This window comes from Schistocerca piceifrons, unplaced genomic scaffold (genome assembly GCF_021461385.2).
Source record: "Schistocerca piceifrons isolate TAMUIC-IGC-003096 unplaced genomic scaffold, iqSchPice1.1 HiC_scaffold_845, whole genome shotgun sequence".
Lineage (NCBI taxonomy): Eukaryota > Metazoa > Arthropoda > Insecta > Orthoptera > Acrididae > Schistocerca > Schistocerca piceifrons.
Window position 1 is genome coordinate 607,875 of NW_025729108.1, and position 267,153 is coordinate 875,027.

A 267,153-nucleotide genomic window follows, 5' to 3' on the forward strand; every position below is an offset into this window, starting at 1 on the left:
GATGAAGTTGGTAAGTGTGATAAGGAACGAGGTTTTTGGAAGATCTTCGGGTGGGCGTTGGGAGAGGTAGTGCTCAAGGGCAGAGAGACCATGGGTATGTGGGATGTTTGTGTAAAGGGATGTAGCATCTATGGTGACAAGAAAGGTTTCAGGCGGGAGAGGAGTGGGAATGGATTTGAGGCGTTCTAGGAAGTGGTTTGTGTCTTTGATGTAGGATGGGAGTCTGCGGGTGATAGGTTGTAGGTGCTGGTCTACCAGAGCTGAGATACGTTCGGTTGGGGATTTGAAGCCTGCTACAATGGGACGGCCAGGATGGTTCTCTTTGTGGATTTTGGGTAATAGGTAGAAGGCAGGGGTACGTGGCTCAGGTGGAGTGAGTAAGTCTATGGAAGCCGTTGTGAGGCCTTGTGAGGGACCTTGGATTTTTAGGATTTTTTGCAGCTCAGTCTGGATGGAGGGAATGGGATCCTGGGTAACAGCTTTGTAGGTTGAGGTGTCAGAGAGTTGACGCAGTCCTTCTGCCACATACTCCACACGGTCAAGTACGACAGTTGTGGAGCCTTTATCCGCCGGGAGGATGACAATAGAGTTGTCTATTTTCAGCTCTTTAATGGCACGGGATTCAGCTGGGGTGATGTTGGGGGTTGTCGGGATGTTCTTCAAGAAGGACTGGGAGGCAACACTGGATGTGAGGAATTCCTGAAATGTCAGCAAGGGATGGTTTTGGGGGAGGGGAGGAGGATCCCTTTGAGAAGGCAGTCGGAACTGTTCTAGACAGGGTTCAACACTGGGTCTAGTACTTGGGGGGGGCTGTGTTTGGGTAGTGAAGTGATATTTCCAGTTGAGGTTCCGGGTGAATGAGAGGAGATCTTTAACCAGGGCAGTGTGATTGAATTTAGGTGTGGGGCTAAAGGTTAAGCCTTTTGATAGAACAGATGTCTCTGGAGGAGAGAGGGATCTGGATGAGAGGTTTAGGACTGAATTGGGACTGGTGATATGTGGCATTTGACTGTGGTTATAGTTGAGATTTGGTCTGTGTGGGGTATGTGCTGGGATGGGGAGATTGAGTAGGGTGGCTAGGCTAGGTTTGTTGGCTATGAGGGGGGTTTGTTGAAGGTTCTGTTGTGGTTGGTGTTTGTGAGGGATAGGGAGAGGGACCCCACTTCTTAGGTGTTGCACTAGCACTGTGGATAGTTTTTTCAGGTGTTGTGTGGCATGGAACTCAAGTTTGCAGCTGGCTTCTAGGATGATGTTCCTCAGTGTGTTCTCCAAGCAAGTGTTTGAGAGGTGGAGGACTTTGAAGAGAGATAGGAGCTGTTGGGAGTGGTGGTTACATGAATGCATCCTCTTTGGTTTGAAGCTGGCACAGTACTTACAGTAGAATATCTTTGGCTTCCCTCTGACAACCATGCCTCCATCCTTGCTACCCTCCCTGTTTACCTTTCCCTGTTGCTTCATAACCTGGGTTGTGAGTAACTGAATCCACTTTCCCTTCTTCCCTTTTTTCCCCTCTCTCCTCCCTGATGAAGGAACAAAGTTCCGAAAGCTAGGAATGTAAATTTTCAGTTCTGTTTTATGTGTATCTATCGGCTGTACTGAGCTGAGGTAAGTACTGGCCAGCCCCTCTATCTCTTTGTTAGTATTTGTTTCACATCTTATATGAGATTTTCCATTAATCATTTAGATCACCTATATGGTACACATCCTTCATTGTTTTGTCCCTTTTGTTAGCTATCACTTACGTCTGTCATCTTAACACTTTCTCTTCTTCAGTGTTTTATATATACATAAATATATATTTTCGTCACCAACTGTGCTAGTTTCATCTTCCTCCTATTATCTTGTTCCGTTTATAGTCCTCTTCTCTTTTTTATTTATTGATTTATTTTTTCAACATTCCATAGTTTTAACGTTCGTTATTCGCTGTTTCCCAGCCAACAATCACTGCCAACAATCTCTTCCACACCTACCAGTATCATCCATTTCCGTCGATTTCTTTTTGCTGGCGGTACTTTTGTGCCATTGGCTATCTTTCTCTGCCACAAGAAAAAATTTTGGGACATTTCTGCCCCACCCGCGATCTTTTTTGCGGCACTCGCGATCTTTTTTGCGGCACGCGCGATCGCTTTTGCGGCTCGTGCGATCGCTTTTGCGGCACGCGCGATCGATTTTGCGGCACGCGCGATCTTTTTTCGCCACTCGCTCTCTCTGTTTTTGAGCTACGTGTGTTCTTTTTCCCCTGATCTGGACATACTTGCTTGGTCTGGTCAACTTTTTCCGTATTTTTCTTATTTACTGGTCTTCCTTTGGTATTGAACATTACCCACACAATTTCTTTCCTTCTCGTCCTTCCCTCCGTGTTTTACTCCTTCTTATGGTTACTATCTCAACTTTAGTTATTTAATTTCCCTACCCACCAGTTACCCACTATGTACCCTAATCCTATACCACATTATTTACATTCATTCCGGAAACATGCATTCACTGTAGCCAAACTGCAATCCCACATACTTTTCCTCCAGTCCTGCTTAACCTTTGGAATTACCCCTAAAGGGCTTACCTTAAAAGTTCCCATCTCTGGGTGCAATTCCTCCTTCCACCAGTCTCTCCTGGAATTCCAGAACCTTCAATCCTTAGCCCTTACCCAACTTGTCCTGAATCTCTACACTACTTCATGTAACCACCACTCCCAACAGCTCCTATCTCTCTTCAAAGTCCTCCACCTCTCAAACCCTTGCTTGGAGAACACACTGAGGAACATCATCCTAGAAGCCAGCTGCAAACTTGAGTTCCATGCCACACAACACCTGAAAAAACTATCCACAGTGCTAGTGCAACACCTAAGAAGTGGGGTCCCTCTCCCTATCCCTCACAAACACCAACCACAACAGAACCTTCAACAAACCCCCCTCATAGCCAACAAACCTAGCCTAGCCACCCTACTCAATCTCCCCATCCCAGCACATACCCCACACAGACCAAATCTCAACTATAACCACAGTCAAATGCCACATATCACCAGTCCCAATTCAGTCCTAAACCTCTCATCCAGATCCCTCTCTCCTCCAGAGACATCTGTTCTATCAAAAGGCTTAACCTTTAGCCCCACACCTAAATTCAATCACACTGCCCTGGTTAAAGATCTCCTCTCATTCACCCGGAACCTCAACTGGAAATATCACTTCACTACCCAAACACAGCCCCCCCCAAGTACTAGACCCAGTGTTGAACCCTGTCTAGAACAGTTCCGACTGCCTTCTCAAAGGGATCCTCCTCCCCTCCCCCAAAACCATCCCTTGCTGACATTTCAGGAATTCCTCACATCCAGTGTTGCCTCCCAGTCCTTCTTGAAGAACATCCCGACAACCCCCAACATCACCCCAGCTGAATCCCGTGCCATTAAAGAGCTGAAAATAGACAACTCTATTGTCATCCTCCCGGCGGATAAAGGCTCCACAACTGTCGTACTTGACCGTGTGGAGTATGTGGCAGAAGGACTGCGTCAACTCTCTGACACCTCAACCTACAAAGCTGTTACCCAGGATCCCATTCCCTCCATCCAGACTGAGCTGCAAAAAATCCTAAAAATCCAAGGTCCCTCACAAGGCCTCACAACGGCTTCCATAGACTTACTCACTCCACCTGAGCCACGTACCCCTGCCTTCTACCTATTACCCAAAATCCACAAAGAGAACCATCCTGGCCGTCCCATTGTAGCAGGCTTCAAATCCCCAACCGAACGTATCTCAGCTCTGGTAGACCAGCACCTACAACCTATCACCCGCAGACTCCCATCCTACATCAAAGACACAAACCACTTCCTAGAACGCCTCAAATCCATTCCCACTCCTCTCCCGCCTGAAACCTTTCTTGTCACCATAGATGCTACATCTCTTTACACAAACATCCCACATACCCATGGTCTCTCTGCCCTTGAGCACTACCTCTCCCAACGCCCACCCGAAGATCTTCCAAAAACCTCGTTCCTTATCACACTTACCAACTTCATCCTCACCCATAATTACTTCACTTTTGAAGGCCAGACCTACAAACAAATCAGGGGAACGGCCATGGGAACCAGGATGGCTCCCTCCTATGCCAACCTCTTCATGGGCCGCATGGAGGAGGCTTTCCTGAAGACCCAACAGCTGCTTCCCCTGGCCTGGTATAGGTTTATAGATGACATCTTTGTGGTCTGGACTCATGGTGAAGAAACACTCCTTAATTTCCTCCATAACCTCAACTCCTTTTCGAATCTGAATTTCACCTGGTCCTTCTCCAAAACCCAAGCCACCTTCCTGGATGTTGACCTTCATCTTGTTGAAGCTCACATCCACACCTATGTCCATATCAAACCCACAAACAAACAACAGTACCTTCACTTTGATAGCTGCTATCCTTTCCACATCAAACGCTCCCTTCCCTACAGCCTAGGTATTCGTGGCAAACGTATCTGCTCCAGTGACGAATCCCTCAACAACTACACCAATAACCTGACCAGTGCTTTCCTCTCCCGCAACTATCCTGCAGACCTTGTCCACAAACAGATTTCCCGAGCAATACATTCCTCCCCGTCCAACAACAATGTTCCTACCCCCAGACCACACCGAAGTATCCCCCTTGTCACCCAATATTATCCTGGCCTCGAAAACATCAACAAATTACTCCGCCAGGGATATGACTTTCTCAAGTCAACCCCTGAAATGAGATCATCCCTTGACAAAATTCTCCCCACACCACCCAGAGTTGCCTTTCGTCGCCCCCCTAACCTCCGTAACATCCTTGTTAAACCCTACAATATTCCCAGACTACCTTCTCTACCCAGCGGTTCCTACCCCTGTAACCGACCCCGCTGCAAAACCTGCCCCATGCATCCGCCCACAACCACCTACTCCAGCCCCGCTACTGGTAAAACATACACAATTCAAGGCAGGGCTACGTGTGAAACTACACATGTCATTTATCAACTGACATGCCTGCACTGCACAGCCTTTTACATCGGCATGACAACAACCAAACTGGCTGAGCGCATGAACGGACACAGACGAACTGTCCGCCTAGGAGATGCCCAATACCCAGTAGCGGAGCATGCCCTCCAGCATAATTCTAGGGACCTAGGAACCTGCTACACCGTATGTGCCATTTGGCTTCTCCCACCCAACACCAGTCCCTCTGAACTGCGGAGATGGGAACTTGCACTCCAACACATCCTTTCATCCCGCCATCCCCCTGGACTGAACCTACGTTAAACAACCTCACTCCCATTCAATCTTCAGTCTTCTCCTCTTTCCCTTTCCTCTTTAGCCATTCACGCATCTTTTCATCCTACATAGTTGTGTTTATCTTTATACTACATACCTCTTTACTTCTGTATGCATCCTCTTTGGTTTGAAGCTGGCACAGTACTTACAGTAGAATATCTTTGGCTTCCCTCTGACAACCATGCCTCCATCCTTGCTACCCTCCCTGTTTACCTTTCCCTGTTGCTTCATAACCTGGGTTGTGAGTAACTGAATCCACTTTCCCTTCTTCCCTTTTTTCCCCTCTCTCCTCCCTGATGAAGGAACAAAGTTCCGAAAGCTAGGAATGTAAATTTTCAGTTCTGTTTTATGTGTATCTATCGGCTGTACTGAGCTGAGGTAAGTACTGGCCAGCCCCTCTATCTCTTTGTTAGTATTTGTTTCACATCTTATATGAGATTTTCCATTAATCATTTAGATCACCTATATGGTACACATCCTTCATTGTTTTGTCCCTTTTGTTAGCTATCACTTACGTCTGTCATCTTAACACTTTCTCTTCTTCAGTGTTTTATATATACATAAATATATATTTTCGTCACCAACTGTGCTAGTTTCATCTTCCTCCTATTATCTTGTTCCGTTTATAGTCCTCTTCTCTTTTTTATTTATTGATTTATTTTTTCAACATTCCATAGTTTTAACGTTCGTTATTCGCTGTTTCCCAGCCAACAATCACTGCCAACAATCTCTTCCACACCTACCAGTATCATCCATTTCCGTCGATTTCTTTTTGCTGGCGGTACTTTTGTGCCATTGGCTATCTTTCTCTGCCACAAGAAAAAATTTTGGGACATTTCTGGCCCACCCGCGATCTTTTTTGCGGCACTCGCGATCTTTTTTGCGGCACGCGCGATCGCTTTTGCGGCTCGTGCGATCGCTTTTGCGGCACGCGCGATCGATTTTGCGGCACGCGCGATCTTTTTTCGCCACTCGCTCTCTCTGTTTTTGAGCTACGTGTGTTCTTTTTCCCCTGATCTGGACATACTTGCTTGGTCTGGTCAACTTTTTCCGTATTTTTCTTATTTACTGGTCTTCCTTTGGTATTGAACATTACCCACACAATTTCTTTCCTTCTCGTCCTTCCCTCCGTGTTTTACTCCTTCTTATGGTTACTATCTCAACTTTAGTTATTTAATTTCCCTACCCACCAGTTACCCACTATGTACCCTAATCCTATACCACATTATTTACATTCATTCCGGAAACATGCATTCACTGTAGCCAAACTGCAATCCCACATACTTTTCCTCCAGTCCTGCTTAACCTTTGGAATTACCCCTAAAGGGCTTACCTTAAAAGTTCCCATCTCTGGGTGCAATTCCTCCTTCCACCAGTCTCTCCTGGAATTCCAGAACCTTCAATCCTTAGCCCTTACCCAACTTGTCCTGAATCTCTACACTACTTCATGTAACCACCACTCCCAACAGCTCCTATCTCTCTTCAAAGTCCTCCACCTCTCAAACCCTTGCTTGGAGAACACACTGAGGAACATCATCCTAGAAGCCAGCTGCAAACTTGAGTTCCATGCCACACAACACCTGAAAAAACTATCCACAGTGCTAGTGCAACACCTAAGAAGTGGGGTCCCTCTCCCTATCCCTCACAAACACCAACCACAACAGAACCTTCAACAAACCCCCCTCATAGCCAACAAACCTAGCCTAGCCACCCTACTCAATCTCCCCATCCCAGCACATACCCCACACAGACCAAATCTCAACTATAACCACAGTCAAATGCCACATATCACCAGTCCCAATTCAGTCCTAAACCTCTCATCCAGATCCCTCTCTCCTCCAGAGACATCTGTTCTATCAAAAGGCTTAACCTTTAGCCCCACACCTAAATTCAATCACACTGCCCTGGTTAAAGATCTCCTCTCATTCACCCGGAACCTCAACTGGAAATATCACTTCACTACCCAAACACAGCCCCCCCCAAGTACTAGACCCAGTGTTGAACCCTGTCTAGAACAGTTCCGACTGCCTTCTCAAAGGGATCCTCCTCCCCTCCCCCAAAACCATCCCTTGCTGACATTTCAGGAATTCCTCACATCCAGTGTTGCCTCCCAGTCCTTCTTGAAGAACATCCCGACAACCCCCAACATCACCCCAGCTGAATCCCGTGCCATTAAAGAGCTGAAAATAGACAACTCTATTGTCATCCTCCCGGCGGATAAAGGCTCCACAACTGTCGTACTTGACCGTGTGGAGTATGTGGCAGAAGGACTGCGTCAACTCTCTGACACCTCAACCTACAAAGCTGTTACCCAGGATCCCATTCCCTCCATCCAGACTGAGCTGCAAAAAATCCTAAAAATCCAAGGTCCCTCACAAGGCCTCACAACGGCTTCCATAGACTTACTCACTCCACCTGAGCCACGTACCCCTGCCTTCTACCTATTACCCAAAATCCACAAAGAGAACCATCCTGGCCGTCCCATTGTAGCAGGCTTCAAATCCCCAACCGAACGTATCTCAGCTCTGGTAGACCAGCACCTACAACCTATCACCCGCAGACTCCCATCCTACATCAAAGACACAAACCACTTCCTAGAACGCCTCAAATCCATTCCCACTCCTCTCCCGCCTGAAACCTTTCTTGTCACCATAGATGCTACATCTCTTTACACAAACATCCCACATACCCATGGTCTCTCTGCCCTTGAGCACTACCTCTCCCAACGCCCACCCGAAGATCTTCCAAAAACCTCGTTCCTTATCACACTTACCAACTTCATCCTCACCCATAATTACTTCACTTTTGAAGGCCAGACCTACAAACAAATCAGGGGAACGGCCATGGGAACCAGGATGGCTCCCTCCTATGCCAACCTCTTCATGGGCCGCATGGAGGAGGCTTTCCTGAAGACCCAACAGCTGCTTCCCCTGGCCTGGTATAGGTTTATAGATGACATCTTTGTGGTCTGGACTCATGGTGAAGAAACACTCCTTAATTTCCTCCATAACCTCAACTCCTTTTCGAATCTGAATTTCACCTGGTCCTTCTCCAAAACCCAAGCCACCTTCCTGGATGTTGACCTTCATCTTGTTGAAGCTCACATCCACACCTATGTCCATATCAAACCCACAAACAAACAACAGTACCTTCACTTTGATAGCTGCCATCCTTTCCACATCAAACGCTCCCTTCCCTACAGCCTAGGTATTCGTGGCAAACGTATCTGCTCCAGTGACGAATCCCTCAACAACTACACCAATAACCTGACCAGTACTTTCCTCTCCCGCAACTATCCTGCAGACCTTGTCCACAAACAGATTTCCCGAGCAATACATTCCTCCCCGTCCAACAACAATGTTCCTACCCCCAGACCACACCGAAGTATCCCCCTTGTCACCCAATATTATCCTGGCCTCGAAAACATCAACAAATTACTCCGCCAGGGATATGACTTTCTCAAGTCAACCCCTGAAATGAGATCATCCCTTGACAAAATTCTCCCCACACCACCCAGAGTTGCCTTTCGTCGCCCCCCTAACCTCCGTAACATCCTTGTTAAACCCTACAATATTCCCAGACTACCTTCTCTACCCAGCGGTTCCTACCCCTGTAACCGACCCCGCTGCAAAACCTGCCCCATGCATCCGCCCACAACCACCTACTCCAGCCCCGCTACTGGTAAAACATACACAATTCAAGGCAGGGCTACGTGTGAAACTACACATGTCATTTATCAACTGACATGCCTGCACTGCACAGCCTTTTACATCGGCATGACAACAACCAAACTGGCTGAGCGCATGAACGGACACAGACGAACTGTCCGCCTAGGAGATGCCCAATACCCAGTAGCGGAGCATGCCCTCCAGCATAATTCTAGGGACCTAGGAACCTGCTACACCGTATGTGCCATTTGGCTTCTCCCACCCAACACCAGTCCCTCTGAACTGCGGAGATGGGAACTTGCACTCCAACACATCCTTTCATCCCGCCATCCCCCTGGACTGAACCTACGTTAAACAACCTCACTCCCATTCAATCTTCAGTCTTCTCCTCTTTCCCTTTCCTCTTTAGCCATTCACGCATTTTTTCATCCTACATAGTTGTGTTTATCTTTATACTACATACCTCTTTACTTCTGTATGCATCCTCTTTGGTTTGAAGCTGGCACAGTACTTACAGTAGAATATCTTTGGCTTCCCTCTGACAACCATGCCTCCATCCTTGCTACCCTCCCTGTTTACCTTTCCCTGTTGCTTCATAACCTGGGTTGTGAGTAACTGAATCCACTTTCCCTTCTTCCCTTTTTTCCCCTCTCTCCTCCCTGATGAAGGAACAAAGTTCCGAAAGCTAGGAATGTAAATTTTCAGTTCTGTTTTATGTGTATCTATCGGCTGTACTGAGCTGAGGTAAGTACTGGCCAGCCCCTCTATCTCTTTGTTAGTATTTGTTTCACATCTTATATGAGATTTTCCATTAATCATTTACGTATCAAGCATGTACTTCCCGTAAATTGTATGGAGGACCCTTGAAACGCGCAAACATCATCAGTTTTTGTGGCAAGTGCGCCCTGTCCTCCGTTGAAGATCCGTAGTTTTTCTTCTGCACTACCGGTCATATTTCTGCGGACTTATTCAAAATCTGCTCATAATTGTTCTTTTGCTATGCTGTGAATGATTTTCCAAGTACGTAAGAATGTTTAGTACCTTTTCCTTGTACAACGATTGTTCTTTACTACATTTCACTGAAGACGGGAATTGGGGCTCTCTACCCCACAAAAGTGATGGCCTGACCTCTGCCTCAGCGCCACTTTCTCTTGCTGAGCACGTAACCGTCATCACTGCACACCTCACGTATATTGTTCGCACTGTCGAGCACACACGACACCACGCTCTCCACTGACTCACCTCGCATGAACGCTAATCTTTCATGCGCCACTGCTTTCTCACTCGGCGAGATTTCTTGGGTTCCTTTCTCATGAAAACTCAACTTCGGCTACTGTTATTGAAGATATAACGCAATGTCTGCTTTGTTTATCGTTGCCATTGCTCTGCTTTGTATCAACACCACCAGCACTGTCCACAGTCCCATCAGAAGCCAGTCTTTGTACAGCCCGACGGTCCCACCGGCTGCGAGGGACATCATCAGAATTAGCAGTATCACGGAGGCGGTACGAGACTTTTTGAGTGTTTACTGACGAGATTAGCTCCTCGTCGAGGTGACCTCATCTTGACTCCCCTCAGCGAAGCGGATCTGACGGGTGTAGCCGCGCGGGCTAGCCCTCTGTTTCTTTACAGAGATATTACGCTTTCTTCTTTTTTTCTTAATTTTGCAGTCTAACTAACTGCGGGTATTTTCACGCATTTGCTGCGAAAGACTTAATTCGCCATCATTCGTTATTGTTGGATCCTTCGTGAGGGAATGAGCAGGCAGAATACCTTTCGTGTGTCCAGAGACTCTGCCGTAAACTTTCTGGTAGATGGGAACAGATTGCCACTTTTTAGTGCACAGCCACTGCCTGCCACTCAGTGCCTTCATTCCTGCTTCATTTGGGCGAGGAGCCGTGTCTGAACCGCACTACCATATCGGTGGACAATTTCAGTACGATTATTTAAAAAATGGTCTGAACATTTGATGAGTACTTCGCTATTACATTTGTTGTCTCCCTGCTCCGTAAGCGTTGAACGTTCCCACACAAGTAACAAAGGAACAAAAAATGCAACTGCTACCTCAGACGTGTACAGAACAACGAATGAAAGCGCATCCGCTACTTACCTGACGAGATAACCCGCGTAAGCAGGGCGACAACTAACGGCAAAATACAATTCAGAGGCGCATGCCAGCGATTATAGCGAGAAAGGAGTGGTATGCCGATTATGTCAATGAGAGTTCCAGCTGCGGTTGTTGTGACTGTGACGCAATCTTTGGCAGGCAGACTGTGATGAGACGGGCTAAGTGGGTGACGCTCCAGGAGATGAGGCCACAGAATGCCTTGAAACGTCGTTCATGGCACAGCCTGGACTGGAGCCTGGAGTCACCTGGAGACGCTCCCATCGCCTACCGCTGCAGCGAGGGGCGACGTCTGGAGCGCCCTGGCGGCTGCAGTCCAGCTGCCTCTCGGCCAGCCTGGAGTCTCCTGTCCAACCCCGCACTGGCAGCTCCGACACCAATGTAAGACTGCCTCTCCGCTAGCGTTCTGCAAAGATTTATGAGCGCGGGTCTATATGTCTCATCGACCAGCTCAAATTAGCGATATCGCCAGGCAAATCACTCAACAATAAGTGTGTTTTTGACTTGAATAATACTCTCTGCGCCTAGCGAGGTACATTCCACGTTACTGTGGTACCACTTGTTTCGGGCAGAGCTGACTCTATCAAGCTGGAGCAGAACTGCAAAGGTGACATGGAGCCTCGAATTGTTTTGTGGACAGGATGTCGAAAGATCGCAAGTGAACTGTCTCGAAGACTCAGGAATGTAACAGTTGCACTCCATGTAACGGATCACGTAAACGAAGTTGCTCCCCATGAAATGGGCGAGAATGAGAACAAAGAATACAACGTGGCACCCTCCACTCTGCTCGGGGCCTCAATGCACCGATTGTCCTTCGTGACGATCTGATCAGAACGAGGGCTTGTACGGATTGACAGCACAGTGTCCAGTGTCCAGTGTTGTACTGTCGGGGTGGCTCTGCCCGCTTCCTCCTCAAGGGGAGCCGCAGCAGTGGCCGCCGTGCTGACAGTCAGCTGACTTGCTGACCATTGGCTAGTAAAAGTGTGCAGTACACCCGATGCCATGTCGACTATCGCTGACTGCTGCTCTCTTAGTGTTTCACTTTCAGTGGCTGCTTGTATTTATGTGGTTAGGAGAAGTCAATGTACGCTCGAGTCAGAGTGCAGACATGGAGGTGGCTGAAGGGTGTTTTGCAGGTCTGTTTCCGGAGTTCATGCCATGCGGCACCCCGGAGCACCTGTCCGCCGCCTTGGCGGCTGTGGAGCGCCTGGCAGCCATCGTCAGCGGCTACGGACTGCCGCCGCCGCCTGCAGGTGTTGGGGGGGAGGAAGAGGGGTGCTCCGGCGCCCTGGCGCAGCTCCGCCGCCTCACGGACCGCCAATCCTCGGAACTCGTCGGGGAGCTCGGCTGCCGGATCGCTGCCGACTGCATCGACTCCTGCTCAGTACCGAGGTACGCACCCCACTCGACGCCAAATCTACTAACTGTACAACTAATCCTCTTCTTCTGTCATTAATTTTGATCTCAATGCTGTCACATACTTTTACTATTTCCCGAGACAGACCATCTGCCAGTAAGCATACATTAGTTAGACCCAAGGAGGCAGTGCACTAATACCTTCTACCGCCGCCTCTTCTGTTGACACTTTGCACCGCGTAGTCGAAGAATGTGACTCGTGGCATACGTCTCTCTCCAGTCGCTATCTCCGCATATCGCTACAGGGAACAGTAAATGGTCTAATGACGATAGTCAAATATGGAAAGCGGTAACCATCAATAAAACACTTTGCGATTGAGACTCATTACCTTACTAAAATTCAATTTGAATCCCTATTCCTTAACCATATTATCAAAAATCAATAAGAGTACAGTGTCATTTGAGATGACAACAGCTGCAGTTTGATGTCGTTGTTAGTTGTAAATAAGTTCAAAAGTGAACAATAAACACCGCCAGTGGCTAAATTAATTACTTTATGGAAAGAAGCAATTAGAGAGTCAACACCCTGCACCACCAGTTAATAGTAGAGCTCCATATCATCTGCTATATATACGCCATTAAAATCTCTAATATGGCAGCAGTTAGCAACAGTAAAATTATGGAGGCCATAGGAATCATACTGCCAACCAGTGGGCACGTCAGAAGTTTATTCAAACTTTTACCTAGGTGTCCTGTTCATTACGCCATGTGGCTGTATCTTAGCATTCATATGGATCAGTTAATCGCTGACCGAGCCTTATGACCTGGTTTCTCTTTCCACACAATAAGTCTACACTTGTTCCAAGGAAGACAGGTTTATATCTTTTGAAACATAGATAAATATTTGAATAAACTTTTGATGTACAACTAGCTGGTTGCGTGATTCCTATTCTGTCCATACATCATTAAGTTACAGTAAGACAGTCAGACTCAAGCCAACTTTTTCTTGAAGGATCATGCAATGGCATCACAATGTTACCACCTCTAGCCTCGAAAATTCCTTCAGTCCAGCACTGATGATAGTACCGAAAGTTTCTCCAGATACGCAGCATCCACCCGAGGCCTCCCACTGATAATCAGATCCCGTAGAGCTACCAGTCAGCGGGGATGTCGGCTGCCACCTCGCAGCTGCTGTTCCAAACAGTACCGTACAACGTCTGTGGCTATAAGACTGGGTTGTCTAGTAGGTGCTGAAGGGTGCCTGAGTGTTCGTGAAACCAGGAGTGTACGCACGCAGCCCTGAGAACACGACTGTGTCATCTTCTACAAATCAAGTGTCCAGAGAATACTGATCAGGAAGGTATAGAAGATAGGGCAACAGCTCGTCATGGAGAATGTTGAAATACACGTGCTGGTTCAGCTTCACATTAATCTTAATGACTGAATCCAAGTCATGGTGACAGAAACACTCACATAATACCATGAAACCACCACTGGCCTGAACTACATCCTCTACACACTGCAGGTTGAACGCCTCATTCGGCCGTCGGTCCAATCGACATCTCAGTATTTTCAGAACAGGCGAAATCGGGACTCTTATAACGCACCTCCAACCAGCCACTGTGTTTTTGGCCCACTCAGGACGCGCATCTGTGTGTGTCTCTGTGAACGACGGTCGCTGACTAGAAATGTCGAGTCTGTGCAGCTGCCTTCGCAACGATTTCTCTGCAGCTGGTTCAGAAGGAGCTGCTTCGACTGGCAGTGCCAATTTTCGTCTGGTTTGAAACTCATCGCCGGTGACCTGGAGTGACACTCATCACCAGCCCTGTCGGCTAGAATCTTTTTACGCCACTGCCTTACATCACTACGAGTGGTTCACCATTCGTCGCAGATACTTGGACAGTCCGCGTTGACACAATAACAAATTGTCCAGCTTTGCTCGCTGTGTGGTCGTGGACATATCCAAACGCAAAAATTCCTTCCTGCCACTCATCGACATCGCCACGTCGACCCAGGTGACCGCGCTGACTCCACGCGAGCGACTGGCACGTACACACTGCTATCGCCACCTCACCGTCACCACTGACGTCAGCGGTGGGGCGTCACGTGACCGCCTGGTGCCTCCCCTGCACCACAGCATTCACCACTCCAAAGCGACCCCTGTGCTCAGTTAAGTGGAGGCATAGCATTTCGCGTGGGGAGATTATTTCATGCTTTCCAGAAGCTCTGGGTTTTGTACACTTTTAGCCAACACTTAATTCGCGTATGATAGGCAACAGGCTGGAAAACATGCTCTAGTTGGCGACTTGAAGCTCACTTTGTTCTTTCTTAGTTTCATTCACAAGTGGTGAACCATTATCGGTGGATTAATTTCGTTCTACAAAAGACTAGTCGTTTTACGATAACCACACAAGTCTTGTTATTGCTGTTAGAGGCATATGTGTACTGTTCACTGAATATGTACAAATCCCAAATCTTAGTTCCTCATTTGGACATAATGCCATTTTAATATAATAAAGGAAAACTTTCCTGATATTCTGCAACTATTATTTACATAATCACAATCTAGGTTTCAGGTTCTTATGCTATGATCAAGTGACAACATGATCGGTTGTGGAAAATGTTTCCGATGTGATATTATTTTCATGCTCTGTAGAGCATCGAAAGATAATACATTTTACTCAGTTTCATTTTCTGTCAAATGCAGTTATGTCTCCGTCATATTAAGAAGTGAATTACATCTCAACACATCCGTATCTTATTTAGCTAATAAGATTGCTGAAAAGTTGACCTGTCACATTCAAAAGTGTAATTAAATTAGGAAATAAGACACGGAAGCAGTAGATCAGTTGTCACATTCGGGCAGCAATATAAGTGCTAATAGCCGAAGTAGATGGGATATAAAATACAGGCTGTCTACAGCTCGGAAAGCATCTCTCGAAAAAGAGAAATTATTTATTGTTCAATATAAATCTGACTGCTAGGAAGTCATTTCTCAAGGTATTTGTCTCGAGTGTAGCCTTGTATGAAGGTGAAACATGGACGATAAGCAGTTGACACAAGAACAGAATAGGAGCTAACTGAAATGTAATGGTAGATCAAACTGCTGAAGAATAGGTATGCAGATGGTTTAATTAATGAGAAGATACTGAGTCGAATTAGAGACAGTAAAAAATATGGCACAACTTGACTAAAAGAAGTGATCAGTTGACAGGACATCTCCTGAGCCGTCAGGGAATCGTCCGTTTGGTAATGGAGAAGTAGTGTGGGGAGTAAAAATTGTAGAGGAACACCAAGTGATGAGTACAGCAAACAGGTTCAAATGAATGCAGGTTGAAGTAGGTATTTGGAAGTGAAGGGGCTCTCACAGGATAGTGTAGCGTGGAGAGCTGCGTCAGACCAGTCTTCCAGCTAACGACGACAAAGACAAATAGCTACGACAATTGTAGTGATAACAGAAATAAAGTTATTTCACATTAATGTAATGGTACGGACGAAAACCTGAATCTTGCTGGCAAATGGAAACTGCGTGTCAGGCTGGGACTCAAACCCAGTCCTCCTCCTTTTGCGAACATCGCTCTCACCAACTGAAGTATCGAGATGTGAAGAACAATATGGGAGTTGGGGGTCCGCCTTGATCCAAAACATTTTTGTTGTTTAGTTATTCATTCCCCAAACTAGTTTCAGCGACAAATGTCGCCATAATCACTGGGTTGTTTAAATCTGAAACATACAGAAAATAGCATAATTATAATACATTGTAAAACATGATTATATGTGTACTCTTTGTTTTTTAAATATTGTTTTCTGTGAATACTTTCATAATACTTTATTTATCATACATTACAGCGTGGTTTTAAGACTGTTGTCGCTGTCTCCGGCATATTTTCCGTTTTTTTCTGTTGCCTTTTTTCTCGGCATGCATTGTGTCATCTGCAACTGTGTGAGCGGCTGTTAGTAATCAAATGCAAAAACGTGAATTTGCGTATGTCAGCGTTATGCAATAGGGATTGGGTAGTGTTGTGGATAAAGTACTGGTGTGTACTAAGTAGTTGCTTAGTTTCTCGTGTAGCTACTCAAGTTCGATGGACGGTTTGCCGCTACTTTGATGAACAGAAAAACATACGGACTACTTGAAACATTTGATATGTTAAGCGTTGTTTTCCATGTCCTTTGCTAAAAAAAGCTACGGCATGGGCCACAACTGAAGGTAGTAGAGGTGTCCCTTTTTTTTTTTCTCTCTATGAGAGTTGCTGTGTCGAGAGGAAGTGAAGGAATCTTGCCTGTTTTCACTAGATGAGGCATCGCGAGGGAAAATGCTAAATTTTCCAAGGATATGCTCCTCTTCTTTTCTGGATTTACCTCATTCGCATGGAAAGTGATTTGAGCTCTTAACCATGGCAGTGTAGGATACGACCAGTGGCCATCTTCTTGTCACCCGTGCTATGGAATACTCACCTCCCAGCTGATCGGCTGTGTGGGCTCCTCCTTCCTTTGTTACGTTGTAATTCTTGCCTTACTGCTGGAAGTTTATCACTTACTCTCCTTTCTTGCCTTGAGCTTCTGTGGCCAAAACAGATGCAACGTAAAAGGAGCAGGAGTTTTCTGTAGTTCATCACAGCTCTCGTAATCTCCATACCTGTACCATCTGCTCTCCACAGTTCGATGACATTAGTGTGGTTTCCTTGCGTAATCCCAAAGCAATCCCACTAATGCTATTATTTCACATCTTGTAGCCTCTTTTTGCATCCCTTTATCTGTAATACTGTACTGTTTCTTTCTTAGACTGAGTACACAAGTTTGTGTATCTTACTATTTTGTCAATCATTTCCAGTCTAAGTACTGTCCATTTCACTTGACACCTCTCTGGCAACACTTTCACCTTAGGAAATATTTTTAAAATATTCTTTCTTTAAGTTTTTTGGCCTCATTAGCACATAATTTATTCCATTTTCATGTTCCTCCCTCCCAGTAAAAATATAAACAGCGGAGAGTGATTATTCGCGGTCACCGTCTGAACTGTGTTCTTGTTCAGAATCCGAATCGCGGTCACTCCGTGCGACGAGTTCCTCCTCTTCATCCTCAGTGACGTCACCGTTTTCGTTGCCTGGTTCGATGTCGAACCCTGAATCCACGCTGAGTGGCCACGCAGGCTCTTCGTTGTCGGTCAGCTTTTGTGCGGCCTGTAGAGGGTGACAGGGGCCCGCTTGTGGACAAAGGGTGACGAGATCTTGTATTCTGAGATGGCACACGCGTTGTCTATTTTGCGTTACTACAGCTCACTTGGACGAATGACAACACAACTCACCACTGAGTTAGCTGAAGCAATAATGAAGATATAGATAACGCTCGCAATTTTATAACAACAATGTAATTTTTTTGTTTATTATGTAGAGAATTGTAGAAAGCAGTGTTATTTGAAGTTGCCGCACTTTATACATAGACGCACCCACTCGCGAGTAAAGTCTTGTAAGGATTGGCAACTTCTTTAAGTGTTTGTAAATGTAAAATTGTGTACCTCAAAAAAAGCAGATAATAGTTATCATTCGATTACCATATCAGTGAGTCATAATTGGAATCAATTAATTCACAGAAACGTGGTTGCTATTCAGTCTGGACCGGAAGACTTGCTGTTATTAGATGATTTAAGTTGCTTCACTACTCCGAAAATATCGCCTCTAAATTAGTCATGTTGGGAACTGTTTTTGGTTCGAATTCTGGAATATTTACTTCGTCTTCGTCGTACCACACACAAAGATTTTAAAGATTTAGTTGACAATGAAAGAGGAAAAATATTCCAAATGTCAACAGACGGCATTCATTGTTTTGTACATTCAAAAGTACTTTGTGCTTAATTTGCAGACCTGGAGCACGCGAAGAAATTGGTCGAACGTTTTATTTTTTGAAGGAGAAAGGAGTGCACGAACGAAACTTAGAACAACTCAAATCGAGTGCAGATTTCACATTTTAAGTGAACATGACTGCATATTGCTCATAGTAAGGCACTGCAAGGTAACTTTTTCTGATTTGATGGGTACGCATGTAAAAAGAAAATCGCGTTTCTGAAAGAGACACATTCTGACAACGACTGTCCAGTTCCTAAGATAACTGGCGTTAAAAGAAATGCGAGGTTCGAAGAATACGTTGTGACCTAGAAAGAATTACAAGTGTAGTCTTATAAAGATTTTGAGTTGTTTAAAAGTTTGTCCACATTAACGTTCAGTTACGTATTAATACAGGTTATGAAACATCAGTGCTATTGTGCCAAATTATTCTCTGCTTTTGTGTAAATTTTTCTATAAAAACATGCCAGACAAATGTGGTGATTGCCTCAGAAATCTGAAGCATGGAGTGTGAAGACTGTCGGTTGTGGTTTCATTGGGGCGAATGTAGCGGCGAGGAAACGGGGTAGATAAAGACTCCTCCACGGCAATGTAGGTTATGTAGAAAGGACAGAAAAATCGCTGAACAGGAGTCGAAAATTTGTGCCCTTAAGGCGAATTTGGAATTATGTACGCTAAGGGAAGAGAAAGAGATGGGGTGCTAGGAAAAGGTAGAAGCAAAGGGTGAGAAAGGGAAACTGTTGAAAAAAGTTAGTAAATCGGATGTAGTGGAGGAAGGGCCTCACCCAGATGTAGTTGAATGTAGGTTGATGGAGAATATTAGCTTAAAGGAAAAAGACAGGTTGGGATCAAATCAGAATAGGAAAAGAAAAATGCTGCTTCTAGGGAGCAGTCATGGGAGGGGTATAGGCCAGGAGCTTCAGAAGGAATTAGTTTCAGCGCATCAAGTCACAAGTTTTGTGAAACCAAATGTTAGCCTTAGCCAGGTGCTCGGCGCTGTCGGCTTTAATAATGATGCTCGACAGGTCTTAACTCGCCTTTTTACCGGCACTAGTCTCTCGGTGATTGTTAACGGTTAACCCCCCCCCCCCCGCCCCCGGATATCAATCAGATGGCGTTTACCCCAGGAGAGAAGCCCTTATTCATGTCACTCTTGTTCTTGTTCTTAGAGCCCTTACTTCGCCGCCTCGCAATGCAATTACGTGCGTGGACTATATTGGGGGAACCTTTTTCGGTCCATGCATACGCCGATGACGTCACGGTTTTAGTACGACATGGCGAGGACATACCGAGGCTTGAGGATACGTTGGATTCATTTTGTCGTCTTGCCGGTGCTCGCATAAATGATAGTAAATGCACGTTCCTACCGTTGAGAGGCTTAGATCATGTCGTTATTCCTTGGACGATGGTCGTCAATCGCCGTAAGGGATCTTAGTGGATCGCAATCCGATCAAAATGGCGTCACTAAATTGGCGTGAGGTTACGAGTCGTGTTCACGGAGCGATCCCTGAACATGAACGGCATTCTCTTAGCCTTCTTCACAAGGTACAGGTTTTAGAGACCTACGTCATCAGTAAAGTATACGTCGCGCAGGTCTTCCCCCTTCCCGCGATGATGGCCCGCAGACTGAAACGGCTGTCTGGTCGATTCCTGTGGCGCCGTCATACCTTTCGTGTCCTGTATGAAGTCGTGGTCAGGCCTCGTAAGCTTGGAGGATTGGGTCTTTCCGATATCAAAGTGAAGACATCCATCTTATTTGTCCACTGCAATGTTTTAACCTATATGCGGGCTCCGCATTCAGTTACCTCTCCTTTACTTTCCCGTCTCCAGCTGGTCAGTCTGACCCCTCCTGTTGTTGTTGAACGGATTAATCCTAAATTGCGGCACATTCGTGAATACTTTCTAATTATCGGTATCTTAGGTCTGATATACTTTCTATGACGCATATTACTACCAACATATTATCACCCCCTGGGTGTGCACCATGTCCCCTTTCTTCTGTTGAACTTGCTTCCCCGTCAACGTCTTAGAAAACGGTCTGGTCTCATCTTAGTCTTCCTGTATTGCCGATGGAGATTGCTTCAACGTGGTGTAAGGTCACTCACCGTCTGATACCAACCAGTGATCGTCTTTTTCGTATCGGCCTTCGTCCGACTGATCAGTGTGAGGACTGTCATCAGTCTGACACCTTGCTTCACAGGCTTGTTGCTTGCGGACGGGATGACTGGCTCTGAGTCCGTCATCACTTAGCTTTCCTTACTCGAGGGCCTGAAACCACTTACCCAGACGACACTGTCCTACATCCGGATGTATCCTCTTTTTCTCAGATGAAAACGAACACTATTGTCTGGCTCTTGGGTTACTATGTTCACTATGTCATTGAGGGCGGGAATGACCCAAATCCCCGCGCTTTTCACCATTATCTGACAACTGCGCATTGTCAATGGCAGCGATTGCCATGATACCGAGCGCTTTTTGCGAATATGCTCATTCTTGTGTTTAATCGACAGGCTGTTGGTTAAATTCCCCTGTGATCCTTGTTTCTTCCCTGAGCTTGAGCCCCCTCCCTTCTAGCTTCGTTTTGTCACTTTCCACATGCATATAAAAAATTGAGCAAAAGGGTGGGATAATAGGTTAGTCTTCCCATTCAGAATTTAATAATTGTTCGTGCTTGAACTAATTAGTTGATTTTCTTTTTTGCAGCTGATATTAAATGATGGTTTGACTATGGTTGTCTGATTTTCATCAAAATGCCAAGTCAATCTGATAATAATAAAAAAGTTGGTAGAGCACATGCCCGCGAAAGGTTAAGGTCCTGAGTTCGAGTCTCGGGCCGGCACACAGTTTTAATCTGCCAGGAAGTTTCATATCAGCGCACACTTTGCTGCAGAGTGACAATCTTACTCTGCATTTACCAATAATTTCTTAAGTGTATGTGAAAGAATTGGTGAGAATAGTTGCAAAGAAATAGCCAAACCGTACATGGAAGAGCCAATTGTGAGAAATTTCAGTCATTAATTTTCACCTAGAAACCTCTTCTGAAAAAGAAAAATCATTAAAACTTTGATAAATCAATGTCTGTTGGAGCAGATGACACCTCTAACAAGATATAAAAACAATGTGGGGCAGTTACAGCTGATGTTCTGAGTCACATATATAATGCATCAGTAATGCAAGCTATTTTCCTAGCCAGGTTAAAATATCCCTCCGTCAAGCTACTGTACAAAAAATTGGGCAGCACAGATATCAATAATTTATGGCCAGTATCCTTGCTTACAACATTTTCAAAAATCGTCGAGAACGAAATGTACTCAAGAGTGGTTAGCCATCACAACCATGAAGGGATTCTTAGTAAATCGCAACTGGGATTAAAAATGCTGTTCCAGTGAGACAGCAGCATACAGTTTCACTGCTCACGTAATAGAATCTTTAAGTAGTAAAACACCAGCACTAGGAATTTTCTATGACTTATCAGAAGCATTTGACTGTGTTAACCATGATATTAGAGAAATTACAATTCTATGGTATAAATAACAGCATATGATTGGTTTAAGTCATATCTACAGAACAGAAAGCAAAACGTTTATTTATATGGTTTAATTGATTTACAGAAGTTTTCCATTTTATGTAACTGGGGTGAAATTACACTAGGTGTTCCACAAGGCTCAATCATGGTTCTCCTGTTCTGAATGTACATGAACGATGCCCTTTCTTATCTGAAACAAGAAGCTAAACTGACACTGCTGATGATGCACCCATCACTATTAAACCTGTAAAAGAAACACCAGTGGAAAATGATACAAATAATGACTTTGGAAAAGTTGTTAATTGGTGGGCTGAATTTTGGAAAAAGACAGCATATCCAGTATTCTACTGCAAGGAATACAGTTCCTTCAATAAATATAACACATCAGCAGAAGTCAGTAGTCAGGGTAGACCATACCAAGTTTTTGGGTGTACATATAGATGAGAATCTTAATTGGAAAATTCATATTTTGGATCTCATAAAGCGACTAGGTTCCAAACCTTTTGTAACCAGAATAACTGCCAATTTTGAGTGACCTAGGATACCAAGCTAACATATTTTGCACATTTTCACTCTCTGCTGTTAGGAATTATTACAACAGCGTAACGGTACATTTATTCAGTCATGAAATTTGTTCTGAGCAACAAGAACCAGGTTAAAATCAACAGTGACATTCATGATTATAATACCAGAAGAAAGAAAGACTTACACTATCCTCTACATAATCTGTCTTTGCCACAGAAAGTGATAGAATATGCTGCTATAAAACGCTTCGATAAATTACCAGATGATTTAATATGTCTGACAGACAGCACTAATGGTTTCAGAAATGAAGTGACAACTGTTTCCATACAATAGATGAATTCTTGACTAGGAATAAATAAATCCGTAGGTATAATATTGCATTTTGTTCCATTTAAGGGAATGGGGTAGCTACTAAAAATTTTAAGCTTTTAAGAAGAAATAAGAACCATGAGTCATGTGTGCATTTATTATGCACTTGACAACATCATGGTTACCGTGAGATTGATCAATGGAACACGTCACTAACGAAGTAACTAACTAACAGTGTCAGTCTCACAACTTTTCTGAACTGTTTTCGAGACTTTTTGCCGTTTCAGTTGTTTGCGCCCCTGTACAAGTGTAGATGTAACTGACTGACCTGCAAGGTAATTCCAGTTACTGCTTTTCTCAAGTAGAGTTCCCACGTCTCTATAATTAGTTTACAAAAGTTCTACAGTAACCATTTTTGTGACTAAACAAGTCACGATTACTTAGCAACTTTAGTGCGAAATTCTGTGTAATAGTCTTCGTCTGCCTGTATGCCAGTAGTTTGAACCAGGCAAAAATTATATATTGTTTCAGTGCTCTAAAAATAATTAAACAATGCTGATAACTTGTTTTGTTTGTGAGCTATATTGCTGAGAAATGTGAAACATAGAACTAAGTCGTGTGCTGTGCAACTGCACTGCCATTTAATTATGGCGCATTTGCAGTTCTGCGCTCTTCCCCTTCTTCACGCTCAGACAGCGTGGCGTGGTGGTGGGGGAAATATGAAGTGAGGCTGACTACTTTGGCACTTTTGCCCGGGCATGACCCGTGAGCCGATGTCTTGGCCGCCCTTTCTCTAAAGATTTCTCACATTTCTACACACTTCGTTTCTTTCGTGATTCCTACAAACACTAACAACCATACTCGTACTGGTAACTAATTTGAATACAATCTGCTGGTGAATTTTGCTTAATGGGTATGAGGCCACCGTCCAAGGCATATTTCTGTGCCTAAGATTTCGTCTCCTAAATCTGGAGGCACCACCAAAGACACTTCCAGAGGAAGTAAGCACTGAGGCAACAGTAACTTAATGAAATATGAAAAGAAAACTCTCCGAGATTTTAATTTTGATATATTCAAGAACTTCCAGCAGGTAAGGGTAACGCTACAATGCTAATCAGATAATGACACTACTCCAGTAAAACTGAGGTTGTATTACAGCCAGGAAGGTACAGGGAGATTAAAAGAAATGCCACAACAGAAATACTTAGGGTAATGCATCAGACAGTAAAAGCCTGTTTGATTTCTCCCACCAACAAGAAATGTCTTATCAAATCAGAACTGGTCCCACCAAGATTGTTAGCTGTACCAAAAATTGACAAACCCATCATTCCATTACAGAGCAGTTGCTAGTGCTATGGACTGTCTGACAAACGTGACTGCCAAATACTTGACCAGTCTTCTGCAGCCCTCTGTAACAAAAAAAGATATTTATAGAAAAAAATAAAATCCATGATGTTGAGTCCATCCAATATTAGCCTGTGTAGACGTTCTATCACTGCTTACTATGGGTGCTTTTAATGAAACGATGTCAGACATGGAAATTACACTCTTAGACAAGAAAAAAAGCAACACTCCATGAAGGAACTACCCGAGAAGCAAAGAAAATAGTAAATGTGCTGTACATGAACAAACAAACAATTGGATGATTTATTCAAGACAAAAGCTTGACAAATTAAGCAAGAATGATGCATTAGTCCACTTCTGGTCCTTACATAAGCAATTATTCAGCTTGGATTGATTGACAGAGTTGTTGGATGTCTGACAGAGTAACATCCTGCCATATTTTGTCCAAGTGGTGCCATAGATCTTCAAAATCCCGACCTGGTTGGTCCTTGCCTATATTGCTCCAATTATTGTCAATTAGGAAGAGGTCTGGGCACCCTGCTGGCCAAGGTAGGATTTGGCAAGTCCAAAGACAAAAAAGTTAGCCATGGATGGCTTACCATGAAGGGCAGCAAAATGGGCTGCACACGAACTGGTGTGCTGTGAGGGTGCCACAGATGACAACCAAATAAGTCCTGCTGTGAAAACAAATGACACTCCTGAGCATCACTCCAGGCTGTCACACCATATGGCGGACAACAGTAAGATTGGTATCCCAAGGCTATCTGGGGCGTCTCCAGGCCAGGAATGTCATTGACTGGAACAGTCTTATGTGATGAGCCCCGCTTCTAACTGAGCCCCAGTGCCCAGGAAAGGCGTGTCTGGAGTCGCCTTGGAGACTGGGGGATACCAACGTGACTGTCGCCTGCCATAAGGCACAGGAACCAGGAGCGCTGGTCTGGCGTGCCATTCACTTTCACAGCAGGACCGCTTTAGTAGTCACCCGTACAGCAGAGCGATACGCCGACGATATTCCACGTCCAGTTGTGTTGTCTTTCATTTCAGCAAAGTAATTTCCCGCCCATACTAGGCGAGAGGTTCTACTGCTTGTCTTCGTGCCCGCCAAACATACCTCGACTAGAAAGGTCGGCAAATCTCTCCCCAACTGAGGACGTTTGGGGCATACTGGGCAGGGTTCTCCAACCATCTCAGGATTTTCATGATCTAACCTGCGAGTTGGACATAATTTCGAACGATATCCTTTAGGTGGACATTCAACAACTTTGCCAATAATTGGGAAGATGAATAACTGCTTGCAGAAGTACTAGATGTGGACCAAAGCGTTATTGACTTTGCTCAGTTTGTGAGACTCTTTCTCTAGAATATTTCATTCAGTTTTTCTGAAACTGTATTCATTTGTTTGTCTGCTTGTGTACATCATGTCTACCGATATCCGTCCCTTTAAGATGATTCCTTTGTGGTGCGTCATTTTCATTTCTTTTTTTCTCGTCGTAGAACGAATTTTGGCAAAGGACAGGTATGATCGCTTTAAATACTCTTTCACAATGACATATTTTCGATAGGACCACAAACTATTTGGAAAACTGGTAGTGTGACTACGAGAAACACACTCAGCACAGTTACAGCGCAGTTTTATATATAAAACTAGAAGGAACAGCTCACTAGTCCACCAAGAAATACCACTGTCGTTAGACTTTTTACTTCATTATACAGCCTCATGGAGAAAAAGAACACAGAATTTCTAAATTTTCCAAATTATTTTAGTTATAAGATGAAATCCTGAACAGAAAGAAACTGAAATATTTTACACTGTACAGATGCTTAGAGAATCCACAGATGTTAGGCACAGAATGTCTGCAGAAACCTCACTCACACATGTCGATACATTCACAAAAATTCCAGTCATTGTCCAAACTGGAAAGAGCAGTTGTGGGCTGGGCTTAAATAATCTGTCACCACAGTAGTTGGAGGAACACCCCAACCATTTAAACACTACTTTCAGAAGAAATGATTAATCTGAGAGAGAGTTAAATATTGCAATATCTGCTTACAGATATGGAGCTACTCAAGAAAAGGACCAAAGATCTATTCCCATTAGTAAAAGCAGTCACCGTCCACATCATCAGAGTGCAGTGTTTATGCCAACAACAAAGGAGCGTGAGGGTTCTGAACACTGTAAAGAATGTATGGCCAGCAGTTGCAATAGGAGGATTATATAAATTGTCTTGCACACACGGTCAAACACACATAAGTACGAGAAGCAACTTTAACGAAAAGGAGAATGACTGAAATTAGACGAGTTGCTGGCCTTAGTGTTGAATACAGAGACCAGGCAAACCGGCAGAGGCTCGACAGCAGACGCACTCGTGACTCTGCGCTCTTAAGCACCCGTGTGATGACATCACTGTCCGACTGTGGCGTGGATGCGTATAAACAGTTCGGCTTGCTGAGTTTATAGAAGTTTCAAACTGCTGCCTGAGCCTTCATACCCTCTGAAGATGTCTCCAACATTTGAATACGAAAGGTTAGAGACCTTTCCCACTTTTTTTTTTTTTTTGAGTCTTCAGTCTTCTGATTGCTTTGTTGCTGTCCGCCACGAATTTCTGTCTTATGCCAACCTCTTCATCTCAGAGTAGCACTTGCAACCTACGTCCTCAATTATTTGCTCTATGTATTCTCCAATCTCTGGCTTCCTCTACAGTTTTTTCCCTCTACAGCTCCCTCTAGTATCATGGAAGTCATTGCCTGATGTCTTAACAGATGTCCTATCATCGTATCTCTTCTCCTTGTCAGTGTTTTCCACACATTCCTTTCCTCTTCGATTCTGCACAGAACCTCCTCACTCCCTACCTTTAAGTCTACCTAATTTTCAACATTCGTCTGTAGAACCTCGTCTCAAATGCTTCCATTCTCTTCTGTTCCGGTTTTCCCACAGTCCATGTCTCACTACCTTTCAATGCTCTGCTCCAAACATACATTCTCAGAAAATTCTTCAACAAATTAAGGCCTGATACCAGTAGTCTTCTCTTGGCCAGGGATTCCCTTCTTACCAGAGCTAATCTACTTTCGATGTCCTCCTTGCTCCATCCGTCATTGGTTATTTTACTGCCTAGGTAGTAGAATTCCTTAGTTTCATCTATTTCGTGACCATTAATCCTGATGTTAAGTTTCTCTCTGTTCTCATTTCTGCTACTTGTCATTAGTTTCGTCTCTCTTCGATTTACTCTCAATTTATATTCTGTACTAATTAGACTGTCCATTCCACTCAGCCCATCATGTAATTCCTCTTCACTTTTACTCAGGATAACAATGTCATCAGCGAATTGTATCATTGATACCATTTAATCTTGAATTTTCATCCCACTCCTGAACCTTTCTTGTATTTCCACCATTGCTTCTTCGAGGCACAGATTGATAGTAGGGGCGAAAGACTACATCCCTGTCTTACACCCTTTTTAATCCGAGTACTTCGTTATTGGTCGTCCATTCTTATTATCCCCACTTCGCTCTTGTACATTTTGTGTGTTACACGTCTTTCTCTATAGCTTATCCATGTTTGTCTCAGAATTTCGAATATCTTACACCATTTTACATTGCTCAGCGCCTTTTCCAGGTTGACAAATCCTACGATTGTGCCTTCATTGTTCTTTAGTCATTCTTGCCTCCCTTTCCTAAAGCCAAACTGATAGTCATCTAACGCATCCTCAATTTTCTTTCCCATTCTTCTATATATTATTCTTGTCAGCACTTTGGATGGATGAGCTGTTAAGCAGAGTTTTCGGTAATTCTCGGACTTGTCTGCTATTGCAGTCTTAGGAATTATGTGGATGATATTTTTCAGAAAGTCAGGTGGAATGTCGACAGACTTATATATTCTTCACACCAACGTGAATAATCGTTTTGTTGTAGTTACCCGAATGCTTTTGGAAATCCTGATGGAATCATATCTATGCCTTCTGAATTATTTGATCTTAAGTCCCTCCAAAAAGCTCTTTTAAATTCTGATCTATTACTGGATATCCTATTCTAAATCGACTTTAGTTTCTTCTTCTATCACCTCAGACAAATCTTCCCCCTCATAGAGGCTTTCAATGTACTCTTTCCACCCTTCTGTACCCTCATCTGCATTTAACAGTGAAATTCTCACTGTACTCTTAATGTTATCACCCATATTTTGATTTCACTCAAGGTTGCTTTGACTTTCCTGTATGCTTACTCATTCCTTCCAACAATCATTTCTTTTTCGATTTCTTCACACATTTTAGGCAGCCATTTCGTCTTAGTTTCCCTACACTTTCTGTTTATTTCATCCCTCAGTGACTTGTATTTCTGTATTCCTTAATTTCCCTGTACATTTTTGGACTTCCTTCTTTCATCATGTATAATACAATAAATACTTGAGTTATTTTTTTATTCCCCATGGTTTCTTCGCAGTTACTTTCTCTGTACCTATGTTTTCCTTTCCAACTTCTGTGATTGTCCTTTTCAGAGATGTCCATTCCTCTTCAACTGTACTGCCTACTGGGCTATCCCTTATTGCTGTATCCATAGCGTTACAGATCTTCAAGCGCATCTCGTCATTCCTTAGTGCTTCTGTAACTGACATCTTTGCATATTGATTCTTCTTGACTGATCTCTGATACTTCAAAATACTTCATCACTACTACATTGGATATGAGTATATATCTGCTTCTGTGTACGCCTTACAATCTGATTTCGAAATCTCTGTCTGACCATGATGTAATCTAACTGTAGACTCCCCATATCATCCAGCCTTTATCAATTATACATCCTCCTCTTGTGATTAAGAGTATTCGCTATTACTAGCTGAAATTTATTACAGAACTGAGGTAGCTTTTCTCCTGTCTCACTCCTTGTCCCAAGCCCATATTCTCTTGTTTACCATTTCTTCCAGGTCCCCCTACAACTGCATTCCAGTCCCCTATGACTATTAGAGTTTCATCTCCCTTTACGTACTGTATTACCCTTTTCATTATCTTTATATACTTTCTCTATCTGTTTATTTTCAGCTTCCGACGTCGGCACGTATATCTGAACTATCGTTGGTTTGCTGTCGATTGTGATAAGCACAGCTCTATCACTGAACTGTTCACTGTAACACACACTTTGCTCTACATTCCCATTCATAATAATCCCACTCCCGTTATACAAGCATCAAAAAACATTTTGGATCACCTGGTTCCCAAAACTCCTGAAGACAGACGTTGATTGTGGATATTGTGTCATAGACACAGTCCCCTTGACTGTTCAGAGATTTCACTAAACCCGCCCAAACATGTAAACAACCATGCATGAGCAGATGGAGGGGGTCCGACAGCTGATCAGTTGCAGTCATTCCACCTAGAAGGAGGTACACAGCTCATGTTGTCTGTAGTTCAACATTGCCTAGATAATCAATACCGCGGTTCGATCGCGTCCGCATTGTTACTTTGTGCCACAAAGAGCTCGCAACAAGAGAACTGTCCAGGCGTCTCGGAGGACATACAGAGAGACAGGAACTGTCCATGACATGCCTCGCTCCGGCCGCCCAAGGACTACTACTGAGGGGATGACCGCTGCCTACGAATTATGGCTTGGAGGAACCCTGACAGCAACGCCTCCATTTTGAATAATGCTTTTCTTGCAGCCACTGGATGTCGTGTTACGACTCAAACTGTGTGCAATAGGCTGCATGATGTGCAACTTCACTCCCGACGTCCATGGCAATGTCCACCTTTGCAACTACTACACCATGCAGTGCGGTACAGATGGGCCCAACAACATGCCGAATTTATCACTTAGGACTGGCATCACGTTCTCTTCACCAATGAGTGTCACATATGCCTTCACCACACAATCGTCAGAGACGTGTTTGGAGGCTTCCCAGTCAGGCTGAATGCCTTAGACACACTGTCCAGCGAGTGGAGCAAGGTGGAATTTCGCTGCTGTCTTGGGGTGGCATTATGTGGGGCCGACGTATGCCGTTGGTGGTCATGGAAGGGGCTGTAACGGCTGTACGATACGTAAATGCCATCCTCTGACAGATAGTGCAACCACATCGGCAGCATATTGGCGAGGCATTCGTCTTCATAGACGATAGTTGCACCCCCATCGTGCACGTTTTGTGAATGACTTCCTTCAGGATAACGACATCGTTCGACTAGAGTGGCCAGCATGTTCTCGAGACATGAACCCTATTGAACATGCCTGGGATAGATTGAAAAGGGCTGTTGATGAACGACGTGACTCAGCAAACACTCTGAGGGATCTTCGCCGAATCGCCGATGAGGAGTGGGACAATTTGGAACAACAGTGCCTTGATGAACTTGTGGATAATATGCCACGACGAATACAGGCATGCATCTGCTACTGGACCAGTGGAGTGGGCTTCTATTCACCGGCAAGCACAGGTTCGAATGTAGCGGTGTGTACAGCAATCTGGACCACCACCTCTGAAGGTCCGCTGTTTGGTGGTACAACATGAAGTGGGTGGTCTTCATGAGCAGTAAAAAGTGTGGAAATTATGTTTATGCTGAGCTCTATTCCAATTTTCTGTTTAGGTTCCGGAACTCTCGGAACCGAGGTGATGCAAAACTTTATTTGATGTTTGTAATATTTTCTGCTACTGTTGATATTACCATATACTCATCTAACCAGAAATCCTTGTCTTCTTTCCATTTCACTTCACTGACCCCTACTATAGATTGAGCCTTTCCATTTCCCTTTCCAGGTTTGCTAGCTTCCTTATCACATTCAGTCTTCTGACATTCCACGCCCCGACATTAGAACGTTGTCCTTTCATTCATTATTCAACCTTTTCCTCGTTTTCATCTCCCCCTTGGCAGTCCCTTCCCAGAGATCCGAACGGGGGCTATTCCATAACTTTTGCCGATAGAGAGGATCATGACACTTTTTCAGTTACAGGCCACATGCCCTGTGGATACACGTTATATGACCTTAATGAATTGTTTTCCATTGTCTTCTGCATCCTCATGCAGCTGATCATTGCTGATTGTTCCGCCTTTAGGGGCACTTTCCCACCTCAAGGGCAAGAGAGGGTGACTCTTATGCTGAAAGTCTTCGGCGACCAATGCTGATTATTAATGAAAATGTAAGCACTGTCGGGTATCGAATCCAGGAACGAGGACTTTTGGATTGCTAATCAAAGACGCTACGCATAGAGCAGCTACACCAGCGTCGGGTACCCATCCACAATAGCAGCCCAAAATATGACCGACTTGTCTCCCAGCTGAACCCATGGACAGAGACGTGCACCGATTGCTGGTAACCTACACAGTCTTGTATGACGAGCCCCAGGCGTCATTCGAACCTGTGCTTGCCGGTGAATAGAAGCCCACTCCACTGGCCCAGGTTCCGTTTCACGTGACCCCTTAGCCAATTTCTTCGCACTCCAAAGTCCTGTTGTTATTGTTGTTCATAATGGACGCCTAGGAATCAAATTCATCGAGTGCAGCTGGCTATTTACTTATTGAAATTAGTATTATATTAATACCTTCAGCTTCTGACGGGCATTGATATATATCATCGGGGGCAGGTGAAAATGTGTGCCCCAACCAGGACTCGAACGTGGGATCTCCTGCTTACATGGCAGACGCTCTATCCATCTGAGCCACCGAGGGCACAGAGGATAGTGCGACTGCAGGAACTATCTCGCGCACGCCTCCCACGAGACCCACATTCTCACCTTTCATGTCCACACACTACAGTCATAGTGTCCCACCCCAACGCACTCATGACTCGTGGAAGACATTCTTACCAAGTCCCGTAAGAGTTCGGGGAATATGTGTGCATCTGCACAGAATAAAAAGGTCATGGCCGGTATTGCCAGAACTATATACTTATATGGATGTGGTGTCTGTTCTTACGGACATGTCCTGCAACTACTTCCTTAATTACCTCGGTGTCTCACTTTGCCTGTCACTGTCACCCATGCAGCTCTGCACGAACCTATGAAAGTCGTTTAAAGTCCTATTCTAAATAAGCTGAACCACATTTCTAGAAACTACTGGGGTGGAAATTCAGACAAACAATAGAAAGCTGTAATTTCTCTTGCATATTGAGCTGCTGCATATTGTGTTATAGCGAGGGAGAACAGCGCTCATACAATTAACACGAAAGGGGCCGTGTTGGCTATTAATGGCACTGCTACAACAGGTCCCGCTTAGTGGTTACCTGTTCTATCCAGTTTTGTCCCTGCTAATCTCACAATCAAAGATGCCAAGATGCTAATTCTCGAGGCAGAGTCCGGTAAGAGTTCAGTCCTAAATAGCGGAGACCACCGACTGAGTAAGGTTGCACAGTATGGTCTTTCCTGTCACGAAAGCTCAAGATTCAACCTCATCCAAATGGCACACAGGAGACCTGCCTACGTCTTGAAAAAGTGGGTTCATAGTAGAAGCGCTGCCTGTGACTGTGGTGCTGAGGAGCAGACGGTGAGGCATGTTGTGGGGGAGCGCCCACTCCGTGTGTTTAAAGGTGGTCTGCCGTGCTTGTCCTGTCGTTGTCCTGGCTGCATGTTTGTATGTGAATTCTTGTGTTTCTTGAGAGACGATCAGTCCACCAGAATATGTCAGCAGACTTGCATACCAATCATAATTTACGCCAGAATACTTGTCTGACACCTCGATTCGACACTAATGAGCTGGTGACTTCTATCAAGTTTCAGAATATCGTCTGTTACATCTGCTGACTCCGTTTTATTTTGAAAGGTTGAACAACATGGAATGGAACATTACAACGCTGCAGAGGGATGATCTGAGGCATGACGTCGTGTCCCAGTCACTGCGTGCTGTTCGGAGGATCACAAGAGCCGTGGTCGCCAGGGAAAGATCTGAGAGCCGCCGTCTACGTAATTATAAGTGGATGGACTTGAACAAAACTGGTGAGTATCTTATTTGGGAGTACGTATTGTTAAATAAAGCGGGAAGTGCTCCTTAAGGTATTCTATAAAAAATCACATAAAAGTTAATGGACACATGATGATGGAGTTGCGACGGAGTGAAAACTCTGTCCAAATTATACATAGAAATAAAAACATTAGATCTAAATAATAACAGCACTGGAGAAAAAAACAGTTATCTACTGACAACCGATAACATCCAACAAGGGAAGATCACCAACTGGGTCTCATATAAAAAAAGCAGACTTGCAAAATATTAGCCCGCACTATAGATCTCGCGCGAAGATTTGTGCCATAGTTCTAAGAGTACGCAGTTATAGCCTTCTGAACACATAGCTTTTCGACGCTCGTGTACGACTTGTTTCTGACACTCTCCAGCCCACTGCGGTCGACCATTGTCAGAGCATGAACTACTGTACGGTAGGTACAATGAGTGAGAGGTTTGTGTTTATAATGTCGGTGAACCAACAAGCGATAGTGTCGCACCTCCAGGATCAGTATACAGTGACGATCAAATTGCAACGATTAAACCTCAAAGCTCGTGAAAGTTGTGACTCGTAATCATCGTTACATTCGTCTAACTCTTACACGCAAGAAATGAAAGTGTGCAAGTGTTTCTTTCTGATATTACTCGTATTTGTACCTTGTAATTTATTAGTAGTAATCATAGAGAACATCTGGTAAATGTAGGGAACAAAAGCTGGGTGACGGTAGAGCCTTCTTTATGAGAGGATGACGGTGACAATGATGGCGGTGCGCTTTCACAAAAAACCAGTTTCGTCAAACGATTTCATTGATACAGTGGAACAGAGACGTAAAATCAGGAATTGACTGATTAAGAAGCTTGCTTTGAAGATGTAATATTGTCAGACAACAGAGATCTATGTATCAGTGTGTGTGTTTTATATAAAACTGCTTGAGAATATCAGTACTAGAATATCGTTAAACAATGTTGATCATATATTTGCATGAGATTGACATACTATCTGCTCATATTGCTTACCTGTTTTACATGATAAATAACATGTGTTCCACTTGTAGACCAAAGTTTCGAAACACATGGGGCAGGCGGGACTGGTTCCACTCACCTCCTCCCACGCTTTCAACATGAAGCGAGTATGAGGGGTCTGGATGTCACCCCGCTCCCCCCCCCCCCTTTCCCTGTACAGTAGCCTGCGCTCGTGCATTAGGCAGTTGAAGTGGGAAGGAGCCAGTGACAGGCAACCTGCACGTGCAAAAGGTTAAAAGCAGTGCATTCAAGAAGTCTTCATTTAATGTTATCATAATTATGGACATTTATTTTAAGAGGGAGCGGGTGTTCGGTTGCTATGGTTGAGATCTTGCAAGTGTACCTTTTTCTCCTTAAAACACAAGGTCAAGTTGGTTGTGTTTACTTGTAAGGTTACAAATAATAAACATGAAGGTTGAGGACAGATTTCAGTCGATGTCAGATAAGGAGACATCATGCTAACACAGCAGTAGAGCACACCGCCTCTAGCCTTGACAAGGGCCTGAGTTCACCGACAGAGACTCCACAAGTCTCTCCAGCTGTGTCGTGCTCAGCTGACGTCACTCAGCAGATCCCGTAGAGCCGCCAGATCGCAGGGACTTTGAGACCTTCACTTTCCACACGCTGGTCGCAGACATTTCCTGTGAATCGAATCGTTTGGCGGGCACATGGGGACGTGACAGGACGCCTGAGTGGTCGCAAAGCCAGGAGCGCGTCCACGCAGATCTGTGAACACGGCTGCTGTCTCGGGAGAGTCCACAGGATACTCAGCATGAAGCCAGGCCAGAGGTCCGGAATTAAAAGATCACTATGTGATGTGATGCGATCTAGACTGCACGTACACATAATTTCAGCACAAATCTCTGACACGTGATCTTCTAAGACTCCTGTCCATTGTCGTTCTGATAAAAGCTACAATGGAGAAAGGTGGCGCCATTTTCCTCCGAAATTTTCAGATCTTTGAGGCCATCTGGTGTTGCGTGTGGCCCGCTGACACACATACGCTCCAGAGGGTACGGGGATCCACTACACAATGCCAACCCCAGCAGGACAGACACTATGAGTCGCAAGAAAGGGCAGAGCAGGTGGCCTTAGAAATAGTTTAAAGTGGATAACAAGCACTAGCGTATTTTGCCACATTTTGTACATTTATTTACTTCTTTACTCGTTTATTTCACCTGATAAAATGAAGGCATTCGTGCACTCACCTACAAAATGGTTCAAATGGCTCTGAGCACTATGGGCCTTAACTTCTGAGGTCATCAGTCCCCTAGAATTTTAGAGCTACTTAAACATAACTAACCTAAGGGCATCACACATCCATGCCCGAGGCAGGATTCGAACCTGCGACGGTAGCGGTCTCGCGGTTCCAGTCTGTAGCGCCTAAAACCGCTCGGCCACTCCGGCCGGCGCACTCACTCACATATAACCTGACATCTTAGTGAGTCAACATTACAACAGTAGCACGTAGTAGTGATAATTATACTACTATTACTAACAACAACAATAAAAATGCACAGATATGAACACACGTTTCTCTTGATGGGACATGCACAAGTGTTGATATTCATCACCAGTGATAAAATCAAATACAGTTCGAAAATTTTGCAACTGTAGCTCGTCTTATCACTGATGACAGAAATTTATGTAAATTGTATATGTTATGCTTTATATCAGAATACACATACTACAAAAATTGTAGCTCTGCATCTTTGACATAGATGTAAAACAACGTAAAACATCTATTTTTGGATCAACTGTTTCAAACTGTGAATGCATTAATTTTACATGTCTCTTCGCCTTTCTATTAACAAATTACATAATGATAGAAATATCAAAATTTTACGTACCGCAATTTCATAACATTATGGCTGCAGCACAAACAATCATGATCGCACACCAGGTTTGGCCTTGGAGAGGAGTGGATGCGAGGGGAATCCTTTTGTCTCTCTCTCTATCTTTCTCCGTCGTTCTTCGTTTTACGTCGCAACAGTTGCCGGCTATCGAAAGCTCTTGCTTCCCCACAGCACGTATGCTTATAAAACAATCGAGGCACAGGAAAGTCCCAGGTGAGGCTACGTCCTGGTATCGATGTCGGTCGGTGGGGCCTGGCTCGAGTCGGCGTTCCTAAACATACCAAAGGTGCTCTTCAGGATTCAGGTCAGGACTCTGTGCAGGCCAGTCCATTACAGCGATGTTATTGTCGTGTAACAACTGCGCCACAGGCCATGATTATGAACAGGTGTTCGATCGTGTTGAAAGATGCAATCGGCATCCCCGAATTGCTCTTCAACAGCGGGAGCAAGAAGGTGCTTGAAACATCAATATAGGCCTGTGCTGTGATAGTGCCACGCAAAACAATAAGGGGTGGAAGGCCCCTCCATGAAAAACACGACCATACTATAACAGAAGCGCCTCCGAATTTTACTATTGGCACTACACTCGCTGGCAGATGACGTTCACTGGGCATTCCCCATACCCACACCCTGCCATCGGATCGCCAAATTGTGTATCGTCACTCCACACAACGTTTTTCCACTGTTAAATCGTCCAGTGTTTACGCTCTTTACACTAAGCGAGGCGTCGTTTGGCTTATAGCGACGTGATGTTAGGCTTCTAAGCAGCTGCTCGACCGTGAAATCCTAGCTTACTGACCTCCCACCTAACTGTCATAGTACTTGTAGTGGATGCTGACGCGGTTTGGAGTTCCCGTGTGATGGTCTGGATAGATGTCTGCCTATTACGCATTACGACCCCCTTCAACTGTCGGCGCTCTTTGTCTGTCAACAGACGAGGTGGGCCACTACGCTTTTGTGCAGTATGTGCCCCTCCATGTATCCACTTCACTATCACATCAGAAACAGTCGACCTAGGAATGTTTGTCCGCAGCTCGTGGTCGTGCGGTAGCGTTCTCGCTTCCCAAGCCCGGGTTTCCGGGTTCGATTCCCGGCGGGGTCAGGGATTTTCTCTGCCTCATGATGACTGGGTGTTGTGTGCTGTCCTCAGGTTAGTTAGGTTTAAGTAGTTCTAAGTTCTAGGGGACTGATGACCATAGATGTTAAGTCCCATAGTGTTCAGAGCCATTTGAGCCATTTTGAACCTAGGAATGTTTAGCAGTGTGGAAATCTTGCGTACAGACGGGTGCCACAAGTGACACCCAATCATCTGACCACGTTCGAAGTGCCTGAGTTCCGCGGGGAGCCCCAATCTGCTCTCTCACGATGTCTAACGTCTACTGAGGTCGCTTATACGGAGTAGCCGGCAGTAGGTGGCAGGACAATGCACCTAATACGAAAAACGTATGTTTTCGGGCTGTCCGGATACTTTTGATCACATAGTGTCTGTACAAAGGAATGGAAAAGCAAATAGAGGATATAACAAATCACGATCATTTTGGCTGGCAGAAGGGTAACAGCACAAGAGAGCAGCACGTCTGACGTTGTAATTGATGAGGGAAGCAAAACTTGAAAATAAAATGAACACATTCATAGGACCTGTAGACCTAGAAGAATCATCTGGAAACGTAAAATTGTGCAATATGTTCAAAATATTGAGAAAAGTAAGAATACGATTCAGTGAAATACGAGTAATATGCAATACTTACAAGATCCAAAAGACAACGATAAGAATGCAAGACCAAGAACAAAATGCTGTCCCACCTTCCTACCAACATGCTCTGTAGGTTCCATTCTTCAATGTTCTGCTAAAATCCTTATTTTTTCTTGTCTTATCAGTCCATCTAATTTTCAACGTTCTTCTGTAGCACCACATCTCAAACGCTCCGATTTTCTTCTGTTCCGGTTTTCCCAGTGTCATTGATTCACTTTCATACAATCTCCATGTTCAGTTATTCGTCCTCAAACTAACATCGACATTTGATATTAGTTGACTTATTTTGGCCCTGAACGTCGTTTTTGAATGCTCTTGTCTACTTATTACGTCCTTTAATTTGTGCATTATGAGTAACTTTGTTGTTAAGGTAGTAGAATCTTTTCAGCTCGTCTAGATCCTCGTCTGCAGTTTTGACGTTAAGTTGAACAATAATCTCATTTCCGCTACACTTCATTAATTTAGTCTTTCTTTGGCTTTGTGTGGATGTTCTCACACTCAGCTGCACTTGCAAGCATCTGAACTGTGTGGATGATATTTTCCTGAGATTCTGATTGTATGTCTCTGGAACCATAGAGTCTACCAAACCAATTGGTATAATAGTTTCGTTTCAAAATCTCTCAACAATTTTCGAAATTCCGAAAGACTGTTCCTTATGCCTTCCACATGATTTGGTCGCAAGTTTTCCTCAGCTCTGTTTGTTTCTTTGGGCTGGAGAGGCAGCCATGTCTATGACCGCTGCTTGCCGCGACCTCCCACCAGGTCACCTGAGGACAAAGCAGCGTCGACCTGACCGCCACAGGCAAAAGCGACACCCGCCGCCCAACACCACAGAACGCTACTCAGTGCCCCAGCTGACTCTGGCTCCACACTACACTGCCTGTGGTACGGTGTCAGTGGTAACCACAGACCTCAAGCCCGATACCAGCAGTCTGTCTGTGATGGCTGGTGATCTCACCACTCCATTGTCTCGACCCCATCCCGTCGCTACACGTTGTGCAGTTGTTGCCCTACTGCGAAATGTCAGTGTAATGTCAGTGTAATGGCAGTGTCAGTGTAATGGCAGTGTCAGTGTAATGTCCCTCATGCCGAAGATTCGATCTTCTACAAAGTCTGAAGGATGCCCATAAACTGAACGTGCACGTTCTTTGGACATTTTATTTTGTGTTCTGCCCGTCAATAATTCCAATTGCGTTAAACACACACAATAACCATCGTGTACTCACATCATTCTCCATCTGTAGGTATATCTATTCTGTACTGAAAATAAGCTCGCGTAAGGACTAAACTCGAAATCATCGCATATGCATAGAAGTAATGCAGCATAATTTTTTTTAAAAGACAACGTAGCAGAAATTAACTGTAAAAATTATTTATTTCCACACCTGCAGTTTCAATCTTATTTCCATTATAAAGGGGTCTACAGCAAAAGCTGAAAATGAAGGACAGAGGGCATGCGCAGAATGGCACTATCATGCCATCCATACTACAGTTGCATTACAAAAAATGCCAAAAACACTAAAAACAACGCATCACTTACATTGTACCTCAGTAGATGTCAAAATTACGAACGTTCTGACGTGTATGTACCTCACTGTTGTATCTGTATGTTGAGTAGCCGGCCGAAGTGGCCGTGCGGTTAAAGGCGATGCAGTCTGGAACCGCAAGACCGCTACGGTCGCAGGTTCGAATCCTGCCTCGGGCATGGCTGTTTGTGATGTCCTTAGGTTAGTTAGGTTTAACTAGTTCTAAGTTCTAGGGGACTAATGACCTCAGCAGTTGAGTCCCATAGTGCTCAGAGCCATTTGAACCATTTTTTTTGTTGAGTATTCTAAATCTGAGAGTACATCATCATTAAATGAGCGTAAGGATCACAGAAATGGCATAAGGTACATTTATTGTTACCAATGTCAACATAATTAACATGAATCTCATCAAATCACTGTTCATGTGCACTGTTTACATGGCAACTGAGGCAGTTGGTGGGGGAACATATTCACAAGTCGTTTTTCCTTAGCTCTCATCAGTGATCGTACATCCAACAGTAAATGTTTTATATCAGAGTATCTTTATACCACGTTTACATTCGTTAACAGAATTCACCATTGTGTATTACGATACAGTCAAATGACATAAAGAAATAAGGTAAGAAATTTGTTTATTATCATAGGGCGTAGTAGCACATGTGGTATCTACCTCCAAGACTTACAGTAGCTTGGATACTCATAAAAACATAGCATTAATAATCATATACATTTCATTTTACATGTAAATTCATTGTAGTAAATTAGCAACACAATGACATAAATCGCATTCACAATTATCGTACACGAATTGATCCACACGACAAATAAAAAAAAAAAGAAGTACAATAAACTGAGATAAAAATGTGTGATGGGATACTTTCGACAAATTACAGAACATTATGTGTACCACTACCTAATTGTAAAATGCACTAACAGTATGTAACGTACCATACCAGTACAAATGTAGTCAGAGATTTCCATGGTCCCTAGAACGTTTAGGGGGAGAAGGGCTTTTTAAGTTGCACTTGCAAAACACCTCATACAATTTTTTCCTGAATTACTAAAATATATTACATATATTAAAATAAAGGCATCCCAAATATAAAGACGTGTATGAGTGGACACGATTCTTCCTCGTTTTCATACAAATCATACAACTCATTGGAAACGTCATACGGACTACTCATATTATAAAACCAGCATAGGCACGATTCCGTGCAAATCGTTGCTTCCTATGTTTGTCAGGAAGTCAATGCCAAATAGGCAAACTAGAATCCTTATCACTGAATCTACGTTAGGTGATGCACTCTTCTCGCTCTGCCTGATGTGCTCTTTAAACTTGTGATTGGAATATGAGCTTTGTAACACCTGATCAAGGTGTTCATGTTGTAAGTCTTACGATTACTGACAATGTATATTCATCTAGTTTCAAAAGGTAAATGCCACTTGTATACACTCTGTGAAGGCAGAAAGTGAAAGCTGTGCTTCCACAGAGACTTGGACCACTGGCTTGTTCACCAGTAAGTCGCCTCCCGTCTTGTGCAGAACTGCGGGCCCGGGCGGCGGTTTTCCGGGAGCGCCTCTCCAGCCACTGGCGAGACGTGTCGCAGCTGGTCTCACTCGGCGCGACGCACTTCTCACAGCTGTTGGTTCCCCTCGCGTTCGAACACGTGGTAAGTGGTGATTTTTCCTCCTCTTACGAACTTTGTTATATGTACCATAGGTGATAAAATGACACACACGGCCTGGTCAGTTCACGGAGGCTGTTTCCAGGTTTATCTGGTTCCCACTGGAGCTATATTTGGTTCTCCAGTTCTATTGCTAACCCTCTGCCAGAATTCTGAACTGACCTCAACTTCTGTGAGCCTTGTGGGGCTAGGACACAGGGAAGTTAAGCTCAGAATGGTTGAGGATAGGGAAGAAAATCGTCTGTATCTTCCTTTTCTGGTATTTGTTCGCTACTTCTTTAACAGAATTAGGACACTTTGCATCAGATCCAGGTTTACAATCCCAAGCCTGTTAGCTACATATTTAGTGGGGACTGGTCTAGTGTCTATTGTATCTGTTTTTATGCGACCACATGCATCTTTGCTTCTTTGGAACATGTACTCCTAATGGAAGGAGGAAGGTAGGAGTCGGAGATTACATAGCCAGGTAATTGCAGCGTCTAATAAGGTAGCAGATAAATAAATTTTTACGCATTGATATGGATGTTGTCATTGGAAAATATCGTAAGGATACTTCGGCAAGGTTCAACAGCAGGTGACACGAAAATCATAGCATAAGCAGACGATGTGATTTTACAGGAAGACCATGAGCAGAAATTGAAGAACATTAGTTTATTAGCCTACAAACGCTAGAACATAACTATATCTTTCTCGTGCTCACTAATACAAGTCATAATTCAAATTTATTTCAGAGAAGTCAAGTCTCGTTGATGTTGGTTCAGTACTATTCTGTAAGTATTTTACGGTAGGCTATAATTTATGCTGTAGTAACAATTGACATTCATAAGAATTGCGTAAGTTGACATCTGGCCTTATAAAATTACTTCTCCTCAACATAGGGGATCGTGGACTTCGCATTTCCTAATTAACCTGTATACATATCTGATAATTTATACACTTCGATACAACTGCTCCAACTCCTCCCACCTAAACTTTCACGTCTCCATTCCCCGCAACTCCGGGACCAGATGTTAAGTAGCTGATGCTTGTGACTCGACAATGCTCCTGCCACCACAACCACAAAGGACGAGGGACAACAACCACAACCTGAAGATGAGGTCCATCAGTTGGCGCATTTTGCGTCAGTGGGTGTTGGTCTGTTGTCAAAACAACTCAAAGTTTTTACTTTCCATGTACCCTACAATTTTTTTACTTCGTAATTGATTCATGTTTGTTGCAATACACACATTTTCCTATGAATAAGGTAATGATTTCAGTTTATAATATGTAAAAAACATTTATTAGTAATAGAGACAGAAGCTTTCAGTGTATACCTACTTATGACAGCAACAGCAATGGCAGCACAAAAACAATAGACACACACCCACACACCCATACACACACGCACACACACACACACACACACACACACACACACACATGCACACACCACAAATATATAAAATACTTTCCTTACAGGGTTTGATGTCGTATGTATATCCTCACTTATATATATATATACCGTTAACGTTACCGCTGGATATATTTCGTAAACCACATCAAATACTGACGAACAGATTCCACAGACCGAACGTGAGGAGAGGGGCTAGTGTAATTGTTTAATACAAACCATATAAAAATGCATGGAAGTATGTTTTTTAACACAAACCTAGGTTTTTTTTAATGGAACCACGTTAGTTTTGTTAGCAGATTTGAACATATAAACAAATACGTAATCAGTGCCGTTTGTTGCATTGTAAAATGTTAATTACATCCGGAGATATTGTAACCTAAAGTTGACGCTTGAAACCTCCGACGTTCAGTTGCGTGTTGTAAGAAACACGGGCCACGGTCGGCGAGCAGCATCTGCAGGGACATGTTTACGATGACGTCCGTGTTTACGAGTGTGGCTGTAGTGCACTGTTGTGGTTTGGTCTAACTGACGCAGTGTCCGCGTGTAGCGCTTGCTGCTATTGTTATTCTGCATTCGTCTCCGCACGTAGACCAACTGTAGCACACCGTGTTACCAGACGTCTGTGATAGTGTAGTGTTGAAGGAACTGTGACCATGGTGTATTCGAACTCTGAAAAGGCGGAGATGATACTCATCTATGGCGAGTGTCGACGAAATGCAGCTGAAGCCTGCAGAGTGTATGCCGAACGGTACCCGGACAGAGAGCATCCAACGTGCCGCACATTGCAAAACATCTACCGCCAACTGTATGCAACAGGTATGGCCGTAACACGCAAACGGGTCAGTAACAGGCCCGTCACAGGAGAAGCGGGTGCAGTTGGTGTGTTAGCTGCTGTTGCCATGAACCCACACATGAGTACACGGGACATTGCGAGAGCCGGTGGACTGAGTCAAAGTAGTGTCATGCGCATACTGCATCGTCACTGCTTTCACCAGTTTCATGTGTCACTACATCAGCAATTACATGGTGAAGACTTTAATCATCGAGTGCAATTCTGTCAATGGGCATTAACAGAGAATGCGTTGCAGTTCTACCTTTTTACCGATGAAGCGGGTTTCACAAACCACGGGGCAGTGAATCTACGGAACATGCATTACTGGTCCGTGGACAATCCTCGCTGTCTCAGACAGGTAGAGCGACAGCGACCGTGGACTGTAAATGTATGGTGCGGAATCATTGGCGACCACCTCATTGGTCCTCACTTCATTGCAGGGGCCCAAACAGCTGCAACATACATCGCGTTTCTACAGAATGATCTGCCAACGTTGCTCGAAAATGTCCCACTGGAAACGCGTCGACGTATGTGGTATCAGCATGATGGTGCACCTGCACATTCCGCAATTAACACTAGGCTGACCCTTGACAGGATGTTTGACGGACGTGGAGGACGCATAAATTGGCCAGCCCATTCTCCTGATCTTACACCTATTGACTTCTTTCTGTGGGGTACGTTAAAGGAGAATGTGTACCGTGATGTGCCTACAACCCCGGAGGATATGAAACAACGTATTGTGGCAGCCTGCGGCGACATTACATCAGTTGTACTGCGTCGTGTACGACATTCATTACGCCAGAGATTGCAATTGTGTGCAGCAAATGATGGCCACCACATTGAACATCTATTGGCCTGACATGTCGGGACACACTCTATCCCACTCCGTAATTGAAAACGGAAACCACGTGTGTACGTGTACCTCACCCCTCATGGTAATGTACATGTGCGTCAGTGAAAAAGACCAATAAAAAGGTGTTAGCATGTGGACGTAATGTGCTGTTCCAGTCTCTTCTGTACCTAAGGTCCATCAACGTTCCCTTTGGATCCCTACGTAATTCGGTGCTCTCCGATACACACGATCGAACAGCAGAGGAGTGGTACTCAAGCGTCAACTTTAGGTTACAATATCTCCGGATGTAATTAACATTTTACAATGCAACAAACGGCACTGATTACGTATTTGTTTATATGTTCAGATGTGCTAACAAAACTAACGGGGTTCCATTAAAAAAACGTAGGTTTGTGTTAAAAAACATACTTCCGTGCATTTTTTTGTGGTTTGTATTAACCAATTACACTAGCCCCTCTCCTCACGTTCGGTCTGTGGAATCGATTCGTCAGTATTTGATGTGGTTTACGAAATATATCCAGCGGAAATGTTAGGTGACTCACCCTGAATATATATTGTGCAATAAATCATTCATGACCTCACACATGCAGAGAGAACTGTGACAAACGGTTCACCAAACTGTACCACACACAAAAGTCACAAGCTAGAATGGTTTAATAATTAATAAAAACACTCATTCCCTTCAGTGAATAGTCTGGATGCAGAAGGGTCCCAAACCATCGCGAGAGATGGATCACTTGTGATCGTGAAAGGACAGCCCCGCTTCCAGCTACAATTGCAGTCCATACCTCAGTATATACCTCGATCGAAAGATTACCTGATCAGCATTTGTGGTGCAGCGCCAATGCCCCAATGCCGTCGAGGAAGCACCTGCTGTAGTCCCCGATTAGGAAAGCCTTTGAGGCTTTGCAAATGGCTGTGCTCGTCATGTAAACTGGTGGGATGGTCCAGCTGTACCACTGGGACTTATCCCTCAACAGCATCAGCAGCCACATATTTCATCTTTTTTTTTCATTCTGGCAACTTCCCCTGTGGACATCCATCAGAACCCTCCAAATGATAGACTTTGTGGTCTGGTTTGCCTGTAGAGGCTGTTTACAGCCAGGTAAAGGGTGTAACTGAAATCGTCAGACAACATGTACTCCTTCTGGCTCATTTGCAAGCTATTCGCCTCGGCATACCTATGCACAGGTTGGCCAAGTCACTCCTGTATCGCATGTTCCAAGGAGACAAGCAATTCAACGTTGGTCAAGAATTCAATGCTGGCATGTGTCTTTCTTAACATGGCATCCCACGAAAGCTCAGGGATGCACTATAGAATTTCTCGAAGATGTCGGCAGGCAGACGTACATGGTGTTCATTATTTTACATGTTCTTATAAATCAGAGATGCCGAACTCCTACATTCACCAGTCCAGATTTTCGTATAGACAGACCTCTTCTTCGTCATAAGCTGAAACTTTGAATCATCGAGACATGTGGCTCCCTTTGCTATGCATATCTTCAGGACGCATTGGTTCAGCATGTTTCTAAAAAGATGTGAGCATGAAGCGTTGTGAACCTAGGAAGTGGAACATTATACTTTGTGTGATCAGCAATGAAACGACATGTATATTCGAATGGTGCCAGAAATGACACTGATCTTATCATCCTACATCCCAGACTCACCAAAGTGCTGAACTAGAAAGTGGGAATCATACTCACTTAAATTGTGGAAAAGACCGCTATGTGGTGTGGCAGTTAGTACTTAAAGATAAAAGGCTTGTGATCTGCACTGTGGGACTTCCTCGTTACATGAGAACAGGCTCTACAGGGAGCTTCCTCATCTCTGTCCAGTCGCGGTCCCCAGATGTAACGATCAGCTACCTGCCTTGTACAATGCATCATTCTCCTTCTAGTTGGTCGTGAGGACGTTCTCATTATAAATGTTATAAACATCCCATGCAAAATTTTCCAGCTCAGGGAACAACCATCTCACAGTATTCCCTCGACATAAGATTTTAATTTCTTGTGATAAGAGTTGTACGTGTAGACAACTTGATAGGTAGCCACATGTCATATGCGTCATTCTGTGACAGTGGTATGGGACCCCGAGGCATCACCTTCACACAGTCCCACGTGAGCTAGGAGGCACTCTGAATCGATGTAAACAACGAAGGGACAGAGCTGCTACTGAGAGACGTTCTTAAAATTCAGGAACCATTTACCCTTGATAAGCACTTCCACCCATATAGGTTCTTTGCTTCAGAAGTGAATGAGGTGTCTTTCAAGATACCAGCTCTTGCTAAATGACTTGAGACATCTACAGCAAAAATATCTTGCAAGTTATTGTTCTCATTTGAGAACAAAGTAGGTGGGATACTCATTTGATCCAAACATAGTGTTGCTTATCGCCTTTAGTGATTAGCGGCAGGTCTACACTTTTGGGACGTTTACCGGCTAATATGGACAAGATGAGAGGACCAACTACTTTATGCTTGACTTCTTTGTTGTTGTGCGACACAGTGTGTTGATGTTCTTCTTCTTCTTCCGGCTTACCAACATTCAGCCCATAAACGCGAATTGAATACTCGCAGTTCTTACTGTCTTTGAAATGACCTGGAGTACTATGGGGAATTCTGTGCTCGGGAAATTAAAATGTCACTGGACATCTGATGTTTGGTACGCATCTGTGTGCCTTCATTTTTAGTATTATTTCTATCGCTAGCGAGAAGCAACCATGCAAAGCAATTTAAATTTCTCTCATCAAGATTTTGGACATTAAGGGATAATTTTAGCAATATATTCTTTCGAAGAGGGATCCACAATAAGTGGATCAAAATCTTATGAATATAAATCAGGGTGGAGTATATAGCTGAGTGTCTTACTGGACCCCATTTCCTGCATCTATGACGCAGTATGACCACTCTGGTATCGACTCGCCCCATGATGTCGCAAACAGTTCTAACCCAGATTTGGACAATGCTCTTCTTCTCAGCATCATGTCCTCTTTTGGGGGTGCGTAAATCCACAGCAGAGAATTGCTTTCCACTTAATGACGGAATACTATGTATCGATGACGTATCCAGGCAGCCACAGAGAGGGGTGGGCTGCGGTGTAAGCCCAACTCCTAGTAACTCTGCGCATAAGAAGAAGAAAGAGAAGCAGTTGACAAGAATCTAATGAATGAGAAATGAAAAACTGTATTCGATCATTGATAATAATAATAATAAATTATGAGTACTTACATGTATAACTGTTGTTGTGTTCATTACTGGAATACACTTCAAGCAACTCATCATCAATGGGCGTGTTTGTCAATTAAGGTCGTATTCAGCATGGGCATTAGTGGAGGTGTATGGCGTCGGCAGGGGCATGTTACTGAGAGAATATAGGCAAACCCAAACGACAACTCAGCTTCAAATGCACCAGTAGCTAGCGGTTCTGTCAGAATACCGATATTCTCACTGCGCACATCTACACACAAGAGCATCTCAAAAACAAGCACAAAAATTTTTATTTATATTTTATACTGTAGAATAATGAAGGTAGAACTCACATATCTACTCCTGAACAATCGAAGTCATTCCCCAGGGATCATCTTCATCATTATCAGCTGCTGGGTTCAGGTGCCACAGTGAGTCATGGCTGATCGCATCTAGCGAATGAGAAGTAGACCCCATAAGAATCACTAAAAACAGTATAGAAAATATGCATATTTACTTTAATCCTCTGCCAAGTTGATCATGGTGAATGACAGCACACCCCCGTCGGTAAATAGTGACAGCAGCGCGGCGTCATCATTGTCATCCAATGTGCGTGGGCGCCCACTGCAGTCACCATCATCACCACGGTTGCCACGCGAGCGCTTCACTCCGACGTCAGTGCTGGCTGGCAGTCGCAGGCAGCCCTCCACAGGGCAGTTCACAGACCCCTTCAGCCACGCAGCGTGCGCTGATGAGGAATTCAAGTCGCAGTTCACCACGCTCCTTCTCTCACCACTAACATTAATTACACATAGTTCATTGGGACAGGTCCCACCATATTGGTACACGTTTGAACGTGCCTCTCCCAACTTGCTACTACTCTCATTACTTACCAGGCGAAGCTGCAAGGCAGCACGAACGGGTTTATTTCTCGACAGAAGAAGAACTTCACATATTAAACGAGTGGGATTATGCTGCGACAGAAATGCACGAAATGGAATATGTTGGCTGCAAGCAGTCGCTGATAGGCTACGTTTTGAGCGACACTTTGCAGGAACTTGGAAAATCATCTCGTCAGTTCTCGAAAAACAGTGTAGATGTTACGTGGTAAATAAACGTAGCTGACAAAATAACTGTACAGAATGCTGTAGTGAGTATCTAAATAAGTTCAAAAGTTTTATTAAAAATTATTTATTTATAGCTCTGCCTTTTTAATAGTATTTGTACCTATCTGCAACACAAGTAAACCCGATTTTCTTTCCACCACCATACATTTGCTCGAGACGTCGGATTGATGGACAGTGGCATGATTCCAAATTCAGGATGGCAGCGTTCTTGAAAATTTCCCGCATTCATACCACCTTCTCACAACCTTCGACGCGCACGACGCTGTCTCTATGATCAAACTTTCGGAGTTTATGGCGGGTCATGGCCCATCGAACATAGGCCGGTCTGAGGTGGAGGTTACACCATTAAGTTAAGTAACGGTTTAGACTTTGTACATATGTACTGTTTGTGTTTTCCTTTTTTTCGTTTATAAATGTATAGCTATGGTGTTCTTTTAATCATTGACAAAGGTCTTCTTAGGCACTTGTGGGTTTTACTGTTCTGAAGAAGGTGTAGTTATCTACGCCGAAACCTAGGTTAACACTAGGTGTATTTTTCGCAATCGAGGCGGGTTTCTAGTTTTTTAATATAAACTTTCGGAGTAATGCCAGCATATCCTCATAGATCATTCCTGTATCGTACCAGCTTCTGCGCTGATGGAGTCGTGTCAACCACGCTACTGTTTTCTAAGTCATGTCACATTTCATTGTTATGAATAGCTGGGGCGAAGTGACAACTGTGTAGAAACTTGTCAAAACACCGACTGAGCCGGTGCATATCACAAAAGCTTGCACAGCAGTAATATGTTGCACCGGCAGACAGGCAGTTTGGACTCTGGAAAGCAGGTGTTCAGCTATATCTACAGGTGTTTCATACACCACCAACATCTTGACATAACCCCAGAGAAAGAGGTCCAGGGTTGTAAGATCCAGCTATAGCGCTGGCTGTCGCACAGGATCTCCCCTTTCCAATCCAACAATGAGGGTGGGTGTTGTTTAAGTGTTTGCAAACATTAACATCAAAGTGGGCTGCTGCACCAACGTGTTGAAACGACACAATTCTGTGGACAACAAAAGGTACATTCTCCAAGAAATATGGTAACATATCTCGTAGAAACACCGGGTTATGTGGACAAATCAGATGGGGAGGCAGCAAATAACGTCGTACGAGTGATATTGGCTAACAACTAGAAATACCTTGACAGAGAATGTTTGCTGATGACCACCGACATGAGTAGTCTGGGGACTGTCCTCTTTCCAGATCTGGCTGTTTGGCTGTCCACCGTCATAGGTAAATGAGGCCTCATCGGCAAACAATACAAACTGTATGAAGTTTGATCCTACAGCACTGTGGAGGATAATGGATTGATAGAAGCGGAGGCGGCGTTCAAAATCCTTTTGTCCCAGTGCTTGCACACGTTCCTTATCATAGGAATGTAATACCTACTCCACCAGTACTCTACACACTCTGCCCTTTGAAGCGTGCATTTCTCTAGTAAATTGACAGCTGCTTAATGCTTGGTAACCGGCTACATGATATAACACCATCTCTTCAAAGTCTGTTGCTCAGATAAGTCTTTGGCGGGTACTATTGCTGGCCCTCCGTGGCGTGAATGAACCTCTCTCTCTCAAGTCGGTATCTACAGAGGTAAACTTCTGCCAATTACGATGATGTCTGTTGAAAAAGCATTCTCTGTACACTCGTGTTGCTTTACAGCCACTACATCGTACTGGACCGCACATTAAATACACGTCTGCAAACTCTTGCGACAAGTAAGGTTCCATCTATAACTACTCACTGTGCACTGTACACAGCAACACACCTCACCATGACACGTTACAAGCTGTCTGACGCAATGGACAGATGACAGCAGGGACAGTGGTGTGCTTGCAGCGCAGATTAGTGCTCCAGTGCGATGCTTGCAGTCGTCACATGACACACGTGCTACGAGCCAAGTTGTGTACAGTATGTATGTTTGGAGGTCAGGAGTGTACACTGTTTATCAGCTGCTACTGCTCGAGTGCACAACGGACACACGAGATCTTTGCAAGAGTATGAATAACTGCAGGCATCATTGCAATACATGCATTGAGACTGACAGTCGTTGGCTGCAACAGTTACTATGAGCTTCATTGTTGTTAGGTAGTGCATGCTGTGTACGTCATTAGCACAATAAATATGCATTTTCGAGCATTGGTTCCCTATCTCATGACTACAACATACATTTTATGTTTGGATGCACTAATGTTCGTATGTTATGCTTTTAACAGATCGTCAATGCAATGCATGTCCAAATGGCAAAAAAAAATTTTTCATGTGATATAATTACAACTTAACAAATTTCAGATTTTTTCCTTTACTTGTACTGGAAAACTCAGTTGCTGCCAAATCTCATGATTCTAAGTCAACCCTATAGGTTTCGGTGAGTGAGTTTTCGATTATCAAAATATATGACATAAATAATGGCCATATCTGTTGACTGGAGTGATTTATAAGCTTACAATTTTTACGTCGCCAAAGGTCCATAGACCTATATATCTGCATAACAGAACTGATCCAGAGAAAAAGAGTCCTAGCAGACGGACAGACAAATAACAGACTGATAAAAAATAATACGAAAAGTATTTTCTAGAGTTATATACACTCCTGGAAATTGAAATAAGAACACTGTGAATTCATTGTCCCAGGAAGGGGAAACTTTATTGACACATTCCTGGGGTCAGATACATCACATGATCACACTGACAGAACCACAGGCACATAGACACAGGCAACAGAGCATGCACAATGTCGGCACTAGTACAGTGTATATCCACCTTTCGCAGCAATGCAGGCTGCTATTCTCCCATGGAGACGATCGTAGAGATGCTGCATGTAGTCCTGTGGAACGGCTTGCCATGCCATTTCCACCTGGCGCCTCAGTTGGACCAGCGTTCGTGCTGGACGTGCAGACCGCGTGAGACGACGCTTCATCCAGTCCCAAACATGCTCAATAGGGGGACAGATCCGGAGATCTTGCTGGCCAGGGTAGTTGACTTACACCTTCTAGAGCACGTTGGGTGGCACGGGATACATGCGGACGTGCATTGTCCTGTTGGAACAGCAAGTTCCCTTGCCGGTCTAGGAATGGTAGAACGATGGGTTCGATGACGGTTTGGATGTACCGTGCACTATTCAGTGTCCCCTCGACGATCACCAGTGGTGTACGGCCAGTGTAGGAGATCGCTCCCCACACCATGATGCCGGGTGTTGGCCCTGTGTGCCTCGGTCGTATGCAGTCCTGATTGTGGCGCTCACCTGCACGGCGCCAAACACGCATACGACCATCATTGGCACCAAGGGAGAAGCGACTCTCATCGCTGAAGACGACACGTCTCCATTCGTCCCTCCATTCACGCCTGTCGCGACACTACTGGAGGCGGGCTGCACGATGTTGGGGCGTGAGCGGAAGACGGCCTAACGGTGTGCGGCATCGTAGCCCAGCTTCATGGAGACGGTTGCGAATGGTCCTCGCCGATACCCCAGGAGCAACAGTGTCCCTAATTTGCTGGGAAGTGGCGGTGCGGTCCCCTACGGCACTGCGTAGGATCCTACGGTCTTGGCGTGCATCCGTGCGTCGCTGCGGTCCGGTCCCAGGTCGACGGGCACGTGCACCTTCCGCCGACCACTGGCGACAACATCGATGTACTGTGGAGACCTCACGCCCCACGTGTTGAGCAATTCGGCGGTACGTCCACCCGGCCTCCCGCATGCCCACTATACGCCCTCGCTCAAAGTCCGTCAACTGCACATACGGTTCACGTCCACGCTGTCGCGGCATGCTACCAGTGTTAAGGACTGCGATGGAGCTCCGTATGCCACGGCAAACTGGCTGACACTGACGGCGGCGGTGCACAAATGCTGCGCAGCTAGCGCCATTCGACGGCCAACACCGCGGTTCCTGGTGTGTCCGCTGTGCCGTGCGTGTGATCATTGCTTGTACAGCCCTCTCGCAGTGTCCGGAGCAAGTATGGTGGGTCTGACACACCGGTGTCAATGTGTTCTTTTTTCCATTTCCAGGAGTGTAGTTACAAATTAAGGACTTTCAGATTTAGGCCATATGTTTTGATTGCATTGACTTAGAAACTTACAATTTGTCCAACGCTAAGGGAGCATAGACCTTAACATGTGACATAAGTTTGAACTTCGTACCCGAAACTGGTCCAGGAAAAAGGATCTTAACATTCGGATAGGCAGACAGACAGATTGATAAAAACAAGACAAGGAAGTATATTTTATTGTTATATAATTAATATAATTACAGGTTAATAATTTTCGGATTCTTTTCCTTTACATGTACTGTGAAACCCCGCTTGCCAAATTTCACGATTCCAGATCAATGGAAAGCACCTTTCAGGGTTTGACGAGTGAGTTTTCGAGTGTGGATATATACGCCATAAATGGCCGTATCTCTTGATTGGAGTGACTTGTAAGCGTAAACTTTTGATACCTCTTTGGGAGCACAGACATTAATACGTGACATGAATTTGAACTTGATACGTAGCGACAAGGGTTCTTAACAGTCGGACCGACAAACGGACAGCAAAGCGATTCTATGAGGCTTCCGTTTTACAGATTGAAACATCGAACCCTAATGATTTCACAGAATTGTGTCTTTATCCACTCGAGTTATTTTGAGACACTTTCTCTGTTTTGGTTTCTGTGTTAACATCAATTAGAACAAATGGGACAGGCTCATTTTGTCCCATCTGAAACTCCAACGTCAATAAGCCGTGCTACATCCCTTCAAATCTGCAATACTCGAAACGTGTTCAGATATAGACTACATCGTTTTAGATGAAGAGCAATAAACGGAAATTTTCGGAAAAAGCGAGCAGCCAGGCAATGGAGCAACGCTACAGAATGCTGAGTCAAACTGACATTTCACATGTCACAATTAATTCAGATAATTTTTCTGACATGGAACGGCTGATGTATATCATTGTGTTTGTAAACGGTCGCAACGTGTGTTCAGGTTTCTCATAGCATTGGTAGCGAGTAAGATTTTGACGGAATGGTCTGCGATCTCACCATTCTATTTTCGAAAATCGCTCAAATGTTTGGATAGAATCTCCTCAGAGCCACAGCCTCGCCATGTGGCTCTACACGTAGGAACTCGACGCTGCTGGTGGCCCCAGAACATTTCAGTCGGACACGTCGTTACGAGAGTATGCATTCATACATCCAGACGTCTGTAATGTCAACTACCAAGAAATACCTGCGCCTCTCTTACTTGATGTCATAGTTTGAGAAATGTGTGTATTTAATAAAACCCCACTAGGCATCTGCTGTGCGTAAATGTTTCAATGCGTGTACAAAACTGAATGTACTACACTCACGCGCTGGCAGTAATTTCAGTGTTATTTACTAGTGGTACACGTAACTGTAAATTAAGACAGGCTGCTGCTTGTGAATATTATGAGAGGAATTTGAACTGTTTTCTGTGTGTCTCAGGGTAACCACACCAGTGATCAGCAACTCCACGGTTGGATGAAGGACGTGGAACGTGTGAAAGACATGCTGCACACGAAAGTAACCGGATTGGTACACGACGCGCAATGCGTCAGCAAACAGGTAGAGCACTACGAGATGGAAGAAGACAAGGACAGGCCGGGACGCTTGATAGTCAGGTATGAACCAGTGTGCACTCAAATCTTTGCCGTACTCGCTATGATTCTTCTTCTTCTGCTTTTACGGCCTCATTAGACCACTTCAGTCAATCATTTCTGGTCCTCTTCTTTGGTATTTTCCTCTTCCGAGTGGCACAGTATCTCTTCATTCGTTCCGATGCTTTTCGTCGTTCCTTATCTGTAAATACCCTTTTCATTGTATGTCGTTTGTCAATTTTTGGTTTAAATCTTATTTCTGTGTCCCTCAAGTTCTTTAAATTTGGCGTTTTGTTCTGCAAATCATCCAGAGTTATTTCCAGTTCTTCCATATCCTCTCTTATTTCCTTAAGCCATCCTCCTTGTTGTTTCAAATTCCAGAGTTTCTCAATAATTTTCCTTGATAATCTGGTTTCTGGTGTCCTCAGAATGTGACCACAAAAAGAGAGCCTTTTCTTTCGTATAGTATCAGTGATGGGCTCCAGTTCTCTGTATACCACTTCATTTGGAACTATCCGCCATTGCCCAGCTTTTTGATATTTCTTATCAATGCATGTTCTAGCAATTCTTCTCTCTACTTTTAAAATTTTGTCAATTCTGTTTTTCTGGGTGACTTTAAAAAGAGTTTCACTTCCGTATGTAACCTCTGGTTGAACCACCGTCTTGTAATGTTTTAATTTTGTTTTAATTGATAGACATTTTTTATTGTACGTATACCATGTTAGTTTTTGAGCTTTTATCATTTTATTAGTTCTTGCTCGCCATGCAGGTTTCTCGTCCAATTTATGTGTTATAATTTCACCCAGGTATTTAAATTGTTTCACTATTTTAATATTCCTATTGTTCACTGTGATGTGATCGCTATGATTCATTAGTGATTATTTCACTTTTTTTCGTGGAAGTATTCATTACTGCAATAGAATATGCTGGGATCATTTAATTCAGGGTGGAATAGAGAACTAGGAGTGAGAGACCGTAGTGAAAGAGATGGTTACAGAAACTAGTCATTTGCGAAGTATTTTGATTCCACGTGTTACGTAACAGATAGCACGAAAAGAGACACAACGAGCGATGTTACTGCTTTGACTAGAGAAGATGGTTGCAGATACGTCCAAAGTTTTCATAATTTGTGGAAACAATGACGAGGAACCTGACACAAAAACTGAGCGAGTCCTCATCTTGTGCGGAACAAAAAGAAAGTTACTTGCGGGATAAATTAGGCCAATACCGTGTAGTAGGCATCTAGTCGTTGAGGAAAAGAGGCCACGTGTCATGTTCATCTGAATAGACGAAGAAAAAATCTAAGCACCCATGAGGGAAGATGTCAGCAAAGTGAAGGAAGCGGGTTGGCGTGCTTAAATCAGTCCGTAGAATATAGCGTAAATACCGGAAGTTGCAAGCGAGAGGCAAGCGGAATAGTCTCTTGAGTGGTTTACATACGAGGCCGTGGAAGGGAGTAGTGTAGGAGATGTGGTGGCAGCATGGAGTGTGACCAGGTGGCTTCCTATGTGGTAATGGGTAAGCTCCCAGTAGGCTTCCCACGTCTTGTGGCCGTGTTCTTGGATTATGTTAGGTGGCTTCTTGTGAGATAGCTATGGAGGTGGGAAACATGGATTAGGACCGACAAATAGACTCAGTCGTGATGGCTTCCAATTGCATCAAAGACTTCTGCAGTTACGTCTGAAGAGCTTGGTATGGGAGTCACTCTGGGATGAGTGTGTTTCGGAAATGGGCTATGTCTTCTGAAACGAAGGTGATCAACTGACGTCCACACTTAAGTTCATCATGGGAACTGATGTGGAAGTAAAGCTGTGGAGAGGCAATGGTCAGTGTGAGCATGGAAATTATGTGGTATGGGATGGCTTGGACAGAGACAGGCAGTAGGGTGGTAAAATTCACACTGAGGATAAAGTATTATGCAGAGTGATTGAACATGATTTGTAGGTAATTGGTGCTGTTTTTGAGGAACAATATTGTTACTTCACATTGGTTATTGTGTGGGCATTTTTGGTTCGCTACTCTACATCTGTCATCGGCGCTGTGACTGGGTTACTGGTTCACTGTATACAGAAACCTGCACATGGTGCGATGGGATAAAATTATGGATAATCTGTCAGGGAGTGGTCACGAATGTACCAGTGGTTGGGGAGGTGACTTGAAAAGTGTATATGAGTGTATTGTTAGACAGGGACAAAGGAAGCGGCAACTCGGGCAGCAGAGTACTCGCGAAGTCCACATGGGGGGTTTTAGTCTAGGTGGTAGTTGGAGGTACTCTCATGAACACTCGCCAGTTGGTACACCTATAGAGAAATCAGACCGCTTTCAAAGTAAAGACAGATGGACTGTAAAAATATTATCAATAAGGTGTCGAAGTATTGGTAACAAAGTTCACGAACTTACCGATCTCCAAACAAGTTCTCAGACTCAAATTATTCTAGGAACTGAGAGCTGTCTAAAAAAATGGTTCAGTTGGCTCTGTGCACTATGGGACTTAACATCGGAAGTCATCAGTCCCCTATAACTTAGAACTACTTAAACCTAACTAACCTAAGGACATCACACGCATCCATGCCCGAGGCAGGATTCGAACCTGCGACAGTGGCGGTCGCGCGGTTCCAGCCCGGCAGCTATCTAAAACCCGAAGTAAAAAACTCTGACATATTTAGCGAGTCTTGGCGTGTTTATCGTAATGACAGATTAGACGCCATAGGAGTTGAAATGTTCATTGCAGTCGACAAAAAATATTCTCTCTACTGGCGTTGAAAATTGTGTGATAGTGCCGTTATCTGGCCGCGCAAACAGGTCTAGGTGAAACCATGTTAATTGTCGGGTGTCTTTGCCGCCCAACCGACTCGCTGAGACAGATGTAGAGTCATTCAAAGATGGTTTATGGTAATACCCAGATCATGCAACACTAATTGCTAGTGACTTTAACTTAGCAAGTATAGACTGGGACGATATGGATTCATTGCAGGTGGTACAGATAGTCTTGTGAAGTATATTTGAACACATTTTCCGAAAACTGTGGTGAGCACATACTTCTGCAGCCAGCATGAAGCGGAAGTATCTTAGGCCTTGTAGCTACAAACAGGCAGGACCTTATCGAAGGCGTCAGTATAGAGATGGGGATTAGTGGTCGTGATGTTATCATAGCGACACTGGTTACGAAAGTCAATATATCAATCAAGAAGGCTAGGAGAGTGTTCCTGCTAGAAAGAGGAGATAAATAGTTGTTAGCATCTCACTTAGACAATAAACTTAAATCATTTAGTTCCAGAATTATGGCAACAGAGGAATTATGGGCAAAGTTTAAACATACTGTAAATCGGGCTCCTGAAAAATATGTGCCTACTAGGTGGACTAATGGCGGAAAAGACTCACCGTGGTTTAATAACGAAATTCGGAAAACGCTGAGGGAAAAGGCTGTTGCATTCTCGGATCAAAATAGGACGCGCAAATGACGACAGACAAAGATTAGTAGAGAGACGTGCGTCTGTGAAGAGATCCATGCGCGAAGCATACAGCGGCTACCATCGTTGTACCTTGACTAAAGATCTGGCGGAGAATCCGAAATGTTCTTGTTGTCCTTTACAAAATCGCTACGCGGATCTAAGGCTTCCATTCAGTCACACGTTGACCAGTCTGCTTTGGCGCTAGAATATACCAAAAGGAAGGCCAAAGTTAAGAATTCCTCGTTTAAGAAATCTTTCACGCAGGAGAATTGCACAAACGTACCGTCGTTTTATCATCTGACAGAGCCCCGTATTGACGACATAGTAATAAGCACCCCTGCCGTAGAGAAACAACTGAAAGAGTTGAAAATAAATAAGTGGTCATGTCTGGATAGAATCCCAATTTGGTTTTACAAAGAGTACTCTACGTCATTGGCCTCTTACTTAGCTTGCATTTACCGCGAATCTTTCGATCAGCGCTAAGAACCAAGTGACTGTCAAAAAATGCAGGTGACCCCAAAGAAAGGTAAAAAATCGGATCCGCCAAATTACGGACCAATATCCCTAACTTCTGTTTAATGCAGAATCTTTGAACATATTCTCAGTTTTAATATAATCAACTTTCTCGAGACTGAGGAGCACATGTGCACGAATCACCACGGTGTTAGCATCGCTCGTGCGACACTCAGCTTGTCCTTTTCTAAGATGATGTTTTTGTTGTTGTGGTCTACAGTCAAGAGACTGGTTTGATGCAGCCCTCCATGCTACTCTATCCTGTGCAAGCTTCTTCATCTCCCAGCACCTACTGCAACTTCCATCCTTCTGAATCTGCATAGTGTATTCTTCTGTTGGTCTCCCTCTACGATTTTTACCCTCCTCGCTGTCCTCTAAGACTAAATTGGTGATCCCTAGATGCCTCAGAACATGTCCTACCAACCGAACCCTTCTTCTAATCAAGCTGTGCCACAAATTCCTCCTCTCCCCAATTCTATACATTACCTCCTAATTAGTTATGTGATCTACCCATCTAATCTTCAGCATTCTTCTGTAGCACCACATTTCAAAAGCTTCTATTCTCTTCTTGTCTAAACTATTTATCACCCATGTTTCACTTCCATACATGGCTACACTCCATACAAATACTTTCAGAAACGACTTCCTGACACTTAAATCTATGCTCGATGTTAACAAATTTCTCTTCTTCAGAAACGCATTCCTTGCCATTGCCAGTCTACATTTTTTATCCTCTCTACTTCGACCATCATCAGTTAGTTTGCTACCCAAATAACAAACCTCATTTACTACTTCAAGTGTCTCATTTCCTAATCTAAGTATAATCCGATTTAATTCGACTACATTCCATTATCCCAATTTTCCTTTTGTTGATGTTCATCTTGTATCCTCCTTTCAAGACACTGTCCATTCCGTTCAACTCCTCTTCCAGGCCCTTTGCTATCTCTGACTGAAATACAATGTCATCGGTAAATCTCGAAGTTTTTATTTCTGCTCCTTGGATTTTAATCCCTACTCCGAATTCTTCTTTTGATTCTTTTAGTGCTTGCACAATATAGAAATTGAATAACATCGGCGATAGTCTACATCCGTGTCACATTCCCTTCCCAAACGCTGCTTCCCTTTCATGCCCCTCGACTCTTACAACTGCCATATTGTAAATAGCCTGCTTTCTTTGGGATTGGAATTATTATATTCTTCTTGAAGCCTGAGGGTATTTCGCCTGTCTCAAACATCTTGCTCTCCAGATTGTAGAGTTTTGTCAGGACTGGCTCTCCCAAGGCTATCAGTAGTTCTAATGGAATGTTGTCTACTCCTGGGGCCTTGAAGTCTTTCAGTGCTCTGTCTAGCTCTTCACATCTCTCATTTTATCGTCGTCTACATCCTCTTCCATTTCTATAATGTTGTCCTCAAGTACACACTCCTGTATAGACCCTCTATATACTCCTTCCACCTTTCTGCTTTCCCTTCTTTGCTTAGGACTGGGTTACCATCTGAGCTCTTGATATTCATACAAGTGGTTCTCTTTTCTCCAAAAGTCTCTTTTTTTTTTTTGGTAGGCAGTATCTATCTTACCCTAGTGATACATGCCTCTACATCCGTACATTTGTCCTCTACCCATCCCTGCTTAGCCATTTTGCACTACCTGAGGATCTCATTCCTTTTCACCTGCTTCATTTAATGCATTTTTATATTTTCTCCTTTCTTCTATTAAATTCAATATCTGTACTGTTCCCCCAGGGATTTCTACTAGCCCTCGTCTTTTTACCTACTTGATTCTCTACTGCCTTCACTATTTCATCTCTCAAAGCTACCCATTCATCTTCTACTGTATTTCTCTCTCCGACAGAGTTTCAGTTTGGGGTGGATAAAAAGTCATGTAATCTTACGGTTTCGTTTGCATAATGTGTTCACCTGACTACTATAATAGAAAAGATTAGCTCATGTTGGGTTATCGGTAACATCGCTAGAAGACGCATTTTCGCAAACTGTAGGTAATCGTTTTAATAATTTGTTGCCGCACATAAAATGAGTAAATTGAAACGTAGTGAAACTCTGGGAGAACACACTGATGTCGGTCCCATACACGTCGCCTGTTTGAGCGAGCTGAATGAAATGTAACATGGCGCGTGCTTTCTGTGCCGGACACGGCAGACCACACGCACGCCGAGAACTCAGCGGGGAACAGAGGTAGTGGGAAGGAACACTCTCGTCAGAGAATATGGCTTCAAATGTTTTACTCATAAGAGCTTTCTCAGAAAATGTGCGTTTGCTCTGAGAATCCTCTACAGAGAATGTCCTCTTGTTTATTAATACGCTCCGGTGTGTTTATTGTCTGTTGGATGTCAGTACGAAGTCGAGTACCGGAGATGCATGAGGGGGCTCAGAGTTCCAACGGCAGTGGTGGAGCTTTGGTACCGCCCTTCTAGTTCAGGCAGGGTACCATTTCGAGTATCTTCTATAGTACACGTATCACCATTTATAGTAGGTCAGCTCTAAATTCCTCCACTCCACTTCATTACTGGACTCGCATGATACCTTTAGTAATGGCTCCAGCACTACTAGCCAAAACCGTGGACCGCACACTGACCCCTGCCTCTGTACGCAAATTGACGACTGTCTTCCTTTGTGGTGGTCTGCCTCGCTCGCCGACACTCCAGGTCCCTGTGGCGAGTATTTATTGCGTCTTCTGTTGATCTGCCACTTTGTGTACCAATGCACGTGCTCCCGAACTGAATATGGCAGTCGGTATTGTATCACTACCGCTGTGTAGTACATTGCAAATTGTCCAGAAGTTTCGAGATTTTCTTTACACTTTGTTTTAATGGAGACTGTATGTTCACCACCTTCATGTACTTCAATCGATTTTCTGGTTGCCTTATGGAATGAACGGTTCCATTACGTTAAAAACAGCCCTTTCCCGAAATTCTTCCCCACCAAATCTCCGTATAATGGTTATTCAGATCATTGTCAATATGCACGTACTTCCTCCCTCTGGGGCGTGCAAGTGATGAATTTAATCACGGCACGGATTCTGAGACCTAGCGTGCCACGTGGAGTAGGTGTGGTGCTGTACATCCAGGCAGAACACCGTGCGGGGATACGTCGCATGGAAACGGTTTGAGAGTCTTAGCGCCATGGCACCGACGACATCTATTGGGAGGGATTGCTTTCCGGTGAAACTGCGGACCTAGACATCACACGAAACTCATTACCATGCAGCTTCATGCTTTAATTGACAACGTTGTTCTCAAGTAACAGTGATAACCAAGGACCATGCTACAACGAGTACAGGTTGTTGCGCATTGTCTCAGGTTGTTTGTAAGCTTTCCATCGTTGATGGACTATAGTGACTGCAGTCGTAGATTAATTAGGATAAAATTGCCTCATATCCTATTGTGAGAGTTCCATTCTCGTCATGAGATGTACCTGATACATATGCATCGAATCGGTCTACAGAACACTGACCTTAGGACCAAGTTTTAGGGCCAAAAATGCCGTAGGATAACTTGCACTGTTAAATGAGAGACCCACACCAACAACTCACGAAGCGAGACCCAGCGAATGGTTCAGAACCGGGTAAACAAACATTTGTATGCAATAGTGGTGCGTTATTTTGTCAAGTCTTACGTCAGCAACATGTGCTTTTGGACGTCAAGCTCCAAATACATCATACATAGCAGTGTCAGACGCTGGGATGCGCAATTCCAGCCGGCCGAAGTGGCCGTGCGGTTAAAGGCGATGCAGTCTGGAACCGCAAGACCGCTACGGTCGCAGATTCGAATCCCGCCTCGGGCATGGATGTTTGTGATGTCCTTAGGTTAGTTAGGTTTAACTAGTTCTAAGTTCTAGGGGACTAATGACCTCAGCAGTTGAGTCCCATAGTGCTCAGAGCCATTTGAACCATTTTGCGCAATTCCGGATGCAAGCGGAAACATTATAAAAAAGCCACAACTGACAATGGTTTAAATGAGTAAAACAAAACACATATTGTGGAATAAACACATACTTTTGGTAGTTGCAAAGATGGATTTGAAATATCTTGAGTCATCATAATGCGCTGTCCTTAACCATTGGATTAGCTGAAAGGTACCGGAGAAGTGGAATGCATGCGAAATTCTTCTTTAAAGAAAAGACGCATTCTGCAGCAAGCGCTTCAGTTCTGCAGTTTTATGTGTCTAATTTACATCTAAAATCAGTTCAAACGATGTAGCAGCAGAGAACGCAGTGGATGTTCTGCAAGTAATAGTCAAAATCAGTATCTCTCTTGAGTGCTCTGAAATGGGAAATCTCGAGGTGTAAGAATACTAAAAAACGAATAGCTTTGCGATTGTTTGCCGTGCTTCTATGCTTCCTTTAAAGAATGCGAAAGTTCCAGGTATGGGTCCCAGTCTGCCACACAGTTGTAATCTGCCAGGAAGGTTATCATCCACCGCTGAGTAGAAATCCATTCTGGATACATTTACATTCTTGCATACACTGTACACGGTTAGTTTTTAACTTTTATCCCCTTCCGCTTGTGTGTTGCAGGCGGCCGCTGTTGAGTGAACGCCTACTGCCCTACCAGCCGTGGAACCTTTCCTCTCACGACGACTTCAGTGCGCTGTGCAAGGAGCGGCAGCCAGAGGCACCAGAAATGTTCAGCCTCGCTGACACACTGTACGCCTACTATCGTTTCAACTGGTACACCGTAGCTGTGTACGTCGATATGCTCTACGAAGATGATTTCAAGACTGTAGGTAAGTTTAACAGTGGGACCCGTCCACTTTATGGCTATGCGCTGACGACTGTCCAGTTATTTAAGAAATGAGGTTCAAATACGCTTCTGAATATCTACTTTTGGATCTTACGTGATTTTGCATGCCACCCAAGATAATCACTGGTGCTCTTTCCGAAGTCAGTTTTTCGACTGCTTGGCAACCCTCCATCTGGACCTGTTACAATCTAACTGCTTCATTTCGATGTACTGTTGTCTCCTTCATTGTACAGGCAGTAAAAATGACTACATTCAGAAAATTTTGGTGTGTTTAGAGAACACTGAGAAAGAACATAGCTTTGTGACACAAACGTCAGAGGTGGACCCTGCTCGTAGTCCATGAAGGTTTAGACGCTAGTGATGTTCAGAGACTGTGTGATGTTTTAGTGATGTTACACTAGTGGCGGCTGGGTGCTAATGATTGTATAACACATTCGAAACAAGTGGGTGTTTCACAAATAATGGTTGCAGCCTCAGCCTGACAGGCAACCAGCCCACCTGGAGTGTCTGCCAGTGTCTGGTACACCGAACAACTCGACTCCCTCCCGTAGGAGGCCCGCAACGTGTCTAAAAGGGTATTCATCGCGCAGCAGGTTGAACACCGTCTCTGAACGTCAGTGGAGTTGCGACATTTGCGTCACATAAAAAAGTGTTCCTTTTTATATTCTCTAAACACTCTAAAATTCTGTACATGTAGTTTTTTTCAGACCCAGTATAAGGCTTGTTTTAAAAATGGCGGCTGGTTTCTGTGACACAACGGTTACAAACAAACTTTTTGTTAATCCTGTAACTGGTGTAGTTATGATATTGTTCGATTTAATAACTTTCTTTACGAATAATATTTTGATTTGTAACCGAACAGTTAATTGGACAAGATAAACTGTTAATATTATCCTTACAAATGTTAATACTATGGACTGCACTGGGACTGAGGAAAAACTGTATTTTCAGCAACGGCACCTGTCTGCTAAACAATTCTGTTTCATCGAGATCACTATATATTTTTTTATTTATTTATTATTTTATTCTCGATGCTGGACTTATCTCTTACTCGATCATTCGATCTGTCTATGGTGCACCAGATATGAAAGGAGTTGTAATCGTTAATTTCTCTCCTTGTAACTGCCAGACAGCTTCTTGCTCGGTAGGGAGTAACTCCATTTAAATGAGAGGAGGGGAGGACAGCGAGCTCCATGGGAAAATTGATTATGCCTGCCGGTGTCGCTCTTGACCGCTTCAGGCAATCGAACTTGCAGGGTTTTAATTGGTAATAAAGTGACTAATTAACAAACTAAGATGGTCGACAAGGGTTACAACAGATAAAGAAGTAAGTTGTCATAAGAATATACCTATATTAGAACCAGGAACTCTAATACTGCAAAGACCTACCTTTAAAAAATTTCGGCTACGCCAATAAATTACTGCAGACACTCATAAGAATAATACTGGCACATAAACGGAAATATACATTGTTAGCAAATTATTAAACAAGTAGACGTGTCGGGGAATGAGAGACTCTTACGCTGCTCTCTGCGGCGTGTCTATAATTATGCCTGAAACTGTAATGGACCCTGAGAATACGTGTGTGAGCTGAAGTCGATGTTTCAATTCCTTAAAATGCGAGCGAGTGCTGAGAAGATTTTACAGAGCGAGCAGCGACAAGAGCTGGGCGATGTTGCAGATGGTTTGCGACATCCAGCAGGCTACCCTCGCCACTTTAAAACCGTGGCGCTTTACTGCCTGCTTTTTTACGCATCACTAACCAGCAGAACTGTAACGAGAGGAGGCGGCCATTCCCTGAGCCAAATGCGGAAGCCTCTAATCACACCCGAATGAGCGTCCCCACTGACCATCTGACGTCAAACATTAGGACTCACTTGAACTGCTGACTATGGGAGTGGCCACGATCTACCTGCTGGTACACAGAGAGCTGATAACGCCTTCATTCCTCAGACGTTTCCCGCCCTGCCTAGGTGGCAGGTGGCGCCGGCAATGACGCTTTCTGCATCGGGGCGCCTCTTTGAGAATTATAAACCTTTCACATTTTCAGCGAATTGTACATTACTCAAGGGCAGAAAACGTATTATGCGGTGGTAAATCTGTAGCATCCAGTCTCGAATACTATAGTTGACTGGACAAACATTTGTGAAAGTATAAGTATATTCAGTTTCATCACGCATCACTTTAGTTTACTAATTGCTAGTTTAGTTCAAACACAGACAGAAAGATTTTTTTGAGTATTGTGGAATCATTAAGAGAGTATATATTGTACATGTTGGTTACTGATAAAAATGCTTACTTCTAGCAACAAACCTGGTAATCACTCTCTCCCCCAAAATTATCCTACGAACTACCTCACATGACAACCCGGCCACAAAAACTAACAAAAGCCTCAGCCTCCATAAACCTCCCAACCTACAAAAAAGGGAGATATATCTCGTAATTTCTAGTAAACATATTCCACACCCACTACTTCTCAAAATCTCTCTCCAATGACTGACTCTTTTGTTTAGTCCTACCCATCCACTAAATTCCTTAGGCCTAAATCCTTGGGGCCCAGTCTGAAAATGTACTATCAAGTCCAAACTAATCTAATAGCTAATTCTCAGGAATGAATCCATCTTTACAATTTGCACAAATCCTGATTTCCAGACGATCCTCCTACAAAACATCCCAGTCAGTCTCTTTGGAAGCAACACTTCTCTTAGTACCACTCAATCCTACTCAACCTCAGTATCTTTGACTCCTCTCATTTTCACCGCTGTCAACCAGGTTGGTGTACATGACACACAGTGGGAGATGTTGGGCAGGAATTAAATTCCCATTCCAGCACCAAGATAACCAAAACCTTCTGTATCAACAATAATTCTCACATTCTTACAGATTCCTTGTCCACAACAGACCATGACATCAAGAACAGAGCCTTGATTTGCTGTGGTTGCCATTGTGTAGAATCAACTAAACAGCAAATAGAAGCCTACTTCCTGTGTGACGACTACCTGGCACAGAATCGCAGAACCATCTCACCTATCCCAGTTAGAAACAAAACCACCCACCGGCAGAACGAGGAACCAGTCCAAGTTGCAAATTTTTACTTTCTATTCATTCAATGACTAGTTTCGGACCGAGAGCGATTTTCAGATCGTTATAATATAGTCGAAATTGGCATCCCAAATATGTCAAAAATGTGCAATGAACATTTGCAGCGCATTCAGTATGAACAAAAAGTAAAAATTGGGACTTGGATTGGTTTTTCCTTCTACTGAATAACAGAAGTTGCCGACCCAAGCTGCTTCAGCATGTTGGAAGTTCGTAAAACCATCCATGTTAACTGTGCCCAGATGTACAATCTTTGCAGACATGCGTCGTTTACACAGCTTCAGCGTTGAGCTACATGGGACTTAATTATTCTTCTTAAAGAGTTACTGGAGTGGTAAGATCCGAAATTTGTCATGGTCATTTCCAGGGGTTGTTGAGGTGGTAATACTGGGATTTCGTCGTCATGTAAGGGTAGAGTACCCTTACGTAGTACCGATTATGCACTATGCAGAGATCATACGTGGTTTAAGCAAAGACTGCAGAGCAGTCAACAATGTGCGAGAGGGTAAGCAGTAGTCGAGTGTTGGAGTCCGTGGGTGGAAGTCGGGTGTGAGAGGCTACAGAGAGAGGTTGCTCGGTAGCGAGGCCGGAGATGAGTGGCAGAATGGCACACAGTGTTTGATGTTCATAAATGTTTATAAATTGAGTGATTTAATTAATAAATTCCAGCATTTAAGAAAGGAGATGTTATCATTTAGTAGTTTTGACGATAATGGAAGTGGACAACAATGAGTCTCATGAGGAGGAGGAAAGATATATATATTGCTAAAATAATTAAAATATAACTTCACCTACAGCATATGTGAATAATATAGTTTGGTGCGGAACTGGGGGAAGCTACAGTCACCATTTTAATGTGGCTTCAGATATTGCATAACCACACATAATCCAAGGCAAAATTGTTTATTAAGGAACCCACACACCTGAACAACAAAACGTGACTCAAGCTCCATCCTACCATAACCGCACACGTTCCGTGACTGCCTTCTCATCGACCAGAGGTACTGCAAACTTCTGTTGTACAGTTAAATAAAAGTTCCCATTCATGTAAGCTTCAAAAGAATGTGGTCCAAACATGTATTGTGATCACACCATGGCCCATGTGACATGAAGTGGGTTTCTTTCTAACTCTTGCTGATAATAGGTATTTTCCTTAGACAAGAAAACAACATTTCTCCTGTGCAAACTGCGGTATATGGCTCATTTATCAGTAAACAACAGTCTTGAGCTCAACAAAGTACGGTAGGCTACAAATCGTAGCTCCATATCATTGTCAGTCAATTCAATAACAAACATCGGCCTAGATCCTTTCATATTCAAATTTCTTTCAATGTGGTCTTACATTGTTGAGCAAGATGCTTGAAGTCCAACTGCTCTTTTGCAAATGGATTTCATTGGAGACGGCTCATCTGATTAAGAGACAGTGACACACGTTTTATTGCTTCCAATACGTGGCCTGTCTTTGAGACAACCTGAAAAAACAGGACATTTATCTCAGTCAGGCAGGCTACTTTACGAAGTAGACTGTGGCAAGTTGTCTCATCATGCCCTTCGTAATTTTTTCTATCTATGGATGTTCATGCTCACACAAATCTGCCACTAATCTTTCCTTTCAAATATAGCTGTTGCACCATAGGTTCGGAACTCAAAGACTACAGTGCCAAAACAGAAATACAATACTGATAACTTTGCTTTCTCTCCAGCTTCAAAGCAGTAATATCAATAAAACTTATTGCTTTCCTCATTTTTATTAAGCCAAGAGCGACACAGGGACCTCTTGGACACCCTGTAGATGAAATAGACTTGCATGGTAGCAATGATATCTGTCTATCTGAATAGTCTTAATTTGTTATTCCATGTCGCCTTACTTAATTCTGAGTAACTGAACCTGGATAATATAGGTAAACAACAACCAATCTTATCACCTAGAGGAGACTTTGGATCCAGCTACTTGCAGTATATGGGCGCCACATACTTGCTGTCATATTTCTGCAGATGAGGAGTGGCAGCTGGAGGACAGAAGCAGCGCTACGCTCTCCGTGGACACTGACTGTGTGCAGCTGTTGGCGAGCGCCCTGGACCACCCCACGTGTCCGCTGGAAGACCTGCCACCAGAGACCATCCAGCAGCGCCTACAGTGCCGCGAGCAGCTGTGGGACGACGTGGTGCACAGGTCGCCCCACATACCCGTGACCAGCTACCTGGCCTACACGCAGAGGATAAACGTCAACCTCTGTCTGCTGGCCTGGATGGCAGTCAACTCGTACAGCATTTGTCAGGGCGTCCCGTTTAGTATGATACAGTCCGTGAGAGATGCTCGCTGCTACTTCGATAGTCCTGACGATCAATCGTGTCTGGAATCGAACGCTACAGATGCCATCTGCTCTGTTTCCAGAGCTATTCTGCTGCTGAAATGTCGCGACTTTTCCTCCACTACGGCTTCCGATAATTGCATCATTTATTACCCATTTACACAGCTACTTAGTTCTAGCAGCATACTGAATCCAAAGCTAACAGAAGAAACACCGCACCGCACAAACCGTTTAAAGAACAACTTGAAATACAAGGATTTCAAAATCGATAGCTTAAAGCCTTTAGAAATCTCATTTATACTGGTAAACATTATTTTCCGCTTTTCGACAGCCGGAGTATACATGTACCTTCCCCAGTTACGTAACTTGCCTGGAAAGATACTCTTGTCCTTTCAGATCACGTGCATAATCCAGATCCTGTGTTCTGAGGTCGTGTATCGTATGGCAGGTTTCCCTGACTTACCTACAGCAGTGCTGGTAGATAGCGCCCTCACACTTCTCAGCTGTATCTTGCTAAACTCATTCTGCTACCACATGTATGCTTGTGTTCGTCATCTCAGGCTTCCTAACGACCTGCTACCTGCTGAAGTAAGCAAGTTATTCCGTCGTCAGGTGTTGTACGTGTTAATACCGTGGAGTATAGTGTGTGTGGCAGCTGTTGCTTTGGAAAAGACGAGTAAATATTACTTGATCCACAGTCGTGTGCTAGTCCTTGTGGGCATTTGTCTGTCAGTGGCTTTCAATTTGGTTTGTTTCGGACTGGTTGGATACATGTACCTACGTAATCGGTATTCTATGCGGCAACTCAAAATTGTTGATAACAATAAATTTGCCTCAAAGAAGCAATGTATTTTTATGTCAGTTAAGGCTGTTATCGTAACTGGAATAGGTGTTACAGTTAGAATTGGGTTCCACCAGGCTCAAGGAATTGCGCAGTTTGTCTATTACGTACATCTAGTTACAATGCTGCAAGGACCAGTGCTCTTCGTCTGTTTCGTTTGTAATGGAACGACGCTCCCCATACTGAAGAACAGGATACTAGCGTGGTTTAACCCAACTAACATCCCTGCAGGGGGACACCTCTGCTCAGCAGCTGAGAGGAATCTGGCCAGGAGAAACAATGAGCAGTCTCTGGTTGCAGAATCCTCTCTGTAGCCTCCTTCAGTATTTTTCTCCAGTAACTGTCTTGACAGTAGATTGCATTAAAGCCTGCAATAAAAATGAAATCTATCTAATATGACAACATTAAATGTAATTAAATGTGATATCGTACAGCCAGTACTTCTCCTTTCCAATGTCTTCTTTATTTTTAACTGTCTACTTACTTGGAATGGTAGCCTCTGTCTACGTATCCTATGCACTGAGATTACTTACTACAATCGTTGGGAAACGCTTTGCATATCCAAAAACACACCCACACACACACACACACACCCACACCCACACACACACACACACACACACACACACACACGTATATATATATATATGCTATATTTGTTGGATTTATTAGTGTTCAACCAGTATATATATATATATATATATATATATATATTGGTTGAACACTAATACCTGAAAACGCTCCTAAGAAGAAACCAGTATATATATATATATATATATATATATATATATATATATATATATATATATATACGTGTGTGTGTTGGTTGAACACTAATAAATCCAACAAATACAGCTAATTTCGGGAAATTACCCTCGACTGGCTGTACGAAATATACAGGCCAAAGTCAATAGGGTAAGGGTGACTCAAAAAACGACACTTCCAGATTTGGAAGATAACAAATTCAGATTATCACTATGAAATTACCGCATCCAAGTCAGTCACTTTTAACCTAAGCGATATTGCCACTTAGCTAACATCACCAAGCTTTCCGTGAGCTACAGCTCGCGCGACAACGCCCACACTGATTACTCTGCAACATTCGCAGAGAACAACAGGAATGGTCCTGCAGTAAAATCTAAACATCCACCAAGCGATCTTGTGAAAAATTTGAGCACGGTATAAGAGACTCAGTGCTAGATCCACGATATTTCCTGTAAAACTCAAAAATGATGAACTTGTTGTAGCCTGTTGGAATCTCGCCAGACTTAGAAATAACGCCCACTTTTAACAATCACTTTTATCTTCGATCGCAGACACTGAAGCGAGACTGAATTAGCCGACAGCATAGCTAATGAGTACCTGCCATTTACTGTATGATCTACAGCTATTAACCACAAAAGCAGGAAAAAATTAAACCAACATAGATTCACGGATTCTAATCGCCGAAAAATTCAGATTGAGACGTTTAAGCACAAAACCTAGCGTATCAGCTACTGAAACCACTTATTATAACATATTACAACCAACAAACAGTGCAAGCAATACAACCTGCTGTGCCTGAAAATGCCCCTAAGAAGAAACCAATATAACACACAGAAACACTAGTTACATACATAATAAACAAAATTAAATAGAAATAAAATTCTGAAGACAATACAGCACTAACCAAACGGACGTTTTGATTTGAATAGTCCCAATGCCGTAAAAAAAGAGAAGCCCGCCAAGTGATGGGCGAGGGAATCACAAGAATTAGGCCCCACAGTGCCAGTCGTTTTTGGAAAAGAATTCAAATGAGCCATAGCATACCATCTGAGAACAGCCAGCCTTAATAGCAGATGACAATGTCATCCATTACTGATGACCTCAACTAAGTTCCGCAAAGTGCTAGAAAAAAGAGTCACGATCATCCATGGTATCCAAAATTCGTCAAAACTCACGAAGAAACGACACTCCAAAACCAAATGCAATCGCTTAACATCCACTACTTCGTAAGATTAAGGAATCTGAAACGTAAGAAAAGCAGACGAGGGACTAGAGGCAAAGGCAGACAACAACGTAAAATTTCTCCTTTCACAAAACACCTGCCACAAACACATTAAGACATTTCTTCATACCGGCCATGAAACTGAAAACAGTCTCTCTAAAATAGAAGCAAACTAAAATGAATGCGTTTTCCAAACCGGATAGACCAAAAACCACCCCTACTCATAGATTACCGTCCTCTTAGTGATAGCGAAAACTTTCGAGACAAATTTAAAAAATTTCAAGGAATAAAGCAACATATTCCGACAAGAACAGGCCGGTTTCAGCGGCAACCACAGCACACAGGTAATCCGGTCCTAGGACTGAGCAGCAAAGCGACACAGTCTCAACGCAACGCGGCAGACACAACGACATCACGCTTCCTGGTGGACAGTGAACGCAAGTTGCATAGCTTGTGGCATGCTGGGCTGCTCTTTGAAACGTTACGTTGCAGTTTCCCACGCCAAGCCATGCAATTAATTACAAACGTTATTGGGAACAAGTAAATACAAGACCGTATCGGTGATCACCATTCGACGAGATTTACGCCAGTCGCAAAGACGGCACGTGGAACAGCCACGTCTTCACTACTTCACACGAGCAACACAGCTGACACCGCTAAATCTTGGTCGAGGGATGAAGGAACAGCTCCGTAGATTAAAATACCCTGGATTCACGAAATCTGTCCTTCAGCACCTATCTGGGACCTTCAATTACTCATACTTTAAATATATATTTATTCCCCACACATCATCCTTGAAGTTACGGCAGACACATTCTGCAAGTCAGTTATAAACAATGAAGAAATATACCAACTGGGAAATAAGATGTTATAACGCAGAAAGATGTTGTCGTGGCCTTCATTCTGAAGACTGGTTTCAAACACAGCTCTCCATTCTGAAAGCCTCTTCATCTTCAAATACCTACAGTACCCTACATCCTTCTGAATCTGTTTACTGTGTACACCATTTGGTCTTCCTATACGATTTTTACCTCCCACACTTCCCTTCAAGACTGAATTGGTTATCTCTTGATATTTCAGAATGTGTCCAACCATCCAATCCCTCCATTAGTTCAAGTTGTACCACACATTTCTTGTCCCTCGAATTCTACTCAGTATATCCTCACTAGCTATGTGATCCACCCATCTAATCAACGTTCGTCTGTAGCACCACATTTCGAAAACTGCGATTCTCTTTTTGTCTAAACTGTTTATCATCCATGTTTCACTTCCACATATGCCTACACCCCATAAAAATAGCTACAACAAAAGATTTCCCAAGACTTAAGGATATATTTGACGTTAACAAAATTTGCTTCCTCAGAAATACGTTTCCTGCCATTGCCAGTGTATATTTTATATCCTCTCTACTTTGGCCACTATCAGCTACTTCGCTGCACAAACAGCAAAAATCATCTACTACTTTCAGTGTTTCATTTCCTAATCTAGTTCCCTTAAGATCATCTGATTTAATTCGATTACACTCCATCATCCTCGTTTTGCTTTTGTTGATTTTCATCTTATATCCTCCTTTCAAGACACTGTCCATTCCCTTCAACTGTTCTTCCAAGTCCTTTACTGTATCTCACAGAATTACAGTTCATCAGCAAACCTCAACGCTTTCATTTCTTCTCCCTGAAATTTAACCACTACTCCAAATTCTCTTTAATGCGCCTCGACGCTTATAACTGCCCTCTGGTTTCTGTACAAGTTGTAAATAGCCTTTCGTTCTCTTTATTTTACCGGTACTACCATCAAAATTGCACACAGGATATTCCATTCATCACTGTCAAAAGCTTTATTTAAGTATACAAACGCTATAAACGTAAGTTTATCCCATCTTCTAAGATAAACTGTATGGTTAGTACTGCCTCATGTGTTCGCACAGTTCTTTGGAATTCATACTAAACTTCCATGAGGATATCAGTTTTCTCATTCTTCTGCAAAGAATTCCTGTTAGTGTCTTGTAGACATGATTTATTAAACTGATAGTTCAGTAATTTTCACACAAATCAACAACTGCTTTCTTTGGAATTGATGTTATTACATTCTTCTTAACGTCCAAAGGTATTTCGTCTTTTTCATGCATATAACACAACAAATGGAAAAGTTTTGTCGTGGCTGGCTCACCCAAGGCTATCCATAGTGCTGACAGAATATTGTTTACTCCTAGGGCGTTGTTTCGACTTAGATATTTCAGCTCAATGTCCAATTCTTCTCGCAGTATTACATCTCCTATCTCATCTACAACTGTGTCCACTTCCCTTTTTGTAATTTGTGATATAACTGACATAACTACATTAGCAATAAACGAAAACTGTATGACTTCATGACAGCAGAAATTGTAAATATGATGTAGCTATGCTACTGCGCAAACAAAAACATACATCACTATACCATTCAGAAGATTGTAGTTTCTGTTAAATAACATAGCACTTAGCTCATTTTCGTCAAAAGCTGACTTAAACAATTATTTCATAAACTCCTTCGTATTATACTAGAGATTAGTTTTTAAAAATTAGTCGAAAAGATAACCAGAACACTGGAACAGGACTCAAAATGCTTTGACATTCGACAAACAATCCCAGGTGATGTTTTTTTACCCAGAAGTTTTAACCCAGCCATAAGGTGAATGCAAGGACTCAGCAATAAGAATCACATCGTCCTCCAATCCACCAGGATTACGCACTATGTCCAAACCAAATAAGAGCCTGAGATTAAAGGCAAACACTGTGACAACACCATTAAGTGCATACCAGTTCGAAGAGTTACCCGTTTGGCAAGGCATACTAATACTTGTACTAAACTTAAGTATTTTCAATTTTACCTCTAGGCTGTAAACAGTGACTGTAATTGGGATCAGCAACTTAGAAGCTGACTTTTTTAACTAGGTGAATTTTAAATAGTCAATGAATCATCTTAATCATAATCACATGTTATTAAAACCTGACTTTGGTGATGGAAATTGTAATCTTACGTATTTCTAAAACATCAAAATTAAATTACAAAACCTTTTAGTTTTCTTGAACTCAAAAACACAATCATCTACTATTTATTACAAGTTCTGGCTACGAAACAACCATCTTCGGGCCTGTAAAAGAAAGAGGAAACAGAAAATTGCCTTAGGTTTAATTGACTTTAAAAATATTCAGTTACATTCGTTAATTCTATGTAATGAAAGTTATGTAGTGTGAAGTGATAATTTGTCGCTCATAGTAAATACTATGAGGCAATGAATTCTGTAGGCTTGAATGACATCATGTAATAGCATATCTTGGAACTATGTAAGTAAATGGAAAGTACCTGTCTGGTCAATATCAACAGTACACTATTTGAAGATATCATAGAAATTAGCAAAAAGAAATAATGAAACGTACCATTTAGACTAATGAGCCATATTTTCAATAGAATGTTGGTTGCACCAACGAAATTAGACAGTGCAACTCTGAACGTTTACGGACAATCAAAACACACCGTTTCGTTAAAAATAAAGGCACTATACAGCTTAAAAATCGAAATTAATTTAATGAAAAGAAACTCCCTCTCGTCACTTATATCGAAAATGTGTATGAGCAGAAATTAGTAAGGGTAGCTATCTTTTTGGGCCTATCAGCTGCTCACGACAGTGCTTGGTGAGGACTTCTTTAGGAATTTACGATTGTTATCTCATGTCGCAAATTTAAGGACTTAATTTATAACATGCTAAGCAATACATGATTTCATATCTACTCTAACAAAGAGAGATACAGGGTACGTAAACTGAATAATGGTTTTCTACAAGTATCTGTGCTGGGATCACGTCTTCAGGATTATAGTTTATGCTGATGACATTTGCTTGATGGCCCAGAGCCACAACGTTTCTGATGCTGAAACCTCTTTAACCACTGATAGGGGAGTCTTCAAGAAATGGTGCCTGAACCTAAATCATCAGAAAACAGTTCTAGCTTCATTACATCTATGCACAACACAGATTACATACCAGACGTCAGATCCAGAGGCCAAGTCTTGCTGTATCGCATTACACCATAATACCTAGCGCTATACAGAATTCTTAACTTGAAAGTAGCATCTTTCTATTTCAGCAACTAAAGTCAAAACGAGAAACAACAGTCTTCAAAAATTTGTTGGTGCCTTATTGGGAGCTCATGCCCCTGTTTTAAGAGCTATAGCTTTAATCCTACCGCAGGTGCTCTGTTACTGAAGATTGTTGTTCGACCAGGATCAATGATGCCTATACAAAGAAGATAGATGTGCCATTCAATCAGGAATTACGAGATGTATTCAGAGTACAAACACTCTAAGACTTCCCGTTCTCAGCATCATCCCACCTCCAGCTGCCAGAAGATCAACTGTCCTAAAGGTCTGGAAGAATGTTCGGAAGAATTCTCAACTACCCATTCATCGAGATATTGCACAGCCAGAATACCAAGGCTTGAAATCAAGGACAACCTCATGGTGCACAGCAAAAAACCTTGTTGTGCCCCCTTTCATTGTCAGTTATTCATGGAAAATTCAGTAAGCGCAGTCATCAGTAGTGAACAAACATCTAGTCAAGGACGCTTTCATGCAGACAGAAGGATTCGATCTCCTCAGACGTCAGTAGAGGATCATGAACTGTATTAGCACTGGACAAGGCATATGTGCTTATCTAAAGTAGGTGGTGAGTGTTCTTTTACAGACAATCAATGTCACTTTCTAAATATTCCATTTGCCTAGCCTCAATATAACAACAACAAGGTCTCATGTTGCAACACCCTCTGAGGCGTGTGCATGCCCTGTCCCCCGTCATGACGTCACATGATGATCCAATTGTGCTAATTCAGAGACCTCTATATCGTCAAACGTGTTGATTCGATTATCTCCGTGTTTAATCATCAGGATTTGTAATTATCCTTGGGCTGTCTCCTGGATCCTGAGATGTATGTCATAATTTCAACAAATAATTACACGTGATTTTATCAATTATGCTGCTCCCATGGTCTTGGTCCCTGGATCTTGAAGCACACTCGGCTGTGGATATTGAAATGAGAATCCTCGTACAGTGTCATTTTTATTATGTCTTCAAGGCTCAAAATGTGTGTAATTGCCCCGAAGTTGTGCTGCACAATTTTTACATGTTACTACATTAAGTCTTAGGATTAAGAGGTCATCTATACTGCAGAGAGATATATAAACTATACAGCTATTTCATATTGTCAGTTCATTTCCAAATGCTACTCCTTACCAGTACATACATGTTAACAGCATGCGGTTCCAAACATGCGAATGTAAGATTAGTGTATCTATATGAATGTGAAGTTATAGTAGAAACTGACAATGTTCGTCGTAATGCTAAAACACAATTTACAGAGATAAAGTAGGGAGAGCAATGTAGGCCGATGAAGCACACTGTGAGGTTGATGACAACACACTCTGATCCATCTCAACTTGCTCCTGACATGAACATCTGTAGCAATAAGGCAACCATCATCGATCTGTATGAAACTCCTACATTAAAGTTATCATCATTATCGCAGGACTCTTCACAGTGTGTTTATTTAAAACTTAGATGTGTTACGAAGTTATATTGGCTATAAAGTTCAATATGGATCGCAACAGACAAAGTCGGTGGCAACCGAATGTGAAACCGTTGTTTAATGATGTTGTAAGTTATGTACATGAAATGTACCAAAGAAGACGGTTCAGAACAACGTATAAATGTGTATGCTTGCAGTACCGAAGTCTACTACTATAACTCCTATGGATATTAAATCTGTAGAATTGGTTTACAGATGGAGAACCGAAATATATTGTGCATCCTGTTGATTTGAACACAATGATAGTAGAATTTAGAGGCTATAAAAAAACTATTTAAACAATACTGTAAGGATGTAAGGCAGTATGAATAATAAGAAATGTGTCAACAACGTATTTTTTTTATTTTCTGTACGTAAAAAAGTTAATAAACAAAATTATATACAATGTATATTCGTCTTTTACTGCACCAACAGCAGTGGGAAACAATCATTATGCAAGATATTTGCAGATATGATAAACAGGTCATACTATTCTGCAAACACTCATACATACATAAATATACTCACTAGCTGAGTGAACAGTGTAAATATGGCAGAGTGTCAATAAGTTTCGACGATGTAAACACACATTTATAACAGCATCAAATGGGTTCAAGTTACTTGCAAATACCAAGACACTTAAAGCAGAGACATGAGCAACTGAAGGGGGTATTGACTTTGCAAATGAAGCTTCAGTGGTACTACTTTTAGGCTTTCTGAGAGAAGAACGTCTAGCATTGGATGATAAAAAGGTTTACAAGTCTGACCTAGCTGTAGATATATTCCTGACAATTCATGCTTAATGCAGTTTTGGAACAGATATGTATCTAAACGATAAGCTGCTACATACAATTCCTGTTTTTTTCCCCCTGCAGTAGGTGCTGGATACAAAACATTAGAGGCTCCATCTAATGTTATATATCTCCCTGTAACCGTTCAAACGTTGGATGCGCTTGAGGTGAATGTTGTTGACCAAGACGGTCAACTTGCAAATTCTGTGGAGAAGAAATAATCATGCAACTACATTTGAAAAAAAGGTAATGGGGATATAATATATAAATCTGTATATGCACACTGCAGAGCAACATTTCTTTGTGTAAACTCGTTACATCAACATAAGCGAGGAGGTGGCCATGGTGGGGGCAGCAGCATGACGTCAGTGGGAAGTCCGCTGCCATTGTCGCCCCAGCACCTACGTCACACAGCAGTGGCAGAAGCAGCGTGACGTCACCTCAACTTGGATGTTAACACTGGGAGACACCTCCAACTCTCATCCATGCTGGAGGCGCACAATCACTGCAAATATTGTCACTGCAGTAAAGTTCTATCAGTAGTGGGTTCAGCAATCTCAGCTGCAGTTTCAATAATAAAGACCAGTTGCTTGAGATCAGCTAGACCATAGGCCTAAATTATTCACTGACTGGTGTGTTATCAGAAACAGAATTTGACAACCTCGAATTAAGAGTGGTTTTTAATATCTGGACGCCCTCCCATTATATTTCTGATGCATGTAAACCTGTTTGGAGCCAAAGGATGTCTAAAATTCGAAGAAGCTTCAGTACCCTTCAGTTAATTGTAAAGCAATGCTATGCTATGAGTCTGAAATTCCTACACATCACGATGTGACTGAGATGGCACACATACACTTGTAGAGTTGTTGTTGTTGTGGTCTTCAGTCCTGAGACTGGTTTGATGCAGCTCTCCATGCTACTCTATCCTGTGCAAGCTTCTTCATCTCCCAGTACCTACTGCAACCTACATCCTTCTGAATCTGCTTAGTGTATTCATCTTTTGGTCTCCCCCTACGAATTTTACCCTCCACGCTCCCATGCAATACTAAATTGGTGATCCCTTGATGCCTCAGAACATGTCCTACCAACCGATCCCGTCTTCTGGTCAAGTTGTGCCACAAATTTCTCTTCTCCCCAATCTTATTCAATACTTCCTCATTAGTTATGTGATCTACCCGAGTAGAATAAACGAAATATTGCAAACCACCTCGCTCACTGAATGGTACGAGAAGTATGTCTACAACCGCTTACAAACAAAGTTGTCATAATTCGAAGAAAGACACTCTGAGAAACCATAAAGTAATGTGCTGTACTTAGACATTTGTGCATTCATCCATTCTCAACGTAATGACAGTTCTTTATTCATAAAACTTCCAGGAGTTTCTGCATAGTAACATACGGCTGTTCATGTAATAAATAAAGATGAAGTCCGTTTTGTATAGTGTGGCCCGGGAGAATAATTTTGACTCCCTTCCAGAGTGTTCTGGTAAATATGTCAAGTACGATGTTCCCAGTAATTATAAACATGAAGGCAATGGTTATCCCATGAAAATTCAGGATATCGATAAATATGAAGAGCAGAGTGGGGAGTCTGAATCAGAGGCTCAGACGGTTCTGCGACCGTGTAGGTTACAGATTCCGCGACTTGCGCCTTATGGTGGTGGGGTTTCGGGTTCCAGTAAATAGGTCAGGTGTCCATTACACACAGGAGGCGGCTACACGGGTGGGAGGGGCTGTATGGCGTGGACTGGGCGGTTTCTTAGGTTAGACAGTCTCGGTAAAGATCAAAAAGGGCTCAAGTCTCAAAGGGTACAGGGCAAAGAAACGACCAGAATCAGCCAAGCAATAGTCGATATTGTAGTTGTAGTTGTATACTCAACAGCCATACCAAAACAATAATTGGCTCCTTCTACCGACCACCTGACTCACATGATATAATAGCTGAACGGTTCAAGGAAAACTTGAATCTCATTACAAATAAGTACCCCACTCATACAGTTATAATTGGTGGATACTTCAATCTACCCTTGATTTGTTGGTGAAAATACGTGTTCAAAGCCAGAGGAAGACAGAAAACATCTTCCGAAACTGTAATAAGTGCTTTTTTCTGAGAATTACTTTCAGCAATTAGTTCATGAACCCACACGAATTGTAAATGGCTGCGAAAACACTCTTGATGTCCTAGCCACAAATAATCCTGATCTAATAGATAGCGTCATGATGGATATAGGGATTAGTGAACACAAGGTCACTGTAGCGAGGCTCAAAACCATATAAACCAAAACCACTAAAAATAAACAAAAATATGTCTATTTAAAACGGCAGATAAAAAATCGCTTGATGCCTTCGTAAGAGAGAGTCTCTATTCCTTCCAAGCTAATTATGTAAGCGTAGACCAGATCTGGCTCAAATTCAAAGATACTGTATCGACAACAATAGAGAGATTCATACCGCATAAGTTAATAAGAGACAGGACTGATCCACCGTGGTACACAAAACACGTCAGAACACTGTTGCAGAAACAACGAAAAAAACATGCCTAATTCAGACCAATGCAAAATCCCCAAGACTTCCTAAGTGTCACGGAAGCTCGAAATTTAGAGCGGACGTCAATGCGACAAGCTTTTAATAGTTTCCACAATGAAACATTGACTCAAAACATTGTAGAAAACCCAAAGACATTCTGATTGTATGTAAAGTACACCAGTGCAAAAAACAGTCAATACCGTCACTGCGCGATAGCGATGGAAATGTTACCAATGATGGTGCCACTAAAGCGGAGTTACTAAAGACAGTTTTCTGTAATTCCTTCATGAAAGAAGACGAAGTAAATATTCCAGAATTCGAAACCAGAACAGCTGTTAGCATGAGTGGCATAAAAGTAGATATCTTAGGTGTTGCGTAACAACTCAAATCACTTAAAAAAGGCAAGTCTTCCAGTCCAGATGGTATACCGATAAGGTTACTTTCAGAGTATACAGACACAATAAAGGGTTTCTTAGCAATCATATACAACCGCTCACTTGACGAAAGGTCTGTTCCTAAAGACTGGAAAGTAGCACAGGTCACACCAATATCCAAGAAAGGAAATTGGAGTGACCAATATCATTGATCTCAATTTGCAGTAATATTTTGGAGCATATACTGTACTCGAACATTATGAATCACCTTGAAGAAAGTGACTCATTGATACATAACCAACACGGATTCAGAAAATATCGTTCTTGTGCAGCACAACTAGCTCTTTATTGCAATGAAGTAATGAGTACTGTCGACAAGGGATCTCAGATCGATTCCATATTCCTAGATTTCCAGAAGGCTTTTGATACCGTTCCTCACAAGCGACTATTAATCAAGTTGTGTGCATATGGAGTATCGTCTCAGTTGTGTGAGTGGATTCGTGGTTTCCTCTCAGAGAGGTCACAGTTCGTAGTGATAGACGGTAAATCATCCAGTACAACAGAAGTGATATCTAGCGTTCCGTAAGGTAGTGTCATAGGCCCTCTGCTGTTCCTAATTTACACAAATGATCTAGGAGATAATCTGAGCAGCCCACTTAGCTCGTTCGCAGATGACGCTGTAATTTACCGTCTAGTAAAGTCATCAGACGATCAATTCCAATTACAGAATGATCTCGAGAGAATTTCTGTGTGGTGCGAGAAGTGGCAATTGGCACTAAACAAAGAAAAGTGCGAGGTCATCCACATGTGTACTAAAAGAAGTCAGATAAATTTTGGGTATATGATAAATTGCACAAATCTAAGGGTTGTCAATTCGACTAAATACCTAGGTATTACAATTATGAGCAATTTAAATTGGAAAGACCACATAGATAATATTGTGAAAAATTGAAATGGCTCTGAGCACTATGGGACTTAACTTCTGAGGTCATGAGTCCCCTAGAACGTAGAACAACTTAAACCTAACTAACCTAAGGACATCACACACATCCATGCCCAAGGCAGGATTCGAACCTGCGACCGTAGCGATCGCGCGGTTCCGGACTGTAGCGGCTAGAACCGCTCGGCCACCCCGGCCGGCAATATTGTGAGAAAGGCGAAACAAAGGCTGCGCCTTGTTGGCAGAACACTCAGAACATGCGACAAACCCACTAAAGAGACAGCCTACTTTAAACTTGTCCGTCCTCTGCTGGAATATTGCTGCACTGTATGGGATCCTTAACAGGTAGGACTGACTGAGGACATTGAAAAAGTGCAAAGAATGGCAGCTCGTTTCGTGTTATCGCGCAATAGAGGTGAGAGTGATACGCGAGTTGGGGCGGCAGTCATTGAAACCAAGATGGTTTTCTTTGCTGCGAGATCTATTTACGAAATTTCAATCACCAACTTTCTCTTCCGAATAAGAAAATATTTTGACAAACTACCTATTGGCTTCTGTCTCGGGTTCTTCGGCCGACGTTCATATAATGATTTTTCTGACGTTTCGCCAGCACGAGTGGCTGGCATTGTCAAAGCTTCACCCTCCATTGCCGGTGGTGAACTGGAGCCGAGCTCGCGGGCGCAGACTATATGTACCTGGCGCGCCAACGTCCGAGGGCTTCTCTGCGGTCATTTCCGGTGCGGTTCTCCTCTTGCTACCTGCGACGGTCGTTTGCTGCAGTACGGGAAGCCAGGATCCGTTTACCTTAAGGCTTTCCTCTTTCTTGTTCAAACTGTTCGCGTGTTTTTGTATTTCTACAGCTTCTCTGAACAAGCGCGTGTGATAGTGCTTCTCTACAGCCAGAACTTCCGTGTCGGCGAATTTTATTACGTTCATTCAGTGCGTGCTCTGCCACGGCCGATTTCTCCACCTGCCCCAACCTGCAATGTCGCTTATGCTCTTTGATCCTGGTGTTGATGGATCGTCCAGTCATTTCGTCGCAGGTAGCAAGAGGTTGGTACGCCAGGTACATATAGTCTGCGCCCGCGAGCTCGGCTCCAGTTCACCACCGGCAATGGGGGGTGAAGCTTTGACAATGCCAGCCACTCGTGCTGGCGAAACGTCAGAAAAATCATTATATGAACGTCGGCCGAAGAACCCGAGACAGAATCCAATAGGCAGTTTGTCAACAAGTGGCCACGAAAGCCTTAACAATTTAGAAAATATTTTGTTGACACTCACCTACGTAGGGAGAAAGGACCGTCATAATAAAAGAAGAGAAATCAGAGCTCGAACGGAGAGATTTTGGGTTTCTTTTTTCCCGCGCGCCATTCGAGAGTGGAATGGTAGAGAAGTAGTATGAAAATGGTTCGAAGAACCCTCTGCCAGGCACTTAAGTGTGATTTGCAGAGTAACGATGTAGAGGCAGATGTAGATGTAGAATATTCATATCTCCCATACGCCTTGGATGCGTGAAACGATAGTGATGGTAAGATTGCTCATAAAGTTGTTGGCTCTCTGCGTTTTTGAGAATTTGCCAGGCAACGGGAAAACTATGCAGATTTTCTGATCATCTCTGATGAAAACAATACAAAGCAGAATCATTATTTGTCATCACAGCTTATTTCATCACAGCTGAATAAACATCATGGTGTGCAGTATATCTACAGTAGATGTTTGAGTACATTCCACATGAGTGAAAATTTTCCTGAGCAGCAGCATGACTGTTCTACAAAAGCTTCCGACTGTGTAAACAGGTCATGATAAATTCACAGAATTTGAAAATTTTCACCACAAAGAGCGACTACCATTTGCTGTCTACGCAGGCCTGTAATTTCTACTCACACCTATACATTGGTACAGGTCCTGCAAAATGGTTGCTATCTGAGCTGGAAGAAGTTGCAGTGGGAACTGATGATCTTTCTCATATCGTTGTTCATATAATCGAAACACCTGAAAGTAATTCACTATATGAAAATGCATTTGCAGTCAACTGTTAGAATAAACAACTAAACAAGTTGTTAGGGATCAGTGTCATTTAACTATTAAATTCTGTAGTACAGCACACAACTCGTGTAACTTGAGTTATAAACTTCTCTGGCACATACAATTTGAGCAGACAACATGTGCACTTCCTCACTGAACACTTGAACAAATTAGGCAGGCCTGACGATTTAGTTAATGTTATAGTCAAGTACCCTGATAAATACATTTCATTTTCAAAGAGTGTAACGAAAAATATCACATAACAGACAGAGTAATTATCTGACAAACTTATGACTTACATCTCTGAATGCAAGGACCAGGACCCAAGGAACAACATAATTGTCTGATAATATCTTACATAATATCTGATGAAATGATGTCATATATCTCAGGATCCAGGCACAACAAGAGAATAGCAACATAATTTAATTATGATTAAATATCCAGGTAATCGAAGCAAAACATGTCACCACGTTTGACCTTCTTGTTGTTATGATTGTACTAAGACTAGGGCAACTGGCGAAATTAGAAAGGGACCTTGAACTATCCATAAAAGAACAATCCTCTTCTATCATTTAATTCACAAATGGGGATGAGCAAGTTATGCAAATCACGACTGTGGTACCGCCTTACAGTCAATCCACCGTATTGCTGCTGATCATTGTCTTCGAGCCAACAAGGAACCGACATATCAAATATTTCATTCACATCCGATTCGCCCATAAAACATTCATAGTTTTCACTCATTGAACCAAGCTTCTTCTGTGAAGTATTTTCTTTCCCACTTTGACTGCTATGGGCAGGTGTACTTGAGAGGTTAGGTTCACTCACTTGGTTATCGTCTTTATTGTTTACAGTAATAACACATACCTTTGGCTTTCCAACATTTCTCCTTTTCTTAAAAGCCTTCAGAGGATTTCTAATAACTTTACTTTTACTCATTATTATACTTCAACAAAACAGAGACTCAAGACACAGAATTAATTACGAATATTTTCGAGATAACGACAGAGTAAATAAACATGAAACAATCGACAATCACACCAGCGATATATATTGAACCATCACAGGTTAGCCACAACACATACTTTATCTCACATCACTAAAATGTACCTGATGAACACGGACGTTAATAATAACACCATTTGACAGCAGTTTAACAACGCCACAGTGGGTCACGCCCATGTAGAACACATTTCAAAAAAAATTTAAAAATAGTTGTAGTCTTCGGAATTGAATAAATTATATATATCTATTAAAAGGTAATAGTCTGCAGATTCAGAAAACTCAAAAAAGTAAAAATTTAACTTTCCATGATTTTGAGCCTTTCCGGAGCCCCTTAAAACATGTCTTCATCCTGGGCATGAAACTGAAACAGTCTCTCTAAAAAAGAAGCGAGCTAGAACGAAAGTGATTCCAAAGCTGATAGACGAAAAAACAACCCCAAGTCATTGATTAACGTGCTCGCAGTGATAGGGAAAAATTTCGAGACAGACTAAAAAAAAATTCAAGGAAGAAAGTAACATAACGCTAACCTGGTCCTAGAACTGAGCAGCAAAGCGACACAGGCTCAACGCAACACAGTGGACGGCGAACGTGCGTTTCGTTAAGTTGTGGCATGCTGGGTTGCTCTTTGAAACGTTACGTTTGAACTTCCCACGCCAAACTGTGCAGTTTAAAAACGTTAGTGGAATCAGGTAAGTACATTGAACGCGTCTCTCATGGCTTTCCTTACACTCGTTTTCGCTTTGCTCAGCATTTGTTTGTCAGCTAGGTTTTTACTTCTGTTGAATATCAGATGTAGTGCTCTTTGATTACACAGCGCTTTTTCAGACACGGCTATTAAACCAATGACCATCTCCCCATCCCTTAAACCTTTACTCGGAACATACCAGTCTAGGGCATATTGAACGATGCCTTTGAATTTTTTCCATTTGTTCTCCACATCTTCTTCCTCATCACCGAGTATTTGAGATATTCTGAAATTTGTGTCCTGTCACCTTGGCTGAGTAAATATATCCTGCTACCTTTCTTAACATTCCTTGTAGAGCCCGTCATCATAGATCCTGTCACAGCTCTGTGATCACTGATACCTTCCTCTCCGTGAACTGATTCGATAAGTTCAGGTCTGTTAGTTGCCATGACGTCTAAGACGTTACCCTCACTAGTTGGTGTTCCCTAACTACCTGCTCAAGGTAATTTTCGGACAAGACATCCCGAACAACGCCACACGAAACCCTGTCTCTGACACCAGTTTTGATGGCATAACACTCCCAATCTATACCTGGCCAGTTGAAGTCACTCCCTATTGCAACAGCATGATCAGGATAATTACTAATGACATCCTGCAAGTTCTGTCTCAAGCACTGTATAACTACAGATCCTGACCCAGGTGGTCTACAAAAGCATCCCATCACCATTTTCACTGTTGTTTGATACTCAGTTCCACCCTGGTTAATTCAGATTGGGAATCTGTGATTTCATCGAATTTTTTACTGCATTAAACACCCCGCCACCATTGGCGGCTAACCTATCCTCACGAGAAACATTCGCAGCATAACTTAAAATTTCGTTGTCATTGATGTCTGGTTTCAACCACAGTTGTTAAAGTCTGTTATAAAGTTTCTCACCTTCATGTGTGCCTCATTTACTTGTAGTCAGCAGCGTGTCTATGCTGCAGTTAGCAAAGACTGCCAACATTGAGGAGTGTCTCGGTGTATATTGAATTTTTCTGACATTTAACCTACAGAATGAGGGTGGCTGGGCTCACTAAATATTTTACAGACTTTATAGTTGGTGCACATTGTTCTCAAAAAATATGTAGATTTTTTGGATGCTTATCATCACACAAATATTTAAAACATAAATTCTTCTCGTACTATGAGAAAATGTAAATGCTACGTTACTGCAATCACATTTTTAAATACAAGTTCATGTCATTTAATTCGTGCAAAATAATAAAACGAATACAATAACTGGAGTGAGGCTTTCAAGGATCAGAAACTAAATTTAAGAAAAGAACGATTTTTAAAACAAAATCAAATGCAAAATAAAGACCACATCCATTTGATAAAGATTCTTCTAAAACTAGCGTTGTGTAGGTACTGAGTATGCGACCTTTAGCTCACGAGCCTAGAGCATCAGCCACTACGCTGGGGATCTGCTGGGTAAACTTGTGTTATCTTTAGTGGTGTAGTGCCTCACGAGGCATTAGTTTCGTCAGATTGTCACAAACTGGGGTCCACCAGGGTGGATGGCTGCACGGTGTGAAACCTGGCACCCAGTACTACACCCCTGTATGGTAGGTTTCAAAAAGTCAGTCCCACACCGGGTGTCTCAGTGACAAATAAATCTTTACTGCATCATAACCTTAACTTTTATTACCAGATCAAACATCGATGACTGATATCTACAGTTTTGTAACCTTTGCACATACGAAACAAATGCATTGTTTTAAATTTTTACTAATTGGATGGCTTGTATTAATAAAACAAAGGAGGCTGCTTGATTCTTCAGTGTTTGTTGTTTTTCTGTCGGCGAGCTTCTCAGCCACTAGATAAAATCATATTTCACTCACTTCATATCTTCTACCGTTGTTACACAATAGTATTGTGTCCTATAAGTGCACAGCGACCAGCAAAGAAACAACATATAAGAAACACAGAAACCGCCAAACCATAACTCCTTTTCAGAAGGATTCCACCAGCAAGAATGCAACGTTCGCTGTACACGGCTCTTATCGAAAGTACTGTAAGAAAAGTACATACACTGTGGAAGCAATGAAAGGCTGTTGTAGAAGACTTACAAAAATGAATGTGTTAAACTCGTGGATTACCTACTTTTTTATTGGTAATCAGTACAACTCTTTTATAATTCATTCGGTTATTATGACTAGCTCGAAAAACATTAGGGACTTTCCCAGTAAGTTTTTCGCTGTTGGCAACTTACAACACACAATGTTTGGTGTACCCAGCGCTCCGTTTTACAAGCGAGCTAAAATCGATTGGACGTCATCGTCTTTCCAGTGGACAGCAGGTGGAATGCCTTTTCGTGTCTAACTGGACAGATTATTTTACGCACAATCCCTGGCCGCCTAATAAGCGGGGCCTGTTGCGTCTGCTGACCATCGCTACGGGGCTGACCTGGCAGCGTCGGCGAGTGCTGTCAGCCTCTGACACTGGATGGATGAGTAAAGTCCGGGTACTTGCACTCCATCAGCTGCGCTGCGTCAAGACAAACACACAGATTCTAAGTCTATTATCTGTCTCACTGTGTTAAACGTTTAACGAAACGCTACAAGTTTCAACCAGTAGATTTTGATAGAATTTTAATTTCTTAGAGTCGGTCATTAATTACGCGCAATACAGAAATTCCAATTTCAGTTGGCCCTGGAAGCCGTTAGAGAGACAAACCTGCAACTGTTATTGGTTTTGTAGGATAGCGGTTTATGAATATAGATGGGTTGACCATTCGCCTAAAGCTTTGGTAATATCCTAGTCTGATTTGTACGACTATGAACATTCATTAGGAAAACTTGTAGAGATATGTTTTCGGTACAGAAGCGTTCTTAATACTGAAATGAACTGACCTTTTTCCTATGGGAGTTTAGCTGTACACACTCTTGACCATATCTTTCATTGGCGGTCCTCAAAATCGCCTTTTCTCGGAGTTGCCTCATGCAGTTGGAATCTCCGTGCTGCACTTGCTGTGACATAAAGGCCTCTGCTAGCAAACTTCAACTGTTGCTCGTCGCCCAAGGATTAGCTCAAAAAATAATCATAATATAGCATTAACAAATAATTGTACTAGCACATAATATCCTTTCTAATAATACGCTATCCACGAAGCGTGCAAGTATGAATCGTTAAAAAGGAAACATCATGTTAAGCGACTACAAGTTTTCTCTTCCATAGGAGACCAGGGTACAGGAAACTTTGCACTTCTAATTTTTATTGAAAATAATCCAGAATTAAACTACAAAAAATTCTGTACCCTCACAAGATTCACAGAGGTGGAAAAGAGCTGGCGATATTGGACGGGTGCCTAATTAGCTTCGTTGCTGTAAATTTAACACTTCTTGTTCTGTTCGACATTTAGTGCGATCAACGTCTCATATGGGCTTTTTGGAGCCATATCGTCGGGAGTGAGTTCTGTGTATTCAGGAACAGATCGCATGCGGACAGCATTGATTTTGTTGCATTGATTTTGTCCACTTTTGTGGATGTGACGAATGGAATTATTGTCGTAAGATAAGTGGCAACATAGTATTTTATGAATGTGTAAATACAGACGAAGTAGTATTAAGGAAATGTCAGTGTTGAGTATAATATAGCGCTCTAAATTTCCGAAATTGTACTGGTGAAAATTAAGAAACGTTGTAATATTGTGAGTTGTAAAAACGGGGTTTAATGACATTGGTGGAACAGGATATTTAGAAATGGTGTAGTGAACGTTCAATGTTTTTACTTTTTTATCCTAAGTTATTAATTAAATAATTATTCAGTATTACAGCATGGCAACAGATGAATTGCCTTTAGCTGTAACAGTACATGCAAGCATGCAAAGCGCACCTAAGTCAACAATTGTTAAGATCTCCTGGCTGACATAATAACGTCATCAAAGTGTGTCAAGGTCCACTGCCGAGTCCAAGGCCGTGTCAGAGACCGGGGGTCTTCTGTGCCGCGCTCTGAAGTCTTTACATTTCTTTTTTGACGAGGCACCACGAGCTCAGGCTAGGTGCGTTGCTTACAGCGACTACGAGGCAATACAGCGCCTGCTGTCAGGTACGTAGGTGGTTCTTGTGTGTGTGTGTCATTCTCGGGAATCAAGGACACATGTTTAGTTAATTATATAGCACGAAAAAATGGCTTTTCTCTCACTTTTTATCCGTTATTGGGTTTGTATTATCGGCTTTGCGACCGTTTTTCCCTGGAACAGTTTGTTGGAGCCAGTTTACATTTATATAACAAATAGATGTTGATGGTCTGTTGGCAGTGTAAAAGTTTCATGCTTCTAAGTGTAGGCAGTCAGACGTTATTGCCATTTTGCATTTTTGCCACATGATTTGAAACACGAAGCGACGCGCCGTAGACCACACTAGCGTACTTTTCGTTGACCTAGAGCCATGAGACGTGGACAGAGAGAAGTGTTCACAGTAAGGGAAACAACGGAAAGTTGTTAGCTTGTAATTATATAAGACGAATAAACAGTGTGTGGACGTGTCGCATACTTTGACGTTAAAAGTTGTGGTGGATGCTCGCTAAGGAACATAGCGTAGGGTAGAGAGTGTGTCGTGAAGTGCAGTGATCGCGAGGTGTTTTCAGACATGAGTTTCTCTCGCAGTCACTTGTTTTGCGTTGTCGCGTCGATAGGGGGCCGGTATCAAACGGAGCGCACGTTGTTGGTCGCACAACGCCATCTAGCAGGGCTGGTATGTCAGAAGCATTGATGGATTCACAACGCCATTAGGAGCATCTAGCGCGGCTGGTCCGTCTCTCGCTCACGTCCCACATTAGAGTGGATTGCTTACCTTCAATTCTTTACTGAAAACTTGTCCACCGGCGTCACATAGCAGTGTTTGTCTTTCAGTTATTGTAATGCTCCAATCGACTGCGATTTTGGTGCGTGTGTTTGAATTGTAAATTTATGTTGCTGTCGTGACAGACAGCACAACTAATGTTCAACACCACAACAACGAGCGTATTTTATTTCAGTTGCTATATGGCTCAGCTCCTATTCTACAACTTGGTTTCTCCACTTTATTAATCGATGTCTCTCAACTTCATCGAAGATTATACTTTTCGTATCACCAGAGAATTAGTGCCTGTATTCTCCTCATCAGTCTCGACTTCACTGCCTGTTCAACATGTTTGTGTGATCTCAATATAGTACACATATTTTTTCTCTATCTCCCTCCATTCTGTCCCCCTCTGTTACTTTCCCTCCCTCCTTCCCTCCACCCCTCACTCCCTATCTTCCTCTTTGCCCTTTGCCCCAGTCTTCCTCCGTGTTCTCCCCATACCACCGTCCTCCTCCCCTCCTCCTCCCCTTATTTCTGTCCTCTGTCATTTTTCCTCTCCCAAACCTTCCACCTCCTCTACACCTCTCCCTTCCCCCCTACCTCCATACCTCCTTCGCACCCTCCCTGCCTCCCTTTCTCCCACCCTCCATCCCTCCCTCCTCTGTCCTTCCATTCCTTCTGCCTCCTACTCTTCTTTCTCTCCATCTGTTTCTTCCTGCATTACAGCATGCAAAGCAGTTAATGCAAGCTCCACAGTTACTGCACACACATTAGCTGAAAACACATGACTTACTGCACATGCAAGAGTTACTGTGCATGCAGGAGCTACTGTTTATCCAGGAGCTACTGCACATGCAAGACTTACTCTGCACTAGAGATACTGTGCATACAAGAGCTCCTGCACATGCTGTGGTTGCTACATGAGCTAGAATTGCTGAATGTTCCTGCACATTCCAGTGTAGCTCTACATGCGAGTGTTACTGTGTACACAAAAGTCACTGCAAAAACAACAGTTTTTCCACACACAACAGTTACTGAATGCACAAGAGTTGCAGCATGCAAAATGGTAACTGTATGTATGAGAGTTACTGCATGCATAACAGTTATTGCACACACAATACTTACTGCATGTACAAGAGTTATTGCCTGCACAAGAGTTACTGCATATGCAAGAGTTATTGCGCCCATGAGAGTAATTGCACACACGAAAGTTGCTGCACGCACTGGACATACTGTACACACAAGAGTAGAGTTATTGTACATACGAGAGTTACCACATCCACAACCGTTACTGCATGTCCAAGAGTTACTGTGCACAAGGAGTACCATGCATTCAAAGCTTACTCCATGGGATACTGCATCACAAGTATATATCCAGAAGAGGAGTTGATATCACACTATGCATCAGTCTCTGAGTCATCACTTCCACATCACAGAAGCTATAAAATCCGTTTTTTTTTCTGGATGATAGCAGCAAAGTGACCAACGCAAAATGTGTTTCATTTTCAATGCTTTGGGAATTGACCAATAGTGCATAGGCTTTCGCTTCATTAATACCGATGCTGTAGGGTCTCATATGTTGCCCACAGTAACATACAGACTCTTTTGTTACGACATTTAAACATTCACTGTTTCAGTTGATAACTTTTTGTAATCAAGAAGCGTATTTTACATCTTAGATTGTAAAACCTTTGTTAAACATATCGCATTTTCTGTCTCGTAGTTAGCGTCTACCAAATTTCAAAGTTATAAATCGCCACGAACGCATTCTGTCATTTTGGTATTTCCAGCGCTTTCTATGAACTCCTGACAATTTGGCCATCATTCTGTAACGTCTTGTCCGGCACACGCAGTGTTCGGAAAAACAGTCTGACCAAAATTGTAGGGCAGAAAGACCGCATAAAAAAATAATCTGGGTATACTAACTAGAGGTCGTAGTTGAATATTTACAGCGCTATGCCAGCATGAATGCGGTAATCTGTTTCAACCTTTGTTACAACATACTTATGTTAGTTTGTGGTCGCTTATTTATTACTTACTTTGACCATTTTAAGACATCTAGAAACATAAAACATGGACATGTGGTTGTCTTTGTTTCTAAAGAAGTGTTGTCTGGAACATCGGCTGAGTATTATACACATGTTTGTGATGTTTCAAGATTTTCTTGATTTCATCCTGGAGACTGGTTAGACTGTGTTTACACATACATTTTGTGTGAATTCTTTCATTTTGAGTGAAGACGACTAGTATGTCAGATTTTAATTGCGTTCCTGTAGCGCCGTAAATACGCATTTGCGACCGTGAATTTCTGTACTCATATTCCTATGTTTCATACTGTTTTTTCGCCCTACACTTTCGGGCAGATTGGTATTTCGCAGCCTGTATAATGTTGCGGGATGGTAAACCTTGCTCAACCACCACTACTTAAATTATATACTATTTCTGTACGCTACACATATGTCATTGAATGACTTCCAGCCCGGTCGCCCGCCTATTCGTCACTGCAAAGCCAGCACACGACACACAAATTCACGAAAGCAGCATCTGATCCGCATAATTACACTGTACTGACTGTGAGCACATTTAGACGTTAATCACAAATGCACATAGTAGTAATGTAGAACCTGAATTTATTTTTCCGTTAATCAACCGTCTCCTGCAACCGACAGAGCATTGTTGCTGCCTCAGCGATTGATTGTTGCTACTAGCACCGCGGAATGTCACAGCTGCTTCCAGCTGATGTTACCCTACAGTCCTGAGAAGGAGGCGATTGTGTGAGAAAATCTTAAGGAAAACGCGTAAAGTAATCGTCAAAGATATCTTCAAAATGTTTTTATCCAAGCCAGTTAACTTTCTCGTGAGTAATGGCAGTTTTCTGAAGTAAATGAAAACGGAAAAGTAAGTCACATGCAAGTGTTCATAATCGAAATCCCTACATGATGCAGCGACTTAATTTTTAATATCTACCCACATGAGAACCGCGTGTAACCCTAAAGTTGCGAGATGAGTATCCATTCCCACATGTGAATCACATTCCCAGACGCTGGCCAGTTGCACAATTTTAATTTAGGATCCGGAGAGTGCTGTTTCGCACTCCGCACATTCATGGATGGCCTTATGTCACAGCTGCTTCCAGCTGATGTTACCCTACAGTCCTGAGAAGGAGGCGATTGTGTGAGAAAATCTTAAGGAAAACGCGTAAAGCAATCGTCAAAGATATCTTCAAAATGTTTTTATCCAAGCCAGTTAACTCACGTAATACTGTGTTATTATGCTGACCTGAATGACATGCGTTGTGAAGATTATGTGCAGTGGCAAAAGGGAGAACGTATTCACACTCCATGGCTTTGAAGTTTGGAGTGGCTAGAAATATTCCTCTCGATTCAAAAAAGGTCTTAATCGTTTATGTACAATTAGCGGACATGTTGTCACCAGCTATCGCTATTGTAGACGTAACAAAAAAGATGACAGCATCATCTGTTTTGTATCCTTGTGAAATTTATACTCAGTGTGAGAACCGTTTTACTTCGTGGCAATGAGTCCTCTGTTCTCTCTTTGTTTCTATAAACTGCGTTCGTTAAACGGTAACAGATAAATAAACGATCCGTCCAGGGCCTTTACACACTGCACATGAGAGGAGGTAGACTGCATCCAAGTCAACAATTAATTCCCTGAAAAGGCAATGGAAAGAAAAAGAAACTTTTCTCAGCGATATCATTCTGACGTGCCGCTGGGGAGCACCGATCGCGAGAACGATGGCCACCAAAGCTTTATTTTACGGTTCTTGACTGGGTTATACGCTCCTCGTTGTCGTATGTGGGCAAACGCTAACCTTGGACCATGGACCATAGAGATGTTGTAATAGATGGCGCATGCCTCTATCCCTGCCATGGTGGTATTTGAAACCAAATAGATCAGACAGTAGCGGTATCTGTAGCTGGAATCAAGCAATGATTTCAACAACTGATCTCTTTGTTCAATTAACAAAATTTCCCCAAGAGTCGCAGTGTTAGACCGATAACTATCCTCGTTACGTTTGGCCAGGTTGAACGACAGCAAACGTTTCAAACACTGTCCTGACAATTCTTTATTTCCACAAACGAAGGAATTACAGTAATTCGACGATTTCCTGTCCTTGTTGTACTGTGGCTCATTTAGCTGACCGTTTTTACAGGAGACCTAATATCGGTTTGGCGGGAAACATATTTACTCAGGAATACATGTGATGTGTTTTATTATGATTTACGAAGTACCATTCGTAATGTCCGATTTTTACATGGAATAGAAGGCTATGAATTTTGCTTAATCGAATAGGGCTATCGATATAATATCGAGATAAGAAGCGTGATGTGCCAGAAAACGTTACTTGTAGAGGAGATTCATAATACTGGGTCAGAGATTAACGTTCTGTTGTGTCAAAAATTTTCAACATTCGTAGAGTCTTATATCTGATGACCGACGTAGCCTACATCCCTACTTTCATCGAAAGAAGGATTTTGGAATATGTCTGCTGCGCAGCTTGTGAAGTCATTTGGCTTGAAATTCTCCCTTTGAAAGAGTGCGTCCAAACATTTCTCAATCCTCCGTTACAGAGAAAACAGTAATCACTTTTGTTTCACGTGTGTTTGTGATGGTCGGCAAGCCCTTGCATCTTAAGCAGTACCGACAACTCACCACCGTTAACCCAGCCCTGGAACGCACACGCAGATGTAGACACCTACTTTAGAAAATTTATGTACGTTCTATACACATCGCATTCTATGATAAACAACCGTGACGTGAAATTTTCACTCGCTGTTTATTACGAGCTACCAAAAGATTCCTCCTGTTATTAAGTTCAATCGTCTAAAAGCGGTATTTTTTGTTCGGCTACAATTGTAATATACTATTTTAACATATAAATGGCGTATAATTAAACGACAATTAGGAACACTTTTGGCTGCAAGCGCAAAACGCACAAACTGCCATCGCTTTGTTTCCACTCTCGACAATGGAACCTCTCAAATTCTGTTGCCCAATTGTTAACGGTGTAGTTGCATTTTCCTCCTTGAAGTAGCGTTGTCGCATCTTGACACATTCTGGCCGCGTATCAAATCAGTATCAAACTTGCCTTGATGTCGACACACAAGAAATTTATCATTAATATCTGCTTCTACCAAACGTGTTGTCTACTCTCTGGTGTTTTTAAATAGTCCATAGTAGAAGACTGTACTAGAAATTGTAGCGAATGGTACATGTACATATTTTCTATAAAAACAATGACCAAATTACAAAAACCGAATTGCTGTACTAGAATTACTGTGCACTACTATAATTTTCCATTTGTCATTAATGCACTGACTTTTATGTAGCGAAGCGTCTCTTGCACTGATAACATTTCTATGAATGATACGTTCTACGACTCTGTTGTTTCGTTGAGACCGATGCTTCGAGGTAAACGTCGAAATTTCCAGCTACTATTAAGGTTTTGGAGCGAATGCAAATATCGTTCTGGAGACAGTATTAAGGGGCTCTCAGTTTAGTCAGTATTGGTAACATAGGAAGCTACATTGTCTTCTTGTCGGAAGAAACTTGTAGCGTGTCTTTATTCTTAACCGTTGCTGCACGTACAATCGCCATGTCACACAGAGTATGTTGCTATTATGCCTTAGGTTCGTAGTGAGACCAGATACGGAAAAAAGACGCTTCATATCTGAGTATTTAACGTCGTCCTACATTTCTGTGAATGTTATTCACCTCTGTGTGAACTGCTTCGTTTGGGAACTGAAAAAAAAAATGGTTCAAATGGCTCTGAGCACTATGCGACTTAACTTCTGCGGTCATCAGTCGCCTAGAACTAATTAAACCTAACTAAGCTAAGGACATCACACACATCCATGCCCGAGGCAGGATTCGAACCTGCGACCGTAGCGGTCGCTCGGCTCCAGACTGTAGCGCCTAGAACCGCTCGGCCACTCCGGCCGGCTTTGGGAACTGAGGTAACGTCTCTAGTTAGTTATGGTAGAGAACTTTTGCCAACGGCTGACTCTCCGTTTCCAAACCAGAGACACTATCAAATCTGGTCGTCCTTACTAGCCAGGCGATGAAGCGATTTGCCAACTCGGGTAAATCTTCTGTTTCTTTCATTGGTTAGGGGAACAGACTGAAAGAGCACAGTTATGTCTGTCTTAATCCACAGGAAACACACGTGCTTCCGGTTACACTGCAGCTAACAAAATGCTTCACCTCATCAATGTAATCGCAATGATTCGACGAACAGCCTCTGTAAAACTTGAAGTTATGTTTGCAGGATCTGATCTGTGTGGCCTCTCTGATGACAGAAAATGGAAATCCCCTTTATTATATAAAAGATTGTCTGCATTCCTCGATTTTTTCGTTGATAACAGTAGTCTAAATATTTTTGCGTAAAACGTTAGGCCAAGTATTATACTTAGTTGAGTCAAGTAGAAAACGACGGAAAATGTTATAAATATGGATCGCTTCCCAGAATTAACTGTTCCCTTCGCTTCAGTTGTGTTATATATATTCAAGTCTCGGGATGGCGTCTATTATGGTGACGTCGTAACATCAACACTCGCGACTCATTTATTATGAACGATACTGCACTGCCAAACTTGTTACTCCTATATTCGAGTTCCTCTTATTAAAATCTGAAGAAACATTTTTTTCCAGGTTAATGTGTCCCATTTTTGCTGTGGTATACGTCTAATACACCTCGAAAACGCAAACGGCGGACATCTTTCCCATAGGCTTTAACTCTCCCGGTTACAGCTGCCAACTATATAATTGTTAATCTCTTGAACTTCTGATTCAGCAAAAGGATCGCGCGAGCCGTGTAGACGACATGTTTACATCGCTGTGACACCTTCTTTCCCGAAACGGTGCTCTGTTCTCCTCCACATTCCGGTCGTACATAAAAACAGGAACATAGTCGTCTTGTTGGCAATGTGGCAACACGTAAAGTTATCATTTTTGTAACCTCTCGACAAGTATGCCGCCCATTCTCTGACGTGTCTGAATAGTCGATACCACAAAAGACATAAAAGAAATAGGTGCGCAACCTATATCTAGACTTAACTGAAAACCGTGCCCCAAGAATCGTAACTTTGGTCGCTGAATAAAGCACCTCCGCACGCTTTAACGGACATGGATAACACTTTGGGACATGCCTTTTGTGAGCAATCTCGATGTTAGGAAAACATAGATAAGTTCGCTGTAACAAGGACAGTTGCACTGCAGAGACATTGTGAGTAAAAATTATGAAGCTCGCAACATGAACGCTTCTTCGGACTAGCAAAACCTATTAAGCATTAATATGTAAACGTGACTACAGAAAAACGGTTCCCGAAAATTTCGTCAGCTGAATCTTGCGTCCCGTGTAAACGTCGTGTCTGTCGTACCGTCCACCTCGCGTGCTCAGTAAATACGAGGAAACCCACAGGATGTATTGAAAGCTAGTAGCCCACCTTGAAGGAGATCTTGAGGCAAAATTTACCACCTTTCAGTATAGTCAAAACAGATTTTAAAGCGAATAGTGTTTGCCTCTGTGCGGGAGAAAAACGACGGCTACATGGGTCCATAGAACATTGTCCATGTGTTGTAGGTATATATTGAGATACAAATGTGAGTTAATATCATCGTATTTAACAGTCATCACTTCCGAATAACTGAAGACAAGAAAAGTATTTTATTATTGCTCACGATGATAGGAACATTGTCAGTAAAGCTGTTAAACATTTGGTTTGTTTTCAATGCTTTGGCAAGTCTGTTCTTTCCTTAACACAGATTCTGTGAGGTCTCATATGTTGGCACATAATAGCGTGACTGCACTCTTGTCACGACATTTATACATTTACTTCATTACTCAAGGACTTTTTGTAATCAAGAAAGGTATTGTACACCTATTTTCATAGCTCCTTTGCTAAACGTATGACATTTTCTTTGGCGTAGTTATTTTCTACTGAATTTTAGTTACATATCGCTAGCAACGCATTCCGTTATTCTGCCGTTTTTAGCACTTTCTGCGAAGGACTAAGTGTACTGGACTCCTACGAATTCGATCAACATTCTGTCACGCCGCGTCTAGCATATATACACTCCTGGAAATTGAAATAAGAACACCGTGAATTCATTGTCCCAGGAAGGGGAAACTTTATTGACACATTCCTGGGGTCATATACATCACATGATCACACTGACAGAACCACAGGCACATAGACACAGGCAACAGAGCATGCACAATGTCGGCACTAGTACAGTGTATATCCACCTTTCGCAGCAATGCAGGCTGCTATTCTCCCATGGAGACGATCGTAGAGATGCTGGATGTAGTCCTGTGGAACGGCTTGCCATGCCATTTCCACCTGGCGCCTCAGTTGGACCAGCGTTCGTGCTGGACGTGCAGACCGCGTGAGACGACGCTTCATCCAGTCCCAAACATGCTCAATGGGGGACAGATCCGGAGATCTTGCTGGCCAGGGTAGTTGACTTACACCTTCTAGAGCACGTTGGGTGGCACGGGATACATGCGGACGTGCATTGTCCTGTTGGAACAGCAAGTTCCCTTGCCGGTCTAGGAATGGTAGAACGATGGGTTCGATGACGGTTTGGATGTACCGTGCACTATTCAGTGTCCCCTCGACGATCACCAGTGGTGTACGGCCAGTGTAGGAGATCGCTCCCCACACCATAATGCCGGGTGTTGGCCCTGTGGGCCTCGGTCGTATGCTGTCCTGATTGTGGCGCTCACCTGCACGGCGCCAAACACGCATACGACCATCATTGGCACCAAGGCAGAAGCGACTCTCATCGCTGAAGACGACACGTCTCCATTCGTCCCTCCATTCACGCCTGTCGCGACACCACTGGAGGCGGGCTGCACGATGTTGGGGCGTGAGCGGAAGACGGCCTAACGGTGTGCGGGACCGTAGCACAGCTTCATGGAGACGGTTGCGAATGGTCCTCGCCGATACCCCAGGAGCAACAGTGTCCCTAATTTGCTGGGAAGTGGCGGTGCGGTCCCCTACGGCACTGCGTAGGATCCTACGGTCTTGGCGTGCATCCGTGCGTCGCTGCGGTCCGGTCCCAGGTCGACGGGCACGTGCACCTTCCGCCGACCACTGGCGACAACATCGATGTACTGTGGAGACCTCACGCCCCACGTGTTGAGCAATTCGGCGGTACGTCCACCCGGCCTCCCGCATGCCCACTATACGCCCTCGCTCAAAGTCCGTCAACTGCACATACGGTTCACGTCCACGCTGTCGCGGCATGCTACCAGTGTCAAAGACTGCGATGGAGCTCCGTATGCCACGGCAAACTGGCTGACACTGACGGCGGCGGTGCACAAATGCTGCGCAGCTAGCGCCATTCGACGGCCAACACCGCGGTTCCTGGTGTGTCCGCTGTGCCGTGCGTGTGATCATTGCTTGTACAGCCCTCTCGCAGTGTCCTGAGCAAGTATGGTGGGTCTGACACACCGGTGTCAATGTGTTCTTTTTTCCATTTCCAGGAGTGTACATACCTGTCAGAAGTTAGTGTTACAGGAATAGTGTGAAGAATTGGTGCAAAGGGGTGAAACTGAGCACAAAGCTTGTCAGATAGCTGCAAGTTTTTCAGGAACACCTCCAGCTAGTTCTGCAGCATCTGTAGCAATTATTCCAAACAGCTCCTCTGCCGTCTCTTTTATACCTACATTTTTGAGAAAGCCAAATTGAGGTGTTACCACTTTCTTACAGAATGTTCGCGATCTGGGGCATTTTTGGACTTGGCCGAATGGAATATTACTAAACATAGTAGGGTCAAAGTTGCCAGACGACAGACGTAAGTACGTTTAATATGTTGATGCATTATAAAACGCAATAAAATCTGAAGCAATTCAGTTCAATTCAATTTAGTTTATTACTACGAATCTTAGATATGTTTTCTGGAAACTCCACAAGGTCGTACATACTGGTTAATAATGGTGACATTTCCAGGCTCATAAATGTATTTTATCACTAATATGCATTCTTGTGATCTCATACACATGATCATATGGTTCACACCCTAACCAAAACAGCCCTGCCCTGTAACACACCACGACATTCATCAGACATAGCCCGACTATCACCAATTAACCCTTTACAGGTGTAGTGCGAAAGTCACAGTGACCTGCAGAAGTATGCTCCACAGAGTTCGTCGCAGTATTGTTTTGTTGCTGACCAGTCTAAGATGATGTGTCAAGATGCTGGCAGTGAAGTCCATAATGGTGTCGAAGTGAGCTTCGTGATGTGACCATACCACATGAAATGGTAATTTATAGTCAGCACAGACAATATTATGCATAATTTTGGCCGATTTCTGAGTAACAGATTTTTAGTGTTCTAGACAGTTTCTTTTCTCGCCTAGAATAAAGCCTAAATATATACTAGCAGAGCTGCATTTTGCAGGTATTCTGTCAAGCCTCAGGGAAGGATTCCGACTAAGAGAAGACCTTCCCTTCAAAAGTACGTATGTGGTTTTATGAACAGATGTAGTCAGTTTGTTGCTCTTGCATCAACGCTGCAACTGAGCAAGCCCATCGCTCGCCTTTGCCTTACGTCTCGCCCTGGAGTCTGCAGACACACCTACTAGGATGTCACCTGCGTATGCGACAACACTTTCAATAGCATCTGCCCCAGATGTAACAGGGTCAATACTAAGATCCCAAACGAGTGGACCACTTACGTAACTTTGAGGATAGTTCTTGGTAATCTTTTTAATTACTTTTCTCTGAAGCCCTGGCATACGATTTAGCAGAGCACTATTCCGACAAATAAGAAGTCAGCTACTACAGAGACCATTTATCCACGTTAAGGCACAAGGTGAATGAAGATTTTGTTGATCAATACGAGCTGTATCAGGCGGCACATATGTGTTAGGGTAGGATGCCACCTGTAATGACATGTTAATTGAGCTAGCTAGAGCCAGAACAATTGACGTCTTCATACGTGGAATAGATCTGCAGATATGTAGTGAAGTAAAGGTGGCCTCACATACTTCACTGCATGAAGCAGTAAGACTGACACATTTTTGCAAGAAGGCTGCAAGGTTCATCTCTACTCTGTCACAAAGCAATAAGCTCGCCACGTTTTTGTAAACGACACGTATTCCAAACGCTGATATACACGTAGGGGGATCAGGCCACACCACCCATCCTCAACGTAATGTGGGTAATGTATCCAGACCAAGACAGAAGTGTAAATGAGGTGACTTGCATAATTTTAAAGGACAATATGAGAGGAAGAGTTGCCAAAGTGTCAGTAGATACAGGGGCTCAAATTAGAGCATTATTTGTTTCTCTTAATGATAAGAGTGCACTTAAATCGTTTCGCTGTAACATTAGTGGATTAAGAGAAGAAGTAGTACTGCCCACAGGAAAATGTTTTGTAAACCTGCAGATGGATGGTAAGAATTATGGTTTTGATAGGTAAGTTGGGAGAAGACGCAGAAGGGATTTCAGTGTCATTCTACAGAAGGATATCCTACATCAGTACTGGGTGGTGGTAGATTATGGGACGCATATTGTTAGATTCAGTGAGGCAACTATTTCGGCGAAATTCGCGACCCTCAATCACTAGGAATTTGTGGAATGAGGCCTCTTCCACAACCTCCAACAGAATCACATACATGGGAATTTGAAACTTACACAACTGGTAACAATCAGCGGTGGCACAGGACCGACTTCACAATCCAAATGTTGCCTAGATTAGACTTTCTCGTTGATACACTCGGTCTAAACAACGTTCTATAAAGGCTGTTGATTCGTGTGAGAAGAAGTACAAATAAAATAGAGACACTGGTACAGAAGTTTTGTGCTCCAGTATTTATTGATGATTTTCGGTAAGAAGATATACAGATTACACCTGGAACAATACTTGATAGTGCTCAGGAACTTGGAGAGGAAGAATTTCAGTGTGCAAATAAGTTAAAGTGTAAGAGCAAGAAGCAGCTGATGGAAGAAGAGTTTGCACAGTAGCGACCTTACTTAAAAATCAGGCCTATGAGAAGTTAGCACAATTGCCAGTGTAAGTGAAATCTTTTGTACTCGGTAGTAAATGAATACGCTTGGTTGTTCAAGGAACAGCAGTGTATGTCAGTCACTGACGTTGCACAACACGAAATTCAAACTTAAGGCATTAGGCCAATTGCTTAAAAACTGGACAGGGTCGGAACTGGGCAGATTCCTATTTTATCTACAATCTGTTATTCAGGATGTTACACAACAACAGCTGGCTGCAGGGATAGATCATTCCTCTGTGAACCCCTGCTTGGTCCCTATCGTTGTGGGACCAGAAAAAGGCAATCAGTAGAGAGAAAGCCTATCGCCTATGCATTAACGTACAAGCAGTAAACAAGATAACTGCCACTGATACCTACCCTCTACCCCATATCGACGAAACATTGAAGAGATTGGGAAACTGTAGGTATTTGACTACATTTTACATGCATTCTAATTACCACCGCGCCTGTCACTTTCCAAAGACTCGATGACTTGTTAATAAGATATTTGAAGCCTACAACATCTTTTGTGTATTTGGATGACATGATATATATTTGCAAGGAGTACTGAGGAACATTTGGTGAGATTGAGGTACGTTTTATCAACGTTACAGCATACACATTTGAATTTAAAATTTTTTTTTTCTGCACAATCAAAGGTTAAGTACCTGGGACATATTATCAGTTAAGACGAAGTTAAGACAGATCCACAGCTAACCAAAACAGTTGAGACTCTTCCAGGCCCACTAACGATAAGGAAATGCAACTTTTCTTGCCTCCATTAATTATTATCGTCTTTGGTAAAGGGTTTTGCTATGACAGCCAAACGATTAACTAAGTTGTTAAAGTAAGGTGTAGTGCTTGAGTGGACAGAAGGATGTGAATAGGCTACGAGGAAACTTAAATATGATTTGACAGGTTCACATTATTAATATACTGATTCTGAAAAGCTTTTTATCCTTTGAACAGACACCTCGAATATGCTATAAGTGCCGTTCTTTGTCAGGAATAATTGCTAGCACTTAAATTCGGAGTCAACTATTGCAGATATTATTTCTACAGAAGAAAATTCGCTGTGGTCTCTGATTATACTGCTCTTTTGTAGAGTCGCAGTTTAAAGGACCCCAGTAGTCATTTGACTCGTTGGGCATTAAAACTATCAAAATATGATTATGACACATGCCAAAAACCACGCTGTTCATAGCTGAATGTTGATGCACTGGGCCATAAGGTCAAAATGATTCATACTGACAATGTTTTAATAGAAGAATTGAGAGATGTACAATGTAACTGGTACAATTCTCTTCAACATTTTGTCACAGTTGATTATATTGTATGCCACATAAATTCCCCTGAGCAACAGAGTCATAATTGCAGAAAGAGTTGCAAGCATGTATAATAGCTCAGTATCATGACAGTTTGCAGGCATGTCATAATGGACAAAAAGCCATGAACGCCAGAATAGACAGACAGTATTGATGAGAAGGTAGACAGACTGATGTTCATAAGTATATACAAAACTACTTGCCTTGTGGTCAGAGTTCGGTCCCACAATGGACTTAAATTGCCTTGCAAACACTTATAGACGTTACAAACCCATTTCAGAACGTTGCCTTGGACAGTGTCAGACCGTTCCCACAGACCACACAGAATTATTAATATATCCTATCTACCACTGATCTAGATATCTAAGTCTAGTACAAGTTCCAGGTATGACTATAGGAATAGTAATGAGTGCCTTTGTAAATACTTAATTTTTATCATTCGGAGGCCCTGATGATATTTTGACTGAACAGAGGACTAATTTAATGTACACCCTGTTTCTACAAGTGTACAAATTACTATGAACCCAAAAATAGAGAAACACTCCTTATCATCCAAAAGCTAATAGCCACCTCCAATGTGTTCATCAAACAGCAGTTCGGATTTTGTCTTACTACATAAACCACTCAATGGCTGGGACAGGTAGGTTGCCTATGTAACTTCTGCATAAAATAGTCATATACATGAATCAACTAGGTATACATCCTATGAGGAAGTATATGGATGGCCTACGAGCTCCCCATTTGAACATCATAAACACCCATCTGCCGTGGATCTGGCAGAAGTTGTCACCTAAAGGCTATCTGGAAGCAGATAAAGCAAAATAAATATAAGCTACCCAGAAACAAGATGAACGAAGTAACAAAGGGACTGTGCTTTCTCAGTGTAAACTTGGGGACCTACTTTTGATTTGTAACCCCATGATTAAGAAAGGGAAGACTAAGAAATTCATGTCTCAATACGAAATGCCTTATTCCATCACACGAGTGACTTCTGTTTATGCAGATATTCATTTTCTGACCATACAGTGGTAGTATATTCTGACTGGTTACAGCTGTACCATGGTCAAGCTCTGCCACCCTCTGCAGTGTCACTTACTTCAGTTAAAAATTATTTATGACAATGCAGAGGTACTATCATGTAGAAATGCAGGAAAAAAAAGGGCAAGTTGCTGTCAGCTCATCCTCTGTATGCCTTGAGAAATAAGCACCTTTATGCCTTGAGGTCATGGGATTGAGGTATCGTTTGTTCGAAAGAGTTTTGTGTGGTATTTTATTCTGTGTAGGAGTGATTTCACTATAGGAAGAAATTTATTTTATTGATGCTGTTTTGAGTAATAATTCTGTCATTCAGTCAGTCATTTTGACTGGCTAGTGCAAAAGAATTGTGCTAGACTATAGAATCAGTCTCCAGTTGAGGCTAGTTGGCCATCTTTCTTTTGCAGTTTTTTATGCAAGATGCTGCCAAAATTACTTTCTAAAGTAAGAGTGTGCCTTGCTGTATTATAAGTTACTGTATATTAACAGCAAAGTAACGAGAGAAGTGATAATGTAAATGATTAAAGTGTGACCAGAAGTAACTGCTTATACAGTGGACACGAATTTAGAGAGATCAGTTGTTTTATAATAATCAAGTACCAGTAAAAGAGAATGTGAGGGGCTACAATTCAACACCATCAGGAGATTACTATGTTACTCAGTAAAGCTGTAAACATTCCTACATGTGAGAACCGTACTATGATGATACATGAAATAACTGTTAGTTTTACATTATGTGCACTAGAGACTTTACATCATGTGAAAAGGACTTTTTACGAACGCATTTACACTATTGAAAACGAGGTTTACTCAGTACTACATTGTTATAAAATGAGAATTACAGTTTTGAGGTAGAACGATGTTTTACTTAACCAACTCATAAGCAGCATTGAAGTGAAATAGATAATTGGAGACGTTAAGTAACGAAGTCTCTTTCCAGTAGCTGATATTGATCGAATGGTTTCTTTACAGCAATACATATTTTTCTTTTGCCGAGTTTCGTACGAAAAACACATACAACAAATTTTCACTTATTGTCAGATGTCATGCTATTTCCACTTTACTATCAAAATTTACTTTAGAATTCACAGTTATATTGTCCACAATAGGCAAGTAAACTTCTTAATTTAATACACGAAGAGACAAGAGATAAGTGCATTCATTTATATAACAGTTAAGAACCAAATCTGCAACAACCAGGCGACCTCTATATAAAGTGCTTTGAGTTAATACTAAAGACTAATTCATGCAAAGAGTACCCTACAGAGATCATGTACTTACAGTCGCCTAAAATCTGCAAACCACAGCTATAAAATTACCCAAGACTCTCATAGTATACACTAGTGGGAAGTTATAATGTATAAGACGGTATTATCTCGAAGTTGTGTTAGCGTTTTGTAAACAAAGAATAACTCACACTGCAAGATATTACTAGCACTCAGGCCAACACATGCATATAGAGCAGCAGTTACTGTTTGGCAGGACTTTTGCACGTCAGATGATATATATTCTTTCTATGTGAAGGATAACACAACAAAAACAAGTCCTGGCCTTCGCAATTTGTGGTAGAATGTATAGTACCTCATGTGGATTGATCTGGTGAAACAAGCGATTTATGGTTACGAAGTTTGCCATATGCCATTATAGGAAATGTATTACGCCTTTAAAAACTATACTTTCCTCCATTCTCCACCTAATTTACAATAGACTTCAGACATGAAATCCTGAACATCAGAGTCATGTGTATTGTAAGAAGACACTGCTGCATTTCGAGACCATAGATCCAGCATGACAAAAATATAGGATATCAAGGGTAGGTCAGGAGAACGAAAGCATAGATAAGTTGAATTATATACTACTTCTGTATCACAAATGACCTAACTTCATTACCAAACAATGATACCTGAAAGGCACTAAAGACACAGAAGGTGTCAAATATAGTTTCACAGCAATGGTTTGTGAAAGGTAATGTGTAATTATGCCCCATTCTATATGAAGTTAAGAGACAAACAATTTTCAAACAACGGTAGCATCTTCACTGTCATATGGATGAATAAGAATTACATACGGTTTTGCAAAGAAGGGTAAATGCATTGATTGTTGTAATTATACAGTGATGGACTAACTGCTCTTGTCACTGTGACAGTTGCTCTAAAAACAGGCATGCCAATCAAAATGTTTCAAATGGCTCTGAGCACTATGGGAGCATCTGAGGTCATCAGTCCCCTAGAACTGCTGTGGTCATCAGTCCCCTAGAACTTATAACTACTTAAACCTAACTAACCTAAGGACATCACACACAGCCATGCCCAAGGCAAGATTCGAACCTGCGACCATAGCAGTCGCGCAGTTCCATACTGAAGCGCCTAGAACCGCTCGGTCACAGCGGCCAGCTGTTCTACATTACTCGTCGCCATTGTGCAAAAGTGGACCTCAGATATTATATACAGTACATCCTCCATTGAAAAAAATGTGGCATTCATCAGTACAAAATGACATTTATCAGGCAGTTCCTGGATGATGCACATGGCACCACACCAATTTCAGCCTTGCTTACTCCTTCAAGAAGAAATATGAATAATAAAGTCTTTTTCCAATGTGGCCGCCACCAATGTTATCAGTTACAATCATTAATTAAATACTCACTAACCCACAATTTTGTGCATCTGTCCCTCTAGTGATGTGTTTTACCTGCCAGTTTGGCTCTGCTATTTTGATGACGTGAATGCGAACGCATCTGATGCCCACCATTCAGTTTATGGGAAGATTTAGAATGCTTCATGCAATCTGTTCAAATTCTCTGTGCTTCCCCTTCTGTCACTAACCAAGAGAGCACTGGATATGCATACATTACTGATACAGGTTTCTTTTGCGACCCTTTCATATCCACTAATACGTACCACATTATGCATTCACATGTAGTACACTATAAGTAACTATACAATTGGATACACCCCAGCGCTTTACACACCTACAACGTTAATGTACTACTTGTCAGCCTTGAATCACTGAGAAAAACTTTAAATGCTTTGACTCCTTTAACTCATTTACTTACCTCACGTATCTACAGGCGTTTCTGCTCATTTCACATTCCTTTACCATATTTAGCTTTGACATACTTTTATAACAGCAGAATAAAATTCTATGGCTTCCTGACACAAATCTTGTATGGAAGCAGCACACTCTCTTCGATTCCTACCACTTGTAAGTTCATTACACCTTGATAGCCTGATGAGATGACGAAAAACGTCTGATTCATCTAGAAACGAGCTCCTGCCATTTCTTTTGCTTCTCGTTATGATTAAGTTGCAGTAACTGTAGTGCATGATGTCACCTCTTTTCCTGTTAATGTATTTCTGTTTTCCAGTTCATATTGTCATGTTCTGCGATCTGTTTTTATCACCTAATTTAATTAGGACTGGCATGAACCAGTTAGGTCCCTCAACAGTCACAAGACTACAGTCCTAGCCATCATGAGTTTGGAGAGTTAATCATGATTCCCTTCCTAGTTCACCTCACACTCTCATTGCACCACCCATTATATTTTAATGCATTACAATTATAAATGTAACCAATACTCTCAATTTTAATTTCGTTACAGATAACTGAAGCTGGTTTGGCCATTTTCCTAATAGTTAAGCCCTCTATTCTTTCTCATAGCTCACCAAGGCAGTTATCACTACTGGGTATGTCTACTGGCTCCCATTTTGACATCCTTGTCCTAAATCTAACATTTCCATACTCATGCCAGTTTACATAATGGACGCTTCGAAAATGTGATTTCATTCTCATTAATTTTCAGAAAAGTGGTGATAGAAACTCACATTTATTTTCTCAACAAAGTATAGAATTAGCACACTACAGTAAATCATACACATTAGCCAACTGTTGACCTAATTCTGCAATATGCCAGGCTACAAAGTCTTTTGTTCTTTCTAAAAGCATGCCAAAAACAACTGGCTGTGAATTCAGTCCCCTCAAAATTCAGCCCTGCTCAACATACTTCATCAGTATTTTTTCAAAAGAATAATGATCTTTTAAACTTTTGCAAAGTCTCAATACAACTAGCACTTGTGAACACTCTATAAATACTGCCGATCAATCATCTTGATTGCGAAGCCGTCGACCTTGGTACCCTGTTGCTATTGCCTCTACACGAGTGCTATCTCTTGCAGCATGCAAGCAGAAACGACCAGACAATGTGTACTACCATCTCTGTCCTTTCACAGATTTAATTCTCCTTCACTGCATTACAAACACTGTCCATCCTGTGAACAAACAGTCACAGTACCACTCCGCATTGCTATGCAAGTTTGGTTTAATAGAAGTGCAGCTGTGCGGAAAACAAATTTGTTACCCCTGATCAGACTGATGATGATCGCTGTGATAAAGCTCCCCAGCGAGCTTCGTTCTTTGTTACGCAGTATCATGAAATCCTAGTATCCTGGCATGTGCAGCTCAATCACATTGAAGACAACTTTTGATTACCAACTGACAAATCCATAATATAGCCGCTGTGCTAATACTGAAATACTAAGAACTTAAAAACGCGATCCAGCGTGACTTAATAACTGCACACAGGGAACTGTGCAAACTGACTGCTACTTTGGAAGGGACCAAAGTCTTACAGATCTTGTTGTATAACACCCACGCAACACTTGATGTTAACACTGTGCACACTACCATTCAGTCAAGACTGCAACAGAGCCTCTGCCCTAACTTAGTGGCAGCTGAAACCTTCCAGCAAACCATAACTAATAATTCATTTCATGCTTCAGTACACATGCAAATGATCTACTCCATCTAGGAATCAACCTTGCTGTATTATTGCACTCCTGCTATTGTACAACTGTCATGATCTACAGATGTTTTAAATGTGCAGATATCCCTGCCCATAACTTGCACCAGTCGCAAATTTGAGTGTTATCACCTTCTCTTTCTCTTTCTCTATCGCCTGTGTGGCTGCCTATGAACGCAATGTTTGGCAATCGGGCATCCTGATTGTTTCCAAGGGTTGTCCATCACACTGCCATGTAGTTCGAGTTTCAACTGTGCATTCACACTAATTATTAAAAGCCTCGTACCTTATTACTCTACATTAGTGCATTGTGAAATTGCATTGCTTTTAGGGGAAACTACAGAATTCCCTTGCTCTCACATTGTTGTGGCAATGCACAAATCTTTATTTATGCCCACTGGGAACAGATTACTGTATTTGGTAGCACAGTCAACTATAGTAGCAGTTCTCTGCTGTGACCATGCATTTACACTCCAGACTTCTCGAGTTTCTCTAACGGTAGACTTTTATTCAATGTTCTTATTATGATGTATCACACCCACCATTACGTTATTTGCTCATTTAACTTACACACAGAATAACATTTAAATTTTTCTTCTAATTTTCCTGAAACACCTTTTGTGCTGGCACCCAATCGACACCCTGCCTACTACACTATCAAAAAAATCAAAGACTCACCTTCTGCAAACCACTGATGAATACTACCTTGGGAAAATTGCAAGTTACCATTGACCACGGCATTGCACACATCACTGAGTGGAGTAAGCTGGAATTCCTACATAGAGTGGTTGCCCTGGTGTCATGTATCTTCCAGTCACTGTAGTTGTCCTCAGAATGGTTTTATGGATCATACGTAATCCAGGATACTGTGAACTATTCAGATCACCAAACCAGTGGTGCACAAGCAGCAGCTGTTGGGTAATTTTATACTTAAGTGGATTTTGGATCCTGGCGCAATTCAGTCACGACTGTCGTTTATGACTAAGCATTAGGAGATGGGATGCTAATATGTATTAGATTGTTTCCATTGTATAATTTTGTTATTTTGCGTATTTTGCAACATAGGCGAGCATTAAATTCCACTTAGTTAAGGACCAAACCAATGATATAGGATTTAATAACCAATATCAATTAAGTTAGTTTGTTATTGAGTTAGTTACGTGTTCCATTTATCAATAGCACGGAAAAACCATTATGATGTGGAATGTGTCAAATACACAAGAAATGCACACAGGAAACAAGTTGCTTTTTTGTTTACATTATAGAGTTTACATTACCTAAATATTTCTATTATCTACCCCATTCCCTTAAATGGCACAAAATGCATATATTATATCTCCAGATTTATTTACTCATATTCAAGAATTCATCTATGGTATAGAGGGAGTTGTCAAGGAGTTATGATTTCAATTTGTTTTTGAAACTATTACTGCTGTCTGTCAGACATTTTATTTCATCTGGTAATTTATCGGAAAGTTTTATAGCTGCATATTTTACCCCTTTCTGTGCCAAAAATAAGTTAAGTAAAAGACAGTGTAGGTCTTTCTTTTTTCTGGTATTGTAATCATGAATGTCACTGTTGATTTTAAACTGGTCCATGTTGTTGAGAAAAAATTTCATTACTGAGTAAATGTACTATGAAGCAGTTGTAAGAATCCCTAACCTTTTAAACAGATGCCTACAAGATGTGCGACTATGAACCCCACACATTATTTTAACTACTTTCTTTTGACCAATGATACCTTTTGCCTAAGTGTTGAGTTGCCCCAGAATATTATTCTGTATGACATCAGAGAGTGGAACTACGCAAAGTATGTTAGCTTACTAATTTCTACATCCTCAAAATTGGCAATTATTCTGACTGCAAAAGTTGCTGAACCCAGTCGCTTTACGAGATCCAAAACACGAATTTTCCAATTAAGATTATCATCTATATGTACACCCAAAAACTTAGTATGCTCTACCCTGGCTACAGACTTCTTTTGATGTGTTATGTTTATTGAAGGAATTAAACTTTTCGCAGCAGAAAATTGGATGTACTGTGTATTTTCGAAGTTCAGAGGAAACCCATTCACAGAATACCAATTAATAACTTTTCAAAAGACCGTATTTGTATCATTTTCTATTGGACTTTCCTTTACTGGATTAATAATTATGCTTGTATCACCAGCAAACAGTGTCAGTTCAACATCTTGTTTCACATAAGAAGGGAGATCATTCACACATATCAAGAACAGGAGGAGACCCATGATCAAACCTTGTGGACCACCTAATGTAATTTCATTCCAGTTAGATGAAGTGGCAAACTCATTCCAATCACTAGAAGCATACAAGGAGACTTTTTGCTTCCTGTTCTGTAGATATGACTTAAACCACTCATATGCTTTTCCATTTATACCATAGAATTGTAATTTCTCTAACAATGTCATGGTTCACACAATCAAATGCTTTGGATAAGTCACAGAATATTCCTACTGGTGACAATTTACTATTTAAACACTCTATTATGTAGACAGTGAAACTGCATATTGCTGTCTCAGTGGAACAGCAGTTCTGGAATCCAAACTGTGACTTACTAAGTATCCCATTACTGTTGAGATGGCTAACCACTCTTGAGTACATTACTTTCTCAAACATTTTTGAAAATGTTGTAAGCTAGGATACTGGCCAGTAATGATTGGCATCTGTGGTTTCCCCCTTTTGTAGAGAGGCCTGACAATGGATATATCTTAACCTGTCTGGAAAAATTCCCTGAGTCAGTGATGCATTACATGTGTGACTCAAAATATCAGCTGTAATTGCTCCAAATTGTTTTGATGTTGTCTACTCTTACAGAATATTTATTTTTCAATGATTTAATAATTTTCCTTATTTCACAAGAGTTTGTTAGATGAAACCTAATCTGACTAAAATTTATCAAAACTGACTCTTCCATGTGCTGCCTGGCTTTTTCTTTTGAACTATTCTCACCAATTTTTTCTCCCACGCTTAAGAAGTGATTGTTAAATACATTGGCTACCTGTGCAATGTTGGTTAAGATGGTCTCATTCTCTTTATCAGTAATACTACCTACCCCAATGGTTAGTTTTCCTGTCTCCCTTCTAACAACATTCCATATTCATTTAATTTTATTGCTGGAGTTGTTAATTTGTTCTCTAACATATATATTTCTTGATTTCCTTACAACTATTCTCAGTGTGTTACAATAATTGTTATAGTGTAAAACTACTTCTTGCTGTCTCATACAGTTTTCTTTTTATTTCTGAAGATACATTAATACCTACAATAATCCAAGGTTTCTTTAAAAATATTGTGGTGTTACATTTAGTAATTTTCTTTGGAAAACAATGTTCAAAAAGGGATATAAATTTATAAGGAAATATGCTGCATTTATCATTAGCATTTGGATCATTATATATATCTTCCCAGTTTACATTTCCTGAACTTTCTCTGAAGTGATCTATAGATACCGGGTTGAGCACCCTCACACTTTTACTTAATGGTTTCTGAAGTGTACACCCTGTTATGTTTTGTAAGTTAATCAGTTGTGCATCATGGTCAGATAATCCATTTACTACAGGGAAAGCATGTGTTTGTTCTACATCCTCTTGCTGTACAAATACATTATCTATTAGAGTACTACTGTCTTGACCTATACGTGTAGCGATACTGATTACTGATTCTAAGTTATATGTTGTTAACAACACTTCTAGTTCACTTTTCCTATCAGAATTGCTTAGAAAAGTTAACACTGAAATCACCCCAGATTAATAACTTCTTTTTGTCTGACAGACAGCATAATAGGCAGTCGAACTTTTTCATGAATAGCTCCCAATCTCCTAGTGGAAACCTGTACACTGTTGCTAATATCAACATTATCTAGCTGAAGTTAACATGCACAAACCTCAAAGTGCTGATCAACACAAAATTTGCTCACTTCAACAGTTCTGTATTTATACCCTTGTTTTATGAAAATGGCAACTCCTTCTTTATCCATACTAGATCTACAAGTGTAAGATGCTAAATGATACCCATTTATACTGACATTTTCCATCCCCACAGTTACATGGTGCTCAGACAGACAAAGTATATCAATCTCATTCTTATTTTCGAGATCATCTAAATACATTATCAGCTCACCTACTTTTTTTTATTCCTCTGATATTTTGGTGAAGTTGATATCATCCTTAGCTTTATCCTTATTTGCTGTGCATGAAGTTTCTTTTCTTCTATTTTCCTTGGTTGTTGTCTATCTGGAAATTGACTTTAACAAAAAAAAAAAACCTGTCTGCCTTGGTCGCAGTGACCACAGGGATCACCCCTTGTGTGACTGTGGCCCCCCTTACAGTATCTGCTAATAGAGAAGCTAATTTATCTTCCCCCTTCCTAATAAGGTGCAGGCCATGTGTAGTGTAGCCCCACCTACCAATAGCATCAACTGGACCAACACTCATGTGAGACTTTGCCGGTGTCTGGAGCATCCTGTTCAGTTCAGAGTTAACATGCGATACCCAGGGCTGATCATAGCGCTGAAATACCTCCAAAAACCCAACATTCGTGTGCCCAGTTTCTGCTCCTATTTTATACAGGTCACTCCTAATACCATACTCTGGATTCATAGCCAGACTGCCTACTGCTCCCTCAACTATAATTACCTGATTTTCCTTCTCAAAGTCCTTGCATAGCTGACATAAGTTTTCGGTCACCTGGCTAAGGCTAGCACTCGGTTTCACGAAACTTGTGACCTAGTACTCTGTCCCTAATTTCTCCTGTAGCTGTTGGCCCACACCCCTCCCATGACTGCTACCTATAAGCAGAATTTTTTTTTCCTATTCTGGTTTGATCCCGACCTGTCTTTTTTCTTTAAGCTAATATTCTGCTTCAACCTACATTCAACTAATTCTGAATGAGGCCCTTCCTCCACTACTTCAGGTAGCAAGCCAAACTGATATCCTAACTGAATTCTATAAGTTTTATCAACTGTTTCCCTTTTTCGCCCTTTGCTTGCTACCTTTTACCAGCACCCAGAGTCCTTTTCCTCCCTTAGCTTACAGAATTCCAAATTCGTGATTTCTAATTCAGCCTTATGGGCACAAATCTTTGCCGCTAGTTCCGTGATTTTTCTATCCTTTCTATGTAACCTACACTGCCATGGAAGAGTCTCATCATCTATCCTTGTTTCCTCTCCGCTACACTCTCCCCAATGAAACCACAACCTACAGTCTATATAGAACACTCCCTCTTTCAAATTTCTACGGCAACCACCACACTTGTCACACATGGTTTGATAGTAAAACGTGACACAAAAGCAGAAAATAACTTCAACAGCACAATAGGTTTTAACCTGTCCGAGTATGTAACTAAACACTAATGTAAACAAACTTATAAACTTGGCTCAGAAACTTTTAATCAACCACACAAATTCTGGATGAGGGACACGAATTAATTTAACTTTGAAGAGCTAAGTCTAGTTAAAAACAAATATCTACACTCGAACGAAATTTACGCCAAAATATGTAAACACCAATGCAACTGCCGGACTTCACAAAATATTTCCTTTTCGATGTAATTACGTTTAGAAAAGCAAAACCTTCAATACATAGATTAGATAAGAAGTAAATGCACTAGTCTAAAATGTAATATTAACTAAATTAGCTCTTATTTCAATATTAATCACTTAACTTAGTGAGAGCTTCATACACGCACATCTGCCTGGCTACAGGGCTGTCAACCTAAGTACATGAAATAAGATTTAATAAAACAATGAGTGTTACAGTTGTCTTAATGAGATTAGTTTATTATGGATATATGATCAGTTTGTAATGTATCCTTCAATAACTTCGTAATTTTAACTTTTATACTACAAACTGCAGAGAATATAGGAAAAGTAATAAATCTTATTAATATTATTGAGCTAGACCTCCTTTTGTATCGAAATAACCAGCCAGCCTTGGATGATGCACGCATCTGATGCTGTGTTACAGCCTTTCATGATCTGCGAGGCTAGACCTTCACAACTGGTAACAACATTCGCTGGCCCCAATGCTGTCATTCTGAACCACAATACTCCATCACTGTCCACTGGCATCACCATTGCACCAGCTTAGCCACTGCCCAGCTGATGTATCTTGGCAGCCCTCATGCTGTCCCTGCTGGCTCAGTACATGGTCAGCACACCTGTTGCCTCGGCACCACCACACCACTGTATCAGTGCATCATTACAGTTGGCTGCGTATATTTCTACAACAGCCAAAATCGGCCATTTCGAACTCTAAATTATTGTACTATTATTTGTCACTTCTTAAATACTTTTAGTTTTCTATTCCTGTCCACTTTTTTTACTGCATTTTGCAAATTATTTGTTTCCCCTATTAGAACGTTGCATCCTTTAGCAAGAGCCACCGGTCCAAAGGAGCATTTTCAAACATCAAACTACTACTTTTGTAATTTTGAAATAATTAGCCTACTGCTATGGAGGGGGGAGTGAAGTGTGTGTGGTTGATAGATAGACTGAGTGGGGAACACTTTATGAAATGTTTCACTTCAGAGCTGTGGCTAGTCAGGGGCTAGTTCTGTATCAGTTACCGCTGTATATGCCTTGTTCACATTCATACAATTCTGACAGTGAGGATACTGATGGGGAGACACTTCCGAGAAGCATCCTTAGTGAGGAAAACCTAGAAAACCATCCAGCAACCAATGAGACCGCTGTTAATGGTCACATGGGACCATAGGGCATAGCTGGGATAAATTTGGCTCACTATTGGCAACCAGCTGTCAGTCTGATCAGAGGTGTGCTTCTATCCCATTCTCCAGCACTATGCCCCTCAGTCTGTTAGTGACCTCAGAAGTAAAGTTCTGGTGCAAATACCGGTTAGTTGTTTTAAATTACTCCTCATTGTTGTTTTTTTAAACAATATGCTTGATTACCCTTACTCCTGGATCCACAACCTACAACTGACTTGTCCTTGACAATTCTTATACAACAGTTTATTCTATAGTGATTAGCTTAGGTTATTATTTTAATAGGTGCAGTTACACTCTTTATTTTATGGGTATGTACAGTGTTTATGTAGACTCAGTTCTTTGGGTGGTTTTCCACACAACCACTGAATATGTTTATTTTCTGCTTACATCTCGTGTACCAGAGAAACACCATATGACCCATCCTTAGCTGACGCCTATAGATATTCAGTCCATATTGTGTACCTTTTTTTAACATGTTACTACAAATTTTACTGTTTCTTAGAGATTCATAATATGTATAGTCGCCACACTTTGTAGTACATTTTCAGATTCATTGGAATATAAGGCTATTGTCCAGAAACCTGGTTTTACTTTCCTTTTAATGGAAAATAATATTTAATACAATTGTATGTGAATGTTGTCTATTATGAATAACCCATACAGCAGTTGTGGATGTACTATCATGGGAAATATGAAATACAATGTAATCATATCACTACAAAGTGTCACAGCTGAAGTGTAGCAACACAGAACAGTGCCAATCACTTAATTATAACTATCTCCCATTGTTACACATATGATGAAACATACTAAACCACTTTCAACAATAACAAATAGGTAGGAAATCAAAATTAAAAACAATCGTTCTGAAATTGAAACTGAAGCATAAGTACAATTTTCCAAAAACCTCATGTATATTTACCACAAATTAAGAAAAATACCCACAATGGAAACATCTTTGAATATAACACACGAAATATTTAATGCTCACTTTCTGAGCTCTCCCAATTGTTGTTCTTGTGTATACAAATAACTGGAATTAAATCATAACACCTAATGTTTATTTACAAATTCCTTTTTTTTGTACAACTTACGCAGTATTAGATGCTGAAAAAGTAATTAAGAGCTTTGGTGGATAACACGTACCTATATTATCTCTGAATTATGTACAGAGCTTTGTGAAACAAAAATATTTCACAAAAAATATAGCTATTGTGCACTAGTGTAAATGGCAACCAAGCATGATGAATTTCTTAGATTACACATTTCTGCATCTGACCCATTTACATGAAGATGCACTGATGGGCAAAAATGTGATGAACACTGTTCATGAGGAGAATGAACGCCACGTTGTATGCACAAGATGCAGTAAGCAGATTACAAGTATATAAGCAGACCACAGATTTACACTTTTTGTTCTATCAGTAAGATGAGCTCCGAACATGTAAATTTAATTATGTAAGTGACTTTAGCAAAGGGCAAGTTAAAGTGGCATTGCAGTTGGGAACTAGCACCTCAAAAGTGGTGAAGTTGGTACAATGGATCTATGCTACTGTTGTGAACATCTGAGGAAAGTGGCTGAAAGGTAATAAGTCCATAACATTATGAAAAGATCTAATACATCAATACTTTTTCACAAAGAATGGAGGTCAGAAGCTTGCCTGCTCTGTAAAGCTGGAGATGTGGCAATATGTGGCATATCTAATGACAAAACAACACTGGGGCAGCCATACACGTTTTGAAACCCACAGTTCAATGTACATTGTTGAATGTGTGGCTCTGGAACATATGGTCGCTGTATGTTTCCATACCGATCCACCAAAATGTTCACCTGCAACTGCAGTGGGCAAGGGATCATTGACGCTGGAGTGAAGGTCATTTCAAATGTTAACTGTCAGGATGGGTGACATTTCCTGTTACACCAGGTCAGTTGCACATCCAGATATGCTATCATCTAAATGAATGGAACCAAATAGAGGGCCCATTATGCTATGGGGGCAGTCACTTTGGCTCCTGTGGGTCACCTGTTAGCAACAGAAGGCATCATGACAGTTGCAGACTACATGACATTTATTGCAACTGCCTGGATTCCTTCATTCCTGAAGGCATCATGACAGTTGCAGACTACATGACATTTATTGCAACTGCATGGATTCCTTCATTCCTGGTGTGCTCTCCCATAGTGGAGGCATCTTTCAGCGGGATAATTGTCCATGTCACATGCGCATGGTCTGAGTAGCATGGTAATTAACACTGATGTCTTGAACCATACCATTTAGCTAATCTGAATGTGTGGAATACAACTGGTGCAACATACACCCAGAAACATGTAAATGATGTGTCAAGTCCATATCATGTAGAATTGTCAAAGTACTGTATTCCAAAGGTGGCCGAACGTGCTATTAAGCAGGTTCTTATAATTGTTGTTATGTTTACTAACGCAGGATTAGTACCAACAGAACATAAATGTACACACTATTAATGACACACCAAGTCTCTTGAGAAAACATATCTGAGTACAATAATTGTTATAATCATGTTTCTCCAGTATTGAGCCTCAATGAAGCAAGTGCCATGAATATATTTTTACTGTCACTGTTTCTAAAATACAGAGTTACAAGTACTACATGAAGACTTTGTTTGGAATATTAAGCAGCAAGTCATCACATTTCCTTGGCCTTATACTGAATATTGCAAGATACTTACGATTACTGACAAATGTAAGGATTTATCACAATTCACAATCTTCTTGTCGCAAGATCAATAGGAAAAAGCAGCAGTGCTAATGGCAAAAACACATTTGATTCGTGTTTCTTGAGTATTTGGTAATACCTTTGCTTGACATCTGGAGCTACAGATATGAACTTTTTGTCACATTATCTGTTAGCGCTCTATAGTACACATCATAACAAATTTTTTTACAATTCTACCAGATTTTAAAGTTATTTCACTGAGAGTACAATTTATTGTCCCCTGGTACATACATTATTTTATAGGCCTTGAGGGCACCAACCATGAAAACCTATTTGCGTAAACTAACACATACTTACATTTTCTTTCTGATGTGAAGTAATGCATGTGTCTTGAGAGTATCCAAGTAAGTGAAACTTTTTGTCACAGATACCACATTTGTGAGGTCCACTTCCAGTGTGTTCAAATGCATGTGTCTTGAAATCACCTGATGTAGCAAAACATTCCCCACAGATCTCACATTTGTGAGGTTTCTTTCCAGCGTGAATTAATAAATGTTTGTTAAGATTGCCTAATATGGTAAAGGATTTCCCACAAATCTCACATTTGTGAGGTTTCTTTCCAGTGTGAATTAATACATGTTTCTTGAGATCATCTAACATAGTAAAAGTTTTCCCACAAATCTCACATTTGTGAGGTTTATTTCCAGTGTGAAATAATAGATGTCTCTTGCGATGATCTGCCCTAGCAAAGGATTTCCCACAAATCTCACATTTGTGAGGTTTATTTCCAGTGTGAATCAATGTGTGTTCCTTCAGATAGCATGACAACGCAAAAGCTTTCCCACACATCTCACATTTGTGAGGTTTATTTCCAGTGTGAATTAATAAATGTTTGTTAAGATTGCCTAATATGGTAAAGGATTTCCCACAAATCTCACATTTGTGAGGTTTCTTTCCAGTGTGAATTAATACATGTTTCTTGAGATCACCTAACATAGTAAAAGATTTCCCACAAATCCCACATTTGTGAGGTTTCTTTCCAGTGTGAATTAATAAGTGTGTGTTAAGATTGCCTAATATAGTAAAAGATTTCCCACAAATCTCACATTTGTGAGGTTTATTTCCAGTGTGAGATAATGTGTGTGTCTTGCAATGATCTGCCCTAGCAAAAGATTTCCCACAAATCTCACATTTGTGAGGTTTATTTCCAGTGTGAATTAATAAATGTTTGTTAAGATTGCCTAATATGGTAAAGGATTTCCCACAAATCTCACATTTGTGAGGTTTCTTTCCAGTGTGAATTAATACATGTTTCTTGAGATCACCTAACACAGTAAAAGATTTCCCACAAATCTCACATTTGTGAGGTTTCTTTCCAGTGTGAGATAATGTGTGTGTCTTGCAATGATCTGCCCTAGCAAAAGATTTCCCACAAATCTCACATTTGTGAGGTTTATTTCCAGTGTGAATTAATAAATGATTGTTAAGATTGCCTAATATGGTAAAGGATTTCCCACAAATCTCACATTTGTGAGGTTTCTTTCCGGTGTGAATTAATAAGTGTGTGTTAAGATTGCCTAATATAGTAAAAGATTTCCCACAAATCTCACATTTGTGAGGTTTATTTCCAGTGTGAGATAATGTGTGTGTCTTGCGATGATCTGCCCTAGCAAAAGATTTCCCACAAATCTCACATTTGTAAAGTATCTTTCCAGTGTGAATTATTATGTGTCTCTTGAGATTGTCTGCCCTTACAAAAGATTTCCCACAAATCTCACATTTGTGAGGTTTCTTTCCAGTGTGAATTAATCCATGTTTCTTGAGAGCGCCTAACACGGTAAAAGATTTCCCACAAATCTCACATTTGTGAGGTTGCTTTCCAGTGTGAATTAATACGTGTTTCTTGAGATGGCTTGACATAGTAAAAGATTTCCCACAAATCTCGCACATGTAAGGTTTCTTTCCAGTGTGAATTAATGTGTGAGCCTTTAGATAACGTGACTGCGCAAACCGTTTCTCACAAATATCACATTTGTGAAGTCTTTTCCCAGTATGAATGGAAACATGTCTCTCGAGATCACCTGACCTAGCAAACAATTTGCCACAAAAACCACATCTGTCGGTTCTGTTTGCAGTAAGTAGATCAGCCTGGGCACTGACATTAACAGCTATAGACAAAGTTCCATAATTACTTGTTTTCTCTCTATCATTTGTCATATGTGTGTTACATATGTCATTAGAGGGCTTCTTTGAATCTTTCCAAGTTTCCTTACATGAAGACTGCTCATTGTGTTCTGTGACAGAAACTTCTGGCTCGCTATCCAACGAGGTAGTGGTTTGATGCTCTTCACTATGTCGATATTTCTCATGACTGTCAGCAGTTAAAACTTGACGATTCTCACTCATTCTCATATGCTTTTTCAAGCCAACATTACTGGGAAATACCTCACCACACCACTTACAAATATACGAAGGTGGTTGTCTTCCATCAATGTGCATAAACACATGCATTATGAGTCTGTATTTTGAAGAAAAGCTCTGTTGGCAGAAATTACAGCTATATACATGTAATTCCTTTTCCCTTGTACTACAGTCATATTGGGTGGCAACGGAGCATTCCTTATGAATAGTCACATCTTCTGTATTGGTACTGAACCCATGTGTTGACTTCTCCATGTCTATCACCAACTCATCCTGGACCAGTCTATGGTGACAAGTTTCTTCACATGATATGCTGCAACTCCCACCAGTAATCTGAGTAAATCTGAAGAGTGAGGAGGATAATGTTAAATATTGAGATATACAACAAAGAAACAATATTTGAGTGACCATAAATCCAGTACTATAGGCCACAAGTCATAAAAGTGCATAAGAAATGACATATTCAGTAACTGTTACTGATTTAAAATTATAATATTCCACCAGAAGTAAAGAACTGATGAGGTAAAAGTGGTTTAAAACGAAAATAACGAGAGGAAATTCAATAATGATTATTCTGAGTCACTGCCGATTTGATCTGAAATTTTTAGATTGGAACTAAAATACTTCACTTTCACCTGTTACAATCTTTTTTAAAATACAGTGCTACAAGTCAATTTATGAAATGTATCAAAAAATGAATCAGTTACATGTTTTAATTCAAAATTTTTAAGTTCAAGGTATTTAAGATTTATTTAAGAGAAATAATTTCTAAATATTCCTCTCCCATTATGTTAGCTCTGTAAGTGCATTCTCCTTGTTTCGCCAACACTTTCACCTCTAGAAATGGTAAATTTATTTCACCTGGTAAACAAATTTTTTGTTCCAAATAAATCAATTACTAGTGCAAGCATCAATATTTTCATTAGTTACCTACAATGGATGTTGATCAGCTGGACAATGACTGTTCATGAACAAGAATCAATGTGACAGCAATCAAGGGAACAAATTTGCATACTGATGAATGAATGTGAATGACACACTTGCAGTGGGTTTTAATCTAAAACTGTTTTTGGCACTGCAACTTATATGAAGCCTTCCACAAATGGAAACATTGTCTGAACAGATGGAAATGGTTGCAAATTTTCCAGTACACTTGGAGTGAGCCTTCTTGAAAATTTTTACATCTTCCCAACATCTGGTCTCCTGGCATTGCAGAACACCATTGACTGAAGGACACACACATAAATGGTCACATCATCACCCATTAAATACTGAAGGGTAACACTACATACTGAGTGGCGGTAATAACAGCTGATGGATGAGTTACACCTGTAGTATCTGGGTTTCATTATTATACCTGCAGTTAAACCCTTTCCCACAGAAAAGAACTGTAATGCTTTTCAGGTCCCCAGTATGTACATGGATCGATATGAAAGATTACAAACTACTGAAGGTGTGCAGGCTCCAGAGTTTTCTTTTGTTCTGACTGTACCTTTTCATTTTTTTGCATTGTGTTGAGTATATAGTTTTGTTTGGCATGGTATCTGGTAAATTTCGAGTGTTTTTCAACAATTAGTTGGATCACACGATTTTTTAAAATGTAACTGGTATCATGGTGTGTCAGATTCCAGAAGTTGACAACTGAATCACTAAATATTGTAACTTTTATAACTCAATAATTTACAACTTGTATTTTCATACACATGTAAGTGAAGTAACTGAACACTAATAATGATAAAATACATCAGAAAAATATGCAAAAAAGATTTCAAACAAATACCTTTCTGTTTGTCAAACTACTAGAAATAAAACTTACAGTTAAAATTTTACAATATGCCAGTCAACCATAAACCTACCAGAATAAGAAACAGAATTTCTGGAAAGCTTTAGCAATAAATAAATTTTGAGGTTTTTATTTATCAATTGCTTTAGAGACCACCATGTAAGCATTGTATAGATACTGCGTGCTTGTGTCATATCCCTAATCTTTACTGTACAGCATTTTGTGTGGCAGGTACATTGATAAACTATTCATCTACATCTACAGGATTACTCTCCTATTCACAATAAAGTGCCTCGCAGATGGTTCAACGAAGCACTTTCAAACTCACTAGGGGCACTTAAATTTTTCTGTGCGAACACTGATTTCTCTTATTTTATCGTGATGATCGTTTTTCCCTATGTAAGTGGGTGCCAACAGAATGTTTTCCCAATCGGAGGAGAAAACTGGTGATTGAAATTTCATGAGAAGATCCTGTCACAACGAAAAACGTCTGTTTTCATGATTACCACTCCAATTCACACACCATGTCTCTGACACTATGTCCCTTATTTCGCGATTATAAAAAACGAGCTTCCGTTTTTTGTACTTTTTCAGTGTCATCCGTCAGTCCCACCTGACGCAGATCCCACACCACACAGCAATACTCCAGAAAAGGGTGGACAAGCGTGGTGTAAGCAGTATCTCTAGTAGACCTGTTGCACCTTCTAAGTGTTCTGGCAATGAATTGCAGTCTTTGGTTTGCTCTGTTGTTGTTGTTGTTGTTGTCTTCAGTCCTGAGACTGGTTTGATGCAGCTCTCCATGCTACTCTATCCTGTGCAAGCTTCTTCATCTCCCAGTACCTACTGCAACCTACATCCTTCTGAATCTGCTAGTGTATTCATCTCTTGGTCTCCCTCTACAATTTTTACCCTCCACGCAGCCCTCCAATGCTAAATTTGTGATCCCTTGATGCCTCAGAACATGTCCTACCAACCAGTCCTTCTTGTCAAGTTGTGCCACAACTCTTCTCCCCAATTCTAGTCAATACCTCCTCATTAGTTATGTGATCTACCCATCTTGCCCATCTAATCTTCAGCATTCTTCCGTAGCACCACATTTCGAAAGCTTCTATTCTGTTTTTGTCCAAACTATTTATCCTCCATGTTTCACTTCCATACATGGCTACACTCCATACAAATACTTTCAGAAACGACTTCCTGACACTTAAATCTATACTCGATGTTCATACATTTCTCTTCTTCAGAAACGCTTTCCTTGCCATTGCCAGTCTACATTTTATATCCTATCTACTTCGTCCATCATCAGTTATTTTTCCCCCCAAATAGCAAAACTCACCTACTACTTTAAGTGGCTCACCAGCTAATCTAATTCCCTCAGCATCACCCGACTACATTCCATTATCCTAGTTTTGCTTTTGTTGATGTTCATCTTATATCCTCCTTTCAAGACACTGTCCATTCTGTTCAGCTGCTCTTCCAAGTCCTTTGCTGTCTCCGACAGAATTACTATGTCATCAGTGAACCTGAAAGTTTTTATTTCTTCTCCATGGATTTTAATACCTACTCCGAATTTTTCTTTTGTTTCCTTTACTGCTTGCTCAATATACAGATTGAATAACATCGGGGAGAGGCTACAACCCTGTCTCACTCCCTTCCACAACCACTGCTTACCTTTCACGCCCCTCTACTCTTAATTGCCATCTTATTTGTGTACAAAATGTAAACAGAATTCTACTCCCTGTATTTTATCCCTGCCACCTTTAGAATTTGAAAGAGAGTATTCCAGTCAACATTGTCAAATGCTTTCTCTAAGTCTACAAATGCTAGAAACATAGGTTTGCCTTTCCTTAATCTTTCTTCTAAGATAAGTCAGAGTCAGTATTCCTCACGTGTTCCAATATTTCTATGGAATCCAAACTGATCTTCTCAGAGGCCGACCTGTAACAGTTTTTCCATTCATCTATAAAGAACTCGCGTTAGTATTTTGCAGCTGTGACTTATTAAACTGATAGTTCGGTAATTTTCACATCTGTCAACACCTGCTTTCTTTGGGCTTGGAATTATTATATTCTTCTTGAAGTTTGAAGGTATTTCGCCTGTTTCATACATCTTGCTCACCAGATGGTAGAGTTTTGTCAGGACTGGCTCTTCCAAGGCCATCAGTAGTTCTAATGGAATGTTGTCCACTCCCGGGGCCTTGTTTTGACTCAGGTCTTTCAGTGCTCTGTCAAACTCTTTATGCAGTATCGTATCTCCCATTTCATCTTCATCTAAATCCTCTTCCATTTCCATAATATTGTCCTCAAGCACATCGCCTTGTATAGACTCTCTATACAAGGTGTTACAAAAAGGTACGGCCAAACTTTCAGGAAACATTCCTCTCACACAAATAAAGGAACAGTGTTATGTGGACATGTGTCCGGAAACGCTTAATTTCCATGTTAGAGCTCATTTTAGTTTCGTCAGTATGTACTGTACTTCCTCGATTCACCGCCAGTTGGCCCAATTGAAGGAAGGTAATGTTGACTTCAGTGCTTGTATTGACATGCGACTCATTGCTCTACAGTACTAGCATCAAGCACATCAGTACGTAGCATCATCAGGTTAGTGTTCATCACGAACGTGGTTTTGCAGTCAGTGCAATGTTTACAAATGTGGAGTTCGCAGATGCCCATTTGATGTATGGATTAGCACGGGGCAATAGCCGTGGCATGGTACGTTTGTATCGAGACAGATTTCCAGAACGAAGGTGTCCAGGCGGGAAGATGTTCGAAGCAATGGATCAGGGTCTTAGGGAGCACGGAACATTCCAGCCTATGACTCGCGACTGGGGAAGACCTAGAACAACGAGGAGAATGGATGAGGCAATTCTTTGTGCGGTTGACGATAACTCTAATGTCAGCGTCAGAGACGTTGCTGCTGTACAAGGTAACGTTGACCACGTCACTGAATGGAGAGCGCTACGGGAGAACCAGTTGTTTCCGTACCATGTACAGCGTGTGCAGGCACTATCAGCAGTTGATTGGCCTCCACGGGTACACTTCTGCGAATGGTTCATCCAACAATGTGTCAGTCCTCATTTCAGTGCAAATGTTCTCTTTACGGATGAGGCTTCATTTCAACGTGATCAAATTGTAAATTTTCACCATCAACATGTGTGGGCTGACGAGAATCCGCACGCAATTGTGGAATCACTTCATCAACACAGATTTTCTGTGAACATTTGGGCAGGCATTGTTGGTGATGTCTTGATTGGGCCCCATGTTCTTCCACCTACGCTCAATGGAGCACATTATCATGATTTCATACGGGATACTATACCTGTGCTGCTACAACATGTGCCTTTACAAGTATGACACAACATGTGGTTCATGTACGATGGAGCTCTTGCACGTTTCAGTCCAAGTGTTTATACACTTAACAACAGATTCGGTGAGCGATGGATTGGTAGAGGCAGACCAATTCTATGGCTTCCACGCTCCCCTGACCTCAACCGTCTTGACTTTTTATTAATGGGGGCATTTGAAAGCTCTTGTCTACGCAACCCTGGTACCAAATGTAGAGACTCTTCATGCTCATATTGTGGATGGCTGTGATAGAATACGCCATTCTTCAGGGATGCATCAGCGCATCAGGGATTCCATGCGATGGAGGGTGGATGCATGTATCCCCGCTAACGGAGGACGTTTTGAACATTTCCTGTAACAAAGTGTTTGAAGTCACGCTGGTATGTTCTGATTCTGTTTGTTTCCATTCCATGATTAATGTGATTTGAAAAGAAGTAATAAAATGAGCTCTAACATGGAAAGTAAGCGTTTCCGGACATATGTCCACATAACATATTTTCTTTCTTTGTGTGTGGGGAATGTTTCCTAAAAGTTTGGCCGTACCTTTTTCTAACACCCTGTATACTCCTTCCACCTTTCTGCTTTCCCTTCTTTGCTTACAACTGGGTTTCCATCTGAGCTCGTGATATTCATGGAAGTGGCTCTCTTTTCTCCAAAGGTCTCTCTAATTTTCCTGTAGGCAGTATCTATCTTACCCTCGTGAGATAACCCTTTACAGCCTTACATTTGTCTTCTAGCCATCCCTGATTAGCCATTTTGCACTTCCTTTCAATCTCATTTTTGAGACGTTTGTATTCCTTTTTGCCTGCTTCATTTACTGCATTTTTATATTTTCTCCTTTCATCAATTAAACTCAATATTTCTTCTGTTACCCAAAGAGTTCTACTAGCCCTCGTCTTTACCTACTTGATCCTGAGCTGCCTTCACTATTTCATTCCTCAAAGCTACCTATTCTTCTTCTACTGTATTTCTTTCCCCCATTCGTGACAATTGTTCCCTTATCCTCTCCATGAAACTCTGTACGACCTCTGATTTAGTCTGTTTATCCAGGTCCCATCTCCTTAAATTCCCATTGCAGTTTCTTCAGTTTTAATACACAGTTCATAACCAATAGATTGTGGTCAGAGTCCACATCTGCCCCTGGAAATGTCTTACAATTTAAAACCTGGTTCATAAGTCTCTGTCTTACCATTATATAATCTATCTGATCCCTTCTAGTATCTCCAGGATTCTTCCATGTGTACAACATTCTTTTATGATTCTTTAACTAAGTGTTAGCTATGATTAAGTTATGCTCTGTGCAAAATTATACCAGACGGCTTCCTCTTTCATTTCTTACCCCCTATCCATATTCACCGACTATGTTTCCTTCTCTCCCTTTTTCTCTACCCACAATATTATCTATGTGATCGTTCGAATTTAGGTTATTTGTAATCCCTAAGTATTTAGTTTAATTTACTGCCTTCAGTTTCGTGTGACTTATCGTGTAATCGTAATTTAGCACACTTCTTTTAGGAGTCATGTGAATAACTTCATACTTTCCCTAATTCAGGGTGAGTTGCCACTTTTTGCACCATATAGATATCTTATCTAAATCATTTTGTAAGTCGTTTTAATCATGTGATGACTTTACAAGACGGTAAATGACAGAATCATCTGCAAACAATTTAAGACGGCTACCCACATTGTCTCCTATGTTGTTAATATAGATCAGGAACAATAGCGGGGAATGCCGGATATTACTTGTTTTACTCGATGACTTTCCGTCAATTAGTATGGACTATGACCTTTATGACATGAAACATGAATCCAGTCGCACAACTGAGGCGATACTCTGTAGGCACACAGTTTGGTTAGAAGACGTCTGTGAGGAACAGTGTCGAAAGCCTTCTGTAAATCTAAAAATATGGAATCAATTTGACATTCCTTGTCGATAACACTTATTACTTCAGAGTATAAAGAGTCAGTTGTGTCTCACAAGAACGATATTTTCTGAAACCATGCTGACTGTGTCAATAAATCGTTTTCTTCGAGGTACTTCATAATGTTTGAATACAGTATATGTTCCAAAACCCTACTGCAAATCGACGTTAGTGATATAAGCCTGTAATTTAGCGAATTACTCCTACTTCCCTTTTTGGGTATTTGTGTGACTTGAGCAATTTTCCAGTCTTTAGGTAAGGATCTTTTGGTGAGCGAGTTGTATATTATTGCTAAATATGGAACTATTTTATCAGCATACTCTGAGAGGAACCTGACTGGTATACAGTCTGGACCGGAGGCTTTGCCATTATTAAGTGACTTAAGCTCCTTTGTTACTCCGAGGATATCTACTTCTATGTTTCTCATCTTGGCAGTTATTCTTGATTGGAATTCAGGAATATTTACTTCGTCTTCTTTGGTGTAGGAGTTCCGGAAAACCGTCTTTAATAAATCCGCTTTAGTGGCACTAGTATACCACATTAATCTATGTGATATTTATCTCTCAATTGCTATCGATATTGTCTCTTTGAAAACATACCACAACTTTTCTACACTTACATGATCGGATCGGAAGGAGTGAAGACTGTCTCTTAAGAGGGCCTTAAGAGCATTCTTATCAGCTTTTTTAAATAGATATACTTTGCATTTCTTTTTGATGGTTGTAGTGATGATGGAAGTGCAGATGTATTTTATGAACACACATACTACAGCCTGGACAGTAACACTGCTGATGGTTTACACCACATTCGTTAAAAATTTTGGCATGATAGCTGTTACCTCTATTTTATTCCTTCCTTTGTTCTCTCAATTTTCCAACCAAAGGGCTGTCATTATGAACAAAAACAGTTTCTTACATTCGATTTATCTACGCCAGTACTCCTCTACCCAACAACTAGTTGGGTTGGGGGATCAATGGGACTTCGCAACCTTTACTCAGTCTTTTGGCCGAGGCTGGTTGCAAAGTGCCATTCCCAAAGTCCCTCCCCCCCCCCCCCCCGTTCCGGGATATAATTAGTGAATTAATGTACTCCAACTGTTTCCATCCAGTGTAATGCATGGGAAAATGCGAATGTCTGCAAGCTGTGTAACTGAGGTGGAAGGTGGTGACCAGCCTGCTATTCACCTAGCAGGGTGTAGAAAACCACCTAAAAACCACATCCAGGCTGGCCAGCACACTGGCCCTTCGTCGTTAATCTGCCAGGTGGATTCTATCCGGGGTCAGCACGCCTACTGGAATCCAGGAAACAGTGTGTTAGTTCTCTCGGCTACCCTGGTGGGTCGTTTCTTACATCACTGTGAAACTATTACATCTGGTTCCACCTACTAAGGAAAGATTGTCAGTGCACTTGATGTCAGGGTTGGAGACTGTTGTGAATACAAGCAAGCCTTTTAAATCTTATCTCAGAAACATTAATAACACGCAAAGAAGGTATGTTCTTTTGAACATTTTTATATTATCAAGATTTTTTTTCATCACTGTTGAATATCTAAAATATCTTCAGGGAAAAGTACACCTGATTTCTAGTTCAATGTCTCGATTCCTGCCCAACGCATTACCACTGAGTCACAGGGCAGGAATCTGCAAAGCAATGTTATATTGTCTAGCATAAACATTGCTTGGATTGTGCATGTCTCCATTTGAGTTTCCCCTACAATAAAAGAAGGAGTCATGGTGATATGAGTATGTCCTCTGTTGTTATTTTCACAACGACCACCACCACCACCACCACCACCACCACCACCACCACCACCAAGCCATTTTCTGAATTTGTATCACCAATTTCCATCATTTAATCTTGATGAATATTAGTGTCATGCACAACTTCATAAATCATTTACCGAAATATACGATGAAGTACAGTTCTCTTACTCTCAGAAGTCATGTATGATGATGATTGGTTTATGGGTCACTCAACTGCACAGTCATCAGTCCCAATTTTTAAGGTCTTTTTTTTTACACAGTCCAATGTTGCCACTGTCACGAATGATGATGATAAAATGGTGAGGAAAATGCAAACACCCAGTCATTAGGCAGAGAAGGTCCCCAACCCAGCCAGGAATCGAATCCAGGATCCCATGATCCAGAAGCAGCAATGTTAGCTACTAGATCACGAGCTGTGGACAGAACTCATGGAGAAAAGAAGTCCGATCTGACTGGTTTGAATGGTTAGGGAGACATGTGGCACACTGCACAATGTAAGAGACACTGACAGGTCACCATAACTATTACACTGTAATAACAATAAACACAAGCTGTTGATAAAAACCCCTGCTGAGTGGCAATCATAGAACGAGTGTGGTATCTGCTAGACGTCATAGCAACTTTATTAGGAATTTACTGAGGGCAAAATTGTCTGAAAAGCACCCTGTTTTCATAACAAGAAATCGATCCGAGGCGTTTTAACTGATTTTAATTACACAGAGTGTTCTGGGTGCTGCAGTGTGGGCTCTAAACTTTGCAGGATGCTGTAACATTGTAGGATGTATATTAACTGGTGTCCTCAATGAGCATGCTGAAAAATAATTTTTCACTTTCCGCCACCAGGTGAAAATATGGCGCTATAAGCAGTGAGAATCAGATATCAGGCAGGAAAAGAGACGAACGATCAGACCAATGATAATGGTGGTTCTGGTACCTTTGTTAGCATATGATCAGAAGTTACATATTCAAAATGGTCTACTGCCTCTGTAACTTGATGTATGCATGACATGACATAGTTAATAGTTGTCTACATCATATACAGTGTAATCAGATTGACTATCATCATATGATAGCTTACTGATCAGGGGTAACCGGATACATCCCCAATAAATCTTTCACATATCCCAACATCCACATGTCACATGAATTTATATCAGAGGATCTCGAAGGCCACATATCTTGAAACTGCCTAGATATGATGCAGATGATACTGAAGTTTACATGAAACCAATGGTTCACTCGACAATGACATACCATCAAAATAATGGTACATGTGTTTTCATGAAATGCTGGAATCACGTTGCATAAGAAGGTCCATATAAAATTCAGATGTCACTGTACTCCTAAGAGGTGCATGACTTGTCATTATCTTCAAGAAACACTGACTGAAAATGAAGGGGGCTTGTGAAATCACACCACACTATCACATAAGCTGGCAGCAGTGGATGTTCCTGCACAAGATTTAGGAGGAAAACCCCCATATGTGACAGTTCTGTGCATTCACAGCCCTATGCAGAGTAAAATATGCCATGTCCATCCAAAGAATATTCCCCAGCCAAAAGTCGCTCATTTCCATGTGTGCCAAAAATAAAGACAAAATGAAAGTGTTGTGGCCTATCTTGGGGCTTCTTTAGCAGCACATTCAGAGCCTTCTAGAGATAGTAGTGTAAAATGTGCCACCAAATCTTTTTAACTGTTGACTGGGGGGAGGCAATCAGAGGTAGCGTGTGTGTGGAGGGAGGGTGGGTAGGGGGGGAGGGGGGGAGGGGGGGAGGGAGGGAGGGAGGGAGACAGAGATCCTGTGAGAACGCTAGCATTTACTGCAGAATTTGAGGCATCTGCTGCATGATTAGCTGTAGCTAAAAGCAACTTCAACAATCGCTATGGCAATCTGCTGCACCACCCAATTCACTTATTTCTTCAAATTCGTTGATTGTATTCTTCAACACATTTATTGACATGGGGCCTCTTCACAGCCATGTATTTCAATGATATTCCTGCAATGCAGTGCTGCTGTTCTGATAAAACAGCTGTACCACCTGTGCACTGCATTTCTTCTCAATAGGCACTTCATTTCATTTCATATGAAAGAGATACCTTCTTAACTGGGTGTATATACAAACAAGAAAAAATTTCCAGATTTCCCAGCTAGAAACGCGATTGCTAAGGTGAAAAACTTTTTATTGGGTGGAAGTACATTTTTCCATGTTAAAAGATGGTATCATTTCCATAGGAGCTGTAAACCTTATCAATACATTGAATGGTTATGGATTTATAAGCCTGTATAGAACTTTCTGGCAGTTTAGGAATCTCAACCTACCTGGAGATACGGGCTGGGGAGATACATGGGAGACAGAGAGAGGAAGGGAGGGTGGGAGAGTTAGAGAGAAAACAGGAAAAGAACTAGTGCCTGAGGTGCACAGGATGGAAAGGGGATATGGGAAGGCAGGGGGGGAAGGAGAGGGATGAGAGGACCCTTGTGCCTCCTCCCTGTGCTTCTGCTACTTGTAGCTTTAGCAGCTCCTGTTCGAAGTGCCCTTGGCTCTGCATGCACAGGACCAAGATTTCAGTACAATTAAAATGCATATTCACTGTTATGAACATAAGCATCCAGCCATGAACACCTCCACTCCCATGGCCAGTGCTCCATCAACTATCATGCAGCACACTTTGCCCCTTGCACCTCACATCTCTGAGCCCATTATGTCATATGACGTTACTGCAATTAACATGTATGAAGTGTTGCATATGTTCGAATTGTTTAACATGCCTGTACCTACAAGAAACGTTTAAAAACTAGTCTACCTGTAAATCTCATTATGTTTTGTTACTATTGTATCAGTAGGAGGTTCTACTTTCTTTTTGAAACATCTATGCACAACACTCTCTCAGCATTTGCATCTTGACAATGACTGATTAAGACATCGACTGTACATATCAAAAACAAAAAAGAAATCCCACTGCTAAGCATTCGATTTTCTGTATTCAGTTGATTAACTTTTTGTCCATGGTACACTGTAATGGGAGTGCTGATGATGAAGATATTGACGCAATTTGCTGTTGTTGCTATGGTATTCCAGAAAATGTAATGAGAACAGTGTCCGTAAATACGTGAAGAGCAAGTGGCTCTGAGACAATTATCAGCCACACCACCTAAACGTCCGAAGCGCAAAAGCATATATGTAAGATGACGATGATGCCTGATGATCTATATCTACATGATAACTCTGCAATTCACAATTAAGGGCCTGGCAGATGGGCATCGAACCATAATTTTTAATTTACTTCTCTACCATTCCACTCTCATTGCGTGCAGGGTTACATATTTCCATGTGAGCTCTGATTTCTCGTACTTTACTATGATGATAATTTCTCCCTACATAGATGGGCGCCAACAAAATATTATCAAACTCTGACGACAAAATTCGTGTTTGATATTTCACGAAAATCTCTGGCTCTAGCGAAAAACGCCTTTGTTCTAATTACCGCCATCCCAGTTCATGTATCGTATCCATAGCACTCTCTCCCTGATTTCGTGATAATACAAAAACAGCTGCTATCCTTTAAATTTCTTTGATGTCCCACACCACACTGGAATACTCCACAAGAGGACAGACAAGCACAGTGTAAGCAGTTTCTTTGGTAGACTTGTTACATTTTCCAAGTTGTCTGCCAAAAAACCAATCTTTGGTTTGCTTCCTCCAGAGCAGTATATATATGAATATTACGATTTAATTTACCCATAAGTGTAATCCCTATGTATTTAGTTGAGTTCACAGCTTTTAGGTTTGTATGATTTATCGTGGTAACGAAATTTAGCACATTTATTTCAATACTCATGTGTTTTACTTCATACTTTCCACTATTTACAGTCAAATGTCATTTTTCACATCTTAAAGACATCTTTATCACTTCACAATTCGTTTTGATCATCTGATGACTTTACAATAAGGTAAATGGCAGCATAATCTGCAAACAATCAAAGAGAGCTTCTCAGATTGTCTCTTAAATCGTGTACATAGATCAGGTACAAGAAAGGGCCTATAACACTTGCTTGGGAAACGTCAGATATTACTTCGATGACTTTCTGTCAGATATTACGAACTGTTACCTTCCTGGTACAAAATCACGAATAAGTGCAAACAACTAGGATGATACTCCAGGGGCACACAACGTAATCGGAAATCACTTATGAGGAATAGAGTCAAAAGCTTTCTGTAAAACAACAAATATGGAATCAATGTAATGTCATCTGCCCAAATTAGTCATTACTTTGCGAGAATAAAGAGCTTGTTGTGTTTCACAAGAATTATGTTCTCCGAATATGTGTTGGTTATTTGTCCATAAATGATATCTTGAAGGTCATTCACAATGTTCAAACAGATTATATTTTCCAAAATCCTACTGCAAAGTTACGTTAGTGGTATGGGTGGGCATTTCATCGGATTACTCCCATTTCCTTTCTTGGTTTCCGGTCTAATTTGTGCTACTTTCCTGTCTCTGGGTACTGATCGTTCTGCAGTTGAAGAGTTGCACATGACTGCTAAGTATGGAGCTATTGTATCAGCATATTCTGAAAGGAACCTGGGTGGTGTACAGTCTGCCCCAGAGGCAATGCCTTTCTTAACGTGGGTGATGTACAGTCTGACCAAGAGGCATTGCCTTTCTTAAGTGTTAAGCTACTCCAACACATTTAGGATACCCACTTCTAAGTTACTCATATAGGCAGTTATTCTTAATTAGAATTCTGCAATACTTTGCTCTTCCTGTGCAGGAATTGATAAAATCCGTGTTCAGTAACTCGATTTAGTAGCACTGTCTTCAATAACTATACCATTGTTATCGCGCAGTGAAGGTATTAATGCATCTTGTCAATTGTATACTTTACATACAACCAGAATTTCTTTGGGTTTTCTGCCAGATTTCGACACAGAGTGTCGTTCTGGAAACTATTAAAAGCCTCCCTCATTGAAGTTTGCACTAAATTTCGAGCTTCTGTAAAACTTCGCCAATCCTGTGGATTTTGCATTCTTTTAAATTTGGCATGTGTATTTCATTGCTTCTGAAACACTGGTCTGACCTGTTGTGTGTCAGTACCACTTATTAATTTATTTGATATGTATCTCTCAGTTCGTACTTATTTTACTTTAAACCACATCTGGGCTATGTTTAGAAAGACTTATCTGAAGGAGTGGAAACTCTCTCTTTGGGATGCGTCAAGTGAATTTTTATCTGCTTTTTCAAGGGCATGTATTATGCGTTTATTTTGGAGAGTTTTGATGTTACAGTATTCACTCTTGTGAACTTTTCATGGCTCGACAACATTGTGGTCACTAATCCCTGTACCTGTTACGCTCCCTGTTTGGCCATGGTTATTAAGATGTCAAAGATGTTTTCTCAACCATTTACACTTTCAGTGCGTTTCTGAACTCACTGTGCAAAATAATTATCAGACACACCATTCAGTTCGCTTTTCGACGACGTTTTATGCCTACCACTGACATTGTATTTTCGCCAATATATCGAGGGTAGACGAAAGTCCCCACCAACTCTAATTCTACAAGTGGCATACCTATTTCAAACGACAAGTTTTCTTTGAACTGTTCAGCATGTTTCATCCAAGTCAGAGCATTGGTGAAGGGGACTTATTAATTTATTCCAGTTCGTAGGTGTAAGCTCCACCCGTACTTATCATACTGTATAGGCTTTCACAGTCAGCACCCCCATTAGTTAAAACTTATGGCCTGAGAAGCCATGGTCAATCTGTAAAACTACTACTTCCTGACGTTTCGTTACCAACTGCGGGCAGCAGTGAGTCAATGACTGGCTGCCAGGCTATGGAGGTCCCAACATTGCCTGTCCATGATTTATTTGGCTCTGAGCACTATGGGACTTAACATCTCAGGTCATCAGTACGCTAGAACTTAGAACTACGTAAACCTAACTAACCTAAGGACATCACACACATCCATGCCCAAGGCAGGATTCGAACCTGCGACCGTAGCGGTCGCGCAGTTCCAGACTGAAGCGCCTAGAACCGCTCGGCCACCGGCGGCCGTCCATGACTTATTTCCAGTATGATAATGAGTTTCACGAACAAACAGAAGGCGTGGCCATGGGCAGCCCTCTGAGTCCAGCTGTTGCTAATGTTTTCATTGAATTTTTTGAACAGTAAGCACTGCAGCCGGGCAGAAAAAGTCCTTGAAAGTGGTGTCGGTACGTGGATGGGACTTTTGTGATATGGAATCACAGTAGAGAGGAACTGTACGGTTTCTTGGTGTATCTGAATAGTATTAATCCAAAGATACAATTTACTATGGGGAAACAGAGAAATGGCAACTAATTTTTTTGGACATATCAGCAATTAAACAGGCAATGGGATTCTAGGGCATAAGGTGTATACAAAAGAAACACACATCGACTACTACCTCTATAAGCATTCAAACCATCATCCCAGGAAGAAGAGAGGTGTCATTAAAACATTGGTGGACAGAGTTAGTAAGTTTATTTTCAAGTTGATCTAAATCATTTACGAATGGCTGTTAAGAAAAATGGTTACGCCGACAACGACATCGAGAGAGCACTTCATCCCAGAAGAAAAGTATGTGACAACATGCAGCAACAACTGTCAGCTGGAAAAGTTTTTCTTCCATTTATTCACAATATTACGGACTGTATTGGGAAAGTTTTGGCCAACCGAACACAAAAGGAACTGTAGACTGGGATATACCGACAAATCAGCTGTACCGAAACATGTTTTTAAGGAAGGTTGTCATGAAATAAAATTTAGTGAGACAAGCGTGTTAGCCAGAACATCGATAATTATGCACGTATGTATAGGAAAGCTATAGAAATTCTGGAACACCACAATGATTTCAACACAAAAGGAGACAGCTTAAAGTTAGACAAGATATTGTAGTTGACTTTGTTCCAATCATGTGACGATCGATTACATTCGTTCAAGAATAATGATGTTAGTTAGAGATAGACTTATAGTCTGCCCCACATGACATGTTGGTGCCCTTTATGCACACTATATAAACGGGAAATCCATGGCCTGGCAGCCATCGTTTACTCACCTCCGAAGATGTTGGCTGCAGTAGGCAACGAAACGTCAGGAAGAGGTAGTTTTACAGATAGACCATGACATCTGAGATCAGAACTTTTAATTGATCGCTACCCTTACTACCTCACAGGAGCTATCTACTTAAATTTCACTACAAGGTAAACTACTTCGAACAGCAATGAACACTACACCACCAAATGTATTTCATCTATTCTTTGTGAACATGCTTAGCTCTCTTCAAAAATTTCAGCTGAACTTATTTAAATACCTATAACGATTTGACATTCAGTGCTTTCTGTCAGCGCTTTGAGCCCTCGTTCTTTTCTAATGCAACTATGACAATTTACAGCTACGATACTTACTGTGTTGTATCTACCCTCTTTCGGTGTTCTACTTGCAGCCTTTGAAACTGAAGCACTTTTTGCACTTACCTGAGACCCTCTAATTTTAAAAAAAGCCCAGTCCCCTCTACACATCCGCATACTCGTGGAACTGCTTCCTTTGTGTAGTTGACTCCTGAGCCATTTAGCTGAATCTATAAATCCACCACCATCTGACGCTAGTTGGGGAATCTGCAACCTACACAGCTGCAGAACTGTCTGGGACTCTGATTCAGACTTCACTCCACTCTATAAAAGAACCACCTTCAGTTCAACCCATGATGCTTCAGATGGTGAGCTCTGCCTTCATCTCGCACACAAGACTGGCAGTCATTACTCGCCAGTCACCTGAAACCTGATAGAACCTCTTCCAATCCAATGTGGCACATATTGTTAGCACCAACGTGAGCCACCACCTACTGCTGGCTATTCCATGTCTTTCATGGCATCCAGAAGCACCCATTTCTTATCTGTAAAGGCTCCTCCCAGTATGTACATTGGATTCCTTCCCCTCCTATACAGTCGTATCTCTAAATGGTGCCATTACACACCTAACACCGGAGCTTCCAATCACCAGTAATACTACCCCCTGTCCTGTCTTGCACACAGAGGCTTTCTCTGGAACATGGCAAGCGACTTCATCTGGCTCATGGATTTCATCAGCCATAGACAGAAATCAAATTGTTCATCAGACGAACTGAGCAGGCTCTCCGATCAGCAACATGGAAATTCTTTCATTGCCACCCACACGCTGGAATGACTTCCCACTCGACCACAAGTGAGAGGTTCAAATGGCTCTGAGCACTATGGGACTTAACATCTATGGTCAACAGTCCCCTATAACTTAGAACTACTTAAACCTAACTAACCTAAGGACAGCACACAACACCCAGTCATCACGAAGCAGAGAAAATCCCTGACCCCGCCGGGAATCGAACCCGGGAATCTGGGCGCGGGAAGCGAGAACGCTACCGCACGACCACGAGCTGCGGACCAAGTGAGAGGTCAATCTCAGTATGGGCAGTACCCAAGGTGACTGCAGCAGTGGACCAATTGGTGGACAACACTACCTGGGGCTGTGAGCGAAGAATCACCAACTTCATTCACATCTGAACACAGCAATTACTATATCTGTCTATACCAGAGTTGACATGGTAAATAAACAGACATATATGAAGTATAGGAGTTGAAGGTAAGGAACACGGACAATATTTAAAATAAGTCACTTCTTATGGAAACATGTCAGCTCACAGTACTCTGATGTACTACTGCTGCTACTATGAGAGCTTTCACTGGATTGGGCGATCTAAGTGCTGCAAGTAACACAACACAAAGGAATGATGCAATTCAGCCAGTGGTTCTATGGACCACACAGTTTATAAAGCTTATAAATGTGCCTGATAAATACACACATGTGCACAAAATATGGGATTTGAAGCTAAATAACAATAACAACAATAACAATAATAATACCATTACAACTATAATAGTAGTAGACGTCGCGAAAATATACTTACAGCAATTGATAAATAATTCGCTCACTTGTGACAAGTCATGCATCAAAAGTCCCCATTGTGAGCCAATTTAAGTATTAATGCTGACGAACAGAGAAAATGAGCAAATAAGCTTCTAACGAACACTATATGCTTTCCTTGCAGCAAAGGTGAAGTCGTTGCAGCAGCAGGCATCTGGTGTCAACATAATGCCATTCAATCAAACCTACTGTATGAATACCAGTGGGTGTAAGCATGTTACTGTCAGTGTAATATCGAATAGGGAGTTCTAGTATGTGGAATTTCTTGAAAACCATCGATTTAGTGATGACAAAGTAATATTCGCTTTGCATCAATGACACTGACAATGCAATGTCTCAAAGCAGATGTCAGCCTTGTTCCACAGAAAAGTTTGTTCTCCCCTGATGTTACCAGGTGATCATACCATCTCTGTAGGGGATAGAGTTGGTACAGTTAAAATATTTAACAACAGAGGGAGCACAGATCTACAGGAGCTGATTTTTAACATTTTAATGAAATGCGGTACAGCATGAGCTAGAGTGTTGGCAAAGATGGCAGTCACATATTCTACAAGTAATTTACTGTCGATAGCTTGCCAAAATCTCCACTCATTGGAAACTACCATAGCTCGATTCCATGATGCATTCTGTGCACTGATGGAAGTGGAAATGTATGAATCATCATTACCAGATGTGGGCACTGAATTACGATCTAATTTAGGTTTGTTTATATACCCAGCTGTAAGCAAGAGTTTATAAATACCCTCCATTTCAATCTAAATAAACAGTTACCACCATAACCAAGTGGACAAAACAGTCTCACCACAAGGGTTTTTAAATGACTGGTCCTGCAGTGATGAAGGTAGAATCTGAAGAACGAGACGAATGGACCATTACTTCCTGATATTAGAGGTGCTTTGGTTATTGGGGTTTCATGCTGCGGAAAATAATTACTTTTTACACTGTTGACATATCCTGTGGGAGTCCACTTAGAGCATGTATATATTTTTCAAAAATTCTGTTTCAATCAAAATATCAACTACTGCAGGAGATTTTGCATGGAGTTAAGGTACTAACATACTAAACTGCCAACAAAAGCAGTGATATTCCACCACCTGAAAACGTAAAACCAAACAGCATATTCATTTTTGGCAACATCTCTGTGGAAAATCAGGATATCCGCCGACATTTCTCCTTAGCTCGGCACATGGAAGTGAATACAATTTATTTGAGTGAGACATACTTAAGCATACCAAAGCTGTTGGTCTGGGATACACCAACCTTGTAACAATCGAACAGGACAATCTGAATTTAAAGCATATTTTCCAAGTACATGTAGGAACTGACATGCTACTCAATGAATTCGTTATATGCGAGGATTGCTGGAGTAACTCTCAGTATAGCTTGCTGGTTACAGATCAAACTACTAAACTGAATGAGAGTCAAAACTTCAAAATGATTCTTCAAAAAGGCAATGCACCAAAACGCACCTGTCAGTATATTGTACACTATGTACAAATTTACACATGTTGCACATTCATTCAGAGGATGCCAAGCACGTGCGTTCGACAAAAAATGGAGATAATCAACACTAAAGTAATGGAACTGAATGCCTTGTCAAGGAAGGTCCTATGAATGGTGACGTGTTGATTGCACAAATTCAACAATATGACCTGTGCATCAACGAGAAAATTGAAGGAGTCAATGTAAAACCAACGCATATGTGGAACAAGAATGTGATAGCTAAGGCACTTCACGCCCATCACCACAGACTGTCTCAGAATATACGTAAGTTGTAAACTGTCTCAAAAATGGATGACTATGCAGCAGCATGTTGTCAAAGGAGTGTAATGTTAAAAACTGGGGTGTGGAAGACAATTTGACAGAAGTTACTTTCGTGAAAGTTAGGTCAACTGCAACGAGACCAGTGTCCCTCAGCAACATTTCAGCCAGTAACTGACAGGCTGAAAGAGCTGTCATGGACTATGGATGAAACCAGGAGGAGGAGGAGGAGGAGGAGGAGGAGGAGGAGGAGGAGGAGGAGGAGGAGGAGGAGTGCTGGGTTAAGAAAGAACATATGGGGTCATCAGGGCAAAACCGTATTTGTTAGGTAAGCACTCAATATGTTTAACCAAGAAGGCAGTAAGAATTGGGAACAAGGAATTTGAAAGATTGCCTAGGCTGTTACAGTTAATAATTTTGAAAATGTTGACTGTTAAAAATATATCCTGAAACTATAAAAACATGTGGTCCAATATCACATATGACCAACGCATGTAAAACCCCAAAAGGATGAATGGAAGTCTCATAGAGCGACAAATACAGGATTTTAACTGAACCAGCATTAGCAGCTCCACCTAGTGCAGGTAAAATAGTCGAAGTTCAGCCTGAAACACTAAACAGTCTACATCTAGAATATATAAATTATGGTAACTAAATGGAATCATAGATCGATTACAACTGTTTACAGCTTTAGCTGGTGAAGAGATTGCAGATCACATGAACAAAATATTATCGATCTTACCTGGGCTACGAAAATTAGGCATCGTCGAGTAAGTGTGAAGAGAGTTGTTCGTGAGCTTTACAGACCTGCATGCAGAATAAATCTGATAATACGAGGAATGGATTATGCATGCCCGGCTGATCTATTGGATATTCAAAACTACTTACAATCAAATAATGGTGTCAAGTAAATTCTCGCAGTCACAGACACATTCCAATTTCGCTTGGACCTTATCTTTGAATGTAAACACAGGGTAGGAGGTTTGAGAAGTTTCTGAAGAGTTGTTGCAGACAGGACTGAATCGACTGTCCATCAACCTTGAAGACATATGATGGAAGTGAATTTTACGATAGACATTTCAAAGCAGAATTCGAATTAAGTGAGATAAGCCACTACTCAACATTCTCATATTTGGAAACAGTATTGCCAAATGGTTGAACTGGACCATCAAAAATGGAATGTGGAAGCAATTTAATCTTCAATGTATGTGCAAATGGCTGAACATACAGCCAAAAATCATTGACGAGTATAATCACATTATTCACCACAGAATTAAGAGCAAACCTATTGAAGTCACAAAGAGATTACAAGAAAGCTTTGAACCCATTATGTTCCTCATAGAGCGGATCATATGATGTCAAAGGAACAGGGCATTGATGAAATGGCTTAGTTTCTCATCAAAGCTCAACAGCTGGGTGAACACCTACAATTTTCTATGTAATTCGAGAAGCAAAGCTGAAACCATGCAGTAGTGTGACATGAGTGCTACGAAACGTATCAACAAAGTTGGAGGTGGTATTCTCGAGAATCTGCCATCAGAAGTGTATATCTCTGGATACAATTTCTGTGGAGCTGGAACAAAACTAAAATAGCACCTAGCTTATGGTGAAAAGGGCTTTAATGCATTGGACAATGTATACAAAGTGCACATCATTGCCTACACTACAGACAAAGATCACCGTATTGCAGAGCAAATATTCATTGATAAGGCTACACAGGTATGTCAAGGAACAGTAATTCATGCAGCACAAGCTATTTCTGAATATGTGGTTGATAAGGCAATGTTTGCTCGAACTTAAATTGGGTACTGGACTAACCTTCAAGCATTACTGAATTCAGTTCACTGTATACTAAAGAAGAAGAAAAACCTATGGGATATTTAAAAAATTGGTGACAGCTGCAAAAGGTGCCTTTAGGCAGAAAGGAAGGAAGGAAATGATGTGTTAAAACGCCCACGTTCCTACAAATATCAAAGACATCTGGTGGAATAATTCTGTTTCCGATACCTACATTTGCTGGGCTGTCAGCTACTGGTTTCATTAGTTAGGAGAGCTGATATAATTCAAGCAGTACAGAACGCCCGAAAAAGCGAAAAGTAATTACAAGCAGCTGAAAGGCATAATATGACCATGGAGGCTATTGCTATAGGTAAAGGCCTATATTTACAATACAGGAAATGGCTTTGGTTGTACATAAAGGCCCACAGCAATGATACTGGAAACAAGTATTAATAACACAGATCTGGTTAAACTCGTCAGCAAACTTAAAATCACGAGATTTTACAGCGTGTTTATAAAGGATACATTGCCTAAGACAATGTGGAAACCCAAGAAACATGGAACTGTCAATTTAGATGTTGTTTGGGGTATGGAGCTCTTGGTGATTTAAGGCCACCTGAAGAACTGTGTTGTCACTTGACCAATAGGAACCAGCTGATGTACAATGTTCGACGCTACCATAACTTCAGTTCATACCTCTGAGGATATTTCTGCATGATATTTTTCCTGAAAATTGCATAAAAACAAGCAGTATGCAAGTCTCCAAGTCATTTGAATCTGCGATGTAATTATGTTCACTCTAATCCTAAATGGTTTAAATTGAAAGCAAACTAATTTCCTCCAATATATATGCAGGGGGTAGCGATGTACAGCATTGACTGGCTGGAAACATACGAAAGCATAGCTAACGTCACTGAATTAATAATAAATTGCATCTAGAGAATTGGGAAGTATTGTCAATACCTCTTGGCACTTGCAACACTGACAATTCATATGTATACTTGAAACGTTTTGTTAAGGGATTTGAGGTATGAGGTGAAGGCAAACGTTAATGTGTTTAAATCAAAGATAGAAACAAAACACATTGCGGACTTCATTCACAAATATTTAATAGGATAATCACTAGGTTTCTCAGAGGGACAAGTGATGGTGCATAATACTGATAAAATTTTTGAGTTATCAACTGATGAACCAACTGCCAGTCAGTACAATTCGTGGAGAGTGTAATATTGTAATGAATTTTGTACCTCGACGACAGATTAGTCCATATTATTTATGCATTTTTTCCTATAGTGAGTCTTGTTTATAAAAGTGAAGAAAATGACGTCCACAATGAATATGGGCTGCTACATGAAGCAAAGGTGGCGAAGGGTTCACAACCATAAGGAATGTGGCAGGTACTGTGAAGTTAAGCTGCAAAGCAGAAGCCAAAAGTAAACTCCACGAGGTAACTGAGATGAATGGCATGACCCATACTAGAAGGCAAGGGAGTCATGGAATGAGAGGGAATAAGATCAGTGATCAGGCGTGAAAGAGAAACGGAATGCCTATCCACTGAGGAGGACATCATGCCAGTATGACTAGTTGTTCAGCATCTTCTGCATTGACTCTCAAACGGGCTCGCGTAAAAGCCACCAGTGGTAAAACATATTCCATGATGGTGGAGTGTGTTAAGACAGAAAATGATGAACAGAAGTGCAGAGGAATGAACTAAACACCCACAGTCTAGTTATGAATGGACATGGGATTTAAAAAAAATGGAGGAGGGTGGTCTGATCCGCTCCCCTGGAAGTACCACTTAGGAGATGTAGGACAGTGAGGAACTGGGTACTATGTACAGCCAGGTAAGAATACATGGGAGGACCAAGTAAGTTTCCTATCAGATATTAGCTACAGGAATTTTCTAGTTTCAATGAATGGAAGAACGAAAGGTGCAAGATGTAAAGATGGTGTAAGAAACTCATTACGCAACCAAATATTCATACAAAAGATTTTGGCAGTGGAAAAGTCAAAGCCACTGTCCATGCTTCACGAGAAAAGAAGATAGGAACGACGCTGAAGACGCCACACAAGGAGACACGTTTGTGTGGAACTGTAACAGAGTGTAAAATCCTTGGCGAAAAGGGAGCTGAGACGCCTGTTGGGTGATTCCATAATATGGTTGCTTGGGATAGCAAAGACAATGATACCCAGGACGAGCATTCAGGCAACCCGTTTTCGTGGATAAATGTGTGTGACAAGTCAAACCATATAAACCTTGAGACAACGTTGTCTTTCAAAACTTCCTCTCGTAAATGGGGCAGACAGCTTCTAAAGTCCCAAATGTATGGACTACAGAGGATACCAGCCCTCTAGCAGATGTATCAGGACGATGGTTCAAAATGTGGAGAGCATATCTCTGCAAGCGAATCATATTGCTGCATGCCTCAGTCCACCAGGGACCAGGACACACTACAGTAAACTTGAAGTGCACGGTGGGGAACATTCTTCGGCGATAAGGATAACATTTGGAAGATACTTTATGTGGTCATCACAGCTGTGTAAAGGTCGTGAGGGAGGGGTATAGCCTACAGTCGGCCTTAGGATGTCAAAGTTAGCGTAAGGAGGGCTATGCGTGAAGTTTTCAGTGAATTCGAAAGTAAAATTCAATGTACCGATTTGACAGAAAACCCTAGGAAGTTCTGGTCTTACGTTAAATCAGTAAGTGTATCGAAAAAGCAAATCCTGACACTCTGGGATGATGATGGCATTGAAACAGAGGATGACACACGTAAAGCTGAAATACTAAACACCTTTTTCCAAAGCTGTTTCATAGATGAAGACCGCAATGCAGTTCCTTCTCTAAATCCTCGCACGAACGAAAGTATAGCTGACATCGAAAGAAATAAGTGTCCAAGGAATAGAAAAGCAACTGAAATCACTCAACAGAGGAAAGTCCACTGGACCTGACAGGATACCAATTCGATTCTACACAGAGTACATGAAAGAACTTGCCCCCATTCTAACAGCCCTGTACAGCAAGTCTCTAGAGGAACGGAAGGTTCCAAATGACTGGAAAAGAGCACAAGTAGCCCCAGTTTTCAAGAAGGGTCGTCGAGCAGAAGCGCTGAACTATAGGCCTATATCTCTGACATCGATCTCTTGTAGAATTTTAGAACATGTTTTTTGCTCACGTATCATGTCATTTCTGGAAACCCAGAATCTACTCTGTAGGAATCAACATGGATTCCGGAAACAGCGTTCGTGTGAGACCCAACTCGCAACTCGCTTTATTTGTTCATAAGACCCAGAAAATATTAGATACAGGCTCCCAGGTAGATGCCATTTTCCTTGACTTCCGGAAGGCGTTCGATACAGTTCCGAATTGTCGCCTGATAATCTAAGAGCCTGGGGAATATCAGACCAGCTGTGTGGCTGGATTGAAGACTTTTTAACAAACAGAACACAGCATGTTGTTCTCAATGGAGAGACGTCTACAGACAAAGTAGCCTCTGGCGTGCCACAGGGGAGTGTTATGGGACCATTGCTTTTCACAATATATATAAATGACCTAGTAGTGTCTGAAGTTCCATGCAGATGATGCTGTAGTATACAGAGAAGTTGCAGCATTAGAAAATTGCAGCGAAATGCAGGAAGATCTGCAGCAGATAGGCACATGGTGCAGGGAGCGGCAACTGACCCCTAACAGACACACGTAATGTATTGCGAATACATAGAAAGAAGGATCCTTTATTGTATGATTATATGATGGCGGAACAAACGCTGGTAGCAGTTACTTCTGTACAATGTCTGGGTGTATCTGTACAGAACGATTTGAAGTGGAATGATCATATAAAATTAATTGTTGGTAAGGCGGATGCCAGGGAGGGATTCATTGGGAGAGTCCTTAGAAAATGTAGTCCATCAACAAAGGAGGTGGCTTACAAAACACTCGTTCGACCTATACTCGAGTATTGCTCATCAGTGTGGGATCCGTACCAGGTCGGGTTGACAGAGGAGATAGAGAACATCCAAACAAGAGTGGCGGGTTTCATCACAGGGTTATTTGGTAAGCATGATAGCGTTATGGAGATGTTTAGCAAAATCAAGTGGCAGACTCTGCAAGAGAGGCGCTCTGCATCACGGTGTAGCTTGCTGTCCATGTTTCGAGAGGGTGCGTTTCTGGATGAGGTATCGAATATATTATTGCTTCCCCCTACTTATACCTCCCAAGGAGATCACGAATGTAAAATTAGAGAGATTCGAGCGCGCACGGAGGCTTTCCAGCACTCCTTCCTGCGAACCATACGCGACTGGAACAGGAAAGGGAGGTAATGACAGTGGCACGTAAAGTGCCCACCGCCACACACCGTTAGGTGGCTTGCGGAGTATAATGTAGATGTAGAAATTTGCCAATTGGATTTGCACTCAAGTGGGGTAGGAGTCGGCGCATGGATAGCACACAGGAAGTGATCACTTGAGTATGTGTCAGAGGGAATGGGTCATTCCAGGTTGATACAGCGCGCGTTGCTATCCTGTGATCTCGTTTAGAGCGCACGCTATAATCGATTTTAGTTCGCTGTTCTAGTGCGGGTGGCGCTCATGTGGTGATTTGCTATTATTACGTCGCGGGCGTGTGTTCGTGGTGGCTGGCAGAAAGTGAGAGGGCAGTCGGTTTCTGGATATTGCACGGAACGTGAAGTTCGCTCTGCCTGACCTGCTGGTGACTAGCGCTAAGTTGGTTGTACTTCGCAATATGAGCAGAGTGGTCTGGAGCGGATCAACTCGCCGCTGTGCTGGCCATGCGGTGGTGATTAATTGGTGTCGGTGTACTTGTTCTGCCTGCCTGTCCGATGTGGAGGTCCGGTGGGGTCCTGTGATACTATGGCCCGGAGACAACTAATTGCTAAATTTTGGAGTCGTCTGCCAGGTTAGGGTGTGAGCTCAGTTGGCTCGTCAGATTTTCCGCTGGAAGCTCCAGCTGCGGTTTCTGAACTTCATTCTGATGTGGGACGGCATTATTGTGTGTGGCACATTACGATATTCATTGGTACTAATTTAATTGCTCAACTGGAGTATCTTTTGTTTATACTGCTGAGTGGGTCATTACCCACCCGGTCTGCTCAGCGTAACCTTTGGTGGTGCCTGTATGTTCCTTTTTGAAGGAATTCATGTAGGTGGTTCCTGTTACCTGCCCAGAGTTGCGTTCATGTATGGTACATTTGGCATTTGACAAGTTAGGTAAAGTCTGCCTAAGGAAGGCGGTTTTGGACAGTATACGCATAGTGAATTACTTCTGCTAATAATATGGTCTTCTGGGACCTGAACAACACGATCTCGTCAATTTGGTTTGTGTCAAAGCATTTAGTGGTATGTTCCGTATTTTTATCTTACTGTGTTATTATTAACTTGGTGGAATAGTCGCCTTTGGTGATGGTAAGGCACTTCTAAGACTGTGGTTTCACTATTCAAGTGCGCTTGGCTTTTATTGTTTTGTTTATTAAGATTTGTGTGTGTTGGCTTCTGGCACCTGTTAAGAGCGCCTGAGTTAACGGCGCTGTGGTTATGTGCTGTCGGGATGTTATATTGTTATTTCATTTTTGAATTTTATCTTGTGTTGATATTATCTGTCGTGTGTTACAGAACATAACCAAGGTGCAGTTGTGGGAGGCATGTCGGGGAGCTCTCAGCATTTATTTCGGGGACTGTTTCTAGTGGGAAGGCTCTGAAGTGTGAGAGCTCGGTCGGCTGTGATTGTGTTGGGAGTTGCCCTTGCCCTTTCGTTGTATCAAATTATTATTTTGTTATTATATTTATTGGTTGTGTGTTGCGCTTCTTTTATTTTATGGTGCCAAGTGCCATTATCTTTCTCAAAGTTCTTTTATATAAATTATTTTAAATTGTAATGCCAAGTTAACTTATTATTGGATTTTGTCTCTTGGCTAAACTCTAAAAGCTGTTTGGGGATTATTGGGTGGAAATCCTTGGATAGTTGTCCTATAAGAACACACATTCCAAAGATGACAGGCGAGCTGGACAGTGCAGAACAAGAAGTCCAAATGGTAAGAAATGTGCATGGAATCTGAAAGGAACGTGGGTGCTCTAGTGGTAAGAGATGATTCAGAAGGTCAGCTAAGAGGGAACCTCTTGGTCAGGTTCTCTAAGAGCCCCAAAGCAGATGGTGGGCAGTGAAGTTGCCAAGCAGCAAAAAGGAGTGAGGGAGCTGACCAATGAGCTAGGGTAAGTCCGACTTGGTAACAGCAAATGATGGAGAGGTGTAGATCTTGCAAAGAGAAAAGGTGAAATGAGGAAGGGCAATGCTGACTGCAACAGCTAGCAGTCGCATGTTAAATGAGATGGATGGCCAGCATGGCTCCCACATGAGGTGGAATGCTGTCCTTGGGGGGTAAAGGTCACAGAGGACCAGAAAGAAACATGAAAGGTCAAATGGGTTGTGAGGATAATTTTTTTTCTTGGAAGCAGAAAACAAGTGGACACTGCAATTCCAAGAGCAGCTGTAATCCCTCCTGGGATTTAATGCCGTGAATTTTCCATTGGAGAAGTCATAATGGGGATTGGGCAAGAGGGAACAAATGAAGATTAGTCACCTTGGTGGCTGCTGAGTGCCAGCCTTCAAAAATCCACTGTTACAGGGGGAAGAGGCTGGAGAATCCTGTTCCATGAGGTCTACAAACATATTGGCTATCTCCCTGGGTCAGTCTGAATTCCACGACAGAAAATCGGTAGGCAGTGGGCACCAGCAAAATGGAGGTCAGCCAGGTAAGGGTACATATGCCAACACCACTGAAGTGGATCTCCAAGTCAGCGAAGGAGAAGACCATTTGTTTTTGTTAGAGTTCTTAGAACTTTCTAGTTGACAGATGAAGAGTATGTTTTTAGCTGTAGAAAGTCTTTGCACGAGTATTGCTATTGTCCTTTCAGCCTGACAGTTGTGTAGCACGTGATTTCGCCACCAAATGTAAAGATCTGATTGCTTGTTGCGTAGCTGTAGTAGGAGACAGGGATACTATTGTGACCTGTGTGATTTCACTACTGCAACACTGACTTTAAGTTGGAAGTCTTGGTGGGCATATCCTCTGTTACGCATGGCATAGTAAAAATGGTACTGTAAATGCCAGACGGTAAAATGCACGGATTTTGACTAGCTATCAATTTCAAGTGACAGGGTGGGGTTTGATGTCTTCAATCAGATCTCCTGGATGCTTACTCATTAAGACACTTGGGACATTCACAGGATTACATTTGATACAGCAGAGAGGAGGCGCTCGTGAGCATCTCAGCCAAAAGTAACACACTTGCCCATGTTTCGACTAGATACACGTTTTATTATAACGTTGACACTTGTACGAACTCATCTGGTTTGGAATGTATGGTTGGACTGTGATTATTTCACAGCCTCCCTTAATCTTTGAGGCAAAAACTACTCGAGCAAATGGTAGAAAATGAGTGCATGGGGGTCCGCAGCTCATGGTCGTGCAATAGCGTTCTCGCTTCCCGTGCCCGGGTTCCCAGGTTTGATTCCCGGCGGCGTCAGGGATTTTCTCTGCCTCGTGATGACTGGGTGTTGTGTGCTGCCCTTAGGTTAGTTAGGTTTAAGTAGTTCTAAGTTCTAGGGGACTGATGACCATAGATGTTAAGTCCCATAGTGCTCAGAGACATTTGAACCATTTTTTTTTTGAGTGCATGTGGGCATTAAGTTTGCATCCATCTTTTTCATAAATGAGAAAAATTTCACAGAGTCTCCAACTGCAACACCTTCCAGAATAAGGCATGCATTAACTGTAGCAAAGAAATGACCCTCTTCGGTGTGTGATACCATGAGGAACCAAGGTGCATTTGGGAGGGCCTTCAAATCTATAGCCTCATTCTGTTTATGTTTAGTAGACACACGTTAAGATGGTGATTGATACATAGCAAAAGAATCCGCCATGATTGCCAACATCTCCAATGGGATGCTCTTTCCAACTGGGAACCCCCTCAGAGGGGGCTTCACCCACCGTAAATGATTGTTCGCACCTCAGGTCACCCCCCCCCCCCAAACTCCTGACAGAGGGACCAATTGGCATTTGGGAAGGTAACAGCTCAGGCACTCACCCTTCTGGGCCTGACCTGTATCGGAGGGTACATGAGAACCCTACCCGCTGATCTGGAGCTGCCAATTATGCATTACTTTGTCACCTGTAATGTGTCTAACTAATGAGACAGCCTTCAGGAACACACCAGGACGAAGGAGAAACAAAGAGAATGAGGACTCACCAGTTAAGTCTCCACAGCCTTACTGAAAGTGGCACCAGCTACTTATGTTTCTTCTTGATGGTGGTCTGTAAACCACTACAAGCTTGTGCATTACCTGAGCACCACTGTGGCATCGAATTCAGAGAGGTGTTCAACACTATATTCATTAATCTGAAAGGCTGGGAATCAGCTCCAATTTTTGGATATATAGCCATTCACCCTTTCTTCTAACTTGTCCTACTGCAGTATGATATTAGCTTGTGCCCATCAAGATGAATTTAAGTGATTTAATGTGTCATTCTGCATTAAACATACAGCTGCTGATATGCCACCTGAACTTTTATTTTCCTGTATGGATATCAGACATTTGCTCTATTTATCTAGCAATAGTCACATAATGGTTGTTGCAAAGAATAGTATTAATGAATCGTTACAGTAGTGCATTTTATAACTGAAGTACTCTTACAATTAATAAACTAAAATTTATATTTCTGAAATAGTTCTGCAGTGAATTATGACAACTTACCTTGCACTATCAGATGCATATCTCATTGAGGTTTCCACCTGAAATATTTGAAGAAATGGCCAGTGATTTACAACTGATGAGACAGTAAATACATAGAATTCTATTAACGCCCACCAACATGTGATTGGTCCACAAAATGCTGCAAGTTAGGCTTGAAAATATCATTTAAGAGGACATGATAAACTGTTGCAGTTAATGAAACAGAATGTTAGTAAAAATTCATTCTCCATTTTCTCACTGTCTTCAGTACTGTAAATAACTACACAAGCCAGTAATTTGGTTGTAGTCATACTTCCTACTAGACACTTCACAAAGAAAGTGACCAATAACATCTTTAATCTGTTATGCACTTACACTTTGTGTAAAATTTTCTTTCACTTTTTTTCCGTTATGAAAACTGCCATGCAATGACAGATGAATCCATCATCGTAAGTGACACATTTGGACGTTTGTGCTCTGGGCAGCCCAGACCAACTTGCAGAGGTGAGGAGTGACTCCTAAACCCAACCTTAAGTTCACACCAGAACTACATACAGGCTTGGACCATTAAATATACAAACATTAATAAATATTGGGAAACTCAAAATAGTTTCACACATTGTAAATGGACAAGTTAAAATTGGCACTACAAAATATCACATTCACAGATGAAGAAGTACCACAATCAGAGAACTGTAGATTCTTCACAGAGAACACAGGGAAGAAATTCGCGAAACTACTGCAGAACTAGGCTCTGCATTCATAAATGGCAATTATGTTGCCAACGGTACCAAATTTTTTGGGAGGACAATGGTTCAATTCCACGCCCGACCATCCAGATTTAGGTTTTCCATGATTTCCCTAAATCACTCCAGGCAAATGCTGGGATGGTTCCATTGAAAGGGCATGGCCGACTTCCTTCCCCATCCTTTTTTAATCCGATTACACCAATGACCTCACTGTTTTGCCTCTTCCCCCAAACAATCCAAAATCCAAATTTTTCATTACCTCCAGAAGTCTCTCTCCCTGCAATAATTCAATATTTAGGTGAAAGGTACCCAATAATTAATGCACATGCACCAATAGATCAGGATAACAACGCAGAAGGTAAAACAGTCCTCAGAACAATGTTGAGAAGCATCTGATGAAGTTCCAGAGGAAAACATACAGATTTTATCTAACTTTTATCCTCAGACTGGCACGGAAAGGAGATTAGAACATTATCTGCCTAAACTGCTATTAAATGAATTTATTCACAACTGGAATTTTGACTGTTATGCCATTCTCAAGTGACAGCTTACTATGAACTAAGTCAGTGTTATTAAAGTCATGCTTAGTGCTTGGGGACTGGATATTAAGATGTGCAGTATGACATGACTTTGATAGAAATTAGTACATGAAGTACTACCAATTTCTAGGCATACAGATTACAAAGACTCCCATCTTGTAAAGAAAATGGAATTTGTAAACATGGTTAACACAAAAGTATTACCTCAAAAGTATTACCTCAAAAGTATTACCTCAAAAGGAATTATAAAGGATTCAGACATCACACTGAGCTACCACTTGAGAATCGTACAACTGCCAAATTAATTTTGAATAAGTACATTCCATATCAGTCCTGGTAGAAAATGTTTTCATTTATGAATGTCTGCCTGACTAGATGTAAGAAAAAAGGAAAACTGCAAAGAAAAAGACATTTAGCATACACCACTAAAAAGATACGAGGACAACAATAATATGATTTGAGAATATCAGACAGCTTGTGTGCCAGTAACAAAGCACAATTCCAAAAAGATGATGAATTCCAGAGTCAGACATAGATACCTGTTGAAATTGACCATTACCACTGAATAATAAAAGTAAGATTGCTGGCCTAGAATAACTGATAACCATGTTCACATAAGATTCAATGAAATTCCATGAAAAGTTCAAGGAGACAACAGCAGAATTCTAAAATACAAGATATATCAGAGATGGCTTAGGACAGGATGGTCCTGTGAAGGCCTAATTGATAGAGGACTAAAGGAGCAAAATACCATTGGAATACATCTGTAACATTTTAGAAGGCCTATGACTATAAAGCAAGACTGCTTTATTTAAAAATTCTTAAAGAATCTGAAATACAGAAGACAACACGGGTCTTCTTAAAAGAACTACAGCCTCATTTGAGATAAGAACAGACTATGGCCAAGGCAATTCTTCTTTCAGACTATACTAGAAAAGTGAATATTGAACAGATGGAGCAGTTGTCAGAATCTACTACCAGAAGCTGAATACTACTTGGTTAGAAAATTGATAATTTCAAAATTGTTTGTTCAAATTTTGTAGATAATTTAGCAATGCTGACAATGTAGAGAAACCACAGAACAGAGAGAAAGAAAAACAGTAGGAAAAGCATGACTACTCGTCTCTTCTGATAAGCAGCAGTGAAGCAGTAATGGGTAACTACAGGACTGCAACATCCCTATCAAATAGGGAGTGTGGGAGGGTCAGGGGAAGACAAATTTAAGGATCTATGAGAAGTCATGTAGCGAAATGGTGGGGAAACTGGAACCACAAGAGGAAGACTATAAAAGATGGACTCTGCATTTCAGTTAACAGAAGATGTTTATAGTAAAAATTCATTCTCCAAAATTGCAGAACCTCCAACTTGCAAGGTAGTCCAAAATACACATCTGTATCACAAATACTAATTTTAGAATCAACAAAAGATAGTTAAAATTATGAAAAAGAAAAGATATTAGGAAACAGAATACCACCACAAACATTTAAATTCAGAAACAATACAGAAGTATAGATAAATATGTAGGAAAATAAGTAGAGACAAAATTTGGCATACAAGGTTAATGAGCCTTAGCACACTGAAAAGAAAAACTGTGTAGCAGTACTAAAACCATTAAAAAATCTCAATGCCTTACAAGACTGCACAAAGACCTACAAGAAACTTGTATAAATTAGCAAGATATTTAAAACCAAACCAAATACAGAAACAGGATTGAGTTGGTAAATTCTCCACAGCATAACAGTTCCAAAAAGACAATATAGAAACTGAACGTCAGGTGCATGGAAAGAAAAATGTGTACAGTAGAAGGAGTAGCATAAATAAATGTAAAACCTTAGCTGGCCTGTAATTGATCAGGAAAAAAATTTTTCCATATTTGTAGTACCTTCTCAGTAATGCATAGCGATCGTATATGTACTGCAAACAAGTTGCAGCAAGCAGCTCAAAGAGTCTCTGCAAATATGCAGATAACAGTATTTGGAGTGTTTTGTTAGGCTACAGCTGTGATCAGAAATATTTTGCAGTGGTGGTGTTATGCTGTCAGTACTGCTTGCACGCAGTAACAAAAGAGCAATGCATTCAAGTGTCACTCCATCAAGAGCTGCACACTGCTGTGGTTACATATCTAGTGAACAAATAAGATCATACAACAACAATGTACATATGTATTCCTTTAGCTCGAAAGTTTGTAACTTGCCTTGATGGTATGGTATCCAGTAACTACTATGACTGAGGTATTCACTCAGTGATTGTTTTCTTGCAGAGAACTAGAAGTATAGCAAAACAGAACACTCGCTTGATGTGAGACAAGCTGTTTTACATGTCTTCAAGATTGGGAGTACTTCTAGGGACTATGACATATCACAACCACAAACAAGTGAGCACAGTCAATAGCAAAAACATGGAACAACAGTAACCAATAAGCCAAGATCAGGTCATCCCTGAAGAGAGAGCAGGAAGGACAGAATGATTTGTACGCAATCAGCTGGTGTTCCAAGAGAAACATCTCAACAAAGCTTGTGAATCCCTGTAACATGTTCATTGCACTGGTGCATTTCTTCTGCCAATTGAATCCAATGTTACTAGATAGAAATAGATTTCCTGCTGCATTGAATATATGGCCATTTTTAAGGCAACCGGGAATTTTGACTGGAATACTGGACTTGTTATATTAAATTTGAATATAACACACCTCAATTTTGGAGGCAATTTTTTGAAGAAACAAATGAATTTTATAAACTGCAATACATGGTATCACGTCTTTGTAAGCCCCACTGGAAATTAATTTGAACAAATAATGAAGGTAACTGAAAATCCGTCATGCATTCAAACTTTCAAATATTATACGTGAGATAGTAATGTGAATCTACCATCAAATGCACAGGATTGATTGACACTGAACATTTCCCATTTAACATTGAAACATGAAAATCTATACATTTAATATTTTGCTCTGGTGAACTATGTTCCTTCTAAGTCAAGAGAAATGCCCATAACCTACTATCCATCGGGGTTACTTTCCTGTGAGAAAAGGCCGACAACTGTGAGGCAGTATTTAAATTCACATTCATGTAACTTTTGCACTTGAATCTTTAAGCAATTTTAGGACTTTCCCAAGGTCAGTGCTATGATGGCAAGTAGAATTTTTGTCACACATTTAAACATAATCATAAACTCATTGACAAACAAAAGATGAACGCGGCCAAAATTAGTGAGGGACAGCAATAAACAAAGGATGCAACAAATCAAAGATTCTAACTCTGCTGACTGATATCTCAAAACATCAGATGCATAGCCAACTGCTAATTTGTCACTTTCCAGCTATAAAATATTATTCACAAATATTGTACAGAAAAACACTAAAATTGAATTCAACAGTACTATTTCAAACTGTGCAGCCCAACTTCAGGAGTTAAATAGAGCCCTGTATAGTTTTTCATTAATTAATTTTATAAACACTGATTACAATAATGCTAAATAGTACTACATGTAATCCAAAATTGCCACAAGCATAAACAATACATCAAACTACAGTGAATACATAGTTTGACTGTAACTCAACTGGATCCAGGGTATCTACAATTTAATTAGAACTACTCAATTAATTTGACCAGAGCTAAATGTACTCCACAATTCCATACACCAAAAGACAGCATATTTTACACTACACCCTTATCCTTATCAAATGTGTATTAGATACTTTTTTGACAAATTAACTATTATGCAGTGTGATCAAGATGTGTCAAGTTCAATTGGTTGTAATTCAAACTTGGTAAGTGCTATGTAGTAACCTAAAGCACCATGTAAATGAGCAGGAAATTACAATCTCACCTGATATGACAAGTTTGTTTGTATAGAAATATTTCCTTGTATTTAATTACTGTAACAGTTGCATATGATGGCAATTTGTCATGTTTTAACTGATAATTAATGTAGTATTTATCTCAGAATGTTTTGTAAGGTTCTAAAGCAACCTGCATGGGAAGGTACTTATCTCAAGTCAGGCTTCACAAAATCCTCACCAGAGTACCAACTAATCCAGGAGGTTAATTGAGGAAGGACGATGGGGAAAATACAGAGACAGCACATGAGACACTGGAACTGCTCCTCAAAACTCATTTTCCTCAATATCCTCGGGCGGATAACATAGAGCAGAATGCGAGCCCTGAAAGACAATAGTTCTCAGGCACTCAAAGAGAGGACTGGGAATCAGCTAAGGAGTGTGTCAATTTCAGTAAAATCCAATGGGCGGTGGCAACATTCTAATCGGTCAAGTCACCTGGTCCAGATGGAACCGTTTCAGCTCTCTTAAAACAAAGAGGAGACAATCTTATTAGAGTCCTTTGCACGTTATTCAGGGTTAGCCTAGCAGTGGGAGTCATTCCCAATGCCTGGAGGGCAGTGAAGGTTGTCTTTATTCCAAAGCCAGGGAGAATTGATCATACAAAGGCCAAGGATATATGAGAGCAATCAGTTGGGTTAATGTACATGCTGGGGAGAGGAGGCTAACTAGGGCTCCTCTACATTCAAACTAACACACGTAACCAGGTAAATCAAGTGAGACAGCTCTCCAACTATTTGTTGGGAGGGTGGAGAAAGCACTTTCCTTTCAAGAAACAGCCCTCTGCATCTTCCTGGGCGTCAAGGGGGCTTTTAGTAACACAACCTTTGATTCCATGGTTAGGTCAACAGAGGTGCATGACCTAGTGACCACTATATGTAGGTGGACTAGGGCCATGCTTAGTGGAAGGAGGGTAGAGGCCACATGATGAATGAAAAAATAGTAATTAACACCACTAGAGGTTGTCCACAAGGAGTTTTGTCCACTTTATTGTGGAATCTACTGGAGAACGAACTCATTGAGGAACTAAATTACAGACAATGCTTTTGCCATGGATACGCAGATGACCTTGTCATAGTAATACCCGGCAAATTTGCTGACACAGTTAGGAATATGGCACAAGGTGCACTGGATATTGTGCAAGACTGGTACATTACATAGGACTTAAACGTTAATCCTAACAAGACTGTTGTGGTACCAATCACGAAGCAGCACATCTTAAGCTTTTTGATGAAACATCTGTGAAGGGGATAGTGAAATATCTAGAGATAATCTTAGATGAGAAACTAACATGGACCCTTCACATTAAGAGCATCTGCTCCAAGGCGAATTGTACTCTAGTGAGTACCAGAAGGTCTTGTGGCAAAAATTGGGGCCTAAGATCCTGATGTATGCACTGGACACACACAACAGTGGTTGGACTTAGTATCTCCTATGGGGCCGTAGTGTCGTGGAAGAATGTACAACAGCAGGCTGCAGCTAAGGAGCTTGCTAAGGTGCACAAACTGGCCTGCTTTGCCACAACAGGCAGAATTAGTAGCACACCAACCACTGGGATGTAAGTCATGCTGGACATGCCTCCACTACATCTTTGGGTTAAGATGAAGGCAGCAGCTGGTGCATACACACTCAAAACTGGTAAAAACTGGATCACATTGGATATCCAGACTCACACACTGAAATATAGGAATGGCTTGAGAAATGCCGCCTGACTGTATAACAACTCCCAACTGCTTCAACAAGCCTTACAATACAATAATTGGAAGCAGGGAGCAGTGGGAAAACAGTTTGACACCATGCAGAGGACACTGTCTGGTTCACTGATGGGTCAAAATCAGACCAAGGCGCTGGGGGCGGGGTGTACAGGGTTCAGCCAAAACTGGAGGGCATCATCTCTCTAGGAAAACTGGCCTCGGTATTCCAAGCTGAAATTACTGCAATCAAGGCGTGTGTGGAGGAGAATATATATAGGTGCTACAAGGACCATAGCATCTACATCTATTCAGACAGCAAGGTAGCCCTCAAATTATTGGGAACTCCTGCAGCACAACATATTATTATTGCAGAATGCCACAGGGCTTTGGTGGAGTTAGGGGATTCAATAGCAAAAACTTAATATGGGTCCTTGGTCACTCAGGGATCAGTGGCAATAAAGAAGCTGACAGATTGGCCAGGATGGGGGCAAAGACTCCATTCAGTGGACCGGTACCTGTTCTGATAATCACCAATGCTATGATTGAACGAACTATGGAACTGGCTTAGAAGAAGCACATAGAATACTAGACCAAGGTCTATAAGCAAAAACATGGTGAGGTAACAATGCCAAAGTTGTGCTTTAAAAGATGCTCTGTAACCCTGGGCTCGAAGAGGAAAGAGATTAAACTCATGTTTGGACTGATCACCAGCCATGGGAATTTTAAACAAAAAGAAAAAAAAAAAAAACACCTACATACAATGGGTATAATGGAAGAAGACCATAAATGTAGCATCTGTGATGACAGTGAAGAAACTGCATCACACCTAATCTTCCAATGCATGACATTGGAGAGCAAAGAGACAGAATTTTCAGTGAAACTGGAAGTGAAGAAATTGTGTCTAACAAATAATGGGTAGAGAGACTCCTTGCACTATCTAAGGGCACTGGTTGGCTTTACTAGATATACAGCGAGCAATACTGCACAATAAACTGTTTCGGTGCCAGGTTAGACCAAAGCTGTCTTAGCTTCTCTGCCAAAATCAAATTAAATCCATCATCCTTAGTGAATTTGTGTTCAGGTATTTTTGACTAACTATTATGCAGTGTGATCAAGATGGGTCCAGTTCAACTGGTTGTACTTCGAATTTGGTATGTGCTACATAATACCTTAAAGCACTATGTAAATGAGCAGGAAATTATGATCTCATCTGATATGACAAACTCATTTCTATAGTAATATTTCCTTGTATTGACTTATTTTGACAGTTGCATATGATGGCTGTTTATCATGTTTTCACTGATATTTAATGTTAATATTTATCTTAAAATGTTTGGTAAGCTTGCAAAGTGACCAGTATGGGAAGGTGTTTATTTCAAGTTGATTAGTTTCAATAAGAACAATGTACTTTCAATCACTTATTTTAATTAAGTTTTGTAAGATGTTTTGAAAATGACTAGTATGGTATGGTTTCTTGAGGTTTTAAATAAACAGTGCTGCTGTGCCCCATAGTCTTTGGTAATGTATGTGTGTTTCTCACATAGTCTGGGCTGTTACTGTTAAGTATGCATAGGTTTTGACAGTAGTTGAACCGAATTCTCTGGGCAGCCAACCAGTTGTGTCATTTCAGCTCTCTAAAATTGTATGGATGATAAGATTTTGAGCAATACATGAGGATTTTGGCATTTTCTCATTCCATTAAATTGTTGTATGTTTTTGTGACTGACGAACTTTCACTTTGCGCAACTGATAGTTCTGTTTTGTAATGAACTTTGATTGACAGTGACACAGCATCACTGATGATTACACCCAGCTGGACTCAGTTCCGATTTCACATTAGCTTATGTAACTGGGGAATCTGTCAAATATTCATAATTATTCACATAATTGAACTGCATTATCTTCAATTTGAAGTGTTCAACCTTGCTATGTGATCCTATATAATTCAATTTAATGATTTTAAGGATGGCCATTTCTATTTTTGTGTCTTACATTGACAGTACACCATTCAACTTAACTTTGTCGCTGTGTTTACATTTCCTTATTTAGTTGTCACTGCATTTAAATTCGTTTAAACAACTTGTTTAAGTATACATTAACTATTACAAGATATGCCTAACTTCATACTTTTACATGTTGCTTGACTGACAGGTGGTTTTAACAGGGTAGATACTCAGTGGTAGATGGCCTTGACCCATGCATGGGACTGTAGAGATACATTGTGAAATCAGTTCTGTTCACTACCCTGAAACTCAGTACATCATAGGACCAATTTCAAAGCATTAACATTACACATCTTGATTGAATTTTCACAGTAAGCAATCAGCACACAGTGTCAGTAGCTGGACTGAAATCACTATCAGTTGCCCTATTGGCATACAAACTGAAGATAACAGACACAAGGCCAAATATTCAATTTTCTCTTTCAAATCTATTTCATTGTGGAATATCATAATGGAGTTCCTCCTTTCAGTACCGGCATAAACATCATAATGACAGATTCTGAGATGATCAATTTATGTTGATTTTATACTGTGTACTCACTTAATAGAGAAAAGGCACCTGGGCAATATGAGATGGCTGTACAATACCACTCATATTACACTAAACTTGTTCCTTCTCTAACAGCAGCATATCAAACATCTCTGAGCCCATGGAAGTTTCCTAGTGGCTGGAAGAAGGTACCAATCAATCATATTCTCAATTAGTGTCACCTGATAGATGCACATAATCATAGCAAAATGAAGCACGAGCATGAATAACGCTGTATGGTATATTTCCAAGTTTTTAGGAAATCGACAAAAACCGTTAATAAAAATGTAATAGCAGATATTTATTGTTTGCAGATGCAGACTGTTGAAAATAGTTGGTTGTGCTTTTTAAAATTGCACTAAGGACAGGTTTTAGAAAATACATAACTATTAAAATGAAAAAACAGTGTATAGCAACTGATATACAGCATTGCTGTATATCACACTCTACGAGAACTATAAGGTTGCCTAGAGTCTCAAAGTTTTAAATAAAAAAAATTACATCAAGATACAAACTAATATTTATAGTAAACTGATTGCTTTGGTCTTAAATAAGTAATAGAACATGAGTTTGTTATGAAGTTGAGCCCAAACCTGGCACATTACACTCAGTTGGCACACTGAATGTTTTCATAAAATGCCTGGATTTTGATTCCCTGTATTTCATCACATCCAATAGCTTGCCTTTCTTCTCCTTACAAGATTCAGTACCCCATTGTAGAGCAACCAAAAACCAAAATCCAATAGAATTTCTTTTACTTCATGTTCAAAAACATGTTTCACAATACAATGTCTTTCACATGGATGAAAGTAAATATTTATGTCTTAGAATCCTTCTTTTGAACACACTTTTGTGTTGCACACATGGTGCTGAATCATGCTGTCCATACTACTACCCAATATTCAACTGAATTATCATACTCCACATTCTCTTTCAATAATATAGCAGTGTGTTTTCTACTTTTTCATCACTGATAAAGACAGAACTGCAGTTAGTTTTATTCATGGTCTTAGAATTATGGGACAAATTTCAAATTTGGATCAACAACAAGTAATGGAAAATCCGGGAAGAAATGTAACAATATTATAAAGAGAAAACTTGATCAGTTGGTTGGTTTTGAGTATAAAGGGACCAAACTACAGGGTCATCAGACCCTTTTTTCCTGACAGAAGCAAGGCTCAAGGTACAAAAACACTCAGCAGCACACCTAAAAAGAAAATGAGTGGAATGAACAAAAAATGGGGAAAACATACGCCACAAAGAAAAGCAGAAGAAGGTATTAAAACCATAGAGCATATAGTCTGGGCTGGCTGATCACAATAATAAATGAGGATGAGCCAGCCACTCTGCAACATATTAAAACGTCCACCTCAAAAAGACAAGGCGAGAAGAGCACATGTAGGGTAAAGATGACAACGAAGACAAACAAATGCAAAGAAAGTGCGACAGAATTACAATGGAGGGAGGGTGGTGGCCTCAGAGAGAAGGCTAAATGCCCACCCTTGGATTGTATGACGAAACCCCCTCACAAATAAAACCTAAAATTAAATCTGCAGTTTGAAACATTGTTACCCAACACCAAAGGTGGGGTTCTAGGAAGGTTAAAAGTCTGCCGTAGAGTGGTTAAAAGTCATCAGTCCAGCAAGATGTGGATGACAGTTATATGTGAGCCACAGTGACACCGACGTGGGTCCTCACGACAGAGGAAGTAGCCATGTGTTAGCCATGTATGGCCGGCATTTGTTTGGTTTGGTTTGTTTTGGAGGAGGAGACCAGACAGCAAGGTCATCAGTCTCATAGGATTAGGGAAGGAATTCGGCCGTGCCCTTTCAAAGGAACCATCCCAGCATTTGCCTGGAGCGATTTAGGGCATGTATGGCCAATGCAGAGCCAGCAGAGAACCACAGAGTCCCTGCGACAGGCTTGCATGGAGTCTTTTACACATTTGTAGTCTCCTTAAGGGCACAGAGTTTGTTGTGCATACTGAGATTATGCCATTCGGTCTCCCAAACCTGAAAAACCTTGTGGTGTAATAATGATCACAGGTCAGTTACAGGGATGCCGACCTCCATAACTGGTTTCCGTTTAGCCCGTTTGGCCAGCCTGTCGGAAAGTTCACTTCCTGGGGTTCCAATGTGGCCTGGGGTCCACACAAACAACAGTGGCCTGGGGTCCACACAAATAACACGGAATGACTGGACCGTTCCAGGGCATAGATGGATTCTTGGATGGTCACTACAAAACGATGGTGCCGGTAGCATTGGTCGATAGCTTGTAGGCTGCTCAAGGAGTCAGCACAGAGAAGAAACGACTTGCTACCGCACATTGGATGTGCTCAAGAGCACGAGAAATGGCTGCCAGCCTTGCAGTCCAAACACTGCCGCCGTCTGACAAGGAGTGCTGTTCAGTATGTTCGCCATGAACATATGCAAAGACAATGTGACCATCACCCATGGAGCAGTCCGAGTAAACCACTTCACGGTCCCGGTACTCGTCAAGAATCGAGAGGAAGTGACAGCCGAGAGCTGCACAGTTAACTCATCCATTAGCACCCTGTGAATGGTCCAGGCAAAGCTTCAGCTTCGGTGTACACCATGGAGGTGTACATGAATGGACCTTGAGCATAGGTGGTAAAAGCAAGGACTCCACTTCAAACAGACAATATCAGTTGCGAACTGCAGTCATAAGCCCTGACCTGGGCCTCCGATGCAGGAGATGAAATACCATGTATGGGATAAGGAGATGGTATTGTGGATGCTCTGGAGAACTATGAATGTGTGCAACATACCTGGCGAGCAGTGGTGCATGTCTAACCTTCAATGGAGGGACTCCGACCTGGTCACTGGACTCGTCCTGAAACCTCCTGTTGCCAGTCAACTGGGTAGAGTAAACATATCGCTGAGGGCGCCACCAAACAATAAACCAGTTTCCCATGGTCAAGACGAGATTGAACAAGGGCTCTATAGAGCTGCAGCAGCTTAGTGCGATCTGCACCCCAGTTGGTGTTGCTCAGGCACCAGAGGGCATTGAAGTGCTGCCAGCAGTTCCACTTCAGCTGACCAAGATGAGAAAGCCACGTCAATCACGTGTTGAAATCCAGTCATAAGAATCGATATGTCTCCATTACAGTGAGTGGATCATCTTTAAGGTAAAGTTCTGGCTCCGGATGAATGGTACGACACTGACAGAAGGGCATGACACACAACTTCGTAGCTGAAAACCAGAACCTGTGGGCTAGACCCCATGACTGCACATTGTGAATGGTTCCCTGTAGGCACTGCTCAGCAACACCAGTACTGGAGGAGCTGCATGAAATGCATAAGTCATCTGCGTACAGAGAACGCGAGACCGATGGCCTGACAGTTGCTGCAAGGCAGTTAATGACCACTAAAAATAGATATACACTCAATACAGAGCCCTGCAGGACCCCATTCTCCTGAACGTGGGGCAAACTACGGGAGGCACCAACTTGGACACGGACAGTACAGAGCGATAGGAGATTTTGCATAAAAATCTGGCACGGACTCTGGAGACCCCACTCATATAATGTGGCAATGATATTATTTCGTCAGGTCGTGTCTTAAGCTTTTCATAAATCAAAAAAGACGGCAACCAGGTGTTAGCGTCTGGAAAAGGCTGTTCAGATGGCAGACTCAAGGGAAACTAGATTATCAATGGTAGAGTGACCCTGGCGGAAACTGCCCTGGCATGGAGCCAGTAGGCCACATGACTCCAGGACCCAACACAACTGTCGACTTACCATACGTTCTAGCAGCTTAAAAAGAACGTTGGTGAGGCTGATGGGCCAATAACTATCCACATCAAGTGGGTTTTTACCGGGTTTGAGCACTGGAATAATGGTGCTCTCCCACCATTGCGATGGAAAGACGCCATCGCACCAGATCCAGTTGAAGATGATAACGAGATGGCGCTTTTAGTCAAACAATAGATGTTTGATCATCTGACTGTGGATCTGATCTGGCCCAGGGGCTGTGTCAGGGCAATGTGCAAGGGCGCTGATGAACTCCCACTCTGTAAATGGAGCATTATAGGGTTCAATGTGACATTCTGTGAACTAGAGTGCTTTCCTTTCCATCTGCCATTTGAGGGTGCAGAGGCTCAACCGTAGTGCTAGGCAATTGCCTTTGTGTCGGTAGATAACGCACAATTGATGTTAGCGCCAGTAACACTTGTCGTGGTCTGGTACGCACATACATGTCCGATCTTCTTCCAGAGTTAGGAACGTGACGTACGGCACCAATGGTCGAGACATACCTCTCCCAACATGCCTGGTTCCGTCTTTTTATAAGCTGGAGAATGCGAGCATGAGCCCTTCCAAAGCTATTAACTGTGCTAGGGAAGAGTGTCACGTCACTGTAGAGCTTGTCGATGCTCTTTAATGGCCTCAACGATTTCTGGCGACCGCCAAAGTTTTCGCTGGAGCACTATAAAGAACAAGGGATCGTTAATTCTGTCACAAAAACGATCGTTCTAGAGACCTGCTCAACTACCACATTGATGGTACCATGTGATGGAGTTTCAATGGTGACAGCAGAGGTGAAAGCTTCCAGTCTGCATTGTTTAAAGACCATCTTGGTAGACATCTGGGGAGAATGGTGCTGGGGGAGTGACAGGAAGATGGGGAAGTGGTCACTACCACACAAGGCATCATGGGCTCTCCAGTGGACAGATGGGAGAAGTCCTGGGATGCAGAGGGATAAAGCAATGGCCGAGTAAGTGCCATGAGCCACACTGAAACGTGTGTGGGCCCCTAGTATTTAAGAGTCAGAGGTCGAGTTTCGACATTTCTAACTTGACCAGTAAGCATAGTGCCACCCCACAAGGGGTTATGGACGATTAAATCTCCCATAAGTAGGAAAGGTTTAGGGAGTTGATGAATCAGTGCAGCCAATGCTTTCAGGGGTACTGCACCATCCGGATGATGATATATGTTGCAGGCAGTTATTTCCTGCTTTGTCCTTATCCTGACAGCCACAGTTTCAAGAGTTGTTTGAAGGGGCACAGGTTAACTGCATACTGAGTTCAGGCCATAGACAAGAACTCCACCTGATGCACTATTATAGTTGCTACAGTTCTTGTAATAACCCCTATAGCCATGAGGGGCAGGGGTCCGCATTGCCAGGAACCAGATTTCCTGGAGGGCAATGCAGAAAGCAGGTGTAAACCTAAACAGTTGCTGTAGCTCAGCTGGGTGGTGGAAAAAGCCGCTGCTGTTCCACTGGAGGATGAGGTTATTGTGAGGCTGGGAAGGCATGAAGCATGCAAAGAGGCAGGTTACACTTCAGCGTCACCTGCTGCCACCGATTGAGTATTTGTATCCGTTCCTATTGTGAATGAGGCATCAAGTGAGATCCAGGTCCTCAGTAGATGCTGAGATCTCCACCTCATCCGCAGGTATAGAACTGGTAGCTAGTAGTGGTGTTGAGGTCACCTGAGGGTTCTTTTTCTTAGCAGACTTCTTTTTTTTGTTTTTTTGCCCTCACTTCTCTTTAGGGGCTTGCTGGGAGGACTTCTCTGAAGTAGCTTCAGGCATGGAGGAAGACCGTGCATCTCTTTGACCAGCAGCTTTTGGCTCCTTTAGCCACTGGCGAGTGTCCGCTGTAGCATTAGTGGAGACCTTGGGAGAGAAGAGTCCCAAGCGACCGCTTCCACATGAGATGAGCCAGAAGAGGCTGTTGCTTCTCTGGCTGGTGGGTCTGGACTGATGTCCCCTGCATTTGGGGAGGAGGGGGGCCTTGCTCCTAAACTAGGTACTTGTGATGGCGATGGTAATGTAGCTGCAGCATATGTCGACATCAACCATATTCGGTTGTAATCGTTCAAATTTACATTCAGCCTCTTGGTAAGTCAATCTGTCCAGGGTCTTGTACTTCATGATTTTCCGCTCCTTTTGGAGTACTGTGCAGTCTGGCGAGCCGGGGGAGTGCTGCTTTCTGTAGCTGATACAAGTGGGAAGGGGCATACATGGAGTATCTGGATGCAGTGGACATCCGCAGTCTCGACATGTGGCACTGGAAGTGCAGCGGGAAGACATGTGCCCTAATTTCCTGCACATAGAGCACCGAATATGGGGAGGAACATTTGGTTTAACATCACAGTGGTAAATCATCACGTTGACCTTCTCAGGCAATGATTCATCCTCAAAGGCCAAGATGAAAGCACCAGTAGTGACCCTGTTGTCTTTGGGTCCCCTGTAAATGCGCCAGATGAAAAAAAACACCCCACCATTCAACATTGGCACAGAGCTTGTCAGACTGCAAGAGGAGGTCGCAATGCAAAATAATCCCCTGGACATGTTGAGGATTTTATGGGGAGTGACAAAAACAGAATTTTCACCCAGACGGTCAGAAGTGAGTAATGCCCGGGAATGGGCTGGAGCTGCTGTCTGAATCGAGACTGCACTGCTTCTCATCTTGGACAGTGCTGCCACTTCCTCAAACTTATCCTCAATATATTAAAAAACTGAGGCTTCATGGGTAGAAAGAGTCCCTGTCCATTCTGCTATAGACTAAATACCGAGGCGAATATGGCTATCTTCTTTCTGTAGCCCTATGTTTCTCCCATGGTGTAGCAAGGGAGGATCATATCTGTCAGTTTTGTACTCGATCTTGCCTTCTTGGAGACAGCTGGTGTCTTACAGTCACCAGCAAGGGATGACTTAGTCCGCTTCATTGTGGGTCATCTGCCCTGATGCCACCCATTCCAATCATGGGCTCTCCCCATGGGTGCTACCCAGCGACAACAAAGGCCACATAGCATGCTGGCCATTGCCAGGAGTCCTGATGCCTCAGGAAGACAGGCATCTACTCCTTGGCATACATGGGGAGTTTACAGCTCAGGCATCAGCAGTGCGATCCCTGTGTTGTCAGGGGACTACCACCGGATGGGTACATGATTGCCCCACCACAATGTAATGGCTACCGTGCTGGATATTGGGTGCAGAGAAATCCGAACTGCCATGAGGGTGAAAGAGTACAGGAGAAAATGGAAGAAGATGACGTACCCCGCAAAGTGTGCTCATCCAAATAGTTCAATTGCTGGTGGAGATGCATAGCCAAGACAATAGGCTCAGGACATCCAATCTAGGGGAACTATGGATAACTCATGCACCACGTAAGGCATCCTTCCCCATATGGCCCGCACTTCAGTAGAATTTGGAAAGTGGCAGGTCAATCCATAAAATGGGACCTGAAGTTATAGGGTCGAAGAGTGAGAGACTTCTTTTAGTCACGCCTTAAGACAGGCAGGGATACCTTAAGCCTATTCTAACCCCCAGACCTGCAGGAGGAAGCAAAGTTGACATTTGCCATATTGCAGAGATGCTAAGTTGAGATAGGAACAACAAAAAGAGTGTGACAAATAAAACTTTTGGCCCATAAGCCTTTCGTCAAAAATAGATGACATACACACACACACGACTGCAGTCTCGGCAAGTTTAGCCACACTGTGAGCAGCAGCACCACTGCATGATGAGAGTAGTGACTGGGCAGGGGTAACAAGGCGGCTGGAGTGGGGAGGGATTGTTGGGTAGGGGTGACTTACAGTGCAGTGCTGCTGGGGAGCATGCAAGGATGAGGTGGAAAGAGGGTACGGCAGCTACGTGCTGTCAGGCAATTAGACAGTGGGCAGGGGAGAGGTGGGAAGGGGGGCACCAGCAAAGGAGAGAAGTAAAAAGACTGGGTGCAATGGTGGAATGATGAGAGCTGCATGGTACTGGAATGGAACAGGAGGCTGAATGGGTGAGGACAATGACTAATGAAGGTTTAGGCCAAGAGGGTTATGTGAATGTAGGGGAAGTTCTCCCTGCACAATTCAGAAAAGCTGGTGTGGTGTGAAGGATCCATATGGCACAGACTTTGAAGCAGTCACTGAAACAAAGGATGTCATGAATAGCAGCATTCTCAGCAACCAGGTGGTCCACTTTTTTCGCTGGCCATTCATGCAGACAGATGGCTTGTCGGGTGTCATGACCACATATAATGCAGCACAGTGGTTGCAGCTTAGCTTGTAGATCACATGACTAGTTTCACAGATAGTCCTGTCTTTGGTGGGAGAGGTGATATTTGTGATGGTGGTGGGAGGATGTACAGGACAGGTCTTGTATCTAGGTCTATTGCAAGGGTATGAGCCATGAGGTAAGAGGTTGGGACCTGGGGTTGTGTAGGGATGGACAAGTAGATTGTGAAGCTTTTTGGATAGTGGAATACCACTGGGAGGTGTGGGAAGGACAGTGGGCAGAACATCTCTCACTTCAGGGCACAACAAGAGGTAGTCAAAACCCTGGTGGAGAATGTAATTCAGTTGCTCCAGTCCTGGGTGGTACTGAGTTACATGTGGAATGCTCCTCTGTGGCCAGACAATGGGAGACTGGAAAGATAAAGCATGATATATTTATTTTTGCACAAGGCTAGGAAGAAAATTACGATCAGTGATGGTCCTCTGTATATTTTACAGACTATAAGATGCTACAGGCTATAGGGTACACATTCATACATAAGCACTTTTTAAAAAGTAACATTTTTACAATTTGTAATATTAGATTGCAAAGCCAGGCTAACAACAATTCTTAGTGTATAGAACCGCACTGACCTAAAGGCCCCTGAATACCAAAATTGAACTTCTCCTTCATAATGACTGTCTTCTTCGTATAAGAGATGGTCTTCACCGCCCACCAGAGCATTACCTATGCAGTACTTATTGACATTTTGGTCAAATATTTCTTCTCTTACGCTAGACAACAACTTTTTCCAGTGACACACTGGTGTGATTGTAGGTCCTTTCAATGCTCTCTCTGGTGTAAGTCCTTGTTGGGTTTCGTCTGTAGCATGTCAACTGAATTTGGTCAGAAAATACGCCAGAGCAGAAGTGAGCTGCAACAGTGCCAGCTGCAGGTGGGTGGGAGTATTACATGCTGCAAAGCAATACACAACCAACTGGTGTTGCGAAGCTGAGTCAGTTGGGCGTGATATAGCAACAGCCAACGCTGGAGTGCATTAGCAGAAGGTCGGGAGCGTTTCCTCACCTGCCACCAGTCGTGTTTAAAACATTTGCGTGAAGCACTAAATGAACATAGTCTGGAACGAATAAACATTCAGCTATTTGTGTACTAAATGATTCTTGTCTCAATATCAGAGTGAACAACACCCACAACCCTGTGACACCCAGAGTGACATCCTAGAATGCACTATGGGGTCTGCCGTTTGACCACTACACAGGGTAGCCTGCTGTGAGGCACGAGACAGCTGGCTGCTCACTGGAGGAAGTTTACGGACATCATCAGCTGCATCACTGTCGCAGCCAGAGTGACTGCTGACAGCAACACTGAGTGACCCCATATTCAGCCTTGCTCCTTGACCTGTCAGCAATGACAGATGTCTACTATTTCACTTAAGAGGCAACTGGGAGCCTCTACCAAGCTGTTCCTGATTTACTACAGCTGAGGGCTGGAAAAAAGAAAGTAATTAAACGTATCTACAGTCGCCCTGACACCTCATTTCACCCTCCACATGTGACAATCCAAGGGTCATGCAACATTGATGTCAGAACTTTGCCATCACTTCTTAGAGCAATGTTTGAACCTACACCCTATGTTACAGTGAATTAAAGAAAACGAAAATCCTTATACACTCCTGGAAATGGAAAAAAGAACACATTGACACCAGTGTGTCAGACCCACCATACTTGCTCCGGACACTGCGAGAGGGCTGTACAAGCAATGATCACACGCACGGCACAGCGGACACACCAGGAACCGCGGTGTTGGCCATCGAATGGCGCTAGCTGCGCAGCATTTGTGCACCGCCGCCGTCAGTGTCAGCCAGTTTGCCGTGGCATACGGAGCTCCATCGCAGTCTTTAACACTGGTAGCATGCCGTGACAGCGTGGACGTGAACCGTATGTGCAGTTGACGGACTGAGCGAGGGCGTATAGTGGGCATGCGGGAGGCTGGGTGGACGTACCGCCGAATTACTCAACACGTGGGGCGTGAGGTCTCCACAGTACATCGATGTTGTCGCCAGTGGTCGGCGGAAGGTGCACGTGCCCGTCGACCTGGGACCGGACCGCAGCGACGCACGGATGCACGCCAAGACCGTAGGATCCTACGCAGTGCCGTAGGGGACCGCACCGCCACTTCCCAGCAAATTAGGGACACTGTTGCTCCTGGGGTATCGGCGAGGACCATTCGCAACCGTCTCCATGAAGCTGGGCTACGGTCCCGCACACCGTTAGGCCGTCTTCCGCTCACGCCCTAACATCGTGCAACCCGCCTCCAGTGGTGTCGCGACAGGCGTGAATGGAGGGACGAATGGAGACGTGTCGTCTTCAGCGATGAGAGTCGCTTCTGCCTTGGTGCCAATGATGGTCGTATGCGTGTTTGGCGCCGTGCAGGTGAGCGCCACAATCTGGACTGCATACGACCGAGGCACACAGGGCCAACACCCGGCATCATGGTGTGGGGAGCGATCTCCTACACTGGCCGTACACCACTGGTGATTGTCGAGGGGACACTGAATAGTGCACGGTACATCCAAACCGTCATCGAACCCATCGTTCTACCATTCCTAGACCGGCAAGGGAACTTGCTGTTCCAACAGGACAATGCACGTCCGCATGTATCCCGTGCCACCCAACGTGCTCTAGAAGGTGTAAGTCAACTACCCTGGCCAGCAAGATCTCCGGATCTGTCCCCCATTGAGCATGTTTGGGACTGCATGAAACGTCGTCTCACGCGGTCTGCACGTCCAGCACGAACGCTGATCCAACTGAGGCGCCAGGTGGAAATGGCATGGCAAGCCGTTCCACAGGACTACATCCAGCATCTCTACGATCGTCTCCATGGGAGAATAGCAGCCTGCATTGCTGCGAATGGTGGATATACACTGTACTAGTGCCGACATTGTGCATGCTCTGTTGCATGTGTCTATGTGCCTGTGGTTCTGTCAGTGTGATCATGTGATGTATCTGACCCCAGGAATGTGTCAATAAAGTTTCCCCTTCCTGGGTCAATGAATTCACGGTGTTCTTATTTCAATTTCCAGGAGTGTATTTTGGTCATAGAAAAGCCATCTGACAGTCGTGAATTTTATAACATAGATTTTATTGCGAATAGAGAACCAGTGGATTTTTCTACTCTTAGAGGTAATGGAAGGTATGACTAGTTAGTGACTGTCAGATATGACCCTTGAGGTTACACTGTGCATAAGTGCAATGTATGAAATCACTTCTAGGAAAATGTTACACATGTAATCATTTGGGCCATACGGCTAGGCAGTGCTGGGAGACAATATGGCTCATAATGACATGTAAGAATTAAGTTAATGTATTTTGTCTTCTTGTCTTGTGAATGTTAGTTCTCGAATTGAGTGTTGTCAAGGACACAGCTTGAATAGGACCAGAGATACAAGGTGTACCACAATCAGAAGTAGTATGCATATTGTTCGAGAAGGTAACAGAATTACCAGCAGAAAATAAGGAGCTTTGTGGGTTGACAGGATCACGATCATTCAACCCAGTGTAAATTTGTCAGACAAAAGTTTAATTGGTCCTTGTCCTGGTGAAACAACAGTGAGCATGTCTTGACCTTCAATATCTGACTCAGATGCACAGTTGGTCTAATGAAGTATTATTGACTGTTACAAAACTGATTCTAACAAAGGAAGTAAAAACATATTTAGGGTATACAGGAGCTGTGAAGGGAGCCACAATATTTGAAGAATTTAAAGAAGGGTTAATTCTAAGATATATGGATCAAAATAGTGCCAGACACTATAGGGAACAATTCGCAGTAATAACTAAGAGAAATAAAGAAACTGTGGAAGAATTTGCAGATAGGATAAGGAAAATCAATGGACATACCTGTGCATTGGGGCAGGATGCTGAAGTTAATGACACTATTTTGCAAGAAGCATAGCAGAGGGTCTTCAAAGCTTTTTTAAGAGGGCTGCATGCAGAAATGTCAGAATGTGTGTGGACAGGGTGTCTGACAGATTTGCGCACAGCAGTGCGGTAACTACAGTGTGTGAGGAGATCAATTTGTCTACTGGAATACAGGGCAAATGGACACTGTTTGCAGCTAATATAAAACATTTCAAGTTTGGACAAACAGGCCATGTAAGGACGAAGTGTTGCCAGCCTCAGGGTGATGTGAATAAAGAAAGAAGAAGTAACAGTTTTAAAAGTAGAGGAGCAGGTAGAAATAAGGTATTGAACACTAGCTGGGACCCCTGGTCCACCTATGGTCTTCCCAATAAGACTAGATACAAAATTGTATGCAGATGTGGATGCCATAAGATCTGTATGGGATAAGAAGAATAGGAACAAAAATGATTCCATGATATCATTGGACACAGGGGAGAATGTTTTGGTCACCAGTAGTGATCTGGTGAAATGTACGCAATTGGACCCACCACAGTACAGACTGAGATGGAGTGGGAATAAAGACATCATCACACCATTAGGACTGTGGACACCGGTATCCACCTGAATACAGCTTAATTTAAACAATGATTAGAGATTGTGTCACATTCAATTGAGAGGTGCAACATGATTCTGGATTAGATTTCCTTATCAGCATTGTGCCATACTCAACTTCCAGCTACATAGGGTGGAACATGGCAGAAAAATGCTTCAGTTAGGTTAAGTCATGGTAGAGAGGTGGCAAGAAGAGTCTATTGCGAAAGATGAAGCAATTAAACCATGAAAACTATACTAAGACTCGATTCGCATGATTATGTATCCAAGGGTACTGGGAAATTTCATTGGGTCAGTGTCGAGTCCAGCTTGCTGGCAGGAATTTTGTGTGTGATGGAACCATTAGAAGATAATTAAGTATTAGATCAGGTGGGTTGTTTATTTAACAGACATATCATGCCCATACCTGTTTCTACGTACCATTTCAGCACAGAGGGCACATGATTAACACACCAGTTGTTAATCTCCAATATGAATATCTTGCAGGAAGAAGAATGGAACATATGGGGTGTCAGCCACAGACAATTGCCAGACATCACTGAAACTGTATGAGGAGCAAAAGTGAAGCATCTAGAGGGACGCAAGAGCAAACAGATGACAAAACTACTTTTGGAATTCAATGGTTTATTTTTTCCAAAAGGACCATTATCAGGTACGCATATTACACAACACTGCATACCAATATGCAATGAGTCATCAGTCTACCACAAACCATACAGAAGAGCTAGCAACTTTCACCCAATTTTGAAGATGTAAATCGATCAACAGCTGAAAGATGGAATACTTGAAGAATGTGATGTCGACAGTGGGCAGGAATATTTGTGCCAAAAATATAGGTTTGGTTTGATTACAGGCACCTAAATGAGAAAACCATAATGGATGCCTACCATTTCCCAAACATCACAAACTACACTCCTGGAAATTGAAATAAGAACACCGTGAATTCATTGTCCCAGGAAGGGGAAACTTTATTGACACATTCCTGGGGTCAGATACATCACATGATCACACTGACAGAACCACAGGCACATAGACACAGGCAACAGAGCATGCACAATGTCGGCACTAGTACAGTGTATATCCACCTTTCGCAGCAATGCAGGCTGCTATTCTCCCATGGAGACGATCGTAGAGATGCTGGATGTAGTCCTGTGGAACGGCTTGCCATGCCATTTCCACCTGGTGCCTCAGTTGGACCAGCGTTCGTGCTGGATGTGCAGACCGCGTGAGACGACGCTTCATCCAGTCCCAGACATGCTCAATGGGGGACAGATCCGGAGATCTTGCTGGCCAGGGTAGTTGACTTACACCTTCTAGAGCACGTTGGGTGGCACGGGATACATGCAGACGTGCATTGTCCTGTTGGAACAGCAAGTTCCCTTGCCGGTCTAGGAATGGTAGAACGATGGGTTCGATGACGGTTTGGATGTACCGTGCACTATTCAGTGTCCCCTCGACGATCACCAGTGGTGTACGGCCAGTGTAGGAGATCGCTCCCCACACCATGATGCCGGGTGTTGGCCCTGTGTGCCTCGGTCGTATGCAGTCCTGATTGTGGCGCTCACCTGCACGGCGCCAAACACGCATACGACCATCATTGGCACCAAGGCAGAAGCGACTCTCATCGCTGAAGACGACACGTCTCCATTCGTCCCTCCATTCACGCCTGTCGCGACACCACTGGAGGCGGGCTGCACGATGTTGGGGCGTGAGCGGAAGACGGCCTAACGGTGTGCGGGACCGTAGCCCAGCTTCATGGAGACGGTTGCGAATGGTCCTCGCCGATACCCCAGGAGCAACAGTGTCCCTAATTTGCTGGGAAGTGGCGGTGCGGTCCCCTATGGCACTGCGTAGAATCCTACGGTCTTGGCGTGCATCCGTGCGTCGCTGCGGTCCCGTCCCAGGTCGACGGGCACGTGCACCTTCCGCCGACCACTGGCGACAACATCGATGTACTGTGGAGACCTCACGCCCCACGTGTTGAGCAATTCGGCGGTACGTCCACTCGGCCTCCCGCGTGCCCACTATACGCCCTCGCTCAAAGTCCGTCAACTGCACATACGGTTCACGTCCACGCTGTCGCGGCATGCTACCAGTGTTAAAGACTGCGATGGAGCTCCGTATGCCACGGCAAACTGGCTGACACTGACGGCGGCGGTGCACAAATGCTGCGCAGCTAGCGCCATTCGACGGCCAACACCGCAGTTCCTGGTGTGTCCGCTGTGCCGTGCGTGTGATCATTGCTTGTACAGCCCTCTCGCAGTGCCCGGAGCAAGTATGGTGGGTCTGACACACCGGTGTCAATGTGTTCTTTTTTCCATTTCCAGGAGTGTATGTATCATTTAGAGCTATCCTAATATTTTTCAACAATGGATTTGCAGAGCGAGTATCACCAGATAGAGCCTGTATCATAGGACTGACACAAAACAGCATTTCTGGAACCATGGGGACACTACCAAATCAGAAGGATGCCATCCTCATTAAAAATGCACCTGTATAAATTTCAGAGATTGTTGGAAACAATTCTCAGAAGTTTGAAACCATGGAAATGCTGTGTATCTTGATGGAATAATCGTCTATGGAAGTGACAGCAGACAGTATATGCAGTGCTTAAGGGAAGTATTCCTAAGGTTAAAAGCAGTGAAGTTAACAGTGAGTACAAAAAATTGTGACTTTTTGATTGAATAGATAGCATACCTAGGACATATTAAAATATGGATGTAACACAGACCAAAATTAGAGCTGTATGGGAATATCCCGTACCACAATCTGTAAAAGAGTTGCAGTCACTCTGGACTTGTGAACTATTACCACCAGTTCGTAAAAGGACGTGTGGATACTGTCAAAAGGTTGACAATTCTTAGAAGAAGGGTACTAAATTTGTGTGGTCAGAACAGTGCCAGCATGCTTTTGAGGGGCTAAAAGAAGCTTAAACATTGGGTCCAATTGTAGTATTCCAGATTTTAATACAGAATTTGTTTTATTATGTGATGCGTAAATTCATGCACCAGCCTGTCTCTTATCAGAAGAGGTAGAATGTGTAGAACATCCAGCAGCTTACGCTCAAGGCAACTGAATTCTGAAGAATGAAGTTATTCCACAATGGAGAATGGGAAGTTAACCTTATTTATGGACTTTCATACTTCAAATTTTATCTGTACAGTAAAACATTCAGAGTAATAACCGATCATACGACATTAAAATAGTTGGGGTTAAAGAATCCCTCCCAATAGGTTGACATGATTGGCAGCAAGGCTAAGCGAATTTGATTTTGAACTTATTCATAAAACTGAGAAGAAGCATGGGAATGCAGATAGCTGAAGTAGAAAACCAGCAGTATTACATATTACCAAGAATATCGAAGAACTACAAATCCAAGTAGAAGTCTTAGAGAGGGAAGTAGTTATTAAAATGGTTGCAGTCCGCAGAAGATAGTGTTCCAGCTAGAGGTAAATTTGTTGCAAGAAGGAAAGTATTTAAAGGGTCTAAGGAAAGTACAGAAGGAACTATCACCAAAGTTGAGGTTCGTGTCAGAACCTGAGCACAAAGGCTTGCCCTTTAATTTGGAGTAGCCACAGTATCATTGAGAACTGATGGAAGAAAAGTTTCTATTTCCATTTCTGTAACAGTAGCAGGGAAACAAGAACATCATGAGTGCTACATAATTCATGCATAACTCGTCACAAGGGGAAAACTGAAGAAATTTGTAAGAGTAAAAACTCAACGACTGTCATTAACTGCAAAATATGAAGGAAGATATGTAGAAATGGAGGAAGCAAAGTTACAAAAATACCACTGAGAGAAAATCATAGTCTGTCTGCATATGGGGCAGGATTCCTGTGCAGTGAAATTGATAATGGGAGAAAGGAGGAAAGAGAATACAATTAAAAAGTGGTCCAGCCAGAATTGTACTTTCAGCATGTCGAGGCACATGGGCTTTGTCAAGACGGTAGTAGCAACTAGTTGTTACAAAAAGTGGAGGGGTACATCAGCAACGAGGGTAGAATGAAAGGTGAATGCTTTCTTATTAAATGGAACAGCGTCCAAAGTAATGGGGCCTACTTTCTGCCTGTCCACCATGATTGCAGGGATAACTCACTTGAGCATTTCCCAGCCACATTTGTACTGGCCAGAAGAGCCCATGGAAGTGCCACCTGCCGCAAACCACCCAGCTTAAATCAAACTCTAGGGCCAGAACTAATGTAATCTGTAAACACACTTCTGAACTGGCAGGAGGGACCAATCTCCCTGGAAACGTTATTGCAACATGTAAATTCATATTGTGAAAATCAGCACCAGAATGAGACAACACTCACCATTGTCATACCAACCACTGCAGTGGCACTTGTTCTGCTGAGCCTGGTGTTCTTCTGGTACACAAAAGACAAAGAACACAACCGAGTTCAGACCCAGCCATAGTTCAGGTTCCACTGCGTTGGATAACCCAAGCATAAAAGCAGCAGAATGCACAGTGATATAGTATGAAGAATAATTGATTTATTTTCACTTTTAAGTGAGACATATAGAGTTGGAAAAAATTGTACAAGAGGCACAGTAATGAAATTAGTACCATGATGTTTGAGTCAAGGTGCAGGGCAAGGCGCCCTATGGAAATTTATAAGATTCAGTGAAAGGGCTAAGGTAATTAATTGTTAGAACGATTCATAAGTGGCGAAATAAGGCCGGAAATACTTGTCGCCAGTAACTCTGGTTTAATAGGTAGTATAATTTTAGCAATCCGAGAGAGAGAGTGTCTTGATAAAAAGGTCAATGTTGCGTATTGACCATAACTGGTCAAAAAATATGCTAGAGCAGAAGAACAGCCAGCTGCACATGGGTGACGGTGTTATGTATTGAAAAGCAAAACATGGCCAACTTGCTTTGCAAAGCAGAGCCAGCTGGGCATAGTATAGCAACAGCCAATGCTGCAATATGCTAGTGGAAAGACGCAAGTTTTTCATCACTTGCCACCAGATTAATATCTACAATACATGCCTTAAACACTAAACAAACATAATCTGAAATGTAGAAGTACTAAGCAGTTCATATGATACTTGTCCCACTATCACAGCCAACACCACACACCTGTGACACCCACAGTGACACCCTGGAATGCAGCATGGAGTCCACCATTCAAACACAAGACAGGGCAGGCTGCCCTTAGTCACAAGCAAGCTGCCTGCTCACTCTTGGCATTGCCTTCTGTGAAGATGTGTCAGAGGTAGACGTACAGCAGGTCTCCAACAATAAAGGCCACTCTGCCAAAGCCATCTGCACACAGTTTACCTTGATACAACATGTCCAGCGGATGCTGCAGGCTTATATGCCAGCTACCGTGCAGTATAAAGGCAGTCTGTTGTGACCTTACAGCCAAATAACAGTCCTCTCTTCAGAAGTCACATGTGGTCAACCCTGTCCTGGACTTTGGGATACAGTTTCAGTCTCTATGAACTGTCATTACATCCAAGAAACAACAGCACAATTCACACTAAGCCATCAGGCCACATCAATTTTGGACTGTCCTGCTTCCTTTCTTTCTATGGCCATCCAATGCCAAGTCTAGTAGGCATTTTCTCTATGTCAAACTGCACTGTCTGTAGCTGTGTACATGGTGATTGTGAATGTGGGGTTACCCAACAAACACTACCTCGTTTCATACGACCCCTGACATCACTGGCAAAGTTGTCAGTTGACCGGAATGCCATCTTCCATGCAGAACACGATCATACGGACATCTGGTTACAGTTTGTAGGATTGTATTGTGAATGAAACACAAGATGGGGAAGTAGTAGTTTGTTGCTTTAATTCTGGATATAAGATTAGTTTAGGCCATTTTGCATTCAGTCCTCAATTGGCACATGTAGTCTCACTCATTTTTTCAGTTCTTCCTTACTGGCAAGCCAATCACGAATGGCTCTTTCTGTTGGAGGAGGACCAAAATGCCACTCAGCTGCTCTGTTTCCATATTGGTCTGCATATGCTATTATCGTCAATTTATAGCCCACATCATATGAAACCCCTATTTTTTCATTAATAAACTACCTAATAAAATACTCTTCTGTTATCAATAATACAAATCACTTTCAGTTCAAGTTCACTGGCACTGTAGACTGCTGTGATACATCATGGGCTTGACAGTGTTCTAGGTTTGTGATGGCGGGGCAGGAGGGGGACAGTGTTAACAAGCTTGTTAAGCTCTACAGCTCATGTTCCTTGCATCGGTGCACTGCTACTGCCAGTTGAATCGTGTTGCCAGATAGTTATAGGTTTCCCACAGCACTGAATATATGGCCTTCTTTAAGCCTTGCAGGAATTTTAAATCAAACACTGGACATTTTAAAATTAATTTTGAGTATAAGACACACCTGAATGATGTAGGAATTTTTTTTAAGAAAAAAGTGTGTCATACTCCATGAAATATTGTATGCTTTTGTTCTGTATAAAATATAAAGTGAAATTGGTGATGTTTCGTTGTGAGTGACACACTTTAGGTCTCAGTGACCTGCCCTTCTTTCCTAACCTTCCTGTATCTGTTACTACCTCTTTCCAGATGAAGGAAATAATAATTCCGAAAGCTAGGGAAGTTCCTTGTACCTTTGTGTGCATGTATCGTCAGTATTAGCTATTTCAACTCCTGAAGTTAAGTGAAGACCAGCCATTTTGTCTGACAAATTTGTAGTTTTGAGCCAATCCAAAATGTGAACATGAGAGTAAAATATAATTTTCTGAATCTTATCTGTGTTTTTGCATCAAGGTTTATCTGTAGTATCTATTTTCCTGCCTGAAGAGCAAAAACGTAAATAATTTCCCACATCTATTTTTTGAAAGTTACAAGTAGAGGTTACAATGATATGAAGAATCTTTGTCTTCACATTACATACCTGATGTACTGATCAGTATGACACTTCCTGTGTGCTGATTTGAACTGCGTAGACCATGTTACAAAATACATTTTGTTTGGCTACAGTGTTAGAGGCATTTTAAGTTAAAAATTCATCATGTTTGCTGCCAGATATGGAACTAAAAATACTGATTAAGTTGTGATATCCAAAGAATTTAACATCAAGGATTCTTACTACACAGAAGGTAGGTCAGGAAGAATGTTTAAATTTTTTGTTAGGTAACTTTAACCTAAACAATTTAAAAAAGATGTGCTGTAAAGCAAAGAATTTATGGTGGAATTAATTTGTGGATGAAACAATAAAAGTTTCATTTACTGAATAATTTACAGAGAAATACATCTGTATATGAAGGCTGGTGCATTGTTACACATTATTATTACTAGCATTCTGTTAAAGATAACGGATAGTAAATTTGAGAGAGAGAGAGAAATTTTGCAAAACTGTAAGCAAATCAATTACAATTGGTTCAGTGTAGAGAAAAAGACAAGAAAATATCACAAGACTCCAGAAGAAAGGAAAGAGAACAACTTCGCAAATGTCTAGATTTAAAATGAAGGTAAAGAGGAAAAAGAGTTGTGAAGAGTATGTACAAGTAATGTAAATGCACAACCACTCATGTCACTGGAGTGTAAACATCAGAACCCTATTTACGTTCATACTAATCCCCATAAACATTAGGAAAAGCAATGAAAAGATTAAAATAACTACATCCAGAGAGCCCAACATGGAAATATGCAGTGACAAACAAATTAATTGTTCCAGTGGAACAACTTCCATAATGTTTAAGCACACATTAACAACACAAACTGGATAACAAGGTTTCAGAAAAAAAGAAGCAAACAGTTTAATTTTTTTTACAACAGAGATGACAATCTGTCAAGCACCTGACAGAAGACAAAGATGCACAGAGTTTTGCAAAAAGTACTACATGGTATTTTCAGCTCAGGGAGCTTATAAGCAATTTTAGGCAGATACAGAAATAGGACAAATAAAAAATACTTTCATTTATTACACATTTTGTTTGTTTTGAATACACTTCAATGTATGTATGAAGGTATCATGCCAACTCTTATTATCTGGTGAATGCACTGAAAAGAGCATTTTTTATGAGGTAAGGAGTTACTGGAACATGTAGCCTACCGATAATTCATGTGTACTATGAACTCATGTATAAAGTGTAAGAACTGCATTCCTAAACTTCACTCCACATTAAAGAATGAAGTTGACTGACAAACAAGTAAAATGGAAAAAAAATGGATTGATGTTGACAGGCAACAAAAATATGCAGAAGTTAATGGTAGCATCACTGACGTAGTGTCAGAAATTTATAAGGAAATTTTATATTTAATAGTTCACTGCTTCATAGAAAACTCACAATCTGCTGAATTGGGGATATATGCAAAATGGATTTCTCTAATCTGGAGATCTACAGACTGACTTTGTAGATAGTGTGTCTATGATTAACGAAGGCCAAAGTCAAAGTGCTCATTCATAACATGAATAAGTACAGGCTTTGCAGGTTGTGCCTGTATGCTGCAGGAACATTTTATCATGCCATCATCACTAATGAGATCTAACACATGAAACAGTTTCTGTTGCTGTGTTCTCGTATAAATAATACCTGATGTAAATAAGAAGATCTCACATCTAAAAAAATTTGACAATTCGTTGAGATGGCTGTACTTCTTCTACATTTGAAAAAAAAAGTACACATTATCCAGTTTGTGTTCTAGAGTATTTAAAGTGGAAATGGACTGTTATTCTTTGCTGCGTGACATGGTAAAGTTGTCATGGATGCTATTTGTGGTGCAATGAGGAGAGGAGTGTGGAACGAGATGAAACACAGAAAATGGTATGCTGGCTGAGCTACAGATTTTTATAAATGGCACAAACTCGGATTCAAGAAAAACCATGTTTTATGGTACTGGAAGATGGTTTCTGGACAACTGAGAGTGTAACTCGCATTCAGGTCAAACGTTTTTGCTCATATTCAAAACTATTATTATTTTTTACCTTAAGCTATCATAATATTGTTGTCACAACAACCCTGAAGCTTTTTTTTTTTTGTGGTTTTAGGGCGCACAACTTCAACGGTCATTAGCGCCTAGACTACGTGAGGAATGCACCGCGAGTCACAAGTTTAAAACAGCAACGAAACGGAAAACACGATAAAGGACAGACTAACAGGCATAGGATTAAAAAAGGAAGACAGTAGAATCAAATGTCCTTTGAGAGGGTTGTCAAATTGATAAAATGAAGAACGCGAGCAGCTGCTCGTGGGTCATCCGCTAAAATGGCTTCTACAGTACAAGGCAGGCCAAGATCAAGACGCAGGGTGTTAAAATCTGGACAGACCATTAAAATATGGCAGACCGTCAGCAATTGCCCACAGGGGCAGAACGGCGCCGGCGCATCCGTCAGCAGATGGCGATGGCTGAACCGGCAGTGGCCAATTCGTAACCGGGCCAAAACGACCTCCTCCCGCCGAGAAGGGCGTGAGGAGGACGTCCAAGCCACGGGAAGAGGTTACAGGGCCCGAAGTTTGTTGTCTGGAAGTGCAGCCCAACCGGCATGCCACTGCGATAAAATGCGCCGACCAATGACCCTGCAACAATCCGACGAAGGGACACAACAAGATGCTGGCCGAGGCTGGAGGACCGCAGCCTTGGCCGCGGCATCTGCAGCTTCGTTCCCAGGGAGACCGACATGGCCAGGAACCCACATAAAGCTAACCGGAGAACCGACGTCCTCCAGCTGCTGAAGAGAGCATTGGATCCGGTGTACGAAAGGGTGAACCGGGTACGGATCACGGAGGCTCTGGATAGCGCTCAGGGAATCGGAGTAGATGACATATGCAGAATGTCGGTGGCGGCAGATGTAAAGGACAGCCTGGTAGAGGGCAAAGAGCTCAGCTGTGAAGACCGAACAAAGGCCATGGAGCCGGTATTTGAAACTTTGTGCCCCGACAATAAAGGAACACCCAACCCCGTCATTGGTCTTAGAGCCGTCTGTATAAATGAAGGTCATATTAATGAACTTCGAACGAAGTGCGATAAAACGGGAGTGGTAGACTGAACCGGGGGTAACCTCCTTCGGGAGCGAGCAGAGGTCAAGGTGGACGCGAACCTGATCCTGGAGCCAAGGTGGCGTGTGGCTCTCGCCCACTCGAAAGGTTGCAGGGAGTGAAAAATTAAGGTGTTGAAGGAGGCGACGAAAGCGAACTCCATGGGGTAGCAGGGCAGAGACATACAACCTGTATTGACTGTCGAGAGAGTCATCAAAAAAGGAACAATAAGATGGGTGGTCGGGCATTGCCAGTAGCCGACAGGCATACCGACAAAGCAGTATATCGTGCCGGTAGGTGAGTGGCAACTCACCAGCGTCAGCATGAAGACTCTCGACGGGACTAGTATAAAACGCTCCGATCGCAAGTCGTAAACCCCGATGTTGCATGGAGTTGAGGCGGCGTAAGATGGATGGCCGTGCAGAGGAGTATACGAAGCTCCCATAATCCAGCTTGGAGCGGACGATCGACCGATATAGACGAAGCAGGACGGTTCGATCCGCTCCCCACGACATACCACTGAGAACACGGAGGACATTTAGAGAACGGGTACAACGGGCAGCCAAATATGACACATGTGGAGACCAACTAAGTTTCCTGTCAAATGTAAGACCTAAAAATTTTGTTGTCTCCACGAATGGGAGAGCAACGGGACCGAGTCGTACGGACGGTGGGAGAAACTCTTTGTAGCGCCAGAAGTTAATACAGACCGTCTTCTCGGCAGAAAAACAGAAGCCATTGGCGACACTCCAGGAGTAAAGACTGTCAAGAGAACGCTGAAGACAGCGCTCCAGGACACGTGTACACTGCGCGCTGCAATAGATGGTAAAATCGTCCACGAAAAGGGAGCCTGATACATCAGCTGGGAGGCAATCCATTATTGGATTGATCGCGATGGCGAAGAGAGCGACGCTCAAAACTGAGCCCTGTGGCACACCATTCTCCTGGCGAAAGGTGTCTGACAGGACAGAACCCACACGTACCCTGAACCGTCGATCCATTAAAAAAGAACGAATAAAAAGAGGGAGGCGACCACGAAGGCCCCATGTATGCATGGTGCGGAGAATGCCCGCCCTCCAACAGGTGTCGTAAGCCTTCTCCAAATCAAGGAACACAGCCGCGGTCGGGCGCTTCCGCAAGAAGTTATTCATAATGAAGGTCGACAAGGTAACCAGATGGTCGACAGCAGAGCGGCGCCTACGAAATCCACATTGTACATTGGTAAGTAGGCGTCGAGACTCGAGCAGCCAAACCAATCGAGAGTTAACCATTCGCTCCACCACTTTACAGACACAGCTGGTAAGCGAGATGGGTCGATAACTGGAAGGCAAGTGCTTGTCCTTCCCCGGCTTAGGAATCGGGACAACAATAGACTCGCGCCAGCATGCGGGAACATGTCCCTCAATCCAGATGCGATTATAAGTACGAAGAAGAAAACCTTTACCCGCAGGAGAAAGGTTCTTCAGCCTCTGAATATGAATAGAATCAGGCCCTGGAGCGGAGGACCGTGATCGGCCAAGTGCGGTTTCGAGTTCCCGCATGGTGAATGGGGCATTATAACTTTCACGATTCGAGGAGCGGAAGTTAGGTGGCCTAGCCTCCTCTGCCTGTTTGCGGGGGAGGAAGGCAGGGTGGTAATGAGCGGAGCTCGAAACCTCGGCGAAAAAGCAGCCGAAGGCATTGGAGACATCCTCAGGGGCCACAAGGACGTCATTCGCGACCGTCAAGCCAGAAACTGGTGAGTGAACCTTAGTGCCAGATAGCCGGCGCAGGCTACCCCAGACAACAGAAGAAGGAGTAAAACTGTTGAAGGTGCTTGTGAAAGCAGCCCAGCTGGCTTTCTTGCTTTCTTTAATAACACGACGACACTGAGCACGTAATCGTTTATAATTGAGACAATTCGCCACTGTAGGGTGGCGTTTAAAGGTGCGTAAAGCACGTCGACGAGCACGTAAAGCGTCTCTACATGCTGCAGTCCACCAGGGGACCGGTACGCGATGTGGAGAAGAAGTAGGGTGAGGGATGGAATATTCAGCAGCAGCGAGAATGACTTCCGTGAGGTGTGTGACCTGATGATCGCAGCTTGTGAAGGTTTGATCCTGAAAGGTCGCCCTGGAAGAGAAGAGCCTCCAGTCTGCCTTGGAGATGGTCCAACTAGAGGAGCATGGAGAGGGGATATGCTGCAGGAGATGGATAACACACGGGAAGTGGTCGCTCGAATATGTATCAGAAAGTGCATACCATTCAAACCGGTGTGCAAGTTGGGGAGTACATATAGAGAGGTCTAAATGGGAATAGGTGTGAGATGTGTCCGAAAGAAAAGTAGGGGCGCCAGTATTGAGGCAGACAAGGTTGAGCTGGTTGAAAAGGTCTGCTAACAGGGAGCCCTCGGGCAGGATGCTGGAGAGCCCCAAAGGGGATGGTGGGCATTGAAGTCTCCAGTTAACAAAAATGGTGCAGGTAGCTGAGCAATAAGTTGCATCATGTCTGCCCTGGTAACGGCAGATGACGGAGTGTAAACAGTAAAAATGGAAAATGTAAAAGTGGGGAGAGTAATGCGGATGGCAACTGCCTGCAGGCCAGTGTGCAACGTGATGGGATCATAGTAAATATCATCCCGGACCAGCAACATAACCCCTCCATGAGCCGGGATACCCACCACAGGGGGTAGGTCAAAACGCACAGAGGTGTAGTGTGCCAAGGCAATTTGATCGCATGGGCGTAGCTTCGTTTCCTGGAGGGCTACAACGAGCGGATGGTGCAAGCGGAGCAGCAACTTCAAGTCCTCTCGATTGGAGCGAATGCTGCGAATATTCCAGTGAATAAGTGCCATCGTAAGAAAAGGAAGATAAAAGAAGGGGTCACCTCGAAGGCCGCTTAGGGCCTGGCTTCGAGCGAGCACTGCCGCCGCTATCAGTAGGCGGACAGTCTTCGTCCGTTGGGTCTATAGGTTCATTGGCCATCTTGGGAAGATGGCCGGGAGGGGGGGCTTCCTCCGCCGGTGAACGGCCAGATGTTCGGCTACCAGCGGTGCGGCCAGGCGAAACGGATGACGGCCTGGGGCGGCAACCGCTGGGTGGCGCAGGAGAAGAAATGCGCCGTGGCGGAGAAGGAGAACTGTGCTTCCTAGGAGCCTTCTTGGAAGGTCGTTTGGTGGAAGTACCGGTCGAAGGCTGGGAGGTCGAGGTACGTAGGAAGTCTGCACGGGACGGTTCCTTCTTAAAGGCCCGTGCATCTGACTTCTGGGTCTTCGTCTTGGCAGAAGCTGATGAAGGTGCTTGTGTCTGAGGGGTGACGGGAGGAAGAGGAGACGTCGACCGGGCGATCTTAGCACTGGCCGAACGGACGACCGTGGTGCTGAAGGTCAGATCGCATGTCTGGGTTGCCACCTCCCTGGTAGTCTGAGGAGAGGCGAGGACAGTACTGTATTTCCCCGCTGGGAGCAGCGTGGGCTTCCTACTAGCCAATAGCTTGCGAGCAGCCGAGGTGGACACTTTCTCTTTGACCCGAATTTCTTGGATACAGCGTTCTTCCTTATAGACAGGACAGTCACGGGAGGACGCGGCATGGTCACCCTGACAGTTCACACAACGAGGGGACGGAGGTGGACAGTCACCCTCATGGGCATCCCTGCCACAAGTGACACATTTAGCCGCATTGGAACAAGACTGTCGAGTGTGATTGAAATGCTGACACTGGTAACAGCGCGTAGGTGTCGGGACATAGGGGCGAACAGAAATAACCTCGTAGCCCGCCTCGATGTGCGATGGCAGCTTAACACTATCGAAGGTCAAGAAAAGTGTCCGGGTCGGTACAAGGTCATTGTTGACCCTTTTCATGACCCTATGGACAGCCGTCACGCCCTGCTCAGCGAGGAAAGATTGAATCTCCTCATCAGTCAGTCCATCGAGGGAGCTAGTATAGACCACACCACGAGACGAATTCAAGGTTCGGTGACCCTCCACCCGCACAGGGAACGTGTACAGGAGTGTAGCCCGAAGCAGTTTTTGTGCCTGAAAGGCGCTCTCAGTTTCTAGTAATAAGGTACCATTACGCAACCTGGTACAAGATTTGACAGATCCGGCTATGGCATCGACACCCTTCTGGATAACAAAAGGGTTGACAGAGGAAAAATCCTTTCCGTCCTCAGATCGAGAAACGACGAGGAACTGTGGGGCAGGCGGTAGAACTTTTGTCACTGATGGCTGGTCACGTTTCCGTTTTTGGGCAGAAGTCGAGACAGATGGAGTGAAATCCATTGCGGAGGAATCCCCCATGATTGCCAGCGTCTCCGATGGCGCGCTCCTTCCTTGTGGGGACCCTCACAGAGGGCACTCCCGCCTTAGGTGAATGTTTACACCTTAGGTCACACCTCCCGAGAACCAGACGGAGGGACCAATCGGCATGGTCAGAAGGTATCAGCTCAGGCAATCACCCCTCCCCAGGCCTGGCCTTTACCAGGGAGTACGCGCGTGCCTTACATGTCTACCCAGGGCGGGGAATTACGCGTTACCCCGTCACCAGCTACGTGTGCGAACGCGTGGGTCGGCCTTCAGGCACGCACAGGGAGGAAGGAAGAAGAGGAAAAGGAGGAGAGAGAGGGAGAGAGAGGACAGACTGTCTCAAACGTCGAGGCGGAGACCAGAGAAGGCAAGGAGAAGAAGGCAATGAGAAGGCAAGGAGAAGAAGGCAATGAGAAGAAGGCAATGAGAAGAAGACAAGGGAAAGAGTAAGGAAGACAGTGAGGTGGAAAAGAGCAAAGAAAGGAACCAACCAAAGGAAGGAAGAAACGAGAAGTGAAAAAGCAAAATGACCGCAAATAGAGGTCGTGGAACCGTCCGTCTCTGGACGCAGTCGCTAACGACCCCCTTGAGGGGGTGGGACTCCTTTTAGTCGCCTTTTACGACAGGCAGGAATACCTCGGGCCTATTCTAATCCCCGGACCCACAGGGGGGAACCCTGAAGCTTGATAAAACCAAACATCTTCTCGTAACTAAGGATGCAACCCATCAAAGATGTGCCTGGTACTCAGAGGTGGAAAATGATTCTTGCGGGATCAAATGCTGCAGACGAAGACACAATAGCAACACATGCTGTCAAGAATGTGCATATTGATCTGATAAATCCTGGACTTTTGTCATTGTAGAAATTTTAAATGAGAGGTATAGAACAATTTCTATGGCATCTCTGAAAATACAGAACCTATGGTAATGTTTTTGAAACCCATTCCAAAGGCTACAATTTTTTCACAAAATACAAAAGTGACAGCACTTTTTGTTAGAACTGAACTAATTTGAACATTAATAAATTAACCAATGATCATTTAAAAAGCATCAGATATTACTTATGTCTTTAGAATTGGGACCTATGACTCTGTTGCAAGATGAATCTTTTAAGAAGAAAATGTAATATAATGAAAAACTGAAAGACTCATGTGTTTAAATTGTATGATCTATGTATAGTTTTAGTTTTTTTGAGTATCAAAAATTGCATTATGAATAATGTTATTTGTGCGAGCTATGTATAGAATCTGTGGTGTCCCAAATGCAATTAGTTTTTGACTTTTATCTTCAACATTTCAAGTTTTAGATTAAATTATTGCATGCCTAATTTAACATATTCCTTATGTATTTGGATTTTAAAGGAAGGGTGCAATTCAAGTAATTTCTGATTTAAACACAATTTTAAAAAATTCTTTCAGAAGCTATCTTTAATTCCACACGGCCAATTGTGTGAACCCATTATCAATCATTTACAAAGGAACTGTTACTATAACAATGAAAGAAACTCACTTTTCAAACATGTGATTGCCCAAGAGAAAACTTGGAATCGCTCTTTCCTCAGCTGAATTGTACTTTCGATTCAACTAACATTTAATGAGTAACTATCCACTGCAACTACCAGGCGTACTGATCATACAACAAAATCAAATTATTTCCAACATCAATTGGTGGATATTTAGTAGTTCAGTCATTTCTACAATGAAGTAAACAAATTTAGTTGATAACCTACAAAATATTTCAATGCATCCTATGGGTTGTTCATTAAAATTATTTAAACCAATACTTCACAACAAGAGTAATTATCTTTTATGTTGGTTAACTGTCACAACACAGCTGACCCAAACACTACTCCTCAAATATTATGAGAATCAATAGTGGACAGATTACATTAACCTCTCAACAGAGCCACATCATTTTATGACAAGAAATTAAGAATGTTCTGACATTTACTCAGCCATAACCTTACTTGTAGATCAGAATTGTTTTGAGAAAATATTAAATTCTTTATAAACTTGACAACTAAAGACAATGTGATTCATCATTGAAGACTTAGCACACATACATTGAGTTAACTGTGTTGCAAAAGATACGTACAATACCAATCCGTGTTTGCGACATCTGTATTCAGACACTGGGCTTAACAAACCACGTTTTGTTTTGAACATTATACATACTGGTTAGATAGTGATGAAAGGAAACACAGTTTACCAAAAAAATGAAAAAAGGTAAGGCATATGTACCCATTTCCAGCAATTATTTGGTTGGTATATGGTTCATGGCATATTTCCCTAATTTTAATATATAACAGATACAATTAAGAGACTTAAATAATCAACAAAATGTTCTCCTTCACTATTTACAGCAGTCCCCCAATGCTGGGATGACTTTTTCATTCTGTAACTGTACAAGGCACATAGAAGTGGAGAAAACTTATTGGCATCACATTAAAGCCTTAATCTTCCTTTACTCAGGGAAACTACAAGTGTTGTCATGTTAAATGAATTACACTTACAAGAACTGAATCTTAGCTTAGCAACAATAAACTGGGTCATAGTGATAAATGATACCTTGGGAGGAAAACTGAATACAGAATGGGGAAACAATACATATGATGTCCCACAGGACTGACCTACATAAATGTTGTGCTAAAGCCATTGGAGATGCCTTCAAAATCTGCAATGTTTGCCGATAATTAGTACACTGATAATGGCCAAACACATTCATACTAGAAACAGCCAGAAGAATAATGGAACATGCTTGCAACTGGTTTACAGGCAACAGCACAAAAATTCAACCTTTATACTTACAAAAACATACATCATGCAATTCCAAACAAATTCAAATGACTTCCAGATACAAGGAGATATCAATGACAGACACTGGATGAGGTTCCAAGAGAAGTTCTTAGGCATTCAGATCGATAACAAATTAAGGAGACACCAGCATGAGAATGAGATAACCAAAAAGCTCATCTCTCTCTGCCCTGTAATTAATGAATGTTCCTCCAGAGCAGGCTGTTCCATCGGCTCCGTCGTGACCCGCGGAGCGCTCCCTGCTCCAGGGAGCCGTGTCGCTCGCTGTGACCATTCAAGTGGGCTGGCACGCCGGCATGTGGCACGGCTGGCTCAGGCAGGCGGCAAGGCGAGTGTTTTGATGTGCCAGCTGCGACTTACAACCTCATTCTCTTAGCTTCTAAGACGTGGTGACATGCTACACCAGGAAATATGATGTTCAGGAAATAAATAAGAAACAACTATTGTACCAGAAATTGCATACTAAATTTATTGGGCCTCTGTAGCTTGAAATTTCCTTTTCATTACAAGATCGGAAATATCAGGCGTCAAAGTGTTCCAGAGTTAATGTGGAGGATGGCCTTCATTGTTGCCAAGAAATGATCGTTCCTTACTTTTTACTCTTTTCATTGCTGCGAAAAGCTGCTCACAACAACATCTAGCTCCAAACACGCACATGATCTGAGCGGCATTGTTCTGAAGCTTGGGAAATGTTTTTTGCTCTAATGAATGATACCATTGTGTTGTAATACCTCTCTTTCAACAAAGTTGAAATCAATAATGTCAAATGGAAGTGACGATGACAAGTCATCAGGGGAAACTGAAAAAGGAGTGCTGAACACCTTAAGTTCCATATCCAAACTAGTGAGGTCTCGGAATTGTGATCAAATGACGCGATGATCTGCTTTAACTTTGCTTGGTAATCGCTGAAAGTAGTACCCTCAGGTAATTTTAAAGAAGCAAAGACGATTGAAGAATGTTAAATGTCCATTACTCATCTGCCTCTCAAATAAACGTAACTTTTCCATGAACGCTTGATCTGGTCGTGCATGTCAGCGAGTAGCTGCCCTTTGCCCTGCAATGACAGATTTATATTATTCAGATGCATGGTTATGTCAGCTAGGAACGCCAGGTCTGATATCCATTTTATATCTTTCAGACAACGCATTTCTTCCCCTTTCATTTCGAGAAAAAGGGATATTTCCTCACGAATGGCAAAGAAAACATCAAGAACTTTTCCCCAACTCAGCCAACGAACTGTACTGTGGTAAGGTATATCCCCATACTCCGCTTCCATATCTTTCAGGAATCCTTTGAATTGGCGATGATTCATACCGTGATGACGCAAAAAATTCACACACTTCACGACATCTTTCATTACGCCACCTAGCTCTACTGTTTCAGCACACAGTGCCTGTTGGTGAATAAAACGATGAAGAGTCAAAATGTCTTTCCCGAATTCGTCCCTAAGTTTATTTTGCAAACGAGAAGCAAAACCTTGGTGACGCCCGATCATTTGTGGTGCACCTTCTGTCGCTACAGAATGGAGCTTATCCCACTGCAAATTCGTATTGTACACTGATTCACAAACAGCTTAAAAAATCTCACGTCCTGTTGCGGTGTAATCGAGTGGTACCACATCCAAGAGTTCTTCAGTTACTTCCAGCTCCATGTCGACACCACGCACAAAGACTGCAAGTTGAGCACAGTCCAATATGTCTGTGCTTTCGTCAGGCACTAGTGAAAATGCAACAAAGCTCTCCACCTTTTTCATGAGCTGTGTCTCTAAATCTGCTGCCATGTCCAGAATTCGACGAAACATTGTTTGCTTCGACAGGCCAACCCCTTCAATTGCCAGTACCTCCCTTGGAAACAAACATTCTGCAACTGCTGCCATGCACTATTTTACGAGTGGTCCCACCAAAAACGGCTTGCCACTCGTCCCAATGATGTGAGCGACCCTGTAGCTTGCTCGAATTGCAGATTCAGTAGTGTTTTGTCCACTCTCATTCACCTGAATATTATAAACGCATTACAGAACACGAACTATGTGGCATGTCTTGATACACTCAGTATTACGAAACCGTTTTTAAACTTACGTCTCCTGGTTTGTCGTTCTTAAGCCTGGCTACCAGTTCTCTGCGTGCAACGCCTTCTACCTGTGCGCTGCATGAAGACGTGTATAATGTCGTTGAATATTGTAGCTCTTCCCAGAATTAAATACTTTATGACATACAAGACACTGCGGACGACCATCCCTCTCAATGAATAGAAAAGTATCATCCTCCAATAGAGGTAAAGGGCTCTTGCCCCTAGTCATAGCTGTCATTGAACATGGATTATTGCGTTAGTTGCAGCTGCATGCAGCCAGGGGGCAGTGAGTTCGCTTTCCCCCCTCCATGCGGGCTCCGAGCTGCCGCAGTGAGCCCTCCGGCTCCCTGGAGCTCGGTTGGAACAGCCTGCTCCAGAGTGTCTACATGCAGAAATGCTTCCCAGCACGCTTTCTCTTAGTCCTAGCCTATAGGATAATCTTATAGGACATGGCAGCAATGAACAAATTAGTATTTATTTTATACAAGCTTGTAGTAGGAATGTGATGTGAACACTTTGCATCTACATGTCACTATGGAACTCCCTATTGCCTTTCACATTAAATAACATTAATATTTTATTTATTTCTATTTGGCATTCCCAGAAGACAATTCCAACAACAAGTGAAAACTCCAAAAGATGCCATTGAAATTGCCTGTAGGTGAGTAATGCTGAAGGGATCAACTTGACAATTTTACGAATTTGTCGACCCCATTTCAATTGAAACCCAAGCAGACACCAAGGAATTGGATGCAGTATGTTTCATTCAGTGTGTGACCAGTAGTGTCTACTTCTTCTAGTAGCAGGCCATTTCTGATTGCTTTCCCATCTTATAAAATGAGTCTTCAAGGGATGACTTGAACTGGTAGCTGCAACATTAATAAGGGTAAAGTGCTGTGCAATATGGGGCAGGAAGTTTGTTGGCAGCGATCAGGAGTTATTACTAAACGTGAGTAATGTGATGAACAGTTTGACGAGATTAGCACTGAACTGAATCTGAAGAGGAGCAAATTCTGTAACAAATTGAAGAAAGTTGACAATGTTAGAAAACACATAGATGGCCAAAAAACAGAAGAGATGGGAAATTATCAGAAATATAATTTTTCATACAGATGGTATACCACTGCATTGGAAGCAGCATTGATCAGCTAAAGGGTCTGCAGACCTGACCATGAAATTTGCTTCATCTCACAGTATGGTATCTTTTTTTCTTGGTGGGTGTTTGTGAAAGGCTCCTCCTATGTGTTCCAATAACACTGGATAAACTATGATGCTACATGGGAACAGCATTGAGTTTCCTAAACTGACATGCTTGCAAATGCATGGATCAAGTCTATTGTCTGGATGCTTAAATGTGTAGAAAAGGATTTTGATATTTGTGATCAGTAAATGACGAATCTGGTCCTAAACATAGCTGTGAAAAGTACCTTAATGATGTATGTGCACACATACAAAATGTGAGCAACATCAAAACCATATGGTTCCTTTGGAAATAAAGGCTTTGCAGGCATGTATAGAAATATAAATCTGACCCCAATTCTGTACCTTTGTAATAAAGTAATAGCCTTGTGAAATCTGATGATTTTAAACATCCTTGAGGAATTGCTTATACAGGTATAACTTCTTTCAGTGAAATATGATGATCTTAACTTGTCTTGATGGGTTGCACCTATTATTGAATGTTTCAGAATGTTTTTCCGAAAATTAAATTTGCTTTCAACACTGTTCTGGCTAGAGATACGGTGTGAATGTTATTCATTTGTTCATTCTTGAATTTACACATTGCATTCCATAAATGAAGATGTGGATGGATGTGGGATGAGCCACACTGCAAATCTTAAGGCAGAAGCCCCCACAGGGATTTATCTCTGAGGTGCAGTGACAACAAGCTGTTTGTGACTAGTGCTAATCTACTCGCATGGCTAATTAAGGGAACTAGTAACAGATTTTCTATGTATGTATATGTACATTTACTACTATGAAAAATATTGTTGTTGCTCCTACTACATTGGTCAGCTACTTATTTTACCTAGAATTTTCACATACATCTATACTCCGCTATCCACTTAATGGCACATCGCAAAGGGTACCCCATAACCCTGCTGGTGATTTCCGTTCCCATTCCACTCACAAATATGAGTGAAAAAGACTGTATATGTGCCTGTCAATCAGCCCTGACTTCTCAAATTTCACCTTCATAGTCCTTATGTGCTGTGTATGTTGGATACAACAAAATCGTTCACCAGTCAGCTTCAAATGGCAGTTCTCTAAATTTTCTCAGTAGTGTTTCTAGAAAGAACATCAGTTCCTGAAGGATCTCTGTTACACTTGTGCGTTGTTTGAATCTACCAGTAACAGATGTAGCAGCCTGGCACTGAACTGCTTCTCCAACAAAGTATTAATTTGCTATCTTGCTAGCTTGCCCTAGCTTCTCATGCAATTACCTAATAAAACTCCCAATTCCACAATTACTACAGAATCTTGCTGGCCATGTGCCAGTATCAAAATGGTCAGCCCTATTTTTCTGCATCATTATTAAGCTCTTGCATTTTATGCTCCCAAGACCACAAAGGTTGCATGTCCACTCTAGCTGACAGAGCTAACACATTTGCTGCACAATTGCATGTACTACTCAGCATCACTGTTATGGTCACACATTCTATTCGTAGATTTCTCAGGCGTCTACCACTGTTTAATCTAAGTTACGTATTTTCAAAGTAACAAGTGGGGTACAACATCAGTGATTTCAGTGCCTACCACATGACATGGTTTTCCAGACCACACAACCAGAAACACACTGTTCTACACACTTGCTATGGGAGCAGCACTCCATGCAGTGGACACTATCCCTGAACCTCTGGCCCTGGTGCCATGGAGACATCTTGTTTGACCTGTGATATCTTGGGCTGCATATGAAGGCCAGTATGGCCTTTTGTATTTTCATGGTAAGTGGTCACCAACTACAATCCAGCCACTTTGACAACTACAGCTATGCCCTAGGACACCCTACAGATCACTGTTTTAGCCAAACTCCTCATATGCACATCCCTGACTACTATGTGCAGCATTCTCATTTCTGTAAAACCCTTCTTGTGGAACAACACTACTACTGTTTCATTTACTGTCCTGTCTACTTGTGATGCCAATGCATCCCTTTCATTTGTTTAAAATGGCATAACATGAGTCCCTGTGACATTTAAGTCTTGGCCTGTTAGCTGTGAATCAGCTATACTCCTTTATATATTCTCTGAGCTGTCCCTAGCATGATAGTTTGGATCCTAGACCTGTATGCTTGTAGGATCACCACACATTCCAGTGTCTGAAGAAGCTAACATTTCAGTGCCTGAAAAAAATCCTTTATAACTTCAGAAAGTTTGTTTATGAACAATCAGATCAAGAGTGAGCCAGTACCTAACCTTCGCAAATGCATGTTGAATATTCCCCAATATTTGTCTAATTTCATTCTTGTGACATGTTTATCAATGCGAGCTTCTCCTTCCCTTAGCAAGGTCATAAAGCATATTTAAAAAAATAATCTTTCTTCTTCAGATCTGCCAGGACTCGAATGGTGAGGCCATACATGGCTTCAGCTATATACAGTCATTCACTAAAAGCTATAAGAGTTTTTCTATTAATGAAAATTTTATAAGTAATACAACAGGTACCACAGAAGCTGTCACAATATGTACAGGTTGTGGCCAACATATTGGGGCTGATCTAGAACCCACAAATTTCATCTCTGTTTTTCAAATCCCAAAAAAATATTTAGGGCAAACTCAAGAATAACTATGATTCACACAAAAGATAAGAACAGCCAGTGTTCTTTTGAATTCTATGTATCAGAAGTTGTTGAAAGTAGGAATATTTCTCAAATCATCTACACTATTAGAACTTACACTTCATCTAAATGTGAATTTCGCGACCATCACAGACAACCATTATACAGTGTAGTTGATAACAACAAGGGCTACTGAGAACAGCATTATACCAGCCACTAGTCCCCTTCCACTTCTATTTAAAACAGTCAGAATGTAAGAGGTGATATGAAAGTCAAGTGCAGAAGTACAAGAATACTCTACAATTACAAAGAGCAACAAATTCCAGAAAACTGACAATCAGTGACAATTCCACTGCAATGCATCTTTTACTCTACACACTTAACAAAAGACTTACTACTTGAATACATGCAATACATCAGAGATGTAAATACTTACAGTATTCTCAGTTATATTTAATTCAGGATCCTCCTTGATAAAATCAGTGGACAAAGATATTCCCAATGGATCTTCAACAGACTGAAAGAAGAACAATCTGTGAATTATAACTGCTTGCTATCTTCTGTGTGTATATGACAGCTCTCAATATTCTTTTCTCATTAGTCTCATCCACCTTTGCAGAGATTCTTATCAATTGAGAGGAGAGTGTGCCAGAATGCATCCAAATCAGTTCTATTGCCCCTGATTTTGCTATCAGCCATTGTGCAGTACTTATTTGGCATGCTTTCACTTTCTATTCCTGTCACATAATCCACTCTGATTTCAGAGGCACTATGGCCTACTCTATCGGATGGTTGTACTCCCATATACAAATTTGATATATGTGTGTGGCAACATTTCAAAATTAAACTCAGATAATATAAAGATGCAAATAATCTTCCAACAGTAAACCCATAAACAAGAGGAATTTTTGGTCATTAATCAAATGAATGTGGCATTCCATACATTATCATCAAAATTACCCAAATTTAATGTTATTTACATAGCTTCTTGCCATATCACCATGTATTTTCAGTGCCTGCTCTTTAGGGAACAATGCAAATTTATGTCATGTGTACTGGATTAAAATCATAAGGAATTCCACAGCACGTTTTCAGTAATGATGTAAATACTACAGTGAATAGTGACTGGGAACTCTAGAATATACATCCATCACATGTCGTAGTTCCGAATATGTCACAGCACTGTGAAACAGAGATGTAACAAGTCTAACAATTACTTCCAAGAGAAAGTCTTCCTTGTTCCGTTGACACCAAATATGTACTTAAGGCATTCATTACATAGAATCACAATAAAAAATTAATGTAAGAGTAATGGTTCATAAAGATATGCTTGTTACAAGTGCTGTTAAAATACTATTGGTAATACCCTACAAATAACACATCTAACTAGAGTTTCTTACTACACTTCCTGCACAATACAGTGCTTGTGTGAAAACTTACATTATGCTCAGATCCAGCAGCACGGTGTTTCAGTTCGGGATCTTGCTTTACGCAAAAACTAGGGTCGCCAGCCTTTAATGGGTCTTCAAGAAACTGAAAAACCAAGAAACTGACGTATCAGGGCATCTGTCTCTTGTTCCTACACGGCACTGTCATACAGGGAGAGAGAAGGGGCTGAGACAGGGTGGTGGTGGTGGGTCGGGGCGCGGGGGCAGGGAGACAGGGCGCGGGGGCAGGGAGACAGGGCGCGGGGGCAGGGAGACAGGGCGCGGGGGCAGGGAGACAGGGCGCGGGGGCAGGGAGACAGGGTGGGGGAGATAGAGGGTGGGGATAGAGGGTGGGGGTAGAGAAGGGGGAGAAAAGGGGAGTTTCTTATCAATCTATTTACGCCAAGTGACATGCGCATAACATATCCAGTCAGCAGTCAGCAAAATCTTACAAGACCATATCTTGGGCATTGAGCAATGGCAAAAGCAAAATTAGATTCGACATTCATCATAATGATGATGCTACGACATATTAGAAAGTAACTTTTTATTCCAACACTGGACCATGTTACAACTGGCATGAGAGAGCATTTTGCTGAAGAAAATATTTATTATTTTAAATTCAACATCCTTTTCCCATCACAATTACTGGAATACGATGCTAATGATCTTGCGCACAAACTAAATCAGTGCTTAACCGAACTACTGTATTTTGAAGATGACTCACACTTTGTGATTAAAAAGAGACTAATGGGACAGTCTCTTCAATACAAGCAACGAGCATAAATGCCCTTAATGATTGTGTTTTTGTTATGCAAGCATTGTCTCTCTATCCTATATCTGACTATCCTACTTTGCACACGCTGTACAAAATATTTGTCTACCTGCATCTATTTCTGCAGTAGAAAGAAGTTTTTCAACACTGCGGTGTACAAAGACATGGCTGAGGTCAACAGTGAAGGAGGATCGACTTAATGGCTTAGCTCTGTTGGACACTCACCCTGAGATTGCTTGTCGTGCTGACAATGTAATTAACCAATTTGTCAGGAAGAGTAGGTGCATAGAATTCATCATTTAAAGTACAGAACCACAACTATAACTTTTTTATATCATGTATATGTGTATAATCAGTTTAAATAAAACTTTCTTACATTTTCCATACGACTTGATTAGCTTTTATTACAGTAAAAGTAACTCAAGATATCTTTAGTGAGCCCTCCTTGAGGTTTTTCTGTATCTGCCACTGTCTCATATGAGATATGGTGTAAGTTCTATTGGCCAGCTGTGAGCTGAGGCTCGTGTGCAACAACAAAATCTGTTGGTTGGGCTCAGAGGACATCCTAGGCTCACTTTTTGGCTGTTGGCTGAAGAGGCAATGAACGTTTGTAAGTGAGGCAAGAGAACATCTTTTAATTTGTAGAGTCAAGCTGTGGATGAACTACTATCACCCAATTTTGAGCAGAGTTTAAGACTCAGATCAGACCTTTCATTAGTTTTGTGACCCCCACTACATATTCTCTGGAAAATGGTAGGGTCCCTATGTAGCAACAATGAGTAAGTTTCAGAGATGTAATCTCACATTTACAAAACTGTAATGCATAGATTCGTGCAGTCTATTACACAGTTGTCTTTTGTTTGTTTTGAATGGCCAGCAACTGCTTGTCTCAGAGGCTAAAACTGCAGTATGTGACACCAGCAGAGCACAGTAGGGGATGCATAATTACCTACTGAAAGGTAAGCATATTTTATTCAAACAAGTAGAAAATACAAGGTATCGGTAGTCAATCACTTAATGCTCCCAGTATGCACTGTTGCCCCTTTCAGATGCATTGATGAAGCTGCACAATGAGTGAGTGTTGACCATAATGGCACAGTGAGAGGAGGAATATCACACTGGCTGAATGTTTGTCCCCATTGTTGTGGGTTGATCCCAGCAAGCAAAATTATACCATATTGTGACAATTGTTTTTACCAAGAAATGGTCACAAACAGGGAATGCTGATATTACAGATTCACGTCCACAACGCTGGATAAATGATTGCAGTAAGGAAAAAACTTGTTCAGATTGTTGGAACATGATGTGATGATACATCGACATATTCGAAAGAATGGTCCCCAATATGTAATTAAGGTGATGTCAGCCAATGATCCTTTCAGTGTAGGTGCACACCACACTACCTCTTACAGGAACCAGTGAGACACCATGTGTAAGGAGGATCATGAGCATGAGCACTGCATCAGTGGTGAGTAAGTTCAGAATTTGGGTCTGACAGGAAGCATGCTAGAGTAGACCATGCAGATGTGATGACCACTGCGTCCAGAAGGCATAGTTGTCACTGCAACTGCCCAGTCCACATGAGACTTGGGTTCAATTCCTGGTCCAGCACAAATTTTCAATCCTCCCCATTGATGTAAATTAATGCCCACAGACAACTAATGTCTCTACTTCCTTTGTCCCTGAGTCATTGTGGCTGCAGGATCAAAATGCTGTCTGTCCCCTTGGACATGTCCAAAAGAACAGACAACACATGCATATTTGACATGTTGAGGTTAGATATGAACAAAAATTTATTTTGCAGTGATAGTAATTCCTCCCATTTATGTTTAACCAAAAATATGTAACTTTACCTCAGCCTAACTTTCATGACCTTCTTTAGTCAACAATCCCTGCTCCTTGAATGTAGCATTATTGAGCAGCCAAATTCTGCCTGAAATAACACCCATAGCACTCAAAATCAATTAGCATGTATGATATTAGGTTACCGTTACTTGAAACAAAGGTGAAGCCCGTATATTATTTGACTGCTAACAATACCCTGATTTAATCAGGGTTGTTTCAGAATCAGGTTACATATGAAGGGCTTATTTCAGTAGTGGTAAAAGTCCATTTTTGTTCATCTTGAGATACAAAGTCCTAAAGTTAAATGAGGCTGAAAAATCTGCAGTTGAGATACCACAAATGTATTCAAGCATATGGCTTTTTGCTAGACATGAACCTTTCTTTCTCTTTGTTTGGATCATTAATTTCAGAAGCATTATAGGCAGAAAAGTGGAGGTAATGGACTTGTACCACTATTGAAATAAGCCCTTCATATGTAGCTCTCCCCCTCCCTCTCGCTCTCCCTCTCATTTTATGATTACATTCCTTCGATGCTTTTGTAGTAAAGAGGTGCAATCCCATATTTTAGTAACTTTAAAGTGTATTCGTGGTCTGTTGCACAGATCTTAATTATTTTGAATGAAAAGCTACACAGTGCAATAATGCATTAGCCTCCACTGGTGAAACATCAGAACAATAGCCAGCTACATATATAGCTTTCTCTGTGTGTTTTACTGTTAATTCTTGAATAGTAGTACTGGAATGGATATAATGTGTGCACACTGTGTGCAGATGGAGGAGCTGGCCTCAGTTCACCAACAGCTGAAGATGCGTTTTGCCGTATTCAGCAGCATTCACGCTGCTGCCTATTGTAGTAGTGGGGGCCGAGAATCTGGCTCATCACATAGGATGCCTAAGGTGCCACCTATTTTTCCCACTGGCTCTGTTAAGACACCTTGTGGTGTACCCAATGTGGCCGAGTTGTTCTCACCAAATGGTGAGGGATGGGTCGTAACAGTTAGCGCTGTTTGAGGCAGAGAGTGATGTGGAGGCTGCCTCACCCACTGACCCTGTGAGTGGACTGGCAGCTGTTCATTCATCAGGGTCCAGACAGGCCCAAGTGGAGAGAAGTTTTCTAGTTAATCAGGACCTCCAACATCAAACGCATTATGGAGCTCCTTACAGAAATGGCATCCAGGACTGGAAATGAATCCTATGTGTACTGAATATGTCTGCCATGGAGCCTCATCTGAGATGTGGAAAATGTCCTGCATGTGGCTACGAAACACACAGGCTGTGGCTGTCTACAAGTTGTGGCTGATGTTGGTGCTAATCATACCCATTGTTTGGGTTCTGAGGCCACCTTCAGTTATATTGAGAGGTAGCACAAATGGCAAAGAGCCCCTGTGTCTCACATGAGTGCATGCAGCACGCACAGTTTGTATCAGCATTCCCAGAATTGACTCAAGTCCTTTGGTTTGGCGTGAGTGGAGGGTCTCAACCAAAGGCTTCATCGCTTCTCTGACTGCCCAAACTGCAGACTGCTGGAAATGCATTATGAGGTGGAGAATTGTAGAAATACTTGATGGGTCAGTGGTGCACTACACAAAGCAAGTGTTTTTTAGGCTAGGCAGTTGTTTGAGGTCCTCTGATGAATGCACACTAGTCAGACTGCATACGAAGTAAAGACCATACTACCATCAACATGTTAACAGTAAATTCTTAATGTATTTGTAGTAATGCCCTCCAAGAAAGTTGTCATGTTCAAAATACTCTTCGACCAAAGCTGGCCGAAACATTGAGCAGAAACCCTTGAAATATTTAGCAAGCCATGGAGTGTACACTGAAGAGACAGATGACACACCTGTGGGACGGTAGCATCAGAAGAGTGGAGGGGAGACGAAGGGCAAGAATGAATATGGGTGAAATTTGTGCAATATATGAAAGCGCATGCTATTGGTGGTAACCCCCAAACAGTAGTGAAAGTAGGCTTCTCAGACTCAATAATAGTCTTATATTGCCAACATATATAACTATACTTAAAATACTTTTTGCCACAAATAAGTAGGCAGTTATGCAAACATTCATTTTCATTCCATATGTTTTGTGGATTAGCTATGACTGTTGGACACCATAATAAGAGACAGTACTTGTATAGTTTACAATGTGGTAATGACAGGTACATCACACCTATCCATTTGTACCATTCAGTTCTAATGTATCTTACTGTTTTCACGTAATTTAAGGCATAAAGTAATGACTAACTGCATAGCAGAAGTACTAAGTCATTGAAAGGCACATCAACTTTGCTAGCTTTCCCACAGATACTGCTTCAGAGCTATGGTCTCATTTTACAGGCTGACTACATTGTGGCAGCACTGTGGAGAAGCAGACTAAACAGTTTCACATGACCAGTAATTATGGGATCCATTTCCATTCTTGCTGATGAATTGATTTTTTTTTTTTCAAGAGCCATCATACAGCATCACAAATACATTCAAGAAGATTTTTGCACCAACCAGGTATGTCTGTAGTTTTGAACGTATTTCCTGTGACTACTTACAAACTGGAATGACCTTTGCCTGTTTGTATACATGTGCAAACCACTGTTCCACAAATGAACAATTCAGATGGCAGAAAGGTGTCAGTTCAGCACCGTTTTTTGTGTAACTGAATCTGCTAACTACACTTTATGGTCATGTGACCTCTGGTGTGTTCATCATCTACTTTTGGAGTGCATTCCATATGGAATTATAAGGATTATAGCTCTGGACTTTACTGCTAAATGCTTCTGCCTTTTTCTAGTACTTGGTGGCTCAATGGGTAATTGTGACACTACAAATCCAAAGGTCCTTGATCATTGAACAGCAGGTACTTTGTAACTAGTTGGGTAAATCAGTTCAGATGTAGAAAGAGGGTAACAGCACATGGTAGTCAGTAGGACTGTGTGTAGTAGAGAACTCCGGTGTTTAAAACCTCCAGGCTGATGACAGCTTTACCTCTAGTTTATATTTATGTTTACCTTTCTGTCACGTATTCTCTTCATGACACAAGCAGATGACTGATCCTTGGCTCTGTCACATACGCCAGTTAACAACTTATTAGCCTTACAAACGGGCTTACCAAACTTATGAAGCTTGAGAATGCATTTCACATGGAATCTGCAGCTTGATTATCTTCTTTCTGGCTGCTGTGCATGTACGTTTGCATTAAAACTGTGCAAGCCACCAAACGGTGCATCGTGGATGGCATCTATTACCACAGCAACAACAATTACTACTACTAGGCACTTCTATGGTGTTCTGTACGTAGTGTCCCTTACAAATGAACCACAGTTTTCCAAATACAAAAAAGTTGATTATTCCCCATCCTACTACCATCCTTATGTGTTTGTTCCACTTTATATCACTTCGCAATGTTATGGTTGAAATGGCTCTGAGCACTATGGGACTTAACTTCTGAGGTCATCAGTCCCCTAGAACTTAGAACTACTTAAACCTAACTAACCCAAGGACATCACACACATCCATGCCCAATGCAGGATTCGAACCTGCAACTGTAGCGGATGCACGGTTCCAGACTGTAGCGCCTAGAACCGCTCGGCAATTCCGGCCGGCCTCTGCAATGTTATACCTAAACATTTTATTGACCAGACTGTCAATCTGTAGAGTACTGATGTTGTATACAACATTATGGGATTGTTTTTCCTACTCATCGGCAGTTACTTGAATATTTCTGCATCTGCCATTCATCACACCACATAAAAAGTTTGTCAAAGTCATTTTGTATCCTCGTAGTCACTTAGTGATGATCCTTCCTCACACACAATGCCATTAGCAAACAGGCACAGAATGCTGCTCATCAGATCATTTCATATATAGATATGGCACCATTCTCTGTGGCACTATTGATGATACTCTTGTCTCTGAAAAAACAGTTGCTGTTGAGATTAAAGTACTGGCCTCTGTTACTTGAGAGGTCTTTGCACCATTCATATATCGGGGAACCTATTCCATATGCTCATACCTCTATTTACAGTATGCAGTGGTACACTGTTCAAATGCTTTCTGGAAATATAGGAATGTGGAATCTAGCCTGTTGCCAATCATCCATGGTTCACAGTATGTAATTTGATAGATGACTAAGATGAGTATTGCACAAAATCAATGCTGATTTGTGGATAAAAACTTTTCTGCCTTAAAGAAATTAATTATATTTGAACTGAGGATATGTTCAGGAACTCTGGAGCAAATAATCATTATGATATTGTTCTGTAATTTTGCAGGTACATTCTTTTACCATTTTTATATACAGAAGCCACCTGAACTTTTTCCCAGCTGCCTGACTCTTTGCACTAGGCGAGAGATTTGTAATAAATGCAAGCTAAGTAGGAGACCAATGCTGTAGAGTACTCTCTGGACAAATGATTTGTGATTCTGTTTGGACATGGCAACTATTATGTTTTCAACTCTTCCAGTTGCTTCTCTACTCCAGGGATCCTATTACTATGTTCCTAATACAGGAGTCTGTGTGACAGTGAAACAACAATATGTTGGTATGATCCTCCTGCACTAACTTGATAACTACAAACAGAGAGGGGTTAGTGACCACCTTCTGCTTTCCTCCAAAGCCACACCAGACTGGTCAATGACTGCCTGGATAGAAGTCTTTGACCAGAAATGTCTCATGTTCTCTGTAAAATCTGTTGCTTATGTATGATGATGGTAGTTGTATGCTTCACGCATAGATCTTTTTACAGACAGAAGAATTTCCATTAGCACTTGGCTGTCACCAGTGTGCATACTTTTCTGAACTGAGTGTACAACAGTCTGCTTCCTCAGTGTTTTCCGAATTCTGACATTAAACCACAGTGGGTCTTTCCTGTCTGTAATCCAGTTACTCACCACATACATATTCAGCGTGTGATTTACAGTCCATTTAGCGTTTGTCCATCTTCCTCTATGTAAATCATATTGGAAGTAAATGACATTCTCATTGTTTAAATGGGATGCTAACAACTACTTAACTCTTTCTAGCAAATCTATTCACCTAGCCCTCTTAAAGGATTCATTAACTTCATTTACCATCCAGAATGAGATTTTCACTCTGCAGCAGTGTGTGCGCTGATATAAAACTTCCTGACAGATTAAAACTGTGTGCCGGACAGAGACTCAAACTCAGGACCTTTGCCTTTCGCGGGCAAGTGCTCTACCATCTGAACTACCCAAGCACCACTCACGCCCCGTCCTCACAGCTTTACTTCTGCCAGTACTTTGTCTCCTACCTTCCAAGCTTTACAGAAGCTCTCTTGCAAACCTTGCAGAAGTAAAGCTGCGAGGACAGGGCGTGAGTCGTGCTTGGGTAGCTCAGATGGTAGAGTACTTGCCCGTGAAAGGCAAAGGTCCCGAGTTCAAGTCTCAGTCCGGCACACAATTTTTAATTTGCCACAAGGACAAGCCTTTTTATAGTTGCAGGATTTCAACTATTTCAATTTTGTGTGGGCAATTAAACTAGCAGCTTACGACAGCTTTCAGAAAACTGTTCAAAAGTACTTTACAAGACTGCCTGTCCATACCACTTGCAATGTATGCACAGACATCTTAGTCTCTACTCAGTAGGTTAGGATCACCTACTTTTTCTGCACTACTTTGTGTAGATTTTTCTTGAATGATTCTGTACCTGTCACAGCAGTATCACGTGGCGAATAAAAACATCCAATGCTGGAGTTCACATACACGGAACCATTAAGGGAACTACTCATTAAAACAGGAAATCATAGCTTGAGTCTTCAGACTTGGTACCAATTTTCATATAACTTCATCAATGCTATCTCATTTAATTTTTATTTGTACTTATAATGCAAAGAAGCAATTCTACAAACTCACAAGCTAAACTACTTCACCTGCTCAAAGATAATGTTTAAATCCATATGGGTAAAGTGTAACAAAATATTCTATTTTACCGGTTTCCTCGTTTCCAACCTGGAGCATACTGTAATACCGTCACCCTTGTTATCTTTACCCTAAAGCAAAAACAGGACTGCTAAAGTGAACACACACACAATTGATTACCATCTCATTATTTTCACCACAGCTCAACAAGATTACTTCCATGTAGTCATATAAATTCTAAAATTACCTCTTTATTCACACCCTCCTCCAACTCTTCTTTTACATTCATGCTGCATGGATAATCTTGCGCCTGTGGCAAAAATAACAAACTGTAATAAGTACTTTTAAGCAGTCACAGTCCTCCCATATTATATAAAATATATCACACAGATAAACCCCAACCATCACACTACTTTATAACTAAATAGTAGTTATTGTTAAGTGTTCTCTTTTGAGTTCAAAATTCTCAGTGATGAGTTCACTATGGTATAGTTCACTGGGAGGCAGCAAAAAATTGTAAGACTGATTTATGACAACGCCTTTGAAAATTCATTATGATCTTTCATTTCAGCCTTCTCCCTATGCTATTGTTTTCAATCATATTTTCTAGCTTCATTATCTACATATGAATATAATGGTAGTGTAATGAAGTAAAATAGCACAGCTACTACCTGAAACAATGACTTCAATGTTGTTCATAAAATCGATGTTGTTCATATCAAATTACAATACAGTTTACATCAACTGTGTGGGGGAGAAGAAACTGGACTGTCAAGTGCCACATCACTCATACTACTTTTATGATTAGAATAATAAAATGTCTAGAACAGTTACATCAAAACCTTGTTGCACTGATTGCTTATTTATGATAAAATTATTAAACGCACACACCCTACGTTGGCACACTACTTAATACTATTCTAACTTCATGAATTCCTTTTGGTGGGACAAGCACGTTTCAAACAGAACAAAAAGAGAGAGCAGGCTAAAGGCTACACCAGTCCTATTCTGTGGATCTGAACTATGGGTTTTACTTGCTGATCTCAAAAGAAGACAAAGTTCTGGAAAGATTATTTATGGAACAGCACCAGCATATCAACACTGAAAAACCCATAATGTCAAAGGAAGTGCTGGAATGAGAACAAATGAAACAGTGATAGCATAGGACGAAAATCATTAAACTGATATTGGAATCTGTTGAGGATGTTAGATAATTAGCAGCCAAAGAATAATTTTTTATTGGAAATCATTTTACTGATAGAAACAAAGTAGTCCACTTAACTTTCAGAAAGAGTATATCGACAAAATAATGAAGCAAAATGGTGTACGCAAAGAAGATGCCTTGAAGAGAGATGCTGGGCAGAAGATGGAAAGAATACAGCAACATGTTATTAACTGACCTTTGTATTAATTAACTGCCTACAATAATACTGATATACTAGTACAAATAATGATCATTATGATTTTATTATTATTACTATCTGAGGCATGGTGGGCTACCTCCTTGAATTCCCATCCTGCACCTGGTGATGTCACTTCTTTGGCTTGGAGCTCGGGGCACCATGGGGCACGATAAGAGCCACGCAGGGTACATCGACAGTATTTGCCATTCAGCCACAATTGACAGAATGGAGTGACTAGTAGCCCTTCAAAAGTTCTGCCAAGTTATTAATTGCAGGCACAGGTGTTAATGAAAGACAGTACATTGGTGTGGTCTTGGCTATCTGTATTTGCTATTTGTTCTTCTCTGTGGAAGTCACATTATGCAACAAGCTTTCTCATCTGAAAAACTGCCCGATTTCAGTTGTGTTGCATGACTTAATACCTTGTGGCATTGCCTTGGAAGGGGTTAGGGTAGTGTCTAGCAACTAGACAAGCTTGTTATTGGTATTCAATTCCCCATGTTCAGCAGTGGATTCGATGATTTGGTAATCCTGAATACTGTTTTAAGTGTGACCATGTTTAGCCTTAGACCGAGTTTTTGATGAGAATCATCTGACGAGTCCATTGATCTACCCAACTATCGTGGCCGTGCAGTTGTATTAAGTGAGAATGACAGTGGAATTTAGATGCTCCTTAGTCTGCTCCAATTTTCTACTGTTGTGGCACACTTTGATTGTTTTGGACTTGGACTCAGGGCATGCTTATCATGCTGTGGCTGTTAACATTGCCTCTGTATATCAGCCTCAGGGAATTCACCACTGCCGGCTACCGATAGGCTGCCTTCACATTTTGATTTTTGGGGGCTTGTTGGGTCGAGTGCCTTTGTTGTACATACTGTCGAGCACTGTTAGAATGGTCACATGCTGATCATCTCTATGTGAATCACACGTCACATTCAGATGTCATCCAGACTTGTGAAAACATAGCCTGTTGGTAAGTAACAAGCACATTTGACGCTCAGAGACTGGAAAAAGCAAAAGTGTGTAAAACCATCAAGTGTTACTGAGATCTGAATGTTTTTCGTGTTCATTCACTGGCCACTTGTGAGGTGGAGAGTGAAAGAAATTTAGTCTCAGGGTGAGTTACTGCTTACCAGATTTAATTGTTGAAGTGTTTGTTATTTTAAAGTTGTCATGGAGTGAGCTTTTCTCACCTGTTATTTATTTACTGCTACAAGTAGGTTCTGACTACTAACTACTGGTTTTCCTTTTTAAAGGGTGTTCTTGAGCTGCTATGCATGCACATTCACATACTGAATCACTTAGGGATTTTCTACAGTATGCCTTAGGATTGTCACTGTGTCTGAAGCCAGTTATATCGATCTGTGCATGCTCATTCTCTTGTTAATTACTGAACTGCTCACTGGTGCAAGATTTGAAGAGACTTGCTCTGTCTGTCTGCCTGAAGGTAGCTCTAGAAATCAGTGCACCTGTTTACTTTATTAAATTATCTAGATGCACTTTGAGGTGTATTTTAAGAATTTCCTTTTTCTAAAGGTCCCGAGGCAGCTATAAATTGCTCTGTCTTCCAGTATAGCTATTCAGTTTTAACCTTTGAGATGAGTTATGCTTCTGTGTTGTATTAAAGAGCCATCTGTTTCCAGATAATTATTTGTTCATTTGTTGAAGCATTTTCTGATTTGCAGTTTCTGAAGATGGAAATTTTGAATCTAAAATCTAAGAACTGGTGTCAGACACAGCTTTAGTCGTTAACTATTGCCTTATTTAAATTGTCACTATACTAAGGTGTGCAATGTCTTAAATTTGAAAGTTCGGAGTGTTGCTTGTGATCCTGCTAATGTATCTGACTTCAGTTATTTTTCTTAAATAAAAACATTTTAATAAACAATGGAGACTCATGCGAACCCCAACCCATCCAGTCCTTCCACTTAATTTCCCCTTTTCCTGCTGGATGTTTGGTTGGTAACAGAGTATGGTTATTTTCCTGGAAGTAAAGGGGGAAGGTGTCATACTGTCATTCACTACGAGGTGTGTGTTTGCAGGTATCCACTGCGGAACATGGGGTCCCACAACTGTCCCAGTTTGTCCTCATTGAAAAATCAACAATTTATCTACGAATTAAAAGTTTGTCAGCTTCCATGTAAGGGCGGTGTGCCCAACTTGTGGACGACCCCTTGGTGATTAGTACCAACTGCACCATGGAGGTATATGTTGCACTAGCTGCCTGAGCTCCGGCCATGACAATCTTGTGTCAGAATGTAGTGTGTTTAGAAAGTAGTCAGCCCCATCATACGCAAATACATATAATTCAGGCACAATTGATCCATTGGGATAATCACTTGTGTGGTACTGCACAATGTAATCTCTATTCTGAGCAGATTACATTAGCTCTGCAGTTACAGGGACAGCTGCCTTTATTTAGACAAATTAGGAGCAATAGGTGGTGAACAAGATTCTCCCACCGACATATAACTGCTGGAAGTAGTAGGAATGCTACGGACACCTTTAAGGACATCAGGAGAATTCATTTGGGAAATTACCATACCAAATATTGTTACTGCTGCAAGCTATAATGGAACTTTCAATGTAGAATTTAAAGACAGGTAAAATCCATCATATGGATCATAGTCAAATTTATGTTCCATGCTGACACTTTGGCCATCACTGACAATGTTGTTGTTCAGACGCTGTACCCCCTGTGTTAAGCCATGTTTTCAATCGAATTTTACATGAAAGTGCAACATCAAGGGAGTTGTAAAAATCAATTATTGGCCTGAAATTCTCACCTCATATTAAGAGGCTACTCAGGCATAAACATTTTTGGCTATTGCAGTTTCCTCATGAACCTTTTCCTAGGTTCATAGATGAATGCATATGACCATTCCATACCTGGAATTACAAGTCACAGAGATACAAATACTCAATAATATATTGCAGAAAATGCGGCCACAGGACTATTCATGGATTACCTTCGCTAATAAATGCACATATTTTACTGAATTAGAGGCTTTGGTGTCCGCTATTGAAGTCTGAGTTTCGCAGGCCAGCAGTGATGGGGGTTTAAGTGTCATTATCAGGATGGGGATTGAGATTCCAAGCAATTTAAAAGGGGACCACCCATAAGGAAAAAGTGTAGGATGTGTTTCCAGTGTAACAAAGAGGGGCATTTTGTATGGCGATGTCTGGTTACATGGAAGGAGAATCAAACAGCCGACATCACACAGAATGGAAGAGGCACGGTAGTGTTCTACTGCCTAAGGGCTGGATCTGTGCCAAGTCCGAGGTACGGGAACCCCTGCCTTATTTTTGGGTACAACTTAACCAGGAACGAACGTGCACCCTCCTCAACTCTGGTATGTCAGTTTCTCATTTAGATTATCTGTGGCATTTGAAGTTCCGCCATACCTGTCAATTGCCTTGTTTGCATCCGTCCTCACAATGTTGAGCTCTCACTGGGCACATGTTGCCTCTGGTTGGCAAAACTGAGTATTGGAAAATTTTCTTGGCCGGTGAAGTGGATAGTAACTAAAAATCTTTCAGTGAACTTAATTTTGCAGTGTGTTTTTGTAAGTGGTAGTGGGTTTGTGCTAGTTTGTCAAGGCAGGGTTGTTTATTTTAAATTTAACCCAGCTGAAACATTCACATTGAGCTCCTGTCAGGTTGCCACAGGAATTCATAGTGTGTTACCGCAATGTTTGCCATTTCAGCTCAGTCACCTTCATCCAGTAGAGGTGATGCTGGTACTGGAAGTTTTTGATCGGTTACCACAGATGTTAACTAACAGATTGGACATCACCGATAAAATCCAGTACAAGATTTGCCTTACAAATGACATTCCAGAGAGGTTTTCTTCATCAAGGATGATATGTATGTGTATATGTATATGTATATGTCAGCTTTCAGACAACACCACATACAAAGTTTGCCAAGGTAACCCGATGTCCAGGCGGAGCTTCAAGGAATCCTCAGAACCTTAGGCCCCCTGCAAAACCTTTCACCTGACTCCATCAACCTCCTGACCCCACCGACACCCCGCACCCCTACCTTCTACCTTCTTCCTAAAATCCACAAACCCAATCATCCCGGCCGCCCCATTGTAGCTGGTTACCAAGCCCCCACAGAACGCATCTCTGCCTACGTAGATCAACACCTTCAACCCATTACATGCAGTCTCCCATCCTTCATCAAGGACACCAACCACTTCCTTGAACGCCTGGAATCCTTACCCAATCTGTTACCCCCGGAAACCATCCTTGTAACCATTGATGCCACGTCCTTATACACAAATATTCCGCACGTCCAGGGCCTCGCTGCGATGGAGCATTTCCTTTCACGCCGATCACCTGCCACCCTACCTAAAACCTCTTTCCTCATCACCTTAGCCAACTTCATCCTGACCCACAACTTCTTCACTTTTGAGGGCCAGACATACCAACAATTAAAGGCAACAGCCATGGGCACCAGGATGGCCCCCTCGTACGCCAACCTATTCATGGGTCGCTTAGAGGAAGCCTTCTTGGTTACCCAAGTCTGCCAACCCAAAGTTTGGTACAGATTTATTGATGACATCTTCATGATCTGGACTCACAGTGAAGAAGAACTCCAGAACTTCCTCTCCAACCTCAACTCCTTTAGTTCCATCAGTTTCACCTGGTCCTACTCCAAATCCCATGCCACTTTCCTTGACGTTGACCTCCACCTGTCCAATGGCCAACTTCACACGTCCGTCCACATCAAACCCACCAACAAGCAACAGTACCTCCATTATGACAGCTGCCACCCATTCCACATCAAACGGTCCCTTCCCTACAGCCTAGGTCTTCGTGGCAAACGAATCTGCTCCAGTCCGGAATCCCTGAATCATTACACCAACAACCTGAAAACGGCTTTCGCATCCCGCAACTACCCTCCCGACCTGGTACAGAAGCAAATAACCAGAGCCACTTCCTCGTCCCCTCAAACCCAGAATCCCCCACAGAAGAACCACAAAAGTGCCCCACTTGTGACAGGATACTGTCCGGGACTGGACCAGACTCTGAATGTGGCTCTCCAGCAGGGATACGACTTCCTCAAATCCTGCCCTGAAATGAGATCCATCCTTCATGAAATCCTCCCCACTCCGCCAAGAGTGTCTTTCCGCCGTCCACCTAACCTTCGTAACCTGTTAGTTCATCCCTATGAAATCCCCAAACCACCTTCCCTACCCTCTGGCTCCTATCCTTGTAACCGCCCCCGATGCAAAACCTGTCCCATGCACCCTCCCACCACCACCTACTCCAGTCCTGTAACCCGGAAGGTGTACACGATCAGAGGCAGAGCCACGTGTGAAAGTACCCACGTGATTTACCAACTGACCTGCCTACACTGTGATGCATTCTACGTGGGAATGACCAGCAACAAACTGTCCATTCGCATGAATGGACACAGGCAGACAGTGTTTGTTGGTAATGAGGATCACCCTGTGGCTAAACATGCCTTGGTGCACAGCCAGCACATCTTGGCACAGTGTTACACCGTCCGGGTTATCTGGATACTTCCCACCAACACCAACCTATCCGAACTCCGGAGATGGGAACTTGCCCTTCAGTATATCCTCTCTTCTCGTCATCCGCCAGGCCTCAATCTCCGCTAATTTCAAGTTGCCGCCACTCACACCTCACCTGTCTTTCAACAACTTCTTTGCCTCTACACTTCTGCCTCGACTGACATCTCTGCCCAAACTCTTTGTCTTTAAATATGTCTGCTTGTGTCTGTATGTGTGGATGGATATGTGCGTGTGTGCGAGTGTATACCTGTCCTTTTTTCCCCCTAAGGTAAGTCTTTCCACTCCCGGGATTGGAATGACTCCTTACCCTCTCCCTTAAAACCCACTTCCTTTCGTCTTCCCCTCTCCTTCCCTCTTTCCTGATGAGGCAACAGTTTGTTGCGAAAGCTTGAATTTTGTGTGTGTGTTTGTGTTTGTTTGTGTGTCTATCTACCTGCCAGCGCTTTTGTTCGGTAAGTCACCTCATCTTTGTTTTTGTATATGTACTTTGATTAATAATGTGTTGTTCAATGCGGTCATCAGGACCTCAACTTCAGCCTATGCTTCTACCATATTCTCAGTATCTATGGGCAGCAGTGGGGTGTTTCATCCTGTTGTGGGTTATTGTGCAGTTAATGAGAACGTAGTTTTGGAATCTGTGCCACTTCCCAATCTGCATAATTCTTTTACTTGGTTCAGTCAGGCTCAGTAGTTTGCTGTCCTGGATCTCAATCTCGCATATTATCAGATCATGTTAACAGAGGATTCCAAGTATATTACTGCCTGCTGTACAGATTGAAACCACCACAATTTTAACAGGGTGCCCTTTGGTTTTTCAACGGGAGTTACCATTATGTCTTGCCTCCTAGATTGTGTTTTTGGTGATTTCACATTCGAGTGTGTCTCTAATTACCTAGATGGCATGGTTGTTTACAGTTCTAGTCTGTCTGAAAACCTGCAACATCTTGAGGCAGTTCTGGTTTACCAGAGGGAGGTGGGACTTACTGTGAAACCATCTGAAATGACACTGGCACATAAGTTTCATCCTTGGGACATCTTAGTTTCACTGATTGGATCGAAATTGACCAGGAGCATACTAGTGATTTGCGAAAATTTCCAGCTCCTAGAAATAAGAAAGGTGTGGCACGGTTCATAGGTATGACAAATTTTTTTCGAAAGTCTGTGCCGAATTTTATTAAATTAGTGGGGTGCCTTAACGATTTAAGAAATTTCATATGGGATGAAAGTCATCCAGAATCTTCTGAAGCCATTAAGGTGGTGCTTAGTAACCCACTAGTATTAGACATACCAAATTTTGAGGTCGTGTTCTTCTTGCAGACAGACACCTAATTCTTCTGGAGTATAAAGTGGTAGCTGTCCTCCTGCAGGAACGGAATGGTGGGGGAGGTGTTGCATGTTGATGCCCTATAGCAATGCACCTTGGGAACTTTCACCTGCAGGGATGAAATATTCTATGTATGAATGGGAAGCTTTGGCGGTTATGTTTGCCCTTAAGAAATTCAGATTTTATTTTGAACACCAGGAATTTTGTTTAGAGACTGACAATCAAGCTCTTAGTTAGGTTTTGGCTCATTATTTTCCTAATACCGTCTTAGGTATTTATAAAACTGTTGTCAAGATCAGACGACACATCACCTGGTCCTCCCTGTATAAGCAAGCCTGGAGGTTGGTGGGGTCAAAATCACTCAACATGTCACCTGGTCCTCCCTGAATAAGGCTGTCCAGAGGTTGGTGGAGGAGTGTGAGAGCAGTAAGGGAGCTGAGCCCAACTTGAATTCCCTCAAGTGGCTTTTAGAGTCTACCCGTTAGGAATGTCTGATGAATTAACTTTGTATGGATTATATAGGTCCACTTCATCAAGTGTGTGTGTGTGTATTAGGCACCTACTAGTTATGATCATGGATGACTTTTCTCATTTTTTTGACACATTCCGAGCAGAGAAATGACCATCCTGGCAGCTGGCCAGCGTTTGTTATGAATTTTTTCAGTTTCCAGGCCACCGAGGATGCTCGATAGCTTCTGTTTCCCAGCTATTTGTGAGGTTCTGCTTTGACAATGGAATTAAAGATGTGACCACAAATCCTTTTACCAGCATACTTTGCTGACCAGGTGAACTGCAAGTTGAAGGCTGTGCTTATCTTTCACAACAAGGCTTAGACAACGGGGCTCAATTTTATCTTTAACACTGCACAACCCAAGTCCCTGGAGGCTGCTCCAGTATCCCTTATGTTAGCACATCCAGTCAATTTTCCTCTTGTCAACCTGTAGTCAATCAATGATTTGCTTCAAGAACAAGTCACCCTAGCAGTAACACAGCACAACTGGAGCCAGGCTAGACATAATACCAAAATTGCCTGTCACAGGTTATCCATCTGTTACAGTCAGGGGCTAAATGGTTCATTGGAAAGGCTGGGGACACAGTGTTAGTCCGAAAACCTAATATTGCTGAAAAGGGGGAGTTAGGGTTCGATAGCAAGCTAGCTTCTCAGTTGTTGGGACGCTGTTAGATTGTCAGGGTGGTGAGCTCGGCAAACCTATTGGTTCTGAATTTATAGATGAGTAAAGCCTCACACATGCACATTATTCATATCAAGGAGAGGCACATGTAAAGGGCTCCTTAATGGTGGGGAAGGGGGATTTTGGTTTGGTGGAGGAGGCTGAACCACGGTGGGCTCCCTCTTCGAATTCGAGCCCCATGTCCCTGGCAGATGTCACTTCTCACAGCTCAGAGCTTGTGGCACCAGTGGGCATTGTGGAGCAACAATGGGTGTAGAGGAACAGCAGTGGATCTCACGGGCAGTCTGTGTCTTGAAGCTGGACTGGAGGGTGAGTCATGCAGGGCTCGTGGGCAGCATGTACTGTTTAGCTGAAATTCATGTGGCAGTATCATTATACCATCACAATCATTACAATAAAACAATCTTCTTTCAATCATGGTAACTGCCATAGGCTGATCAGCTCAAGATTATCATCACTCATCTAAAAGCTGGCATGTACACCTCTGGCACAGAACACAGTAGGGAGACATAGTGGCACGGAAGCAATAAGGCCTTCATAGATCACAGGAGGAAGTTGGAACCATATTTATACAATTAGGTCACCTCATTCCCATTAATTCTGGAGGGGGGAATGATCTCTGACGTTATGTTAAATCACATACCAGATCTGTTCGGCCAGGTTCAGGGCTGGCGAGTTGGGTGGCCAACACATCAATTGGAACTCACCACTGTGTTCCTGAAACCACTCTATCACACACTTATGGCCTTGTGAAATGGTGCATTGTTTTCATGAAAAATGCCACTGCCAGTGGGAAACATGATCGTCACGAAGGAGTGGACCTAACATGAACCATGGACTGTGGCACTGGTAGCGAGGCTTGCGTGCCTCAGCGATACAGATAGTCGTTCCGTAGGTGCAACCTCAATGGAGGGGTATCTGTTGTGGGGCCAGACAAACATGTGGTCCCTTAAGAGGGGCAGCAGTCTTTTCAGTAGTTGCAGGGGCGACAGTCAGGATGAATGACTGATCTGGTCTTGTAACATTAACCAAAACAGCCTTGCTGTGCTGGTACTGTAAACGGATGAAAGCAAGGGGAAACAATAGCCGTAATTTTTCACGAGGGGATGCAACTTTACTGTCCATTAAATGATGATGGTGTCCTCTTCGGGTAAAATATTCCGGAAGTCAAATAGTCCCCCATTCAGATCTCCAGGGTGACATCGTTATCAGGAGACAGAAAACTTACGTTCTACAAATTGGAACATGGAATGTCAGACCCTTTAATCAGGCAGGCAGGTTAGAAAATTTAAAAAGGGAAATGGGTAGGGTAAAGACAAATATGGTGGGAATTGGTTAAGTTTGATGGTATGAGGAATAAGACTTCTGGTCAGATTAATACAGGATTATAAATACAAAATCATATAGGGGCAATGGAGGACTGGGTTTAAAAATGAATAAAAAACAGGAGTGCGGGTAAGATACTATGAACAGCATAGTGAATGCAGTAATCTAGCCAAGATAGACACAAAGCCCACACTTACCACAGTAGAACAAGTTCATATGCCAACCTGGTCCCTAGATGATGAAGAGATTAAAGAAATGTATGATGAGATAAAATAAATTATTCAGATAATGAAGGGAGACAAAAATTTAATAGACATAGGGGATTGGAATTCAATAGCAGGAAAAGGGAGAGAAGGAAAAGTAGGAGGTGAATATGGAATGTGGGTAAGGAATGAAAGAGGAAGCCGTCTGGTAGAATTTTGCACAGAGCACAACTTCATCATACACTATGTGCTCAAAAGCATCGGGCCACCCCCAAAAACTTACTTTTTCATATTTGGTGCATTGTGCTGCCACCTTCTCCATATCAGAGACCTCAGTAGTCATTATACATCGTGAGAGAGCAAAATGAGGTGCTCTGCGGAGCTCATTGACTTTGAATGTGGTCAGGTGTTAGGGTGACATATGTCTGTATGCAAGCTTTCCACACTCCTGAACATTCCTACGTCCACTGTTTCTGATGAGATAGTGAAGTGGAAACATGAAGGGACACATGCAGCACAAAAGCATACAGGCCAATCTTGTCTGCTGACTGAAAGATACTGCCGACATTTGGAGAAGGCTGTAATGTGTAATAGGCAGATATCTATCCAGACCTGAAAGAACTGCAAAAAGGTAGGAATTGTAAGAGAAAGTGGATAAAGTGAAAGGATCAGAGATTGTAGAGTGTTTCAGAAAGCACTAGGGAACCATTGACAAGGACATGGGTAAGAGATACAGCAGAAGAGGAATGGTAGCTTTGAGAGATTACTAGTGAAAGTAGCAGAGGATCAAGTAGGTAAAAAGACGAGGCTAGTAGAAATCCTTGGGTAACAGAGGAGATACTGAATTTAATAGATGAATGGTGAAAATATAAAAATGCAGTAAATGAAGCAGGCTAAAAGGAATAAAAACGTCTCAAAAATGAGATCAACAGGAAGTGCAAAATGGCTCAGCAGGGATGGTAACAGGACAAATTTAAGGAAGTAGAGGCATATATGACTAGGGGTAAGACAGACACTGCCTACTGGAATACTGAAGAGACCTATAGAAGGTCTATACAAGGCCGATGCACTTGCGGGCAATATTTTGAAATTGGAAGAGAACGTAGATGAGGATGAAATGGGAGATACGATACTGCGTGAAGAATTTGACAGTGCTGAAAGACATAAGTTGAAACAAGGCCCTGGGAGGAGACAACATCCATTAAAACTACTGATAGCCTTGGGACAGCCAGCCTTGAAAAAACTCTGCCATCTGGTCAGAAAAATGTATGAGACAGGAAAAATACCCCCAGACTTCAAGAAGAATATAATAATTGCAATCCCAAAGAAAACAAATGTTGACAGGCGTGAAAATTACCGATCTATCAGTTTAATAAGTCATGGCTGTAGAATACTAACATGAATTCTTTACAGCCGAATGGAAAAACTGGTAGGTACCGACCTCAGGGAAGATTAGTTTTGATTCCGTAGAAACGTTGGAACACGTGAGGCAATACTGCCCCTATGATTTATCTTAGATGATAGATGAAGGAAAGGCAAACCTACATTTCTAGTATTTGTAAACTTAAAGAAAGCTTTCGACAATGTTGACTGGCATACTCTCTTTCAATTCTGAAGGTGGCAGTCGTCAAATTCAGGGAGTGAAAGGCTATTTACAATTTGTACAGAAACCAGATGGCAGTTATAAAAATGGAGGAGCGAAAGGGAAGCAGTGGTTGGGAAGGGAGTGAGACAGGGTTTTAGCCTATCCCTGATATCGCTCAGTCTGCATATTGAGCAAGCAATAAAGGGAACAAATGAAAAATTTTGAGTAGGAATTAAAATCCAGGGAGGAGAAATAAAAACTTTGAGGTTAGCTAATGACATTGTAATTCTGTCGGAGACAGTAAAGGGCCTGGAAGATCAGTTGAACAGAATGGACAGCGCATTCAAATAGGGATATAAGACGAACATCAACAAAAGCAAAACAAGGATAATGGAATGTAGTCGAATTAAATTGGGTGATGATGACAGAATTACATTATGAAATAAGACAATTAAGGTAATAGATAAGTTTTGGTATTTGGGGAGCAAAATAACTGACGAAGGTTGAAGTAGAGAGAATATAAAATGTAGTCTGGCAGTGCCGAGGACAGCATTTCTGAAGAAGAGAAATTTGTTCACATTGAGTATACATTTAAGTGTCAGGAAGTCTTTTCTGAAAGTATTTGCATTGAGTGTATCCATGTATGGAAGTGAAACATGGACAATAAATAGTTTAGACGAGAAGAGAACAGAAGCTTTCGAAATGTGGTGCTACAGAAGAATGCTGAAGATTAGATGGGTAGATAATATGACTAATGAGGAGATACTGAATAGAATTGGGGAGAAGAGGAATTTGTGGCACAACTTAACTATAGGGTGGGGAACAAAATGTGTTACCAATTGTTTCTTTTACAATTTACGCCGCACATTAGATACTCCACTGGGATCTCTACAGCAGTACCAGCAGAGCTTGGAAAAACAAATGAGTTACGAAATGACGTGTAATTCATGATACTGCCACTAGGAGACTAGTAACCAGCAATGGCTGACAATGGAAGACTGACGACACAGCAACGATTGGCAATTGTGTTACTTTTCCATGAAACAAAAAGCCTTGTTGTGACTCAGAGGTGTTTTTGACAACAGTTTAACACACGATGGGTCCCTTGCAAGAAGACCATTCACAGGTTGTACGATAAATTTGTACAGGAAGGATCAGCACTGGATCCGAAGTGACCTTGGCCTAAGCCTGTTTGTTCGCCGGAGAATATTTAAGCAGTATGAGTAGCTGTACAGAGAAGTCCCGGGAAATTGTGTAGAAAGGCAGCAGTGCAATTGGGAATATCCAGTTGCTCCATTCAGTGCATTCTTAAAAGTGGCCTCCAAATGTACCCATACAAGATGACCTGTGCACAGAAGCTCACTGAAGAACACATGCAGCAGAGACTACTGTTTGCTCAGTGTGTGGAGGATAGGGAAGGAACTCTCAACAACGTTTGGTTTTCAGATGAGGCGCATTTTCATTTAGATGGTGTGGTTAACAAACAAAATGTACACTTTTGGGCAACTGAAAACCTGCAAGTGCTTCATGAACGACATTATGCTCCGAGGATTACAGCGTGGGCAGCAATTTCCAGTCACGGACTTACTGGACCCTTTTTCTTTGAAGAAACTGAACAGCGAACATTATTTGAGCATGCTTCGCAATAGATTCATTCCACAGCTTCTTGCTACTGCCTTGCCCTTCAACACACAGTGATTCATGCAAGATGGAGCAAGGCCACATACTGCAAACACTGTGTTGGAGTTTTTACACGAGCATTTCGACATGCGGATCATTTCACTCAGGTTTCCAGGTCGCTTCAATGATGGACAAAATTGGCCCCTCAATAGTCCAGACCTCAATCCATGTGACTTTTCTTTGGGGGTACCTAAGGGAAAAAATTTCCTGAAACGTCCATGTGATTTAATGGGGCTCAGAAGACTTATTCTTTACGCTTTCAGTGAAATTAGGGAAGACATGTGCCATAGGGTACTCACTAACTTCAGCCTTTCTTTGAAGAAAGTTAGGAAACGAAATGGTGGACATATTGAGCATGTACTGAGTTAGAACAAATCTCCATGGACAGCTCTTCATTGTAGTATATGTTCCTTTCAGATTGTATTGACAATAAAAAACAAAATGGTAACACATTTCGTGTGCCACCCTATAGAAGAAGGGACTGGTTGGTAGGACAGGTTCTGAGCCATCAATGGATCATCGATTTAGTATTGGAGGGAAGGGTGGAGGGTGAAAATCAGAGGGAGACCAAGACATGAATACACTAAACAGATTCAGGAGGATGTGGGTTGCAGTAGTTACTCAGGGATGAAGAAGCTTGCACAGGATATAGAGTAGCATGGAGAGCTGCATCAATCCAGTCTTGTCACTGAAGAGCACAACAACAACAACAGAAGGGGTGGATGTGCTTTGCAACCAGTTTACAATACTTCTTTTGTGACACAGTGCCTCACACGAGCTCCGCTGTACAGTCTGACGCCTTTGATTCATTCTTATTGATCATCCTCAATACTGACCCGGTTTGAGCCAATGAATTTTCAACTGTTTGCAAAACTTAAAGAACACCTTCAGGGACTCAACTTTGATAGTGATTAACTAGTATGAGCGTAGGTGAGGCTGTGGGTCTGCCAACGAAGTCAAGCATTCTACAGTGACGACACCAACAACCTGGTGTCTCACTGGGAGAAAGGTGTTCAGTGCCACGGTGACTATGTTTGAAATAAATATACAAACACGAAGAATAAATATGTTAAATATTAAGTCTGTTTTAATTAAAATGCTTCAATAATTTCCGAATAGAAATTGTGTGTCATTACTTTCCAGCATGTGCTCATGCCCAAAATATACACCAATTAAAAATTAACATTTAATTAATTTGGCAAAGAAGGTGGCTTTCAACTGATACAAAGTTAAGGTCATAGGGAAGTTCAGTTCATCAACTAACACAGCACACAGAGTATGAGAAGACTTCTTGTAGGTAGAAAGTTACATTATGGGCACCATTTGGATGTTTTGGTTAACATTAGGCTGTGCTACTGATCAATTTGTTACCATATCCTTTACTTGGCTTTCACATTTCTAGACTTTGTCAGCTCACAGCCACACTGCCACTTTTGAACATAGGCTAAGCCTTGAGATGCACTATGAATCAGACTCCCACTACAACCAATGTTACAAGGGGGGAGTGGGTCTAGAACCACATTTTAACCTTGTAGCCTTTGAATAGTTCTCCAGTTTAGGTCCAAAGTCAATGGATCTTCAAACTGCTTTTCGTTTACATGATGTGTGTTGTGCATACATATCATCCTCAATGCCAAACCATCATTACATCAGGGGTCAAAGCCAAAGCCTGAACTGTGTTGGGTCTAACCACTCTTTTACTGTATTTAATAAAATTTAGTATATTTATTTTCCTATCATTTCCTCACAGTGATTGTTTAGGATTACTGTTGTGATAATGCTTGTCAAAAGAATTGCAGGCTGTTCACATAGTTTGTATAATCTATAATGATGTACTCAAATATATTCAAATGCAAATGCTGCATTAATGCTATCCCAGTACTTCTGCAGTTGCACTCAAGATGGATGTTGAAACAGATTTTTTCAGCACAGATAGTTCACAAGTAGTTTGCATGATTGTGTCAGTGCGCTCAATTCTCATTTGCAGGATAAAAATACTAGTGGCACCAAGTGAATTTGTTTGCTGCTGATAGGTGAATACCCTACAACCAGTTGCACTACATCAGATTTCAAGTGACATGCGTATGTAAGATTATTTACACCAGTAACTGTAACATTGTGACAGTTTCACAAACAATATGCGTAACAATGTGCAGCAAATGCAGAAAGTGGTTATGAACAAACCTGTCAATATTTGATGTGTAGCCCCATGGCTTCATCAAAACTTTGCTGCCAACATACAAATTCATTCTGCTGTGTAACAATTTATGCTTCCAATGTGATATTTGTCTGAAATTTAACTTTACTGCTGAGAGTCCTACTTACATATGGTTCAATATTCAAAGTAAACAAAATATACTTCTCAGATTAATGACCATGCGAGTGTCACTTCAAAATTATTTATAAATAATTTATTTCACATTATCAGTAAATAAATTACAATTCTCATTCCATACCATGATACACTGCAATAATGCATTAACTGCAGCCATACCATTTATAAATTTAATGGCACTGCTAAGGTTCACTACAGTCATAATCATTCTTAAGTTGCATATTAAGCTTGTCATTCAAAAGAAGTGTATGAGCAGAATATACCCACTTTATGGCAACCAGTTTATCAGTATAATTGGGTTGTGCATTAAAAAAGTTTTCCATGTTTACTAAACATTAAATTGAAACTCTGGCTAAATTCTATGTGAGGTTTAATACAAGGCTTATTTCAATGCACTGTGTAAAATGTCATATTTAATACAATAAGTTCATGAGTTTAGTAAACCGAATTATTCATGTTTCCAGCTGTATGACATCAATTGTATGTATTCACGCGTCACACTGCACACAGAAATTAATGAAACCCTGTTAAGAAATACAAGTAAGCCACTTACTATGAAGTGTAACTCAGTTTGTACTTCATCAGTTTCCTCTTTTTTTATCCACTTACTTAGCTCCTGGTCCATCGTTTCAGTTCTACAGTCTGAAAAGAAAAAGCAATCAGATAAGAAAAGTTTTGATATAAATGCATTCACATTTTGCAGGTCATGAAGAGTGAGAACAATCATAAAATAACATGCAATGGAAACCGAGCATTTAAAGTTGCTACTGCTTCTTTGTAACACTGGCTCATGGATACCTTCCTGTTGTGACAATTATGGAAGATGTGTAATTTTGTGTACATGCATTAACTTCAGCATTACAAACAATCACAGCAGTCAATAGATTGCAGCGAAATTACTCAATAACATCAAATATTTCATTCAATACTTGGTTCATTGTGTTAATTTCAGTGTGATAGGGACATGAAGAAAATCCGGACATATGGATTGTTTATAAGTGAATATGCATTTTCAACATAGGCATTACCTTGAAACTTACTTCATCTGTATTCATTCACGGATGTATGCCCAATTTACAGGAAGCGTCATCATTTTAGAATCTTTACCTGCTATTAAAGGAAACCAATACCTGCACTGTAGACTGCACATTGCAATGCGGAAGTTCTCATTCTTGATTACCATTAAGATTAAACATTGGTTAGCATTTTCTAACAAAACTGATTTACTGAAACGACTTCATACTAACTGTAAATATGATGAATGATCTATTGAGTTCTGATGACATGTAATGCTTTACGTTAGGCAGATTATAGTTAATCTGTACCTTGTATCTCGCCAGTTCGTAAATGATGTTGCAGTACTCTTATACAGAACTCCATTAAAACCCACACACTACAACAAACTGGTATTTACATATGATTACACGAATACTAACGACACGAATAATCAAAGCACAGTGAAAACTAACAAAATGCAACAGAATTGCAGCATTTCCTTCCATGCGAACATACTCAAACCATGAAATGATGTAGTAACTGTGGGCACTTTAAAAAATGCTTACGTTAGCCCTAAAATCTGGAGCCGCTATATGTCTACATCACATCACAGGAAATTATCATCGCAATCATTATTACTGCTAAGTAAGTCAAAATAACCGTACTAACATGGACAACCTTTGAATTTCACTGTCCGCCTTTTCTCGTTAGCCACGAAGTATATGAGGAGATTACTTCGTAGACAAACTGCTCCTGACAGCACGTCACACACTCAGCCGTTTCTTTTACGAAGATACACGTAGCGATTTTACCGGTCAGACCAAAAACAAGCACTAACAACTCAGGTATTTAGTAGTTATGAACATAACCTGAAAAATTACAACATTCACACACCGTCACCAAGCACACTATAGGTGATGTGATCACAATTAAATACAGAATAAAATCTCATCCTTATGTAACCATTAAAAATTAAAACATACGAAAGACAGCAGCCTCAAACAGCAGTCATCACAAGATATTCGCGAACTATTACACTCATCAAACTCAACTGTTACTGTGATAGAAATTAAGTACCATGTTAATTTACTTGCGAAACACATTTCTTCACTTATTCTTATTTGCAGTTTATTAACGCTTATAAATTACCTGGAGAATGTCACACACAAATTTCCACAACACCATGAGGTTGCTGCTGACTACACGGTACACGAAGGATGACAGTATCGCATCGCAGAACCAGCAGATGCATTCAAAACCAGCGTTAGTGATGGGCTAAACTGCGATTTTCCGATATCAGCGATTTCTGTGAATGCTACTTTTCAGTATCTGTTATTCTTAACTGTAATTGTCGCAGTTAAGAGTCGCAGTTAAGGAACATAGGTCGTGTATCCCTCCGCCACTGCTACTTCTGCGATTTCTGCTACTTCTGCGATTTCTGTGACTCCTGCGATTTCTGCGACTTAACCACCGTATGAAAGAGTTACATCTGTCAACACAGAAAATTGCATCGCAACAAACCTGTCATTGGCAAGTATGTTCTACGTTTTTTCTTCCGTTGGCTTTAATTTTGTATTAAAGAAACAACTGTGAAAATATTAATAGTGTAATTAATATGTAAGTAGCCGTACAGTACCGTAATAGTTCGTGTTTAGAAAATGAATTCTAACATATTGTTATGCTCACAGGTACCTGAACTACCTTTCAGTCACTCAGTAAAGTGATAACTCAAAATATCATTGTCAACAGATCAGAAGAAATTGCCACTGCGTCTTTAGACCGTTTTCGTCAGACGAGAGGTTAGTTTCTAAGCGTTTCGATGGACTTAATTACTTCAGTGAGATCGTTCTTGCAAATGTGACATTCATTATAGCAAATATTAGCAATCTACTCTGTCAATTATATTGCTAGTAATTAGTGACAGCAAAAATTGTTTAATAATCCTTGTGTTTTTGCAGACGCAGTTCTGACTCTGATTACTGGTTGCTGTACGTATCTGTACGTATCTGAGGCTGTTGAGAGAGACTCGTGAAGATTCAAGACAGCTCTTAGAGGATTTGCAGTTTAAAAGTGAAATAAGTGTGTGAATGATTAAACTGTGTTTTATTGAAGTTGTTGTGCGATTTTAAAGGCATAATAAATGTTAAATACAGTGAGTGAATAATAAAAATCTCATTTTCCACATGTTAAGCCGTCCAATACCCGTAATTTTCCGCCACTTACTTATTGGTAAACACTTGTTGGAGAGTGACATGCCGCCCCCCCCCCCCCCCTTTCTCCACAATCTTGGTGTGACACTGACCTGTAACATATCCCGAAGTCTACAATATGCATTTTGAGGCTGTTGATGTGAAAGTGGGAAGTACAGATCTTCCAGTTAAATCGGGAATAGCTTAAGTGCATTACTTGAAAGTAACACAGGAAAAGCATACTTATGTAGGTGGTAGTAGTGTCGGCAAAAAGTTCTTGTGTGTGAAGTTGCCATGTAGAACACCAGGTGTAAAACTTTTCTCCCGAGTCTTGAACTGTGTCGGAACAAAAGTGAGGCATTCATATGACTGTTTTCATTTCACTACACTTACACAGATGTCTGAGTTCTGCTGTGTTAACATTGCAAAGTCCTGTAGGCATGTGGAGTATTAACCAAAATTGTCATATTGGAAGCAGAATCAAACACATTTGTTACGTTACTTGATATTTTCAGGAGAAAAAGGCAATGTTGCTTCTTATTAATATAATACATTCAGAGTCACAGCAGTATTTGACCAACCATAGCTGGTGCTGAATGTGCATGTCGTCATATAATATGAAGGGCTTATTTCAATTGTGGTACAAGTCCATTACCTCCACTTTTCTGTCTATAATGCTTCTGAAATTAATGATCCAAACAAACATAAATAAAGGTTCATCTCTAGCAAGAAGCCATATGCTTGAATATTTCTGTTATCTCAACTGCAGATTTTTCAGCGGTCATTTAACTTTACGACTCTGTAGCTGAAAATGAACAAAAATGGACTTGTACCACTATTGAAATAAGCCCTTCATATGCACACACAGCACATCGATCTCGTGAGGCACAAGGCTCTCATATCGAAGTACGTACGTCTGTCAACAGATGGCACTAGGAAAAGTATGTTAACTGCGCTTTTTAGTTGCTGCTTGCGACTCTTAGTTGCGATTTGTCACAGAAATCGCAGTTTGACCACAGTCTAATATAACTGTGGTTTGACTGGGTAGCGAATAGCGTAGTACGAACTTTGCTCAACAGATGGCAGTGCTAACTGCGCTTTTTAGTTGCTATTTGCGACTCTTAGTTGCGACTTGTCGCGGAAATCGCAGTTTCACTCGATAGCGTGTCGCATAGATGAGCGTAGTACGAAGTTTGGCCTACAGATGGCAGTGCTAACTGCGCTTTTTAGTTGCTACTTGCAACTTGTCACGGAAATCGCAGTTTCACTCGATAGCGTGTCGCAGAGATGAGCGTAGTACTAACTTTGGCCTACAGATGGCAGTGCTAAATGCGCTTTTTAGTTGCTACTTCCGACTCTTAGTTACGACTTCTCACAGAGATCGCAGTTGGACTCGATAGCGTGTCGCAGAGACGAGCGTAGTACGAATTTTGGCCTACAGATGGCAATGTTAACTGCGCTTTTTAGTTGCGACTTCTAGCCCCGACTTGTTACTAAAAACGCAGAAAGGAGTATGGAATTCGGCCAACAGATGGCTCACGGCATTGAATGTGAAATGCTACTTGCGACTGCTAACTGTGACTGAAATCGCAGTTAGATTTTGTAAAGTTGATATTGTAATATCTGCGACTTCTCAATCACTGTGATTTCTAACAGATACGCGATTTCCTGCCCACCACTAACCAGCGTGAATCTTGTCGCTCGTGGGGCCAACAGCAGAATTTTACGTCTTTTTCAGCGAGTGTTACAAGATATGTAATTAATAGTTTTTTTCTGTATTTTCTATAGTATTTGCGGGTCAACAGAAGCATCCGATCTTACCCGTCGGCTTTGACCCGTGACGTAAGCGTGTTGTGGTGTGTGACGTCATTACGGCGCGGAGTTTGATTTGCGATTGTGGCGTGTTTGTAGATGTCTTGTTTTTGTTTGTCGTGCTCTCTGGTGGTGTGTTCATGGTTTTCGTTTGTTTCGTTTGTTTCGTGTGGTGGGGTCAGTTTTCTGTTGCTCAGGTGTTGGATTTGAAGCGGAATTTCTATTAGTGAGTTAATGGTTAATTTAATGTTCATTGCTGTACGTCGGGTGAGTTTGTTATCGTGACGTAAGGGACCTACACATTGATCTGTAGCGTAGCCCTGAATACGAGGTTAGGTTGGGAGTTTTTTTTTGGAATGCGGCCGCGGCAGCGGCCGCCTATGATTCGAAAATATTGATTTGACACTAATGAACATGTATACGTAATATGAAGCAATTTGATGAACATATTGATCTGTAGCGTAGCCCACTTGAGGTTAGGTTGGGAGTTTTTTTTTTGGAATGCGGCCGCGGCAGCGGCCGCCTATGATTCGAAAATATTGATTTGACACTAATGAACATGTATACGTAATATGAAGCAATTTGATGAACATATTGATCTGTAGCGTAGCCCACTTGAGGTTAGGTTGGGAGTTTTTTTTTGGAATGCGGCAGCGGCCGCCTATGATTCGAAAATATTGATTTGACACTAATGAAGCCTGTGGGGGGATGGGGGGGCACTGCAGACTCCCCCCACCGCATAACGACACATGATGATCAAATTTTGAAAAAAAATGAAAAATTTTTTCCGTACCTGCTAAACTGCATAAGTGCCGATGTATGTAGGTGTAAGGGAAGCTTTCGTTTCTTAGTTTTCTATTGGGGGATGTGATCGGTAGGTTCTGTTGAGCTATATAGGTTAAGGGAAGTGTCCGATTATGGATAGGAATGTGTTTTTTGGTATTTGGTCAGTTTTGTGATGTTGATTTATTTCGTTGTTTTGCGTGGTTTTGAATGGCGGTCGGTGGCTACATTTCTGTATATTTAGTTTCTCCGCACCCAAAAACCCCTAATTTCCCACGCTTGTCCCGTTACAGTCATTAGGCTTTTTGTGAAACTTGTGTATTTCAGTGTTTACAATACGTATGCGATGTTTTTATATCCGCCATATTGGAATTGTTTATAGTCGTTTCCGCGGTATTTGTGACGTCATGGGTCAAAGCCGACGGGTAAGATCGGACGCTTCTGTATTTCCGTATTTGCGTGCATTAGTGTGAAATAGACTTGATAAATTGAAGGTTTCAGTTTTTATTTGCGTCTGAATAGGAAAAGCGAAGGACAGCTTCGCGTGTAAGCAAACGTTTGTTTACATTCTTAAATTACATTGTTAAATGCGCGGGATCATCAATTAAGTAGTGCACAATACTCAGTATTTACGTTTATTAGTGTCATTTAGACTCGATACATTGAAGATAGCTGTTTTTATACATTTTATTAGGTCATTTTTCGCGTGTGCGTGAACGTTTCTTTACATTATAAATACGAGGGTTAATCAGTTTAAGTTATTGTTGGATGCTCAGTATTCACGCTTATTAGTGTCATTTAGGCTCGTTACATTGAAGGTGGCAGTTTTTATATGTTTTATTAGGAAAAGTGATACTGACGGTGGACTCTAACGCCACTTGCATACGTTTGACTAGCGCAACCTGCCAGCGTTAACAGTTAAGTAGACGTAAAATGCGTGGTAAATTAGCGTTACACTAAAATGTCTGAGTAAATCAATGTTACAATAAAACTTCTGAGCCATTCTTACATACGGTTTAGTTAGCAGAAAGCTAATACTCTCCTCGCCGTCTGCTTATTTTCCTTAGCTTGTTGTGGGCATTAGTGATCGTGTACTGTGAGCCTATGGGTTCCTATAAAGTACAGCTCGTATTTGTGCTTTTCATTCTGAACTCTTATTGTTAGCGAAAGGTTTTGTTTTGTACCTGCATCTGTCAGTGTACAATACTCAGTATTTACGTTTATTTGTGTCATTTCGACTCGATACATTGAATGTAACCGTTTTTATAGTTTTATTAGGCCATTTTCGCGTGTACGTAAACGTTTGTTTACACTGTAAATGCGAGGGATAACCAGTAGGTGTAGTTTACCGCTGGTTACTGTTTAACATTTATAAATAACATTCACTATATAGCCCCTAGCAGTATACTGTAGGTCACTGTTTTTTCCTGTAGTATCCACTTAATAGCCCCTAGCAGCAAAATAAGCACCAGATCTAGCTTCTACCATAAATTTTTATTGTTTTTCATTTTTGAGTGTCCTTTCTGCCACCTAGAGTGTAGTTGTTAACCTTGTGTGGCAGTAGATTTCCTTACGTTTCTTATAGTAAATCACATATTAGCTAGATGGATAGGGACTGTGTCTGTTGTGTGCGGATGCAGGAGGAGTTAGCCACAGTCCAAATGCAGCTGGAAGCTTTGTTGGCCACAGTCAACTGGCTCCAGAGTGCCACCTTGAGGTGCGGTGGGGATGGGGTGCCTGGGGCAGCCTTTTCTGTACTAGATGTGCAGGGAGGGGGGCGGGGGAGAGATGACACAGCTCTCTGTCACTGAGCCGACCTACACTAGTAACATAAAACTGTTTATTTGCTGCCATTAATCATCAGTGAGGAAAGAAGTCAACAAACCTAACTCAAAAACTTCATAAAAAGACTGAAAGCATTACAATAACACACACATGGAAAAATATCCTAAATGTAAAACCAAAATGAACTCCCAACACTGAAAAGATAGTCAACAAAAATGTAATAAAGGAGAAATTTTTAAAAAGAAAATCAGAAACTAAATATATTGTGTCATTTCTTATTAATGTGCTCTATTTGTATGTATACAGTCAATTGAATAAAGCTGAAAAAAGGTTCAAGTCATGGCTGTCATACAAATTTTAATTAATTTCTTCAGCTTCTATCATTATTAAAGATAAAGCTGAGACTCATACACTTCAAGGAAACTTTAAAACCATCAGTTCATGAAATGAAAGAAAATGATCTGTTTTATGCCCAATTGTGCAATAAAATCTACAAAGAAATGTAAATCCAAGTGTATGAAATATCTTTGATTTGTGAATATTTCAATACCATAAACAGAGGATCATTTATAATTTTTGTCTCTCTGATGCGGTGTATGCAGTACTTTCACTCCTGTGCACTTCACACGTGTAAAACAGACATCAAGGGACTCCAAACCTCCTGTTTGTGTATTAGTCAGTACAGTATCTTCTCTGAAAAATAACATGAAGAATGACAGAGAGCGTGGATCATTCTCTGGCTGATTGCTGTGTCCTCAGGACAAGTTTTTAAATGCGTGATTAATTGGACTAAAATGATTTTTTTTCTAGTCAAATTTGTCACCACCCTTTCTTCCTCGGACAGACTATCAATTACATCTTGTAGACACAAGACTACATGTTACACTTGTTGAGGTACATGACTTCAAGACTGTCATGGTCAGAATCTGTGGAGGAGTTACCACTTGTATCAACATCAAATAATTCATCCCCACTGTCATGCTTCATATCTTCATAATTTCTTCCTCAATAGAAGGGAACAACAACAACAACATATTCAATAGAAGGGCTGAAGATAAAAACATTTGGATAAACAGGGGCGTCCGATATCACCCGTCGTCTTTGATCCGTGACATAAGGATGTTGTGGTGTGTGACGTCATGACGGTGCGGAGTTTAGTTTATGGGTGTGTTGTGTTTGTAGCTGTCGTCTTGTTGCAGTTGGAGGTGTCCTCAAGTGGTGTGTGTATGGTCCGCCTATTATGTGGTGTATTGGGTTTATTTGGTTATTACTGCTTGAAGTGTGCATTTATCGGTCATGACTGTTATAGAAGAACAGAAATTTGTTTCAGTGAGTTAAGAATTAAGTTTGTGTTGTGTTTATGTTATTGTGGTGTCATTTGCTGTTTGTCGAGTGGTAAATCATTTAATTTAATTTGTGGCTTCTTTTGTTTGGTATGGATATGTTTTCTAAGTTTAATTGGGTTAAGGTTGACGGAGGGGGGGGCTGGTTTGTTTTGGATGTGTTTTTGTTTGTTTGTTTGGCGTAGGTGGGGGGATTGGGGTTGCTGACCTAGTATGTAGCACTGGAACTTTTTTGTGGTAAGTAGCCATTTTTTGGATCTATTGTTTGCATGTTATGATGATTGGTGGAGTATTTGTGTGTTGTTGGGTCAGTGTTATTTACTGCATGTGTTGGTAGTTGGTGTTTTGTTATCAGCACTTGTGGTTGATATATGTATCTTAGGGGAAGTACTTTATTTAAATTTTTTTGGTATCGTCAGTTGTATTTGAGCTATATAGGTCAAGGGAAGTGTCCGATTCCAATGACTCATCATAGCTACGTGTTTTGGTATTGTGAGCTGCTGTTGACCTGTATAAGTCAAGTGAAGTGTCCGATTCCCATTTTTGATGGTATGTGTAGTCGCAGTGTTGCAATTTTTCTAGATGTCAATTTTTCTTTTGTGGTATTGGCAATTGTGGTTGAGCTATGTACGAGGGCAGTTCAATAAGTAATGCAACACATTTTTTTCTGAAACAGGGGTTGTTTTATTCAGCATTGAAATACACCAGGTTATTCCCCAATCTTTTAGCTACACGACACTATTTTTCAACTTATCTCCATTCAATGCTACGGCCTTACGCCACCTTGAAATGAGGGCCTGTATGCCTGCACGGTACAATTCCACTGGTCAATGTCGGAGCCAACGTCGTACTGCATCAATAACTTCTTCATCATCCGCGTAGTGCCTCCCACGGATTGCGTCCTTCATTGGGCCAAACATATGGAAATCTGACGGTGCGAGATCGGGGCTGTAGGGTGCATGAGGAAGAACAGTCCACTGAAGTTTTGTGAGCTCCTCTTGGGTGCGAAGACTTGTGTGAGGTCTTGCGTTGTCATGAAGAAGGAGAAGTTCGTTCAGATTTTTGTGCCTACGAACACACTGAAGTCGTTTCTTCAATTTCTGAAGAGTAGCACAATACACTTCAGAGTTGATTGTTTGACCATGGGGAAGGACATCGAACAGAATAACCCCTTCAGCGTCCCAGAAGACTGTAACCATGACTTTATCAGCTGAGGGTATGGCTTTAAACTTTTCCTTGGTAGGGGAGTGGGTGTGGCGCCACTCCATTTATTGCCGTTTTGTTTCAGGTTCGAAGTGATGAACCCATGTTTCATCGCCTGTAACAATCTTTGACAAGAAATTGTCACCCTGAGCCACATGACGAGCAAGCAGTTCCGTACAGATGGTTCTCCTTTGCTCTTTATGGTGTTCGGTTAGACAACAAGGGACCCAGCAGGAACAAACCTTTGAATATCCCAACTGGTGAACAATTGTGACAGCACTACCAACAGAGATGTCAAGTTGAGCACTGAGTTGTTTGATAGTGATCCGTCGATCATCTCGAACGAGTGTGTTCGCACGCTCCGCCATTGCAGGAGTCACAGCTATGCACGGCCGGCGCGCACGCGGGAGATCAGACAGTCTTGCTTGACCTTGCGGCGATGATGACACACGCTTTTCCCAACGACTCGCCGTGCTTTTTTCCACTGCCAGATCACCATAGACATTCTGCAAGCGCCTATGAATATCTGAGATGCCCTGGTTTTCTGCCAAAAGAAACTCGATCACTGCCCGTTGTTTGCAACGCACATCCGTTACAGACGCCATTTTAACAGCTCCGTACAGCGCTGCCACCTGTCGGAAGTCAATGAAACTATACGAGACGAAGCGGGAATGTTTGAAAATATTCCACAAGAAATTTCCGGTTTTTTCAACCAAAATTGGCCGAGAAAAAAAAATGTGTCGCATTACTTATTGAACTGCCCTCGTAGATGAAGGGAAGTGACAGATTCCCGTGAATATTGTGAATATAGTGGAATTGGGGAAATTTTGATTGGTTTTATGTTATCGTCATGTGTGTGTGTATGTGTGTGTGTGTGTGTGTGTGTGTGTGTGTGTGTGTGTGTGTGTGTGTCCACCCAAAAACCCCCAATTTCCCGCGCTGGTCCCGTTAGTTTGATTATATTTATGGATTTTGTAATCATGTTTACATAATGACCTCATAGGCGCCATATTGGAGACGTTGTGAATGGTCGTGTCCACCATATTGGTGACGTCACTGGTCAAAGTATACGGGTGGAATCGGACATTTCCGTAACCCCAAACGTTTTTATTCTACACTCCTGGAAATGGAAAAAAGAACACATTGACGCCGGTGTGTCAGACCCACCATACTTGCTCCGGACACTGCGAGAGGGCTGTACAAGCAATGATCACACGCACGGCACAGCGGACACACCAGGAACCGCGGCGTTGGCCGTCGAATGGCGCTAGCTGCGCAGCATTTGTGCACCGCCGCCGTCAGTGTCAGCCAGTTTGCCGTGGCATACGGAGCTCCATCGCAGTCTTTAACACTGGTAGCATGCCGCGATAGCGTGGACGTGAACCGTATGTGCAGTTGACGGACTTTGAGCGAGGGCGTATAGTGGGCATGCGGGAGGCCGGGTACACGTACCGCCGAATTGCTCAACACGTGAGGCGTGAGGTCTCCACAGTACATCGATGCTGTCGCCAGTGGTCGGCGGAAGGTGCACGTGCCCGTCGACCTGGGACCGGACCGCAGCGACGCACAGATGCACGCCAAGACCGTAGGATCCTACCCAGTGCCGTAGGGGACCGCACCGCCACTTCCCAGCAAATTAGGGACACTGTTGCTCCTGGGGTATCGGCGAGGACCATTCGCAACCGTCTCCATGAAGCTGGGCTACGGTCCCGCAAACCATTAGACCGTCTTCCGCTCACGCCCCAACATCGTGCAGCCCGCCTCCAGTGGTGTCGCGACAGGCGTGAATTGAGGGACGAATGGAGACGTGTCGTCTTCAGCGATGAGAGTCGCTTCTGCCTTGGTGCCAATGATGGTCGTATGCGTGTTTGGCGCCGTGAAGGTGAGCGCCGCAATCAGGACTGCATACGACCGAGGCACACAGGGCCAACACCCGGCATCATGGTGTGGGGAGCGATCTCCTACACTGGCCATACACCACTGGTGATCGTCGAGGGGACACTGAATAGTGCACGGTACATCCAAACCGTCATCGAACCCATCGTTCTACCATTCCTAGACCGGCAAGGGAACTTGCTGTTCCAACAGGACAATGCACGTCCGCATGTATCCTGTGCCACCCAACGTGCTCTAGAAGGTGTAAGTCAACTACCCTGGCCAGCAAGATCACCGGATCTGTCCCCCATTGAGCATGTTTGGGACTGGATGAAGCGTCGTCTCACGCGGTCTGCACGTCCAGCACGAACGCTGGTCCAACTGAGGCGCCAGGTGGAAATGGCATGGCAAGCCGTTCCACAGGACTACATCCAGCACCTCTACGATCGTCTCCATGGGAGAATAGCAGCCTGCATTGCTGCGAAAGGTGGATATACACTGTACTAGTGCCGACATTGTGCATGCTCTGTTGCCTGTGTCTATGTGCCTGTGGTTCTGTCAGTGTGATCATGTGATGTATCTGACCCCAGGAATGTGTCAATAAAGTTTCCCCTTCCTGGGACAATGAATTCACGGTGTTCTTATTTCAATTTCCAGGAGTGTATTTTTGATGAACAGTAAGATGAAGTAAAATTGAATGCAGTGAAATAATATCGTAGTAGACACAGTACTACTACCAACTTAGTAGCCAGAACTGTGGGGAAACTGCTAAAAAATAGGTTCAAAGCTATATTGTGCACTTAAATTCATGAACAGTACACAGCTGCCTGCGAAGTTGCACATGTATACTTGTCATTAGTGGTCAGGGGGCAGCAGGATGGCTTAAGTTAACTCATCAATAGTGCTCAAGGAAAACCCACAAGCTGTGATAAACTCGTCAAAAGTACCTGGTGACCGGCAGTGAGGCAGTGGTTGGCCAAGAAATTTATTTGGAGGGTGGGCCCTGAAATTGTCATTTTGTATATACACTCCTGGAAATTGAAATAAGAACACCGTGAATTCATTGTCCCAGGAAGGGGAAACTTTATTGAGACATTCCTGGGGTCAGATACATCACATGATCACACTGACAGAACCACAGACACATAGACACAGGCAACAGAGCACGCACAATGTCGGCACTAGTACAGTGTATATCCACCTTTTGCAGCAATGCAGGCTGCTATTCTCCCATGGAGACGATCGTAGAGATGCTGGATGTAGTCCTGTGGAACGGCTTGCCATGCCATTTCCACCTGGCGCCTCAGTTGGACCAGCGTTCGTGCTGGACGTGCAGACCGCGTGAGACGACGCTTCATCCAGTCCCAAACATGCTCAATGGGGGACAGATCTGGAGATCTTGCTGGCCAGGGTAGTTGACTTACACCTTCTAGAGCACGTTGGGTGGCACGGGATACATGCGGACGTGCATTGTCCTGTTGCAACAGCAAGTTCCCTTGCCGGTCTAGGAATGGTAGAACGATGGGTTCGATGACGGTTTGGATGTACTGTGCACTATTCAGTGTCCCCTCGACGATCACCAGTGGTGTACGGCCAGTGTAGGAGATCGCTCCCCACACCATGATGCCGGGTGTTGGCCCTGTGTGCCTCGGTCGTATGCAGTCCTGATTGTGGCGCTTACCTGCACGGCGCCAAACATGCATACGACCATCATTGGCACCATGGCAGAAGCGGCTCTCATTGCTGAAGACGACATGTCTCCATTCGTCCCTCCATTCACGCCTGTCGCGACACCACTGGAGGTGGGCTGCACGATGTTGGGGCGTGAGCGGAAGACGGCCTAACTGTGTGCGGGACCGTAGCCCAGCTTCATGGAGATGGTTGCGAATGGTCCTCGCAGATACCCCAGGAGCAACAGTGTCCCTAATTTGCTGGGAAGTGGCGGTGCGGTCCCCTACGGCACTGCGTAGGATCCTACGGTCTTGGCATGCATCCGTGCGTCGCTGCGGTCCGGTCCCAGGTCGACGGGCACGTGCACCTTCCGCCGACCACTGGCGACAACATCGATGTACTGTGGAGACCTCACGCCCCACGTGTTGAGCAATTCGGCGGTACGTCCACCTGGCCTGCCGCATGCCCACTACACGCCCTCGCTCAAAGTCCTTCAACTGCACATACGGTTCACGTCCACGCTGTCGCGGCATGCTACCAGTGTTAAAGACTGCGATGGAGCTCCGTATGCCACGCCAAACTGGCTGACACTGACGGCGGCGGTGCACAAATGCTGCGCAGCTAGTGCCATTCGACGGCCAACACCGCGGTTCCTGGTGTGTCCGCTGTGCCGTGCGTGTGATCATTGCTTGTACAGCCCTCTCGCTGTGTCCGGAGCAAGTATGGTGGGTCTGACACACCGGTGTCAATATGTTCTTTTTTCCATTTCCAGGAGTGTAGCTCAGTTGGTCAGTTTCATACTGCGTCATGCCCAAAAACAAGTGTGTCCATTCATAGTAGTGAATCGTATTAAAAAAACTGTGTTAATAAAAGCCAAGTTAAGGAAAAACAGTAGTGTCCTACGATTTCGAACCGAGCATCACAAGAAGTGAACCAAGTATGGCTTATCCCTGGACAATAAGAATAACAATAAAGATGAGGATGATGATGATGATGTAGTATTTCACATTAATATTAAAGGATATAATTTTCAACAGACAAAACATCATGCTGCGTTAACCGAAGCGTGTGTCATTCAACGGAAATAATTAATTCATTGTACATGTGCTATACCAATCAACGATATCAATTCATTTTGAAATGTGAATTGACCACCTAGTATCTGTTAATGAGCAACTTTGGTGGCAACCACTGAACAATGCAACTAGCTGATAGTAATAATTTGAATCTAAGCTTGCTTGCTAAAGAGACTTGATTTTGTAACCCCAAATACAGACTCACATAATTGCCAGAGTGGACATTATCAACAAATATTGACTGAAATATCAGACAGTTCTGTGTCGCCTCGCTTTCATGTAGTGAAGAATTCTGCCTGGGCATAGAAGAAGGACATTACAATTTTGCTGATCTCGGAAGTGCTAGTAGGTAGCAGTAGGAAGTTTGACAGCCAGAAACCACACTTTTGAGAGTAGTTGTTTGCTGATGAGACTTGTGTTCTGGAATAAGTTCATCAGTCTGTTTCCGTTTGATCTTGCAATTTCTCTTATTTTGTGTAGAGCTGATTGCCAGTTTTTGGCTGCCATTTTCACTGGCATTTGTGTGTCTCAAGTACCATGTGCTCCCTTTGTTAAGTTTGTGGTTTCCGATAAATACAAGTGGAGTTTTGTGTGGATTTATTTTGGGCCTTGCCACTTTTTCAACATTTTGGAGGGCTCTTGTATTCTTGGAAAGTCGGTCTTCTCTTTATGAAGGATCCTATGTTGTCAGTGTAAGCTTTACATTTCACTGTAGCGCCGGGCAACTTGATTCCGGTGATGGTGTTGGTTTTCCGCTGCAAGGGATCCAGGGCCATTGCAAATAATGCCACTGAGAGTGGGCAGCCTTGTCTCACCAACCTCTGAACTTCCATCAGTTTTGTGTTACGGACGTTTATTTATGGCCTGGAGGTGGTGCTCTTAAGTATATTCATTATTATTCAGATGAAAGGGTATCCAGGCATAGTTTTTCTAGAATCTTTTAAAGATAGCCGTGGTTCACTCTAGAGAAGGCCTTATCAAAGTCCATTGGCACAATCGCAGCATCGAATTTGGGAAATACGGAAGCGTCCGATCTAACCCGTCGGCTTTGACCCATGACGTCACAAATATAGCGGAAACGACAGTTCCAATATGGCGGATATAGAAACGTTGCATACGTATCACAAAGACGAAAACACACAGAAAAACAACACACACAAAGGTTTCACAAGAACAATCTGCTAACATTGATAGCAAACAAAGATAATAATAAACAAGTGGTACTCAAGACCAGGCAGGGGGGGGGGCTGCGCCCCCCCCCCCTGACCCCCCCCGCCAAAAAAAAAACTCCCAACCTAACCTCGTATTCAGGGCTACGCTACAGATCAATGTGTAGGTCAATCAAAAGATAAAAAAAAGAAACAAATAAAAAAAGAAAAAAACAATATTGATTCATTAGACATAACGAGTAGCGACAAAACATATAGACCATAAAGATTGAACAATCTAATGGCAAACTGATAAAAGCCTCATAGACGACGTTAAAACAAAAAGTACAGTAAAAAGGTAAACTATATATTACAGGCCCTAAAACTCCTACTAAGGTAACGTCAACGAGGCAACATCTACAAACATGCCACACTCACAAACCAAACTCCGCGCCGTAATGACGTCACACACCACAACACCCTTACGTCACGGGTCAAAGCCGACGCGTGAGATCGGATGTTTCTGTTGACCCCGAATTTGTTTACTGATGTAATGCCTATGACTTCTCTATATTTGGCTAAAGCCTCATAGGTGGCCCTTCTGGGCATGGCACGTGTCTGGTGAGGGTGTATCATTTTCTTCATCAGCACTTTTAATTTGTCTGCCATGCATTGTGCTGCTATTTTGTAGTCAGTGTGATAGGTCTGTAATCCTCTATTTTTCACAATGCTGCTTTCTTCAGCATTAAGATAGTGTGTTACTTTTTAAAATGTGGTATTTTCTGACCACCAATCACATCATTTACGACTGGTGAAGATGTCCCTGGCGATATCCCAGTACATATGGTAGAATTCAATGGGAATCCCACGTGTCCTGGCGATTTTCCAGCTGTGCTGGATTTAACGGTGGTATGGACATCATCCTTTTCCATACTTCTTTCCAGGTTCAATTTGTCTTTGTCCATCAGAATGACATGCAAGATCTATAGGAGAACAGTTGGCTGAGGTATTTATGTACCTGCTCCAGGTACATAAATTGTGTTGTGTGCACCAGAAAGTACTTCTGTTGAAGAGTCTCAATCTAAGATAAAACATGCTGTACCCTGTTTACATAGAAAACATCAACCCAGTCACATATGTTGTCTGATACCCATATCACCATACTTTTGATAATAAACATTGGTGCAGTAGTAAGTCGAATTGTTTTTATAAATCAGGAAATATTCCATCTACCTTATTCCCTCAATCTTTGTCTTTGAGGATGGTATGTGGAGTAAAACAAATAAATAAATTCAAAAAAAGTGTAAGGGGGTGTTGTGTGATGGAGGTTTTTAGAATTCGTGCTTGTTGGTTTGGAGGAGGTCATTCTGCTTGAAATAACTGTAAATATTTGTAGAGATGTTATACCTCAACAGCATCATAGGTTCAAGCGATTGCCACAGTATATCTTTTTTTTTATTTTTAAAACCAGTTTTAATATAATATTTGAGTTTCCTTTAATACCTGTAGTATTATTAATTTTCTTATTTGCTACAAAGGCTACACTTGAATTTACTTCCACTCTTTTCATCTGTAATAAAACATAGGGCCTGATTTTAATTCCATTTGGTCTGGATTTTTTCAACGCTTCTGATAACCTTTCTACGTATTATTTGGTCTTAATTAACTCCTCTTGCAACTCCACTAACCTAGATCGTGATCCCAGAGTTCTGCAGTTTGTCACTGTTTAAGAAGTTGTAGAAACTGTTGTGGCATTGGCAAGACAGCCAATCCACTATGAGGAAGCCGAAAGGCACGCATTTAAGCTCACGCAGGCTGGCGTGAGGTCTGGAACAGAACAAGGAAGTTAGACTTTAGCAAAAAAGGTCGTAGCTGTTGGAATACTTAACATTAATCCATAATTGGTGAACATAGCTCTTGACGGTACAAATTTTACAGCATCCATAGTAACTGGTAATGGCACCTTGCTAGGTCGTAGCAAATGACGTAGCTGAAGGCTATGCTAACTATCATCTCGGCAAATGAGAGCGTACTTTGTCAGTGAACCATTGCTAGCAACTGGGGCGAGTGCTAGGAAGTCTCTGTAGACCTGCCGTGTGATGGCGCTCGGTCTGCAATCACTGATAGTGGCGACACGAGGGTCCGACTTATACTAACGGACCACGGCCGATTTAAAGGCTACCACCTAGCAAGTGTGGTGTCTGGCGGTGACTCCACAGAAACATTTGTGTTTCTAAGGCCCAAGTGATCAAATGCAGAAGTAGCTGTATGTGCCCTGTGGTCTGAGGCCATTGCCCGAGTTTCCTAAGTACAGTTTTATATATTCAGCATTACCCATTCTGTATAAGAGTATAACTCTTGATTCTTTAGATACTGTGGAAAGTTGAGGCGAAATTGACGTAAGATAGCACTTATACTGTGCATGCTTTTAGTGATGACATAGCATCACGCTCAAATCTTAACAACTTTTTTTCCATTTATGGACTTCTTTTTTTACTTTCTGCTCTGTTGTGGTTAATATAAAATTAGTACCAGACCTAAAATTTTGACAGAGCTAAGTCTCTTCTTGGAAAGTTTTGTGTTGAAATTTCAATGCAAGCGAGAAAAGTTTACTTTCTACCAGTTATAAATTTTCTCTAGATTATTTATTAATGTACCATAAACCTTGTTATAATGTTGTATTGTTTATCTTATCTTGTGTCCCGCCTTACATTTGTAACTTATTTTACATATATACTCCTCTACTTCATTGTGTGCAGTAGTCTGTTACAATATCTTACTTATTGATATTAGTAGTTCCTTTTACCCTATTACTAATTTTCACCTCTCCATTCATTTGTTATTTCAAAATAACGTCTTTCTTTTATAATCCCATGTTAAGGGTTTCAGAGTCTTACATGCTTACAGATTTCTTTTGTTACATTACTGATTATCAGAAAATTACTTCTCAAATGTTCACTTTCTATACAGAATGATTCATATTTTGTGTACATGGTTTGAGTTACACTAAAACAAACAGAGTAGTGTCAGAAATTTGAGCCCATGTTACTTCTACAGTAATTGAAAAAAGGTAGATGAAATATCTCATGTATAAAATTTACTCTGTGAGCTATTGATTGATACTGTTTTTGGAGATAGCAATATTATGTAGATCAAAATATGGAGTGACATATGTACAGGCACATCAATGCTGCCCCTAATGCATTGTGTGTGTGCTGTGGTGCCAGTGATGGAAATGAAGTAGCGAGGCATGTCATTATTGAGAAATAGCATCTCATATGAAATGGCAGTCAATTAGATACATTGTCATGATGGTTTTTGAGTCTAGTAGGCAACCTGATACGAAAACTATGAATAATTACGCTGGAAAAGTCAAAATGGTTATTATACAGGATGTTACAAAAAGGTACGGCCAAACTTTCAGGAAATATTCCTCACACACAAAGGAAGAAAATATGTTATGTGGACATGTGTCCGGAAACGCTTAATTTCCATGTTAGAGCTCATTTTATTACTTCTCTTCAAATCACATTAATCATGGAATGGAAACACACAGCAACAGAACGTACCAGCGTGACTTCAAACACTTTGTTACAGGAAATGTTCAAAATGTCCTCCATTAGCGAGGATACATGCATCCACCCTCCATTGCATGGAATCCCTGATGCATGTGATGCAGCCCTGGAGAATGGCATATTCTATCACAGCCATCCACAATACGAGCACGAAGAGTCTCTACACCTGGTACCGGGGTTGCGTAGACAAGAGCTTTCAAATGCCCCCATAAATGAAAGTCAAGAGGGTTGAGGTCAGGAGAGCGTGGAGGGCATGGAATTGGTCCGCCTCTACCAATCCATCGGTCACTGAATCTGTTGTTGAGAAGCGTATGAACACTTCGACTGAAATGTGCAGGAGCTCCATCGTGCATGAACCACATGTTGTGTCGTACTTGTAAAGGCACATATTCTAGCAGCACAGGTAGAGTATCTCGTATGAAACCATGACGGTGAATTGAGGAAGTACAGTACATACTGACGAAACTAAAATGAGCTCTAACATGGAAATTAAGCGTTTCCAGACACATGTCCACATAACATCTTTTCTTTATTTGTGTGTGAGGAATGTTTCCTGAAAGTTTGGCCGTACCTTTTTGTAACACCCTGTATAACCTGCTCTCCTATTATAAGGCCTTAGTATCATGATTATGGTGATAGTTTTCTGCTTCATACAAAAGGTGAAAAGGAAAGGATTAAAAGGAAAAAAGATAAAAACGAGTCATTCCATGTCAGATAAACACAGAAAAGTACAATTTTCAACCTGACCTATTTCAATATTCATGAAATTTGGTGTGTTCATTGCTCATAACAAGAGAATGAAAAATAACAAATTACAGAATTTTAGCACAAGTAACACAGGAGTAATGGCCACTTGAAGCTCTAAAAATGTGCTGATAATTCGACAAGTACTGCTGACAAAAACAGCTGAAATTTCCATTCTAATGAAGACACAAGAGTGAATCAGGTAATTTTGGAAATTTCTTGAAACAAGCTTTTCAATGATATGTGAGATTGTCATAGTTGAAGAATGTACACAATTAACGTCAGTGACCTTGACCTTTGACCTTGAATATTGAAAAACATACCACCTATGAAACTGATGAAATAATATATTTTCTTCTTCATGTTACACTGTACAACAGTAAAAAGTCAAGTTGGGGTGATAATGGGTTTATGAGGTATAAATTAATACATGCAGGAATGTGTTCTTCATGCAAAATAAATTGTGTTCAGAGTCTGACAATGACACAAAGCACTGAAAAACATGTTTATTGTTAAAAAGGTGGTGGTCTAACAATGCACTGGAAGGTAACGATGTAGGCGGGCCATGAACAACCTAACAAATATTTTATGGTAGCGTGCGTGCAACGTGTACACAGAAAGTTGCTGCAATAGGTCTTGTGTGTTGAAATTATACAAATCCACCTGGAGATGAAGTTTGAGATCATCATGTATTGCTGTAACCCATTCAGGGAAGATGGACTCAGCAGATGTAAGAAAAATCTATGTAAAGTGCAAATGCGGATGATTAGTGGCATAATGACAGATTACAAAATATGTGGTAAATGTAGAAAAAAATTAACTCAGGGACAAGGGTGGGTGGCCGACCCAGCTACATTGAAACACGTGGAAACCACGAACCTGTATTGCTCCTCAGATGAGTCACACATCTGGAGCCCCAAAAGTTGCTTTAGATGCATTAAATGATTATTATCTCTTGGCAAATTCCTAGTGAAAAAGAACAGACTGGAAAAGAAAACATATGCGCAGAAAAACATTGAACAAGTTCTGAGTTATTGCAAAGTAAATACATACCTAGTGTCGAAAAAAATGCAGATTATGAAACAAATCTTGAATCTGAAATGGTAGAGCAATTGAAAGAGAAATTCAGTACCAGCACTGCAGACAGTGAGAAGATGCAGATGCTGACACATCTTCTGAAAAGTTGGAGCTTTCGAAGGATTGAAAATGAATTTGGATCCTCTAACTATTTAGTGAGAAAAGCAAAACAAATGTGGTATCTTAGAGAATCCCAAGCCAAGACCTACATGTGTCTTAAGTGAACAATTGTGAATGGTGTCATATTCTACAACAGACATAATAAGCCACTATTTGCCTGGGAAGAAGGATTTTGTTTCTGTTAATGAGCAGGGTTTCAGGGTTCATACACAAAAATGATTAGTGTTGGGAAACCTGCATTAACTATATCAGGCATTCAAAGATTAAAACCCAGGACTGAAGATAGGACTATTGAAATTCTGCCAGTTGTGACCCAAGAACTGTGTTTTGGCTGGTGCAGGCAGAGTACCATAGCTGGTAGATGCGCAGACAATGGGGTAAGTGTGGGGAGATCAGTGGTGGTGGGGTTCTGGGCAGGCACTGTAGGGTAAATACTGAGTGCTGGAGGGCAAGTGCTATTCTAAACGGAAGCCTACACTCACATATTTTGTAAATATTAAGAGAGGCCCCTCATGCCCACATTTGCATGGTGCCTATTCAAAAAGATTTGTCACCTCTTCTGTGGTTAGTATCCAAAAAGAATTCCACCGAAAATACAACGATTAATTTTCTCCTTGTTTGTTAACCATTTGTAACTTTCAGAGAAGTGTCATGAATGGGGAATTTTGAGGAAAACCTACACATTTCTCTTGTTGCCATGTTAAAATGTGCTTCTTTTGCCAAAACTCATCAGAGTTTACACAGTCTAACCTCACTAACGTGTTGTGCAGACGCAGTTGTGAGAGAATCCTTACACAGTGGTTCATTAAATTTATCAAGAGAGGAACTGGGGAAAACTAAGGTGAGCATTTTATGAAAAAGCACATACACGGTATGAAATAAACATGCAATGAGTTCATTTATGTTGTTCCAAAGCCCATACCATTTCTTGCTTCACCAGGTTGATGGCTCTTAAAAATAACATTCCTTCACTGGAATTGTCTGTAGTTAGTAGAACAATATGGTAGATAATGAAGAATTACATAATAACCATATGGCAAAATGCTCTCCTGTTTGTGTGCTGTCATTTGTCAATCTCTCATTTTGATATCTCAAACCACTTAGGAAATATGAGGAATGTTCTGGATATATCACCTTAGCTTTATTGCTAGCACTGTGTGATCACAAATGAGTATGCTACGTCAGATCAATTTTCTCAAGATTGGTGACAATTACAGATCTCCACCAAGAATAAAGAAAAATTCAATATGTTAGCTAAATTTCAATACACAGCAACATATTATGTAACATGCACCAATCACAAAGTCATAGCAACACCAATTTTTCATTGCAAACTTTTTTGAATTTCGTGCTGTGTCTTACTTCCACGTAAATATCACAACAATTATGACCAGTAATGAAATGTTGGGCACCTCATAATGAACCTGGCATGTAAAGCTGCAAGTAAAGCAAAAATGATTTTTTTTAGCAAATAGTTTCTGTAAAATCATTTAAAAAAATTGCAGGGCATGTGCCTCGATTCTGTCATCACCGACCGGCTGGAAGATCGACGTAGATTAAAAGTTCTTCCAGTAACTGACTGCTAAGAGCTTGACCTAAGGCTTTTATAAATACTGAAACAAATATATTTAGCCCAAATGGTAATACTTTAAACTGAAGGTTTATTCCATCATATAAAAATGCTGAGTATGGTTTTGAATTGTCATTTAATCTAATCAGCCAATTGCCAAATCCATCAAACTAAAGTACTTCGCTTCCTCAAAATGTACTAATATTCCATTGATATACACTGATATATCTCCCTCAGTCTCTATATGTCTATGGAAAGTACGTGCATGTAGCATGAGGTGAACCCTGTCTGTAACCTTTTGTACTATCAGTAAAGGATTGTTGAAGGCACTTATGCTACATTCTATATCATTATCTGTCATCTTATTAATATCTTCTTGTGCTTAAGGTTTTAAACGTATCAGTACTGGTTAGGATTTGCAGAAAAATAGTCCTTTATTCTTAAATTTAAAATTACATGTATGATTGCCTATGACCCCTAGTTTGTTGGAAACATTTTCTCATGGGTACATAAAACATGGTACAATGCTTCCTTTTACATATTAGTTAATAAATCAGACTCGTATACAATTTTTATGAATGTAAGTGATGTTTATTGTAGCTGATTAACATTTTCTTTCTCCACTACTTTTGTATTATTTACTAAACGGATGTGATTTAGCCTCACGTATTTAGTACTTGCTAAGGTGGTGATGTAAATTGTATTCAGTCATGGTGATTGTCCACATTGCACTTCATTGATGATGCATGGAAATTTAATATCACTTTGTACTTCTTCAACCAATCTGCTCCATATAACACCTGAATATTTATATTAAATCCACTAATAAAATTCATGGAAATGTAAATGGTCCAATTTTGATAGTTGCCCTTGTTTCCCTTTTAATTAATTTACTCTTTGTACCTTTCGCTCCGATAATATATACTCCAGTTAATGGTAGTATTGGGAAAAAATCTTTCCATGTACTTAAAGATATTAATTCTTGGGTCAGTCCATATCAAGTGGTCCAGCGTTGGTAGCTTGACCATCTCAGAAGAAACTGATATTCAGTTGGTGAATTCCCTCATGTTTGGTGGACTCTAATTTTTTTTAAATTTGTTATCATGTAGAAAGAGCATTCATTTTGTTTCGGGCTGCAACCATTCTCTTGCATTTAGAAGCATCATGTTTTTTTTTAAATTATACAGTAAGCAGTTGCCCCAGATAAATTTCAAATAAGCATGCAATTCAACATACACTGGATTATAAATTAAAACCTTGATCATCTAACTAAATGTATTTCTTAATATATTTTAATGGGTCAGATTTATTGGTTGCAAATTAAAAAAAACTAAATTTTTGAACAGTATTTCTCCAAAGAAGGAGTAATTTGTTGGTCTTAATATTTTTGGTGCTATACTACATAGTGTAGTTACTTTCTATGGAGTGTCAATTTGAGAAGCTTACACTTAAAAAAGTTCACTATCTAAAAAAAAAAATTGTTTTTGTTGATTCTCTGGGCAGCAGTATCTTTGTTGGGGGACCATTTAAAAATCAGAAAATTACACACTTAATAGACCTTTATGATGTCGAACTTCAGTATAAATTTCAACCTTGGGACTCAATGGGAATCTACTAAAAAATTACCAGTATGAGTTGGAAAGACTTTTCTTATTGTCGGCAGTATCTGGACTAATAGATAAAGTATATCAGTTACATAATTTAAGCATATCTATGATCACTTTTTTTTTAAAAAATGAGCCAGCTAATTACATTGATCTTGTTCTCACCTTATTTGTTTTTACTACATTGTTCATCCGCCCATGAACCATGGACCTTGCCGTTGGTGGGGAGGCTTGCGTGCCTCAGCGATACAGATAGTCGTACCGTAGGTACAACCACAATGGAGGGGTATCTGTTGAGAGGCCAGACAAATGTGTGGTTCCTGAAGAGGGCAGCAGCCTTTTCAGTAGTTGCAAGGGCAACAGTCTGGATGATTGACTGATCTGGTCTTGTAACAATAACCAAAACGGCCTAGCTGTGCTGGTACTGCGAACGGCTGAAAGCAAGGGGAAACTACGGCCATAATTTTTCCTGAGGGCCTGCAGATTTACTGTATGATTAAATGATGATGGTGTCCTCTTGTGTAAAATATTCCGGAGGTAAAATAGTCCCCCATTCGGATCTCTGGGTGGGGACTACTCAAGAGGATGTCGCTATCAGGAGAAAGAAAACTGGCATTCTACGGATCGGAGCGTGGAATGTCAGATCCCTTAATCGGGCAGGTAGGTTAGAAAATTTAAAAAGGGAAATGGATAGGTTAAAGTTAGATATAGTGGGAATTATTGAAGTTCGCTGGCAGGAGGAACAAGACTTCTGGTCAGGTGACTACAGGGTTATAAACACAAAGTCAAATAGAGGTAATGCAGGAGTAGGTTTAATAATGAATAGGAAAACAGGAACGCGGGTAAGCTACTACAAACAGCATAGTGAACGCATTATTGTGGCCAAGATAGATACGAAGCCCACACCTACTACAGTAGTACAAGTTTATATGCCAACTAGCTCTGCAGATGACGAAGAAATTGAAGAAATGTATGATGAAATAAAAGAAATTATTCAGATAGTGAAGGGAGACGAAAATTTAATAGTCATGGGTGACAGGAGTTCGAGTGTAGGAAAAGAGAGAGAAGGAAATGTAGTAGGTGAATATGGATTGGGGCTAAGAAATGAAAGAGGAATCCGCCTGGTAGAATTTTGCACAGAGCACAACTTAATCATAGCTAACACTTAGTTGAAGAATCATAAAAGAAGGCTGTATACATGGAAGAAGCCTGGAGATACTGACAGGTTCCAGATAGATTATATAATGGTAAGACAGAGATTTCGGAACCAGGTTTTAAATTGTAAGACATTTCCAGGGGCAGATGTGGACTCTGACCACAATCTATTGGTTATGATCTGTAGATTAAAACTGAAAAAACTGCAAAAAGGCGGAAATTTAAGGAGATGGGACCTGGATAAACTGAAAGAACCAGAGGTTGTATAGAGTTTCAGGGAGAGCATAAGGGAACAATTGACAGCAATGTGGGAAAGAAATACAGTAGAAGAAGAATGGGTAGCTTTGAGGGATGAAGTAGTGAAGGCAGCAGAGGATCAAGTAGGTAAAAAGACGAGGGCTAATAGAAATCCTTGGGCAACAGAAGAGATATTGAATTTAATTGATGAAAGGAGAAAATATAAAAATCCAGTAAATGAAGCAGGCAAAAAGGAATACAGACGTCTCAAAAATGAGATCGACAGGAAGTGCAAAATGGCTAAGCAGGGATGGCTAGAGGACAAATGTAAGGATGTAGAGGCTTATCTCACTAGGGGTAAGATAGATACCGCCTACAGGAAAATTAAAGAGACCTTTAGAGATAAGAGAACCACTTGCATGAACATCAAGAGCTCAGATGGAAACCCAGTTCTAAGCAAAGAAGGGAAAGCAGAGAGGTGGAAGGAGTATACAGAGGGTCTATACAAGGGCGATGTACTTGAGGACAATATTATGGAAATGGAGGAGGATGTAGATGAAGATGAAATGGGAGATACAATACTGCGTGAAGAGTTTGACAGAGCTCTGAGAGACCTGAGTCGAAACAAGGACCCCGGAGTAAACAACATTCCGTTGGAACTACTGACGGCCTTGGGAGAGCCAGTCCTGACTAAACTCTACCATCTGGTGAGCAAGATGTACGAAACAGGCGAAATACCCTCAGACTTCAAGAAGAATATAATAATTCCAATCCCAAAGAAAGCAGGTGTTGACAGATGCGAAAATTACCTAACAATCAGTTTAATAAGCCACAGCTGCAAAATACTAACATGAATTCTTTACAGACGAATGGAAAAACTAGTAGAAGCCGACCTCGGGGAAGATCAGTTTGGATTCCGTAGAAATACTGGAACACGTGAGGCAATACTGTCCTTACGACTTATCTTAGAAGAAAGATTAAGGAAAGGCAAACCTACGTTTCTAGGATTTGTAGACTTAGAGAAAGCTTTTGACAATGTTGACTGGAATACTCCCTTTCAAATTCTAAAGGTGGCAGGGGTAAAATACAGGGAGCGAAAGGCTATTTACAATTTGTACAGAAACCAGATGGCAGTTATAAGAGTCGAGGGACATGAAAGGGAAGCAGTGTTTGGGAAGGGAGTAAGACAGGGTTGTAGCCTCGCCCCGATGTTATTCAATCTGTATATTGAGCAAGCAGTAAAGGAAACAAAAGAAAAATTCGGCGTAGGTATTAAAATCCATGGAGAAGAAATAAAAACTTTGAGGTTTGCCGATGACATTGTAATTCTGGCAGAGACAGCAAAGGACTTAGAACAGCAGTTGAACGGAATGGATGGTGTCTTGAAGGGAGGATATAAGATGAACATCAACAAAAGCAAAACGAGGATAATGGAATGTAGTCGAATTAATTCGAGTGATATTGAGGGTATTAGATTAGGAAATGAGAGACTTAAAGTAGTAAAGGAGTTTTGCTATTTGGGGAGCAAAATAACTGATGATGGTCGAAGTAGAGAGGATATAAAATGTAGACTGTCAATGGCAAGGAAAGCGTTTCTGAAGAAGAGAAATTTGTTAACATCGAGTATAGATTTAAGTGTCAGGAAGTCATTTCTGAAAGTATTTGTATGGAGTGTAGCCATGTATGGAAGCGAAACATGGACGGTAAATAGTTTGGACAAGAAGAGAATAGAAGCTTTCGAAATGTGGTGCTACAGAAGAATGCTGAAGATTAGATGGGTAGATCACGTAACTAATGAGGAAGTATTGAACAGGATTGGGGAGAAGAGAAGTTTGTGGCACAACTTGACCAGAAGAAGGGATCGGTTGGCAGGACATGTTCTGAGGCATCAAGGGATCACCATTTAGTATTGGAGGGCAGCGTGGAGGGTAAAAATCGTAGGGGAGACCAAGAGATGAATACACTAAGCAGATTCAGAAGGATGTAGGTTGCAGTAGGTACTGGGAGATGAAGAAGCTTGCACAGGATAGAGTAGCATGGAGAGCTGCATCAAACCAGTCTCAGGACTGAAGACCACAACAACAACAACGTTGTTCATTGAACAACAGATAAGTTTCCTCACTCAGTTTGGGCATTAGGTTAAAAGTTCAGCCAGTTGCAGTTGTAAATTCCAGGGGAGACATGTTCTTCAGTACATTTTTAACAGGTGTCCAGGCAAGATCCTTTTCAACTTTATTAAACAAGATCCTTTGTCCTGGTAGGTGTAAAATGAAACATGCACATATTGATTTTTACAATCAGTATTAACTACTTCACCAATCCATCATTGTTCACCATAAAACCATGCCACTATGTCCTTATTTTTAAGTGTCAGTGGTACATCTTTTCCACACTGGGGAAGTTCACTATCACGGAATGTTGATGTGATCTTACACTTCAGCAAGTTATTTGACTGAAGTATGAAACAATGAAAAGATCAGGTGCCTTTAATCTTCTGACAAGTTTTGAATCTTTCCTCCAAGATATTGGTGTAGAGTTCTTGTATTTCCTCACATTTTAAAAACATTGGTAAATCTTTTACCTCTGCTTTACATAATTTAAACATTTCTTGAGGTGTCAAGATTTGGTTCTGTTAGGTCTACTGCAGACTAGATTTTGTGACAACTTGTTTTGTTGCACCCTCGACTCAATCACATGCATTTTTCCTGAAGCATAATGCAAAAATGTGCCATTCAGCATCAAATCCATGTCCTTCTCCTGCAAAGGAGATGTTAATAATTCTTTTGTTTTGTTTTCATATTGACTTGCAGCATCATCAGAGAAGTAGATCAGTTTGTTTATGGAAGTTCTGTCCAGTTTTATCTAGTATGTTAATTGCAGTTGAAAAGCATGCACTGCTGTAGCATTGTGCTCAGGGTAGTCACTTATGACACAAAAACTGTGATTTTATTTTGATCTTTATAATAGAACACAAATGGATGAATTGTGGGTTCTTTGTTTATCCAGTTGTACTCTTGTACTTCATCTTGAACAATAAAGGAATTGTTTTCTGAAAAGTCGGCAAGAACTAAGCACTCAGCTGCCAAGGTTTGCTTTTTGTCTTTCAGAAATTTGTCCTCAACTTTGGCAATAAAATGGTGTAATTCAGGTTTTCAAGGTTTGCTGGTTAACATTCCAAAAAACTCTTTGTGTGGTTTTGTAATTGTCACCATTTCCATTCTGTCTTTATCACCCATTGTTTATAATGTATATTTTCAGGCATCAAATCATCTTCTGATGCTTCACACACGTCAAGGAAAGCTTGTTTGCCTGGACAGTCTTGACATTTTCCCATGATCATACAATTGTAACAGTTAATATTGCAAACGAGTACTTCCAAAAGTCTTTATAGTCAACTCTTTAAGATTAGCGCCATCTATCATGAACTTTGCATTCTGATGATACAAACAAATTCAAACATTGTGGTTATTAGATATTGACTCTAATTAGTCCTCTGTGAGATTATAAAGTTGACCTTTTAATCAAATAAGCAATACACGATATTGCCAGGAACACACATTTTTAGAGACCATTGATTCAACGGTGTACATAACGAAGATCAAGGAGAAAACATAAACTACCATACATATAACACATCAAAGAGTAAAATATGAATGTTCCCTACACCCCCACAAGTTCTCGAGATGTCAATTCATGAACTCTGAAAGTTTACCTTTAGGCAGTGCCTTTGTCAAAAAATCAGCTTTCTGCTTATCGGTACTTACAGGTTTCACACTGAATTTTCCTGTTTTAATTAAATGATGAATGTAGTGGTGCCTCACGTCAACGTGTTTTGTTCGAGCGTGATGCACACCATTGTGACTCAGTGCAATGGCACCTCTATTTCCACAGCATACACTTACTGGTTTTTCACTATGCGAAACACACAATTCACGAAGCAATCCTTGAAGGTATACCGATTCTTGCGCTGCTGCTGATAGAGCCATATACTCAGCTTCTGTAGTTGATAGAGCGACGGTTTGTTGTCGTTTTGAAGTCCAGGAAACTGCTGTCACATCACACAAACCTTCAGTTTCAGTTGTTCCACTTTTTCAGAAAGTTATTCCTACATTGACTGTGCCTTTAATGTATCGCATAATTCGTTTGACCGCTTCCCAGTGGATTTTCCGATGATTAGAATTGAATCTACTTAGAACCCCCACAGCATATGCAATGTCCAGTCTTGTGCTTTGACCTAAATACAGTAGTGATACTACGGCTTGCTGATAAAGAATGCGATGTAACACAAGGTTTTCCTCATCTGTCAATTTAGCTTCACATTTTTGCAGCTTTGAGCCAGGTTCAAATGGATATGCAACCTGATTACAATGTTCCATACCAAATTTCTTGAGTATGTTTGCTGCGTATTTGCTTTGATCAATACTAATCGTCCCATGTTTCCTGTTACATTTTATTCTCATGCCAAGACACCAACTAAGTTCACCAAGATCTCTCATCTTAAACTGATTCATTAGTCCTTTCTTCAAGTCTTCCTTCCACCTATTATTTCTATTAGAGAAAATGATCAAGTCGTTTACATAAACAGCTATAATGAGTATATTTTGTTTCTCAATTCTGAAGTAAATGCAAGAATCATATTCTGACTTCTTTAGGTTCATTTTATGTAATGTCACATCTAATTTCATATTACAAACGCGTGACGCCTGTTTTAGACCATAAATTGCCTTCGTCAGCTTGCAAACCTTCATCTCCCCCTCCCTCCCGCCCTTCTTTACGTAGCCTTCAGGTTGACGAATGTGAACTTGTTCATCGAGATCACCATATAGGAACGCAATTTGAACATCCATATGTTCAATGTCAAGATCAAATTCAGCTGATAAAGCTAACAGGATGCGAAGTGAAGAATGACGAACAACAGGCGAGAACGTTTCATCAAAGTCTATTCCTTGTATTTGGGAATAACCTTTCGCTACAAAACGAGCCTTATAACGTTCAATTTCGCCATTTGACGTATCTTTCACCTTGAACACCCATTTCGAATTAATTTCCTTCCTGCCTGGTGGTAAATCAGTCAAAATCCATGTTTCATTTTCAAGTAAAGATTTATATACATTATCTGAGGCTTCCTTCCATTTTTCACAGTCACCACAATTCATTGCTTCTTCATACGAATTTGGTTCAGAAATACAAGGAAGACAAGCAAAATCGTCATTAAAATATTTAGTATTTGGTTTTCTTTCACGTGATGATTTGCTAATTTCTGGTTGCATTTCTGGCTATGCAACTTCCCTTCGACTATATACGTTGCTATTTACTGTTTTCTCAGTGTCACTTTGTGTTAATTCAAGATAAACTGCATTTCTGTCAACTTCAGCAGGTTGTGTCAGTTCAGTTGCCCCTTCAGTGATGTTAGTTGCTGGCGCTAGTTGATGACTGTCTATACGATTATCGTCAATTGGGTTACTGTTTGGATTACTGTTTCTACAAGTGCACTTTGAGTTTTCGATGAATTGCACATCACAGTCTTTCACAATTGTCTTTGATGATGAATTTGGATCAGTCAGACGATATGCTTTAGAGTCTTTGCAATATCCAACAGAGATAAGTTCCTTAGATTTTTCTTCTAATTTCGTCCTTTTTTCTTTTAGTATATCTACAAATGCTCGACCTCCAAAAATTCGTAAATGACTCAAATTTATCCGACGACACAACTCCATAATTCCTCAGGAATGACATTCTTAACAGCTTTTGTTGGAGATCGATTCTTCAAATAAATTGCTATGTTTTCAGGTTCAGCCCAAAATTGTCTACTTAGACCTGCATCTGTTAACATTGATCTTGCTTTTCAATGGTTGTCCGATTTAAGCGTTCAGCAACACCATTCTGTTCTGGCGTGAAAGGAGTTGTTGTTTCATGTTGAATTCCATTCGTCTTTAAAAATAACTTCATGCGCCGATTGACGAACTCTTTCTCATTGTCTGTTCGAAGTATTTTGATTTTTCGCCAGTTTCATTTTCTACTCGTGCTTTGAATTCGATGAAAGTGTCACTGTTGTTGATTTTAACATATAACCAAAAGATTTTCTTGACAGATCATCCGTAAAAGTGATAAGATATCGTGATCCTCCCCACTAATTCATGCTCGCTCATTGGTTCACAAACATCAGAATGCACAATGTCAAGTAGATCTTTTACTCTTCTACCTGATGTTTTAGGAAAGGTTTTTACCTTTTATGCAGGGAATATACGGATTTAAATTGACGTTAGACCAGTTCAGTCCATCAGCCATTTTTTTTTTATAAATAAATGCATGCTTACACGATTCAAATGTCCCAATCTTCCATGCCACAATTCATAGCTTTCAATTCCTACAACATTTGCGTAATGGTGCACTTCATACCATTTATTTGAGTTGCTGTTGCTTCCAGAAACAATTACATCACTTATATTGTATACACCGTACTGCGCATTGTCAAACAATTCACGTCTTGTCATCTGACTAACCGACAGTAGGTTGTATGCAAGGCTTGGAACATACGCAACATCATTAGCAGTTATCTGTTTATTCTTGTCGTCACAAGTAACTCGAAAATGAACATCGCCTTCTCCAATAGCCTGAAGATTGCTATTATCTGCTACTGTCACTTTAGCAGCTGTGGTCGATTGGAAAGTGTTGAACGAGTTTCTTTGATTCGTCATGTGTCGTGAATACCCTAATCCACATACCGGCCATCACTATGATACGAAGATGCAGTTAGAGCCATTAACACAGTTTCGTTTTCAGTACTCACTGCATTCGCAGAATGTGAAAATTTATTTGGTTTCTTCTTTGTTCTACACCCATTCGCCTTGTGACCAGGTTTCTGACAATAACACTTAAAAGACTTGATATTTCGAACATGACGTTCGATATTCGTCTTCTGGTTGGTTGGTTGGTTGGTTGTTTGGGGAAGGAGACCAGACAGCCTGGTCATCAGTCTCATCGGATTAGGGAAGGATGGGGAAGGAAGTCGGCCGTGCCCTTTCAGAGGAACCATCCCGGCATTTGCCTGGAGTGATTTAGGGAAATCACGGAAAACCTAAATCAGGATGGCCGGACTCGGGATTGAACCGTCGTCCTCCCGAATGCGAGTCCAGTGTCTAACCACTGCGCCACCTCGCTCGGTTTCGTCTTCTGGTGTTTACTGTCCTGCTTACTAGCTACCAGCGCCGAATCTGTGGTCTCATTTGTGGATGCAATTTGACGTTTCGTCGATTCTTGAATTAATCGCTGACTTAGTAAATCACTAGTAATCTTGACACCCGAATTCTCAATTGCCATAATCAAGGGTTGGAAATCTGCTGGGAGTCCACTTAGCGTAATTGCAGCTACGAAATCATCGTCCATTTTCTTACCAAATATCAATGCTTCGAATTTGTTGAGAAAGTGTCATAATTTTCGACAAATACGCATCCATAATTTTCTCAGAAGCTAATCGTACATTCATTGAGCATTGTGATAGCCCAATATAACTAGATAAACTCCTATTTTCAAATGCAAATTGTAAATTTTGCCATGCTTCTTTAGCAGTTGTTGCTCCACGAAGTTTTGGATACACAGATGAATTTACAGATAAACATAATTTTTATAATACTTTCTGTACATTCTTCACTTCTTCCTCAGTGCCAGCAATTGTTTCCCATAGTCCCTCATGTTTCAGGTACATTTCCAGCGTGAATTTCCAGTCGTTGTAGTTTGTCATACTGGTCAACTTTTCAAAATTAAACAGTGATAGTCCACCCAAAGCCATCTTGAATACATTCAGATAGTTAAACAAATAAATCTTGAAAGTTTCTAAGCAAAAAAATACGATAGCAACCCTGATTTATCAGTTTATTCCTTTGGTATGAAAAGTTCACTAATCTCTCCTGGGCCCTTAACCTATTAGATATTGACTCTAATTAGTCCTCTGTGAGATTATAAAGTTGACCTTTTAATCAAATACGCAATACACCATATTGCCAGGAACACACATTTTTGAGACCATTTATTCAACATTGTACATAACGAAGATCAAGGAGAAAACATAAACTACCATACATATAACACATCAAAGAGTAAAATATGAATGTTCCCAAAAATGGGTGCCAGATGCCCCTCCAACAATACATAATTTTGATCTCAACTCAATATTTTGACCTTCCAATTTTAACTTAAGAATGTTCTTTTTTGAGTTCAGTGAATAGTTAATTTAAATTACACAATATCAACCTTTTTCTATATCTGAACCTTAGTACCATTTTCTTTCACAGAAACAACCCTTTTTGCCCTCCATCAAACAGTTGTTGTTGCTTCATTCATAAAATGTAATAGCATTTTCAGTCGTGTTTTCATCTATGGAATTAGATGCATTTTTATTTGGTAATGCAGGTAAAATTCTGTGTTCTTTTATTAACTGCCATGTTAATTTAACCAATTATTTTGACACATTAAATTCATTACTAACTTTTGCTCGACTCCAAGAATTTTGTAGTGAACTGATAATCTTAACTTGATCCTCTTTGTCTGAAATACAATTCTTAGCTTTAGCTTTTCTGTCAAATCATCATATTCGATCAGAGAATTCTTAGAACTTCAAACTGGTTTAGTGCAACTTTTCTTTTGAAATCAAACTTCCAAATTCTTTGTGACAGTAATTACTACATTCTCAGTTTTTACATTCAAATCGAAAGGTCTTTTTTCTAATTTTACTAGCAAGCAATACATATAGGATTTCACAATCTTGATCCTTTTTTATAGTTTCTGATAAGTCACAAAATTCTTTATCTAGACCATCACCATTCCTTTCTTTTTTAATAACAAATATCTTAGAATAACATGTTGGACATAATGACTTCCCTGGTATTATATTGATAAAACAGATTTAAAAAAAAAATAATTATCAGATGTTATTTCTCTCAGACCTTTTGTTAATAAGGGCCCAAGCAAGAGTGGTCAAAAAGGTGATTTGTGTAAATATTTAATTTCATCATACTTGCAGGTTGAGTTAACGTCTGAGCCAATTTGTAAGTAAAGCAACACTTTTTCTTCATCACTATAATCTGCAATTAATGTAATGCCTTTAGGAAACAATCCATACACACCTTTATGCCAAGCTTTATTAATAAGAACACCAATAGAACACTGAGACTCCACTGGTAAATGCCACACTTCAAGAGCTCATTGTTAACTAAGTTGAGTAAACAGATGATGGATGAAGGGGAAGACAATGCACAGACTTGTACAGGCTCATCTGTGAGCTTGTACAGACTTTCAGATGCTGTCACCTAGCCTGGTGAAACTGTCTGCAGAGGATTGATTCAACAAGTAATCATTTATTTTAATTTTATGTGTTATTCTTGTGTGTAAATTATTTAATTGATCTATTTTATTCCATTTGTTCTGATATTGCAGATCTTAAGAAACATATTTTTGACTCTTCATGTTCAATTTTTTCCCTATTCCGTAAGTTTCCATTCAATCTCAGTTGAAATTTGTACTGAAGTTTGATATCATGAAGGTCTATCAAGTGTGTAATTTACAGATTTTTATCTGGTCCCGTAACAAAGATATTGCTGGCCAAAGAATGAAAAAATTCAAAATCCTTTTTTTTAATGGTGTATATTTTATGTGTACTCTATAAAAAGTAACAGTAATGTGTAATGTAATAGCAAAAAAATATTAAAGCTGAGAAATTCCTCCTTTAGAGGAATACTGTTAAAAAAATTGAGGTTTTTCATTTGTGACCAGTAGCTTTGAGATATTAAAAATTAAGGAATACGTTATGCTAGGTGATCACAGTTTTAATTTATAGTCCAGTGTGTGCTGAATTAAATGCTTCTTCTTTGAAAGGTCTGGGGCAACTCATTATAAAATAATTAAAAAAATCCTGTAACGCATGTTAATGCAAAAAGCCACTTACAGTGTGAAACAAAAATGGCCACAGTTTCCAATTGATAAAAAATAAAAAGAAATTAAATTTTTTTTGAGCCTACTGAATATTAGGGAACTCACACAGTAAATATCAAATTTTTGAGATGGTCGAGCAACCAGTTATTTTTTTCCTAGACCGCTTGGTATGGAATAGCCCCGTAAGGTGCCATTCAGTAAAGCTTTTTGTTCATGCCCCAAGAATTGTTGTATTGTTTTGGGTCTAATAATTTTAGTATCAATTTCTCTTGAGTGCTTGTAGACCAGTACTTAGATTTAATACTCTCCTGAAAATTATTCCACGACTTAGTCCTCTGAATGGGTGTTACCCCTTCTGCTGAATTTCCCACTAAATAATCTAGTGTGAAGTCTACCTTTTTCAAGTCATCCCCCTTATTAGGTAGTGAACATCAGAATACACCTGAGAAATACATTAGTTGAACAAACCCCCCTCCTCCGACCATCACCCCCCAGTTTGCAGTTTAAATTTGGGAAATATGTTTTCACAAATTCATACTATTTCCTAGCTGTAAATCTTCAAAAAATTCTTTCAGTACTGCCAGACTTTGATAAAATTTTCTAATTTCTAGAGCTCATTTAGTTTCCTCTAACACATCCCAAATCTTTTCAGAGTCATTTTTGTGATCAGTACTGCTTTCCACAAAAGTGGATTTGCTCTAGTGGATTACACCTCACATTCAACAAACATTTGCAATCTTTCCTCTAAGCCGGTTAAGGTAGACTGAGGACTCGACTGTTTCATGTTGCAAGGCTACGTGCTCTTTCATATTTGAATTATCAGTTTGTACTGTATGAAAATGTGTATTTCCATCTGTGAAATAATGACAAAACTCATTACAAGCAATATTGTGCACTCATGATGGTAAGTTCTCCTCTAGTACATTAACTTTATATTCTAAGTAATCATTCTGTTATTTTGTTTTGACAATTTAGAGACAAAGTCAGATTTAATTTTGTCTCCCAGTTTTTAAGGGTCTTGTCTTCTAATACTTCACTGTTATCATCTAGTAACTTTTTGAAATTTTGTACTTATTCTTTTTTATTATTACTCCTGTAATTTATGACATTCCTCCCGTGATCACAGTCACAGATGTGTAATCATGTGCAACACAACAAATAGGAGAGGTAATTGGTCACTTCTCACAGGATTAAGGTGAGAAGTTATGTTGTTTCGGATGTGTTGGCGATAACTAGCAACCACAGTGCCAGTATCTGCTCGGTGGCTACGGGTGCAATGAATATTGCACTGGGCATGTTTGACATGTAGTCTCATAGTCGACGGATATGCTGAGATGGTAGATGTTTTGTCTATCAGCAGTAAATAAGTCAGGCTGTCTTCTCTGTCACACTCACCTAATTTTCTTCTAAATCATAGTTGTGTTATATCTGTGTTGCATATCTGTAATGCATCCGTGCTGTTGTTATTCGTGGCTGCCAGTTTTGTACCCTCTATTGAAGTATTTTGTACATGAATGATGTTATTGTGAACTTTTCAATAATAATTCCTCAGTATCCTTCATTAATTGTCAAAATATTTAGCCAGTGTAATGTGTCAAGTAATGTAACTTCGTTAATTCGCAGTTGCGAATCTTCTCAATATTTCTTGAAAATTGGTATACTTTCTTGCGAAACTTGGAATCTTTCCAGCATAACAGTTTCATCTCCCCTCATGGTTACCAAGTAAAGTGTAAAATCTGAGAAATGGCTGTGGTAAAAGCTGTGGGTATGCATTACATAACTTGAGTATTCCTTGAACACCATTTTAGATTGTTGTCTGTTACCTCATGTGTCTCTTCATGATGAATTATTGTCTTGCTAATTCATTCTAGCTGTCTGGATCCTTCAGGCCATGGCCATGCTCAAACATCCAATTCTTTTAGACTTTGTTCCATCTTGCAGGGAACACTAAGTGGAAGATAGCAATCTCTGCTCTGAGCCACAAAATGACTTAAAATGAACTCTCATTTCAACTCTTCTATAGTTTAAAGTGCATTACTTCTTATTAACAGCCGCTCAAATAGGCTATGTGGTAACAGACATCAGTCATTAGAACACTTCAGACTTAAAAAGGCTGTACAGATAATCATTGGTACAGTAAAAACTAATTCATTTGGCAAAATGATGAAACTTGTGTTTTCGGTAAGGCATGTGTTCCAGGTAGTCTGTGACAACTTCAACTGGAGGCATCATAACATGTGCACCCAGCTGATAGGTGCTGTGTGTTCACTGCCAATGTCTGTGCCAAAACAGAGCAGCGCAGAGAGTCTGTAATTTTGCATCACACATTATTTGTGCCTATTTCATCTATTGTGATCATCTTTTGCTTGGCTGATTCTTCATAGTCGACCAGGATACTTGCTAAAACATTCTGATACACTGCAAATTGTAGCTGGGAATGTTAGTGTTAAACATAAAAGTGTTCATGTACTTCAGACTTCAGTTGCTGCCCATGTACCTGTCCATGCTTCTGTCTTGAAGCTGAATGTCAGAGTGCCGTGGCACATTTACCTTCATCTACGGGTAGCATTTAATAGATTTGAACATCCTGTCTATCTAGATGTGAAATTGAATTTGCGGGTTATTTATACATCTTTGAGAAATCTTATCTTTCATACTGAACCATCCATGTCCAGCTGATTTTGTTGTGGAGTGATGTAACAGACTAACACAGAGTTCAATGATTTGACGGTCCTTCAATACAACATGACATATTGACTTATATTGTAAATGTTTTGAAAATGTGAACAGCAACTCCTGCATCAATATATTTTTGAGTCCCACATACATCTTTTCCTCCTGACAACACCACCCAGCGTACTTCAGTAGGATTATGCCCAGCCACGTGTGACAAGGAATGCAGAAAACCTCTTTGAATAATGTCATATACACAGTGTACTTGACTGCACTTTCACATGACACGTTAACTGGAAAATGTGTCCTGGATATGTTTTGGTTAGCAACTTGTTTGTCATGGGTACTTGATTGAACACTGTAGACTATTTGTAGACTCTCATAGAAACTGTATGGGGAGAGAGTCCCCATAACATGTCCAGTGTCTCCTTGATTGTGTTCCACAGCTCTTGTATTTTCTGATTTCAGTGTGCAGGGTCTTCACAATCCTCAAAGCCACAGATAATATTCAGTGCTGTGATTGTAATCATTTGTGTATAGTAGCGTACATAATTGGTGGTAGAAAATGCAAGCACATGGGACTCTTTTGGGGATGCAATGATTGCACATGTTTTGTGTGCAACAGTTCTTTAAGTAGTGATTCTTAAGGTACCAAATCTTGTTTAGTACATTTTCTATGTATCCATAAAATTTGTTTATTAATCATATCAGTTGTTCTGAATTATCCTTATTTTTCTAGTAGACAATTCTTGAAACCTTTATTGAAATTTTCACTTTTTGTGGTTTTTTCTTTTGAGATAAATTCTGCTCTGATGTTCTGAGAATTGTGCACTGCAAGAGAATGCATGTTAACAAATTGAGTACTACTTCGATTCTGTAAAAGATTAATGATGATGATGATTGGTTTGTTGGGCTTTCAACTGCGCGGTCATCAGTGCCTGTACAAAGTCCCAATTTTTGCATAGTCCAGTTTTTTACACAATCCATTGTAGCCACTGTCACAAATGATGATGATACCGATACCACAAACACCCAGTCCCCGGTAAGAGAAAAATCCCCAACCCCTCCGGGAATCAAACCCGGGATCCCGTGTAAAACATTAATGAAAATGAGCCAGTAAAACGTGTAAACTTCACTCTTGCTCAGGGCATTGTTTTGTGATTAATTATCTTTTAAGCATTAGAAAGGAATGCTGGTATGTAATTTATTACAATTTATTTAATACTGGCTGTGTAATTAGAAGTAAATCTTGTATCACACAATGCACTGTATGCTTATTCATTCATTTCAGTACCTGTTCCTGATGAATGATTGCCACCTTGAAAAAGCCATAATGGTTTCCACTAAGGTTAGCCCACAAGATACACACTACAATCAAGACTCAAGTCTTCTGTAGCATCTGCTTCCCCATCAACATCACTTTGTTCACAACAGTCTAAATGCAGTAACTATAGCTATGCTGCAAGTTTATACAAAAGTGTTATAAGTAACGGTATTTTATACAATGACTCAAGAGGTCTGCATGGTTCTTCTGAATTACACAGTTCTGTAAAGAAGTTTGGTGAAACTATGTGGCTTGAGTATTTAAATACTGCCATTGAGGTAAGTGCTTTTGTATATAGCTTTATTTTGTGATTTAGAAAAAATAATTTCGGTATTTCTGCATAGTGGCCAGACATTAATGTCACTAGCATTGCTCAGAAGAGAAGGGTGTTACATATTTTGCTACTACACCTTCTTTATTTGTGAATTATTTTCAACATTCTACAAGTACTGCTAGGACATTTGTGCATATGGTATTGAACAATGATGTAGTTGTTAATCCTTGTAAAGTTTGGCGGTATTATTCGTCCTTGGTGCATAGTGAACTACATTCCAAGATCTGATTTAGGTGTGCAGTTTATAATTAAAAGGGTAACATGAAACTTTTCTCAAACAAGTGAAAACATTGTTCTGAACTAGGAGTTCATTCCAGGTACCTGTCTGGTATGGACAGATCTTCTCCAATTGTACCGTATAAGTAGGGCCTTAGGATTGATTCAAAATGTCAGCTTACTACAAAGACCTATCCATTCACTTCCAACAAATGCCTGAATTGGAAATGCACTGTTTACAAAACGTTATTCTGGTTCAGGTCTGCACTCTTTAGTAACTTGCAGCAAATATTTGTATCAGTATACACTTAGCATCAAATGCTGTCTCTAGACTATCTGCTTAGGCCATTAGCAAGTACTCTAACATTTTATTAGTGTTTAACATAAATTGTGTATGTTGGCCTCTTTGCTCATGGACCACTGAACCCAGTAAAAGGAAAATATAAGGATCTTCTTAATCGATGATTTTTATTTGCCTTGTGCATCGTATTGCGGGTTTATCAAATTGTTAATGGGTGTGGTGTAAAGTCGTGCACCAATTTTTACTTAATTTTGAGGTTGTATAAGTGCTATTATGGACTATAAAAAATACATGGAAGTCACAGGTTGTGAGCTGACTACTTTCTGTAACTGTCCATTCCAGTTTATACATAATTCTTAATCAAAATTTGGATTAACATGTCATACATAGGTGTTGAGTCATCTATCTTATCCGTAAAACAATTTATATGACTGGATGCTAGCTTTTACAAGGATGGTCAGTAATCACTTACTTAGAAGTAAACACACTGTGAAATGAGCAACACGTTCTAGTGAAAAGTATGAACATTTAAAACTTAAGATCTTTGTGTACCTGGGGGATAAAAACATAGTGGTGCTGGCAAGCACAAAGAATTCTTCTCGTGTGTAATCATAAAATTTGTCATTTTATTGTTCTTTGAAGCAAAATATTTGTGAAATGTAATGAATAATAAAAAAAACAAAAATACGAAATATGTGTAGTGGTTCCTCATCCTTGTTACATGCCTCTTCAGAGTGAAATTTCAGATTCAACAATAACATTATTTAACTAGAAAAAACTCATTGCAAATTATCTTAAAATGAAGTACTTATTAAACAATCTAAAATTTTCAAAATCAGTTGCCAGAGACTGCAGCAACGTTCCTTTTCGTGATATTGTTACATTCCATCCTGGATTTTCCATTGTTTGATAAATGTTTGAAAAATTATGTATTAATAGAGACAGGAAAATTGCGTGTCAACAATGAAACAGAAACATAACATGAAATCTTTGATTTTTTAGTAACATAATGCTAAATGACGTAACTAACATAAGTATAAAAAGACAACTGGGAAACCTGATACTTCTGTGACCTAATGAACAAATAATAAATCATTTACAATAAACAACAAAGGGTGATCCCTCTGATTGTATGACGACAACAGCAAGGTAATCAAGCTCAGTTAAATTTAATGAACAAATTGTAAAAATAACTTAAAACCATATCAAATGAACAAATAAGCACAATAATAAGATACTGTTGTTTGAAACAGTAACACAAATAAACAGTTTACAAGACAGATACCAAATAATAATACAGGGTGTACATAAAGTCTGGGAACACTTTCAATTATGAAAGTTTTCTTTTTACAAACATTTGATATGCGAACCATGAGTGGCCCGGCAGAAGTCAATATGGCAATCAAATTCTTGCCATACCTGTCCCAGCATGACATCATCGACTGTGGCAGTCGCTTCTCGTATTCTCTCCCGGTGCTTTGCTACATCACATGGTAGAGGCGGTACATAAACCAGATGTGTCCCCACAGGAAAATGTCACATGGAGCGAGATCTGGTGATTGGGGAGGCCATTTCATAAAATAGCTGTCCTCTTCTGTAGCACAGCCGATCCATTGATGCGGCAGCTCTGTGCTCAGGTACCCACGAACTTCACAATGAAAATGGGGTGGAATTTATTGTGCCTTCCTTGTTGGTAGCTTCTTACTGTACTTGGTTCTAAAGATCTTTGAACAGCGGTAGCCCACCTGTTTTCATCGAACTCCGACAGACAGAAAGCTCGCTCTGCACCTGAACTGGCCATGTTTGCGACTAGCACTGACTTTCAGCAAAATTACCAAACTATGCTGTGGCCATATACATGAAAAAAAGAAAAAAGAAGTCGGGGTTTCTCTTCAAAGTAACATGTGTATGATATCTGTACAATGTTAGGTTCTAATGCTATAAATAATTGAAAGTGTTCCCAGACTTTATGTACACCATGTAGTTTAATTAAGGAAAACAATCCCAGGTGAAATTACAAGATGGCTGGTCGAGCGGTTCTAGGCACTATAGTCTGGAACCGCGCGACTGCTATGGTCGCAGGTTCGAATCCTGCCTTGGGCATGGATGTGTGTGATGTTCTTAGGTTAGTTAGGTTTAAGTAGTTCTAAATTCTAGGGGACTGATGACGTCAGAAGTTAAATCCCATAGTGATCAGAGCAATTTTGAAATTACAAGATGACAGTTTGTGGCAGCAGAAAAATAAATCTTATTAACTTTGAGGTATTGTTTATCCACTTATTGAATTGATCAGTAAATCGTAGATATTATTGTTTTTATGGTCGCCTATGATGTGAAGTAATTGTGATTTGGACCTGCTGATCAGATCCAAATAAATGTGCTTCTGTCCTTCTTAGTGGACTTCATTTCCTTTGCAGAGTCTTAAGTGCTAGAAGGTGAGAGAGAGATGGAATCTGTGACCAAGAAAATTAAAGCTCCTTTATACATTGAAGATAGCTCTCCTAAGATATGCTTAACACAATCATATTACAATTGTTTGAGTTATAGATGTCTTGTCTCATTAGACTGCACAACAAAAATACATTTTGACAAAGCAAAATGTCAGATTGAGAAATAATATCAGAATGACAGTTTAAACACACATTTGTTTTTGCTCATGTATTGTCTCTATGGTTATTGTGAGCACCATTCTTTAATGGTCGCAACACATCTCAAAGTTTGACTTCTAAGAACTAGTGGCCCACGCCAGGTGGAGACACTGAACTTGTCATCCCTTCTTGCAGATATGCTGCGCCCATATACCCCGTATTACCTGCAAATATTAATAAACTATTTCTCCCACAATTCGCTGTCTGAAACTTAAGCATTTTTTAATGAAATATCTCAATCATATTTCATATATTAGGACAGAGAGTGTAACTCACCATTTTCCCTAAAATGATGTGTTATATCTCAACTTTTCCACTCCACCTCACACAATGTGTTGGAAATTGCCATGAAACATGATAAGCTGGAGTGGCTGTGTGTGTTCTGCTACATAACTTTGGGTGTGAAACAGCAGTATAGAGTCATGCTGAGTATCACAATAGCAAGCAGTGTGGAAGTCACTACTGGGCCTGTTATGTTAAATAAAATATTGGGCTGGTGGAATCCATAATACATGTGGCAGCTCTATCTAGTGACTTGTTGCTGCTCCTGTGTCATCAACTATTTTAAGGACTAGAACAGTTCATTGTTGCTAGTATCTGGAAAAAGTGACGAGACAGGATGTGTACTGAGAGATAAGCTAATTTTTGGAATGGATGACACGAATGGTTCGATAGCGACATTTCAAATTTCTTTCATTTGTGCTGAGAGCAGAAATTCATGTCCCAGAGTATTGCAACAGGATGCTTTGAATAGAAGTCTACTACTATTCATTGTTACTTGGTACTTGTGGAGAGTGAAATTCTGATTAGAAAACACAAGTGAAACCAGAACGACATAGGTGTTGGCATATATCTAGTTGATACTTATGAAGTGGAACCAACGTTTGGTTAATTCAACTATCAATCTGGGACCATTCAAGTTTGTTGTGTAAGAGACAAACTGTCTTCAGTATGTTCCAAGAAGAAATGGAATCTACATAAGGTGCTGAATTGTGTCACTCAAGTGTAAGTAAAGACACTACACTGTATCATCAATGTCTACTTGGAGGCCAGGTGTGTGGAGCAGTGCTGGATTGTGCTTCTTGGGCCGTGGTTTAACAATAGGTGTTTTGGTTCACGGAGAGTGGGATCTTATTTGTGCAGACCTTTCCTAACAACACGTTGGTCTTATCCATGATACTGACTTTTACAATCTGCACTTACGTGGTAATGCAGATTTTCAAATTTCATAAATTTTAATGTAACTCGCCACACCAGACAACCTAGACAATTATGTAGTGACAATGTCTCTACGTAGTGAAATAATGCAAACATGTGACAAAACCATTTAGTTGTAGATGCAGGTAATGAAATATAGAGGAATAAATAAGAGTGAAACGGGGCTGAAGAGGCCACGAGGCGAAAACACAGAGCAGAATCATCAGTTAATTGAAATACATAGTTTCGTCTCCCACGTAAGATAAAAATTGTTTTTAATCCCTAGACTGTAAATTGATGGGGTAACAGAATGTAAATTATACCGCAATCTGTTCTAAACATTTCTGAGATTTGCTGGATCCACTACAGTAGATGCTGTATATCTTTATACTTGGTCAAGCGATCAAACTGAGCTATAATCTTCTGATCTGTAATTCAACGTTGACAGGCAATGTGAAATACAGTATCTGTAATGGTCTAGTGCAGGATCATGTAAATTTCTTAGTTCTGCCCAATTTCATGGCAGTTTGTCATAACATCCCATGATCTCCTAATGGGTATATCAGCATCCTAGCATCCCTTCAACTATGGAGCTGTCTCCATGTTCAGCTGCATTGTTCTGCTGAACAATCTGTAATGGTCTAGTGCAGGGTCATGTAAATTTCTTAGTTCTGCCCAATTTCATGGCAGTTTGTCATAACATCTCATGATCTCCTAATGGGTATATCAGCATCCTA

At 41.6% G+C, this 267,153-nt stretch overlaps 1 protein-coding gene across 1 annotated transcript; it reads right to left on the reverse strand.

Moving 5' to 3' along the window:
• Positions 1-118,274: 118,274 nt before the first annotated feature.
• On the reverse strand, positions 118,275-224,135 carry LOC124770941 (zinc finger protein 431-like). The gene is made up of 8 exons (XM_047249240.1): positions 223,979-224,135; positions 222,387-222,475; positions 205,487-205,549; positions 196,763-196,855; positions 195,759-195,839; positions 150,590-150,627; positions 120,664-120,836; positions 118,275-119,397 (listed from the first exon to the last, which is right to left on the reverse strand). Exons 2-8 carry the CDS (start codon positions 222,456-222,458, stop codon positions 118,415-118,417), a joined length of 1,503 nt encoding a protein of 500 aa, XP_047105196.1. The 5' UTR covers positions 222,459-222,475; positions 223,979-224,135; the 3' UTR covers positions 118,275-118,414.
• Positions 224,136-267,153: the final 43,018 nt, after the last annotated feature.

Coding starts and splice junctions, on each gene's coding strand:
- LOC124770941 (XM_047249240.1), bottom strand. CDS start 222,458: ATGGACCAGGAGCTAAGTAAGTGGATAAAAAAAGAGGAAACTGATGAA. Junction 205,550..222,386: donor AAACTGAGTTACACTTCATA/GTAAGTGGCTTA, acceptor TTTTTGCCACAG/GCGCAAGATTATCCATGCAG. Junction 195,840..196,762: donor CTGCTGGATCTGAGCATAAT/GTAAGTTTTCAC, acceptor TTCTTCTTTCAG/TCTGTTGAAGATCCATTGGG.